Raw genomic sequence first — 288,358 nt, forward strand, 5'->3', positions numbered from 1 at the left:
TTATTTTGGTGAATGGAAGGACAGGGGAAGTATTCAGTAGATTAATGCTTTGATTAATGGAATTCAGTGTGGTTTACTGCAGAACTAAAACAAAACTCAAAACACAGTGGCACCTCTGAGTTTAAGAAAACAATATATCTTTAATCCCCAAATAAAACTTTTCATTTGAATAAACAGTTTATTGTTGTAGACTTAGAACTCTTAGCCTATAAATATTTACATTTAATAATTGGGCCACACCATTTCAATGCATACACTCAACTTCATCCTTTTCTTCTGTTTGATTTTTAAACTTTTTTGAATATATCCATGTGTTCTGAAACATATTCTGATACAGATTTTCATTTTCTTCCCATTTTAGTGTGTCAGATCTTTAAACCATTATCTGCTACAACTTGAAATGTTTACATGTTGGGTGTGAGATTCATCAATATGTTCAGATGCGCACGCACTTCAGAGGTAGTGTGCATGTGTTTGTTTATTGTGTGTAACTTCTAAACTAATACATAGCCTTATGTTAACAGGAAGCTTTCACAGAATCATAGAATATCAGGGTCGGAAGGGACCTCAGGAGGTCATCTAGTCCAACCCCCTGCTCAAAGCAGGACCAATCCCCAACTAAATCATCCCAGCCAGGGTTTTGTCAAGCTTGACCTTAAAAACCTCTAAGGAAGGAGATTCCACTATGGAGTAGTGGACCCATTCCAGTGCTTCACCACCCTCCTAGTGAAAATGTTTTCCCTAATATCCAACCTAAACCTCCCCCACTGCAACTTGAGACCATTGCTTCTTGTTCTGTCATCTGCTACCACTGAGAACAGTCTAGATCCATCCTCTTTGGAACCCCCCTTTCAGATAGTTGAAAGCAGCTATCAAATCCCCCCCTCAATCTTCTCTTCTGCAGACTAAACAATCCCAGTTCCCTCAGCCTCTCCTCATAAGTCACGTGCTCCAGCCCCCTAATCATTTTTGTTGCCCTCCACTGGACTCTTTCCAATTTTTCCACATCCTTCTTGTAGTTTGGGGCCCACAATACTCCAGATGAGGCCTCACCAATGTTGAATAGAGGGGAATGATCACATCCCTCGATCTTCTGGCAGTGCTCCTATATTTATACAGCCCAAAATGCAGTTAGCCGCCTTGGCAACAAGGGCACGCTGTTGACTCATATCCAGCTTCTCATCCACTGTAACCCCTAGGTCAGGGGTAGACAACCTATGGCATGCGTGCCGAAGGCGGCACAAGAGCTGATTTTCAGTGGCAGTCACACTGCCTGGGTCCTGGCCACCATTTGGGGGGCTCTGCATTTTATTTTAATTTTTAAATGAAGCTTCTTAAACATTTTTAAAACCTTATTTACTTTACATACAACAATAGTTTAGTTATATATTATAGACTTCTAGAAAGAGACCTTCTAAAAATGTTAAAATGTATTACTGGCACGTGAAACCTTAAATTAGAGTGAATAAATGAAGATGCGGCACAGCACTTCTGAAACGTTGCCGACCCCTGCCCTGCCCAGTTTACTGCAGAACTGCTGCTTAGCCACTCAGTCCCTAGTCTGTAGCAGTGCATGGGATTCTTCCGTCCTAAGTGCAGGACTCTGCATTTATCCTTGTCCTCATCAGATTTCTTTTGGTCCAATTCTCTAATTTCTCTAGGTCCCTCTGTATCCTATCCCTACACCATCCAGTGTATCTACCACTCCTCCCAGTTTAGTGTCATCTGCAAACTTGCTGAGGGTGCAATCCACGCCATCCTCCAGATCATTAATGATGATATTGAACAAAACCGGCCCCAGCACCGACCCTTGGGGCACTCCACTTGATACCGGCTGCCAACTAGACATGGAACCATTGATCACTACCCGTTGAGCCCGACCATCTAGCCAGTTTTCTATCCACCTTACCGTCCATTCATCCAGCCCAGACTTCTTTAACTTGCTGGCAAGAATACGGTGGGAGACTGTATCAAAAGCTTTGCATATACACACAGACTAATACCGTATATTATTGTAATACAATATATTGCATGAGCTATATGTATTATCCTAATAAAATATAAAATTATAAAATATATATTATATTTGAATGATACAAAAATAGGGTGAAAATTGAAAAAAAAACAAACTTTTGTAAAACCCAGGATATTTTCAGTAAAAAAATCGGCTTAACTTGAAAATGAAGGGGCTTAAGCATAGATAATAGTCCTGGAATATCTTAACTGCTGGTGTTAAAGCAGCTTGGTTTAGTAGAACTGAAGTTGCAACCAACACTTCATTTTTAAAGTAAATGTGATGGTTTAATAGAGTTAGGCCTCATCTTGCAGGGGTTCACCTGCATGGTACTTGTTAGATACATGGTTGCAATCTAGCCATGAGCTCTATGCGCTGACTTCATTAGGTCTCCAAACAGGAATGAGGATCTGCCAGCATGGAACTCATTGCTAAATCAAGGCCAGTAGTAAGTAGTTATAGTTTGTATCATTAAAACATCCTATTAAGTCCTGTTTACTATTCATGCCAAAGAATCCAACACAACAGTATGATGATGGAGGCTACCTGGAATCCAAAGTAAATAGATGATAAACAAAAACCCAGCCCATTCTCTGAGCTAATTTTACTACCTTTCAGGAGTATATGATCTGGATGAATTATTTAATTCAAAATATTTTTTTCAACAAAGATGTCTTATCTCAAAATGGAAATTTCTGTATTTTCAATTTTATCTGGTTTTCATCAAAACCTCCACATACTGAAATACTGAACAGTTTTGTCCAAAAGTGTTTCTCAAACTAATTTTTTTTGTTTTCTTTTCAGCAATCCCACTCCCTCCCTACCACCACTTTTTGGGTTATGGGGGATTTATCAAACACCCAAACATTTTTCAAGAAAAACTTTGATTGCAAAAAACCCAACTAATTTTTAATCAAATCTTTTCATAGAAATAAAGAAAACATTTGACCAGCGCTAAAGACATGTCAGTCTTTCCCTCTTCTGTGCAGGATCAAGAAATGGTGATAAGATACCTTGGTGGCATGTTAGACACACAATGTTTAAAATGCACAAGGTGGGTGAGCAGGTGGAATAATCCTGACTCTTGTGGAATTCATCCCTCTCTGAGACTATTGATATGGGGGAGACTTCTATCCCTGTCTCTCATTACATCTGTGGAGTAAATCTTTTTGCTTTTGAGATACACTTGGTTGCATAAATTATCAATGTGTTGGTGTTGTATAGGGGTAAGTGTGTGGCATTTTCCAGGCAACTATAAAGGTCAAGTGTACTGAATACAACAGGGATTGTGCGAGAGGGTCTACCACTCTAAGGCCCCAATCTTGTGTAGGTGAACCCATGTACCCACCAGACTGGGAGCTTGACTCTAATCCTGCAAAGACAGATGCACATGCCTAACTTTGCAGACTGTGAGTTCAATAGAATTCACCTTCCATAAGACTCACAATACAGTAGAATTCCATTGAATTCAACAAGACTATCTACCGTGCATAAAGTTAAGCAACTGTATAGATCTTTGCAGGGTCTGGGCCCTCACAGGGTGGTGGTAACAACAAAAAAAGGCAATGAAAGGGCATCAGAGCATGGAAGAGGTGGGGGACATATGCTAAGCAGCCTCAAAGCTGTTTGCTGTGTAGATCTATTACTTTAAAGAAAGGATTTTAAAATTGACAGAACAATACCAATAAAAAAATATCCCCTGGGGATAAAAGTGACAGACCAATTAAATAAACCAGCTGTTTATACAGGTTTGTGTGTACATGTAATTAAATACAGAGTAAGGGAGATGGTCTCTTGTTTCAGTGCATATAGTTTACTGGTTGCGCTGTTGCTTTTCAGAAAAAGCTCCCTTCTGAGTACCGGTGTGTGATTTCTATAGCCCCTCGTGAGCGAACAGGGTGGGGGGCAGCGGTGGGTGCAGAACAGGACCCGGGGCCTGCCCCCAGGAGCAGCCCCGCTCCTCAGGGGGGCGAGGGTGCAGGCTGCAGGCGCTACCGCCTCTCCCGCCAGGGGCGGATGCCCGGGCTCCTGCCCGCCCCAGGGAAGGGCCGGCGAGCCGGGGCGCTGCGGGCAGAACCTGCGGCGCAGCCCGCGCGGGGAGCCCGGGGAGGCGGCCGGCTCGCGCCAGGGGAGCCCCTGACGTCGGAGGCGCGCGCGGCGGGGGCGGGGGCGGGGGGGGGAGGAGGCGGAGCCCGGCCCGGGGCCGCTGCCGGCAGCTTTATTAGCCCGGCAGGTCGCGAGGCGCCGGCAGGGCTCGGCGAGCAGCAGGCGGCCGCGCGGTGACTCTGCCCCGGCGCCCGTCAGCCCAGCGGCCCCGGCTCTCGCCCGGAGGGACCCGCGGGCGGGGCTGGCGCGCGGCCACCCCCCCCTGGCGTTCACCTCCCCTGGCCCGGCCGCGGCGCGGGAGACCCGCTCCGAGCAAGCCCCGGCCGCGGGACTCCCGGGTCTCGGCGCTGCGCGTGTCCCCGTGGCGGGGTCTCGGCAGGGAGCGGGACTCGGGATGGTTCTCCTGCCCCTGCTGTTGGTAGCAGCCTCGCTGGGAGAGCTGAGGGCTGCGGCGGCTGAACCAGTAAGTGGGTGCGCTGGATCCATCGCTTCGGAGCCCCCCACCCCCCCAGAAAGCTGCTGCCGTCGTTGTCTCCCTCCGCTTTTAGGGGGGGGGGGAGAGCGCGGTTGGGTTTTATGCCTTTACTTGCACGGACCCACTGTTACATTGCGCGATCCCGGAGGGAAGGTCGCTGCCGGAGAACTCCCTCCAGTGAGATCGCTGCACCGCCCAATAGCAGTCACTTCATTTATTGTCACCCACACCCGCCACCCCGGGAACGTTTGGCGGTTTTTATGTAGTTTTTCTTTTTGAATGGACTGGCGGTGAGTGCACGTGTCACGTTGCTTGATCTCAGCGGAGTTATTGCTGCCCAAAGCTAGGCGCTTCCCCTACAATTTAAACGGTTATTAGTCTCTCCAGTCATGGATAATATCAGCAGAGAGAGAAGAGTATTACCAACAGCAGCAGAGTTGCTCCGTTGGTTTTATCTGTCACCGTCCCTCTGTCCCGGGGCATGTGGCATCATGAATGAATCTGGAAGCTCGTTCCCTTCTCTCTCTCCCGTCTCCCCCCTTTCATTTGGATCCCTTAAGAAATCCATTCAAAGAGGGGTTTTCTTTTCAAGGCGCTTGTAATTGTCTTCTGGTCTCTTTCATGCCCGCGAGGAAACTCGTGGGCTGCAGAGAGAAATAATTCGGCGTTAGGGGAGAGCGATCCATTATGCACGTGTCAAAAGGGAATTGCTTGCACAATCCTTTTGCTGCAAAGTTTGCTTTGACAGGTCGGGGGAGCGTTTCCTGGCTTTTCCCTTTTCCGTTGCTGGGCATGTCTCTCCTCTACCCTCCTTCCCCCTTCTTTTTGAAGACTTCAGTATCCTCTCTTCTGTCCCCAGCAAGGTAAACCCCAGACTTGAATGAGTCCTTAGTCTGGCAGCAGCTACCTTGAGCCCCATCCTGCAGCCACCTGGGAGTTTTGGCATTGACTCCAGCAGGGTGCAGCAGGCTGCTCTGTCTGAATCCTGAGTATGTAGCTCTCCCATTTCTGCATGAGCTATTCAGCTTGATCTCTAACTGCCTGTAGGAAGGGAAGGGTAGTTTGCTTTCCTCGGTTTCCCTGGTATCAAAACTGTCAGCATACATGCCTGATTATTCCTTCACATGCCCACTCTTCAGGAATCATAGCTTTAATTAATTTTAAGGCCTTTGGCCACTGGAATTATTTTTTGGCACAGTGTCACAATTTATAGAATGGTTCATTCAGAATTAGGACTTCTTAGCTGCTCTATTTATGTTAAACTTATTATGGAGTCTATTCCTATATTGGTGGGAACAGCTGCTTATTCAGTTAGGGAAAAACACCACCTCAGAAAACCAAAAGCAGAAATCTACCAACAGTGCAATACAAACCAAATGATTTTCCACTTTCCAGAAACACATATTTTACAGTAACACATCACATAATAATTAAACTAACAGTTTTGTGTGTATATGTTTTTGTTTTTTTCCCCTCTGCAGGCTGGTAAAGAAGAAACGATCCAAATAGGTAAGCATCTTTTTTCCCCCCCCTCTGAAAAGGAAAGTGAAATAAATAAGTTCAATAAGTCAGTTTATTTAAACTTCTTTTCTTGAAGAAGACGCTATTAGTGCATGTGCAGACTAACAACATTTTCACACTTGAACCATAGATTCTTCCTTCCAGCAGAAATGTGTATATCTGCAGTAATGTAATTTGTCTTTATGCCCTCTTATTATCACCCTCACATTTCAACAAAATCTACACTTTCCCTTTTAAAAGAACAAAACCAAGAAAAGTTAAAAATTGGAGTGTGCTTAAATTGGCCGTTCAAATCTCATGGTAAATCAGATATGTGGAATTCTTTTTGTCTGGATACTTTTTGAATAAAGGAAGGAATCCTACTCAGTTTTGGGAAGGGCAAAACACGTTTTTGGACAGTCTTGATATTGTGTGTAAGCATTTAACATTTTTTTTTTAAGCTGGAAATATTTTGTTACGTTGACTGTGGAATATGGGGTGAATGAGACCCGAAGAAAAGGTTTCTCCCTCAGTATCCATTGGTCACTTTAAAACCTTGCTATCTCCATTACAAATTTAAATCACTTTTTGTTTTTTCAACTGCTACATTTCTCAAGGGACAGTGGTGAAAAAAAGAGACTGGAAATTCTGGAACAAATACTTTGCTGGTGCAAATGGGAGCAGTTCCATTGATTTCAGTACAGAATTTGCTCCTTTATCTTTATGGAAGGGAATGTGTTAGCTAGCAGAATATAGGAATGAGTGCCTGGTCTCTTGGATTCTCTTTTTGGGTTAGTATTTGCCCTGGGGAGTGTAATCTTATGTAGTTCTCAGTTTACCCATCTGTGAAAAGGGTGTTTATAATACTTTCCTGGGATGTTACGAGGCTTTCTTAATGCTTGTGTACAGTGCTGTGAAAGGTGCTATATAGGAGGGTTAGGCTTCCACCCCAGGAAACTCTCCCAAATTGGAGTTTTAACCTTCCAGTGTGTGCCAGGTGTTCTGAAAGCAAGTTCGAGCACTTTCATTAATTGTGGAGGTTTTTCTTTTAATTTCCATTCTGGCACTGAATTCTAGTGTGTTGAAGTTAATTTCCACTACTACCTATGAGTAATGGGAAGTGAGGTACTTATGTGGGTTTATGTTTAATTGGCAAATCCCCCCCCCACCCCCGGGCTATGTGCTGGCCTTGTGTTTTTGTTTTTGGTTGTTTACATGCAATTTGTATTATTTTTTAATTTCAGTAACCATAAACTATATGGAAATGCTGCTTTTAGAAATCATATTGTACTTCAGAAAAAAAATGCTTATCCTGGAAAATAGATCTCTCTCTCTCTTTCTTTCTCTCTCTCTTTTGTCTTTTTCATAGCTCAGTTGCCACAGTTTGGGAATGTTCTTGAGACACCCACAGAGACTAGGGATATGATCTTGGATACATGGGGCAAATCTGTATCCCTCTGCGTAGCTGGGCATAACTGGCTGTGTGCTCCATAGGGGATAGGTTAGGATAGAATTCTCTTTTTAATCCTGAGGTTGTAATAGGAGCCTTTGCAGTTGCTGTATTGCTTCCTTAGTAGTCTATTATGGATTCACTGGTCCTACTCAGGGCCATCCCTGGGGGCGGGGTGAAAGTGATGAATCCGTCACTTCTGGGACCGACCCATCACTTCTGGGACTAAGCGGTTTGGCCAATAGCACCGGCCTGCGGGGCCCCCGAAGCAGTTGCCTCGATTCGCCATACCCAGGGGACAGCTCTGGTCCGACTCGCAGTCTGCTCCTGTACCCAGATCTGTTTTCACAGCGGTATGGCTGGAGCTCCTGTTGAGCATAGCTGCATAGCGCTTGACATCTTGTGAGAGCTCACTGCAGCCTACTCTCTCCTGCATAGGACAGCTGCATAGATTTCATTGCCGTTAGGCTCTTTTGTGACTCTTGCTTGGGCTGGTAGATTTGGCCCATAAGCTTCTCAGATCGTCTGCTTTTGCGGAGGGTTACCAAAACAGATTGTATGTGACTTGCTTTACCTACTGCATTTTCCTGAATAGATAGTGTCTTGGTGGAGAAACATTTCTGCATTTAAAACATATCTGGTAGCTTTTAAAGTGCTGGTTTTTGCCCTAATTTGTACCGAAAGGGCATTTTTAAACCATTATTTTTAAAATGTCTTTGAGCTGCAGTAAATTAATATATTACTGCATAACTTAATTCGATGAGCAGGTGCACAATAATTGTCAAGCAGAAATCTTATTGTGAATGATGAGACTAGTTCAGGTGTTGGAATTAGAAAAGCATTCTTGTGAGATGGTTTTGAAACTCGGTTTGGTGCAACATCTCCATTCTGTGCGCTCCAGAATTCCACAGTGTGTACGTGCTGTGAGTTGCTATTGATGCTACCACTTGAAGGATGCTTTGGTTTCCAACTCTGAAATGACATTGGCAGGCTGCCTTTGGCGAGATTGAACAGCTTGTCATCTTATCCGGATAAAACCGTTTCACTGAAGGGATGCAAAGGGCCTGTTACGCTACAGGAACTGTGAAAATACCAGAAAGAATCCTGTATGGCCACTCAGGAAAGGAATACTTGAGTTGCCAATAGCACTGTGTCAAGTTCACAGTTCAGGAAATGAGGGCATTGAGGGCAGTAATTCACTAGCCACTAAACTTGAGAGCCTCAGTTTTTGTTTATCCAGTTTGAGAAACCTTGAATGTGATTTTTTTAGAAGTGCTGAACAACCACAGCTCCTACTGATGTCCGACCCATTTGGGACTCCTGAGGGTATCTTTCTTATTCCATCTTCTGCTTTCACTCACTCAGACCTTGCTTGTGGCCAAAAAGTGCCAGATACAGCTCCCTCTGAAGCCTGTGTGTGATGGTTCTGAATTGGCTGGACTGGTCAGAAGAGAGCAACCAAAATTGCTTCCTAAGTTCTTAGGGCTCTCAACACTTAACACAGGCAAGGGGGAGTAAGATTGAGACCCTAGTTCGGATCGTATCGTTACCCTTCCAAATGCTGAGAAATACTTTGCTAAACTGCTGGAGCAGCCCTCTTTGCCTCTGCCCTTTGTAAGGCTTATCACAGTCTCTGTTCTGTCATGATAAAGTGACAGCTGTATTAGGGGTTAACCGTTTATTTCCTCTAAAAGTGTAAGAATTCTTAACACTCTTTCCCAATTTTTCCCTTGAAAAATTGGCTTTGGATGCTCCCATCCTAGATATATTACAGTATGCAAAATGGCAGGCCCTTTTGTGCCCAACAAGCAGAGCATGTGCTGTGCTGGTGCTTTTAGCTTGGAGGGTACCTATTATACACGACTCCAAGTTTTGTTACAACTGTTCTTCTCCTATGATGTGGGTATAGTGTGTTTACTGATCAAATGACCAAATAACTACCTTCTCCAGTACTGGATACGGTCAGCTTAGGTAGTATGAAACATACAGTAGTTACGGTGGAAGCAAAGGAGCCACATCTTTGTGGTAAAAGTAACACTGGTAGACTTCATGTCATATCCCTGCAGGTTTCCAAGCTGCTACTTCTGCCTTTGAATATTACATGGTAGCTATTGTATTTCATCCTGCAGAGAAGCTATGACTGTTGTGTTATGATAAATTCATCACTATGAGCTAGATTCTGCCACCCTGACTGGCACGAAATACACCTTACAACTGCTCCAAGTAATCAGTGAAGGGACTCAGGTAGTCCGATACTACTCAAGTGGCAGAACGTGTCCTACAACCTCAGTGCAGATTCAAGTTGGAGGGTAGAAGCCCTTGTTTAAACACTTATTTATTGGTAATAATTAGCAAATAAAAACTTCCGAAATATTAAACCAAAAACTTTAAAAACTGGCTACCTTTAATTAGACATCTAAATAACTTGTCCTGATTTCCAGAGGTGCTTAATACACATCTACCTTGATAGAACGCTGTCCTTGGGAGCCAAAAAATCTTACCGCGTTACAGGTGAAACCGCGTTACATCGAACTTGCTTTGATCCACCGGAATGCGCAGCCCTCACCCCCCCGGAGCACTGCTTTACCGCATTATATCGAGGTAGCGGTGTACTCATTGCCTTCAGTGGAATTTGTAGGCATTTGGCATTTCAGAAAATAGGCACCTAAATAAGTGGACTTATCTCTGTATTTGATGCTTTGCTTGCCCCAGGTTCCAAAATTTGGCCAATACATTCTATTAAAAGAAAAAATCTCCCATAATGATACAATCCCTCTTTCAAATGCAGTTGTGCAAAGAAAGTGTAGGACATTAGAATCTTAATTATGGTTAGCTCTAATAAGGTAAATGATGTCAACTTGTGTGGGTCAGCCATGCTAAAGCTTTAATATTGTTTAGATTTAAAAAAATATATGGATATCTTTTTCTTACAGATGCGTCCGTTACCTGATTATGTGTTTTGGAACATTTAATAAAATAATGTGATGTTTTTATAAATGATTACTTTTGTCTTAAACAATGTACAATTGTAGCAAAAATTTTGAGGTCAGTTAAAAAATGAGGAAAAAAAATTGAACATAAAATTCACTTCTTTCTCCTCATGCTTTTCACTGATTATTAGTAAAACTTGGAATTGGCAAAACAGTGCAGCTTTGAAAATGGAGAATCAGGAAAAAAGGACACCTACAGATGGAATAGTATTTCCATAAACTGCAGTCTACAAATAAGGATCATTGATGTCAGCAGAGGAGTTTGGATCTCTTCAGTATTTAAGCTTGTCACATTTAATTTTAATTGCCTTTGAACAAGGGAGACTTCCTTTTCCAGTTAAACATTTACAGACTTTGGAAAGTGCTTTGCTGATGGCAAAAACGTTAATATGTCTCTTCCCACCCTTCATTCCCACCTCCTTGTGGTCAGCTGGCTGTTCTCATTATTAATGACTGCAACTTGTTTGCCCCCACAAACTGAAATCTGGGAACATTACCCATTAAAAAGTACAAAGTAACTTCTCAGATGTGCTACAAATTCAGGCTTTGATTGTCAGGCTATAATTTGTGCATTTTGGTTATCTGCCTGTGTGTGAAAAATACACAAATTCTGTTGGTGATAAAAGTAAGAAATCACTTGTGTTTTATTGTTCTGTAAGTGAATTTTAAGTAGAAATGATCCTAAGATGTGAAATTTGGACCTGGATTTTTAGCACCACTGAAATTTGGGGAATATTAGGATCCAGTGACAAAACTTGGAAGTGTTCAGATTTCAACTTCTTTGCTTCCCATTCCTTACCTACTCCAAAAAACAAACATACTCTCAGGGAAAAGTGGAATCCGGGGGTTTGATATGATTCCATCTCTAACTCTCAGGATTCAAACTTTTGATCTTTACACAAAATTCCCAGTGATTTTTAAATGGGAGTTCTGCATAAGTAAGGATTACAGGATCAGGCCCTAAAATTGTATGTATAATGGTTAAAAGCATTTTTAATGCTGATGTGACTGTATTGATTATGGGTGAGAGTGAATGCCTCCTTCAGGAAAGATCCCACTGTGAGTTGGTAATTTTTAATTGTGGTATGCATAGTAGTTTTCAGCACAATGAGTGGTATGAATGACTAGGCTTTTTTCACTAACCTTGACTGCAATACCTACATAACAGGCTTGAAGAATTTCCATTTCCAAACACCAGCAATTAATATTGTACATTATTTTCCTGACTGCCTCCACTGTTAGTAATATCAGTTAGAAATTGAGAATGTTAATGCAGAATCAACTTGGCTGCAAAACTAAGTAATCCCAACTGTGGGGAATGGGTTAGTGTTCTGAGACATGAAGCTGTCAGAGGGCTGGTGTCATGGAAGGGCACTGTTTCAATCTTTGGAGTGGTGGAAAGGGGTGAGGATGCCAAACTCTATATCTCAGCCTGTGATCTGAAGCCAGGATTGTTTTTTTTCCATGATAGGGTTGGGGAGGGTAAGAAATAGACTATAATTAGGAGAAATAGTTGAATGGAGCAATTGAGAATTTTCCAATTACATTATCAGTACTGGGTAGTCTGTTTGCATAAATAGGATCTGGATTATTCATTGGATTGATATTGGATACAAGAGCCTTTTACCTCGGTTATTCATTCAAATCTGTTTTAGGTTGAGAATGGATATGTTTTAATGCATTTAATTAAGTATGTTTATTTAGAGGCATTTCTGTGGCACACGTCAGTATCTGAGCCACTCAATAGTAAAGATGTATCAAATGGTACCAAGAAGGTAGCGCTGCCCTCTACACCCTCCACCACCCACTTTATAGGAATCGGGACTGGTTAATTCTTTTTGCATTGGCTGTCTTTGTGTGATCATTGGAGGAAATTCTGCCTTGAACCAGGTGTGCCACACAGCATGCTCCATAGGTGGTGAGATTTATGCTCAGACTCATATCCTGCAGCAGTTTGGTCCAGAATCATTGCCCTTGCACAGAGAATGCCCTTCCTTCTACCATCACAGGAGGAGACCTGGACATCTAATAGCCTGATTCTTCTCTCAGTGTAAATTGAGAGTTAAGGCCACTGTATAAAGTGGAGAAATAGCAGGCCCCAGGATGTCCTGGTTGAGGAAATATGGTGGGAAGTAAAGAAACAGAGACCTTCCCTTGGGTAACTTAGCCATAGTCCACTTGAGGCTTAAGTTTAGGATAGTTGGCCATTAGGTGGTTTATTTGAAATAAGTCATAGCTGTCATTTAACATTCAACTTCCTACGAGACAGATATCCATATACCACTAAAAAGCAAGTTTGTTGCCAGTCTCAAAGGAGACGAAGGACTGAATGGGAATGGAGGAAAAAAGTTACTCTCCCAACTAAGTGGCTCTTCCAGGAGGCTGGTGAGGAACTATGGGGGTAGCATGCACTGCCACCGCTTGTCTTGTACCTGTTACACAGCAAACACAGGACTTGCATTTCATGGACTGTCATCCTGGCACCCTTTGAGCATTATATTTACTCCTGCAAATATGTGCATCTAGACCCCAATTTAAAGCCTACAGATCAGCTACTTTTGCTGCTTATCAGGTAGGAATTGTGGCTCAAATCCTCTGTCCTGACCAGTGGTGGCAGATAGCAGGCAGGTAGGCAAAAGTGCTTTTAACCCACCTTTCCTCTCCCTTCAATCTGGGCATGTTTACCTGGTGGGCTAAGTTAGATCTGCCCCAGGACTACTCTGACTTACACAGCCTCAGCAGCTAGGCAGCTGGGGGTTTCAGCAATGCCTCCTTTCTCCCCTGTGCCTAGGGCAGGGAGCAGTGATGACATAGAGCCACCAAAGCAGATCCTACACCACCTGAGGACCCCCCCCCATGGAGGTAGCGTTAACAGGGTGTTGGATGTGCTGGCTTTACAGTTGCTCTGTCACTGGAGCAGGGTCAAGGATCTTGCCCAGCATCTCTCAAAGTTGGTTTTAAGTCACCTTCTCCATTCTCCTGAATCTTTGATCATATTCTACTTCAGGTTACAGGAGGAGGAAGGGAAAGAGTAGGTCAGTGCGTAAAAAAGACATTCATTGGAGAGCCACAGGGGGAAAAGTGAGAGCCCATAGGATTCCCGTCTACTCGGCTGTGTTAGTACATTGACAGGATGAATCATTGCAGTGGCATCTGCTGGGATGACTCTAGCTAAGAATCCCTCAGGTTTTATTTTTACATTATAAATCAGTTTTCTGAGATTGCCGAGTTACAATACAAAACGTGACACTTTCTTTGGAAAGCTGCAGTGCAAGGAAACAAACTGCTTTGTTTAATGCACATGTAGAACAGTCATGTGGGGTTTTGTAAAGGAGAATGCAAACAGGAGTTCGCTTATTTTGGCACTTACACATAAAGATCATGGAATCTCCTGAATACTTTGAAATGGAAAAAATTCAGGCCTTTGGTCTCTGTGTATGAAGCCTAAATTGTATGGGGGCCATATGCAATTGGAAACATACATTTGCACATACCCAATTTAAGCCCTAGAGCCTTACAGTCAAGATGCCTATCCAGGCATATCTTCATATGTTCACCCAACTTTGAAAAATGGGCCCATGTTCAAATTTTTATTTATTTATTTATTTAAGTTTAAACATCCTTGCTAGCACATGAAGGTACTAAACAGTTGTAGCTTTTTATACAGATCATTGTAATAATATCTCTGTGCTTAGAATTGAAGTGATGTAATAGGAGGAGTAAATATGATGCATTTAAAGGGCCAACTTCTGGTTGTATTGAAGTCAATGGAAACCTTGCAACTGATGACATCTGTAAGACTGGACTTTGGCTGAAATTGTTTTCTAAATACATAACATGATGGGCAGTGTTCCATTGAATACATTTTCTCTTTCGGTTTGGATCACTTCATGTTTATGTACGGTGGGGGGGTGGGAAATAATTCTGTGGTTAAAATTACTGTGTTAGAATAACAGTAAAGTCCTGACTGTAGCACAAAAGGAAGGAAATTCAGGATTGACTTTGAGGTCAGACAGAATGATGACATATAAATTAAATGCCCTTACGCTAACTAGGCCTGCTTCTACCCATTCTGTCTCTATAAAAGGGAAACTAGGTTGGCATAACTCCAGTACTGTAAGCAGTTGGTCATTGGGTTCTCTGCTCACCAATGGGTGGCACCTCCTTCTGTTGCAGTATGGCTGCTTCGTGGCTCAGCCCTCTGGCCAGGTCACCCTCTGATTTCCCCTTCTGGGGAAGTCTTTCAGAGTCCTTCTGCACCAGCCGCATCCCCTGGCTGTGTCATTCCCCAGTGACTTGGGCAATCTTTTCATTCCCTGCACCTAGCAATACCACTCTGCTGTGGATGGGAGGGAACCCAGGCCCACCCACTACTCTGGGTTCTAGTCCAGGGCCCTAAGGTGAGCAGTTAAAGTCTGGGACTTCACCAAACCTACTGCTCTGTTTCTTGGACTATTTCCTACCATGCTGCTTTAAGCTTCTCCATGAGCCTTCCTAGTCAGCACAGTTTCTCCTGGGGCTACTAGGTAAACTCTTCCACATGGGTTCCTATTCCACTTCCTTTTCCCTTTCCTCAAGGAGAGAGAGAGTGCAGGCTTCTTCCCTAATGTAGTGCTTTCCACACAGCCTAAATCTCCCTCTCTTTGCAGCTCAATTGGCTGATCAGGCCCAGCTGGCCTAATTCAACTCTTTCCAGGCCGGTGTGGGGAGCACAACCCATTTTACAGATGTACATTAAAATACCCCCAACCCTACTTTAATTTATATCTTCTGGCTCCTCTGATACATTCACTCCACTGATGTATAAAGGAGTCTAAGTAGTGCTAAGGGATTTTAAGTCTGTTTGTAAGGTTCGAACTTACATCAGCTCTGAATTTAGGCCTCAAGTGCATTATTCATCTTATTTGTCCTTGGTTTTCTGGTGTCTACTGCATAATACTAATCATGGAAGAATCTACAGTACTTAAATACAATGGATGAGTCCATGACACAGCTGTAAGTGAGTTTCTTTGCTCATCATTATTTTGGTGGCTACCTGTTGTTACAGTATGTAACTGTTCTCCATTTTTCAAACTTGTTCTTATACTCTCGTTCTAATTTTGGTTTTTGTGTGTGTGTGTCTTTGTTTTTTGGACAGATTCACCAAAAATCAGACAGAGGCTGTATGGGCTAGTGACTCCGATCAGCACCAGTGCGGATGGAAGCTTTATCTCCAATATTCTTTCCGCAAACCATCAAAGAAGATTAACAAGGGATGTATCCCAAAGCCCCAAACAACTGTATTTTAACATCACAGCTTTTGGAAGGGAATTCCATCTCAGGCTGAGGCCTAACACCCATCTGGTGGCTCCAGAGGCTGTAGTGGAATGGTATGAAGACTTTGTGGAAAGTGGAAATGGAACTGAGGCTGGTAACAAAAGTCAGGCTAGAAGCGCAACAGAGCGGATATGGAAAAAAGAGCCTCTGTGGACCAATTGTGCATATGTTGGAGACATCACTGATATCCCGGGAGCATCTGTTGCTATTAGCAACTGCGACGGTCTGGTAAGATTTATTCCGTGGCATATATGTTTGGATCTTTATCCCTTTTCCACAAAGCTTTAGTTACTGTTAAGTATCCAACAGTTATGATATAATTTGGTTAACTTCATTTTCCAAAATCCATTAGAAATTGCACACTTGTTTTATGTGGAGTCATTGGGCCTCAAGGCGGAATACCTCCATTGCTGGACTTATCCCTTATTGACATCACCGTAGGAGAGAGACAAATCAAACCCACTAGTGTTGTGTTTTGGTTTTTGTGATATGTTAAGTTATCATGAGCAGTTTTATAGTCCGTGAGCTTACAAAAAATAGATATCCAAGTCCAATATTATGCATATTTTTGAGATGCAGCAAATTCACACACTGAACCCCCAAAATAACAATGACGGTTTAAAAATAATCAGGCATGTTTCTTAGGAAAAAAATAGACCCCTATTTTTCTATACTATTCTAACTCTTTAAAAGCATCAGTTGGATCACAATACTTATAGGTGGTGTGTCCTGAAGGTACTTTGGCCTGGTTGTTATGTTAGACTAAAGTATGTCAGTGTAGATTGAGCAGCATTGGCTGTAAAGATAGACTGGGTTGGTGCACTGATGCTGTACATAAAGACTAGACATATAGTGACTGCATATGCAGTTCATTAACTCAATTCATGTGGCAAAGAAAGAGAGTACAATATAAGTATTATTAGCTTTAAGTAGTAGAAGCAGTAACATAAACATAATTGCAACTTCGTTGAAGATTAATATAGAGCTTTTATATACTGCTCTTCGAGAGAGAAATGGGATGAGCGGACCTACAACAACAGACGTCCCTTCTTTGAAAGAGCTTCCCACCTTGGGTGCCAGATCCTGGCCTCCCCACCAGCTGTTTTGCTCTGCTCTACAAAGCAGACTTCACTAGTTACGTAGAGACTCCCTCTGGGTAAGGGGAATCTCTGGGTATCTTAGGGTCAGTATAGTTGCTTTGCCACTCCCAGTCCCTGGCCTCCAGAAAGCAATTATCACTTAGGGCAGAGGTGGGCAAACTTTTTGGCTTGAGGGCTGCATCGGGTTTTGGAAATTGTATGGAGGGCCAGTTAGGGGAGGCTGTGCCTCCCCAAACGGCCAGGTGTGGCCCAGCCCCACCCCCTATCCAACCCCACCCCCCCTGCTTCTCGTCCCCTGACGCCACTGCCCCCGGAACCCCTGCCCCATCTACCCCTCCCCGTCCCCGCTCCCCGTCCCCTGACTGCCCCTGGAACCTCCACCCCCGACTGCTTCCCGCTGCCCCATCCAACCCCTCCTCTCATTCCTGACTGCCCCCCCCCCCCGGGACCCGTGCCCCCATTCAACCCCCCCTTCTCCCTGACCGCCCCCGGAACCACTGCCTCTATTCAACCTCCTCGTTCCCTGCCCTCTGACCGTCCCGACCCCTATCCACACCCCTGCCCCCTGACCACCACCCCGAACTCCCCTGCCCTCTATCCAACCCCACCTGCTCCCTCCCCCTTACTGCGCTGCATGGAGCACCGGTGGCTGGTGGCACTATAGCTGCACTGCACAGAGCACCAGGACAGGCAGCGGCACCACCTGGATGGATTCAGCCACACCACCGTGCAGCACAGAGCACTGGGCCAGGCCGGGTTCTGCAGCTATGCTGCCCCACCGCCCAGAGAATTGCGCCGGCAGTGTGGCGCACTGAGGTTGAAGGGGAGGGGGAACAGCCGGGGAGGGGCCGGGGGCGAGCATCCCGGGGCAGGAGCTCGGGGGCCAGGCAGGAGGATCCGGCCTGCGAGCCGTAGTTTGCCCATCTCTGGCTTAGGGGGAAAAAAATGAATCACTGTGGTAACAATTCACTGACTGTGTAGTTTAGTTTATAAGGTAAGTTTGATATCATGAATAACTAGAGTGGAATACATGGCTTGCTACCAGTCAATGAAAGTCCTGGCAAATGTTTGTTTTGTGAGTAAGTAATCTGAAATAAGGAGGCTTTTAATAAAAACTTCAATATAAATTGTAAGATACTTCCTGGTAGTTGGGCACGTTCTGTATTTCATTAAAGTATACTTGTATATACATTACTAGAATTTTATATTGGCTTATTACCATGTTTCACAGTTGGCAGTAAGGTTGTATTGCTGTGGAGAAAATGATGTGGCCAAATCGTGCTCTGTTACATTGACATCAATGTATAGAGAACTGTGGATTTACACTGGTGAACTGAAAGCAGAACTTTGCCTCTGGACTTCTCCTGCATCTGAATTTGCATTTTAAGAAAACCTGACAAATTATCAGAATTCTTTCAGTACAAAATGGTTTATTTAGCTATGATTGCATAAAAGAATTAAAGGCAGCAAAGAGTCTTGTGGCACCTTATAGACTAACAGACGTTTGGGAGCATGAGCTTTCGTGGGTGAATACCCACTTCGTCGGATGCATGGGAAAAGAATTAAGATATTAACAGCTTGTTTTTAACATTGCAAGGAAAAGTCTTATGTACAAATCTGTGTAGTGTCTCTTAAAGGTAATCCTTCTTTTTTTTTTTTTTTTTTTTTTTTGGTTCCCAAAAATGCATGTATAACCAGTAATTTTAGGAAAAAAGAACCTGAGTAATAGTAGAAGCTGTCACTTTTTTTTTTTTGTATGTCCATGTTTGAAAGTTATATTTTATAATTCTAGGTTTGTGAATGGCTGGCTAGTACTATGAAACATGAGTATTTAATGAGTAATCTGTAACTTGTAAAGTCTGTGACATGAAAATGGAATTTGAGTGATTTTTTTAAAGGAAATGAGATGTGTTTAGGAGGGAAAATGGATCCACAATACTGTCTAACACTAGTTTTGCTACACAATGCAGGGTTGAGGCCTTGTTTTTGGAAACAAAGTTTCCTTAAGTTTTGACGGTATATTCCCTATGTTGCTTCAATCACTGTGGCAAACTGTAGTATTCATAGTTTGTCAAATACTGTTGTCAGAGTTACAACAAAGCTTAAAACTGTTTTACTCACCAAGGGATTTCACAGTGCAAAGCAAATCTTTTCAGATTTTGCACAGTAGCGTGAAGCCCCATTCTGCCTTGATTTATACCACATGCAGCCCTATTGAATTTAGTGGGGTTGTCTGGGGATACAAGTCCAGGCAGAATTTGGCCTGCAGCTCCTCATGTATAGCTAACACTGGCTGCCTTTGCAGGGACAAGCTTTAATGGTAAATATGTGGAAAAGGGATGTCTTAAATTTAACATTAGGTTGCCTTAAAGCAGAAATGTTGACGGATCAGTGGGAAGAAGGGATAAACTTGGAAGACTATTAGGGGAACACTTGATATCCTTTCTAGAGGTTTATCCTTGGGTAAGAATGGTGTCCCTAGCCTCTGTTCGTCAGAGGATGGAGATGGATGGCAGGAGAGAGATCACTTGATCGTTGCCTTTTAGGTTCACTCCCTCAGGTGCACCTGGCATTGGCCACTGTCGGTAGACAGATACTGGGCTAGATGGACCTTTGGTCTGACCCGGTACGGCCTTTCTTATGTTCTTATGTTATGTTCTTATCCTTCTGCCAGGCTGACATTAATCAGCTGAATATAACAACATCCCTCAGCTGTGTGGGTTTGAGAAATCAAAGCCTGCAATCTCTGTCATCGGAGAAGGACAAAGCAGAAAGGCCCGAACTAGCTTTGATCAATAGATGATGATAAGTTACAGTTGCGCTGACTGCAGTCTGGGTTAACTCCATTTGTAGAAGGAATGATGCCTCACTTTTTCTTTTAGTTGACTTGCTTTACTAAAGATTTAAAGAGAGAACCAATTGAAATGATTTAAATGGGGTTAAATCAAGGGTGCACTATTGCATTGGGGTTAACAAGGCCAGAAATGTTTCCCAGAGCTACATTTAGTAGGACAAGTACAAATAATTCCCATCATACATTCATACTCCCTTATTCTTGTTGTTGTGTTCTCTATTCTCTCTGCAGGTCAGCACTGACACCGTAACTCTTATACCTCTCTGTTTCTGTTTATTCTGTCTTTTCTGGTCTCCTATGAGTGTTCAGGAGATGCTTAATTTAGACATACCTGATTTGATCTTTCAGACTGTGTTAACTGTACCTTCACCTCTGGGTTACCCCTGTGGGGACATATTTAGCGCACCTCTGGGCTAAATAAAGTGTTGACGGTAACATATGTTAGTAAGTATGGTAGTTACAAGTTCACTTCCTTTAAAACAAGAGGAATATGCCCCTTAGGTTGTATTGGTCATTTTATACATTTGACAGGTCTGACTCTAAGAAATTGGGCAGTTACAAAAATGATGGAACTTTACTTGACCATGTCAGATCTTTTTGCTAAGAGAGTATCATCCTCTGATGGAGAAACATGGTGCAACAGAGTTGGAACATAATTGCAAGACTTTCAAAGAGGTGCAATTTAATCAGTTCAAAGCAGATTGCAGGAGACAGGTTTCTTGTATTTACTTGTGCCTGATGTAATAAATGTTTGAACCTGCATGGTGGAAAAAATTTATAGCTAAATAACTCCTGTGCTTTTTATATACAGCTTTCTAAGAGTTTAAGCTTCTAAGTAATGAAATTCACTACATTTTAAAGTGTAGAAATATCAAGGTAGATTGATTTGATAATTGTTTTAATCATGACTTAAATTAGTTGTTAAAAATGGATTTTCAATTGTTTTTAATTGTTTGTTTGTTTTGTAATACACTTTGACTAAAGCAAATACCTACTAGGGTCACCATCATCCTGGCTTTTTACCCTCACCCCTGTAGTCTCCCCAGCCTGTCACATATGCTCTACAGACCCATGCAGGCTTCTTTAGTATGTTAACATCTGGCACAAAGGAGCCTTCTAAATATTTAGCAGCTTCCATCCAAGATTTATGCAAACCAATATACTTGAAGAAATCCATTGTCCTCTCATGTTATTGATGGATAACTTCAAGTTGTCCTAAATATGCTTTTGAGGGAGTGTGTGGCGTGACCGGGTGCCGGTGATGGAGGAGGGAGAATAGACATATACAAGACGCTCCTGCATTTGTTTTTGGTTTCTTCCTTTTGTCATTCAAAGCCAACTGCAACCTGTGGATAGAGTTAGTCACGAGGTGTGTTTTCCCCAGCTTCCCTCTTCTTGAGATTTTGTATTTGCTGCTTCCTTATTATTCTCTTTGGGCCAGATCCTGATCTCATTGAGGCCAGTGGGAGACTTGCCATTGACTTTGGTGGGACCCGGATTATTGGCTTCTGGTGTCCTCCTCTGGTGTCCTTTGTGTTTTGGGCCTGCTGCCTGCTACACTTGGAACAGACGCCTACCACTTGCGTGCCAAGTGATGTTATGGTGGATGATGAACTAAATATGAGTCAACAATGTAATACTGTTGCAAAAAAAGCAAACATCATTCTGGGATGTATTAGCAGGAGTGTTGAAAGCAAGACACAAAGTAATTCTTCTGCTCTACTCAGAACTGATGAAGTCTCAACTGGAGTATTGTCTGGTTTTGGGCACTGCACTTTTTGAGAACGATGTGAACAAACTGGAGAAAGTCCAGAGCAGAGCAACAGAAATGATTAAAGGTCTAGAAAACATGATCTAGGAGGGAAGATTTGGGGAAAAAAAATGGATTTGTTTAGTCTGGAGAAGAGAACACCATGGGTGTGTGTGGATATGACATAGTCTTCAAGTATGCAAAAGGTTGTTATGAAGAGGAGGGTGATAAGTTGTTCTCCTTAACCACTGAGGACAGGACAAGAAGCAATGGGGTTAAATTGCAGCAAGGAACAGTTTGGTCAGACATTAGGAAAAACTTCGTAATTGTCAGGGTAGTTAAGCACTGGAACAAATTACCTATGGATACTGTGGAATATCTGCATTGAAGGTTTTTAAGACAAACACCTGTCAGTATCTAAATAATACTTCGTTCTGCCTCAGTGCAATTGGGCTGGACTAAATCACCTATCGAGGTCTCTGCCAGTCCTACGGTTCTATGGGTCTCTCTTCCAAAGCACTCTTTAAAATGTATTGTTGTGAAGCCATCCAACATCGACATTCTCATCAGTCATGCCGACATGTGTGATGATAACCTACACATGGATAGCTCCTTTCAGAGGAAGATGTCAAAGCACTTTGCAAACTGTGCACCTGCTATACCCCAATGAGGTAGGTACCATAGGGAGTAAGTATACACCTTTTGGAGAGAACGTGCAAGGTTAAGTTAAAGAGTTGGGAGAAGAACCCAGGTCTGCTATCCTCTAGTCCTGTTCTTAGCCCTCTCTGCCACCTGCCAGTCTTTTGAATGGTTCCCTGAAGTCATGTGTGTTGGACTATAAGCTCTTGGGGGGGCAGGAAGCTTGAGGTGAATCAGTGGAGCTATGTTGCCCCCTGTCTGCTGTGTTTTTGTTAATCAGTTTGTATCTGTTTAGCCCTATGTTAGGGTGTGATCCTGCATTCTTCGAGCAACTCAGACTTCCACTGACTAGGAATTTTGGGCATACCTAAATGAATGCTGAGATGGACTCTTCATAGCAGAGGATCTGTCTTTCTAGTATTGATCTTTAAAGTGATGTGCATGCCAGAAGTGCTATCTAAGTAATACATAACACTATAAGATGCATAATAATAAAAAACCTGTAGCTTATTGTTCCCCAGTCCCTGGTAGAAATAAAATTAAACCCCGAAACTTAAATGAAGTCCCTCTCTGGGGGGATGCAGGAGAGACTTTTTACTGTAGCAGGTGGGTATAGAAGCCTATTTTTAGCAGTCTCCTTGCTGTCTGTTGATGTGGGGACACCTCTAGACTACGTAGTAAAAAGAAAAGATGTTCAGAGTTTCCACCCAGATGTATTCCTCTTGTTTTCAAGGGTTATTTACCAGCCAACTTGTCCTCTGAAATAATGATCATCTTAGGGGGCAATGCTCCCTCCCCCTGTTTGTTCCAGGAGCTGTGTGGTCATAGGAAAAACTGAACTGATATACAGTAGTATTGCTGTGATCTTACGCTAGATTAATTCAGACCAGAGTATAAGGGAACTGCATAAATGTCTCTCAGAGCATTGAAATGTGCAATCGATTTAGATAATTGTTTTTGCAAATGGAAAGAAGTTGCGGAGTTTTAAAATGGAGCATAATAGCAATGGGCTGTATCCTCTGAGCTGCATGCAGACGGAACCCGTTCTGCACAGCTCCCATCCCTCCTGTGTGGACAGGGGAGAGGTCAGCCATGGCCTGCTGCAGTGTATCCCTCCCCCCTCCAGAGGGGGCAATGTAATGATTCACGAGTGGGGAGTTCATAGACTATGGGCAGGTGGGGAGTGGGCATGTCAGGGATGCAACCAGGGATCATGAGCATCATCCACCTCTGGACCATGGTATTTTCCTCCTGCACTGCCCCTGTCGTGGAGAGCCTCTCAGGCAGCTAGTGGCTGTAGAAGCCCTAAGTGCATGGCTCCCATGGAGACCAGGCAAGCCTCTGGATAGCTGTTGGGTTTGGGAACTGGTCCAGCAGCCTGTTCCTGGGCAAGGAAGGCAGACAAAGCTGACAGTGACTGAGGATAAATCTGAGAGGCGATTTCCTCTCCTTTGGTCCTCCTCTGTGTGCTTTTCTGGGGAAGGAGGGGGGGCACAGACAGACTCAGAGGAAGTATGTGCAGTGCTTGCTTCAGTTTCACCCTTTGTAATGGGCTAACGATAATGGGCTGACCATGGTTAGGATGATTCTGTTTTTTAAAAAAAATGTTTCTTTTCACACTTCAGAATATTTGTTTAATCTATAAACGTGTTCAGGAGCAAACATCAGAAGAGATTCCTGACTCAAGGGGTTATGACACAGATAATTCTTTTGTGGGCAGGGAATGTTATTGTTGCCTTACTGTAAAGCACAGATTATCAATTGTCAACATTGCTTGCAGTCATTGTCGTATTGGATTTATTGTTTGTGGTCAAAATGGCTGGCCAAGCGAGTGCATCTTTCCCTCTCGGATGTTGACCTCATGATGGTTGATCTTGCTCTTGAAAGCCTTGCCTGGGAAGGATGTACTCAGTAGAGAGCCCTGGCCTTTCCACCATCAGCCTGAAAGAGTCTGGGTTTGTAACCTTCACCATGCATGACAAAGCCCAGGGGTGAGATTTTCAAAAGCATTCAGCGCTTGTGTAACTGCTCCTGTTGAAATCAGTGGGAGCTCACCATTGAAACTCCCACTTACTGTTTACTCACCCTTTCAAATGAAATTGGGCCTATTACTGTTTATAAATGAGCATAAGTTATTTATTTTTTTTGGTGCTGGCATTGCTAACTAAAATAGGATTCATATTTTTAAAAATACCAAACAGGTAGATTTAGATTCATTTCTCTGTACCAGGCAGGGGCAATATGATGCATCTGAAGACGTGGTTTTTTACCCACGAAAGTTTATGCCCAAATAAATCTGTTAGTCTTTAAGGTGCCACCGGAGTCCTTGTTGTTTTTATGGATACAGACTAACACGGCCACCCCGATACAATGATAGGTATGTTAGGTTTGTCTTAATCCAAAAACAAAGTATAGAATGCAAAATTGTGCACAGTGCTTGACAAAATGCATGCAGAGACAGGATTTTTGCACAGAGGAGCTTACAGTCTAGCTCAGGTTGGCTTTAGTTGCTACAGTCCTCTTCAAGATAATGGGGTACTTGTATACAATAACATTAGTGTTAACAGTCACATACAAAAATAGATGTGACTCCATTCTGACTTTTAAAAATGTGTTTATGTATATACCACCTTCTCCTATTCAACTCACAATGAACAGTCTGTGCAGTATTCCTCTCCTGTGGTATCAGAAATACATGGGCATGGAAGGATGCGTGGGCTGGCTATGTACATGTACTTAAATGGCCTGGAATTAACAGTGGGGTCAGGTGAAAAGGATTACTTTTCACCTGACTATGCAGGGTTTCTGCATCCGTTCTGACAATCGGTATTTGTTATACCTTAGTCATCAACCCAGGGAAGTAGATATCAAGAAAATAGGATGTGCGCCCCCTTCGTTCTTTATGCAGGAGGCTTGGGAAAATGCTGCAAGAGGCAGTAGTGGTGTAAAATGCATTATGGGCATGTTGCCTACATTCATTACATGCATCTGGATAATATTGTCAAGGAGCATAAAGGATGCCTGCCGTCTAAAATAGAACTCACAATTGCAATGTCCATCTCCTAGTTCTAGAGCCCAGCTCTCCCTCTGACCTTGAGACCCCTAGCCTCCCTTTTCAGTGCCCAGATCCCGAGATCATTTATTGTAACTTCTCCTCTAGTATCACGTTTGTTCCTGCCATTTTGGTCCCAGTCAGAGTTGCAGCCTAGGGCAATGATCTTGCTCCTGTTTGAAGTGTATGGCCAAAATTTCTGTTGACTTCAGTGTTGCAGGAGCAGGCCCCCTCAGTCAGCAAACTATACCTAATTATTAATGCATGTTTAATAGTGTGTTGAGGTTCCTCATGACACTGAAAAAGTTTGTTTTGCCAGAGAAGAGGGGAGACCAAAAAGCAACTGCCTTGAGCAGCACCATAAAACTTGATGTAGAGAAGATTAACAAGGAAGAAAAATGGTTATGCAAGCCCATCGGGGCAACAGTAGTAGTAGAAATAATAAAGTTGTATTTGAAAATGCCCATCTTGGCAGCATGGATCTAGCATGGTACTTTAATGCGGTATTGCTAACAATACTATTACGAAAGATAAAGATGTACTGTAATGCAAAAATATGCTTATAGAAACTCACATGGGCCTTACTTAAATCTTATGAAATAAAAGCCATCATGACTTTGAAATGGAAACTATCTTCTTTGTTATTCTAAAGCCTAAAAACTATATTTGCAGTATCGAAGGCTGCAATTTTCAAAGCCTCTTAGAGGATTTTGGAATCTCTTAAGATTCTAAGGGATTCATCATTAAGATGAATGGGAATTGGGCATCATGCTAAATGGTTAGGGCTATACTGATTTTGCAGCTGAGGATCATATCCATAATATGTTTCCAGGTGTCTCTGGCTGTGTGTGACTGCTGAGTGTAGTCTAGAGTGACTGGTGCCTTGATTTAAATCCAATATATGGGGCAGGTGAGGCTGAATTGCTCAGTCTGAGCAGCAACTTGTTTATTTTGGTGATTTCCCTCCTTTGCTGTCTTCTCTCGTTGGAGTGTGCACGTCCTCTTCCCCAGAGTGCCTTGATCACTAGATATGCTGCTCTTTATGTGAAAATTATAATCTGCTTTGAAAAAGAAATCTGTCACGTGCACCTCACTGGTATAAATTCTGAGAAATCCCGAACAGTCCATTTGTGGTCCAGCCTACCAGTAACGTTTACAAATGTAGGATGCAATATTCTTTTTAGTTTTGTGTGCATTTGAAACAAAGTTTGACCATAGATAGAGTAGCAGAAAAATGCTTTTAGGAGCCCAGAGAGAGCTGACCACCTATATCCTATCACAATGTGCCAGACTTCAGCAGGGTGGATATGATTTAAATCACTAGTCAGGAAGACTCAATTTAATCATGGTTTTCTACATAAGAGTGCATTCTTATTGGTTGCTATAACGTTGATATATATTCTTCACAACTCAGAGAGAGATGTAGGTTTCATTTTTAGAAGGTTCACACTATACATTTTTAAACAGTGATTTATTTTGAAAACTTTTCAGATTAGTTTTACAGCTACACCAGAAAATGTATGATTGTTTGGTTATTTCATTTACCAGAGGTAATTGAAGCAGATATTTATGAAGTCACTGGGAGGTGAACTATCTCCAATTCAACAGTTTAATCATTACTATTTGGAGGATTTTCTTTCCATGCTGTATTAGGAGGAGAACATCACCAGACAGACATTTAAATTGTTTTATTTGACTAAAACAACAATGTTAAGTATTCTGGATTTTCTTCAAGAGCAAACATATAATATATTTTTTAAGAAGCATATGTCCCTCGCTTCTCACATTTATCTCCAGACTTCTTCTCCTTGTCCAGATCTATTCCGCCCCCAACAATCTTCTGTTCATTGAACTTTTTGAAACTTTGCACTTTTAGAGAGAGGTAAGGGATTGACTCTGTGTACACAAATTTGCAGAGGGACAATAGAGTTGAGGTCTGTTATTTCTCACTTCTATATATTATTTATTTATTTAAAAACATTTTTGCTGTTAACAAGCATGTTACCTCTGGAGACACAAATCCACAGTTTGAGAACTGCAAAACTAAGCATCTCTGATGGTATCTTCTAGACCAGGCATTTAAGGATGTGCTTAACTGCTGTCCTGAATAGGGATAGACTTTAGCATGTGCTTAAATGCCTTCTTGAATTGGGACCTTATTGGTAGATTTTAACCATTATGATTATATATTTTGACTGCCTGCGTAACACCGACCATAAAACTTCACCTAGTAATTCCTATATTAAGCCAATATATGCTGTATCTCACACAAAGTTCTTTTAGAAAATACTTCAAGGTGATGGAGAATCTACTGCCTCCCTGTGTGAGGAGTTCTAGTTGAGAATTTCAGATTCTGTCTTGGTTTATGTCAGTGGTATAAGTGCTGTTTTGGTTGTTGTTTTTTAAATTCTCTTTTCTGATTGTTTTGTAACCACTTATTTACAGTGGACTTCTGTTTTGGGGGAATGGTCCTTTAGCTTATTTGAGCTGATGAACAGAGGCTGTTTGTATCGTAGTTGTGACTCATTTCGTTTTTTAATACCCCATTAGAAGAAGAAAAACTGTTTTATTAACATGTCTACATTAATAATTGAGGGGTGTGTGGTTTTTATATATTCACACACACACACACACACACACACACACACACACACACACACATTTAGTAGCACAAATAGTTTCTTCTATGGAGTGGGATTCAAATCAGTGGGTAGCATGGGTTTAATCATAAGCAACATACAGGATTAAGTTGTATCGCGGTCTTTTTCAAACTTGGATAACTGTACTGACCACGTGTTATAAAAATCATTGTGTCTGCAATGGAGATTGTGTAGGATTTTGTTTTATTTTACATTTTAAAACTAATCTTACATCGCCATACGTATGCCTGCTAGCTTTCCTTGGTGGGAGAGAATTCTGTCTCCATTTCATTATTGGAGAATATTGTGCTTGAAGCACTAGCATATTGAGCAATTTCCTATCCAGTCCGGAATGTCCAACCTCAGGGACCACCTCCAGTATAGTCTCAGTTCCAACTAATTACATTGGATTTATCATTCTTTCCTTAGTCTCATCCTCTGTCTTATTCTGATAGTCAGTTTGGGGCAGGACCATGGGGTATTTTTTTCTAGGCTCTATTAATTCCAAGTTCCACACTCCAGCACGCTGGAGACACTTATAATCCAGTCTAGTCTGCTATGTTTCTTAAGTGTTGTATAGCAAATAAATTTTTACATAGTATTTATCAGTTTCATATGGTATGGAACTTCCATCTCACACTCTTTAATCTGATTCACTGCATCACTAGAAATTTCAGTGCACAAGTATTATTCCCAATTTCATGTATTCTTGTTAGAGGTTTCCTATGAATTGCATGAAACATGATTGAGTCATCCTTTTCATATCACCTCTTATTGCTGTTTCACTGGAAAACACAATACATAGTAGAAATGTGGTAAAGAGATGAAACAGGTAATTATGGACGTAAATACCTGAGGATGAATGACTCTCACCTGGATGGATTGAGTGATTTTGATTAAAAACTCTAGACGTGTTTCTACAGAATGATTGATTGTAATGGTGTTTGAAGAGGACTGAAGGCACAGATATGGCTCGGAATCGGAGGACAGAGAGGGCTGGATTTCTGGGCACTCTTTGTTGTTGTTCCTGTTTGTATTCATTCTAGTCCTAACCAATGACGGACACTGAAGGACGAACTCTTCTCTCTAATTACAAGCCCAAATTGATAGGCTTGGTGTGGGGATGGGACGCATAGAAACTTTGTCCTCCCCTTGCCCCTCCAGGCCCTGGTTGGAAGCAATTCTACAACCCCTCTTGCAGTCCCTATCAGGCTGAGTTCTGTGGTAGGCAGGTGGGGGTGAGACCCGTGGGCCGTCTCCCTGGCCTGTCACTGATACTGTGGCCCTATACTGGTGCTGCTGTGGCCTGGATACTCTGTGGAGGATGGGGCAGGGTTTGCCCCCGTTTGACTACCAGAAGAGCAAGCAGTCTGTGTCTGTGTCCCTTACTTCTCTCCCAGCATGGAAATAATTCCATTCTGGAGTCCAAGCCTTCCCATAGTGCTCGGCGGCCCCCTAACTCCACAGGTTTTTCTCCACTCCGACAAAGCAGGAGGAGAGCTAGCTTAATAGTCTGGTAGGGGATTCCTTGGGCAACAAGAAACCCTCAGTGGCAGATGCAATGCCCAGATGGTGAAACAACGTCTGTGGGTCCATTACCAGCCAATGAAACTTAGTGCACCCTCAGGGCTGTTGGGCCAGACCCGCACTTTCTTCCCCAGGCTGATGGGTGAAACTCCATTCCCTGATGGAAGGGTGCCCAGGAAACTCAACAAAGGAAACCTTGGCATTTCTTTCCCCTTTGGATAAGGAGGAAGGTACAGTCTGGCCCCCAGTTTTTATAGACACTGGAGGGCTGTATTTAAGAATGGACCATTTGTCCAGAAGAACACTTCTCCATTTAGTAAAAGGAGGGCCGGTTCACTCTACTGGAGACTCTCAGTGCTAACCAGACAAGCAAGCTAACCAATCAGGTGACAGAGTAGGGAATTTTTTTTTAATCACATGCACACTTTGGAAAAACACCTCCTCATCACAGCCAACAAAACCTCATTTCCAACCCTGACTATGAAAGCATTACTGTATCAAAAGACACACCCTTTAACGATGTAAAAGATATTTGCCATGATACACTGTTTGCTAACTGAGCACATATTTGAGAAACTAAGGGTATGTCTGCACTACAAAATTAGGTCGAATTTATAGAAGTCGATTTTTTTAGAAATTGATTTTTATACAGTCGATTGCGTGTGTCCCCACTTGAGACCATTAAGACCGTTAACTTGGCGGAGTGCATCCACAGTACCGAGGCTAGTGTCGACTTCCAGAGCATTGCACTGTGGGTAGCTATCCCACAGTTCCTGCAGTCTCCGTCACCCATTGGAATTCTGGGTTGAGATCCCAATGCCTGATCGGGCAAAAACATTGTCGCGGGTGGTTCTGGGTACATGTTGTCATGCCCCCTCTCCCTTCTTCCCTCCCTCCGTGAAAGCAATGACAGACTGTCGTTTCGAGCCTTTTTTCCTGGGTTACCCATGCAGACACCATACCACAGCAAGCATGGAGCCCGCTCAGTTAACCATCACCGTACGTCTTGTGGGAGCTGGCAGACGTGGTACTGCATTGCTACACAGCAGCAGCTCATTGCCTTTTGGCAGCAGACGGTGCATTACAACTGGTAGCCGCCGTCGTCGTCTTCTGGGTGCTCTTTTAGCCGACCTTGGTGAGGTTGGTCAGGGGTGCCTGGGCAGACATGGGTGCTCCCGGGAGACCTCGGTGAGGGCTGTCAGGGGTTCCTGGAAATAAATGAGTGACTCCAGGTCATTCTCTTTTTAAGTTTCATCTCATGGAGATTCAGTCTTGCCTGCAGTCGTACTGCACCATCTTCTGGCGAGCAGCCAGGAGACGATGATGGCTAGCAGTCGTACTGCACCGTCTGTTGCCAGCCTAAGATGTATAAGAGAGATGGAGTGGATCAAAACAAAAAAGAGACCAGATTTGTTTTGTTTTGTATTCATTTGCTCCCCTCTTCCTCCCTCTGTGAATAGTGGGGGGAGGGATAGCTCAGTAGTTTGAGCATTGGCCTGCTAAACCCAGGGTTGTAAATTCAATCCTTGAGGGGGCCATTCTGTGTGACAGTTGTGTGTGCTTCTCCTTGATGCAAACCCACCCCCTTTGTTGATTTTTATTCCCTGTAAGCCATGTCATCAGTTGCCCCTCCCTCCATCAGAGCAACGGCAGACAATCGTTTTGCGCCTTTTTTCAGCGCAGACGCCATAGCACGGCAAGCATGGAGCCTGCTCAGATTACCGTGGCAATTATGAGCACTGTGTAAACACCACGCGCATTATCGTGCAGTATATGCAGAGCCAGAACCTGCAAAAGCAAAACCAGGCGAGGAGGCGACAGCAGCACGGTGACGAGAGCGATGAGGACATGGACACAGACTTCTCTCAAAGTGCAGGGCCCGGCATTGTGGACATCATAGTGTTAATGGGGCAGGTTCATGCTGTGGAACGCCAATTCTGGGCCCGGGAGACAAGCACAGACTGGTGGGACCACATAGTTTTGCATGTCTGTGACGATTCCCAGTGGCTGCGAAACGGGCACCTCTGAATGTCCCCTTAATAAAATCAACCTATTTCAACCAGGTGACCATGAATGATATCACTCTCCTGAGGATAACACAGAGAGATAAAGAACTGATGTTGTTTGAATGCCAGCAAACACCGGGACCATACGCTGTGTTATGCAATGATTCCAGATTATGTGCTACTGGCCTGGCATGGTAAAGTGTCCCACCATGGAGGACGGAATAAGGCTGCCCTCCGCAGAAACCTTTTGCAAAGGCTTTGGGAGTACATCCAGGAGAGCTTTATGATGATGTCCTTGGAGGATTTCCGCTCCATCCCCAGACACGTTAACAGACTTTTCCAGTAGCTGTACTGGACGCAAATGCCAGGGCAAATTTAATCATTAAACACACTTGCTTTTAAACTATGTATAATATTTACAAAGGTACACTCACCAGAGGTCCCTTCTCTGCCTGGTGGGTCCGGGAGGCAGCCTTGGGTGGGTTCAGAGGGTACTGACTCCAGGTCTTTCCTAGCTGTCCGGGAAAATGGTTTCTCTGCTTGCTTGCTGTGAGATATCTTCAACCTCCTCCTCCTCCTCATCTTCCTGATCCCCAAAACCCGCATCCCTGTTGCGTGCTACTCCATTGACAGAGTCAAAGCACAGGGGTGGGGTAGTGGTGGCTGCACCTCCTAGAATGGCATGCAGCTCATCATAGAAGCGGCATGTCTGGGGCTCTGACCCGGAGCGGCTGTTTGCCTCTCTGTTTTTTTGGTAGGCTTGCCTCAGCTCCTTAAGTTTCACGCGGCACTGCTGCGAGTCCCTGTTATAGCCTTTGTCCTTCATGCCCTTGGAGATTTTTTTTTTCTCAAATGTTTGGGCATTTCGTCTTTTGGAGCGGAGTTCTGATAGCACGGATTCGTCTCCCCATACAGCGGTCAGATCCCGTACCTCCCATTCGGTCCATGCTGGAGCTCTTTTGTGATTCTGGGACTCCGTCATGGTCACCTCTGCTGATGAGATCTGCACTCACCTGCAGACTGCCATGCTGGCCAAACAGGAAATGAGATTCAAAAGTTTGCAGGCCTTTTCCTGTCTGCCTGGCCAGTGCATCTGAGTTGAGAGCGCTGTCCAGAGCGGTCACAATGGAACATTCTGGGATAGCTCCTGGAGGCCAATACCATCGAATTGCGACCACACTACCCCACACTACCCCAAATTCGACCCGGCAAGGTCGATTTCAGCACTAATCCCCTCGTCGGGGAGTACAGAAAACAATTTTAAGAGCCCTTTAAGTCGGGGGGAAAAAACGGCTTTGGGTGGACACGTGCAGGTTTAAATCGATGTAATGCCGCTAAATTCGACCTAAACTCGTAGTGTAGATGAGGGCAAAGATAAAGCATCCATTAGTGGGTGCTGAGTAGCATCACCTCCTATTAAAGTCTGCAAAGCTGCACAGAACCTCCTAAGTTCAGGCCTTAGCACATTAGCTAAATGTATTGCACCTGATAAGTATTTTTCAGTAAGGCCACTTTACACCATCCTCGCAGGGTAAGAGAGCCTGATATAGGTGTTAAGTAATCTATACCCACTTTTAAGGCCCCCTTTTGCTGCCAGAGGCCTTAGTGTAAGTGAGAATCAAGACCCCATTGTATTTAAGACCTTTTTGCATTCTGCCACATTTTCAAAATGCTCGTTACAAAAGCAACGTCTACATGTCAAAAGAAATTAGAATACTGACTTCTTAAATATATTTCATGCAATACTTTGAAAACTAGCTAAAAGGAGGCCTACAGAAAGAACCCACGATTTAAAACTGACAATCAGTCATGCTTGTAAAGCAAGGTAATTGATGCCACAGGGTGAGAAGAGTTCTGTGTATTTTAAAAACATTTTTTCTAACAGCCTTCCCTTAAAAAATATTTTTTCAGTCTGTCCAGCATCTCTGTTTCTTAAAACTGTGCTTGGTGTCTAATCTTTTAATTACTTACTTCTCCACTCCCACCATCTATCAAGAGTGCTGCTGGTAAGAGTAACTTTCTGTGACGCATGGGAGAAGTAATCCCACTTGAAACTGAATCCATAGGTACCACTTCATGAAGGGTTTTTAGTACAGAAAGTCTTTCTCTAGGGAAAGCTGAACTGAATACAGTTGTTTGAAGGATGAAACAATGCATTCTTGCCAAAGGCCTATACAAAGTAGACAGGGTTTAAGTGCTGCAAAACTATACCTCAAAGTTCACAAGTGTTTGCAGTTATAAGCATCTGCTAGAAAGTACTCCCTTGATCACTCTTCATTTTCTTAGATCCTCACAGGATGATATGGGCCAATCTCCACGCATGGATGTCCCCTCGCCTTCATGGAAAGGGACAGGGGAACATCAGCACTGTCCCCCACTCTGATCACATGTTGAGTCTTCTGATGGGCTAAGAGATTTGTGGGAGAGGGAGGGAAAACAGCTGCACTATGTACTTGTCTCCACACTAGTGCTGTGAAGAATCTGCAGAACTTTCACGCCTGCCACACCCCCGCCCCCACCATGCTGTGGATTTCACCCTGGGGTGCGATGGGCAGTTCCAGAGGGGGCAGAGGAGTTTGTTCCAGACACATGGGTTTTTCCCTAAGATCCAGGAGATGTTCACAGTGGTCCTGCCAGTATCTTAAGAAGAGCTGGACAGCCAAAGTTAGGCTCCTGTTGCCCTGTAAATCTCCATGTGCAGTTCTGAGCCTGAGGAAAGTGAAGCAGAGGCCAATTGTGTTTCTTGGCTGAATGAACCAGAACTGTAAAAGTCACAAAATACAGAAGCCAGAAGACCCCATTTGACTAGATAAGCATCTGACTTCATGATCAGGGCTGCTAAGAAATTGCCTTGCCAATCCTTTCCTGGGACTCGATTACAGCTGCTGCCAACTGGACTTATTTCTGAGGAGGACTGGTTTGCTCTTCTCAAGGTGATAATAAACAGGTGAGGAAGCAACTCCACCAACTCTCAAACCTCCATCTGAGCTGATGGAGCCTATGTGAGCCAGTCATTAAGGCAGGGCAAAGCATGCAGCTTCCTTAAATGAAAAGGCATCAACACTACTACTCAGAGCCAATGCAAGGATGAAGCAACACCTGAAAATGTTCTTGGTGCAGGAGGAAGTGCAAGAATGGTAAACACAATGGGTACATGCAGATAGGGATTGCCAAGAAAAGTTTGATGCTGCCTGGGAGGTTTATCTTGAAATGTGGTCTCTATTTATTTTCCTTTCAGGACGGTGGCAGCAGAATATTAAATTAAAAATAAGGATGAAGGTAGTGCTGATCCCTTCCCTTTGACAGCCCTTCTGTGCAAGTCTTGGTCTCTTGATTAAGAGGAGATAAGATGGCTGGTTTCAAAACTGGTTTATGCACGCTGTATCTCATGCACTCTATTTTTTTACAGTAGCTGTAAAGGGTATGTCTTGTGTGAGCAGGGGTGTTTTGAAGAAAATAAGAACATAAGAAAGGCCGTACCGGGTCAGACCAAAGGTCCATCTAGCCCAGTATCTGTCTACCGACAGTGGCCAATGCCAGGTGCCCCAGAGGGAGTGAACCTAACAGGCAATGATCAAGTGATCTCTCTCCTGCCATTCATCTCCATCCTCTGACGAACAGATGCTAGGGACACCATTCTTACCCATCCTGGCTAATAGCCATTTATGGACTTAGCCACCATGAATTTATCCAGTCCCCTTTTAAACATTGTTATATAAAATAATACTTTTTCACAATAAATAAGAAAAATAAAAGCACATTATTGGAAACTTGCAAAACAGATGTCCTATGTGGAATTCACAAAAGGACACTGATGGGCCATAAATGGGCTTGCATAACAATTTATCCGATTTATAAAAAGTTAAAATTCCAGAATGAGCATCTGTGCATAGCATGTTCTTAAAATAACTGGCATATCTTTTGTCTAACTGAATAATAGTTCACCAGAGGCACAGGGCTGAATTCAGAATTGCTGCAGAAGGTGGTGTAAGTGACATTTTGCACGTGGTCATAAGGCAATGTAAGTTGCTGTAGCTTGCGGTCTGAGGAGTCTGAAGACAATGCAGATTAAAGAAGGAAGTTGATCACGTGCTCACAGCCTCATGTTAGTTGCTGCCATTCTCCTCTCTTCAGGGAACAGGTCAGTTACCTGGACTCCCCTCCTTTACACTCACTGGGACAAAGTGTGAGGTGATATATATGGGGCGTGCCAGTTAGTGGTTCTGAATCCAATGAATCTAAGTCAGTGTAACTCACCACACTGAGGGCTAGGAAGAAGGTGAAAGTGGCAGCAATTTAGACTTTCCTCTGAACTTGGTACAAAGTAGGGAAATTGGTGTGGGAGGGACTGCATTTTCATTCATTGCATATATACAGTTTCTAGCACAGGGGTAGGCAACCTATGGCACAGGAGCTGATTTTCAGTGGCACTCACACTGTCCGGGTCCTGGCCACCCGTCTGGGGGGCTCTGCATTTTAATTTAATTTTAAATGAAGCTTCTTAAACATTTCAAAAACCTTATTTACTTTACATACAACAATAGTTATATATTGTAGACTTATAGAAAGAGACCTTCTAAAAATGTTAAAATGTATTACTGGCACACACAACCTTAAATCAGAGTGAATAAATGAAGACTCGATGCATCACTTCTGAAAGGTTGCTGGCCCCGATCTAGCACAAGGAGGCTGCAATCTGGATTGGGGCCACTAGATGCTACTTCAAATAATAATAATGTTCTAAAATCTGTGACATTTGGAGTGTTTTTGGTGAATGGGGTGCAGTTTCAGAAACATACTTTACTATTCCATGCAAAGAGGCACATGCAATAATGTTACACCAGTCCCTTGTTGCATTTCTTTGGATTTACTGTTGGACAGAAGAAACCGCAGCTAAATGAAGAGACTTAGCAAACAGTTTGCTACAGGATAGGTGGGGACGAGGAGCATAGACAGAAAGGTGAACTCTGTCTGCCATGGTTATGATAATCCACAAGGTGGAGTTCTTCTACTCAGGTCAATATTACCAGCATTATATGATGGGCTCTTTGGAACTGGAGCCAATATGAACTATCTGGTGTACTTAAAGAATAGCCACCTCCATCACAAAAATAAAATGTGCAGGTTTTGAATGTCAAAAGTTTTAGGTTTATGAATAGTTTTGAATCTTTGTGAATTTCATCTCCTACCTCCCTGACAGTGAGTTGAAAATTTTACCCGATTAGACTAAGTGGTTTGCTTTCTCATTAAGACCTTTTAATGGTTAGATTTGGAGACTGTTTGCTGCTTCAGAATTCGTTTAATGCACTAATCTGATGTCATATTTGAAGCGACTAAAGTATGTTGAGAAACACTCATTGGTTCATTAAAGCAAAGCAAAGTATTCTGCCAAACCTAAGAATTAGGCTGCTAATCCCACTGTCACCCTTGTCCATAAACTCCAAACTCCAGGCATGGTGGAGCAGTGCTGCTTTCCCCCCTCCCCCTTTTAATGCATGAATCAAAGTACAAAATCTACATGAAACTCAAAAAGAGAAAAATCTAGTGCCATTTACAGCATTTGGCATACACCATATTCTGTGGGAAATCGAACAGAATAGCCCATTTTTGGAGTGGTGGTAGAGTAATACTACATCTGAGCTCATGAAGGGGAATTGGTTTCGGTGCAGGTGATTTAAAAAAAAATGAACTGGAATAAGTGGGTGGTGATTGGATGCTTCTCTGGGTATATTTGGGAGCTATCATTGAATCACACCTTTTATCCTTGGCCATGTATTTTCGGAACACTTTTAGAACTGTTTTGACGTTTCCCTTCTGGATCTTTGATTTTGTTACAAAAGGTGGCATCTGCTTCTTAAATTCCCCTTTTCTAAACTCACAAGTAGCAGTATGTCAAATGGGCCAGGCTTGTTAAAATGAGTAAGTACAACTTTTTAAAATAGTTTCAGTAATAAATAACAGCTTGTGTAATTTCTGTGGGGCTTCGATAGCATACACACATACTACACATGAATTGGGCACTCATTCACGTTCTTCCTTCACATATCACATGTGGTGAAGTATGTCTCCCAGTAAAAGAAAGTAAATAGATACTGAAATAGTCAATGTTCTCACAGCTTAATCCTTGTAACCTCTCTCAAAGTTCTTATTGACTGTAGTGTTTGTACTGAATTTGAAACTGCATTTTGCAGAGTAGAGATACAGAAGCCATATTCAGTAATAGCTTTTTTTGATGTTCCTTGTTTATTCAGTGCTGTACTTGCTTGTATCTGGAATTTGACCTCAGAGCCGCATGGTTTGAGGTACATAAAGGGAGCAAGAACAAGTCTGAAATGGGCAGGAAATGTAATGCTGGGTTATTTGGGGAGGAAGCAAGAAAACAATAAGTTCCTGTTGATAGGGTGAGAGAATTTAATTTCAACTGTAGGTTTTAATCCAACATTTATTTTTGGAACATGCCATTGGAATTTTGCATAAAACTTGATAAATTACAAAGACGACGTGAATTTAAAACAACAACAAACATACAGTAGACTTACTTCCTTAAATTATTTGCCTTACTCACTCCCTGTTTTGCCTTTGTCTTGATAGTCCATTTTATTTGATGAAATCTGATATAAATCTGTAAAGTGCAAAACTGTGTTACTTCTGGAGGGTGCAGAAATCTATGTAGGTGTGTTGCTCTTGGTCCCTTTGGGGAAAAAAAAACTTTTTTTCCAGAGGTAGAGCAGATGGAAAAGTACACAATACCATAAATATTGCCAACTCCTGGCATTCTGGCTGTTCGAGTCCTGGGATTCCTCCATTCAGTATAAAATATTTCACAGTTTTACTATTTCTTCCATCTGGTAAGAAAATTTGTCTCACGGGATATGTTTTTTTTCATCCCTACTTTTGATTGAACTTGTATAGTATCTTTGAAAGTCTGATATTTAAAGGCTCAGACTGTTTAGCCGAGTCAGTAGCTTACTGATAACATTAAGTACTGGGTGGCAAAGGAGCCAAGGTTTTGAAGCCCTCCAGGATTTCAGTTCCTATATTCTTGGAAGGCCAGGTGACTTAGGCCTGGTCTACACTAGGAGTTTGTCGAATTTAGCGGCGTTAATTCGACTTAACCGTGCACCCGTCCACACCCAGGAAGCTAATTAGTTTGACCTAGAGGGCTCTTTAGTTTGAATTCTGTACTCCTCCCCGACGAGGGGAGTAGCGCTAAATTCGACATGGCTATGTCAAATTAGGCTATGTGTGGACGGAAATCAACCTTAGTAGCTCCGGGAACTATCCCACAGTGCACCACTCTGTTGCTCTGGACAGCAGTCCGAGCTTGGATGTTCTGACCAGCCACACACGAAATGCCCAGGGAAAATTTGACACGCTCCGGCGCCTTGTGGATGTTCTGCAGGACCGCAGGCAGGAGGAGAGAGCCCCCTGCACTGTATCTGCAACCGCCCTCCCCCACCACAAAGTCCCAAACCCCCCTCACCCAAAGTAACAAGGAGGAGGGGCGACAGGGGCCGTGAAAACTGTCACTGCACCCCTGCAGAGTGCACAAATACAAGAAGGCTCTCATTCCCTAAATGTTGAGAAGTCCTTCCCTTCCTGGCTCACCGAAGCCCCAATCCCAGTTTCATCCCCTAACTGTGTAGTTGATTATTAAAAGTAGTTTGCTGTTAATTACTATTTCCATCAAGGTTTTCTACAGAAGACTGTCTGTGAGGGGGAGGGGGGGAAGGGGGTTGTTAATTGCATAGGACAGTCACCTTTACCAGGGTACAGACACGGGGGTCACACACACAGTGCAGTCAGTAGGCACCCTGGTCGGTCTGGGAGGTGTTTTCCATGTTCTGTGTGGGTGGGGGGTACGTGACTTTGTGGCATGGGAGGGCGGTTACAGAACTTATGCAGCGGTCCTTGTCCCGGACCACAGAGCCACGGAGCAGGGGAATCTGTAACCGTCCTCCCCCGCCACAAGGTCACGTAGCCCCCACACAGAGAGTCCCGAAAAGAGGGATGGCAGGCTCCGTTGAAACAACCAGTCCGGCACTGCAGACCGCTCTAGGAGCAGGAGCCTATCATTCCTCGAGTGTAGAAGGGGTGTTAACATCACTGCACACCCTACCCACCACAGTCTGCTTCCCTGTTTCAACCCTTTAACGCAAATTCATTAATAAAGAAAACATTGTTAATTAACAATGTTTCATTAACTTTATTTTTAAACGTGTGTTGGAAGCGAGGAAACGTGGTGAATGGGGTATGTAACCGCAGAAGAAAGTCAACAGTAACTGAAGCAGGGGCAGGTTCAGCTTCTCTGTAAAGAAACTGAACAGTCACAGGTTACCCTGCTCCCTGAGGAACCTAGCTTTCAAAGCCTCCCGGATGCACAGCGCTTCCCACTGGGCTCTTCTAATCGCACGGCTGTCTGGCTGAGCGTAATCAGCAGCCAGGCGATTTGCCTCAACCTCCCATCCCGCCATAAAGGTCTCCCCCTTGCTCTCACAGAGATTGTGGAGCACACAGCAAGCTGCAATAACAATGGGGATATTGGTTTCGCTGAGATCCGAGCGAGTCAGTAAGCTCCTCCATCTCCCCTTGAGACGTCCGAAAGCACGTTGAATGATGACAGTTACCCAAGACCACCCTCGACACATTTTTCCCCCCAGCATGCATTGTGGGGAAATCCCAGAATTCAAATGGGCAGCGGGGACTGCGGGAACTGTGGGATAGCTTCCCACAGTGCACCGCTTCCAATGTCGACGCTTGCCCCGTTAGTGTGGACTCACAAAGTCGAATTAGTGTCCTTAGTGTGGGGACACAAATTCGATTTTGTAAGGTTGATTCCACAAATTCGAATTAAGTTAAATCGAACTAATCTGGTAGTGTAGACGTACCCTTACAGAGACAACTCATGTGGAAGAGGCTACAAACACTGTAATCTGACACAAGTGAAATGATCAGTTAAAACCATTGAGCAAAATTATCCACTGCCCCACTGTCTTTTAAATTCATAAGAATGTCTCTTTGGGGCGTGGACTACTATCCCCTTGTTGTGTGTTTGTACAGCACCTAGCGCAATGAGATCCTGGTCCGTGACTGGGGCTGCTAGGTGTTACGGTAATACAAATACTAATCATACTAATTTTCACGCTTTGATCAGCTCAATGATCTGTCTAGTCCTGTATCAGGTGAAAGTGGCCAGTAATAGGTGTTTCATAGGAAGGGCAAAAAGCCCAGTAACGGAAAGTTATGGACAAGGCAAATCCAGGGTGCATCTCTATGCAGCATGCTCGCCTCCAAAGCCAGTGAAAACGATACCAGGAAATTTTATATGGATATAGTATATGAAAAGAATATGTATTAATCGTATAAACTGGATTTTCAAATGGAGCCCAAAGGAGTGAGGTGCCTAACTTCCTTAGAAAATCCTCACCATAAGTTGTAAAAGAATGCGGTATGTCAGCATAGCCCTGGAGCTGTGCACTTTTACCTGTCTTGCTTGAGATTTGCTGCCCTACAGAGTCAATACCATTGGGTTCCCCCAGGACAGGAGGAATTTTTAAGGCTGCAAGGCTGTATGTTCATGTTCAGATAAATGATGGAACATCCAGATTTGTTGCCAGTGTGAAGGAACAAGAGAGTAAATTCACCCCTGTGCTGAGAGCCCACATCTGGCACTGTTAGCCCCAAGTGATCACAAGTTATGCCAAATAATAATGAGATTTTAATAAATAATATTTTTGGATTTGTTGATCCTTCCTAGTTTTGGAACCTTTCAAGTTCATGTTTTCAAGATTTTTCTATACTTCCATGAGGGCCATAAACATTTTTTTTACTTGAAATGCAATCTTATGATTCTCTCACAATCCCATGAGTCCGGAGTCTGTGAAATGCCAAACACAGTGAGACTCTTGATAAAATCATGAGTTGGCAACCCTGTGTGCAGACAGCCGATGTATAGGGTAGTATTTAAGTGGGAGGTGATGCTATAGGCCAGTGGTCCCCAACCTTTTTATCTGGCGGGCACCAGACAAAGGACTGTGGCGGCGGTGGAGCACCCGCCGAAATGCCGCCGAATTGCTGCGGCATTTCGGCGGCGACGCCTCTCGATGACACCGCTGCCGAAACGCTGCAGAAATTCGGCGTCATTTCGGCGGATGCTCCACCGCCAACCAGGACGCGGGTGCATTTAGATGCCCCCGCGGGTGCCATGGCGCCCACGGGCACTGCATTGGGGACCCCTGCTATAGGCCTTGTAGTGGCCTTCTGCATGGGATGACATTTGCCTGTAAATGTGTAGACCTGTAGAATCTTACTGTGAAATATCTAGTGATGTAGTGTATTGGGGTAACTGTGCCTGTATTCCTCCTTCATGGTAAGGCCAGGGCACCCACGCTCAGGCCTCTGGCTCCCCATCTATTTCCTCTTTTGGGCAGACACACAACTGTCTCCCTCCTGACCGAAATATTTTAGGCTGCACAGTTCCCTGCCTACACTGTAAATTCCCCAGCAAAGTCAGACTGCTGAAGCAGACATTGTTATAAATTAGCATACATCTCTTTCTAAGCAGAAACATTTATTTTAAGGTAGAAGCATTATAGAGAGAACCTATTTAAAATCTATAAAAGAACTCGCGTGCATGCTAATATGCTTACCAGAGATCACGCTCTGGCTGGTGAACAGTGCTTCAAACCCCACCAAGGGGATTTTCTATGGTTACAAGTTCTTCACAGCTGTTAGCTCAGAACAAGCACATCCATGAATCTGAGAGTCACTCTTTTACCCAGTTTGGGCCTCTGATCTTGTCTTCGTGTAACAGGTGACCAGCAGTGGGTTTCTCCTCAGGGCGCAGTTTCAAAAGGATGAGTCCACAAGTGGGTAACTTGCATTCTCCTCTGTTTCCTGGGAAACCCACTCACCTAAAAGTTCAGTCTTGTCTGGCCCATTGTTTTAAAGAAACCTTTGATGGTCATAACGTTTTGCAGGGTTTATATTAGTCCTGTCTCCCATTTAAAGAAGTTGTATAGAATCCCACAATAACACAAACGTTTGCATTTTTTGGAAATGTACTTCTAAGGTACGTAAGGTATGTCTACACTAGAAACGCTACGGCAGCACAGATGGGGCTTAGGATGGCTTAATTATATCGGACAAGGCATAACCCAACTTTGTGATGTAGACCTGCTGTTCAGCTTAATTCAGTAAACTTTGTTCAGGATATTGAATGAAATTCCCATATCTGTCACACACAGCTGCCGTGTTTGTCACACAGGTGTACTTCTAGAAAGATAGATAGATACTTGACTCAGTAAGAAAACTGACCGTAGTGAGCACGCTTAGTACGTAGTTTTCAATTTTTCATAACTCTGAGATCTTAAAACCAAATTCCACCTTTTGGGGACAATGTGTGTGTCATATTTGTAGCTTTAAAATTAATCTGTTTGGGTTATTCAAGCACAAAAAATAAGACATTTTTTCCACATAAAACCAAAAGTTCTTCTCCCCTCTCTCCTTTTTATTTTCACATAACTCTTAACAATTACTCAATTTTTTTTCTTGGAATTTCCAAAAGAAAAAAATAATCACATTTGGATGAGAAATTGCAGCCCAAAGAATTTGTGTGTGTTGTAAAGGTTATGAATGTCCCCAGTAGGTGGTTAGTGTGGGATGGTCATCCTAATTTAATTTTAGCCTTGTAGGATGACACAGTAGTTTTCTTTTTCTCTCATGCACATGTAGCAACATGATGGTTAACTCCATGTGTTAGAATAAGGGTCTGTTTTTCTTTTTATTAATGTTTTTATTACTAGGATGAATCTAATTAGTGTCCATCATTGCATATACAAAATAAATAAGAGCATGGGAAAACTTCTTTTTTGGTTCATAAGGCTGCTCAGATGGGAAGAAGAAATTAACAAGGGGTCATTCTAATTTACAGCATCCCATCTCAAACATAATCTTGCTAATTACAAGTGTTCCAAAATTCGAAATCCTACATTCCAAATAGATTAATAGATTTTTAAGGGCAGAAGGCACTGTTTTGATCATTTGAGTCTAACCTCCCGCATGACACAGGCCACAGAATTTCACAAAGTGATTCCTGTGTCAAATTCTGGTTGAACTAGAGCATAGGTTTCGGAAAGACGTCCAGTCTTCATTTATAGAATTCCAGTGCTAGTATATTGTTCCATTGGCTAATTACCTCATTTAAAAAAAAATGCACTTTATTTCTAGGTTGCTTTTGTCTAGCTTCAGCTTGCAGCCACTAGATCTTATGTCTAAATCTGTTAAATTAAACAATTGTTCACTGTCAGAAATCTTCCCTTCATGTAGGGATTTGTAGACCACGATCAAGTTACCTCTTTAATCTTCTCTTGAATTAGTGAAATAGATTTTCTTTAGTCTGTCTGTATAATGCAGATTTTCCAGACTTCACATCATTCTTGTTGTTCTTTTCTGAACAATTTGTCAGCATCTTTTCTAAAGTGGGGACACCAGAACTGGACAGAACATTCCAGCAGTGGTCTCACTAATGCAACATACATAGTTAATACCACTTCCCTACCCCTGTTTGATATCCTGATGCTTATACATCCAAGGATCACATGTGTTCTGTTAGCAACTACATAGCACTTGGAGCACATGTTCAGTTAATTCCTGTCATGACCAGTAAGTCCCTTTCATAGTCACTGCTTTCCAAGCTAGTGACCCATCCTAAAAGTGTGACCCCTCTTATAAGCAAATAAAATGATTTTTCCATTTCCATTTAATTTCTGTAAGCATTGATACACCTCTGGGTCCTTGGATATATTGGGTCATGTTCGTGCAGACCTAATGGTGACACTTTTTGGTCGATCTGATCATACCCCAATTCAGTGAAGCACTTAGCATGTGATTACTTTTAAATCAATGGGATATAAAAACACGCTTAAAGTTAGGTGTAACGGGTTGGATCACAGAAACCCCCTTTGGGAACTGCCAACTTATGTGCCAAGACTACTTCTGCCCCTGCTTTTCCTGCCAGCTTGGGACTCCAGCACCTTGTCTTGCTGAGCCAGACACACCAGTCTGCTCCAACGCGGACCCAGGGTCTGAACCATGTGCCGCAAAGCTGCAGAGTTAACCTGAAAGCAGCTAACAGAAGTGTTCCTGTCTTTAACACTCGGCTGCCCAACTCCCAATGGGGTCTAAACCCCAAATAAGGGCAAGGGCAAGCTCCCGCATAAGAAACAGGAGAAATTAACTCTTAAGTCCTGCCTTTCCTGTACCTTGGGACCTGCTAACACTCCATGTCCCAGTACGGGTTTGTCTGGAGCTCATGAGGAGCGTGGGTCTGCACCATTGGTAGCAAGAGCCAAGGGTGCTCTGAAACTGCCTGCGCAAGAGGCATGACCAAGCTCTGCACCAAGAAAGAGAAGGGAACAATCTCCTTATGTACTGACAATACTGCACTGCAAGAAGACTGACACAGCAGTACCAGTGCTCTCTGTCCAACCCAAACCTGCATTGTCTGCTCCACCTAGAGGCAGGGGCCCCTTGTGCTCTCCGTTCCGCTAGGCCTGAATATACCATCTTTGAGGATCTGGTGATTTGCACTGACTCAGAGTTCTGATACTATTGGATCCGATAGTGTCCAGAGACATTCTTACACCAACAACATATTGTTTGATGCTCCTGTCGAACAGCTGTGGCATAGGTGCACCTACATCATCAGTTTACTAATCCCTTCACCAGCCATGGCTTCATAAGACAGGCAGTACCATTAGGTGTGCTTGTGGAATTAGAGGACTTGTATTTCTCTGACAAGCATAGGCTAAAGCAATGGTTCCTCTAATGGTCCTGAGGCATAGAGATGAGTTCCAATAATTTTCGGAGTTTTCTGGGCACCCTCTCACTCCCACAGTGTACAGCACCAGGCTGGGACCAATGGTACCCTCCATGGGCATCCCAGCTATATCCATATGACCCCACCCATTAGCTGTATTGGGGCTCCTGGAACCCTTATTTTAGACCTCCTGGCTGCAAAGTCATGGAAGAACCCTAGATCCCTAGGAGTGCTATGAGGAGGAAGACTCCATCAAGTCTCTAAATGGATTTGGGGCTGCATCCTGCTTTGCTATGAACTTGCTTTATTCAGTGTGCACCTTGAACCATTGAAAAAATGCACTGGGAACACAGTTGTATCAGCATCATGGAAAACTTGGCACACACTATTTTTAGCTGAACGAGCCAATGCCTGTGGGAAGAGGAAGGGTTCCTATGGAGCAAGGGTCAGTCTTGTCAGTATCTGTGTGTGTGTCTTTAGTTTGTGTCACTAGCTCCTTGTGTGTGCTTTGTACTTGTAATTCTCTTTTCAGTTGCTTTGCCTGCTCTGTTTCCATTGAGTTTGTTCATGTAATTTGCCGACACCTTGATTGATTTAGTTAGTTTTGGTTACTGAAACTCATGTAGAGTGTAGAATTCCTCCTGGGATTATTTTCACAGAGAACTCATGATCTCTTCGCCCTTCCAAAGAGAGTGCAAGAATGATGCTCGTAATGTAAGTGATTGCATAGTAGCAGTTGCAGGTCTCTAATCTCTATCCCCATAGGGTGTAAAGATAAACTATACTGCCAGACTAGGAATTCTGAGAACAATATGATATCTAGTTATCTCTATTAAATTGGATGTTTGCTTTTCTTTAAATTTGTGGCTTCTCTCCAAGAGAAAAGGGAATTATACCACCTAGTATTTTTTAATGAGATTAAGGTTTTACATCCATTTTCTGCATTTAGAGTTTTGCATGTCTAATTGCTTGCACTTTCAAACAAATATCATTTATGGAAGTGGTCTGAATTCATAATGTCGCTGTAAATGACTTACATTTCAAATTTTATCATTTTACAATATCTGCTCTTTAGTTCCTATTTTTAAAATGTCTTTATTGCATTTGTCTAACATAGGTGAAATTAATACAGAGCTGGCTGAGCCAAACACTGTATTCTTGGTGTGCATTACAAAAGACAGAAGACTGTATTGTTTGTACCAGTAGGTGTGAGCATCATCTCAGTGAGCCAACACAGCAAATGGACAAACATACCTTTACCTGTACAATGTACTGCTGTTTGTAAGCGGCCCAAAAATATTCAGCATTCTCCTGTCTGGAATATCATCACAGATTTTGGCTGTGTAACTTTTTTCAACTTGTTTTTGCTAATACAGGTGGATCAATTATAAATTAGGCAACAAACTAGAACAAATTAAGCAATGACAAAAGGAAAAGAATACATTCTGTGTTTAAAAAGTTTAAAAACTAGGTGAGCATTACAATATCTATCACAGGGGTCCCCAACACGGTGCCGTGGGGGCATCTAAATGCATCTGGGCCGGCGGTGGAGCATCTGCCAAAATGCCGCCGAATTTCTGTGGCATTTCAGCGGCGATACCTCTTGATGATGCTGCTTGCCGCCAACAGATGACATCATCGAGAGGCATTGCCGCAGAAATGCCACCGAAATTCGGCGGCATTTCGACAGATGCTCCACTGCCGCCACGGTCCTTCGTCTGGCGCCCACTGATCTATCATTATGACTCAGAGGAGGGCAGCATTCCCTGGTTTGCCAGCAGTTGTTTTGAAAGTAGATAATAGAATCATGTATGTATATATTAGATTATATGATCCTGATTCAGTGGGACTTGAACACCCCAGTTTGTGGAAGAGAAGTATGCTCTCCATGCCGTCCTCTGAGTTGTTATAGTAGGGGGCAGGAGTGGAAGTAAGAGGGTTTGGTCCTCGGTGTCAGAAGCAGGTGATCTGTCCGCAGAAATTTCAGAGGTCAGCGAGGATGCTCCAGTGAAGGTACGTCTACACTACGGGACTATTCCGAATTTGCATAAACCGGTTTTGTAAAACAGATTTTATAAAATCGATTGCGCGCGGCCACACTAAGCACATTAATTCGGTGGTGTGCGTCCGCGGTCCGAGGCTAGCGTCGGCTTCTGGAGCGTTGCACTGTGGGTAGCTATTCCCTAGCTATCCCATAGTTCCCGCAGCCTCCCCCGCCCCTTGGAACTTCCAGGTTGAGATCCCAGTGCCTGATGGGGCAAAAATCATTGTCGCGGGTGGTTCTGGGTAAATGTCGTTAGTCACTCCTTCCTCTGGGAAAGCAACGGCAGACAAGCATTTCGCGCCTTTTTCCCCTGGATTGCCCTGGCAGATGCCATAGCATGGCAATCATGGAGCTTGTTTTGCCTTTTGTGACTCTCACCGTATGTGTACTAGATGCCGCTCACAGAGGCGATTCAGCAGCGCTACACAGAAGCATGCTTTTGCTTTTGCATGACAGCAGAGATGGTTACTAGCCATATTGCACCATCCAACCCTTCCATAAATTGGAACTAAGATGATCATGGCTACCAGTCCTTTTGTACCATTTGCTGCTGTCATAAGTGCCCCTGGCTGCTCTTAGCCAGGGGCGCAAAAGCCAAAATTGGGAATGACTCCCTGAGTCAATCCCTCCTTTTTGGTATCTAAAAATAGAATCAGTCCTGCCTAGAATATAGGCAAGTGTACTAGATAATCACTGTATCATAGAACCAGAGAGCACAGCTGCTCTGTGTCAGATCCTGCAGAAATTATGATCTGTATGCTATTCACAGGGGGTGCTCCTGTAACAACCCCACCTGTTGATTCCGTTCTTCCCCCAGCCTTTCTGGGCTACCGTAGCATTGTCCCCCCACTTGTGTGATGAAGTAATAAAGAATGCAGGAATAAGACATGGTGACTTGTTAGTGAGAAATGAGTGGAAGGCAGCCTCCAGCTGCTATGATAGTCCAGACAGGACATTAAGCAGTGTGTAGGAGAGAAGCCCAGCATCCCTCTGCTAGTCCAGGGGCAACTGAATCTTTTCTTTACACATGAAGGGTGGGGGCTGATGGAGCTCAGCCCCCTGTTGCTATGATGACGATGGTTACCAGCCATATTGCACCATCCACCAGAAAAAAATAGGGCCAGGTGCCCTTGATCGACCTGACGGATGCTAGTCAGCATGGTTACTGCCCCATGTGCCAATAGGCTGATGACGAGGACGGTTACCAGTCCTTTTGTACCATCAGCCACCCATGGCAGGGGCGGAGTGAGGATGTTGGTGTTGACGGCTGCAGCATCGTGTCTATCTGCAGCATTCAGTAAAGATAGGGTGACATGTAAAAGAGTCAGAGGATTGTTTTCCCTTTCGCTTCTGGGGGTGGGTGGGTGGGGGGGGGTGAGTAGATTGCCAAGCTATGCCCTGACCCACCGCGGACACTGTGTTTGACCCTAGAAGCATTTGGAGCTCAGCCAAGAATGCAAATACTTTTCGGAGGCTGCAGGAACTGTGGGATAGCTTCAGTCCTCCAGTCCATGAGCGTCCATTTGATTCTTTGGCTTTCCGTTACGCTTGTCACGCTGCAGTGCGCTGAGTCCCTGCTATGGCGTCTGTCTGGAGATTTTTAAAAAAGGATTCTGAATTTCATCTTCTGTAATGGAGCGCTGATAGAACGGATTTGCCTGCCCTTACAGCGATCACATCCGCATGGTCCGTGCTGGAGCTCTTTTTTTATTTTGATTTCAGACTGCATCGCCACCCGTGCTGATCGGAGCTCCACGCTGGGCAAACAGGAAATATTCAAAAGTTCGCGGGGCTTTTCCTGTCTACCTGACCACTGCATCCGAGTTCAGATTGCGGTCCAGAGCGGTCACTGGTGCACTGTGGGATAGCTCCCGGAGGCCAATACCGTCGATCAGCGTCCACACTAACCCTAATCCGATATGTTAATACCGATACTAGCGTTACTCCTCTCGTTAGGGAGGAGTACAGAAACCGGTTTAAAGAGCCATTAAAATCGATATAAGGTGCCTCCTAGTGTGGACGGTTGTGGCGTTAAATCGGTTTTACGCTCCTAAAACCGGTTTAAACGCCTAGTGTAGACCAGGCTTCAGTCACAGCCATCTGTGGTAAAGTCTTATGCCCTGGTTCCTCCTGCCCCAAGTTATCAGTTTAGCCTGGTCTACACTACGCGTTTAAACCGGTTTTAGGAGCGTAAAACCGATTTAACGCCACACCCGTCCACACTAAGAGGCCCTTTATATCGGTATAAAGGGCTCTTTAAACCGGTTTCTGTACTCCTGCCTAACGAGAGGAGTAGCGCTAATATCGGTATTACCATATCGGATTGGGGTTAGTGTGGCCGCAGATCGACGGTATTGGCCTCCGGGCGGTATCCCACAGTGCACTACTGACCGCTCTGGACAGCAATCTGAACTCGGATGCAGTGGCCAGGTAGACAGGAAAAGCCCCGCGAACTTTTGAATATTTCCTGTTTGCCCAGCGTGGAGCTCCGATCAGCACGGGAGGTGATGCAGTTAAAAATCAAAATAAAGAAAGAGCTCCCGCATGGACGATGCGGACGTGATCGCTGTAAGGGCAGGCAAATCTGTTCTATCAGCGCTCAAAATCATTTTTTAAATATCTCCAGACAGATGCCATAGCAGGGACTCAGCGCACTGCTGCGTGACAAGCGTAACGGAAAGCCAAAGAATCAAATGGACGCTCATGGACTGGAGGACTCAAGCTATCCCACAGTTCCTGCAGTCTCTGAAAAGCATTTGCATTCTTGGCTGAGCTCCAAATGCTTCTAGGGTCAAAAACAGTGTCCGCGGTGGGTCAGGGCATAGCTAGGCAATTTACGCACACCCCCACCCACCCCCAGAAGTGAAAGGGAAAACAATCCTCTCTTGACTCTTTTACATGTCACCCTATCTTTACTGAATGCTGCAGATAGACGCGATGGTGCAGCACTCAACACCAACATCCTTGCTCCCCCCACGCTATGGATGGCTGATGGTACAAAACGACTGGTATCCGTCCTCATCATCAACCTATTGGCACATGGGGCAGTGCAAAAGGACTGGTAACCATGCCGACTAGCATCTGTTAGGTCGATCAAGGGCGCCTGGCCCTAATTTTTCCTGGTAGATGGTACAATATGGCTGATAACCATCGTCATCATAGCAACAGGGGGCTGAGCTCCATCAGCCCCCACCCTTCATGTGTAAAGAAAAGATTCAATTGCCCCTGAACTAGCAGAGGGATGCTGGGCTCCTCTCCTACACACTCCTTACTGTCCTGTCTGGACTATCATAGCAGCTGGAGGCTGCCTTCCACTCATATCTCACTAACTAGTCACTGTGTCTTATTCCTGCATTCTTTATTACTTCATCACACAAGTGGGGGGACAATGCTACGGTAGCCCAGGAAGGCTGAGGGAAAAACGGAATCAACAGGTGGGGTTGTTGCAGGAGCACCCCTTGTGAATAGCATACAGCTCATAATTTCTGCAGGATCTGACACAGAGCAGCTGTGCTCTCTGGTTCTCTGATACAGTGGTTCTCTAGTACACTTGCCCATATTCTAAGCAGGACTGATTCTATTTTTAGATACCAAAAAGGAGGGATTGACTCAGGGAGTCATTCCCAATTTTGGCTTTTGCGCCCCTGGCTAAGAGCAGCCAGGGGCACTTATGACAGCAGCAAATGGCACAGTGCAAAAGGACTGGTAGCCACGATCATCTTATTACCATTTTTATGGTATGGTAGATGGTACAATATGGCTGATAACCATCTCTGCTATCATGCAAAAGCAAAAGCATGCCGCTGTGTAGCGCTGCTGAATCGCCTCTGTGAGCGGCATCTAGTACACATACGGTGACAGTCACAAAAGGCGAAACAGGCTCCATGATTGCCATGCTATGGCATCTTCCAGGGTAATCCAGGGAAAAAAGGCATGAAATGCTTGTCTGCCGTTGCTTTCCCAGCGGAAGGAGTGACTGACGACATTTACCCAGAACCACCCGCGACAATGATTTTTGCCGCATCAGGCACTGGGATCTCAACCCGGAAATTCAAAGGGGCGGGGGAGGCTGCGGGAACTATGGGATAGCTACGCAATAGCTACCCACAGTGCAATGCTCCAGAAATCGACGCTAGCCTCGGACCGTGGACGCACACCACCGATTTAATGTGTTTAGTGTGGCCGCGCACACTCGATTTTATACAATCTGTTTTGTTAAACCGGTTTATGTAAATTCGGAATAATCCCGTAGTGTAGACGTACCCTTAGTGTCTCAGGACCCACATTGGAACAGAGAGCTGGTAGCATGAGAGAGGCCATGCAGGCAAGTTAGATCTTCTAGCTGTACTAAATTTCCCAAGTATTCCCTGCTGGGAGAATGGTGTGTGTCTCACCATCTGAACCTGTGGACATCCCATTATGAGGTGTAAGGTGGGGTTGTATGATATAAAGGAGTCTGACACCTCCTTCCATGCGGGAGTGGTGAGGTCTGTGTACGGAGGGTCTCTGCAATGTGCTGATCCTCAGAGAATGACAGGACCCTTCATTTTTGTCCAGATCTGAAAGGGGTTTTTGAAGAGTTATTTTCTTCTGCAACATAATTGTTTCCACTGAAGTGATATAGAAGAGTCCTTTATCCAACAAGAACATACACATTGCTGGGCTGTCAAATCCTACATGTATACATTTCTGGATGTTCTATCATAGGCTTTTAACCTCTGCTAGATCATCCAGTAACACACAACATGGATACATTTTTTATAGACCTATGCATGTATGTCCTTCAACACATGTTAATGTATAGATCCACAAGACCACCAACAACACAACACACCTGCTTGCTATTTCTCTCTGACATTTGTGACAGAAAGGATGCATTCTTCTTTGTTTCTTCCTATTTTAGTAGCTTTTTTTATCGCTTTTAGGTGCTGCTGGTGTTTTTGTTTGTTAAAAGTGAGTTCATTTTCCCTCTAGTTGTAGTGAGTGGTTTATCTGAGTGCTGCACTTTCACTCCTACGTTGTTGTTCCTGAGTTGTAGCCCTTTTTAATGCGTGATCCTGCAAGGTGCTGAGCCCTCTGTCCTTGATCCAGTAAAACATTTGAAACACTTGCTTAAGTTTGAGCACTTACTCATGTGCCTGGCTGGATTGAGAGCAGGTTGCTCACCACCTTACAAGAGTGAATCAATGGTGGTTTTTTTTTTTTTTTAATGGGACCTCCCTTTCTTCCATTTTTGTGAGAAGCATTAAAGTGCACTTCTGCTCTGAAAAGCCAGTTTATTCACTCCCTTTCCTTTTGCTCCATTTAATAATAAAGGAGCAAACTTTTCCTAAACAGATTTGGCATGTCTACCCTGGAGGCTGCTCTAACGGAGCAGCATTTACTGTGCTACAGTCTGCACCAGTTGGTCATGTTGCATTTCACACAAGTGCATTTGTTTTAAATAAAGCAAATATCAGAGCCATCTTTGTATACTCATTGATGAAAAGCCCAAGTAGGTGACTGGAAACTTGGAGGTACATGCCCTATGGTGACATAGGTATCTAGACAGTTTTATTTTATGTTGTGTCCAGCCCGAGTTGGCAGTGGGACATCCAGGATGAGATGTCAGAGAATCAGATGTGCAACGGTGAGTTGAAGAATGGAGAGGTGGCTCTCTCTATATTGAACACAATTGTGTGGGTTACGCTCTCACGGATATCACCACCAAGAGAGTGTTGGCCTTTGTCTCCCTATAATGGTTAGTCCACATAAGAGATTAATAGTCTACTACAGCTGTTAATGAAAGGAGTTACTCCTTTAGCGCAACCTCTTGTGTGTAGCATTTTAGGTCCTGGTTTTAAGTCCTGCTCATGGCTTAAGCAGGGTCAGTTACAAGAGGAGATGTTGCCTAGGGAGAAGAGACTGGAATTTTTCAGGACTACTGTGGAGGAGGTGGCAATGAAGCTGGGGTTGGAGGAGGACAACTGGGGTAAGTCACAGCAACCAGGGAGGAGATGGAACTCAAGAGGAATGTGTGATCAACCGTCTCAAAAGTAATGGATAGGTTGAGGAAGGATGTCCTTAGATTTGGCCAGAAAGAGGTTAATGGTGGCCTTGGAAGGGGAGATTTTGTGGAATGAAAGCTACCTTGGATGGAACCATGGACAGACCTGGAGAGGAGAATATCAAGGCCAACACATTCTAAATTTGTAATGTGAATTCAATGTTAACCTATATACAACTGTTGAAATTACATTTGTTTGGAAATTGGGCACCTGCAAGTGGCTGATGCAGCAGTACAGTTTCCATTATAACTGTGTTCCAATATGGTCTTTAAAAAGTTCGTTCTTGAGGTGAAATTTTCCATGTTTGGTCTCAGCCCAGGTGTGATTATTTTTAATGGGGAAAATTTAAGCAAAAACCCTCCAGCCATTTTGAGGTTATAGAAGAGTTTGGTGAAAGTACACTGTTCCCATTGTAAAGATTCTAACTAATTTTTTTAAGAGGGCTAAAGCGAAAGTGGATGAAGTTTCAGACTTTAAATTTGGATTGAGGATAGGTGCCTGGACTTTGTTTTGGGGGACTGGGAGAATTGTGAATTATTGCAAATTGTACACTGCGTGTGCACAGTCCTCAAGTATCTAGGGACGTCTGCGCTACAAACTTCTCCTGATGCAAGCTATGTCGGCAAAAAGCCAGCGCAGTTAGTATATCACTTGTAAAAACAACGAGAAGTCCTTGTGGCACCTTAGAGACTAACAAATGTATTTGGGCATAACCTTCTATGGGCTAGAACCCACTTCATCAGATGCATGGAGTGAAAAATACAGTAAGCAGTACATGAAAAGATAGGAGTTGCCTTACTAAGTGGGGGGTCAGTGCTAATGAGGCCAATTGAATGAAAGTGGATGTGCCCTATTCTCAATAGTTGACAAGAAGAGGTGAATATCAAGAGAGGGAAAATTACTTTTGTGGTGCTAACGAGGCCAATGCAATCAAGGTGGACGTCGGCCATTTCCAACAGTTGACAAGAAGGTGTGAGTATCAACAGAGGGAAAACTACTTTTTGTAGTGACCCTTCCACTCCCAGTCTTTATTCAGGCCTAATTTGTGATATATGCCATCATGTGCCAGCAATGCCCCTCTGCCATGTACATTGGCCAAACCAGACAGTCTCTATGCAAAAGTATAAATGGACACAAATCGGACATCAAGAATTGTAACATTCAAAAACCAGTAGGAGAGCACTTCAGTCTCCCTGGATATTCAATACCAGACTTAAAAGTTGCAATTCTTCAACAAAAAAAAACCTTCAAAAGCAGACTTCAACGAGAAACTGCAGAACTGGAATTAATTTGCAAACTGGACACCATCAGATTAGGCCTGAATGAAGAACTGGGAGTGGCTGGGTCACTACAAAAAGTAATTTTCCCTTTGCCGATACTCACACCTTCTTGTCAACTGTTGGGAATGGCGGGGTGTTGCTGTGTTGGTGTGAGGGCTCTCTCATTGGTGGGAGACAAATTGAAGTGTAGACGTGTGTACAACTAGGTCAACGCAAGGTGGCTTATGTCGAGCTAAATTTCTAAAGCAGGCCAGGCGTAGGTGTGCATTTGCTGAGTGAAAGAACTTACAGGGTCTGCTGGTAAAGCCAATGATTCTTGTGAGCTGCAAATGCTTATTGCTTCGAGTCTCTTTCCCCCCTCTTAAAATAACTACAAAATTAAATGCAAAAAACTAGAGCTGATCTCATAACCTTAATGCTGCATTGAGTACTCAAAAGACAGGAGATTGCAAAATATAAAGTTGCTTCAGCAATATTAACTCAGCCACATTGCACACGAAGGATCTGATCCAAAGTTCATTTAAGTCAGTAATAGGCTTTACATTGACATCATTAGGCAATGGATCAGACCCATATATCCTTTTCTATTGCTTTTCCCCTCATTAATGTATGCCATAAAATATACTAAGATTTACATTAGTAGGATGTGCACTGTGGCTGATATTTCATCCTGTCCATGCCTCACAACAGAGAGGACGGAATCATCCAAAGATCATAAATATATTGAGCAGTTACTGGTAAAGAAATCGCACATTTTGTTTCCTTTTTCAAATGTGTTCCTGACTAAATTAATTGGAGGAGATATTTTATAATTACCTATTACAGGAAAGTGCCTCTTTAAATATAACGTTTTTGTTAATTATTTACTAATGGGTTAATGGGTACAACCTACGCAGCTTAAAATATTTCCTGAATATTTTGCTTGTCATTAAATTCCCCATGTTTTCAAAGAAGAAATTAGCAGAAGCAGTTGACTCTTGACAAAATATATCCATGTGGGGTGAAAAATAATATCCACACAGTGAATTTAAGGTACATCCCTGGAGGTACAAATTTAGGAAACCTATAATCAATTTTTCACTTACTGGAGCTCTATTTTGGTGGGGGCAGGCAGAGGGAAATGTGCTGCAGGGAAAGCATCCTTCTTTGCTTTTATTTTTCTTTCAATAAATTCAGCCAGTGTTCGGTGTGGCTCCAAAAAGTTTTCGTCTTTGGATTAAAAAAGTGAGCAGCAGGTAGCCGTGACGCAGGTTCTGCACAGTCACTGAACTGAACACACCTTAAACTAACAGAGGGTGAAAGGTGGTAGTGTTTGGAGCTGAATCTGTGTTTTTAGACGAGGCAGCACCTTTTCTATAAAAGCACATTTATACCAACTCCTTAAGAAGTTTAGACTGGAGGGCTGTCTCCAAAAACTGCCCCCCCCCCCTTCTGCCAAGTCCCATATGTTTGTCTTGGCAGGACTGCAGTGTCTGCTTGGCTGGCGCTGGGATATTAAATTGATGGAACACAGAACTCTTGATGCTTTTCATTGGGGCTTCTATTTAGTTAGAGGCAGGATAGAGTTCTGTCAGACACCTGCAATTGTCCAATGGAGAGAAAAGGGAGAAATAAGAGGAAAAAGTCCCAAGAGCATTTTCAATTTCATAAATGATGGTCGAGGGAAGCACTTTTTGGGAAGTAGCAACACTTTTGTTAAAAGGTTGGACCATCTACATTATTGTGGTATCTGTTTGCCAGTATTCTGGCTCCACCCAGTGTCTGCAGAAGGTGAAATAAATGATTGCAGTGGGTGTAACTAATTAAGTTCAGACAATCTGGTTTTGTAGTTCTATCTTGTCCTATGTTGGGAATGAAGATATGTAAAATGTGCTGTTCCAAAATATATGTCTGTTATACAAAGAAAAGCTGTATTCAGAAGGCTTATATAAAACAAAGCTTTGCAGCTATCTAGTTCCAGCCATCCATCCAAAGATCTCAAAGCACTTTGTATACTTCAGTATGAGATTTCAACCTATTATCATCATGCCTGTTTTACAGAAACTCAGGTTGGGACGTGGGGTAGTTAAGTGGTTTGTGGAGGTGAGAATGGTTACCAGATTTCCCAACTCTCAGGCTTATGCTGTAAAATACATGCAATATGTGTAATCTCCTTCATCTCTTTCATTTGTAAGGCAGGTGAAGTGGTCTGATAGTATCAACATTTATTACCATATAGGGAAATCAGAATGTTGGGAGTCAGGTTTGGTTCCTCACGTCTCGTCTGGCAGAAAGTGTGTGTGCTGTGCGGGCTTTAGGAGTGCCTTCCTTTGCCATCTAATGACCCTTATGACCAAAACTGTACTATGGACACTCTCAAGGCAGAACCAAGTCCAGCCCCCCTCAGCCAAAAAAGCAAGAACTTATAAGCAGGGGGGAGAAATAGAGGGACTTTGAGGACCCTCTGGAAAAAAATCTCTTAAAACCATATATGATGGTTATTGCAAACTTAAATACCACATCACGCTTTGTCCCTGGTCATGCTGTCACTTACACACAGCCAGTATTCTGCTTCTCTTCTTCCCTGTCTGAAAAGCACATGGGTCAGAAAACTCAGCAACCAAACCCTCAAAGTCCTCTGGGGTCCATTTGCCTCCACTGTCTTGGTCAGAGAATATTTCTCTGGGGACCAGTCATCGCACAAGCCGGGGGAAAATTTGGCTAATGCATGGTGTGAGTCATAGTACATTCCTCACAGGGGACAGAGCTTCCTTCTTTGTGTTCCAAGCCCTGATGTCAAGCTGGGGGAGCACTCCTGCACAGATCTTTGCCACCGCTTTGAATGTCAAGCCATGCTGGCTTGTCTCTAATTGCTGGTTTCTCAGGCAACTCACAGATGGTTTTGCAATCGGATGACATTGTGGTTCCCTGCCCCCTCACCGTCACAGATTCCACCAGCCCTCTTGTCGTGTCTCGTTATGTTCTGATTGCTGTAGCTCATAGACTCAGCTTTCCACAGACAGGCACTGGAGCCATCCTAAGTTCATCAATGGATCTAGACTGTTCTCAGTGGTAGAAGATGACAGAACAAGGAGTAATGGTCTCAAGTTGCAGAGGGGGAGGTTTAGGTTGGACATTAGGAAAAACTTTTTCACTAGTAGGGTGGTGAAGAACTGGAATGGGTTACCTAGGGAGGTAGTGGAATCTCCTTCCTTAGAGGTTTTTAAGGTCAGGCTTGACAAAACCCTGGCTGGGATGATTTAGTTGGGTTTGGTCCTGCTTTGAGCAGGGGGTTGGACTAGATGACCTCCTGAGGTCCGTTCCAACCCTGAGATTCTATGATTCTATTATTCTATGAATGTGATCTCACAGAGGCAGTTAGTTGTTAATCTTATAGAATTCAGATTTTTTCATGTAAATTTACCAACAGTCATTCAGTCAAAATATCAGGCTTTCTCCAAATGGTGTCCTCTGGCATGAATCAGGGGATTGTTTTATCCAATTTCTCTTCACCTGTCTCCAGTGAATGATGGTCTGTAGTATTCCTTGGATACCTGAGAAATCATAAAACTGGAGTTGGAGAAGTCCAAGGACTTTGTCCTGTGAAGAATTGGGCCTGGGAAGTTAGGGCTCCACATTTAAGTGGCGTGAAGGCTTCTTGGTAGAAGGCATCCCATCTCTTCTGATCTTGCACTTCATCCTCATACATAATGCACTGTATTTACGTAACTTTCCTGACTGATTCTAGGCCCTTTTGTATTATTCCTTTGTCAATCTGTTTTTAGTGCATCAATAAAAAAAGAATAACCTGTTCCATATTAAGGTTAGTTTTTGGGGACTGAGCACCCTTCATTTATATTTGAATTTTAGAGTTTCATTAGTTGTTCGTCATTACATATTTCAGTTCTTCATAATAAAAGCACTGTGTCTGGTGCCCTAAAATTACCTCTTTGGATTACAGGGTGTCTCATTTGCAGTGCATCCAGGAGAGGACCTATCATCTTTTGTTTTGCAGATGTGTTTATGAGAAACTCTCCATACATTAAATAGAGGCTCTCTTGAGAGATGTGGAGGCATGCTATAAACTTACCTTGAAACCAAATCCTCTTCATTCACATCCACCAGCACAGAGTCAATATAAAGGTAGAGTACAGATTTGATGATGGTGACATCTTTAAAATGTGCTCCATTCCATGGAAGTAGCAAGAAATGTCCGGGACTGTGTCTTCCTATTTATTGTATAGTCCCTCGCACAATGGATCAGTGCTCTTATAGAGGCATCTGTGTGCAACCAAATAGTGGTAATGTCCCGGAGTTTGTAGTCTAAGAGTGTGACCTGGTATTGTGTAGTGCAACACACAGATAACAAGCATGAAGTGTTGTGTAGTCTATACACACACTTTTTTAGGAGAGTGTCGGGGTTTGGCATTCATCCATAAACTGCCAATTCCAGGCGTGTAAGGCAGTAGGCAACAGGTCCAAAGTCTGGCATGGGAAGGAGACTATTCTTTCTGACAAATCCTTTGGAGCATAGGGAGCAGGAGGGCTGTTAGGCAGTGATGAGAGCACAAATACAGTCTTGGGTGTAATACCTTGATGGCAAGGAATCATATTTTTGTTGTTTTACAGAGAAAAGCAATGAAGGGATTTAGGAAAAAGAAGAGACCTTGTGTGACCGGCAGGCAGCACCGTCTTGGCTGCAGAGCTAACCTTAGTCCTTATGTCTTTGCAGCTGACCCCAAGGAATGCCATATATGTTGGGGACCGGCCATGTCATAATGTATAACTGTATTTCTGGTTTGTTTATAAACATTCCTTTTATTTCTGAGCCAGCTTTGCAGAATGGTAACTGAAGGCTCTTAATTAATAACATCTCAGTTCCGTAGGACTTGATTTACCCCCCCCCCCCATGTGTCCTGATATTTTCTTCCTCTCATCTGGTCACCCTAAATACAATTCTGGAGCCCTCCAGTTGTCTGGACAGTATGCTGTCATAGTGACATGATATTGATTTGCATAGGAAATGTCAATTCAGAATTCAGTGGCACATGAGCACCACGCATAGAGGTCGTGCTCAGACTGAATCCTTCTTGTAACCTTTTTTGGTGCAGTGTCCACTAAGGCAGGCAGGAATAGAGTTCAAGCAGCGGTGAGATGCAGTTTAATTCATAAATAATATGTGTTAGAAAAGTATCTTGTCCCTTTAAAGCCAAATAGAGAGAGACAAGACTTTTCTCATCCACAGTAAACAAAAAAGAAACAGACCCCAAGCCAACACTTTCTTCAGCCGAACTGATGATAAAAATAAAGCAGGATTTTCATCAGACAAGGCTTACTTCAGCCTTCATGGGTGATAAGAAAGCAAAAAACCACTTCTGATTCTCCTCTAGCCTCCATCTCTCTGTCTTGCGTCCCAGTTCTTTGTGGTTTATATCTTGCACGGCTTAAGAATTAGCTGCCTTTCCTCAGTGCTGCTCAGTAGCACTCCTGCAAACAACATCTATAGACGTAACCATCCTGGGCAACACGGTTGGTTGGCTGTTCATAGAGAAAGAGGAGGATTAATGCTCTCTCAGGAAAAGCCTGTGTCTCATAGTGCAGCTCTGACTTTGAGGCACTCTTACTCACATGAGCCCTTCTCTTGCCTTCGGTAGCCCTGCTCATGTGACTGCTCACTGTTTCATTAGAAATAGGTGATGTGGCAGGCAGGCAGACTTGTAGGAAATAGATCTTTAAGGAGCATGCACGGAGGCCGTTGTTACATGCTGAGAGGCCTGTTTTTGTTCATTAGCAGACTGGCCACCAGTTTTCAATGCTGAGCCCCCAATATCACAGCAAACTTGATCTCTCCTGAGTCCTGACTTTTGCCTGTCCCAATCAGCATACTACACTCACCTATGCAATTAATGATTGCACATTTGGACTCCATGGGCATGGCTACACTTGCTGATGTAGAGCGTTTTGAGTTAAACCAGCCTTCAGAGAGCGCAGTAGGGAAAGCGCTGTAGTCTGTCCCCACTGACAGCTGCAAGCGCATTGGCATGGCCACATTTGCGGCACTTGCAGCGGCATTGGGAGTGGTGCATTATGGGCAGCTATCCCAGCATGCAAGTGTCTGCAACGTGCTTTTAAAATGGGAGGGGTGAGGTGGAGTGTGACAGGGAGTTTGTTGTGTGTATGTGGGGGGAGAGAGAGTGGGGTTTTGGGGGGCTGAGAGCATGTCAGCATGCTGTCTTGTAAGTTCAGATGGCAGCAGACCCCTCCTCCTCCCCCGCCGCTCTCACACACAGCATTCCACAGTAACGGCTTGCATGCCGGTTGTCAGAAACGGAGCTTTGAAAGGGCATCTCCGCATTCCTACAGGAGTTCAAAACAATGACAAGAGTGGTCACTTGATTTAAGGGGATTATGGGATATTTCCGGAGGCCGATCAGAGCACAGTAACACAACACCTCGTTCACACCGATGCCCTGGCGTTGTAGCCAAGGCGCAGCAGACGTTATTCCTCCAGGTGGAGTCAGAGCTCTTTATGTGCCTTGCCAGTGTGGATGGGTAGTGAGCTAGGGGCTCCTTTATTGCGCTGTAACTCGCAAGTGTAGCCAAACCCTAAGATTCTTCTCTGAATTTAGCTTATTACACATACAGTTTAGAGGCTGGAAGGCCAACTCAACGATCCAAAGAAGACGACTGCTGATGTCTATCTTCTGTTATCTGAGCCTGGGCACCTTTGAATGAGTTTGATATACTGTACAGTGCTCACCATTAAACATTCGACACTTACAAACAGTTTCCACACTATAAGCTGAAATAAACAACTTTTATCTCATGGAATGGACACATTATGCACACTTCAAACCAACCTCCCTCTACTCTTGCTTTTTCCTGTTCTAAGGCTAGGGAAAACCAGGTATCATAGATACCATTGGCAAATCTTGGCTTTATAATGGTAGCCACTATAACTGTTCTTGCTAGCTACATGAACTGTTCTGCTCTCTGGTTGTCCTTACTGTCAGAGGGTGGGCTTTTGTAAAAGTTCGACGCTCCCAGCTGTCTTTGTAATCAAAGGGAGTTGAACATCAGAATTCCTCAAATGCCTTTGAAAATTCCACCCAGAAAGTTCCCCTAATATTCAAGTTACGCATATCCGTTTTTAATCTTCAGTCCATATCTCCTTCTTTTACTGCTCCAGATCGATTACCCTTTCCTCTCTTACATTGATATCCTTTGCATATTTATATAGAATCATGTTCCCCCTTAAATGCTGTTGATTTTGGCTAAATAAATGTAATTCCTCAGTGTAACTTTCCTTGTTAGGTTATTTTCTCTAGTCTTTGTATCATTTTGGATTTTCTTGTTGGTTCTTTTTATTGTCTCAATGTCTTTTTGAGGTTAAAAAGTGCACAATATTCTGGGTTTGATTTTACCAGCATACAATGTAGTAATAGTACATTTGCTCCTGCCTGTGAGACAGGGTCGGCTTTACGCCGGTTCCCCGGAATTGGGCCCCGCGCAGAAGAGGGCCCTGCACCTGCACCTAAAGGGGCCCCACCCTGGGGGCCTTCGGTGGCATTTCAACGGTGGGAGTTCCTTTGGTGCCACGGAAGACCTGGAGCGGACCCCCTGCTGCTGAAGTGCCGCCAAAGCCCTGGACCCACCTCCGAGTATTCCAGTCAGACCCCGTGGGTCATAAAGCCGGCCCTGCTGTGAGAGATCCCTCTGTATGCTGTACGTACCAGAGTAAAACTGACCACTTTCCCAGTGTCCTTTTACTTTGACTCAGGAGCTGGTTCTTCTCTCATTTCAGTCAATAGGGAGTTTCTTTTCAGTTTTTATTCCGTCATTACCTATGAATTATAGAAACATAGAAATATAGGACTGGAAGGGACCTCAAGAGGTCATCTAAATGAGTTCCATGCTGTGGTAGGACGAAGTAAACCTAGACCATCCCTGAGAGGTGTTTGTTCAATCTGCTCTTAAAAAACCTGTAAGGATGGGGGATTCCACGGCCTCCCCTTGGAAGCCTATTCCAGATCTTAACTACGCTCGAAGTTAGGTTAGATATTACAAAAACTTTCTAAATCTCCTTTGCTGAAAATTAAGCCCATTACTACTTGTTCTACTCTCAGTGGACTTGGAGAACCATTGATCACTGTCCTCTTTATAACAGCCCTTAACATACATGAAGGCTGTTATGAGGACCCTGTCAAGCTTCTTGACTCAAGACTACACATGCCCAGTTTAGTTTGGATTGAAGTGTGATGGAAGAGCTGCATGGGGAAGTGTTGGTCCATAGATCTATTTTGCATTATCTGCCTAGGTTGTATGACATCCATCACTGTACTATCTGAGTGCCTCACAATCATTATGAGTTTTATACTTGTGGCAGCCCTTCATGTAGGGTATGATTGTCTCCATTTTACAACTGGGGAGCTGAGGCACACAAGAGTAACTGGTTTGGACACGGTTGTAGGGGAAGCATGTAGGAAAGCTGAGAATTGAACCCAGATCTCCAGTCTCAGTCCAGAATGAAACAGTGTAGGTGATAGACTGATATTTATTTCCAGGCCATACTCACACAAAGTTGGTAAGGGTTATAAAGCTTCCTCATTTAGTGCTAATAGTTTTGTTGTGGTTTTGTTTGTCTATTTTAGATACTAGAGAAAATAGTAATAATAAGCAGGTAAACTTCCTAGAACCACAATCTTTAAACTAAGCATTTGCGTTAATTTGGCCGAATCATTGTACACGTTAAGATGTTAATTTTACTGCTTTGCTTGTAAATTAAACAACAATGGTCCAGGGCTTCAGACTATTCTTTCCTGTATTTCCTCATAAATATGCTTTTGTGGAGAACTTTTTCAACTACATACCACTTCACTGACACTCCACTGTGCTCTTTTTCTTCAAATGAGACTTTTACAAAAGGTGTTGTAAGCACCTGCTTGCTTTTCTCCACTGGCTAGGGGTTTGTGAAATGTCCTGTGTTGGAATGCAGAGTTTTTGATGGCAATCAGCTGAAAATGTAATGGCTGTGTAAGGGTGGACTGTATAAACCCAACCTCCTCCCTCTCCATCTGCTTGGAAAATTGCAAGCTCCTTTTATTGATCCTTTTTTGGAAAAGGTTCCTCAGGACAAAAGCTGGATTCTGCATTTGCACTGGCAGTAGACTGGAAAAATGTAGCTAAAACACTGCTTTTGATGATTTGTATGAGATTTCCACTAGAAGAGAGATCTTGTATATTTACAAATTCACCTTATGGTATTTTTTTAGTTGTATATACCATTTAAATACAATAAATAAATACATGGGGATATATCTATCTCATAGAACTGGAAGGGATCCCGAAAGGTCATTGAGTCCAGCCCCCTGCCTTCACTAGCAGGACCAAGTACTGATTTTGCCCCAGATCCCTAAGTGGCCCCCTCAGGGATTAAACTCACAACTCTGGGTTTAGCAGGCCAATGCTCAAACCACTGAGCTGTTGTAAAGCTTAGTCCAGCAGTTGAGCTCAATTTATATCACGTTAGTCTATGTAAAACTGGCTGAAACATAAGGTCTGGATTAGAGAGAAGTGAAACAATTCAGAAAAATGTAGATATATCTGAAAATGTGTGAGGCTGATCAATTCCCATCCAAGAAAAAATCCTGTTGTAAAAGGATCAAGAGAAGAGAGTGAGAGAGAGTACTGAATAAACAGGTTCTGCAAATTATTTATATAGCTGTGAATTCTCCGTTCTTATCCGTGGACATTCTGCTTCACCAACCTAATTTCCTCTTTATTGTGTGGGTTTTTAAGTGTCACTTACTAAAGCAACTCAAACCATTAATATTTAAGAATCGTTGGGTACCAAAACAAAATTCCCCCCTTCACTCATACTCTACATCTGTTAAACTCCCTTTATTTCTATGGCACATGGACAATAAAATGCTTGAAATGGCCCAGCTTTATGCATGTTAAAAATTCCAGGCACCCAACCTTAATACTTTGTAGGTAATTTAGCTCCACCAGATACTGTGGACTAGCTCCTCAGCTGTGCCAGAGTTCTGCTCATTGCATGTGAAGATGGAGGAAAGGTCTGAGCTGTTTTGAAAATCTAACCATAGGTGTCATGGTGGCAGCTGCTGGATGCTGAGCAGCTTTGAAAATCTGGCCTATTATTTAGGTGCCTTAGGAGATGTTACTCCTTTTTTGTTTTTGAAAATCTGGCTAATTGTAGATAGTAAACACTTTGGAAATCTAGCTCTGAGCTGAAAAAAATCTGGCCCTCTGGGTCTATTTCTTTCATAAGTGTAGCACCGTTGACTTCAGTGGAATTACAGCGGTGTCAATGAGAGAAGAATGTCTTTCTTTAATGGAACATCTATTTGAATGTAATAACATTACTGAATATCACTTAGTCTCATCTATGACAGTTAGTTACATTCATTCTAGATTGAGGGTTTGATTCTAGTCTTACTTACACCAGCATAGATCAGGGTTAACTCTACTGAAGTCCTATGGAGTTTCCACTAGTATAAAGCTGGTCAAAGTCAGAGGAGAATCAGGCCCCAGATCTGTATGAATAAGCATAGGTCAATATGAGACTTGAAGGAAATAATCAGGTTCACACATAATTGTCTAGTCCATGCAAGTGACAGGTGCTGCTTAAAATTCCATCAGCTCCTGTTTTCTTCAGCCAGCATATTAGGGAGAGGGAAACATGGCAACCACGTCCTACTTCAGGCAGTTCTGGCATGGAGGGGAGTCCGTTTTTTGTGAAGTTCTGTAACCGTACTGCTTGCATGGTTGGGAATCCTTTCTGTCTGTGGGGCTGACTGCTCATGGCATGCCTTCGTTCAGGAGTTCTCAGCCTTTTGTACTGGTGACCCCTTTCACACAGTAAGCCTCTGAGTGCGACCCCCCCCTTATAAATTAAAAACACTTTTTATATACAGTATTTAACACCGTTATAAATGCTGGAGGCAAAGTGGAGTTTGGAGTGGAGGCTGACAGTTCATGACCCCCCATGTAATAACCTTGTGACCCCCTGACCCCCAGTTTGAGAACCCGTGCCTTAGTTAGAAAAGGGCATATGAAGGGGGGAGAAGATCAGGAATTAGTACAGACAGTAAACTGTGCAGTACATCACAATCAGAATAACAGGACTCCTAGCCCTCCTCTTTTGCATTGCAGTTTCAAAGGTTGAAATTCCTCATGGAACTTTGCCAATATTTTAATAATTTAATTTTCCTTAATAGACAAAAGTGGATCTTTGGATTTTTGATTCTTTGGCTGTACTGTAATGCAGTTTACTTGCACATACAGGTTGTAGGATACTGGTAATCTTTGGGGGATACATCATAAAGGGATAGGTGGAGAATGACATGTGAGTAACAGGTAGACAAATGGATCAGCCCAACTTTTCTGTATGCAATACCTTCCCATTTGTACCAACAAGATGAGACTCAGGGCAGTGCAGGGCCAGCTGCAAAGCACACAAGTAGACCAAAAGGCACAAGCAAAAAATCAGTTTCGAGCTACAATAGAGGCAGAAAGATCAGACTAGAAAGGTAAATCAATAGGGCTTGTTGTGATCAGTGCTTAGGACATTACCGTACAGTACCCATCTGATTTTTTTCCTGGGATGGATGGCTAATGTGTAAGTGTACACCCATGTTGTTGTCGAAGAAAAACTTAGTTCTCGCTTTTTGTTTGGGTGCAGCAAAATCAAACACTTTATTATTTCTCCAGTAATTACAATGGAGGGAGAGAGTGCCATAGGACACAGGGTCCTGGACAGGTCTCTCAACTGGTAAACAATTACATCAAGCCTTTATACCTTTGTTACAGACAATTTCTAGCAATCATGGAGACAGTAAAAAGCAACAAATACATTTTGTTTATACATAAGCTTTTCTGCTATCTTACTAGAAAAAAGCAAGACTGCATATTGCAAGGTCGTAATAACTTTCACACAGTTCACTCTGTCTTACATTATCTTGCTTCCACAAATCTCACGTCACCAGGGTCACAGCTAGCCTAACTCATGCTAACTAACATTCATTAAGATCTCTTCAAATCCTTGTTAATTATTTACTGGCTTCCACACTCCCCCCTTTTGTACTTCTAGTACAACAAATATTTCAAATCTCAATTTTCATTAAACCATAGATTTCAGATTCTACAGCAGATATGTCAATCTTAGGGGTTTTCATGGGATGTAATGACAATGCATGAGTAGCATGAACATGAAAGGTATTATTACTATCATTATGTCCTTTACAACAACAACAACATAATCCTAAACTAACTAACAACACTACAAACAATAACATTCCCATAGGAATAAAATAATGGGGTTGTTGTACAGTTTTGGTTACAAAGCACAATACATCATACTCAGTACCTAAAGTAGACACTCTATAAGCTGTATGAAACGCATACTATTCAGCATGATATATATATTCTGAAGCATATGAATTTGCCCTTGCAATTCAGAGATTCTTCGAACCTCTGGTAACAATAAAAGCAAATTTTGAAACCAATCAGGCACTACTCTAGTCCAATTAAAATATACCTGAAATCTAAAAGCTACTTGCAACATTCTATCTGCAAGCCAGGAAATGATATGATTGCCTGCAGCAGTGGTAAGATTAATATGTATATCTTGTAAAGTGGTGGCATTAACGTACACACAGCTATCATTAGTTCGAAAAAGTGGGTGTCCTGTCAGGGTAGTTCCTTGACCGCTACCCTCCCAGCAAATATTGTCATAAACAGTGACAACTTCCCCTGGCTTCAGTTTCTGTACACACTGAAGCTGTGGTGGTTCTAAGGGCCAAAACGTCCATAGATTTCCTAACCCCATCCAAATATCAGCTGTAATCCCAGGAGCACTAACTAAAAATCGATTAGGAGTATCAGGCGGTCTCACTTCCCAGATATCTCGGTGAATCACCCAATCCCACATGCACCCTCCCCATGGACCTGGCAGGATTCGGTATGTGGGAGCCCACACCCACCCTAACCGGTCCATATGCTTGGAAGGAGCACTGTGAATGTCCACACTTCCATCCAGAAAGTGTCCAAGTATGTCTTCATGACCACAGATCAGATGGTACTCCTGATGTGACAGTAAGGGCAGTGGGCCAAGTCTGGTCTAGATCCCACTGCAATGCCTTCCCAGCCTCAGTGATATTCAATACCATCTCTGTCAGTAACTTCTGGGTCATAGAACTAAGGGTGGAAATGACATGTAACTCACCAACTCCAGCCCGTACTTAAGATAGCTGAGTTTCAAGAATAAGGCTAGTAGCCTTTTCTAGTTGGCCCAATGTCTTATCATGTCCATGGCCTTTAAGAATAGTCCAAATGGCTACGACACTATTAGCCCCAGCCCACAGGGATCTGCCCAATGTCCTCTTATTCCAGGTTCTCCCTTCTGCTAAACTAATGGCAGCCCCTTGTGAGCAATCTGGGTATGTAAAAGTGATGTGAAAACTGGATAAGGGCAATGTCATTTAAAATCCAATTAGGGAGGGCAATACATACTGAAGGATTTATCCAAAACACAGGGCGCAGCCTGTAGAATAAACCCCAAAATCCAATTAATACCACATTCCCAAGCATGGGTCCCACAAATTTCTTCCTGCCAGTATGTAATTCTTTGCTTCTTCACCAGGGTCAGTTCTCAATGTCCTTTTTAGTCAGTAACTCCTGGACTATGGCAATGTCAGTGGAGTGAGTGTTTCTTCTTCTTTCCTGAAGCAGTTGTGGTTCAGCATCCTACAGGGGAGAGTACCAGGACATCATCCTGTAATGATTTGCTTTTTCCACAAAAGTTCAAAGGCACAGTAGTTTGTCAGTGGACAAGGGAGAGGTTGCTAGTGCGTCACCTTGTCCTTTTTCCTGCTGTCCAGAAGCACAGTAAAACTAGAAAAAGGAATAGGCGAATTATCAGTAGAAAAATTCTTCTGATGTGGAGGGGTCTTTGTGCAGTGAGAATCCTGGGTCCAAGCAGTCAGTCTGTGGCACTTCACAGCGGTGTCGGTAGTCAGCAGGACTTGGAAAGGGCCGTTCCAGCGTGGAGCCAAGGCAGTCTTTCGTTGATGGATCTGTAGGTAGACCCAGGCTCCTGGTTCCAACGAGTGGCAAGGTTGCACAGGATCCTTCGTTAGTGCTTCCATCACCTGTGTATAAAAAAGACTTAACACATGTCATTAGTGCCTGACAATACTTAAGCATTATGTTATCCATCAAATGAATGTCCATCGGAGCTGGGGTTAGTGGGGATGCAGTTGGTAGTCGCATTGGGTGTCCTGTCAAAATTTCATGAGGGCTGAGTCCAGTCTTTCGATTGGGAATGGCTCTCATACACATCAGTGCCAAAGGAAGGGCATCTGGCCACTTTAAGTGTGTTTCAGCACAAATCTTGGCCAGTTTATTTTTTAAAATCCCGCTCTGGCGTTCCACTGTCCCAGCAGATTGTGGATGATGAGGGCAGTGAAGGTTGTGTTGGATCTGCAAAACTGCACATAACTCCTTTACAATCTGTCCAGTAAAGTGAGTTCCACGATCACTGTTGATACTCACAGGGATGCCAAAACGTGGTACAAAACCTTTAAGCAAAATTTCACAACAGTCCTGACATCTGCTTTCCTGCAGGGAAAAGCTTCAACCCAATTGGTAAATACATCAACTAAAACTAATACATATTCATAACCACAACATTTAGACATTGAAATAAAATCAATCTGAATATTTACAAAAGGTCCCCAAGGAGGAGGGTGGGCTGCCCGCTGCACACCAACCTCGACCATCCCCCCTTTCCTAGACTGAGCATGTTAGCTATTCTCTTTTTCCTCCCTTCTTGGCTTTTTTTTTTTTTCCGTTAACATACAAAGGAAACTTTTACCCTTTACTTATACACCTTCTTTATATCATGAACACATAAACATTACTGTTATACAGTACATAAGTCTTATTATTCAATGTATGCCACATATACCCTTTCACTAAAATAACCTTATTACAGAACTTTGGAACAACAAGCCAGGACAAGCACACCCACTGTGAGAAGTTCACTTAATATAACCTCTAGTCCAATAGCTTTCCACCAGCCCCAGCCCTCTGGCTAAAAGTCTGAGGTAGCCAGAAGGATCCCTTGTACAATATGGGAAGTGGGTTAACTTTTCATGTCCTTGCTTCCAAAGACTGGCAGTATGCAAATTTTAATAACAATTCTTAATTAAAAGATTTGGCCAATGTAGTTTCTTTCTCTTACTGAAGAAAATGTATTAGACTTTAGTATATCACATTTTTCTGATGTAACCAAACACTTTGTATTCTAAGTTGAACAAAACAAGTATCTGCATTTCAATCCAACACTTCTGCTTGATTTCAAATCAGACCATCCTATGAAAATATTAAACACAACAATTCTGGCCACGAGACAAACACCACAAGACAGAACATAGAACACACAACATAATTTTTACTGTGCCAGTAAATCATGGTACGGTGAATGCTGTGCAGCTGGCATTAGTTTTCTGTGATTATCTGAAAGACAAAAACAGAGGTCCACCCCTTCTGGGCAGTTAAATACTTAAAATATACAAATACTCTTGTTGATTCTAGGCAAAACAGAGGAATTACCCCATATTTTCTCGTATGTGTTTCTTAGACAGCCCTGGTTCAGCGGCCTCTACCTTATCAGTTAGTTAACTTGCATTAACACAGATGCTTTCTGGCTTGCTTTTTTTACTTTTAACTCCTGCTTTTAAACACTGAAAGAAAACATCACCACTTATAGTGCCTGTAGAGCCTAATAAAATTTTCATTACATAGCACTGTATACATTCTTCAACTGATTTAACAAAATTGTTCATAGCCAAATGATTGCAATCTAATAATTTCTTTGCCTGAATTTATTTACAAACATTTCAAAGACACCAAAAACTGTTCTCTTTGTCTGTTGCCTGCCCGCCTGGGCCCGATCCTTTTTTCTCGCTGCGCCGTCCCTTCCATTTGGCACCAATTTGCTCCACTACCAGTTTAGCTAGGATGGTGAGCTTCTCAACTAGCCCCACCCTACTGGTCTTTTCCCCAAAACATTTTTACTTACAAGACTACCCGAGCCCTCCCTAGTAAGGCTTGCCACCTGGGCAAAAATACATGGCCATTACGTAAAGGCCATTTACTCAACACACAATCCAAACCCCTTTAGGGGGTCTACCCAGAGACCCACCCATTTGTCTGCTGACACTTAAACAGAAAAGAAAATTACACAGAAAGCAGAGAGAATTACAGTCTAAGCCAGATTTTTCTACTTCTATTACATTGTCCGTTACAGGGGGCGGGACAGAAAGATCTCAATACAACCTCAGAGCTTCATCGCACACATGGCTTCCACTCTGAGGAATTACGAACGAGAAGTTCAGTTCCGCTCACACACCCAACGCCCAAATGAACAGAGCAGAAAAACAACAGTAACCGGTAAAACAAAACAGAACAAAACCAGATAGTGTTTCCTTATTCTATTAGGGCTCACCTTTAATCATACAATCCTTATCATATAACACCAACAATACCAAACAAAGCAAACATAAAATAACAAGGGTAAAACAGATAGATGGTGTAAATTCTGCAGGGATCCCCCATTATTAATTACTCACCAAACTGTGACAAATTCCTGTTACTAATTTATCCCTCATGTCAGGTGATCAGACTGACAGAGCATATAATCAAATTTTAAAGCTTCATTAAAATAATAAAACAACAATGGAGAGTATTGGGAATGCTCCCACCTCACACAGGAAAAACATGAATGCCCCAAGCCTGAAACCACTTTAATACTCACACATGTCCCACTGGAAAGTTAAGCTTTGCAAATATAATTCCAATTCTGTAACTTGTACTGCCTTTGGTTTGCCTCTGTCTCTATTTTCCACAAGCAGCTGGGGCTGAAAGCAGTTTTTTTTTTGCATTTAGCATAGTCCGCACTGATTCTTGACCTTGAACACAAAACAACTTCTCCTATCTCTGGGCGAAGCCGAATTTCAAATTAACCCGTTCCTAGACAAATTGCTCACACTGTGTCAGAGGCTTTTCTCTGGTGATTAAAAGCTCCTCTGAGATATATGATCTTATCTAGATTGAAGGTACCTTCTAATGGGCATTGTTTAAATGAATTTTCACACGTGTGAAGATTCCAATTCGCTAAATACCTGCAGGTTTTAGGACCATAATGTACGTACATGTAATATGCTGGGGTACCCTTAGGGGGTAAGGTGGAATGTTTAGACAGTCCCTTACCCATTTTCCCCTTACACACAGAGAGAGGGTGCCCTGTCCGTGCTAGCGGCTCAGAAACTAAGGATCTTTCCCTACAGGGCACTCACACAGGAGAGACTCACAAGGAAGACTACGACTCTCCTACACCTCCCTTCAGCAAAGAGCGTCGGCTAGTCTCTGGGAGACGGCGCCGTGTACTCTAATTGCATCCAGTGAGATGAACAGATTGTCAGTAGCCCACACAGAAGGGAAAGGGGAGGGAAGATGGGTTCACACACTCCTAGACCCAGGCAGCTTCCTCGCCGGACTATGCCAGGCTGAGTCAGCCCACCATGGGTCGGATCTCCTAAAGATCCACTAGTTACCGGGCTTGCGTTAGAGCAGTCCTGATCATTAGCTTCCGCTTCACAGGGTACTCTGGGCGTCTTCCGATAACGATCACTCACACTGGTGTACACACACACACACACACCAAGGCCTCTTTTCTTCCTTTTTAACCCTTTTTTAACCTTTTTATCTCTTTTAAATTTTTTTTTTTTTTTTTTAACCACGATGCATCTTTACCTGGTCCGGACCAATACCATGAGGCGGTATGACAACCCCTCTTGAGGCGGTAAAAACCCCTCAGCACCGGTGCATTCTAATGCATTTACCTATGCATTACCTTATGCATTACCTTATGCATTTCCTTGGCCAACTCAGCAGTTCCCAGTACTGCTATAAACTAACCTTATTGGGGCCTCTCCCCAATACCACTTTGCATCTGATCCTGCTGCACAGTCAATAAGTTCAGATGGCGTGAGCCCAACAGAGACAGACATCCTCACGGACAGTCCTCCTCTGATACCCCAATAGAGATTTCAAAAGGTCTCATACCTCTCATGTGGTGCCATGGGGTTCGAAGGGGAATGATCCGTAGTAGCCGTCTGTGGGTCCGTGGGCGTTGCCATCCCGGACGAGCCCCCAAATTGTCGAAGAAAAACTTAGTTCTCGCTTTTTGTTTGGGTGCAGCAAAATCAAACACTTTATTATTTCTCCAGTAATTACAATGGAGGGAGAGAGTGCCATAGGACACAGGGTCCTGGACAGGTCTCTCAACTGGTAAACAATTACATCAAGCCTTTATACCTTTGTTACAGACAATTTCTAGCAATCATGGAGACAGTAAAAAGCAACAAATACATTTTGTTTATACATAAGCTTTTCTGCTATCTTACTAGAAAAAAGCAAGACTGCATATTGCAAGGTCGTAATAACTTTCACACAGTTCACTCTGTCTTACATTATCTTGCTTCCACAAATCTCACGTCACCAGGGTCACAGCTAGCCTAACTCATGCTAACTAACATTCATTAAGATCTCTTCAAATCCTTGTTAATTATTTACTGGCTTCCACATTGTCTAAAACTTGCCTCCTTTTGGCTTCGCCACGTGCCCTTTCGCTTTGCACTGCTCCTTGCACACTTTCAGGATATAGCTGACCTTCACTGCCTTTTGCACCACAGTAAAATCTCTACTAGATGTGTTAGTAGTGCAAATGGTCTTTATATGCTTGACCTCCTCCTATAACTAGCTTCTTACATTACCACAGAATAGAGCCTAATGTGTTTTCCCAGGTCTGAATTTGGGTTTTGTATATGGTGACCAGATAACCCATTGGTCCTTGACTGGCCTGATTTTGTGAGGGTGACCATACAGAAACACATCTTTTTATCTTGGATTCCATATAATCTGCTAATCTCCAACCTAGCACCAGCACCTCATTTTTGCTTGAAGCAATCCTATGACCTCCTCGCAAGTTCCCCCACAGTGGCTAGGCAGCAAGATGACGTTAGGTTATGTACTCTTTGATACCATGTCTCTCAATCCCTGTTTCTTGTAACATAGCCTGAAATTTGTAGAGAGACAGAGACTGGTACAATCTCCCTTAGAGAATTTGGTAAATTAATTAATATTTTTTTAATTCCCATTACAAAAACAATCAGTCCTGGATTCTGCCAGCCCAGAGCTGGACTCTCCAGCCCTGCCTGGCTCCCTTCTTTCCTGAGGGAAGGTTTGCTGAGGTGACCCCACCTGGACTGGGCCATGAAGGTGAAACTGTGTTCTGCCCACAGAGAAGGCTGATTTCTGCAACAAGAGACTGTACTGGGGAGGAAGAAGGAGACAGACATTTCCTTAGGCCTTTGGCTTTTTCGGCACCAGCTGCAGCTTCTGCAGTGCCTTGGAGTAAAATCCCCTAAAAGGCAAATGCAGTAACATGACTGGGAATGAGGCAGGCAGATTATTCAGATTAATTGTTAGAAGTTGGAAGTAAAATAGTAGAATTTCTCTCAGAAAAGGCTCTGCCACAGAGAGGTCTGATTGAGCCTGACTTCTATTGTGGAGCCCTGTTAGAGCTGTTGGAATTTCAGTGGTGGGACATTTCCCATGCTGCCATTGATGACTGGTCTGCTTGTGCCCCCAAAGCTGCGAGTGAGCCGAAGTACCATTATAATGGCTCTCTGGGCCACAGCACGATGGAGAACACTTGTGCACAGATACAAGCCCTTTTGTGTGTGGGCACAAGGTGTGTTACAACAAGCCGGGCAGAGGCTTGCAGTCCTGGCATTCTCTAGTGTAGAGGTGGCTGAAGTGCTTTGGCATGGGAGGGGTCTGCCTCCACTTTTAAAAAATGTAAAAAGTGAATTTAAAACACCTGAAAATGCTGGAGAATGAAGTCCTTTGTTCATCCACAGAATAAGAGCAGCAGCAGCACTATATAAGCTTCTCCAATGGGCTCCATCAATGTACCTCAAACCTTCTCTGGAATGATCACCCTTTCCGGGCGAGTGGCTGACTCTTCAGTTCTTAGCCTCTCTGCCATGGTCGCCAGCAAGGGTGCTGGTTGCAAAGATGTTTTTTGATGTGGAACTGGATTGAGCCTGTGACCTCATTTCTTGTAGGTAATTTGATGATAATGGCTTTCGGTCACTACTGACCCAGGATGGATGTGAAACCGTGGTTCAGAGCTGAAAGGCTCTGTATCCCATTACTAATACTGTGACACAATCATGGACTGACACAGTATCGAGTTATACAAACAGGATACTGAACCTGTTAAGGTAGAAATGCATACAAGGCTTACCAGGTTCTGTGTTTATTGCCACCCATTCCAGTTGTTCAGTGACTTTGTAATTCAACATTAACTGTTAGATTAGGAACACATCCATAGGATGCCATTAAATGCCAGGAAATGTTGTTAATAAAAAGGTAACATGTTCTCATTGATTAAGATTGCATTACTAACTCTAAATCAAGGACACTGCATTAACTATTTGTGTGCAATCCAGATGTATGTCTAGGCAAGAACAGTATTATACATCTTTTATGGCAAATCTGGTGTCTGCTACAGTTGTGCCTAATGATAATGCAGTCAGAGTAGAATATGCTTTCTACATTGAGCTGCTGTTCTGCTTTGCCAGGTATGTTTGCATGGCAAGTCATCCTGAACCTATGCCATTTTCTTCTCTGCGTTTATACTATTTAAATTTGCATTTCATAATATCAGCTCAGATAAATTTTGCATGCTTATGTGAAATTGGACACTTGCTTTGGGTACTGTTGGTTTTAGAGTAATTAATTGTTTTTAAATGAACATTTCCCCCCCTTTAAATAGCAGTGTTACTGGGGTGGCAGAAGATTAAGTTAAGTGGAGTGTTATTAGGTACAGTAAATGAGTTGGGGTTTTTTGTGGTAGGTCTGTCTTAAAACATGGTTTATATTCTGTACATATGAAAAAAGGTTGAAATTTCACTTAATTTTTGCAATTTATTCTGCTATTCCTTATACAAAAAGGCACACACATTATGAATAATATAATTATAGGCTCCTTTCTTTTTTGTAGACTTAACATAGAAAAGAAAAAACACATATTAAAGCTGGGAAGGGAAGCCAGAGTTACCTTCTGGATTTCACACTGTCTTTGGATACAGCTACTTTCAAACTGTAGGCAAACAGCTTTGTAGAAAATGGGTTATTTAAACAAAATGTGTGTGCCAAAATAAGGTCTTGCACCAGTAACATAGCAACTGTAGGCACAAACTTACTTTTGGCCAGAAAAATGGCGAGAAAATAAACCATTAACATGCAAAGGGACTTGTTTATTCCCAGTCTAATAATGCTGGTTATCCACATGAAAGGGAAAAACCTGTGTGATGTTACTTGACTTATTCCAACCTAAAAATCACAATGATTACTGCCACTCGTATAATAAAAATAAAGAAAAAATGAAACAGTAGTATGTACAGTTACTTAAATTCCATAATATTTAAGTAATGTGTTATTCATAAAACAATAAATGATGGTAACATATTATTTTATTATATAAGTGAATTCAGTCAAACCGTTTCAACCCCCCCTGAAAGAATGATGTAGGCAAAATATATGGTTTGGCTCTTGACCCTTATGCACTGAAGTAAATATTCTTCATGCAGTAAAGCATTTTGGAAACTAAAGCTATCTATAAGAATAATAAAATCACAATGACTTTGTTGCTCAGTATGAATGCTATTGGAAAACATAGATATTTCAGATAAGTTTTATTGATGATTGCAATTGATACCACCTTTCATTTCCTTTAGACATTTCTCTCCAGTAATTTATAACATAGGGTCCAATCCTGATACTACTGGACACAAGGGTTGCCATGTTTGATTGGACGTATTCCTGGAGGTTTCATCACATGACATAATCTTTAATTGAAGATTAATCTTTAATTCCTGGAGACTCCAGGATAATCTTGGAGGGTTGGTGACCCTAGACTGTACTTATTGCTGTTTAAAGGCAAACCCACTGATTTCAAGGTACAGCAGTGAAAACCAAGTAGGAGATCCAGCGTGCTATACATTCTTATAGATATAAGAATGCTACTTTTCAGTACACCTCCCATTCTTCAAGTTCTAAGGAAAAAAGCAGTGGTAGGTGCTAAAGTGTTCATGACACTTCAAGGGAATTTTTTTGACTTCTCAAATTTGTAACTTTTGCATTTTAAACCTTCACAGTTCATTTACATCTGACAGATTGAGACTGAGCTGAAATAATTTTTCTATTTCGTACAAAAACACAGTGTCATTATGATGCAGAATTGAAATGCAAAGCTTTGGTTTATGTTGGAACTCTGTCCCCGTGCATGTCTGCAAAATTACTGATGGGGAGGGGCTGCCTTTGAGCCTTCCCGATCTTGTGCTGCTCCGGTGGCTGAAGAGGCACCTGATGTAACTCCCTGGGGCCCGTCTAACTTAAAACTTCCTGGGATCCAGGATCTTCAGTGCACCTCCCAGTCCCACCACACTTCTCACAGCAGGCCTTGTGAGCAGATCCCTGGTGAGAACTAGGCCTTTTGTAGCCCCTTCGTGCTCCTCTGGTCCTTTTGCCCAGCTTGGGCCAGGGAGTTAGGCTCTCAGCCCAGATGATGAGTTCAGCTCCCATTCAGTGCACCAGGATCTTTTGAGTATCTGGACCCAGTTGTTGGTGTGGAGCACTTTTGAAAGTCTGGGCCTAAATCTCATCTTTTTCCATACAGTATATGTTCAGCGTGGTTACAGGCAGGGCCATAACTTTGAAATTCATGGCTTACCGGCATTTAAATCCTCTGCCAGAATGTTGCATCGAAAAGCTCGTTTGCACTGAATTTCTTTGGTTTCTGAAAAGAGAGGAGAAGAACAATCAATATGCCACTCTCTAAGGATAATGCATTGAAATAAATGCATGTTAGTCAGCATGAGAGTTTGAAATGTCTCCTTATTGGCGAAAGGCTTTGTCACACTATATTTCGTTTTCTAGGGGGGAGCCATACTCAGGTGTTAGCCTCAGTCAAAGCTTATTTCTGCCATTTTAAGAATGGCACCGTGCCTTTGCTCTCGCACGCTGATGTGACACCTGCGGTGCATAACTTAGTGACTTTATGGCTGGATCACAGCAATGTTGCACATTAATACTGGGTTACGTTTCATCCGAATCTAGTATCTGGCATTGATGCAGAAGGCTGCACCATGTTGACTGATTGGGAATGAATATAAGAGATTCTGCTCAGCTGCTTGTTTGCTTCTGTACCTATCTGTATATTTCTGTGCAAGCCTAGCATTAGGCTTTACTTGTAGAGGGGAGCTCTCAGAAACGCAGCTAGGCAAACACACATACCAGCCCCAGCAGCTCCCAGGGATGCTGGACAGGCTGGGCAGAAAAGGTTGTACTTGGGGCTGTATTCCCTGTATTCTTTTCCTAACCCTCTCGTCCTGCCACCTGAACCCTGCCTAGTCTGGAGCCATCCCCCGCAACCCACATGGGGAGAGGGCTGTGCTGAGTTCAGCTGGGAGGGGAGATGGTGCTGCTGAGGTGGCTGGTTTGCCCCCTACCCCTCACTCCCCAAGGAAGCACTGTGATCCAGGTGCAGAGAACCCCTCTGCACTTGGAAGGAGGGGTGCACGGCCTGCCCAGTATTCCCACATTTGGATGTGTCTGTGTAACTCAGATACTTGGATGCAAAGTGACTAAATCATACCATAGAGGAGAGACTGTGGAACAACATTGACGAAAGATTGGTTGCATAATGATTGTTTATAGTCCCTTTCTTGCCTGGTACATATGGTTTTTTTATATAGGCATTGATGGTTTATATTATGCCTTTGAAAGTAGGTGGCAGATTGCTCAAAATATAATAGCCCATTGTTTTTTCACTGGTATCTCCAAATAGTCTGCCTGTGCATGTTTTCCTCATGTTCATTGTGCCCAGTCACTCTGCCAAACAGAATATAGGCTGCTGCTCTCTGAGCTAAAGGAAGTTTGAAAGCTCAAGGCTTTTTTTTTCCTTTCCCCTAAGAGGGTTTTTTAAAGACTGTCTGTCTTCCCCTTGATTACACTGCTTAATTCTCTCACCATTGGTTGCTGTGATTTACATTAAAGTGATCCGAAGATGACTTTTTACCACATGATCATGAACCTGATTCTCCTTTCACTCCTACCCGCCTGTTTTATGCTGATGTAACTGATTCCAGTGAGTTTAGTCTCAGTTAATCCTAGTGTCAGTGAAAGCAGAGTTAAGCCTTACATATGTAAGTCCAGTTCACAGCCCTCCTAAGAGAACGGTACAGAGAGGAGGAGTTTGAATGACCTGTTCACCCACGGGGATCAATAATTAGGGGGTTGAGTGGCATGCAGTTGCTTAGGGGGAGTGTCCAGGTGATTGTAGTCCAGTAAAACTATGGCCCAATCCTGTAAGGTGTGGAGCACTTCCTGTGGGATGGTGAGCACCGACGAATTGAAGACACTCGACACTGCATTCATCAAGTCATAAATATCTGTATTAATAGCTAATTAAAATACCAGTCTTACTCATTACATACAAATGCTAGAATTCCTGTAAAACTTGTGCCGTAGGCATGTATTTTGTTGGTGTGTGTGTGTGTGTGTGTGTGTGTGTGTGTGTGTGTGTGTTTACGTATGTATAACTTCCATTAATACCTATGAGAGCTTGTCTATGTACAGGTCAAAATGCTCAGTAGCTAGAAATATTCTTGATCCAGTGTAAAGCCCAAATAAAACAAGCCCAACAATGATTTTGTTTTACTGTGCAGTAATCTGTCTGTGTTACATTCACTTGTTGGCTGTTGTACTCGTCACACATCTTTAAAATGTCAGTAGATGCTTATCAATGTATCGAGTCAGGAAAATGGGTTTTTGACATTGTGCTCTTCCTCTCCTCCCTCCTCACCAGGCTGGAATGATAAGAACTGATAAAGATGAATATTTCATTGAACCTTTGGAAAGAGGCAAACAAATGGAAGAAGAGAGAGGAAGAATTCACGTGGTCTACAGGAGATCAGCTGTAACACAAGATCCCGGCGACATGCTCCTAGACTTCCATACGGAAGGTATAGCAGATGTCCATGGTTGCTTATAAATCTATTCTAGATAGTTATAGCTTCTTCCATTAACCTTTGAAAAAAGCAATTTTGACTAAGATAGATAAAAAATAAAATAATGTGTCACTGAAATCTGTCCTCAGTTACGTATACACAGTGTGTCTTGATGACAACAACAGGTGTTCATGCATATTTGAGATCAGAACTTGGCCATGCATTTTTTTAAAAGAAATGTTGCAAAATACTTTGCTCTTTAGAATCCTGATCCTGCTCTCATTAAAGTCAGTAGCAAAATTCCTGTTGACTTCAGTGGAAGCAGCAATGCGCTCTACATAATTTTGAGAAGATATTGTGGAATATTTCATGTAACTAGAAATGCTCACTCACATTAATTTAATTTAATATCACACACAGCTTACAAACCTTTTATTTAAACTTTTGGGGTTTTGTTTCTTTTCCCTGTAATAGCTGTGTTGTACAAATGGCTGTGATTTTTAAACCCTCTACTGAATGTGATTAATGCAATTTCAAAATAATTGGTTTGATAGGATATGTTTTGACATAACCAAGAGTTGCCCTCAGTTTTCAAGCCAATGTGGTTGGTCCGTCTGAAAATAATTATTGTGCAGTCTTGTCTGTTAGACTTTTTTTTCTCTTTAACTTCTTACAAATGCTTGAGGGCCCAAGACATAGAGGAGCAAATAGCAACTTTTTTTTCAAATAAGGCTGGAAACATTGAGGTGGAGCACAGGCTAGAGATTTTAAAAAAGGTTTTTGTTTTTCAAATGTATCAAGAAACAGCTTTTTGTTATTAGTGAGGTGTCTAATCCAGGACTTCTCAACCTGGCGGGTAGAGAACAGGTTTCAAGGGGTTGGGACTCCACTCTTTCTCTTAATGTTTAGAGGAACGGGGGTGGGGGCCCAGACATTTTCCTGTTGTAAGTTGTGTGGTGGTACAGTATGGAAAGGATGAGACCCACTGCTCTAAACCACCAGTTGTTGAAATGTCTAGCTGTGGAATATGTGTTCATGGACAGAATGGGAGGATAGTGGTTATCTCAAGTTGACCCTCTTGAAAACTTCAAGAGATTCTTATTTTCATTTTGACACCACAGTTTTCTTATTAAAGGGTAGGGAAAACTTGTTCCCTTTCAGTGCTCTAACTTCTCTCCCCACCATCTTTCAGTTTTCCATCCTCCCCCAATTGCCTATGCACCCATACCCCAATAACAAGGCATAAATCTGTGCTTGTAATTAACCAAGCCATGAGAGGTACTGTTTATGGAAATGGAAAAACCAAGGTAGGTAAAATCTTTGGCAGGCAGAAAACAAACACTGCTGCACAGCAAGTCGTCACAGAATTAAATTGTTCATTGTGGGTTGGCAGCTTCTCTCCAAAAGATAGCAGCTTTATACCTAATCCCAGCTGGTTTCTACCAAGTTGAACAGCACCTTACCTCTTACCAAGCATCACAGGCTTTATTTACACAGAAGTAATGGGCTCAGCAGCACCTCATTGTATTGTAAACTATTTGCAAACCAGTCTGACTAAATTTGAAGAGGGTCGAAGCCAGTGCATACTTGATGATAAAGGAGCAAGATGTGGAGCAGCTGGATCTGGTGAGCTTATGGAAACAAGCTCAGCATTGCATTCCCCAAGCAGCCCTCCTAGGATGCTAGGCGTGATCCATACAAGTCCTGCACTAGCTCAGGCTGTTGCAAGCTTAGGAGTGCAGTAAACTCCACTCCATGCAGCTGCTGCCAGAGGAGGGGAAATGGGGATAGAGACTGGGGTCCCTCTGTTTTAAATAAACTGGAAAATTGGTTGCTTCATTTAGAGGCAGTGAGGGACACCTGGGGGTAGCGTGCTGCAACCGGTCTCCTTTCTGACTGCCAGAGGGTGGTGATGGGGTTGCCTAACTTAAGATTCCTGTAGCTGGCTGTCAGTCAGACAGGGAACACCACTATCCCTTCCTTTCCCCCCAGACCTGACGTTCTTACTTCGTATGTTCAGAACGTCTCAGAAGCCCACAGTCCCCGGCTGGGAAGGAATGAAAACTTGCTCCCATAGGAAGTGGAGGGGAAAAGTTGGGCAATTGTGTGAGCAGTATCTAGGGGTCAGATGTGGCGGGGAGGGAAAGTGCTCTTCCAGGCGCCGCCCACAAAATAAACTGTGCCCGCAAAACATGAGCACGTGTGCGATCTGCGCTGATTGAACTTCGCTTCTCCTCAGCAGGGTCGGAATGCACCTGTGGGCTGTACTGAGCTCCTCTTCCCCTCGGGGAGGCTGGCATGTTCCAATGAGCTTCTTGAGCTTGGTTCCCCTTTGGGGCGAGGGGGCTCTGTTAGGTTCCTTCAGTTTGAGTCCTTCTTGACTGGGAACTGGGGAAAAGTGGCAGCACTCTCCCAAGCCTACTGACTGGTGCTGCCAGAATGAGCCATCCCTTACAATAGCTTGTGTAGCTGTTCACAGTATGATTCCCCCCTTCAGAAAATGGTTGTTCCCATTCCTTTTCTTACACGTCTTTATGATCAGAGAAACAGATAATACTTGAAAAGCCAAAGTGGTTGTCATTGGGTATTTTGTGTTAGTGCCCATGGAGATGAAGGGAGCAGGTCACACCTCTCAAGGATTGTTTCAGGTTCTGCAAACACAGGCAGACATTACTGTACCAGTTACACTCAGCTCATTGTTTTTGAACCTCTCTCACCCACCATAACAGCTCGAGTCTGACTTTATGTTTAAAATGAAAACTCATGCTCTGGAGTCTAAGGCAGCATGAAAGAGGTTCCAACCGAATCTAACCTTGGTGATAGTGCAGTGAGGCGTTCTCTCTCTGGAAATGAGAAGACCATGGAGCTTTGCTGGATCATGGAGTTCTCAACATCAGTGTGCCCTGGAGGTTCCGGGTCCCATGTTTTGGTCCTTTCCTAACAAAAAACCCCCCAACAAATAAAACCTATTTCATGGTAGTACTCAGAATCTATACATACTGATCACTCAGGCAGAGATTCCTTCTTGGTGTACCGTATACATTGTCTTTATCACCTCTTGGATAGTGCAGAACCTTTCAGTTTAGAAGATCTTGTTCCCTGCCCCCTGTGTGTCACTTTCTAATACATCTTTGACTTGACTACTTTTTTAGGATTTATACAGTACCTTTTTGTACCTTATTTTTTTGTTTCTTATGATATCATCTGCAAAATATTTCCCCCTTTAGTATCATAATTTTAAATCCGTTATTTAATAACACTAAAATGTTTCAATTCTATTTGCCACTTAGTATCATACTGCACTGTTTCAACTAGAGCTGGTGAACATTTTCTGAATTTCAGATTTTTAATTTGGCGGGACCCAAAATATTTTTAATTAAAATTTGCAACCATTTTTAGTAGCAAGCACTTCAGTGCTGCCAGAATATGATCCAGCAGCAATTTTCAAGAGAGCATACAGCCATACATTGTGGTGTATTGGAGGAGTTTTATATTTCCCAGATATGTTATTTGGAAAAGGACTTTTATTGTAACAGCCATAATAAGCATTTCTTTAAATATAATGTATCCAGGAAATTTAATTCCCTATCCCAATTATTAAAATAAAGTTCCCTTGATAGTGAAAACACTACCATCCCCTCCAAACTAGTCTGCATGCATAAAATCTCAGCTAGTCTTCAAGATGAGCCAACATGGAGTGTGGGGTTTATTTTGGCCTCTATATTTGTGTGTCATGCTGTTACCTTGGCTCTGCCAGTCAGTTTCTTTTGTGTGAGTTGGCAGACAGCACCAAAAGGACTGTCTGAGGTACAGATTGCCTACATGCCAGTAAGTCTAATTGCAGGTCTGTCAATCTTGACAGTGTCCCTTTAACAGCATCCTCTTAGCTTGACATTGTATTTATAACTACCCTTAATTACCTCCATTAGGCAGTTTATACTTGGTAAGGTTTGCTTCCTTTCTTGCCCTACACATGTGTAAGATATTTGTTCATTGTCAGTGTAAACTTGGCCTTCTACTCTCGAACAATCAAAGTGTAGGAAGAAAATATCAACACACTTACTGAGCCTTGCAGTAATATCTTGAAACAGTATCTCATGCTTGCAAGATTGCGAGACTGCTGTAGACTTGTTGATTGTTTTAATTGACCTGACTTTCCTGGTCTTTCCCCAGAGTAGATCTCTTAAAATATTTAAGACTTTTCCCCCACAACTGAACTTCAAGCGGCCTGTCATTTCCAGATGTGTCTAGTGGCCCAGTTGTTCACAGTATTGTGATGTAAGCAACTTTCCTCTCATTGGGATCCCTCTTGTAAATTTGAGAAAAAGTCTGCTGGAGATTGGCTAATTTCTATTTCTTGGTCCTTTGGTGTATGCTGTGCATGATTTGATTTTTGTTCCTTTTCAATTAGAAGATCCTTTAACGAAATAAAGAATAATTCTACTATAGTCTTATCCTCTCTAATTCTTCACTTCTATTATAAGGTTTTACCTTGGCTGAGTGTACACATAGAAAAATATAAAGTTTTATCATCATTTTCTTGATATCTGTTGGAGCTGTTTTTTTTCTTTAATCCTGCTCATACCTGCCAGCAGGCTTCCTTAAAGTTAAATTCAACTTGCTGCAACTCTGTTGAAGCCAGTGGAGGTGCACTCCTGACAGTGGGTCTGAATTTGTTCCAGCCTGTCTAGGAGTCGACTGCATATCAAATGCACCATGGAGCGTCTGGTAGGTTAACCCACTACATCCTAAGTGTATTGTGAATATACCATTGTTAGCAGAAAGTGTATTCAAATAACTCATTTCACAATACAAAGCTTTTAGCACACATTTAAGAGTTTAAGAATCACTTGCATTAAGGACATTATGATGCAAGTAAAGTGGAAATTTAAGCAATATATTACAAACAGAGGCACAGAAATTTTCCCTCAACCATAGATTCTTTGATCAAAGATTCACTCTGATCAAAGAACTCAGGAGCAGTCTATTAACTAATTAGAAACTTATCTACATGTTTATCCAAAGCAGACAAGAGCCTGAGATTTCTGAAACAAGTATAGTTTAAACAATGCAAGAATTGTAAATTAGAATTATACGTTTATTTAGGTCACTGTTAGTGAAATTATTATAAAAACTGGGGAGAATGTTGTGTAAAATTCACTCCCATATATAATAAAGCAAGATAAACCAGTGTGTTCCCTTTGAGGAACAGCACACTGTCTGATATGTAAGATGTAGATGTTCTTGTCATAAAAGCTGCTGAGTCCAGCCATATGAAAAACACTGTTAATCCTGCTGGACATCTGATTTTACAGGGGTACTTAGCAGCATTTGGGAGTTGCATTGACATTGTTTCTTATGGCTCATCACAGGGAACTAGAACGTACGTTATTGGTGACTAACTTCCTAAGTTTGAGGCAATGGACACATTTTCAAAGTTGAATGCTTAAGCATAGGCACTGAAATAAAAGTAGCCTGATTTTTCTGCAGTTGGAACTGCTGGTGCTCAATATGTTTGTTGTAAAACTAGGCTGCTCAATATTTTAGCAATGTCTCACTTGAGGCCCCCAACTTTGAAATTGGCTTAAGAGACTGTAGCATGGATTTAAACTGTAATGGCCAAATTCTGCCCAAAGATATGCACGCACATTTCCCACTGACTTCTTTAAAAGCTTCTCAGATCTATCCATCAGAAGGCAGAATTTAACCATTAACATACTTGCATTCCCACTGGTTGGTTTTGTCAGATGAATTACTGTAATCTTTTTTTTTTTTAAAGAAGATGATACAATGTATCTGAACATATAAAAAGTGCAAAATAAAAGATACTAAGCAAACATGCAATATAAATGTATTAAAATACGAAATTCTACAGTTTAAAAAAACACAGATACTGGTAAGACTGGTCAATTTTTTTCTAATTTTAAAGACTCTCTTTAAATTAAAAAAAAACCTTTTGATAGTTTTCTATGGAAACTATTGGCAAAAAATGAAGACTGTCAATTGATGGGGTATTTTCTGAGTTTGGATTTTGCACTGCCATCTTTGGTCACATGGAAGGATATTTTCAACTCAAAACTTGTCATTTTAGAACCTCCTCAGACCTCTTACTTCCACCTGATCCCCCCCCCCCAAATCTGTATTCCAAAATGTGAAAGTTTTTCCATTTTGGAGAAGTAATGAAAATAAAAACCTTTTGATTAAGAGAATCTAGGAAAAGAAATATCAAATCTGCTTTAAAAAACAATAGAATGAAAACACTTAAATTTTTTTTAAGGTCCTATGGAAAACCCCTTCCCCCCCCCCAACAGGTGTTAGAGAATATCCAACTGATGGGTGAATGCTTTCATTAAGATGCAGGGTGATTAACTAAGGTGCCGGTGATTAAACATAAAACAGCTGTCATGATAATAGCTTCAAGTTTTCCATTTTGAATAGTATATCCTTAGAACCTATCAAGAGACGGAAGGTGAAACATTGATAAAGTCAACAGCAAAATGCCCATTGATTTCGGGGTAGGGGGTCAGGATTGAAGCATAAATGTCTTAAAATAAATTGCCAGACTTGACATAGTGCAAACAGCATTCTATTTATATTATATAGAATTTTACATTTTATTTCTTATTCTGATAATGAAGTAAATACAAGGCAAATGGTAAGATGCTTAATGCATAGCCTGCTATATAAATCAAAGTACACAAGGAGATTGGGAGTATATGATATTAGCAAGTATCACTATATAGTGTTCTCATCCTAGTAGGCATGAATACACGATATATCTGTGTCTCTATTCTTTTGGACAGTCACTATAGGTACACTGGGTTTCAGCTGTAATCGTCAGATGTCTTAGAAAGGTAGGAGCCTTAGATCCGAAATGTGTTTCTGCAGGAGAACTGATGATGTCTAAAGCTAATAGATAATGTCTGTGAACACTCTTGCACCAGTAAAGCACTGAAGCAATATCCTGTGCTGGTTCCTGTTTACGCTGTCCCTGGCTATTCATAGCCCCTTTGGGGAGTGGTGCCATGGTACGCTACATTACAGTATTTTGATCACTTATTTTCTGCGTGTAAATCCCTTTCCTTTGAATTATACCAACCCCCCAAGATACTGCTGTTTCAACCATTTGCTGAATGCTTTAGAGTTTAAATTCTCAGGTGTGCCTCTCCTGCATCCCTGTGCTAGAGAGAGCAGGGAAGAGAAGTGGCAAATGGTAGAATGGACTGTGCTCCCTCTATCCAGCCAGTCTTCTCTTGAGTGAAAATGGGAGAAAAGGAGAATAAACAAAGTCCAAGACTTTAACAGTGACCAGTTATTTTGATGCCTTCATTTTTGGGGGTCCACCTTGAGACACCGTGAAGGGACCTCTGCTTTCAGAAAGAGCTGAGCACCCATGTTCTGAAAATCAGGCCTCTCTAAGGTGTCCCAGTGGGCAACTAAAATCACTAGCTGCTTCTGAAAATCTTTGCTAAATTCTTTACTCCTTCGCTTTTCCCTTGAAGAGGAGGCGACCTAGGAATTATTCTGCACTCTTCAAGAAGGTGTAGGAAATTTTTCCCCTCGGTGTAACTGGGAAGCACTGGGAATGCTTCTCTGGTGCACAAGACCTCCCATGCTCCCCCTGGGGAGGTACAGCTCTCCACCGCAAACACAAGACTGTGGCTTTTGGTGTCAATTAGTCCTAAATCATCTAGTTTATCATTCAAGCTCATCCTATTCTAAGGTTATTGCATGTTTTGGTTTCACTTTCAAAGCTTGAACCTCCCCCCAATTCAAATTCAGGGGCCAATGCGTTACAAAACCAGTGTTTCAATCCTAAAGAAAATTCCCATGCTTCTTTTGTTGAACTAGGTTTTGGGGGAAAAAGTTTTGGAATCTAGAGTAGTTCATGTTGCTTCTGAATGTTTCAGCTCATTTTAAATGCATGAGACAGTACTCTTACAGAAAAAACTGAAAACTAGCAAGTCTGTGAAAAGGTAAGAATTTATAGGCTTCCTCAGCACTGGCATTTACCTTAGTCATTGAAATGTCCCCAGGGTAAATCCATTATAAGCAGATTTTTATTTATTAGGTAGAGTGCCAAGTGATTGGTCCAGCTTTGGGTTACAGTAATAGACATTGCAATTAAGGCGGTCAAGTCACCTGAGGAGGAATGAGTGGGAGTTTTGTACTGAGCATTTCGAAAAGCTGTTTACTCATCTGAAAGTTGATTATATTAGGCAGATGGAGTCTCCTACCCCTAAATCTGTGACCAGTAGTTATATTTGTAGAACAATATTCTTGTTATGTTTACGAAGGCAGTGTTTGGAAGAGCTAGCAAAATACTGATGGATCTTTACACAGTTTTCTAAAGCTATGCATACCCGCTTCTAAGATAGTCTAATAAAAAAATACAAATTTTCCTACAGTAGATAGATGTTTTCCTTGCTGTACATTTTCAGGCAGTATCCTAAATACTTCATTTTTATGTTTTCCAGTTAATAACTTACATGTATAACATAAAACCTCTGAATACAGTAAGGCAATAATGTCCAGTGGATAAAGTAGGGGACCGAGAGTTGGTACTCTTGGATTCCATCCCCAACTCTGCCACTGATGAACTGTGTGACCTTCGGTAAATCATTTAACTTCTGTGTGCTTCCATTTACCCACTTGTAAAACAGGTAGAATAATATTTACCTGTGGGTATTGAGAGGATTATTGTTTGCAAAGTGCTTTGAGCTCCTCAAATATAAAAATGCAAAGTATTTTTTATTTGGAAAAATTGATGTTGAGTGATTATTTCTGCCATATGTGAACATTTTGGATGGGATTCTGGCCATACTGAAGTCAGAGTTTTGCCATTGACTTCAGTGGAGCCAGGATAGTGCCCTCTACGTTTGAGTGGTGCCTTAGGCCAAACGTATATTTCAGTGTCTCTGGCCAAAATATCTCTTCAACTGTTTTTATTTTAAGTAGAAGTAAAATGGAAGGAAGATATCAGTTCTTGGAGGGGGAGTTAAGCTGGCATATATTGGGGACCTAGAATACAGGCAGCAAGGGGGTTAGCCTTTTGCCTCTGTTCAGCCATAGAATGGAGTTCCTGTGACTTGAGCATCCTTCCTAGGAATGTTTTGGGTGTCATAAGGCAGAATTCCTAGTGTGCCGCAGGGACGAAGTGAAAAGCAATACGACCATATCACCACAGAACTCTTCCCCCCTATGCTATTCTGTCCTGCTGCCTTTACCTGTGGGTACAGGTGTGGTCTTAGATAGCGTATGGCTAATCCTTCTAGTTATGCAAGGCTTTGTTTTCTGTTCTTCAGTGGGCCAGCAATTCTCTGTCTTCCACATATTGTTTTACTGCAGGGGATGGACGTCCTTGACCATTGCTGGACCAACGGGGCTATTTCTCCCCACTAGTCTAGATAGGGTTTCCCTCTGCACAAATTAATTTTAAAATTTAACCAAAAAAGAAAAAAGAGAGCCTGCTGTCTCCATTGTTTTGGGTTAGGCTGTTCCCCAGGGGAGTAGGTGGTTAGGAAGAGAATCGCTGCCTGCTTCCCACACTGGCCAGATCAGAGTCAGGAAATCAGAGTAGATCTTTCTAACAGAGAAATAGGTGTGTGGGTGGGGGGGAAGAGCCAAGAGAAACTCCTTTAGCCACATGTAAGGAAACAGGGCCCTGGAAGGAAATTTCCTTCCCTACAGATGATAGCTAAGGCTGAAGAACTGGGAAGTTCCATTTTATAAAAGGACTGGATCCAAACAGAAATGACTAGAAGAAAAATGGCTTCAGCTAGCTGAATTTATTTCTAGGAAAAGTGGAGTGTGTATCACCAAGTGTAAAACTTCAGGGGAATTCTTCACTGTCTATAAAGCAGAGGTGGGCAAACTATGGGCCGCATCCGGCCCTTCAGGCATTTTAATCTGGCCCTCGAGCTCCAGCCACGGAGTGGGGACGGGGGCTTGCCCCACTCCGCACGGCTCCTGGAAGCAGCAGCACGTCCCCCCTTCACCTCCTACACGTAGGGGCAGCCAGGGGGTCTGCACACTACCCCTGCAGCTCCCATTGGTCAGTAACCCCGGCCAATGGGAGTTTCAGGGCAGAGCCACCTTGCCGAGCTTCCACATAGGAGCTGGAGGGAGGACGTGCCACTGCTTCCGGGAGCTGCTTGAGGTAAGCGCCGCCCGAGCCTGCACCCCTGACCCTCTTCTGTGCTCCAACCTCCTGCCCCAGCCCTGATCCCCCTCCCTCTGAGTCCCTTGGTCCCAGCCTGGAGCACGGTCCTGCACCCTCATCCCCAGCCCCACCCCAGAGCCCACACCCCCAGCCAAAGCCCTCAGCCCAACCCCCAATTTCATGAGCATTCATGGCCAGCCATACAATTTCCATACCCGGATGTGGCCCTCGGGCCAAAAAGTTTGCCCATCCCTGCTATAAAGCATCTGACTGGAGAGCAAAATGGCAGCTTGTCAAGTAACAGAGGGGTAGCCGTGTTAGTCTGGATCTATAAAAGCAGCAAAGAGTCCTGTGGCACCTTATAGACTAACAGACGTTTTGCAGCATGAGCTTTTGTGGGTGAATACCCACTTCTTCGGATGCAAGTAGTGGAAATTTCCAGGGGCAGGTATATATATGCAAGCAAGAAGCAAGCTAGAGATAACGAGGTTAGTTCAATCTGCCAACTACAGAACCAGTTTCTCCTCCCTTGGTTTTCACACCTCAGCTGCTAGAACAGGGCCTCATCCTCCCTGATTGAACTAACCTCGTTATCTCTAGCTTGCTTCTTGCTTGCTTATATATACCTGCCCCTGGAAATATCCACTACTTGCATCCGACGAAGTGGGTATTCACCCACGAAAGCTCATGCTGCAAAACGTCTGTTAGTCTATAAGGTGCCACAGGATTCTTTGCTGCTATGGCAGCTTGTGACTTTCACAGGCACTGAGGTTCTTTGGAAGAGAGATTAATGGAGCTTTGTTTTCGGCACTGTATAGAATATGTACATAAAAAGCTTCAGTTCAAGTGATGAGCTGTGAGTGGCTGAATTTGAAATGTGTCATTTTGGTCTGTCTGTCTTGTGGTTAAAGTGAATTTACTGTGTGAATGGTGATTTCTGTGATTCTCTGCCAACCCAGAATGCGGTTTCCTTACAACCTCACAGGCTCCCATTGACTAACCTGCTTCAGAACAGGGATTCTAAGGGGGACACTTTCACTACGGTCTGTGGGAAGCTAGCCCCCTCAGGCTCCCACCTACACTACAGAGAGAACTATACCGAGTGTACCGGGATGGGACAATTCATCCACTTGTCAGCTGGGCTTGTCCATTGACACCCAGCCTGATGCACAGCCACATTTGCATGTCATTGCATTCTGGGAAATCTAGGCAGATAGCTTTCCCCTACTGCCTCCACAACTGAAGCCAAGAGTGGTAGATTGATGCATTTTTGGATGTTGTTCCTGAGGATTGGAAGATAGCAGGGAGGGATAGCTCAGTGGTTTGAGCATTGGCCTGCTAAACCCAGGGTTGTGAGTTCAATCCTTGAGGAGGCCACTTAGGGATCTGGGGCAAAAATTGGTCCTGCTAGTGAAGGCAGGGGGCTGGACTCAATGACCTTTCAAGGTCCCTTCCAGTTCTAGGAGATTGGTATATCTCCAATTATTACCTTTATTACCTAGTTAACGCTATTACACCAAAATGGCTAGGCTGTCAGAAACACACAGCAAAATACCCTAATTAGAACCTTCATCTTAGAGCCCCCATAAACAGGACTGAAACACAAAGCCACACAGTTAAGGACCTTACTAACCATTTGTGGAATCAGCCACAACCTGGGTGAAATGTGTACTGTAGACTGAGCCTTGATTGTCAGTGGGAGTCAGGTTGTAAAATCACAGTACAGCATGATGTGACTATACCCCTGAGAGAGAAAGAAGGATAATAATCAAGTTGGTAAATCTAACCAACCAGCATTTAGTCCTAGTATTAAATTCAAGCCAGTTCAAGAATCCACATCTGCAATAAAGATTCCCCTCTTGTATCAAATAAACAGCTCAGCAATTGTCTGAGTGCCAAAAATACTATATTTATTCATCTAAGCACACTGTTGTATAATGTAGTGCTAAAAAGTCAGTCGTCAGTCTGCTGGGAGCGGTCAAGCAAGAAGCCTCCAGAATAGTTCCACACACTGATGGATGAGCACTTTGCTTTGCTTTTCAATGCTGCAGCCATTCCTGATATGGAAAGATATCCTTTTGGGGAATAAACATTATTTTTACTTAACATCGATTTTTTTCATAAAATAGAATTTGCATTTAAAAATAAAAGATGCTGTTGGAACAGTTGTGTGTCTGTGACAGAAAACTTTACTTAGTGCTTTTAATTTGTGTAATAGTATGCATTAGTGTAACAACCTCTGCTTTAACATGAAAAAACAATGACATAGTTAAAGTGTAATATTTTAAAATGAGAAGCATCCTGTATTTGGATGATATATATCCTTCAGTTGAGAAAGATTCTTGCAGGATGAGCTGTTACCCAATAGGTGTTCTTCAGCTCAAATTTCTGTGCCCCCAGGACAGGTTAGTTAGAGGTCCAGGGAGAACTGAGCACATGCTGGTGGGGAAGAAGACGGGCCCAGCATTCCTGGGATGACCGGGAATCAGTGTGACTGAGCTTTGTTTACTGTGTGGGTCCTCATACTCGGTAGATCTTGCAGGCTACCTGCTCTCCATTTGGAGGTGATATATGTTGGAAAGTCCATGAGAAGAGTTTCCAGAAGGATTTTTTTATTCCTGAAGGCATTTCCATAGCAGGGCTCCAAGGATGTCGTGGTGTAGGCATGCTCGACTTTCTTAGCAACGTAGGGCTTCATCCAAAGAGACTCTTGACTATTTGCAACTCTTGTCTGGGGTCAATGTTTGTGGATGCTCAGAACCTCCCAAGGTCAGGCCCTTGGTTTTATGTCACACAAGTTATTCCAAAATAATATCTTTTTTTTAAATCCCAAATTTATAAAATATATGAAACTAAGAAGAGAGAGAGATCGAGAGAATATTAGCTATTTTCATATTCTGTGCACAAAAAGATTAAGGAAGCAGCAGACAAGAATTTATAAGGCTGTTGCATTAAAAAAAAATCTTAAACCTCAAATTATTAATCTTTAATATTGACAGCAAAATAGCTTTTCAGTTGAGAGCAGAAAGTAATGTTTACAGACCTGGCAGCTTTGGCAGGTTTGAAAGAGTAATGATAATATCACTCTGCCAGAATCGAGTGAAAGGAATATCCTCTTCTTCATTGAAACACAAACAAACATGACTACGATATATGAACTTATTCACCTCTTCCTTTAGGAAGCATTTAACTGTGGCTTCTGGCTCTCCCAGGTCTATATTTCAGGGTTAACCGAAAGTTCATACCTTATTCTGTCATATGCAGATTTGTTTTCTTTCAGCCTCATTGGGTATTAGTTGTTTTCCACATCAAAAACAACAGAGGGAGGCCAAGAATCAAAGATTTAGAATGTCTCACACCCATGCAGGAAGGATAAATATCCATGATGCTTAGCCATAAAAGCCTTTTTTATAAGTTCTTCTGAACCTAAACTAGTAGTATCACAAAACAAAATCCAAGTCATATATTTCAGGAATTAGGGACCTGATCCACTGCGTGTTGAAGTCAATAACAATGAGGAGTCCGGTGGCACCTTAAAGACTAACAGATTTATTTAGGTATAAGCTTTTGTGGGTAAAAAAACCCATTTCTTCAGATGCATGGAATGAAAATTACAGATGCAGGCATAAATATACTGACACATGAAGAGAAGGGAGTTACCTCACAAGTGGAGAACCAGTGTTGACAGGGCCAATTCAGTCAGGGTCGATGTTGTCCTCTCCCAATAAGGTAACTCCCTTCTCTTCGTGTGTCAGTATATTTATGCCTGCATCTCCATGCATCTGAAGAAGTGGGTTTTTTACCCACAAAAGCTTATGCCCAAATAAATCCCTTAGTCTTTAAGGTGCCACCTGACTCCTCATTGTTTTTGTGGATACAGAGTAACACGGCTACCCCCCTGATTGTTGAAGTCAGTGGGTAAGATTCACATTTACTTCAGTGAGCTTTGAACCCTTATGGAGATGGGCTTCAGGTCATCCTTTCCTTGAGCTGCTCGCAGAAGGTTTGATTTGTATTTCCTTCGATTCATTCATTTTTGGGTGCTGATTCTTTTTAATAAGAATAATGGTGGTTCTGACCTTTATTTTGAAACTCATGTTAACACTGTAAAAGTTATTTCCATATTTTTATCCTCACCTGCACAGCCTTTTTTCTCTTTTGTTAAAGCACAACCTTTTCACCCACAAAGCACTTTCCATTAAAGTCATTTTTGTAATTACTTCCTAGCAGTGAGGAACAAGGAATTGGGAGCTTTTATCTCCCAGCTTCCTTTCAAGATTTTCATTTTCCCTAAAGAACGAAAAGTGCTTGTGTGGTTGTTGTGGTTGCTATGGCAGTAGGGTTGAATGTCTTTGTCCAGGTGGGAAACATGTAGGAGTAAGAAATGATTTGAGAGTTGCTCCTGGTTGCTGGGGAATGAAACTATGGATCACAAGTAGGAAGAATGGGAAGACTATTGCCTACCTCTGAGAGCCTCGGTCTTCTCAGGCACACCAATGTTCCTTAAAGGAATAGCTGGGCCAGTAGGTGGCTTAACTCTTTCTATGCCGAATTTTTCATGGCCTGTGTTTCCAGAACACACACATATTGGATACAGCACAGCATACCACTTAATAGTGAGTAACAGTAAATGGAAAGATGTAATTGAGTCTTATAGGGACTCAGCAGAGCGTAGTGTGCATTGAAATGATTTTTCACATGTTCTTTATGATTATAGTTGTGACAAACTATAAACAATTTTGTTTGAAAAGGATATTGATCCAATTTATTTATTTTCCCATTATCTAGAATTTTGTTTATAAGTAGACTTGGCAGAATTCCACATTCTTTTTTTAATATAATTTCAGTGGATACTATCTGTTTATTGTTAAGCATTTTAAATTCTGTTATTGATTTTAAATTTTCATGCGTGCAAAATTACGGGGGTTTCAGCAAATAATTATTGTCAATAGATTCAAAAAGTGAAAGCTCTAACAAGTTCTCAAGCAGCATTTTTCTAACTTAACCTATCTGTAAATTTAGAATATTATTGATGGAAATAAGTTTTGTTTGTGTATGGTGAGATAGACATTTACCAATAACAAAATCTAATTCTTCCAAGGGTACTTACAAGTAAACCTTGTTTAACATTGATTACAAGATACAATGAGGTTGTTAGTCTAGTGTTTTGGCTTTTTTAGCATTTACTTTGTCAGAGGAAAGATTGGCAACAGAGGTATTTTCCAGATAGGCGTAGCTCAAGTCAGTGAGAAGGAAAAAGTGTATTGACAAAAGGTATATTCTGAATGTATGGGGAAAAAGGGAAGATGAGAGCAATAGGGGTAAAAGGAAATGCAGTGAGGTCCTAGTCCAGCAAAGCACTTAAGGACTTGTATAACTTTAAGTATGGTAGAAAATATTGCTGAGTACAATTAGCAACACGCTTAAGTCAAGAATACAGCATCCTTCCCCACTGTGTTGCAGTTATGGGCTTGTATAATTGGTCACTAAGAATTCATTGCTTGGCATTACACATTTGCTCTGGATTGGAACTTGGCGTGCAGTTTTTAGTTAGCTTTTGGCACTTAGAAAAGCAAACAAGACAAGACTAAACCTGAAATAAAGAAAACTGTTGTCAGGCCCAGGTGTGTGGACTATGATACTAGGCCATGAAAGACTGGTGTTCTCCCTGCCATTCTGTATTAGATCCACTGGAGGGGCAGACTTAGTCTATCCCCACTAATATGCCAGGAATCAACACAGCTTAGTGCTGACTTGACTTGTCATAGGTCAGTGAAGCTATATTTTAATGGTGAGTGCTGGTATCAGGGTATTTACCATGGTTTTTAGAAACACACTCCAAAAATATGTCTTAAAACCTTCCTTAAATTAAGTTTTAAAAAATCCAAGCCCTATGTTTATAAGTCTAAGTTTGAGATGCAGACAAAAGCTTGAAGGTCCGGTTCTGTAGCCCTTGAGTCAGGTTCTCTCTCTCTCTCTTAGCCTCTATTCCTGCTTTGAAAGGGTTCTGTATATGCTTCCCTGCCTGCCCCTCCTCGGCCCATATGGGGAAGCTGGCATCATTCTTGCTGTGAATATCTCCCCATTTGTGCCCAAGACTCAGGATTTTGTTTAGCCCCTCTCTAAGGCACAAAGTGGCTAAACACCTTGTACCCGCTCCCCTCTTTTGTCATTATCTTTTACACACAAACAGGGCTAAACACAATCTAGACCTCCTCATGTTCGTTTTTTAAAATGTGTAATAATTTTGAAGGCAAAAAGAGTATAAATTAAAAAGAAACATTCAGTAATCCTGTAAAGTGTTCACACAGAACGGATAAATGTGCATGATTGGGGAGAAGAGCTGAAAAACGCCCGCCTATTGCTGGTAGGCACAGAGTAAGTGACTTGCCCTAGGTCACCTAGGAGGTCAGTGTCAGAGGTGGGAACTGAATCCTGTTCATAGAATCATAGAATCTCAGGGTTGGAAGGGACCTCAGGAGGTCATCTAGTCCAACCCCCTGCTCAAACCAGGACCAATCCCCAAGTAAATCATCCCAGCCAGAGCTTTGTCAAGCCTGAAGGAAGAAGATTCCACCACCTCCCTAGGTAACCTATTCCAGTGCTTCACCACCCTCCTAGTGAAAAAGTTTTTTCCTAATATCCAACCTAAACCTCCCCCCTGCAACTTGAGACCATAACTCCTTGTTCAGTACAGAGAATACATCACTGACTGTATACAGCTGTATTATAGACACTACAACATGTACAAATTATATTCCAGATTCCTCCAAAAGGATCAGATTAATCAGATGCAACACATCAGAGTTACGACTCTAGTTTGACTACGGTGATAATAAGGCATTGGTTAGATCATCACTGAACCCTAATAAGAAGAAACCCCTGGGCTACCCAGTAATAAAACTGTTAATAAGTATAAGATGTCCTCTCTCTTGTATGTCAGCCTGCTCCCACTCAAGGCAATGGGAGTCTCCGAAAAGCCAGACTTTATAGCAGAATAAAACTTAAAAAAAATCCCAGAAAATCTGTTGCGTGGATATGTCTCCAGAGGTGTTGGAAAGAGACTGGGATGCCATCTCCATCTCAAATAGGTTAATCCTACCTCCCCAGGATACAAATAGGGAGCTCCATCTGTTTAAGTCATCTTTATTTCTTGGCAATAACAAAGGAAAATTAGTCTTGAATAAGACCAAGGATAAAGACATGATCCCCGCCCCAGGTACCCACAGCCAGAGTAGAAAAACTTAAAGGAGAAGTCTGTATGAGGCGAAAAGTGAACAGCCAGATACAAAGATGCAGCAACAGCAATTCCAGGGGTTGATGTTTCTGATAAAATCCCTCAAACTCCCAAAGTAGATGAGAAAGAAGGAGAAAATATTTGAAGAATTGGGGGTGGTTAAAATATTCCATAAACCAAACTTACTCCCTTTAAAAAAGAATTTTTATTTAAATGTGACGTCCCTCCAACACAAACCCTAATAAGCAAGGACAGGCCAATTTATGGGATACCTCTTAGCTGTACCCTGATGCTCCCACGGCATGTCTTCACTGACTGTGACAGATTCCACGTGGTCACAAGCAACTTCCTTTTTCCTCCAACTGATAAGGAAACAGTCCACACAATAGGTGATCTTCCTCGCGGTATGCTCCAGAACCTTAAATGTGATTTCACACTTTTCCCCGAAACCACACAATATACTACACACCTGACCTGGGTCAGTTCTCAATATTTGATAGTTACTGAGGGGACTCTGTTGGAATTAATGCATAGTAATTCCCAGTGTGATATTCATATAGTTATTCTTAAGACCTGGTAGGTGGATTGCTAAGGGGAGAGGCTGAATCCCTTCCCAAGTGCCCCACCTTTCTGTGCAGGGGACTATAGACCCATGCCCCAAGTCATTCCTGCTACTTTTGGGGTGCTGTGTGGCCCCGTTGCACTGTGGTAGCAGATTCTGTGATTGTGACTGGCTTTTACGCAGGCTTTGCAGAGAGCCTCGTTTCCTGCTTCCTTCCCTTTCTCATGCTCCTTCACAAGAGCCCGTCACAATCTGTTCCCACATTTGCCATTTCCTGTCATTTCATTGCAAGTCTTGCAGTGTTTGGTGTTTTAAAGCCCCTCCGCTTTTGGAGGCAAATGAGAACCCCAGCTTTCATTATAAATAAAAAAAGTACCTTTCTAGTCCTCCTGATTGTAAAGAAAGGCTTGGAAATGTTGCCTGCACACACTCTGACAGTTCAGATGCTGGGAAGCAAATAATTATTTTATATTTTAAAAATCTCCTGACTCTTTTTTTTTTAAGCCAATCTTTTATTTTTTGGGGTGTCTGACTTGTGATTTTTGAACAATTCTGGTTGGCAATACTGTGCGACTCCAATTGTGTATATGCATACACACACATACGCCTACACACACAGAGTAGTAATTCCTTATTTTAATATGCCTTGCATGGAGGGATGATATTAATGCAGTTGAACTGTCAGATTAAATAGTTCTGGACAAAAAAGCACTGCCCCGTTTGAAAGCCAGAAATATTTCCTCTGCTCTCTGAACTTTGTAAGTGGAAAATGCTTTGAAGTTTGCTGGGTGATATAGCAGTGAGAGCAAAGGACTGGGAGTCAGGGGGATCCTGGCTTCCAATCATGCTTGAAGGAATGATTTATTCCTTAACCTCAGGCCAGTCATTTGACCTCCCATGTGCCTCAGTCACTTCAAGACAAAAAGCAGGGCTTTGCTGAAAACCAAACCATGTATCAATGCAGACCCTTCCTGGGAAAACAAAATTTAAAAGAAGGAGGAAAAAAACCCAACCTCTTTATCAAAATGAATCCATTTGAACCAGTGGTCCAAAACATAAGAGAATAAGCCTCAAACAGATTGTGGTGATGACTAGCTGTTCATATCTTTACAGGGCATCGTATGCATTAATATTAAAACGTGGTAACACTATACATACCCCGTATATATGTATACCCAGGCCCGGCTCCAGAGCCCAGCGGGGCAAGCACCCGCCTGGGGCGGCCCTTTCCCGGGGGGGCGGCAGGCTGGGCCGGCGGACCTGCCGCAGTCATGCCTGCGGAGGGGACGCTCGGCCGGCGGCTCCAGTGGACCTCCCGCAGGCATGACTGCGGACGGTTCGCTGGTCCCGCGGCTCGGCTGCACCTCCCGCAGGCATGACTGCGGCTGCTCAACCGGAGCCGCCGGACCAGCGAACCGCCCGCAGCTGCGGGAGGTCCAGCCGAGCGACCAGCGGACCCTCCGCAGTCATGCCCGCGGGAGGTCCGCTGCTCCCGCGGCTCCGGGGCGCCTCCCGGGCATGACTGCTTGGGGCGGCCGAATATGTAGAGCCGCCCCTGTGTATACCACACAGAGAAAACAGTTGTCGTGTCAAACTCTCTATTTTTACAGTTCAAGTATTTTCATCTGAGCAGCATTTTTATGGAAAATTTATACAAGATGTAGCTGTTTATATAGTAGCATGAGATCATCATGTGTTAGGAGAAATTACAACAACAATAGCATGGAGTTTTATCCCTACACTTGTGATTCTGTGGCAATTTCTATTTTTCCCCCTGCAGAGCTATTGTCTACATAATTTTATAGTGCAATAGACAATGAAGATTAAAGAGGGAGTTTTATAAAGGCACCCAGTTCCCATGGACACCTTACTTCCATTTGTACTTTTGAAAATCTGTGCTTAACATCTGTCATTAGAAAAATCACTTCTGTTCTATTTCCCCTCCCCCCCCGTAGTCTTTTGTTGTTTTATACCTAGATTCTTAAGATTTACTTATTCATACTTGGCAGATGAGCAGTTTAGGTGTTTTAAGAGATTTGTAAAAAACTGTAATCTAGTTTTTATTGCTGAACGGGCCACACAGAATTCTCGTACAGTACTGCTTACTGTGATCAGCATATTTTCACTAAGCTGTCTCCTGGAATTCTTCTGATATTTCAATTTGTTTTTATAAGCTGTGTATTGATAACAAGTAAGAGCAACTGTATCTTGTTTGTCTTATGTGGGATAGCGCAGTATTGGGCAATGCAAACCGATAGGAATCCATATGGAAATGACTAATGTGAGAACATCATCTCTGCAGTTTATTTTGCTCCCAGTGGGCTGTTTCTGCAGCTCCATGTTATAGGTTACAGAAGTGCATAAATCGTTCTGAAATGCAAGGGTAAGACATGACAGCGGAACAACATGACCCAGCTGTTGTTTGCTATGAAAATAGCGATTTTTGCCAGAATGACTTACTGGATAATTCTTTCAAGTATTCTAATAACGTGGGGTAATCACGTCAAGATGGCTAGTATTCTGAAGGTTATCAGAAGGCGTTTGAGTCTGATGTCTTTGTGGGACGAGAGAGACTCATCGTCTCTGTGAAGCAGGATTCTGCAGCTACCAAGGCATCACTGCCATTGTGCTTACTTCAGACTGCAGAAGGAAAGCCAAAACGTGATAATGTCGTGTCTGTCTTTGTCAGATTTGATGTGGTCAAGAAGACACTAGTTCGGTGGTTCTCAAACTTTTGTACCGGTGACCCCTTCCACATAGGAAGCCTCTGAGTGCGACCCCCCCCTTATACATTTAAAAAAAAATTGAATATATTTAACACCATTATAAATGCTGGAGGCAAAGCCAGGTTTGGGGTGGAGGCTGACAGCTCGTGACCCTCCATGTAATAACCTTGCTACCCCCTGAGGGGTCCCGACCCCTGCACTAGCTGCTCCCTGTCGAGTTATGGAGAGGTTTGTGGCTCTTACCCCATTTCCTTCAGGTGGACTGGCAGAAGATTAACCACTTCATTTCCCTCCCTCCCCCCTAAGAAATTAAACAAATGCGAGGTGGCTTTTTTGCTTGTTTTCCTTTCTGTAATATGATCAACAGTGCATTTAAAACAGCTCCCTGGAAGAGTCTTTGCAGGGCTGTGAGTAGAGACTCTGAGTAGGGTGTCTGGTTGTGTTTATCTTTCTTGGCCTTTTGTGGTTTTTACACTTTTATTTATGTGAATGTTTCCTATGTAAACTGCAGCCCAGCCTAGAGGCCTTTGTGACAGAAACAAGAATCTTCCCTTGAATATGCTGTTTTCTGTGGGAAAATAAAGGATAGTCCATGGGCCAGATCTTTGCTCTTTCCCTATCCCCCTTGCACGGCCAGAGCTGAATTAAATAGCCAGCTGGGGTTTCCCTTGTGCTGGGGTGCAACGACCTTATACACTATCCAAGGCCTTGCAGGATAAGGGCTTAAGTGTGTAGGCAAGAGTTTTCTGCAGTTACTGCTCACTCTGCCCTGGATTGTGGCTTGGACTGCGTGTTCCCAAAAGGGCACAAGGGAGAGCAAGATTCCCCTCATGCTCCTGTCTGGGCTACCTACATTTTGGATCCAGGCACATAGGAGCCAATTGGGTTTGTTTGTCCACATACTCCCCTAAGTGTGCTCACCCATCTGAGCCAGAGCAAGCAGTATAATGTGATGCTGGTTCAGGACAGTAGTGGATTATCTCACCACCACCAGGAGCAGGGCAGAAGGAAGGGGGAGAAACAGTGACTCAGACGTGCCCCTCTGATGCGGTTTGTGTCTCAGGGCTGCTGCTTGGATGGTGCAGGATTCTGCTGAAGTCGCAAGCTAGCCCCTCTCAGTCCTGTTCAGAGTTTTCTTTTAAAACTTAAAAAAAAAAAAAAAAGGCAGGGGGGGGGGAGAAAACATGCAGCTCATTAAAACCTATTTAGCAGCCAGGACCTGGATTTTGGTGCATGCATCCCATGACTAGCCTCCCTGAATTCCATGGGACCTTACCTGCTGCTAGGTATGGTCAGCATGTGTAGAAGTGATGGACTCTAGTCCCTCGTTTTGAAATTTCAAATGTAGGGTTAGCTTTTTATACCCTAAAGACATGAGCAGTCCCACTGCCATCAGTGCAACTAGTTGAGAAGTAAAGTATTAAATCGAAGTAAGGGCACCAGACTCTGTCCCTTTAGTAATCTTTTGCTCATCACATGAACAGGAGGCATTGTTATTATTTACAATGGGAATTTTTTTTTTTACCCTCTCATACATAAAGAGATTTTGATCAGATTTTTTGAAAAATAGCTGCTACTCAGGCAACAAGCACGGAAAGCTTTAGCTAAAAGGTAACTGTTTTAAGGAAGTTCTGAGGCCATAAAAATGTTTTGCAATGTTAAGTGTAGTGGTTATATAACCAGTGTGACCTCTGTAATAAACACGTATATGCCCTTGCAGTGCTGGTACAATCTGATTGCCAGTTGTCTTGGGGCAGAATAAATGTTCCAGCAAAAGAAAAGGCTGTAACCTCAGGAAGAAAAATGGTTTTCAATAAATCTCTAAACAGATTTTAACGCAATGGTAGTAACTTTGTTAATTATTTATGAAATTTGAACAGTGGTGTGATAGGCACTGGCAGATTTAAGGTGGTTTCCTACCCAGCAGCACTCATTCATCCTTTGGGCTTCATGGTGAGGCCTCCCCTCGCCCCCGGCCAGATGAAGGTTAATGTAGCAGTAGTTTACCAATTTATTGTGTAGTCAGTTCCCCTTGAGTTTCATAGTTCACCACTTTTATTTGCTGCAATTGATCTAGTGGGGATGAGATAATAATTCCTGAAAAACCTCTGGGGCTCAGCCAGGACCAAAAAATACAGATGGCAGCGTCCATGTATCTTGTAAAATTGACCCACATGCTACTAAATACAGATACAAGTGTACAACAGCTGACTTAACGTGTCGTTTAGCAATGCAAATCTTGTTTGGGACCAATAGCCAAGCTCTTAGGGCAATATCATATCCAGCTGTGCATGAATGGGAGAGCCTGTTTTAAAAGATCCAGGGCTTTTGAAAGATGGGTGACTATATTGCTTCTTTCCCTTGGTTGTATTAGGAGATAAAGCATATTGAAGTGGACAAGGTCTTACAATTCAAATGTAGGCTATGGAATCATGGATAAAGACTGCCAGAGCCCTCCAGATCCTAGACATCTTTTGTGCATTCACTGGTGCTCCAGGCTCCTCCCTAGCGCTACTGCTTGACCCCTGGCTTTGTTGGTATGGGCTCCCACTGGCATCTGCATAAGAAAGCATTGGCTGCATAGGCCGCTTAGAGCCTCAGATGTTAAGGTGGTTGTAGATTATGCTGGACTCTCAAAATGGTTTGTCCTTGCTGATCCGTGTCACCTCCATCTCATCCGATTTAAACGTTCAACCAAATCCTGATCTCTGCCAGACAGTCCTGGCAAAGGCCGTGTGTGGGTCGGATAACAAGGAGATGCAGAGCTGAGGGTCAATAGCATGCTGTTGGCTCTTCAGCCCATCTCAACTCCCAGTCTCTCGCCGCACCTTTATGTAGCGACGGGGACAGAAGAGGTGAGAGGAGCTCATAGTTGAGGAGGCTTTGGAGAAGAGGGGTAGTTGTTCCCCATCACACTCTCTGGGAACTGTAACAACAGCATGAGAAGAACCACTCTAAGGCGATTCCAACTTTTATGGCAACTAATAGTCATTTCAGCAGCACCTCATGATCAGCAGTGTCAAAGCCCTCTGGAAGGCAGAGAACTCTAGGTAGCAATGTCTGTCCTCTGTCAATTGCCCTGAGGAAATTGTGGCTTTAGAGTGGCTTTGGCTGGGGAAAAGTTTGCTGTTCACACTCTCCCTTAGATAAGTTTTTTTTAGTGCCCCTTCCTACAGTCTTTCCTCATGCCAGTAACTGATAGTGACCAGAGTGGGCCCATTCTCTTCAAGGCAGGATCATGCCCTTGTGCTTTCTGTGGTTGAATGGGAGCTGCTCTATAATTTACAAATACTGTTTGTTGACTTAGTCATTGGGGTGTTTACTGTGTGAATATATTGGTTTAGTTTAGTAGGGAGCTGTAAGGAAAGCTGGACAAAATGGAAAAGGAATGGCTCAAAATAAGCCACTTCTCAGCGAACACTTGAGGATTGTTAAGGGGCAATTCCAGGACAAGAAAAGGCTTGTGCACACACAGTTCCAGAGAACTTTGGGAAGTTCAAAATGGGCCTCTCTCTTAAGAGAGGGGGAAGTTGTTCTGGGGAACGAGACTAAGACACAGACACCCAGGGTGTCTGAAGAAGTTAGGCCTGACCAGATTACCATTAGGGCGTGGTAGCCTTTAGGTAAGACAGATGTGTAGGTAGGCTGTTAGTTTTAAAATACTTTTGTCTCTAATGCGTTATTCTTACTGCAAAATAATCAGTATGTTGGTTGAAGAAGGCTGTCTGTTCATGGTATACCACTGGCTGCAGACTCCCAAAGAGAAGAACCACAGGTCTCCAGACTTAGTCAGACCTGGGTAAGTAGAGCCCTGCTTTAAGATTGGGATTTGAGAGAAAGATGGAATTCCACCTCAGGAAAGGTGAAGATATCAGGTCTGATATCTCAGACGATGCACTCGGAAAGACCAGAAAAGGGTCAGAGGTGTAGCTAGCCCTGTAACCATGACACTGTCTTTTTATCAAATGTAGTTTTCAGATATTCCACGGAAGTGGACATCAGTCCCATGTGTCTCAACTTCCCAAATATGGGACAAAGACCCAAGAACAAGGACACGAGAACAATAACAACATGGAGACCTTGGCATTTTTGTGGGATTTATTTCTTTAATGTAAATAGCCTGTAACATCTTACAAATCTAGCAATTTTAGTTTGTGTTTACAGCAATAAAAATGAGTACAGCTGACCTACATGAGCTGAAGGGAAGATTAAATCTCAATTCAGAATGCCACTTATAATGAAGGATTATTGAGAAATTTGATCCATGCAGACCAGAAGCAAGATATGTATAAAATATTTAATAGGTTATATTTTAAGAATTATGGATTATGATTAACAAGCTAAATATACAAATGGAATTATTATTCCTCAAACAGAAAATGTTAATCTTTAGTTACAGGAGGCAGCAAATCACTAGAGCGTATGTGTTTTGTCAGTAGATTTATTAAAGCACATTCAGCTAAGTATATTTTAATTTTAAATGAGGTATTTACTGCTCTCTGTATATGTACCCATGTGTTGTAAAATACTGAAACAGCATTTATGTATTTATGTATAAGAGTAAATGGAAGAGTTGCCAGTTTAAGTCCTGCAGTGGGGTTCTGGAGCTGTTCAAAGCTGCTCGTTGACAGCGTGCTTTTAGTTTGTAGAGGAGCATTGTGAAGGTAACACTTAATTCCCTTTTATTAATTCTTACGAGCTATCATGCCTTTGTGGCTGTTTTGATTCCTTTATATTAGATTGTGATTCCCATGACTCCAACAAGCGTTTTGTGATGAATAGATCTCTTTCAAACTGTTTCAAAATGTACCTTTATAATAATGTGGATGATGTTTTGTCTTCCTTTATATTATTTGTCTGTCAGGTTGAGCTCTGATTCACTGAGTTCAGCTAGAAAAGAAGTCGTGTGTGTGTGTGTGTGTGTAATATTGTGCTTTAAGGATTGCTTCTTAGATGCAAAAGGAGCCAGAGTGGGAGAGAGTACTTAGGTTTGAAACTCTTTTCTGTAAGTTTAGTTCCCAATTGAGGGTTTACTTTCCTTAAGTAAAACAGGGGTTTGTTACATGTTAGCCTGACAAGCACACAAGTCATTCTCTGCGCTCAAAAATCTTGCATTACCTCTTCAGAACAATTTTAATCTTAGATGTCATTTTTGTCCTAATCCTAATGTCTTTAAGATTTTCTCCAGCACTGAAGAAATTGGCCAAGCTTAGTCTACAAAAGCTCATGTTATGGTAACATGTTTCCTAATATGTAATGAGTTTGTGATCTTTGGTCCTTCATACCCAGTGCCATTGTCGGAGTTGTCACATCTATGATGTTCATTCTCCATTCTGTGACTAAAGGTGTGCAGCACGTCACAGTATGTGACTACTTCCTACTCTTGAATTTATGTGGGCTGCAATATGGTGAATTGTCCTGGTTCTTTCCTCACTGTAGTTATGCTATCTTTGCAGGACCCCAGTATGGAGATGCTGTTGCTTTGCCCAAATAAATGGTTCTTTATGTTTTTATATTTTAGATCAAGTTAGGTCTTTGCCTAAATCTATGTTGAAATCTTTTAAACTTCATTACTTCAATATTCCTAAAATATATAGGGTTTTCTGGACACTTCCGCTTCTAAAAACCTTAATTGAAGTTGTGCTACTATTTGACTATTGAAACACTCTTTTGGCTTGATTATTCTTATACTTCCTGGTTTTGCAGTTGATAAAGAACTCAGCAGCCTGACTTACATGTCAGGTGCCTTCCTTTAAACTTGTTTAATCATCTTTCGTTGAAAGAACAAGCTTCACATAGTGTCAGGTGCAGTATATTTGCAGCTTTTGCTTACATTTTTTTCCTTTCTGCCACATAGTGTTTTCTATTCTCTGTTTACCTGTCCTGGGCTTGTTTCAAATCTTCTTTAGTTTATTCACCAACGCCCAGTATAGTGCATGTGCAGGAGATCTAATTGCTACATTCAAACTTAGACTAATTTTAAGGCACATTTGTTGCTTTAGTTCAACCTTAGGCACGAGGCACTTTGCAAACGTGTGAAAAATACAGTGTAATTGAATAAATAAGAGAAATGATAATGCAGCATGAATGGCAGACGTTTCAGTTAATATATTATACTGACAATATAGTTGAGGTTCTGCTAGTTTTCATTGTAAGGTCTAGTTTTCTTTGTAAAAGATATGATATAGATTGAAACACACTTTACCAAGCCACTGTTTCATGAGCATTCAGAAAAAATACTCAGACATGAGAATTAATTTGTAGTTATAATGATGGACAGTTTGTCCTCAAAAGACCTTATATGTGGTGCCCAACATAACTCAGTCCAGTTCTGTCTGTCTCGCTCACACACACACACACGCCCTCAAGTGTCTACATTTCTATTTGCTCTGGTTTTTAACTTTAGTCCTCAGTTGCTCCCACTCAGATGCATCTTGACTCATTTAAGAGCCTCTGTCCATGTCCTAATCATATTGCAAAGTTTTCCCTGGCAAAACTACACAACAAGCATCATGGTAACATAAACTTTCACTGCTTCCAGCACTTCAGTGATTCCAAGTTGATAGTACCTAACACATTAATTATTAGAACTAATCTTGTTTATTTTTAGTTGACAATTGCTTTTTAATAGGGAGCAGGGGATGGAATAAATCAGTTAACGGAGACTAATATATAGTGGAATGACAGTTAAATTCCCAAGGAACTCCTTATAGTGCCATTACATGTTCTTGGAGGATTGCTTATTCGCTAGCTGAATTAGACAAAGTCTGAAAACCTCTTATCTCTGTAGATATGCTGTTCGCTATTTTGTCAGACATGCTTCTTATTTCTGCTGGCATAGCAGATTCATTATTTATATTCGTTTTTAAAAAACTGAAATGTATCAAGCTTCTTGGAAAAATATGACAGTAAAACACATCTGGGCTTCCAATCAATTTTCTGTTTGGAAACATCTACATCATTATTAGGAACCTCTTACTGGTGCTGAAATGTGCAGGCATGCTCTTTCCTCCTGCCCTGCCCTCCCTCCCCCTGATGAGGGGAGCTTAATTATAATCGGTGGTGGTAAAGGAAATTCTAGATATGTTGTCAGTCAAATATCTGTTTTTGACCATACTCTTTAGCCACATATCTATAATGTTCTTACAGTTTATCCTTTTGTGAGTACTTTTTCATTTAAAAAAATTAAAAAGTAAAATGAAGCCATAATTCCTCCTCAGGTTATGGGTCATCTTTATCTTAATTCATCTGAATTAGCTTTCCAGAGTTTTTATTACTTTACCGAGTAAGCATGTTACACTTACAAAGCAAACCACTTGTATTCTTGACTCTTTGCCACTCAGGTTAGTTCAAAATTATTCTTCAGATGTGGAGCCGTCTAAACCTCATTATTGGTTCTCTGTCTCAGGCTGTAGCTCCTTCACTGCTGAAGCAGAAGACTGGTACTCACTAGCTAAAGAAATCATCATTGATCTCAGAAGTACTACACATTGAATCTGAGCCTTCTTATTAAAAAATGGACCAGGTTGAAGCTTCTGAATTGATCACTGAAACCAACAAGAAGATATTTGATAAATGCCAGTTTAACTTTAGAAGAGCACAGCACAATTAACAATATAGTTGGTGTATTTATTATTAATTGCTTACTTAGCACTCTGTATTTACATGGTACTTTGCAAACAAAGGGGCTGATATTCTTCCCATTAAACTGAGTGATCACACTCCGATAAACTCTAGTGGGAGCAGGATTGAGGCCTTCGTACCAGATCCTGCATACCCGTATTACCGGGAAATAGTCCTTCTGCAGATGAACAGCCCCATATGGGATATCAGTGGGACTTCTCCTATGGGTAATGATTTGCAGGATCATGTCCTAAATCAAGTGAAGTATTCTTGGGCTATGAGTCTGAATCCCATATTTAAATAAAGAGAAAATGTTTTCAGTATTTTTTCTGTAGTTACATGGCATCAAGGGTTAACCACCTGAGTCTTCACTGACTCCCCCTTCCAGACATTTGCTTGTCCTTATTTATTCTATAAATATTTTAACTGCATTTTCATCTCAATATATATACAAGGCTTCTCCAAGTAATGATTCTCAATTTTGCAGAATACAAAAAAGAAGCCTCATCAGTATTTTTCTTTACTAAAATGTTTGGCTTCTCTTCTGCCCTGAGTTAACTGGGTTTACCTCTAGAAACAAAAAATCTGTTCCCTTTTTAGGTGATAATTTACTGTTCCATTGCAAGCTTAAATTGTGGGGTTAACTTGAAAAGTGATTGTCTACAAATGAAAACTTCTTAACTCAGTGAACCCATTCCTTGTGTATATTCAGAATCTTACCTGCTTATTCTAGTGGCTAAAATATGTTTTCATTACTTTTCACTCCTGTCAGCACTTCAGGGCCAGCACAGCAATGGGAGAGTGATCTGGATTCTATTCTGGTTTCCACATCATCAACAGAATTGTTAGCCCAGTTCAAATTTCAGAATCTTTATTGTTTAATGCTGCTTGAACCAGAAAGAATCCAGGTTGAGTTTGCAGGGCTGGCAGTCAGAATAAACTCAGTTTTACAAGTGAAAAAGATGCAGACTACGTCTGGAAGTCATTGAGAGAGAACTTCATGAAAGCTATTTTTATTTTTCAGCACAGAACTGCACTTTAAACAGTATGGACCAGATTCTTCTCTCTCAGCAGTGTAAATTAGGAGTAATTTCACTGAGGTCAGTGTCACTCACAACAATGCAAAAGTGAAATCAGAATCGGTTCCATAGTCCCTCTTCTCTGTATCAACCAAAATAACAATAAAAGTAACCTCCTGGTTTGCAGTCCCCACATGTTGGGCTGGGTCGTGAGCAGCCAGACCAAGTGGTTGGAGCTGGAATCCACAGTCAGGAGTCAACTGGGTCAGGATACTGGAAGGTCAGAAGTTGGAGACAGCCTGGAGATCAGAACCACAAGTCAATAAAGAGTATCAGGCCAGCTCAAGATACCAGGAGGACACAGGTCCAGAGCCAAGCCAGGTCAAGATGCCAGGGAAATCAAGCCAGAGGAGCAGGAAGCACAAGATTCACAGTCCAGAGCAAGATGGATTCCAGTTGTTCAGATAGCTTTCTGTTCCTGTTGCTGGCTTACGTAGGGCCAGTGGTCCAACTGGATCCTCCCAGAATCTGCTGATGGATGTCGGGGCAGAGCCTCAAACTAGGGCTGGGCTTCCTGGGTTAGCAGTTGTCAGCAGGCAGCCAAATAGAGGGTTGCAGCATGACTCCTCCTGTGGACCCTGGTTCCAGGCATGTGGGTCATGACATGACCCTCTCCCCTAGGGGCACCCTCTGGGCGACATGGGGGCAGGTTTTTCAGGGCAGGTTTTTCAGGGTGTTTTTATGGAAGGCCTGAACCAAAGCAGGAGCATGAACATTTTCTGCTGGCTCCCAAGTGCATTTCTCTGGGTTGTAACATTCCCAGTCAATCAGGTTCCACAGTTTGCCCTGCTTGACCTTAGAATCAAGGACTTGATGGACAAGATATTCCCCCGACTTTGTACTTGCACTAGTGGGGCTAGAGATTGGGCTTCATGGGGAAATGTGTTCTCAGCATAGGGGTTTTGGGAGTGAGACATGGAATACAGGGTGGACCTAATGAATCAAAGGAGTGAGAGCTCAAAGTGACCGGGTTGATTTGTCGCTTAATCTGATATGGGCCAAAGAACCGGTGATCTAGTTTCCGAGAAGGTCGGTCTGTGCGGCGCTGTTCTGTAGAAAGTCATACCTTTTGTTCCATGGTGTATGCCAGGCCTTGTTGCCTATGCATGTCCGCTTGCCTTGTGTAGTCCTCCCTTGCTTTCTCAAGGTGTTCCTTCACCTCTTCTTGAGTGTGATGGATGTGCTGTACTAGTCCAAGGCCGGTAGTTGTGGGTGAAATCGGGGGTTCTATCCATAGCTCACAAAGAAGAGGCTGTGGCCTGTGGCTGCATGTCCTGTATTACTACACAATAACTCAGCATATGGTAATAGTGCAGACCAGTTGTCCTGGTGATCGTTGGTGTAGCATCGTAGCTATTGCACTAGGATTTCATTGATTCTTTCCATTCGGCCATTTGACTGCAGGTGGGAGGCTGAGGGCAGGTGCACAGAGACAGGAGTAGAGCCTCATTCCAGAAGCGGGCAGTGAACTAGAGTGCCTGGTCAGCAGTGAGGTGATCCAGGAGGCCATGAGGATGGAGTACATTGGTTAGCCAGAGCCAGGTGGTTTCCCATGCATAGGATAGACCCATGCAGGGAATGGAATGTGGCATCTTTGAAAAGCAATCCACCAATGTCAGGATGGCCGTGGAAATACCTGAATCCAGTGGTTTCACCACAAAATCCAAGGAGATCGCCTCCCAGGGCAGAGATGGGATGCCTAGGGGTTGAAGGAGGCTGCAGGATTTCTGGTGTGACAGCTTGTTGTGGGCACACACTGGGCAGGGAGCAACAAAGGTCTTTATTGTGGGCGCATACAGGGCCACCATAAGTACTGGGATGTTAATTGTCAGGTTTTATGTTGCCCCAAGTGTCCGGCCAGGATGGATTAAGGGCACAGTTGAAGAACTGCCAATCTCACAGGACAGGGGGGAGCATAGATGCAGTCCATTATGAACGTGATCCCCTCCCAGGTGTCATGTGGTTCTTGGTTGATAAAGGCCATCTCATTGGGTGGAATCCCAGAGGCAGAGCGGATTAATGTGAGCAGGTTCTGGCAGTGAGTCATACTTAGGAAGATATGGGACTTAAGAATGTGAGCTGATTCTGGACTGAGGCCCCATGGATCATGGCTGTACCTTTGGGACAAGGTGTCAGCTTTACCATTTCTAGTTCCAGTAGGGTAGGTCAAGGTAAAGTGGAACCAGGAGAAGAACAGGATGCAACTGAAGCTGTCGTTGGTTTAGTGCCTTGGCCCTATGCAGGTACTCAAGATTCTTGAGATGAGTAAACATTTGGACCAGATGATGGGCCTCTTCCAAGTAGTGTCACTATTCTTCAAAGGCGGTCTTGATTGTCAAGAACTCTTTGTCCAAAATTTCATAGTTTCTCTCAGATGGGGTAAGCTTCCTTGAGAAGTAGGCAATGGAGTGCAGTACTTACTTGGATACATGAGGCATCGGCCTCCACAATGAAAACTTGTCATGTCTCAGTGGGCCAGTACTGGAGCAGGGTGAAGACAAGCTTTAGCTGTTCAAGTGTGTGCTGTGCCTTTGGTGACCAGTAGAATTGGGTATTCTTCCAGAGTAGGGCATTGAGTGGCTCAGTTTGTTTTGAAAAATTTGAGATGAATCTCTTGTAAAAATTTGAAAACATTGTAGGTTGCACACATTTCAGGGGGCTGCCCAGTCACAGATAGCCTGGACCTTGTGCAGGTCTATCTTGATTCCTTTCAGGACAGGATAGAATCCAAGAACTCAGTCAAAGTCCAATTGAATGCCCATGTTTAGAGTTTAGCATAGAGACCATGTTGTTGTTGTTGTCTCTCCAGGACTGTGCGGACATGAGTGGTGTGTGTTGGTTCAGATCGACTGAAATGATCAATACATCGTCCAAGTGTGCCACTACAAACTGGTCCAGTAGGCCTTGTAGTAAGTCATTAATGAAGTGCTGGAATGTTGCTGTGGCATTGGTCAGTCCAAATGGCATGACTAAATATTCAAAAGGACCATAGTGGGTTCAGAAGGCAGTTTTCCTCTTCTCCCCCTCTCGGATACAGACGAGATTGTGAGCTCCCTGGACGTCCAATGTAGTGAATATGCAGGTGGCCCCCACGCTGTCCAACAACTTGGGGAATAGGGGTAGTGGATAATGGTTCTGGATAGTTCCCTAGCTTAGGGGTTGGTAATCAATGCAGAGATGGAGGCTGCCATCTCCCTTTTTGTAAAAAAGAACTAGGGCACTGGCTGGTGAGATTGACCTGTGGATGGACCCCAGGCCAGGTTTTCTTGGAGGTATTCCCGCAATGCTGCGAGTTCAGGTTCTGACATTACATAGATCCACCCAAATGGTGTCTTCCCAACTGGCTGGAGTTCTATGGGGCAATCATAGTCCTGATATAGGGGGAGGCTCTCTTCATTCTTCTTTTTGAAGCTGTCCACATGGTCACAGTATGTGGGGGCAGTTCGATAGTCTCCTCGGTAAGAATTTTGATGCGGGTGTCTAAACCTACTTGGGTCTGATACGTCTAGGATCTGGGTGCAACCTTCACTGGTCCCTGGCTATGCCATCGGCAGAATTTCAATGGGAAAATGATCTTCTTTTCCCGTCACTGAATGAAAGGGTCTTGAACAATTAGCCAGGAGATGCTGAGGATCAGGGGAAAATGCAGGTAATGGATCGTGCCAAACTGAATCATCTCTCGGTGTCCCTGAATAATAACCTCCAGGGGGACAGTTTTCTCCAGAACTGGACCTCAAGATAGTGGGGAGCCTTAATAGTTTGTCGTGTCCGGCATGGCCTTGTGTTGCAGGGAATATGTAAAGCCTGCGTGTTAGCTGCGTCCATAACATTATCTGTTGCTCCCAAATTGTTGAGGGCTTATTGGAGAGAGATCTGCTGGGGGTCTTCTGGGATTTGCAGCTGGACAGGCAGTAGCAAATGGGAAGGCCCCAGGTGGGGCGTGGGGTGCGGCAAAAGCTCTCCCATCAACATAACTCTGTCCACGCCGGTGCTTGGGTCGGTATAAGTTATGTTGCTAAGGAGGGTGGCTTAATTCACACCCCTGAGTGACATAAGTGTTACTGAGATAGATGGGAGTGTAGACATAGCCTTCGATGTGGAAGTAGATTTCTGCTTACAGTATCGACTTAGATCATCGCTTACTATTTGGCTGAAGTTTTAAAATCTCTGCTACTGTAATTTTAGCTTTTACCTGGTTCTGTTGTTGTTTGTCTTCCACAACAGCATCTCTTACATTAGCTTTTTTAAGAATTGTTCGACATCTTATGCAATACAGGGAATTTTACATTGGAAATGGAAAAAAAGTAACTAGATTAATAGAAATATTGATGAATTTTAGAGTTGTGCGGTTAGAGTCCAGTCCGAATTTCTTGCTGAATTTCTAACTGAAGTTAATGTAAGTGTTTGGTTTTTTAAAGAGAGACTGGGCCATAAATAATTAAATACAAAGTTTGTTTTTTGGTGTTTGTGTTTTTTTCAAGTATTAATATTTTTTCATATATCAGAGGGGTAGCCATGTTAGTCTGGATCTGTAAAAGCAGCAAAGAATCCTGTGGCACCTTATAGACTAACAGACTAATAGCATGAGCTTTCGTGGGTGAATACCCACTTCATCGGATGCAAGACTTGCATCCGATGAAGTGGGTATTTTTTCATAGAAATTCAATAGTCTATTTTAAAACCAAACATACTAAGTATTTCTTAATTCAGTATTTACTTTGGTGCTGTTTAGCATTAATTCCTGTTACTGGAGGATCACCCTTCTCTATCAAGGGAACCACACTATTAGCCAAATCTTGCAGGGTTTGACCTTTAATTTAAATCACACAACAGCTCTGTCCCTGCTCTCTCCCCCCAAAAAGAATCTATTCCAAACAAGGGCTTTGAACTTTTCATTTGAATTTTTATTTCTTGCTCTGCCAAACAGTGTCCTGGGGCGACACACCACTGGAGTGCCCTTGTGCCAGAATGCAGTGCTGCAGGAATTCTTTCTAGAGGTCCGTTTTGTTGGCTGGTCTGGTTCTGTGATGGTCCTCTTCTGGGAGACTTATCCCTCGGGCCAGGGCACTTGTTAAACCTCCTCCCTAGGCTTCAGAGCTCAAGCTGCAACTTCAATGCACTGTCTCTGCAGCTATTTTTAGAGCACTGATGTGAGTGAGCCCTGATCTCGAGAGTCTGTCCAAACTTGCTGCCATGGGCTGGGTAGACATACCCACTTAAAGTTCAGTCCCCTTCTGAGATAACAAAAGTCTCACTAAACATCAGACAAAACACTCAGACAAACCATGTGTCTGTCCCTCTTGGACTATGTTTCAGCCCATCTCCTGGGATCAGCTCTTGCCCCTTCTGGGCTACCTTTTACATCCAGCCAGCTCTGTTACAGAGAGCTAACTCTCAAACTGCATTCCCTGGTGTCCTCCTCACAGCCAATGGTTTACCAAAGTTCCCTGCACTTTGTCCCTGCTTCTGTGGGCCTGCAGAGTTCTTCTTTGCTTCTTTAACTGAGCATTGCTTTTGGAGCCTTCTTCCTGGAGACGCCTTTCCTCCTAGCAGGTTTCCCGTGGCTTCCCTCTCCAGGAACTCCAACAGCTTTTCCCAGGGACTCTCTGGTTTCTTAAAGGCCATATCTTAGAGATTCCCACAGGATTTTAAGTAGCTCCCTGTGGTTCATATCACGGCTTCCCCTGGATATGCTCCCATACGCCTTTTTATCATGAGACTAAGGTATTAACAGCTGACCCCATTAGTCCGGTCCCATCACGCTGGGATGCAGTTAATCACAGCACAGGCAGGTCTGGCCCCATTTCCCCTGACACGGGAAGCCACTCTATGACAATTAGTATGTTTTTTTCCTTTTGCTGTTTATTGTTAATCATTTCTCCATATCATAGACTGAATTAATTGGCTGCAGTTTTTCTTCAGATCCAAAGAATGGAGTCTTCCACACTAGCTTTGACCACACTGAATGGCACTGATTCGGATTTCTAAATGTTTGAATATGAGATTCTCTGGTTGGTTGATGATAACATTTCCATCCGACTCACCAGGAGAAATATTAAAATCTGTGATTACAGGTAGAGAACACTTTTTACCAGAGGATAATTGTGGCTACATCTTTCTTTATTTCTACACCTGACAAGCATCGCATCTTTTGTGACAAGTCTGCATTTGGCAGCCCTATCACACCTGCCCAGTCTCATCCCAAGTTTCAGACACTGTATCTGACAGAGACCCAAAGAAGAGGGCATACAGCAAAATCAAAATACTGTGAGATTCATTCTGTTAATTTAAATAATTTTTTATAATCTCTAATTCCCTGGTTCTCTGTTCCTGATGTCAATTTTCAACAATAAAAGCAAAGGGACACCAATTTTTTTGTGGAATATAGATGACTTTGGGATTTGAATGAGTGATGGTCCTCAAATAGAGCTACATTTGAGAGGTATGTCCCTATCCAAGGTGAAGTGAGAGAGAGAGAGAGAGAGAGCCTCCTTCACTGAATACCCTTTAACCTAGGGAAAGGTACAGTGAATTAGGAGATGGGAACCCATGTAGTCTGGCCTCAACTCTTCTAACTAGCATTAACATTTTGTAACAGTTCGCCACCCTTATTCTTGACCAGTGCCTGTTATCCCTACCTCCAGAGATAGGTAACTGCTATTCTTCTCCATTTAGAAATAAGATAACCAGGAGAATGAACAAAGTCTCTGCCAGAACTATGCAAATTAGCCCATTCAAAATTTGTATAAATTGCCACGTGAAGTAAGTTGCGCAAACCTGATCAGCTCTGTCTTTCACAGGGTGAGTTGCTTTGCTCATTGACCTATTTTAAGCTGCTCTGTTTGGGTGGAAGGTGGAGGGTTTTTTTTCCATTGGCCCTACTGTAAGGGACACTGAGGCAGCAGATGGCTTTCTTTGGGGAGGAAAGCTACGTTCCTACACAGAGAGCCAGTTTCTTTGCTAATGGGTAGAAAGCTCTCTCCAGGAGAACATATTAATCATTTTCTTCTTAGCAACTTTTGCCTATTCCATGTCCAGACTTTTTTTCCTTTCTCTAGGAAGGGAAACTCAGTTCTGCATTTTTCCTTGGAACAGTAGTGTTGGACAAGAAGGTCCTAAACAAAAGCCCTTTAATCACTCGGGAACTTTTGTGGGGAAATGTTGAGATTCATCTAATCTTGTGTTTTGGGTTGCAATAAAATCAAGTATAGTTCACTCATATAACAGAGATGTACTGGGCCTGTTGCTGCTCTTAGTTACACTGGGGTAAATTGGGAATAATTCAGTTGAAAGCAATGCAGTACAACAGTGTCAAATTTAGTGTGAGAGTAGAACCAGGCAACCTCCTGATGTCCCTACACAGGCACAACCCTTTTGACTTCAGTGAAAGTTTCACTTGAGTAGGGCTGCAGGGTTTGGCCATAAATCTGAATACCTGTGACACAGTGATCATCTAGTATGTTGCTTTGGTATTTCTGATAGTTGGTATGACAACCAGTAGCCCTTGCAAAGACATTCATATGGCCTTCCGTATGATGAAAAGATCAATTTAGCTTCTTTCAAGGCTCAGCTTTAAGGGGAAGGCAGACGAGGTGCATGATTGCAGTGGCTGGAGGTATGTGTAGAATTTTCAAAAGCACTTAAGTGACTTAGGAGCTTAAATCTTATTGACTTTCAGTGTGACTTTCAAGGGTTTCTATGGCACTTGTGACATTTTCACACTATATCTTGTAACGGGATAATGCCCTCTGCATGCTGGGGAGAGTGTGCCAGGAAATGCCCCTTGTATCACCTGTTCAGAATGTGGTGGGGGTTGTGATGCCCATGCACTGTCATCTCGGCCCATAGGATGATCAGGGACATGGGCACACCCCAGTCCCCTCCTAGAGAAGAAACTAAATAAAGGAATGTGTGCTCTGCTTAATTTGCATTTAAGCAATAAACAGTCATCAAGCAGTAAGGGAAACAAACAAAGAAAGCTCTGACAGAGGAAAAAAGCCAGCAGGGAACATCCTTCCACATAGATTCTTTGTCTCCTAGTGCCCAGCTGGAAATGTTTTTCAAGAGGGTGCCTGAAATTGTAAAAATGAGGGACAAACACTCCAAGGGACCCTGCTCTCTCTCTGCCTATCACCTTTGCTGCACCTGTAGGAAAAAAGGAAGCAGTCCTTGGGCTCTGGGGAAGGGATCTTGACCTGAGAGTTTGGTCAGTAACCTGCTGGAAGCATGTGGTGAGAAACTTTGCTTGAATCCAATATAGTTTGTTAGGCCTGGGTAAATGTTTTATCTTTATTTTTCTTGTAACCATTTCTGACTTGTATGCCTCATTACTTGTACTCACTTAAAATCTCTCACTTTGTAGTTAAATTTCTTTTACTGTTTAGATAAAACAGTGTGTTTAAATTGAAGTGTTTGAATAACTATTTGAGAAAGTAAGCTGGCATGTTATTCCTTTAAAGAAATAACAGACTTAAAATATTTGTACTGTCTAAGAGAGGGTTGGGCAGTACAGGACATACATTTCTGGGGGTGTGTTGGGATCCTCCTCTTTCAGTATAACCAAGGCTGGTGAGAGACGGAATGTAACCCAAATGTGGCTGGCAGGCTGCAGTTACAGACAGACACTCAGGGTGTGGCATGCATGGTAGAAGACTGTGAGTGGTCCAGGTGGGAGCTACTTCAGCAAGGCACTGTAAGGGTTTGCAAGGCAGGGGTGACACAGCCTCCCCTGGTATATCACGGGTGCTGTCCCATAATATCCCATAGGGTTTCCCATAACCTCTCCAACTTTCTGAAGATTTCTTTGTTGCCTTGCTCATAAAATCTGAGACATGCTCATAGGCGCTCATATCATACTCTAAAGTGGTTAGACTGCAGTTTTACGGACTTCTAATTTCCCGCTTGTTGCACTAGGCTAATGGTACTTTGCTGATGTGCTTGGAATCTCTCTGATGGACACTGTAAGGACAAATCTAGAGCCAATTTCAAGAATTTCTAAAGGATGGGTTTTGAGTCCATTGGGGCTTTGTTAGTGTTGAATACCTATCCATTTTAACTGCTTTCCTTTGCTGAAGTGTTTTCAAATAATGCCTTAAACGTTGAGAGCATTCTACAGTTTTGTACACCAGGGCTAAAATTGCCCTAGTATAACTAAGCATTGGTCACCTGTTCATGTGCAGCCTCATCTTTTACTTTGTTTATTCTGTGCCACCCTGACCCAGATTGCAGTTACTGCGAGCTGCTGTAATTCCTATAATAATAAAAATATGTTGTCCTCTGAAGAAAAAATATAAAAGCCAGTTACAAGTTACTATTGACATAACTATAATTTGTGATGCCACAGTACATCCCATGCATTGTGTGCTCCAAAATCATTTATCATAGTTTCATATTGGGTCTGCATGTGCTGTGTGCGCTTTGATTTGATTTTGTTTATTTATATTTCCAGCGCTGATATAAAATAAATCCACATAGTGTGTTTGTTTAAAAGTATTGTACCGTGAAGGATTTCACTCTAGAATAAGTTAGTGCTGATCTCTGAAAAAATGTAGCACTCCTATTAAGTGGGCAGGAGATTCCAGCCAGTATTTCATTACATTAAATGCAATTAAATGAGGAAACGCGTGAAAAGCTTATCACATTGTTGCTGAGAAAAGGAAGAAAAGGATATCCTGTACGACCTGGTAAGTAATTACCGACAGCTTGCTATGTGATTGATTGGAGTTAACAATTACTTTGTGTGTACACTGTTAGAAATGAGACCAGAATGTGATTCTCAGTGTTTATTTTTCAGCTCAAACATATAATTAACTTATTGCTTAGTCATTTTACTGAGTCTATTGTTTCCTTATTTGTTCAACCAAGACCTTATTTGAACTGAACAACATGTTTTGTTGGTGCACTGACTTTTTCTTCTTACTTGGTGTTGGAGAAAAATGGCTTTTTTCATATTTTTGCCATTATCTGGGATGATAACATGGTACATACATGATTTGGAAATTGCTGAGGTTTGGAGACTTTTGTTGATCTTGGAATGCTAACTTACAGTTTAGTTGTGGAAAAAAGCAGGGATCAGAATTCAGCAGCCTTCAGTAATAGTTCATCGTTGGAGCTTTTCCTTTAGATTTATGCCAGTGGAATTTTTAAAAACAAAAATTGGCTTCGATTGGGTGTGTGTGAGTGAGACAGAGGGAGGCTTATTATATATGATGACTAACACTTAAATATGTGGGCTTCCCCCACCCCCACCAAGTATTCTCTGCTGCAGTGCAACCTTTTTTATTTTTCACTTCTTCCTCCTTTGACTTCTTGCATTACTTGGTCAAATTAAATAGGCTTTTCTTCTAGCAGAATGGGCCAGTGGCTGTCACTATTCTTTTACTCAACTTTTTTCAGTTTGCTTTTAGAGACTGACTAAATTGGGTGGATTTTCAAATCCAGGCAGAAATTAAGGTTAGGCTAGTGTTTTATAATTTGCAGGTGAATCAGGGCTAGGATCTGAATTTGAAGTTGACAGTGCTGAAATCTTGTGAGATATTACACAATCGAGCAGCAAAATTGCAATATTGTCTGAGTTCACTACCTTTACGTCACTTTGAATGGTAGAAGTCTCCAAAAGTAAACTGTTAGAGGATTTTGGTGACTTTTGAGACAGAATTGAAATTCCAATTGTGGGTCATCTTTACTTATTTTTACATGATTTGAGTATTGTTGCTTGTATCTATGCTGTTCTGTAATGGATTGAAAAAGGAGATGTTTTACAAGTCATTAATCTGATTTAGATTTTAATTGAGGTTAAAAATGTGGCCAATTTTCTTTTGTTGTAATATAGCAGAAAAGTTTGCCTTCCATTGGCTAGCAACACATTAATACTATCCCTTGCTTTTTATTGGCTATGTCTCAATGCTTTTGAAAAAGTGACAAACTGATAAAACTGGCAAAAGCCAAATAGTGAAACAGACAACTGTGTCTGTGCACATTCTCCAGATCTACAGGATCCCAATTAGCACTTAAACGTCTCCTAAGCAAAGTATTCCTGTTGTTTGAAATGACAGTACAAGCAGTGCTTTTGTCATGTGGACGAATGTTCAATAGAGAAAGTAGGAGTGAGATTTTTACTCTCACTGTGGGCCCTTTATGGCAGGATACAGCAGTGTAAAAGGCCTCTGAAATCCCCAGGTCCAGCTACGAAAGAATTCACTGCAGCACAACTAGGAAGGAATACAGATGCAGGCAGTCTTCAGGGACTGCCATGCAAACCCAGGTCTGTGGGCTGGTGTGGAGGTGCCAGGGGAAAGCGCTACATCACTTCATACTGCGGGGATTCTGCGCAGCACAGCTGTCGTAACTTCTGCAGCCTCCCAGGGCTATAGGGTGGTTCAGTACCGCTGGAGCAGCCCAGAATTGGGAGGGTGAAATGGTGGATTAAAAATATCTTAGTCCCTTATCTGTGGGCCAGGGCCGGCTCCAGGCACCAGCATTCCAAGCAGGTGCTTGGGGCGGCAGTCCATGTGTTCTTGCCCCCAAGCAGCGCTCCAAATTGCCGCCACGGACGGCGGGGGCAGTCTGTGTGCTGTTAGGGCGGCATACGTGTTTCCGCGGTGGTGGCAATTTAGCGGCAGCTTCTATGTTCAGCTGTCTGCGGTGGCGCAGCTTCTCTCTTCCGGCTGAAGACAGAAGCTGCTGCTGAATTGCCGCTGCCGCGGAAACGCGCATGCCGCCCTAATGGCGCATGGAATAGCCCCACCATCCACGGTGGCAATTCGGCACTCTGCTTGGGGCAGCAAAAACACTAGAGCCAGCCCTGCCATGGGCTACTTGAAGGGACAGACTGGGAACACTAAACTGATTTAAATTAGTATTATTATTTGTATTGCAGTAGCACCTACAGGCCTCAATCAGGATTTATGGCCTTATTGTCCTGGGGGTTGTAGCAACCCAAAATGAAAGACAATCTGTCCAAAAGACCTTCCCATTTAAACAGACAAGACTGGCAAAGGGTGGGAGGGGCCATACTACAGCAGCTCAGCTCTCTAGCTTCAGCGATGAGTTAAAAGATTTTAAAAGAAATCACGGAAGTTGAATTCTTCAGCATCCCCTAACCCCGTAATTTGTGCGCAGTTTGCAAGTGTGTCATGAATTGCTGAATGAGAAATGTTCTATTTCTGGACTCATCAGAAATATTTCTTAATGTAATATCTTATGGTTAGCAGTGATGCACTAGAGATCATTTCACTCTGTCATTAAATATGAGATACGCAGCTATAGAAGCAGTAATACAATTGCTGTTCGCATTGAGACTGTCCAAAACCCATATAAAATTTTTGAAGGAAATTGGATTTCTAATGTTTAAAAAATTCTGATCATTATGTTGTGGACTAACTAAGAAAATAAATTAGATCATTTCCACTATCACCTCTTGGTTTCTTTCACCATTACTTTTCCCAGGACTCTCCCTCACACCGAGTATAAATGCGTCAGATATCTTTCGCCAGATGTATTAACCTATATTTTTCTAGCATGAATTTCATTTTTATTTTCTGCCCCCTTTTCAAATTTCCCTAACGTCTCTTTATTTCTCAGTCCTCACTGGTCTTTTCAACTGCTTCCAATGTACGGTTACCTTTGAATTTTATTAACATGCTCTTTGCCCTTGTCACGGATCTGGTCGGGCTTCCCTTGCTGCCTGCTCCTCAGAGTACTACAGGGGGACCCAGCCACTGAATTGCATGTCTCTTAAGCTTCCGGAGTCTGAACAAAGCACAGACACTGTCCTCGTCTTAGGGTCCCTGGGCATATTCTCAGGGTGCAGATCCTCTGTCTAGCAGCCCTGACTGAGAGCTTATGCCATGCAGTCCCCTGCCCAGCTCCTAGAACCAATGCTGACACCCTCCAACTTCCCAGTACTGTAAACACGCCGTCCCCTAATTCTGGAGTACCTCTTCAAGAGGCACGTGGTGGGTATAGCACATAACACACACATACATACACCAACTTTGCACAAGATTCTAACACAGTATTGCTCTTTACTTAAGCATGAGGGATACACAGAGAGTACAGATCATATAGATGTTAAAAAAGTCCCAACATTTATTCCTGCACTATCCCCTCTCCCCGTAATGTGATGTGTCGATGCATTGCCATTTATCGTTACCCTTAATGTATGATCATAGCCAGTTTTCAAGCTCTTTGACAGTGCCCTTAAGAGGTTAAGCACTTTGCACCCTCAGCACTCCCAGGCCCCTGCTGTTTTGAGAGATTTGGTCCCAAAATCAGATCCTGTATGTGGCAAATGTTTCACTGCTTCTAGACACCTGAGACAAGGCTGCATTTGTACCTTGATTTTCCTTGCATTGTATTTGAAAAAGCTAGTGGGAACTATGTTAAAAAACAAACACCTAAAATGAACCCCAGGTTATTGCTCTCTGCCTCATGGTGCCAGGACTTACTCTACAGTTTGTAATATGGCTAGGCAGGCAGTGAGCTCTGACTGCTGTTTGCTTTGCAAATCTTGGTCACTTCACAGTTACCTCATCCTCCCTCTCCCATCTGTGTGTTTCTTCTACCTGTTTCATCTTTTTCATTAACCAAGAGTGTAAGGTCTGTGGGGTCAGGGGCCCCAAAGCGCCCAATACGGAAATAAGCCTTGGTCCCGGATTGGGGCCGATAGGTGCTACTATAATGTAAATAAATAAAAGCCAACTAATAAATAATTTTCTCCCTCCATAATTTTGCTGTGGGGTGTACTGGTGACTGATGATCACCTGCTTTCATCAACAATTAATTGTCAATTAATAATATAACACACTCTTCAATATGTCTAATACTTCATATATTAACGTAACAAAAAAACAGATTATTAAGTGGTGTTTGCTAAATGATGCCTAAACTGGACCTGTAGTTTTTTGAGTTTGAGGTGATCTGTAAATTTTTAACATCATATTCCTAGATTTCAAGGCCAGAAGGAACCATTGTGATCATCTAGTCTAACCTCCTATATAACAGAGGCCTTGGAACGTCTCCAGAATAATTCCTACAGCATATCTTTTAGAAAAACATATTTGTAAATTTTACAGTTCACACTCATTAAAGGATTCTCTTACCCAGCTGCCTTTGCTTAAAAAATGCTACTGTATATTTGGTCCCTGAGGTACTTTTTTAAAATGTACATTAAAAAAACTAAAACCCCATGTTTCTATAATATGCTTGCCAGCTTTTCCCCCTCTAATGTATGTTTTATGGGTGGTTTCCCTCGGGTATTTAATCTTCCTTTTTCGTTGGGGGGTGCGAGGGCTGTACCTCTCTGTTGTATTTATAAATGTGTCCACTGTGTGTTCCATGGAAAATTCCTCCTAAGTTTCCTCCCATCCCAGGATATTCTTTTTTTTAGTCTGACAGCTTTCCACGAGACGAGAGATCTCATTATGAAATACTGTTCAGGAAATCAAGAGGGAGTCTCAAGAATGGGACCTTCCTGGCCAAACAGGGAAAGTTGCCAGCTATCCTTGAATAGGGAAATTCTTTGGCTTCGAGGAACAGCTTCATAGAGAGCGTGCACTATTTAAGTGCCATGCAGGGCAAGCGAAGTTTTAAAAATGTTGTGCCACAAATGAGCAAAATTCCAACGTGACAGCAGATATTCACATGCTGTGGTGAGATTTCCCGCTATTAGGTTGAATATAACAGTTAGTTAGAAATATGCAATTTTGAGTGTGCTTAAAATTAACTTATTAATTGGAAAATAATTGAAAGAGTAAAGGAGAAGAAAATTCATTCGATGCATCTTTGTATGCAGTATTACAATAATTGTTCTTAACAGATTTCTTTGCAGTTGACAGACTGCTTTCTGTATCTCCACTAGAGGCACAACACACAGACTATAATATAGGCATATCAGAAAATAGGCTCTGTGTATATGTATTGTTTTCTCAAGCAAACCTAAATGATACCATCTTTCAGGCCAGGAAAACACAGACATTGAAATGGGAGAATTTATTACTGTGCATTTGGTAGGGGCAGTGCAGGCCTGCTTTGATCAAAATATCCTGTGTGAAACACTGTGATTTATATTCATAACACATCTGTGCAAGGCTCAGTCAAGGTTGACCCACTCGGAGGAATTTGGTGAGTTGGCAGAAAAGTGCTTTTCTTGTGTAAAAGTCTATCACGGAGGAGAAAATATGCCATTTTGTAATGAACCCATATTTTAAATAATTCCTTTTGTACCCACTGTGAGTACTTTCTAGGGTGGGGATAATCCACTAAAGGCCCCAAGCCCCATGACTAAGACTTATAGAGAACTAATTTGTTTACAAATCTGCTTTCTAAAGAGTTTTCTATGAATCTGTTATCTATAGAGCTGGTTTCTTGTCTGCTAATACATTACACCTGTGCTTTAATGTTTTAACCAAGACTACTACGTGCATTTGTTCTGTTTCCCAACTGGTTATTTTGTTTTATAAACATGCCTCTCCGTGTGTATATAATGTGACTATAACAACATAAATATGAAAAAATATTCTCTCATTTTATATATATTAATGCTGTGCAGAGGATGGAAAATTCATTTAAAAAAGGATTTCGAGATTGTGGAATTCCTTTTCGGTTCAATTCAAAACAAAACATGAAACAAAAGAACCTTTAGAAAATGTTTTGTTTCAGATAGATCAAACTGATTTTGTAAAAAGCAAAACCAAAAAACCCATTTCATTCTAAAAAGAGCAAAGCAGGACTTTCCCCCTTTTTTTTTCTCTGAAACAAAATTTCAGCAAAAATGACACTATTTCACAGTGTTTCAATTTTAGCAGAACTGGTTTCGCCAATAGAAAATGGTTCCATGCAAGTTTTTTAGAGCCAGCTTGTCTGTCTGTCTGTCTATTCCCATGTCCAGTAGTGTAGAAGGAAGTCAGACTGTGTATGCACTTTCTGGTTGGTGCTACTGACACTTAAAGGACAAAGGTGGGTTGAGAATTCATAATGCACCCAAGGACAAATGTAAACCATCTGCAGAACCAAAAGAGTGCATGTGTGTGTATATAGATTACCATTGCTCTCCATGGCTGGGGTGTAGATTAGATTTTTTTATTTCATATATACACACGATCTCTCTCTAGTTTCTTTAAAATGGAGTAATAATGAAACATGCAGGATTTAGTAGCAAATGAGAGCTTCTTGGATTGGGTATAGGTGTTGGAACTAGGGGTTCTGGGGAGTGCTGGCTTCCATCATATACAGGGTTTACAGTTTGGTTAAATGGCTCTCAGCATCCCCACTATAAAAATGGTTCCAGCACCCCTGAACACAGCATTTATACCTTACAACATACATCCATATACGCCGTGATCCAAAGGCCAGGTCTACACTGCAGACCTATATCAGTATAACTGTATCGCTCATGGGTATGAAAAATCCACCCCCCGAGCAATGTAATTATACTGACCTAAACCCCTGTGTAGGCAGTACTATGTCGACAGGAGGGCTTCTCCGGTCAACATAGCTACCTCCCCTCGGGGAGGTGGATTGACTATGCCGAGGGGAGCTTTCCCATCGGTGCAGCAGCATCTTCACTAAAGCACTACACCAGTGCAGCTGAGTCGCTTTAGCACTTTACATGAAGACAAGCCCAAAGTCAGCAGGTGGCTTTATATTGACTTCAGTAGATTTTTGGAGTAAGGCCACAGACCTAAAAGTTCATCTAGCTCTTCGTTTGCTGGGGACTGTTAAGCAGAAATCACCACATCCCAGATTAAACAGCCAAACGGATTTTCAGCTATTCAGTAAATTTTTAGCTTTGTTGTTGCCAAAAATACTATAGTTGGCTATATGTTGGGGTACACGTTCCGAGCAAACAGCTTTGTAACCTTCGACAGCCTCTCATGCATGCAGACTTTTATCTTAGCACTGGTTCTTGATGCTGACTGGCAGTTGCTTGTTAGAAATTGAGGAACCCATATCTTGAGCTACGTCAGTTTCTCTGCAGGTGCGTGGGCTCATTGAAAGTCCTGTCTCCAAAATACATCTGAGCTTTGGAATGTTAGAAGGGTGGAATCCACTTAGTGACAACTGAACAATTAAGGACAATTACGCTTTCAACTACACTAATGATGAGCTCAGTAGTGGGACATTGGAAGGAAATGAGCCATTGTTGAGCACCAGAGTAATCTGTGAGTCATGGCATCATAGGAAGGGTGTTTGAAGTTCTCTTTGTTTCGGTAATATGGGCGACATAAATATTTCCCCACAGTTTTTTTTTCTAGTTTTACACACTCAGTTATTTCTTTTATGTAACCGAATACTGTGAATTCCTTTCTCCTGTCTCCTTTAAATGTTTATCTCTGCCTAAGCCATCTGACAGCTGAGTCTGCCCATTATATTCACCTTTCTTGGTTTTAGGCTACCCTCATGGCCGCGGTAGGAAAACATGCTTGGAATCATGAAGTGAAAATACCAGTTTACATTAAATCTATTCTGGAAAAGTATTCTTTAGGATGGAGTTTTGATTGGTAATGGAGTAGTAAATCAGACTCAGTGAGGTAAAGTTCACCAAGGCATGAAATCCAGACATATGACCTGGACTTTTCCACCAAAGTTACTTTACACCCAACTTTTTCTCAAAAATTATGTCATTAAGTGAAATACAAGGAGAAAGTTAAAAAATATTGGACATGATGAATTTTAATAAAACCCTTTGATGTACTTTCCATGTCATAATTCCATGACTGACTTTGGGTGGGTCTTACAAGGTTTTTTTCCCTTGTCTTTTCTTTTTTTTTAGACTAATGTGCTATTAAATATTTCAAGTGGAATGATCAAATGGATCCTTATTTTAACTTGTTCAGAGAAGAAACTTTCTTAATTAGATACTTTCTTATATTCATCTTATTGTTCACTCACAGTGGTTGGAATGAAGTAGTTGCTAAGTTTTTGAAAGTCTGAAAATTTGCAAAGGTGTATTAGTGATTAGGTCAGGGTCCTCCCATTTTTTAAAAAAGACTCAAGAATGACTTTTTTGGGAACCTTTATTAAGCTACAATATTGTGGTACAGTACCATGATTTCGGGTGACCAGATCACAACACTAAAATATCGGGACATATTGGGGTACTGTCAGCCCCGCCCACAGTCCACCCTCACTCCTCCCAGGCTCCGCCCCCACTCTGCCCCGGGTCCTGCCCTGTCCCCGCTCCACTCCCCCCCCACACACACCGTGCCCTTCCTCATCCCCCAGCTCCCTGCTAGCTTGCTGTGTCCCTCCTCAGTCCCCCACCCACCGCTCGCCTCCTCACCCCGCCCATCTGCCGCTCACTCGCCTCTTCACCCTCCCCATCCACCACTCGCCTCTTCACCCCCCTGCCCGCCACTCACCCCTACGGCACCGACTTCCCCTCTGCCGGGTGGGTGCTCGCCCACCCTCCGCGTCTTCCCATCCAAGCATCCGCCCCCATTCCACCCCCTTCCCCCAAGTCCCTGCCCCTGCCCTGCCTCTTCTCCATTCCTCCCCTGAGCACGGTGCGTCCCCGCTCCTCCCCACTCCCTCCTGGAAAGTGATAACTACTGCCAAACAGCGGGAAGCACTGGGAGGGGGGAGGAGCAGGGACATGGTGCGCTTGGGGGAGGGAGGGAGAAGGAGCGGGGAGCTTGGCTGCAATTTTTCCCCTGGCCTGCTCCAACCCTGGAGTACCCACAGAGTCAGCACCTCCCTCCCACTCGCCTCCTTACCTGAATATCGGGACAATACCTGAAAACGGTCATCAGAGGAAGCCTTGTAAGATATGTGGAAATATATAACGACCAGTATTAATTATGTGCATGTTTAAAGCTTGGCATTTTCTGAATTGCTTTAATTGTATTTTCCGAGGATATCTGGGCGCAGGTTGTATTTGCAGTTGACTTTAAACAGTATAAATTACCGAGTATGTTCAGGTATATTTGTTTCCTCTCACAACACAAGTACTTTTCTGAGTTTCCAATATGTTGTCAAGTTAAACGTCCTTGTGCTTTGTAACTCTTAGAAATGTAGATTTTTCCTATATATTACCTTGCTTCATTTCGTCACAATTTGACTTCTTTTTTCCTCTTGGGATTCTTTTTTGTGTGTTTTCACTATTCACAATTATATTAATGGAAAAACCTAGTCATGCTGTCTCAGCTTTCCACAACTCCTCTCTGCAACTAGATAGCAAAGTGCATGATTTTGGCTCAATCTGTGGCAGAAATGCATAGGCTGATGCTGCCACAACAGAAGTACATTTATTCTGATTCTCCAAATGTGGAAGGGTGTCATACAAACTGTGCTGTAAAAGGTCCCCAACCTTTACTGAACTGATGGTGGTAGATTTTGACCATGAAAGGCCAGATCCAGGGCTGCTTTAGCTCTGTGGTGTCCCTTTGCAATAAATGTACACCATTTGTGGATCCAGCCCAAAGCAGAGCTTTTTAAGATGTTTATTTCTAGAGGGAAAGCTAAATATCAAAATTATAGAATACAAAAGTGGTGAAAGGTGCTTATCAAACCACAAGTTCTTGCAAAACAAGACCTGAACAGCTTTTTGTTTTATTTACTATTCTTCTGCTTTCGGCCAAGTAAATCTCCCTGTTCCAAACATTTAAAAGTCCAGTGTAGTTACATTCTATCTTGCTGTTATGTCTGGACAGTTTAATTGGCTTTGCAGCATCTTAGAGGCATAGGGCAGATAAAGAGATGATTAGGAAAAAATTGCTGTAGAGGGTAGACAATGAGCCTCTCCTTAAAGATAATGACTGTGATTAGTAGCACAGATAAAGACAGTCCCTCCATTACATACCACTGTTATACATTTAATATTGTAGTAACAGGTTCCACATGTTCAGAAACAAACTCCTTTCACGGCACTTTAAGCAACTGTACGTAAACATATCAGTCACCTCATTTGAGCAAAGCGAATAACTGAAGAGTGCAGCAAAACAGAGAGGGTGGAAGAACCACACTAATGGGAGAAAACGATGCATAAGGAAAAAATATCAGGAACATCCATGCCAAGATATTTTTATTTTTTTAACACTTTGGTAGTTTAAGATTAACAAAGTCTTATATTCCTAACTTTAGCTTTCCCCTTTCTCTTGCCACCTAGAATTATCCACTTCTCTGTGCTGCTTAAAATTTCAATTATTGTCTGGTGGAGAATTTTCTTGTATTGCTTCACCACTCCTGCCATATCTGAGAGTATAACCATTTGAGGCCCAGAAACTCAGCTAGCTCACAAACTTCGAAACTAATAGTGAGCCTAAAAGAGGCCTCATGCCCTTCCAATATTATGGCTGCACACCACCTTGTTCTGGGTATATCCGGTAACTGAGTGTTCATCGTCTTTTCCAGGTGCACAAAATGTGGAGCTATGGATATCCATTTAGGTGGAGGGTGTGGAGGCAGTGAAGTTTAGATCTCATAACATCATAATCAAAGGACATTTTGACTTGTTGGAGATAGTTTTAAACAATAGAATGGAAAACAGCCAACTGTCACTGCTTCAGAGATGCTACAATTACCGGTAATTTGTGTGGAGAATTCTCTGTGGCCCACAGCTAATGAAAGAAGTGTCCTTTTTGAGGAAGTGGAAACAACTTGTATATTGTAGGGATGCCTTGCCAATATTTTCCTTAAAACAAACCAGCTAGCAAACAGAAGTTTAATACATGAAAAATACTGACTGAAAGACTGTCTTGGATTGAGCTGAGAAATCCATCATCTGTCAGGAAACAGGTGCTTAAAAACAAATAAATGTGCTTTAGTGACCGTGAAAGAAACTCTGATATCAGGATGGCGAGCCAGATAATAGCAGGAGGCATTCATTTGTTACAAAACTTTACATAAGTTGGGCTCTTTGTGCCCGAGATCAGTGCAGGAAAGGAATAGCAGGTTTTCCAACCAATTTAAGGTAAATAGCAAATTGGTTGTACACATTTTTCTTTTAAGATGTTTGAGATCATGTTTATCTGCATTTTTTTAACAGCTAGCAGAAATTGTATAGGGTACATAAGAGTAGCTCCTCCAAACAGTGATTTAAAGCCATTTTAAAATGATGTTACAGAATGAATCTAACTCCACTCTGCGTTGTCTTGGTCGCTCCTATGATAGCAGCATTTCAGCAGTCAGTAGTAATAGTAGTCTGTCAGCATATCCACTGTACTCTATATCTCTTTGTTGTGAGTAAGATCAATGTATTCTTATCTGTCCCCAAAAGACTTGTTCCCCATTGCCAAATCAGTTTCCTGTGCAATTCCAGTGAAGCGGTAACTGAGGTCATAATTTGGCCCACAAAATCTTTCATTTAATAGGGAAGTGTATGAGGAGAAGAAGAGAACCCAGCTTAACTCTCAGAACCCTGGCTGAGGTTGGAAGGCTGACTGTAAGAAAAAAACAAACATAACTTACAATTTTTTTGATCTGGAATTACTGAGACACAATAAACATGGAACCCCTTAATGCTCTTTTTACAGAGTTACTTTTCAGAGTAACTCTAAATATAAAGCACAGTGATTTGTACTGGCTGTGATACTATTTGCACGTTGTTGAAGACAAAAATTGTCATGCAGCCAAACTTTCAGAAGTAGAGACTGCTGTTCTGTGCCTGAGATTTTGAGTGACCAACTTGAGAACCCAGAGTCCCTGACCGTGGGTATCTCAAGATAAGAGTGCAAAAATGGAGAGCACCCAAAATCATGAACACTTTTGAATATTCTTGATTTCGTGAATTATATATGTAGCGCACCTACATCTTAAGTGTAGCAGTGTCAAAGGGAGTCCACATTATGAGATGCATTGTACTTTTTTGAAACTTCCTGTATTATTAAAATATGGAAATCTAAGCACCCGTATGTCTTTGTTCAAATATGATCTTTTAAAGCAAAAAATGAAATGTTTAAATAGCTTCACTGATGCATGAAGCCATGAGTACTGCTGTCATCGTTAATGAGAGTGTCTCACTTCTAAAGTCATGCACTCTACACTATGCTTTGAATAATCCAACACTTTTGTATTAGGAGTTCACCACTTTGTACTGAGAAAACTTATTCGTGCATCCCACACACATTCCAGCCCAAAGTTTGCTACAGGTTACAACACAGATCAAGGCCCACAAAAAGTCACTGACCTGTGCTTTTGTGAATATTTGTACACATCAGGTAATTGTGCATGTAGATGTACTTTTAGCCATGCACTCACCTGATTTGTGTGCATCACATGGGGTTTTATTATTATTTTTCAACTTGTATTATAGTTCCACCTGGGGTTACCAACCAAGCTAAGGGCTCTGCATACACAGAGATGGACTGTGCCATCAACAGCTTGTTTTGCATGTGCAGTGGTTGTGTACAAGTACTTAGCTCCACTTCCAGTAATAAGCTAACGTGTAACATCACTGTAATTCATTAATTTCTAAATGATAAAGTTATAATGTTGCATAAAGTAAAAAAAACCCAAAACTTTATATATATCTAATGCGCAGCCTGCAAGCCTCTAGAGTCAATGTTCCTAACTGCCACTCTGACCTTTACTACATTAGTGTGTAACCTGCGGAGAGAATAGTAGGACATGTAGAATACTGTATAGATTTGTAGAACAAAGACATTGCAGACAATACCTTGGAAAATTGTGTGCTTTAGGTCTGCGAGTAACAAACACAATGCTCGGATTTGTGTGAATTCCTCTGAGATTCCACAACACAATGTGATGAATATTGTATGGTTCCATCACTTGAAAAACTACAAAGAAAATGTAAGTAATCTCGTTCACTTTGTGCACATAAAGTGTAGCAGTCTGGACCTGGCCAGCTGTTAATGTGGTCCTCTGCTGCATAAATTATGAGTGCTCCAATTTACTAGTTACTACAGGCAATAAATCCAGTTCATTGCATTAAGCTGATAAAGCCATTACATTTATTATTCAGGGTCATTAAAAAAATCGAATCAACAGATTAACAATTATCCCAATTTACTGTACAAAGCTTAGAACAGGAATTGATGGCACTGATCAAAGACAGGATCTTGTATTCAGTACCCTCTTGCTTACCTTCTGTGTCTCTGTTAATGTCACCACTGCAAGTTGAGCATGTCATCTCCAAGCTGCTTCTAAGTAATAGCCTAATTCTTGTGGGCTCTGTTCTGTCACAGCAAAGTCAGTGCTATTGTTAGTCACTGTAGGGAGCCAGGGTGGCTTCCCTCCGAGCCTGAGGGTAAAAAGCCACTCTCTCAACCTGAGTGGGCGGGGCCAGGCCAAGCTTGCTCCACCCCCCAGAAGGGGAGGGGTGGAACAGGAAGTACAAAGGGCGGGGCCCTTAGCTCAGTCAGGGCAGCACCAGGGAGGGAGGCAGATGCAGACTGCACGCTACTCCCTTCAGACCCTGCTGCCACACCTGGGGAGGCCCTGGATCAGGGGAAACCTGAGCTGGAGGAAGGACTGGGCCTACCAGGACTGCCTGCCACCGAGTACTCAGACGAACTGGAGGAGCCAGAGCCAGGGGGAGAGCTTGAGCTGCCAGCAGCGGTCTACCCGGAGGAACTGGAGGGACCAGAGGGACGCGCAATCGGGTAGGAAGTAGCCCAGGGACAGAACGACACTGCGGTGAGTCTACGTTGCGGACAGACCCCCGCTAACCCAGCGGCGGGACCCTCGTCTCGCCCCGGCCAGGGCCCTGGGCTGGAACGCAGAGGTGTAGGGCGGGCCTGCGTTCCCCTACCCGGCCAGTCCGCCTCAGGAACCGGGCCCCGACAGCGCTACAGACTCTTGCCGGCGCTCCCCTGCCTGAGGGGCGCGCCACAGACTCTTGCTGGCGCTCCCCTGCCTGAGGGGCGCGCCACAGACTCTTGCCGGCGCTCCCCTGCCTGAGGGGCGTGCTACAGACTCTTGCCGGCGCTCCCCTGCCTGAGGGGCGCGCCACAGGCTCTTGCTGGCGCTCCCCTGCCTGAGGGGCGCGCCACAGACTCTTGCCGGCGCTCCCCTGCCTGAGGGGCGCGCTACAGATTCTTGCCGGCGCTCCCCTGCCTGAGGGGCGCGCCGCAGCCATTTGCCGGTGTTCTCCCTTGCCCCGGGTTCCCCCGAGACCGGGCAGGGCCAAGCCGGCCAGTGATATCACCACGCTGGATCTCACTAAGGGGTACTGGCAGATCCCCTTGGAACTCCGATCCAAGGAGAAGACCGCGTTTGCCACCCCTTCCGGGCTCTACCATTTTACCCGGATGCCGTTCGGCCTCCATGGGGCCCCGGCAACCTTCCAGCGTTTGATGGATCGGGTTCTGCAACCACACACCAAGTACGCCGCAGCCTACCTGGATGATGTGGTCATCTATGGCCGCGACTGGGAGGAACATCTCAACCAGGTAGCGGCGGTCCTCCGGGACCTCCGCGCCGCCGGTCTCACAGCCAATCCAAAAAAATGCCAAATCGGACGGGAGGAAACCACTTACCTAGGGTACACCTTGGGTCGAGGACTGGTGCGGCCCCTCGTCGGGAAGGTCCAAGCACTCCAGGAATGCCGGGCACCGACCACGAAGAGGCAGGTGCGGCAGTTCTTGGGCTTAGCTGGTTACTACCGGCGGTTCGTACCCCACTTCGCTACCATTACGGCCCCTCTGACGGACCTCCTGACGAACAATAGCCCCCGCCGAGTGTGCTGGTCTGACGACTGCGAGGAGGCCTTTCAAACCATCAAAGACCGCCTATGTAGCGAGCCGGTACTCTTCAGCCCGGACTTTCGTCGTGACTTCATCGTTCAGACCGATGCCTCCAGCGTGGGGCTTGGGGCGGTCCTCTCACAGGACGTGGACGGGGTGGAACACCCTGTTGTGTATCTTAGCCGAAAGCTGTTCCCCAGGGAGCGGAACTACTCCGTCCTTGAGAAAGAGGCCCTGGCGGTTAAGTGGGCGGTGGACGCCCTCCGCAACTACCTCCTTGGGGCCCCCTTTACACTGATTACGGATCATGCACCCCTGCAATGGCTCAATAGGATGAAGGACGCAAATCCCCGGCTTCAGCGATGGTACCTCATTCTACAGCCCTACGCCTTTACGATCCGCCACCGGGCGGGACGGGACCACGCCAATGCGGACTTTCTATCCTGCCTGGGGGAGGCTGAGGATACCAGCTCCGAGGTTCGGGAGCTGGATTTGAGGGGTGGGGTCTGTAGGGAGCCAGGGTGGCTTCCCTCCGAGCCTGAGGGTAAAAAGCCACTCTCTCAACCTGAGTGGGCGGGGCCAGGCCAAGCTTGCTCCACCCCCCGGAAGGGGAGGGGTGGAACAGGAAGTACAAAGGGCGGGGCCCTTAGCTCAGTCAGGGCAGCACCAGAGAGGGAGGCAGATGCAGACTGCACGCTACTCCCTTCAGACCCTGCTGCCACACCTGGGGAGGCCCTGGATCAGGGGAAACCTGAGCTGGAGGAAGGACTGGGCCTACCAGGACTGCCTGCCACCGAGTACTCAGACGAACTGGAGGAGCCAGAGCCAGGGGGAGAGCTTGAGCTGCCAGCAGCGGTCTACCCGGAGGAACTGGAGGGACCAGAGGGACGCGCAATCGGGTAGGAAGTAGCCCAGGGACAGAACGACACTGCGGTGAGTCTACGTTGCGGACAGACCCCCGCTAACCCAGCGGCGGGACCCTCGTCTCGCCCCGGCCAGGGCCCTGGGCTGGAACGCAGAGGTGTAGGGCGGGCCTGCGTTCCCCTACCCGGCCAGTCCGCCTCAGGAACCGGGCCCCGACAGCGCTACAGACTCTTGCCGGCGCTCCCCTGCCTGAGGGGCGCGCCACAGACTCTTGCCGGCGCTCCCCCGCCTGAGGGGCGCGCCGCAGACTCTTGCCGGCGCTCCCCTGCCCGAAGGGCGCGCCGCAGGCTCTTGCCGGCGCTCCCCTGCCCGAGGGGCGCGCCACAGGCTCTTGCCGGCGCTCCCCTGCCCGAGGGGCGCGCCACAGGCTCTTGCCGGCGCTCCCCTGCCCGAGGGGCGCGCCACAGGCTCTTGCCGGCGCTCCCCTGCCCGAGGGGCGCGCCACAGGCTCTTGCCGGCGCTCCCCTGCCCGAGGGGCGCGCCACAGGCTCTTGCCGGCGCTCCCCTGCCCGAGGGGCGCGCCACAGGCTCTTGCCGGCGCTCCCCTGCCTGAGGGGCGCGCCGCAGCCGTTTGCCGGTGTTCCCCCTTGCCCCGGGTTCCCCCGAGACCGGGCAGGGCCAAGCCGGCCAGGGGAAAAGTAGCTCACCACCGCCCCTAGCGGTGGTAGGCCAGGCGACGCAGTTTACAGTCACAATGTGATGCTGTGTGCTGCTTTCCATCCTGGTGTCCTGTTACCTATTCCAGAAAAGAGTCATCTTGTAAAATAAATGAAAAGCAACTGTATTCCTTATCTTATTTATAGCTTCTATATTGTAAATAGGGGAAACTGTAGCAAATTATGTCATCTTTGCAGTGAATACATCTTTCACTTACATCTTAATTCCTGCAGTTCAAAAGGAGGCTCAACCTCCTGACTTGGGGGAAGGTCTCTCTTCCAGTGGATGAGACCAAGAGGAGCTTGCCAATAAGCCAAAGAGCCCAATTGTGATGGATGTCTCTGTGGGCAAAGCTGCCTTTTGGTAGAGGAGCTTGGTGTCTGAAAGCAAGAAGAGAGCTGTTCTTTGTGGAACGATTCCTGCATGCGTCTGATTAGAGAGCTGCTTTTTTATGGGGGGCTGCAAGGATCTTGCTGTGGACAGGGAGATTCTTTCATTATCAGCAGACACGATCTCTTAAGTAGGAGCTTTGAACTTGGGTGCACAGACACTTCATGTGTATCATACACACATTTCTATCAGTCAGGAAATGGATGGTTTCACTTTTGCTGTCTATCTCCCCTTTTTTCTGCACTCTGAGCTCAGGAGAGTTTGCTTACTGTACTCTTGTGATTTTGGAGTCTCCACCTGGCTGTCAGAGGAGAGGTCTGTACCCTTTGAATAAAGGATGATGACATACTAGCAAACAAGATTGTTAAACCCCACTGCTCATTTGTCATGCTTCTTACTGCCATTAACTAAACCTAGACTGAGGTGTGTGTGTGTGTGTGTAAGAGAACCTGAAAAGCACCTTTTTCGAATCTTTGTTGTATTTCAGATTGCAGGTTAGCAGTGGTGCCAGCTGTTTTTACTTAGAGCTATAAAATGTACCAAAGGAGTTTCCAGCAGGCATAAATAACAAACCCGTTTATATCATGTCAGGGGTATGGAAGCAGGCCTTCGAGAAATGATCTCATAGGCATTCTTTGTCGTAGATCTGGCACATACTCTGTGCTTCATTCTTTTCTAAAAACAACTCCGGTCTTTAACACTGGCATGTCCCACACATACTCCTCCCGCTAGGTCTACATTAACCAGACCCACACTGTGTTTGGATGGTAACGGCTGCAGATTTATTTAATGACTTTTATATGCACTTATTTACAGTGGTATTGTGCCTTATAATACTCCCCACCCACAAATCTTATATGAAGCTTCCAGTTTTAGCATTGATTCATCTAGTGCTGTTCCCTGTGGCATTCACACTTCCAACAATCTTTCACGCACTATCTAGGGAATCACTATAGGACATGGACATTGCTACGTTATAGATAAATCTAAAATTGCTTTTATTATGAATTGTCTGACTGTAGCAGTACCATAGGAGAAACTAACAAGCATCTTTGCACATAAAGGACAAGTGCTCACACATGACCTATCTGTAACAGGCAGACTTCTGGGTGTGGGTGAAGTTTTTCTTTGGCTTTCTGTATTGCCAGTCTGCATATTGGAAGGAAAAGGAACATTCAAAATTTAACCACAAACACCAAGGCTGAACTGATCAACCGTGGCTGGTTAAAGTTAAGCCCCTAAGTCTATATTTAAGCACCATAATGACTGCATTGATTTTTCAGAGGTGCTGAACTCACCAGTGGGAGATGTGTGGGAAAATACATATCAGCTGTTTGGGTGCATAAATATAGATTATGGGGCATAACTTTAGCCATCCACTTTGGATAATTTGGCCCAAGTGGGTACCAGGCCCTAGAACAGGTCTCAATAAATTTGTGACCTTAAGCACATTAGTTTCTCGAGTAATTCCTGACATTTCTTTTGATGAAAATTAGACTTGATTCCAAAGAGATCCATCCTAAATGACCAGAATTGCTTCTGATGAATTGCAAGTGCAATTCTGTTCTGAAAAGCTGCTCTGTGAAAGTGGCTTTGAGGGGTTCTTTGTTAGTTGTTTCTCATTGATTTCATTATAAAATATATTAAGTTCACAAGTTAATTTTTTTTCCAACTACCAGGCCTGCAACATGAGACCTGAAAATCAAGCTGTGGTCTTTCCTTTTCACCCATCATCACTGGGAATAAAGGTTCTGTATGCCAAATTATGCCTTCAGTTATACCTGGAGCAATATTTTATTCATTGGGTTTGAACAGGTGTAACCAACTGGCTATATAATGAAATTGAGCAAACAATTCTGCTGATGGTACAGAAGAATAGTATCCTTGTTTTTTTCTGAGCTGTATTGGCTCTCCAGAACTGTTTTGGAGTATAGAATCATAGATTATTAGGGTTGAAAGGGACCTCAAGAGATCACTTGATCATTGCCTGTTAGGTTCACTCCCTCAGGGGCACCTGGCATTGGCCACTGTCGGTAGACAGATACTGGGCTAGATGGACCTTTGGTCTGACCCGGTACGGCCTTTCTTATGTTCTTATCTAGTCCAACCCCCTGCTCGAAGCAGGACTAATCCCCAAATGGCCCTTTCAAGGATTGAACTCACAGCTCTGGGTTTTTTAGCAGGCCAATGCTCAAACCACTGAGCTACGCTAGGATAGTAAACTCTTACTAGTCACTAGAGTCTGCAGTGATGATTCTGAACATACACAGGGAGCAAATCTCTTAGGGAAGAAGGGTCCATTTTCACATGTTGTCACTTTTCAGAGTAAACCCTCACTGTTGTAAAGGAACATAATATTTGTGTTTAGATGGCCCGTTGGATTTGCACACTGGCCTTTTATTTCTACAAACAGCACTTCAAACCCTCTTTTAATCACACGCACAAGTGTATTCTGAACTCTGACAATTGCAGCAGGTCTACAGGAGCAGGGCTAACAGAGATACGGTTCTAAGCAGTAATTAACTAACTAATCCTCCAGATAAAATGAAAGATACACAGAGGGTTGCCAGGCATCTGGTTTTCGACCAGAACGCCAGGTGGAAAAGGGACCCTAGTGGTTCCAGTCAGCGCCGCTGACCGGGCAGAGCTAAAGCAGGCTCCCTGCCTGCCCTGGATCTGTGCAGCTCCCTGGAAGCAGCCAGCATGTCTGGCCCTAGGCACGGTGGCTCTCAGGGAAGCTCCACATGGTGCGGTGGCACCGGTTTCACGCACGGTACAGAGCCGCCTGGCCTCGCCTCGGTCTAGGGGCTGGACGTGCCAGCCATTTCCGGGAGCAGTGTGGAGCCAGGGCAGGCAGGGAGCCTTCCTTAGCCCTGCTGTGCCACCAACCGGGAGCCACCTGAGGTAAGCATCACCTGGCTGGAGCCTGCACCCCGACCCCCTGCTCCAGGTTGGAGCCCTCTCCCTCATCCAACTCCCTACCAGGCCTGAGCCCCCTCCCGGAGCCCCCATCCCTGCCCCTCCTCCCACACCTCAACCCCCTGCCCCATCCTGGTGCTCTCTCCTGCACCCCAAACTCCTCATCCCTAGCCCCACCCCAGAGCCCACACCCCAGCCAGAGCCTGCACCCCAACCCCCCTGTCCCAGCCCGGAGCCCCCTCCTGCACCCCAAACCCCCCAGCCTGCACCCCCAGCTGGAGCCATCACCCCCACCCATACCCCTGCCCCGACCCAGTGAAAGTGAGTGAGGGCGAGTGACAGAGGGAGGGGGGCTGGAGTGAGTGGAGTGGCCTCCGAGAGAGTGGGGAAGGGGCGGGGACTCAGCAGGCGCGGGGCAAGGGTGTTTGGTTTTGTGCAGTTAGAAAGTTGGCAACCCTAGATACATAGTATGATCCTAAATTTATCTGGAGTTACCTTCAATAAAATTCCTCTTTCCTCTGAATTCCCAATCCAGGCTTATTATACTGCCAAAGTGGAGATGTGTGTCCAGGCCTGTTGGACATCATTTTTATTTCTCAGACTAGATGAAGTCAGACTTACCTAGCAAACTCAGGTACTCCTGTTGTATATTGGGAGGGGCTGGCTCACTTCCACTGTTCGGTTCCTTCTTTAGGGCTGGTCTACGCTGGGGGTGGGGGGGGGTCGATGTAAGATGTGCAACTTCAGCTACGGAAATAGTGTAGCTGAAGTCGATGTATCTTATTTCGACTTACCTCCTGTCCTCATGGCACAGGATCGTCCTGGTGGAGTTCCGGAGTTGACGTGAGCGCGTTCGGGGATCGATTTATCGCGTCTAGATGAGATGCGATAAATCGATCCCTGATAGATCGATCACTACCCGCCGATCCAGCGGTTAGTGTGGATGTACCCTTATTCTAGAATTCACCCAACACGTTTTCCCCACTGTCTTCTTACCTTTTGTGTTGTCCCAGGTCTTATAACAGTTCCTGTATCAGACCCATCACCTTTGCTCTAATGTGTAATCATTCCTTTATGTAAATGATAAAGAAAACTAAATTGTACTGTAGACTCTCTGTTCCCTCTTTGTAGTCTCTACATTTGGAAAGATTTAAACTAACAAATGTGGATTCAAACCTTACCACTTAGGTCTGCTGTTCTCCCTTCTCCACCATCTCAGTAAGCCCGTTACCCATTGCACCTTCTGTAGGAGTGGAATGAGTACGGAGCTGTGTGCTCTGTGCCACATAGACCCACTACTTTTTCCTTGCCTCATGCTTGTAACAAGACCCAAGTGACTCCACATCCCATCCATCAATTCTTATAACAGTAGACACATTAATGATGTCTCCTTCCATCCTCCTGTTGACTCCTCCTTCAGCGTGTGTGCTGAATATTGTTTAATGTCATTACCTCTGGAATCAGAATTGAACTGTTATGTGTGTATTATCTCTAGAGTCTGAGTTTGAGCTCCATTGTTCTAGGCGCCATCCTACAAGACTTTTCCCTGAAGGGCTTCGTCTCAATAGACAAGGTAGGCAAAGACTAGGAGAAAGGAAGGATTATTATCCCAGTTTTAGAGATGAGGAAGTGAGGCACAGAGAGTGAGTGATTTATCCAGTCCCATACAGGCAGGCATGTGATGGGTTTTTTCTGTTTGTTTTTTTTAAAGGGAAAACCACCACAAAGTTATGCTAAAATAATAGCCTCTCATGTTGTGAATCAACATCAATAAGCATTTCAGAGCCACAGTTGCTACATCCTCCTTAGTCCACTCTAAGTGTCTTCAGTAAGACTTCCTAATACATGAAAGGCATTGTGTCATGCTATTATGTTACAATATGTGTCAAAATGAACATCTACTGTGTGGAAACTTTTCTTTGTTTTTCTTCTTTTGTCCACTGTTCTGGTATCTTTTTTTAGGAATTTAATTGATTTCAGGTTTTTATTTTTTTAAATGATTTTAACTGCAAAATGGTTTCAGTTAATATTTTAAACAGTGTGTTATTTAGATGGTAAAGTGATACGTATCTTTATGTAGGTTTTAAATATTTTTTTGAACAATTTCCATGTTTGTGTTATGTGACAAACCGCTTTATTTATTTATTTATTTATTTATTGGCTGTTCTTGAGTGAAGGTTCCTTTCTGTAAACACACTTGCATTACCTTTTGGCTCAGTTAACTTTTGGCATACAAATAAGTTCACATTTTTTTTATGAAATAGATGTGATTATATTTTATTTTGAGGTTTACAAAATATCACTGATTGCTCTCTGCCTCGTACTGAACTGTGTTCAAAGGACACAGGCAAATAGCTTTAATATATATAAAAATATTCCACTACAAGAGATTCTCTGTGTTGATAGGCACAACAGTTATCTATATCATTCTTTTAATAAAAGGTGGTGAAAAGGGAGCATTCTAATTAGCTCATAAAAGCTTCAGCCCATGTTGTATGACACATTAGGGTGCCTTGGTTAAAACTCTTATCCACATCCCAGCTGTTATCCAAAAAACTACCGGGCCAAATTCTGCACTCCTTACTCAGGCAAGGCTCCCAGTATAGTCTTCTGAGCAAAGACTGCATGACATTTCCTGCTGTTTGATTTTAATGTTGTGATTAATGTAAATTAAATGGAAAGGAATGAAAAGCACAGGAGGTATTACAAGGCTAAACATCCAGGGCTAAATTTTCTAAGGGTCTTCCACCTGGCCTTTTGATAGCAAGTAATAGTTTTGTGCACTCTTTTCCTTGAGGCGGTTGTGCCTGTGAAGAAACATAGATTTTTGAACACAATCTTCAGTTGCCCACGCAAAACCTGCAATTGATTTGTCTTAACAGTCTGGTTTATGGGCAAAAATGCAATTTGCGCACACAAACTTGAGCTCTTGTGAATGCAAAAACTTGGCTGGGAAAAGTTGTCAACAAGAGTTGAGTTTTTTTTGTTTTTTTTAGTTGTGGCCTCACAGCATTTTCAGTTTGTATTAGCTTGTGTGTTGCCTCTCTGTGCCTCTGAAATATTGTATCTGCCACTCGGACAAAAGTCGGTCTCCGGTGGGAAAAAATGCTTTTTTTTAAAGGCTTTTCAAAACAACGAGAAACCCACACAATTTATGAGTGCTGAGAGTGACTATGGTAGATACAGCAGAAAACTAGAAAGTAGGAAACTCTGAAACCTCCTCCATGCTGCCTCCTGCGTTGGCGGGATGTTAGTGCTTCTAGCATTTTTAAACATTTTTCAGAATGGAAAGAAATAAGCATTTATTTGGGGTGGGCGAGTTGGGTGCCCAGCTCCCACTGAAAGCTGTCGAGGCACTTTTGACAATACCACCTCCTCTGGCATGCTCCAGAGTCCATTAAAGTCAGTAGCAGCCTTTCCATTGACTTCACGGGGCTTTGGACCAGGCTTTATAAAAAGCACAGACAGTGCAGTCGTGCCCTGCACCTTCTTGACAGCTTGTTTTTTCCCCAGGCCTACAGTGGTCCTCCCGGAGCCTGTCTGTGGCACTCACTGGGGAGGAGAGAGTGTGCAGCTTCCTCTCGATCAGCCACCCTTGTTTCAGTATTAAGCAATCTCTGTTTTATAGGTAGGATTTGTGTATGGTTACATATCATGTGGGGACCCCCTGTAAGTGCCCCTTTGGTTCTGGACCTGCACCTTCATGCCTTTAAGGGGTGTAGTAAGATCTCATGATGTGTTCACACCTCATTTTTTTGATATCCCTTCCTGTGGTGATTGGGGCTTCAAATCGAGCTTTTTCTTTGTTTATAAAACAAACAACAAAACCCAACCTCCGCACTCTGTTGGCAGCAGCTGAGTAATGAAGAACAGCAACCAACGTGTAATCACATGCCATTAAGGAAAATAAATATTCAGCAAGGAATTGGCTTTCAGTTTCCAAGAGGAGACCACAGTGGGATGGGGAAAGCAATTTAAGAACTATGAGAGATACCATGGCATTATCAACACTTTACCAGTTATCAGTAAAGTAACACATCCTGATTATGCAGCCAACAGTGGAGATGCAGTTCGAAATCCATTATGGTATTTCTCCAGTAATGCGCAGTGTCATGCAAATCTCCAAGGAGGCACAACAAGAGAGCGCTTAACTCCTAGAGAAGATTTTGGAAAGCACCTAAGAGGTTTAGAAGCACAGGTTCCATTGCAATTCACTAATAAGAAAACAGAACATACCTCTAATAACACCTTCCATATAGCCAGCTGGGGGTGGCTCTTTTATTATTATTATTTTCCAAATTTTGATTGCTGCTAGTTGGACACCAACATCAAAATTTTGCTCTCCCTGAAGTCAATAGGAAGTTTATTAAAAGGGAGTGTTAACTTCTGTGGGATCAGAATAAGGCCCAAATGATTTTAAGACTCAAGGGTCCATATAAGCCTCATAAGAAAAAACTCGGTGCATTTTCACAGATTTATTTCAGTGAATATGTTGACTTTTGTTATATCTATGCAACCCACTACAATTCTTACGTTTGTCGTGGACCACATTTTCAAAGGTGCTCAGCACCCAACAGGTCCCATTGTTCTCTCTGCTCTTCTAAAATCTTGCCAGTTTGTGGTACCTAAATGTGAGAATCTGGGTTAAAGTGTGGGTGCTGAGCACTTTTGGAAACCTGGCCCTATGTGTAGCATAGATAAAATGCGGAGTAGTTAGGTATCGCGCTTTTTCCTGGGTCTTTTTTTTTTTAATTATTAAAATCACCTCAATTGCTTATGTTTCTGTTTTTTCTCTAATCAGTGCACTGTGGTGGTTAGTGCTAGGAATAGGTGCCATGTGGGGTAGATAGAATGTGTGGGGTTGATAACTGATATGAGGTCTGTAGCTAACTGATCTGACCCCATAGACTGGCTGTTCTGGAGGGACTTTTCCATCTGATTTCTATAATCATCAGTAAATCATATTCCTGCCTTTTGTCGTATCCATTTTGACCTGATATTCAAAGGTTATGAGCATCTCCCGTCGCTGCAGCTTCCATTGGAGTTAGCTGGAAAAAGTGGGTGCTGAGCACCTTTGAAAATCGGGTCTCATTTGAAAATTGGTATTATGTAAAAGAAGGAACCCAATTTACTGATGATCATAGAAATCAGAGATTAAAAGACTCTCTTAGGTACTCTAGTCCAATGTTTTGCCTTGCAGAATTGTTCCGTACGGTATATTTTAAATGTTCTTTTTCCATGCTAGCTCCCATTGTGTAGGTATCTAGTGTATGTCACAGAAAAGTATTTTATAAAAATAATGTGCCGTTACTCTAGGTACCTTCACTGTTCAACGTGATGAATGCGCTTGGCCATTGACCTTGTACCTTGCCGAATGCCCAAGGCATTCTGGTGTCTGCAAGACTTGTTAACATATTATCTACGGGATGTAATATCATAACCACTGGCACTGACATCTACCTTTCCTAAGTGAGTCATCCCTCCCCCTCCCCACCTTCCTCCTAGCGTTTGATTGCAGGACCAGCTTGCAACTTAATTTTCTGCCTTCAGTCAGTGCTCTTTTTTGCCTTTCCCAAAGAATAGACTCAGACACTCCGACTGCTGACAAAAAAAAGAATGTCCTTGGATAGGTCCTAAGCCTGCATTAAACATGCTAACATTAAGACTGCAAAAAAAGCAGAGGGTAACTTTAACGGAAATGTCATGCATCCCACGCCCCTCCCCCCCAATAACATTGTTATTGAAAATTGAGAAAATCTGAAGTATTACGGAGCCAGAGTGGGCAGAAAGCGATCCTGGAAACTCAGAATTGTGTAATGGGGACAAGTAGAAAAATATAACAGTTACTTAGTGCAGCTTTAGAAGTGACATCATGAATTGGCCTGGAGCTTTTCTTTGAACTGTTGTTATGGAATTTCTCAGTTTGTACAGAATAATGCCATCCACTGTAACATTTTATATATTAAAATGCTGGTTAATAAATGATTTACCTCTGTTCCAAACGGAGATTCCCATTATCCTTACTCTAATGAAATAATGGATGTGGAACATCCTTAAATTCTGATGACAAAAAAGGTAGTTGTGTTTTCAGAGAGAGGATTAATCAGGTTTTTTTTCATGTTACAGAAGAATACTTTATAATCCATTCACAAATTTAAGAGAATAATCTGATGGCCAGAAAAAAAACCCTGGGTTAACAACTGACCTACGAGTTCGGCCCACTACTGGAAAGTCTGAAATTTGTGGCTGCCTACTGTCCTGAAATTATCTTTGGGCAGGAAAGATGCCAAATATGTAACACACGAGGTGTTTTCATAATTGTTGTTCAGTGCTGGAGTCCAGGCCAGCGCTCAGCTCAGACATTACATTCCCTGGTCAGGATAGGTTCCATCATATACCTGTCCGCACTCAGTCACACTCCAACCACATCTTCCTTCACGCAGGCACATAGTAATCTGACTTTCCGTACAGCAGAACTCCAGCCTCTCTCTCTTCTGCAACCAGAAAACTGACCGCACCTTCCTCTGTCCCTCATGCCTAGGTTCATACTCACTTGCCCTCCGTGGCTGTGAAGTGAGATTATTCATGTTCGTACTTGGGGCCTTTACTTAAAATGCAATTTGAGGGAATTTTGCAGAAATTAAAGGTTTTTGTGTTTTCCACAAAAGCCCAGAATCTTGGCAACTTCTCCACTAGTTCTTAAGGGGGAGAGCATGATGTACTGCCCTAGCAGGGAATTGCCATTAATATTAGGCACTAGACGTACTACCTGGGTCTAAGTGACTTCTACTACTAGTAGAATTTCCAGCATTAGATGCTAAAACTGTTGTTAGACCCTAACTCTGCAAGTGCAGGGGGGTGAGGAGGAAGAAGCAGGGGACAGGTTTCCTTACTTCAGGTGATCAGCTTTTGGGAATTGAGCCTTAATCAAACTAACATTTTGGCCTTTCTCTGCCAGAGCAGGTTAATTCCTTTTGGACCATTTTCCCCTCTCATCTTCTAATCACTTTGCACCACTGAACCTCCCCCTCTGTTGTAAGCTAGGATCAGAGAAGTAACTGCGGAGGAAACTGCCAAAATATGGGGTGCATAGAAATCACTGGGACACACATTCCCTAGTAACTGTTGTATTGAACTTAAGCATCCTTAGTACTGATATAGCGCTCCTGCTTGTGCGTCTGTAATGCACTCAGTACGTGGGCTCTTACATCTGCAAGGTCCTGTGCAAACGCATATGAATGAGTAAATTAATACTTAGTATTTCTGCAATTAAACCACATAATTTGCTAGCCCATTGCTTACATTTTTAAACTACAAATCAGACCCTATACAGAAGATTCTCTTCTGTGCCAACATCCAGTTGTCACGGAGGAAGCGGGCGGGGGGAGTCAGGAGAGCCTACTACGACTCTCTGAAGCTGCCCCAATCCCTGCTAGGTTCGAACATTCATGGGTCTTCTCTAACCTATGCCAGGCAGCTATGAAATCCAAGAGACTGTATGTCAGTTCAAAATAGATGAAGCTCGGGTGTGCTCTGCCCCACCCTGACGCACATGCTCCTGCCTCCAGATGCCCTTATGCCAGGATAAGGGTGGAGGATAGTTGGCACTGGAGTTGGTTATGCTGCTTTACCCTATCTGAGAGCTCCTCAATGGCAGATGCATACTTAGCTGGCTAGTTAAAGGCCAAATTCCACCACTTTGCACCCTCTGAGCTGCACAAAGTTGTGGAGGAGAGAATCCGCTCAAAATATACAACCGAGTGGAGCAAAGAGACAGAGCTCTTATTGCAGGTGAAGAAGCAGGCATGATAGGAACTGTGGCAACTGTAATGTCTTTGGACAAGGAGCGTGTCTCTAGATGTATATAAAGTATGATGTAAATGTATAGCAATATGGCAATGTTTGGAGAACCAGAAACTGAAGCTGGCTGCAAAAAAGAAAGCAACACTGGTCAGTTTAATTTTACTGAATTAAATGTACAAAGCAAAGAAACAACATAAATCTACATTTTAGAACCCTTTAGGTATTCCATACTCATGCAAGTAATGCCAATGAAATCAATGGTGCTGTTGGTGGAAGAGTTGCAGATTTGGACCCATACGTTGTAAAACGTAAATTTAGATTTTTAAAATTTTCCATTTTTGTGAATCTGAGATTAATGATACAAGAAAGGTTTGGGGGTTTGAGGGTTTTTAAGCACGTAGAACTTGACTGATCACCGTGTCAGTGGAGTTACACTGGTGTCACACAGTGGTTGATCAGATCCGTGCACTGTTTTGTTTCAAAGGGTGGGAGGCTCAGCATTTTGTAAGAATCAGGCCCTTTAAGTGTCTCAAGTTGGGAACCCAAAAGCACCAATCGTTTTTGCAAATTCTTGTCAAAGATGATGTCTCTCTAGACTGGGAGATGTTTGTTCTTGCTTTGTAAGAGGTTGCATAACTAAGAAAATTCTCCATGGGGAGAATAATGGCACATACTGTATATCCACTGTACAGAAAGCGGGGGTGAGGGGAGCAGCCCTTTTGCTCACATACACACAAAAACGGGATTCTCCTCCTCCTAACCACAAAACCACCTATTTAAGGAGGGAAGCAGCAGCCAAACCAAGGTGCTATACCGAGCAGAAAGTTCTTTCTTTCTGAAATGATTATTCAGACTATTCCATTCATGCTGCTGGCATAATGATATGACATTATGAGTATATTTCCATTGGATGTATCAAGGGCAGCTTTGCCAGCAGAAGCAATTTCTAGAACCGGAGCTTGTGTATGAATTTCCCACTTGTGTGCTATCACAGTGTTTGCATTCTTGAGAATGAAAGGCCTTGAGGTTGAATTGTAAAGCTGTTTGCAGGTCTGGTCTCTCACCCGCAGTCATGGTTTACAGCTTCTGAAAACAGCTCAGGGGAAACCTTGCTGTTTGGTGTGGGGAGAGTTATTTATGTGTTATTTGAACCACTGTGATGCTTAGGAGGGAGAGAATTCTCAGCTAATGACTGCTCAAGATGAACTGCGGTATACTTGTCCAGCACATTTAGCAATAATGGCCTGAATCCCATAGTCCTTACTCAGGCAAACTCCCACTGACTTAATTGGAAGGCTTGCCTCAATAGTATGTGAAAGGCCAGCTTGTGTGTCTAATGGGGGAGTGAAGCACAATCTCTTCTCCTGTCCCTTGCACACAGATAGGTCATAAAGCTGTACCATCTTTTGGGCTAGTGAAGCCTGCTCTCTTCTGCTTCCCCTTGTACATGCAGGCCAGACTTGAGAGGACATGACCCTTCCCTTCTCTCCACCCACTCTAGGGTGGTTGCACCCCTGGGGACTCTCAGAAGAAGCAGTCCTTCCCTGCCATCTCCGGAGCATAGGGACTCTGCTTGTCTGGAGTGCATATATGCAGGGATGGGGGCAGGAGAAACACGGTGCCAGAGCCACAGAGCCAGAAACAATCTAATCCTGAGTAAGAACTGCAAGATTTGCCCCATGACTTGCATTGTGAGATATCAGCTAAGTTGCTATAGGTCTGTTTCTTACTTAGGGATTTGCTGGGGTTGATTTTGGTGGAGCCATATGGCTAAAACTTGATATTTTATGTTGTCAGCCAAGACATGTTCTTCCCGTAACTTTCTAAAATCAATTGTTGTTTCTTTTTACTATAAAGAGGGGGCAGAAATAGCTTTATGGTGATTTCAGACATTAGCTGAAGCACCTGCAAGCCTGATGCACTATAAAACATGCCTTCTGTAAAACCTCAATCAACAGGATTCTGTAAACCTTGGCTCAGACCAATGCCTCCTTCAGAAATCAAGTAGAAGCTTTTGTTCTTTTTGAGAAGACTAACATACAAGTTATACAATAGAGTTATACAATAGAGTTAAAAACATTAAACTTTGGCAAATATACAATCTCGACAAAGAATAGGAGTCTGAATGTTTATTAACTTCAGAAATCTCCCAGTCGATCAGTCATTTTATACTATAGTGTGTGGCCAGTGTTTGTAGAGGTCTTGAACTCTTACTGTCTTCATATCCCTTGCATTTTTGTACTCTTGCTGGATCGGATTGTCCAAAGAGCTCTGTGCTGTGAGTGCCACTAAGTGCTGAGTATCAGAGGGGTAGCCGTGTTAGTCTGGTTCTGTAGAAGCAGCAAAGAATCCTGTGGCACCTTATAGACTAACAGACGTTTTGCAGCATGAGCTTTCGTGGGTGAATACCCACTTCTTCAGATGCAAGTCTGAGCACTTTGAAAATCTGTCCCTGTGTGTGTAGGTGCCTGTGATGTTTCTGCCCTTATGGCGGACGCTCTCATGCATTTTTGTCTGCTTCACCTGAATCTCTGCCCACTAATCCATCTCTTCCAGAAACGCTTTCAATGCTCTGTTCTTCGGGGCAGTTTCAAAGAGCTGCTGTTTAAAAAGAGAAAAGCCTGTCAGAAAAATGCTTCCTTCTTTCCCCTGTCTTCTAATTTGACAGTCCTGAAGTTCAGGACAGGGGATATTCAGTGCTGCTCCCAGTGCAGGGTTAAGGTTCTGCCTCACATGCGGGGTGTGTGTAAGGGAATACACGATGGAGTGATTAATTTTTTTTTTCAGCATGACCAAATTACTCGCACGTGAGGAAGCCACAAGTGAGTTGCGCAAACCACCCCAGACTAGTGCCAACAAAACCATTACACCATCCCAGCACCATCATGTGTGCTGTGAGTTGCTTTCATGTTTCAGAAAAATGATTCCAGGTTACAGAGGTTTTAATAAAAAAAAAAAAAATTGGCCTGAATTTCCTCTCACTTACACCACACACTCAGATACCGTGGTGATGGGAAGAGGGGAGATCCATGTGACGAATTGCAGAACCACGTGACAGATGAATTTATCATGTACCTTTGATCACTTCACTAACTCACAGCCCACTGATCCATCTCCCCTGGGACCTAGGATACACTGCAATTAGAGGTGTAATTTCCAGCATGTGTAGACCTACCCATAGCTTTGACCAAGCTACTGCACTAAAAATAGCAGTGTAGCCATGGCAGCACAGGTAGTGGGGGCAGGCAGTCACCCCGAGTACATACTTAGGGTATCAGATGGGATCATACACAGGGCAGCTGGCTCCTCCTGCTGCTCGAGCCGCAGCAGTGACACCTCTGTTTTTATCACAGTAACTGGATGAACGTTAGCGTGAGTACATCTACCTGAGCTGGAAATTGCATCCTCCTCAGGACTTATTCGAACCAGAGGAATGACATCTGCGTACACTCCATTTATAGGAGGGTGCTTATCAAGCAAAGATTTAAAAAACTTATTTGAGCATAAGCTTTTGTGGGTTGCATCTAAAAAAGTAGTTTTTACCCACAAAAGCTTATGCCCAACTAAATCTGTTAGCCTTTAAGGTGCCACCGGACTCCTTGTTGTTTTTGTGGATACAGACTAACACGGCTACCCCAATACTTAAAAACTTATTGTTTCGCTGTAGCGTCTCTTCTCAGCGGACTGGATGGTCTGGATTCCATGTACAGCAACATAGAGCAGCAGCTAAATGAAACGCTGAGACGACGCAGGCATGCGGGAGACAATGACTACAACATTGAAGTGCTTCTAGGAGTGGATGATTCTGTAGTCCGATTCCACGGCAAAGAACATGTTCAAAACTACCTCCTCACCCTTATGAACATAGTGAGTATCTATTACAGGTCCTCATTGTTTCCTCTGAAATGTAATATGAGCCTTAAAATATTTATCAGTGTTCATTTATTTATTCTTTGTATTGATGTAGCACCTAGGAATCCCAGTTGTGAACCAGGGGTTTACTGGGCAGGGTACTGCACAGACCTATACAAAGGTCATTTGTATTTGCTGTGTGATCAGAATCTATTGCCTTTTTTAAAAAAAAAGTTGGTTCCTTTTTCAGTGGACGTTTCTTTTAATCCGTTTTTTATCACAAACTTTTCTACCGGCATTTGCCTCTTCCGCCAAGTCGCCACGAATTTCTGAGCTTTGGCCCTTGCTGAAAATCGATCCTGCGTGCAGCTGTCTGTTATGCACAAAATAATGAATTGGGCTCTTATTCCACAAATCAGTTCACGCAGGAAGTGCCCTGTGCCAATGCAGAGCCTCGGAAAAGTTCCCACTGACTTCAGTTGGGCTTTGTCTGAGTAAGAGCTAGCGAAGGACCTCAGGACTTCCCTCTGGTCTTACTATCAATTTATCTATGAGGAAAATAGCCATTTTTAAAAATTGAATAAGATTAATAATTATGAAAATCCTCCATCCTGTGCCCTTTTGACCTGTCGAAAGAGGAATCCAGGTTTTGACAACTAGCACGATTAAGTGCATTCATAGGACTACCATAAAAATTGTAAGGATTCATTTAGCTTATTTACCATAGGTCATGATGACTATACCTGTCTCTACAAGTCCTTTCCAGCAATGCATCTTGAAAGGAAAACCCAATAAAACATGTTAAACACATGAGTGTTCTGTTTAACAGGTGGCAGGTTATGATCGTGAACCATTCTAGCCCTATGAAAAATGCATCTTCCCTATTGGAATAAACAAGCACAACCTCATTGATTTAATGGAGCTGCACCTGCCTTACCCTAAAGATGAATTTGGCTATCACTTTAATACTCAGATGTGAATAGAATTGAGATGAGATCAAAGAAACCGTGAAATCCACTCCTCTAACCACCTTTCCAGTGACCCTCCTAAAAAATGGGAAGTGCAAGTGAAGGAAAGAATTGGTGATGTGATTAGAGTTCAGAAATGTTTATCTGAGTAAGGCCTGACCACAGCTTGCTTATAAAATGGTTGGGAGCCTTCCCTCCGAAGGAGGGGAATCAACAGACTTCAGTAGTGGGCCCCACGACCAATAATGCCCAAGGGTCTGAAGGTTCAGTTCAGCTAAAGGAACCTTTAGAAGGTTGGATGTTTATCTGAAATTTATACAAACTTCTTTGCTTAGAAACTAGACTGGAAATCTCTCAGGAATAGATGTGTTCAGAAAAAAGTGGCATTGGGCGCAGGCCTGGGAGCCAAAAGCTCTGGGGCCAAATTATCTGCTGGTGTAAAGTCGATGCAGAGAACTTGGTCTCTAGGTTCTAATCCAGGCTCTGCCATCGACTCACTATGTTAGCAGTGGCAAGTATTATATAGCCTGGTTTTTAGAGGCACTGAACACCCACATCTCCCACTGAATGTATTAATATTCTCTCATAGTAAATAATTCTTAATATTCTTATTTCTTATATAACAATATATTCATCAAAAAATCGGTACAAAATTTGTATTGAAGGCCTTTAAGCCAGATTCTCCTCTCTCTTACACTGGTACAAATCCGCAGAAGCCAATGGGATTACATACAGTATATGTAAACACAGTGAGAGAAGAATCAGGCCCATATTGCATGTGTGGTCCTCATTAAGTGTTTAAAAGTTAACTGGACACACTTGCAAAATATTTTAATTGGACTGGTTCCATTGTCTTTGCTACCTTTGACTGGCAAAATCCCCCCCGCCCACGGTAGGAGCCATAATTAGCGTGTGGGAGTGAGTAGAGCAGAACTATATAGGGTCTGGATGCTCAGTGTGGGCAGCCGTAGCTACATGATGAAGTGTTTCTTCCTGCTCCTTTGAAACGCTGCATTGTTCACCCTAGCCACTGTCCGCTGCAGACAGCAATTTACAGACTTACTGGCTGGGGATGAGGGTCACACCTTTTAACCTTCAGACCACACCTTCCTGGGCCCATAGTGTGCTGTCTGGTGCAGGAGTGAATTGGCCACCCTCCCTGTCCGGCAGAGAGTTGATGGTGTTGTACTGCCTTGCTTTGTGGAGCAGGGAGAGAAAGCAAGAGGAAGCTCTTCCCTACTAGGGCACTCATGCAGTTAGGGGCTGATCCAAGGCCCATTGGATCCAGACACTGCACAGCACCTGAATGGGTGATTGCTGCATATAAACATGAGACTGACATGGAAAGCAAGACTAGGCGCTATGCTGAAGGATGTATTGTGTGACAGCCTTTAACAGATATTCTGCCAAGCACACTGGTAATTGATTTAACTTTACGGACCTTACGATCTTGCACATACCCTAGGAAGTGGCTTTTTGAACGAGGAGAAGTATGGTCCATATTAGCTGTTTCACTAACCTTAGTTTGTTTAATGCTTTTTGGCAAGACTTTGTGATTTGGTCAGTGCTCCAGATGCTTCATAATTAATTCTTCGTTGATATTATAGTATGTCTCAGAAATGTTATGAAGGGGGAAGCTCGGTTTACATTGCTGATCTCTCCCGCCACACCACATAGGAGAACCCTGTTAACAAGGGGAAAGAGATCTTTAGGACATCGGGTACATTTTAGATGTTGAAATGAGTAAGAGTTTGTTTTGTAGTTAATGAAATACAGAACAGGGAAACCTTCGTTAATGATCACTTCCACCAACCAACAAATGCAGTTATCTTAAGTAAGCCCTTTAAGTAGCTTAAAGTTTTCAATATAATTTTGTTTGGTATGTAATTAGAGGCCTTCTCTATTAGGCAACTGATGCTTGCTACTCTGTGCTTGGTTACTTAAGATAAGTATCACTGTATTAAAGTAACTCAGATCAGAACGATATACGTGCAGGGTTTCAAGTTGTAGGGAGCAACCTTTGAGTAGATTTTGACTTGTCTGGATTTATATTATTTTGCACATTTTTTGCACTGCTGACTCCTTTGTCCGTGGTGTGACCTTCTGTGTCCTCTGACCAAAATCACCTTTGGGGCCAGTTTCCCCATTTTGGTGGTAATTATCAACTCTGGGTCCTTATCAGCTTTGCTGCATTCTGAGTATCTCCTTCCTCCTAAATAACTTTTGGTTACTGTTCCATAGATGTATTAGCAAGGACTTTTTTCTGTGCTCAGTTTAATTGTATCTCCTGCGCAAATACTTTTTCTCATTTCTAGAGTTGGGATTGTCAGTGTGGGTCCAGCTCTGTTCCTAAGTCAGTGGGAACTGATCAACACTGAGTGCGTTTGAAAATCCCGCCTTACGTCTCTTTGAATTAATATTTTGCCCTTACTGATGATTCCTTTCTTCACTGTCAGGTTTCACCACAGCTTGTAGTGTTACAGTGGAAAAGGGACAACCTTGAATTTAATGTATTTAAAAAAAAATAATAATCAGATAATATAGAAGTAATTAAAACCAGGCTTAAAAAAGGTAATTAATCCTTGTGACACCTCATTGGACAGTTTCCCACACTTCAATACATAGGTTTTAAAGAATAAATAATATTACTGTTATCAGATGTATTTGAAATTTTCTGTCATCTACTTGCTTTGAGTTGAGACAGTCATGTACGTTTGCAACTCTTCTGCCCTTTTATTTGTAAGATAGGGCAATCGTCTTTCTAAGTTTGTACCTACAGATCAGTGGTTGGGAAAACCTGGATTATCTTGTGTTCTGCAGAATAGCAACATGTCGCAGGAGCCCATGTAACTAAATCAGAACCAGGATGGTAGCCTGTGTTCTTTCAGTGCTTGATTTCCTTGCAGGAGGGGGTCCCCCAACCTAAAGCACTCTCCCTTAGTTACTGCCCAGTGCTTCCAGCCCCTGCCCAATAAATACTTTCAGTTCTACCTTTCCCTCTTTGGATCAGCATCCCAGCATGGAGGACAAGTGCCCTTGATATGTTCTCTTGTCCACTTGCTCCCGAGTTAAAGGGTAGTATTCCATTCAGCACTCGTTCCTTTATTTGGAATTTTGTATACATTCGCTGCTTGTGAAAGTCAGGTCTAGTGGTACTGAATGGGTAAAGCCAGACATCAGGCAGGCAGGTACAATCCAAGCTTTCCCTCACAGCTCTGCCAGTGTACCAGAGCTGAAACCGTTTTGAAATTCCAATCCCAAACTTCTCCTGAGGAGCAACTCCCAGTCATGCTAACGTATGTGGGTTTTTTGTGATGCAGAGAAATGCATCATAAGAACTAGGAAGAGTTTGCCAAATGTATGACCAAATTAGGATTCGGGTCTCCTGAGAGTAGCAAAGTTTCCTTATGTTAGCAGAACCTACAATGCTTGCCTGGGTTCATTTTTACCATCAAGTGGTTTAGGTACCCTTAATGTGAACTTGCCTGACGGGTGATTGACTTTTATTCTGGTTATGTTACCAGATGTGGATTCTTGAAATGTTGATATGTTGCATTTTTAGACCTTGGCATCTCCTCTGCATCTTAATTTCAGCTGCTAGTTAGATGATATTGTGAAGTTAATTATTAAATATAAAATGTTTTAAGGAATCTCTTCATTTTATTCTTTTTGTTTACAGCAACAATCATAGCAGTGCATTGTTGGCACAAATGAACGCCAGAAAATAATCTCTGTTCTGTTGTTTTCCATAATAAATATTAATTTGAGATGCATTCAGAACATTGACTTTTAGTTCTAAACCAAACATATTTAACTTTTTGTAAACAGATTTTAATATCCCAAAACAGTTTCAAGTTTCATGTTTTCTGTAATGTAGATAGCTCCACCTGCTGGTAATATACTTTTAATACAGAATACATCTAAACTAAAATGTTTACCATTGGCATAAAGTTTTACGTAAATAATACAAAATATTGTGACTCTCTACTGTATTATAACATAGAAATAGTTTTTAAATAGTCTTGTCTTTGAAGTCAATATTTTGCTAGGTCCTTTAGATCTGCTACTGTGTGTCCAAGGAGATTGAAGTGTTCTCCTACAGGTTTTTGTATATTGCCATTCCTAATATCTGATTTGTGTCCATTTATCCTTTTCCGTAGGGACTGTCCAGTTTGTGGCTGATCTGGTTAAGTCCTAACCTGCATTCACCTGCACATCCACCAATGTAATATACGCCATCGTATGCCAGCAATGCCCCTCTGCTATGTACATCGGCCAAACTGGACAGTCCCTACAGAAAAGGATAAATGGACACAAGTCAGACATTAGGAATGGCAATATACAAAAACCTGTAGGAGAACACTTCAACCTCTCTGGCCACACAATAGCAGATTTAAAGGTAGCCATCCTGCAGCAAAAAAACTTCAGGACCAGACTTCAAAGAGAAACTGCCGAGCTTCAGTTCATCTGCAAATTTGACACCATCAGCTCAGGATTAAACAAAGACTGTGAATGACTAGCCAACTACAAAAGCAGTTTCTTCTCCCTTGGTTTTCACACCTCAACTGCTAGAAGAGGGCCTCATCCTCCCTGATTGAACTAATCTCGTTATCTCTAGCTTGCTTCTTGCTTGCATATATATACCTGCCCCTGGAAATTTCCACTACATGCATCCGACTAAGTGGGTATTCACCCACGAAAGCTCAAGTTCCAATATGTCTGTTAGTCTATAAAGTGCCACAGGACTCTTTGCTGCTTTTAATAGTGTTACAAGAATCTTTTAATCAACTTGCTGGTGAAACTGGAAATTGCAATAAAAACTTCACTTACAGTAGACTCTAGTGTTGAAAATAATGCATACGAGGACACCAGTGTAGCTTTCTATAATTTTTAATTGCCCAGGTAAACTTGGGGTTTTTTCCTCATAATTTAGTTGAGACTGCAATTTTTTTTACCAAACTAAAGCCCATTTCTGCAAACACTTATGCACGTGCATAATTGATTTCAGTGGGATTTACTTGTGTCTTAAAGTTAAGCACATATGTGTAAGCATTTGCAGTATCAGCATATGGTGCCTGATCCAAACCTCATTGAAATCAGATCTCAATGGGAGTTTTTTCATGGCCTTCAGTAGCCTTTGGTTAAAGCCCTAAAAGTATAACACATTGAAGTCAGCAAAGAGTTCTGTGGCACCTGATAGACTAACAGACGTTTTGGAGCATGAGCTTTCGTGGGTGAATACCCACTTCGTCAGATGCACGTCGGTATTCACCCACGAAAGCTCATGCTCCAAAATGTCGGTTAGTCTATAAGGTGCCACAGAACTCTCTGCTGCTTTTACAGATCCAGACTAACACGGCTACCCCTCTGATACTTGACATTGAAGTCAGTGGCACTGCTATGGATACCCACATTGCCCCAAAGTATGCCAATATTTTTATGGCTGACTTAGAACAATGCTTCCTTAGCTCTTGTCCCCTAACTCCCCTACTCTACTTGCGCTACATTGATGACATCTCCATCATCTGGACCCATGGAAAAGAAGCCCTTGAGGAATTCCACCATGATTTCAACAACTTCCATCCCACCATCAACCTCAGCCTAGACCAATCCACACAAGCGGTCCATTTCCTGGACACCACTGTGGTAATAAGCAATGGTCACATAAATACCACCCTAAACTGGAAACCTACTGACCGCTATACTTACCTACATGCCTCCAGCTTCCATCCAGGACACACCACACGATCCATTGTCTACAGCCAAGCTCTAAGATACAACCGCATTTGCTCCAATCCCTCAGACAGAGACAAACACCTACAGGATTTCTATCAAGTGTTTTTAAAACGACAATATCCACCTGCTGAAGTGAAGAAACAGATTGACAGAGCCAGTGGAGTACCCAGAAGTCACCTACTACAGGACAGGCCCAACAAAGAAAATAACAGAACACCACTAGCCGTCACCTTCAGCCTCCAACTAAAACCCTCTCCAGCACATCATCAGAGATCTACAACCTATCCTAAAAGATGATCCCTCACTCTCACAGACCTTGGGAGACAGACCTGTTCTCACTTACAGACAGCCCCCCAACCTGAAGCAAATACTCACCAGCAACCATACACTACAGAGCAAAAACACTAACCCAGGAACCTATCCTTGCAACAAAGCTCGATGCCAACTCTGTCCACATATCTAGTCAAGTGACATCATCATAGGACTTAATCACATCAGCCACACCATCAGGGGCTCGTTCACCTGCACATCTACCAATGGGATATATGCAATCATGTGCCAGCAATGCCCCTCTGTCATATACATTGGCCAAACCGGACAGTCTCTACCCAAAAGAATAAATGGCCACAAATCTGACATCAGGAATCATAACATTAAAAAACCAGTAGGAGAACACTTCAGCCTCTCTGGTCACTCAGTGACAGACTTGAAGGTGGCAATTTTGCAACAGAAAAGCTTCAAAAACAGACTCCAAGGAGAAACTGCTGAACTTGAATTAATATGCAAACTAGATACCATCAATTTGGGTTTGAATAGAGACTGGGAATGGCTGAGCGATTACACACATTGAATCTATTTTCCCATGTTAAGTATCCTCACACCTTCTTGTCAAGTTGTCTGTAATGGGCCACCTTGATTATCACTACAAAAGTTTTTTCTCTTAATTAATTAGCCTCTTAGAGTTGGTAGGACAACTCCCACCTTTTCATGTTCTCTGTATGTGTATATATATCTCCTTACTATATGTTCCATTCTATGCATCTGATGAAGTGGGCTGTAGCCCACGAAAGCTTATGCTCAAATAAATTTGTTAGTCTCTAAGGTGCCACAAGTACTCTTATGTAATTTGAAAAGGAAGGCATTTATGTTCAGTAACTAAAAGTCCTTGAAATATTGTGTCTCAGCCAGGCTTTTTGTAAGCACGAGATGGATAAATATTGTGTAATATTTTAGGGGAAAAAATCTCTGCTTTTGCTTTTCACAGTTCCACATCTTGATCAGCACTGTGGGGTATTGTACTCTGAACTTGACACATGGGCAGACTTACAACCAAGTGGAACGTCTTATAGAAGCAGAATTTTAATCCCGATCATAGTAATCATATCTTCATCCCCTCTGATGATGCACGGGGGTTGCTGTTGCTAATGTACTTGGTTATGTGGTGCAGCTCTCCCAGGTTCAGAGCTAGCTTTTTAAAAATGGACAATGTTGTCCTGTACAAGTACTAGACCAGCCTGGTAAAGGGAGCGAGAGTCCCAGAGTCATCTCACACTGGTTTTTCATCCATGTACAATGCATGGTCTATCACAACTGTGGAAACTCTTGGGTTAAATATTTGTGGGCCCAGTTCTGCCATCAGTTTCATCCACTCATACTCATGGAAGCCAGTGGCATTGTGTGGGTGGAACTGAGGGTCAACTTTGGCCTTGTGTATTAATTCAGTGATTAATAACTGTCAAGTAGGGATGTGGGGAGAGGAACATTAGGTCAAAACCTCTTAAAAATGTCATAATGCCATGAGCTGTACTGAGGCGGCTAAATGATGGTATCAATCAATTTATGAATCACCAGCTATCCTTTAGTTAACCCTATTAATTAGTAAACATGCCTTTCTGTGTGAGATCGTCAGCATCTTATCTGAAAGCAATCTGAGGATATGGAGGAAATGCCAATAGCCTTTACAGTTCAAGAACTGAAAGTCATTAAGACTGGGTTTTCCCAAGCCATCAGACAAAAGCTGCCAAAGGAAACAGGTGGTTGAACCAGAGTGGGATTGGTTGTAAGTGCACAGAAGTAGGAATGCTTCAACACAGTTAGTTTTGTAAATTTCTTCCGTATAGTCAGTCCCCTTCAGAAATCAAGTTACTCTGAGTCTGAGTGCACAGCAGAAAGGGATGAAGGGCTGGTAGTTAATAATATCTTACTCTTATTGAGTGCTTTGCATCAGTCAATCTTAGAGCACTTTGCAAAGGCCAGTATCATTCCCTCCTTTTTACAGATGGGGAAACTGAGGCACAGAGTGGGGAAGTGATTTGCACAAGGTCACCCAGCAGGCCAGTGGCAGAGCCAGGAATAGATCCCAGCTGTCCTGAGCCCCAATCTAGCATTCTAGGTGCTAGGCCACATCTTCGTTCTGGGGAACAGACGGTTAAAGACAGATACACACCCCCTAACAGGTCTAGTGAAGACAGAAGAGGAGTGTTAGGTTATTGCAATGTTAGATACCACTGATAGGCCTGTGTTCTTTGGGAGCCTGACCTGTCTTATCAGTATAGCCTTGCTTCACCTGGGAGGAATGTGCAAGTCGGGGAGTGGGAGGTGTCACCCACCTCTTTGATAATTTGGAAGTGGCCCAAACTGTTGAGGTGAGATGTAAGGAGATGAGACTTGTGAATTCAGTGCCAGGGAAACTGGAGATACACGTTGGGACCTGTAAGCCAAAAGAGCTAGTGAGCAAGGAGGTGGTCAGTGATGGAGATGTACTGTGGGCTTGGTTCTCTCTGCCACCCTGGCTCCTTCATTGCTCCAGCAGTGGAAATGGACCCTGGTGTAAGGGGAACTCCCTTGTGGTGTAGAGCTCTTGAAGTGTCTCTGCTCAGGCCCACTTCCTAGCCCCCAGTTTAGGGGGGTTGCCAGGAATAAGAAGGGGCAAAACCAGAACTCACTCTCCTCCCACTGTGCTCAGCTGGCAGACAGTCCCTGGGGGGGGTCATAGCAGCGAGAGTTTGAGCAGCCCTGATGCTGCTGTCATCCATGTTAAGGGCCGGGCACCGCTGAGCATTCAGGAGACACTCAGGTGGCTGAACCCTTCACTCTTCCAACTCCAGAGATTCGGGGGCTCTATATGGATTATATTAGGGAGTAGTCTGCATTACTCAGGGTAGTAGCTGCTAACAAAATCCGGTGGGGCTGATTTTTCCTGCTGCCTTGCACCTGTCATTCACCTGTGCAAAGTGACACTGGGTATTTTACTCTCACTTTACACTGCTCTAAATGACTACACAAACGCAAGGCCATGGAGACCATGCCCTGTCCCACTGGTACCTGGATTTCCCTAATTTTGTTAAGCATTTCTCTGTCAAGAGTCTGCTTCCCTCCTCAACAGCTAGCATAGAGTTCGCATGACAATCCAGCACTTTAACCCTTTCTCTCATTGAGACGCCTTTCCTGAGAATGTGAGCTGCTTAGTAGCATGGTAGGAAAAATCCTGGTAAGGCAGCACTTTTAAGTCATATGTTGCATTCTTGACATTATGACCATAAACTATTCTTAGAGTACAGAAGTGGTAAACTAGGCATTTGTGGTGCTTATCTGCCATTTTTTAATTGAACGTGCTTGCTCGGCACAGCCCAGACTAAGATGCATTCATGTCAAGCAACACCAGAAGTTCTCTGTAATATTCTCATGAAGCCTGGCTAGTCCCAAGATTCCCAAACTTTGAGGCATCTCCTGTTCAGGGGCCGCCACAGGGAGCAGGAAGGGAGCACGATCCAGCCCTGCTCTGCTCCCAGCTCTGATCCAGCCCTGCCCACAGCCATGGCTCCCAGCCCTGCCCCCAGCCTTGGGCCCCTTACCCCGTCCACATTCCCCTCTCCCAGGAGCCACGGCTCTCGGGGCAAGGGCAGAGGTAAGGGGAGGTGTGACCCTAAAAAGTTTGGGGACCACCGGGCTGGTCGTATATTTCCAAGCTTTCAGAGTGTTTGTACCATGATAACTGTGAAAAAAGTCAGCTTTAATTTAGCAAAGTTCAGCTCATACAGAGGCAAATGGGCATCTCAAAATGGATTCCAGATAAATATATACTGGGGCTGTCAATTAATCGCACTTAACTCAAAAAAATTAATCGCAGTGAATCGCACTTATAACAATAGAATACCAATTGAAATTTATTAAATATTTTTGGATGTTAAAATCTAATCAACAGATTAACAATTATCCCAATTTGCTGTACCAAGCTTAGAACAGGAATTGATGGCACTGATCAAAGACAGGATCTTGTATTCGGTCCCCTCTTGCTTAACTTCTGTGTCCACTGTGTTAATGCCACCACTGCAAGTGGAACATGTCATCTCCAAGCTGCTTCTGAGTTCTGACACCGCTCACCCTCCCCAGTGCCTAAGAAGAGGCATAAGACCGCTAAGCAGACCACCCAGGGGTGAGGGTCGCCACACCAAAGTCATTTAGCCCTGGGGATAAAAGTAGCCTGCGGCTGAGACTTAAGTACACCATTGACCCCGGCACCAAGGCAGATGTCAGTGAGTCCAGAGCCTGAGGGAGCATCTTCTACATCTGTGGCACCATATGGTCCCGAGACCATCTTGGTACCGAGCACACCAGAGGTGCTTGTGGCAGCAAGAGATCTGCTGAGCCTTTCAGTGCCAGTGTCAACCGCGGTGCGGGAAACGACGCTCTCAGTACCAGCAGACAGGCCACCAGCAACGTCAGTGCAGCGCTTGGTACCATGTCAACCTCCATTGCCTCAAACTGCATGTCCATCAGTATGGTTGAAGAGCGAGCCTGCAATGCTGGCTGCGCTGCATCTTTCTGCAACTCAGCACCGGTCTCAAGCACTGTCGGGAGCAGCTTTTCCTGGGTCAGTGGACGGAGAGTCATCCAACTCTGAATCAGTTTGGGGTCTGTGTTTCCCAGCCGTAAGGCCACTCTCACTACTCTCCACTAAGGCACTACTACCTTTTGGTGGGAGTACATTCAAGTGGGTGGTCGGGGATCACGGGCCTACCAGTCCAGTGGCCTTTTTGGAATCTCCCACTGGTTTCTAAGTCATACATGAGATGTTCCTGTTCTTTGTCTTTGGAGAGGCGTGGGACATCCAGGCACTGCCTGGTTCTGATCCTGATACTGGGCCCAGTACCAAGCAGCAAGTAGTGCTTCAGGAGCACCCTTTGTAGTGCTACTACAATCTTGAACAAAAGCAGAGGTGGAAGTAATCTGCAACTCATGTGGCAAATCACAGCTCCCTCCTTGCTCTGCTTTTGAGAAGAGAGCTGCTGCCACTTGCTGAGCGCACGTGTTAAAGGTTCAACCTCGGTCTTTTTTGTCAAGCTTCTAAGGGCCAGATTCTGCCATTCTGGCTTATGTGGAGTAATACTTTACCCAGTGATTTCAATGAGACAGTTTGTGGACTAAGATACCGCTCCACAGGAGTAAAGGAAGAGAATTTGGCCCTAACAGAGTAATAAACAAAGGGGATTAATCTAAATCAGCATATATCCCAGAGTATTGGACACTGTAGGAAAGATGTTTTGTATTAAAACAAACCAACAGCTTTTTGCAAAATCTGAACTTTCGGGGAAAATAACTGTGTGGGGAAACCAGGAAAATCCGTGCGAAGTGACCTATGTATGATATTTCTTTAGGAACATGTCAGAAGGATCCTCCACAGGTTAAAGTGCTCCATTTTAAAATGAGTACGTTTCTCAGACCTGAAGAAGAGCCCTGTGATAAGCTCAAAGGCTCATCTCTCTCACCAACAGAAGTTGGTCCAATAAAAGATATTACCTCACCCACCTTGTCTCTCTAATATTCTGGGACCAACACAGCCACAACAGCACTGCATATATTTTAAAGGCTTTAACGTTTCCCAAGCTCTAGAGAGATGGATGATGCATCCAAGAATTAGTGATGGGACAAAGCGGCCTCTGATCTATAGGGGGTCTAGGTTATCTCTCACCCCCAACAGTAATGTTAGAAAGAGATTGGTCTCTCATGGGTGTTTGGTGGCCTGTGAGAAAACTCCACTTCCTAGAGAACTGGTTTTACATGACTAAAACCACTGCCGTGCTTGGCACTAGTTATTACTCTTGTTGACAGACTCGACAGAAAGGTCAGGCACTCAGACTAATCTCCCAGCCTTCCAGGTGTGTCTTCAGGTTAGTTTAATGTACATTAGAGGGACACGGGGAGGAGATCTTGCACTATCGCAGGCTGTGCTAAATCTATATTGTAGATAAATACAGGTCTTGCATCTCCAGGTCAATCCAGAACTTTTCACCAGTACTAGAGTCAGCGAGAGGAGGCCTGCTACCTCCTGGCATAAGGGCATGAGACACTTTTTGTTTCTTGATTCCTTGAGTGTTCATCAGCTGGTGCATTTATCAGTGATTGTGAAACTAGGACACTTTCTTTGTTCCACTACAAAAATCCATTGTGGGGAGTTACAATATGGCACCTTGTCAGGAGAGAGAATATGAGAAATAAATCCCTGAACTCAATAACTGCTTCATAAGGCAGGTGGTGTGAGTTATATGCATTGCCAACAATTCATTCTCAGCTGGTCCTAAAAGGTCTTGCTTTTTAGAACCACATACTGTATATTTGAGCCAGGTCCCACAGACTGGACAACGCTGAATGGCACTCTTTTCCCCTGTGCAAGGAATGTCTCTTTTTAGCCTGACTAAAAAAACCTCTTTCATTATGTACAAATATACCAATCTCCTTCTGAGCACTGCTATTTATTTTGCATCAGTTAGTCCATAACATATTATTTATTTCATATGAGGAGGATGAGTAACTTATTTATGATCTGCAGATGTTCTAACCCATAATTTATACCTGTGGGAGAAGACTTCCTTTGACCACCTCCCCCCCCACACACTCCCAGACATACCATTGGTTCAGGAAAAAAAGAAGATTTTCACACCAATATAATTCTCAATCCCTTTCATGACACATCCCCAAATTTTTGTCCTCTTTTACCTTTAACCTTGAACAGGAGTGTTAATTTCTTCTAAAGAAATGATTTGGGCAAAATCCCGCCCTTGAGTGCAGCTCCCACTAGAGTCCTCCAAGAGCAAAATTTGGCATTTTGTGCAGATTCATAAATTGCTTTGCAAAGGGTGCTTAAGAGCAATGCAACTGCTTCTTCCCTGTGTAATTTCTACTGCCCTTTGGAACTGGAGTCTTGTGGTATCATGAGATTCACTTTTGGATGGGTGTTTGCCACAGGTGCTGACTTTCATTTTTCCAGGTGGATGCCCCACTCTGCCCTGAGGGTCTACCCCCGTCCGCCCCTTCCCCCAAGGCCCCACCCTGACTCCGCCTCTTCCTGCCCCTGCTTCACCTCCTCCCTCGAGCACTTGCTGCTGAACAGCTGATCGGCGGGTGGCTAGTGAGTGCAGAGCACCCACTGTTTTTTTCCGTGGCTGCTCTGGTCCCTGGAGCATCCACAGAGTTGGTGCCTATGGTGTTTGCATAGATTGACAGTTGTTTTGATATAGTAACTCATCTTCCAAAATCATAGAATCATAGAAGATTAGAGTTAGAAGAGACATCTAATCCAACCCCCTGCTCAAAGCAGAACCAACCCCAGCTAAAATGCTTAGATGTTGTATGTTTTCATACTATCAAAGGATTTTTAAATGGAACATGTTGACTTAGTGAAATGGAGGCTATTTGAGGGTATCAGTGATAGGCCAGCTGTGGTGCAGTGTTTATGCCTCTCCCTTGGCAATGCTGTTGACTTTAAAACTTCCAGCTGAGAATTTCAAAGCCACTTAGGGGATTTGGAAGTCCTTTTCCCATTGAGTTTAAGCTTAGTTTGCAGTCAGCAGGACTCCTCAGACCCTTCAAATTAAACACATGCATAAGTGTGTGTAGGGTTGCTGCCTAGTTTTTCATGTCTTTCTCCAGGAGGAAGCAGATAGTAAGCTGAATCCTGAAGTATTTACTGAGGGAAAACCTCACGCAGACATTGACAGGATTTGCTTGAGTGAGGTTTGTGGGCTTTCGCCCGTGGGGTGTAGAATTTTAATAAAGTGCATTTTTTTAAATAAACGAAAACGCAAGCTTTTTCCCAACTCACGTAGTAATACAAAGCATTTGACCTAACTGATAATTTACTTCAATGGGACTACTCATATGAGTAAAGTTAAGCATGTGATTAAGCGTTTGCAGGTTCAGAACTTAGTAAAGTCATTTTTTTTAAAGAACAATTTTTCACTACGGGCCTGATCCAAAGTCCATTAAAATCAACTGTAGTCGTCCTATTGACATCAGTTGGCTTTGATCAAGTTCTCTATGAGAAGGTTTGTTACAACTGGAATTGTAATGTGCATGGAAACATTTTAAGACTTTAACTCTACTTCCTTATGAACAAATATAACTCTAGAAGCGTGAGAATTATAGAATATATAAGCACTTTAATATTCTCTCTATATGATTTATTTTATCTATCTTTTATTTTCCCCTCATTCTTAGGTGAACGAAATTTACCATGATGAATCCCTTGGTGTCCACATAAATGTGGTGCTGGTGCGAATGATAATGCTGGGATATGCAAAGGTAAAAAGGCATTTCAATGAGTTCTGCATCTTAATCTTCACAATTATATTTCATTGTCAGTTAATTTGGTGCTGGTGGGTGCTGCTGGACTGGCAGCAGTGGAGATGGGAGTCCTGCACCGCAGGCAGTGGCAGGGCAGTTTCTGAGAGCTACTTCACCTGTTTGCCTCAGCCCAAATCTAGTGAATGCTCTTCTCTGAGGCTGCGGACAAGAGCACCTGTTGTGATGCTGACACAACTGTCCTTGGTGCCCCTTCCTGACTCATTTCTCACTAAACGCCAACAGCTGGGAGATGAGGGTAAATTTTGTCTCTACCAAGCTGGGAGGATGTAAGCCAATGAAATGCTCCTTCTGCAGTATATCCTTCTCCAGTGATACCAATCCGCTTTGTTTAAATTCTGCTTCACAATACATATGCTGGGCTTGTTTTGGCCTACATGGCGCTGGGGGGTTTAGTCTGCATCCTCCTTAATACTTGGGTGGCAGCTATGACTGAGGAGATATGCCCCCAGGAGAGAACAGTCTTCTTGGGAGGCCAGCTGCATGGGAGATTCTCCTAATATGTGTTCTGTCTATGTCCTTCCCTTGCCAGTGCCACCTACTTTAGGGATGGGCACAAGAGCCCATTTGACATAATGGGTTGCAGATACCTTGTACCATTGCAGACCCCCTCTGGGCAGACTTTGTTTCATCAGAGTCTGCTGCCTGAGGGCTAGTCTACACTTACCTGCTGGGTCGACCCGGTGAGTTCGACTTCTCGGAGTTCGAACTATCGCGTCTAATCTAATCGCGCGCTCCGGTCGACTCCGGTACTCCACCACTGCAAACGGCGGTGGCGGAGTCGGAGTCGACCTTGGAGCCGTGGACTTCGATCCCGCGGCGTCTGGACGGGTAAGTAGTTCAAACTAGGGTACTTCGAGTTCAGCTACGCTATTCACGTAGCTGAACTTGCGTATCCTAGTTCGACCCCCGCCCTTAGTGTAGACCTGCCCTGAGTGTGATGGGGTGGACTATGACCAGAGGCCCCCTGCTGGAGGCCTCAGGGACCTGCCACACCCATCCCAAAAAAGGAGCAGTGGAGCAGCCTAGAGAGACGGGGGAGGCCAATCAGGAGGAGGCGGCAAAGGGCTAGCCAATCAGAGAGGCTGTAGGGAGTAACCAGTCAGGACCCAGGAGAGCCATATAAAAAGGAGCTGCAGAGCCAGAGGCAGTCCCTTGCTGGAGCCAGAGGGGTGCCTCTGGTGTTCCTGGCTGGGCAGAGGGAGCTGCAGCACCTTGGACAGCTCAGTGCTGGCAGGGACTGGGGGAGCGAGACAGGGCTCCTGGATGACTGCTGGGCCTGAACAGAGAAGAGCCCTGACCCAAGGGTGAAGCATCAGTGAAGGCTGGGGCTATGGGGAAGTGGCCCAGGGACCTGAAAGCCGTTTAGTTAACAGGACATGGTGGTGCATGGCTACTATTCTTAGGGTCCCTTGGCTGGGACCTGGAGTAGTGTGCAGGCCTGGGTCCCCCGCCTCTCATAGGCCACAGGGGAAGTGGCCTATAATCGGACAGCAATAAACCCCCAGAAGGGGAACTGAACTTTTAAGAGGCCCAGCTGCAGAGCTGTGGCCAGAACAGACCAAGAGGGGACAACCATTGCCTCCAGGGAGGAAGCCCTCAGGGTACGGCCCAACACCAGAGCTGGGACTATTTAAAGACACACACTGGACCAGAAGGGGTACTTGCGAGTTGTAGGTGCCACGCCATTACACCGAGTTTCTGCCAGCAGAAGACCTTAGTGAATCAAGCCAATTGCTGTCACAGCAAATGATGTCGTTTTTGCCAGTTGCAGCCTGCCAGCATATCCCCGCCCATGCTGATAATTAGGAAGTTATTTCCTTTTTACAAGAACAGTTTTTGCCCCCCTCCCTCCCCCGGGTCATGCTGAGCTCCCCCATGGTCTGCCCTGGGTAATCTTAATATATTTTACATTTTTTCCTCTTAAAAAGCACCTAGAGGGCTATGCAGCAAATGCTTATTACATTATTCAAAGACGGAAAAGAAGCATCAGGGTCTGTTCCATGTTTGGTAAAGTTCACATCCTTCCATTTCAATGGGACGTTAAACTTAAGTAGGTAAAAAGGCCATTTCAGTGTTTCCTTAATGGTTCAATATTATTACTCTGAATATACAGCGCTTGTGTATATAGTGTAGCAGGAGCCAGACAGGACACATAGGGACCAGATCTTCATCTGGCGTACATCAGCCCAGGTCCACTGGAGCGACATTGGTTTGCCCCAGCTGAAGATCTGTCCCGTATGTTGTTATCATTTCAGCCTTTCTTTGCAGATTACCAAAGACCGAGCATGTCACAGCACTCTGGGTTATCTTGACCAAATGGCACATTCTCTTCCAGCCACTTAAAATGTAAGCAGCTCCCAGCTGTGTGATTAAAATTGCCCTGCTGTAATAGCTGTATCATGTGTTATGTGTTTCATAGAATCATAGAATCTCAGGGTTGGAAGGGACCTCAGGAGGTCATCTAGTCCAACCCCCTGCTCAAAGCAGGACCAAACCCAACTAAATCATCCCAGCCAGGGCTTTGTCAAGCCTGACCTTAAAAACCTCTAAGGAAGGAGATTCCACTACCTCCCTAGGTAACCCATTCCAGTTCTTCACCACCCTACTAGTGAAAAAGTTTTTCCTAATATCCAACCTAAACCTCACCCTCTGCAACTTGAGACCATTACTCCTTGTTCTGTCATCTTCTACCACTGAGAACAGTCTAGATCCATCCTCTTTGGAACCCCCTTTCAGGTAGTTGAAAGTAGCTATCAAATCCCCCCTCATTCTTCTCTTCTGCAGACTAAACAATCCCAGTTCCCTCAGCCTCTGCTCATAAGTCATGTGCTCCAGCCCCCTAATCATTTTTGTTGCCCTCCGCTGGACTCTCTCCAATTTATCCACATCCTTCTTGTAGTGTGGGGCCCAAAACTGGACACAGTACTCCAAATGAGGCCTCACCAGTGCTGAGTAGAGGGGAATGATCACATCCCTTGATCTGCTGGAAATGCCCCTACTTATACAACCCAAAATGCCATTAGCCTTCTTGGCAACAAGGGCACACTGTTGACTCATATTCAGCTTTTCGTCCACCGTAACCCCTAGGTCCTTTTCTGCAGAACTGCTGCCCAGCCATTCGGTCCCTAGTCTGTAGCAGTGCATGGGATTCTTCCGTCCTAAGTGCAGGACTCTGCACTTGTCCTTGTTCAACCTCATCATATTTCTTTTGGCCCAATCCTCTAATTTGTCTAGGTCCCTCTGTATCCTATCCCTACCCTCCAGTGTATCAACCACTCCTCCCAGTTTAGTGTCATCTGCAAACTTGCTAAGGGTGCAGTCCACACCATCCTCCAGATCGTTAATGAAGATATTGAATAAAACCGGCCCCAGCACCGACCCTTGGGGCACTCCACTTGATACCGGCTGCCAACTAGACATGGAACCATTGATCACTACCCGTTTAGCCCGACCATCTAGCCAGTTTTCTATCCACCTTACCGTCCATTCATCCAGCCCAGACTTCTTTAACTTGCTGGCAAGAATACTGTGGGAGACTGTATCAAAAGCTTTGCTAAAGTCCAGAAATAGCACATCCACTGCTTTCCCCTCATCCACAGAGCCTATTATCTCGTCATAGAAGGCAATTAGGTTAGTCAGGCATGACTTGCCCTTGGTGAATCCATGCTGACTGTTCCTGATCACTTTCCCCTCCTTTAAGTGGTTCAGGATTGATTCCTTGAGGACCTGCTCCATGATTTTTCCAGGGACTGAGGTGAGACTGACTGGCCTGTAGTTCCCTGGATCTTCCTTCTTCCCTTTTTTAAAGATGGGCACTACATTAGCTTTTTTCCAGTCATCCGGGACCTCCCCCGATCGCCATGATTTTTCAAAGATAATGGCCAACGGCTCTGCAATCTCATCGGCCAACTCCTTTAGCACCCTCGGATGCAGCGCATCCGGCCCCATGGACTTGTGCTCGTCCAGCTTTCCCAAATAGCCCCGAACTACTTCTTTCTCCACAGAGAGCTGGTCACCTCCTCCCCATACCGTGCTGCAGAGTGCAGCTGTCTGGGAGCTGACCTTGTCTGTGAAGACAGAGGCAAAAAAAGCATTGAGTACACTAGCTTTCTCCACATCCTCTGTCACTAGGTTCCCTCCCTCATTTAGCAAGGGGCCCACACTTTCCTTGACTTTCTTCCTGTTGCTAACATACCTAAAGAAACCCTTCTTGTTACTCCTAACATCTCCGGCTAGCTGCAACTCCAAGTGTGATTTGGCCTTCCTGATTTCACACCTGCATGCCTGAACAATACTTCTCCCTGGTTATTTGTCCAATCTTCCACTTCTTGTAAGCTGTTCTTTTGTGTTTAAGACGAGCAAGGATTTCACTGTTAAGCCAAGCTGGTCGCCTGCCATATTTACTTTTCTTCCTACACATCGGGATGGTTTGTTCCTGCAACCTCAATAAGGTTTCTTTGAAATACAGCCAGCTTTCCTCGACTCCTTTCCCCGTCATGTTATTCTCCCAGGGGACCTTGCCCATCAGTTCCCTGAGGGAGTCGAAGTCTGCTTTTCTGAAGTCCAGGGTCTCTGTTCTACTGCTTTCCCTTTTTCCTTGTTTCAGGATCCTGAACTCGACCATCTCATGGTCACTGCCTCCCAGGTTCCCATCCACTATTGCTTCCTCTACTATTTCTTCCCTGTTTGTGAGCAGCAGGTCAAGAAGAGCTTTTCCCCTAGTTGGTTCCTCCAGCACTTGCACCAGGAAATTGTCCCCTACACTTTCCAGAAACTTCCTAGATTGTCTGTGCACTGCTGTATTGCTTTCCCAGCAGATATCGGGGTGATTAAAGTCACCCATGAGAACCAGGGCCTGTGATCTAGCAACTTCTGTTAGTTGCTGGAAGAAAGCCTTGTCCACCTCATCCCCCCTGGTCTGGTGGTCTGTAGCAGACTCCCACCACGACATTACCCTTGTTGTTCATACTTCTAAATTTAATCCAGAGACACTCAGGTTTTTCTGCAGTTTCATACTGGAGCTCTGAGCAGTCATACTGCTCTCTTACGTACAACGCAACTCCCCCACCTTTTCTGCCCTGCCTGTCCTTCCTGAACAGTTTATATCCATCCATGACAGTACTCCAATCATGTGAGTTATCCCACCAAGTCTCTGTTATTCCAATTACATCATAATTCCCTGACTGTGCCAGGACTTCTAGTTCTCCCTGCTTGTTCCCCAGGCTTCTTGCATTTGTGTATAGGCACTTAAGATAACTCGCTGATTGTCCCGCTTTCTCGGTCTGAGACAGGAGTCCTCCCCTCTTGTAGTCTCCTGCTTGTGCTTCCTCCCGGTATCCCACTTCCCCACTTACCTCGGGGCTTTGGTCTCCTTCCCCCGGTGAACCTAGTTTAAAGCCCTCCTCACTAGGTTAGCCAGCCTGCTTGCAAAGATGCTCTTCCCTCTCTTCGTGAGGTGGAGCCCGTCTCTGCCTAGCAATCGTTCTTCTTGGAAGACCATCCCATTGTCAAAGAATCCAAACCCTTCTCTCCGACACCATCTGCGTAGCCATTCGTTGATTTCCACGATTCGACGGTCTCTACCCTGGCCTTTTCCTGCCACAGGGAGGATAGACGAGAACACCACTTGCGCCTCAAACTCCTTTATCCTTCTTCCCAGAGCCACGTAGTCTGCAGTAGTGTTTGCCCTCCACATTACATTTTATACAAAAAGACCATGATTTTTTAAAGAATATAAACACGTGTATTGTTTTCTGGAAAGTCCCTTACGTGCAAGCCAACAAACTGGCCTGATTGCCTGCAACCAAACCAGGGGTGCTAGCAGCTGGGAGGAAACACCTTACTAATGATTCTCTCTGGCTGCCCTGATTCCCCAGGACCTGGGCTTAGTGTAGTCTTTAACACTTGTACAGAGTCCTTGTCAAATGCCATTGTTCTGATGTGGTGGCTTTTTGCACCCACTTTGCTCAGGGGCAAATGACTGCACAGACGGTGGTGAATCGAGCCCACGTGGAATAGTGTGGAGCAACTGGATAGGGCAAAAGGCTGGCATGAGCTGGGGAGGAGTGAAAAGAGTGATTGCTCAGTGCTCAGAGGGCTTGTCCAAATGGTGTGTGAATCTGCAGCGCACTAGCTTGCCGCATACTGACCCGGTGTCTGGACCTTGCAATAGTGCACTAGAAGCTCCAAGGGCTGCTTTGATGCACTACAGAACCTCGTAGGCAAACCTTACGAGAAAAGAATTGTTTTAAATGTCCTGACGCCAAGTTCAGGGAACACACCACTAAGCTCTTGATTCTAATTTATTACTCTTTTCTAGTCCGTCAGCTTGATTGAAAGGGGAAACCCCTCAAGAAGCCTGGAGAATGTTTGCCGCTGGGCCTACCAACAACAGAAGTCGGATCCCAATCATTCTGAGCACCATGATCATGCCATTTTTTTAACCAGGCAAGATTTTGGGCCTGCTGGTATGCAAGGTAAAGCACCCAGTCTGTAGCAGAATTCTTTGTTTTTTTAATAATGCATGAAAGGAAGGGAAAAGATTTGAAAGTTGTGTTAATTGATCTTAAAAAAAATTTCTGGAAAGTCCCTTACGTGCAAGCCAACAAACTGGCCTGATTGCCTGCAACCAAACCAGGGGTGCTAGCAGCTGGGAGGAAACACCTTACTAATGATTCTCTCTGGCTGCCCTGATTCCCCAGGACCTGGGGAGACATTACTTCCTGATTTCATCTGAACATTCTGGGTCCTGAAAAATGAGGAACGATAGCCCTTGTCAAAATGGATCATGGTAAAGTTACTCTCCAATGAGTTTTCAGTTTCTAGTAAATAGCAGTCCACTTACTTGATGTGAAAAAGCAGGAAATCTTAACGCACTGTGCATTTAGCTTTGTTTTTTTGTTGTCATGTCATTTACTGTAGAAGCCTTTTTATAGACTACCTGTCCATGGGTTAATGCATGTGCTGGTTTTCATTATTCCTCTAGGAGCTAACAGTCGAGGTAACTGGCAGTAAAATGGCAGTATAGGTTTTAATCCATGTGACTGCCAGTAACTACAAGCCCTGATGAGAAGACCTGAAAATGTGCCACTCTGTGTAACTGTGATGAATTTGTCTCTTCTTCCCTCAGTCCATGTGCGCTGATAATGCAGAATCTTTTCTCAAACTTTCAATCCAGTCCAAGCATTCATTGATACCTCTTGCACTGTAGTCAGCACTAGAGCTGGGTGAAGGGTTTTTAGCAGAATACTTTATTCAAGTCCAAAATATGAGTGGGCCTGGGGTGGCTGCATGGAAAAAGCAAGAAGTTCCTTGTCCCCCTTGATTGCTGTTCAAGGACCACTCACAGTAGCAGTCCCTGTGCTGCCTGTGGTCTGGGGAGCATGTGTTCTGCTTCTTTCCTGCTGTCCACTGGGACGCTGAAAACTAAAAAAGGGTGTGGAAAAGGCGGGGGCATGGTCTGCCTGTAGCACTGGCCTGTGGAGCTGTAATCCAGTAAAGGAAAGAAGCCATCTGCAGTATGCCGGGGCACGGTATTTCTAGTGTCCTTCCTGGCATGGGGCATTTCCTCACAACAGCTGTGCAGCCGGGTTGCTTAGAAGCCACAAAGTAGCTAGCAGTAAACTTTTCCTTTCGACAAATTGTCTGCTGATAGATCGTGAAATTCTCAAGCAGGCTGCTTGTTTGATCTATTTTATTAATTTCTGCAGTGAATAACTCTTGAAAGAGTTGTGAAAAGGCAGGCAATTCCATATCATGGAGGATTTTGAGGTTTCAAAAAATTTGGCTTCATTTGGATTTGGAATGAAAACCACCCTTTTTTAAATGCTCCGCACAAGGGAATGGAGACTTGGCTCTGGGTCAGGTGTTTCCAGGCTCCTGCCTCCCCAAGGAGCCAGGAGCCTCATCGGGCTGCTGAGGAGCCAGGCAGACAAGCTGGCTGGAAATCAGGCACTTTCAGGCAGAGTAACATCAGAACCAGGCCTGGGTTTTGTCGCAACATCATTGAAATGGAACCGTCTCCACAGAATGTGTCCATTTCACCAGATTGCCATTGTCTGGCAGAAAAATGTTCCACTGGCCAATTCCCAGCAAGCTCTCATTCTTGCTTTGCAGACTGTTTAAATGGTAATTTTGTGAATTTTGTAACCAGATACATGTCCCTGCCAGCAGGTATATGGGATCTTGGGGAGCAATTACCACACGGGTGGGGTGCAAAATAAACTTTATTAAGAAAATACAAAAACAGGGAAAATTCAATAGTGAGGGGTATGGGGTTGTTAACGTAGACAATTGGGGAGGGGTTCCTTTTTGGTGAACAGTAAGGGAGTTTCAATAGTGGGGTACAACACAGTAGGATGCAATACAGTGGGTAATCAGTTAACACTGAGGTATAAATGTAACAGGTAGCTAGCGATTTCTATGTTAAAAGGTGTGTCACAGCAGCATATAACCAACTAACAGTTCTGGATAAAATGTGTTAAATAACAAACAATTCCAGGTAAAAATGTGTCACAGTGGTGTAAATGTAGAATGTGAGGGGTACCAGAAAGGAAGAAAGTAACCAATGGGGTTTTATGCTAGAGATTTAAACTTAGTGAGACAGAGCAAACAGGTTGCAAGCTTAAGCAGCAGAGAGAGTGTAACAAGGTAGAAAGACACAGAGAAGCTGGGGGGGGGGTGTGTTTGCAGTGGGAAGACAGACAATTACAATTATAAAGAACACAGCAAAATCTTATTTATGAGCTAACTTAACCAAGACTACACAAATTAAAACACAATGCAACAATTCTCTAAGCCTAACTTACAAAAGTATAATGCTAAACTTAACTTAATGGGTGCACCTTATGCTAAGGATAGTTCCAGAGGGCTGAGTGGTGTGTGTCCAGGACACAGCTCCAAAGAAGGGGGGGGGGGTGACTGCAGCAGTGGATACAGCTGAAAACAGTCCAAGGCAAAGCCCACAGGAGCAGAACTTAGCAGCAGCACAAACTTATTTTTAGTGGCAGAGTGCCACAGAGTTTAAGAGAGAGGTTTTAGGACACAGACCAAGGTTTAGCTTGAGTCTGTGTGCTGGGGAGACAGAGCCAGCAGCCAGGATAAGGGGGGTGGTGGTGGTAAGAGAGGCTTTAGGACACAGACCAAGGTTTAGCTTGAGTCTGTGTGCTGGGGAGACAGAGCCAGCAGCTAAAATAATAAAATAAAAGTATAGAAAGTTTCACAGAGGGATTCTTACCATCCCCCAAGGCAGCAACAGAGGCAGAAGCAGCAAGAACATCAGAAGGCTTGGTACAGTCTTGATAATCAGGAGATCTCTCAGGCAGCAATTCATTCTTCGTGGGGGGGGGTTCAAAAACGGGGGTACGCTCAAAAATAAAACGAGAGCGGAGAAAGGACCCCCAGAACCCCTGGTTGATCAGACCAGGCAGCAATGCAAGAACCTTTCTGAAGTCTGTTCAAAATGTCTGTTTTTAAAGGCAAACCCTGGCAGCTTCCCGCCAGTAACTCTGATTGGTTCCCCTTCTCACAGGGAGGAGAGCAAGCAGGGAAAAACTGCAGGTAGCCACAGAGGCATGTTAGGACTAGTCCTGAGCCCAGAGGTATGACTCATGCCCAGGATCTTAAAAACACAATAGTCTTGCAGCTCTGGATAGAGCCTACCCTACACCCAGCCCAGGTTTTAACAAGGTGATAACAGGACTAACCCTTTGAACAGGGCAGTGGTCCCACTTAGCATAAGTGGCCATTCCTTTGAGAAGGGCAATGGCTTTTGTTAAACAACTTAAGGGGCCCTCCCTTTGAGAAGGGCAGAGGCCCTGGTAACAACTTAACAGCCAGGGAAGGGCGGCCACAGAGGAGAACAAGAACAAAATGGGGTAAGGGGACAGCTTTAAGAAACAAAAATGGAGCTGTAACAGACATGCCCCCCTGGCCGACCTGAACGGGCTGTGAGGGGGATATCCCATGCAAAGACCAAAAAAAAAGGTAAAAGAGAAAAGAAAAAAAAAATAGGTGTTTTACAAGTCGTCGTCTTCGTAGTATGGAGGTGGTGGTTTGCTGCTGTCCAAGGGGATGGAGGAATACCTCACCTGCAAAGGCAGGGCTGACACAACCTTACGAATTAGCTGCTTGACCACTGCCATCCCCAACAAAAAGGCTACAAGAATAAAAGCAACAGTAATAAGCCACTGCTCAATGGACTGGGCCCAGGATCCCACTGCTTACGCTCCTTACGAATCTGCATGGCGAAGGAGGACAGTTGGTCAGCCACGGCTGAGATGTTGTTCCACCCAGGCTGAAGGTGCAGGCAACATTGTCCCTTAAAGCGAGGATCAGGGTCCTCTAAGGCAACACAAAAGTCCTTCTGTAGGTTGGTCTGGATCAGAAGACGGTTCTGCTCGGCGTAGCTGGCTAGGATAGTGAGGGCGTCACTGGTGGTGTGGCACGTAAACAGAGGCCGATGAACCCAGTCTGTGTCATTGCAGGGTGAAGCTGGATGCTGTGGAGTCAGGTTCGTGAGGGGGAGGAACTCCCAGAGGGAGGGGGACCCTCCCTCTGAGGCCTGTGGTCTTGTACAGGCAACGCAATCGTGCGATGGGGGGACATCTGACAGGTTCCCGATGAGGACCTCCTGTAGGGCGTAGGCTCTCAACCAGGCAACCAGGGGGTTTTCTCGAGGCGGGGCGGCAATCATGGCGACTGATTCCCCCCACTGGGACACCGTCTGGTCTATAGCTCTACTCTTGAACGGTGGCCCTCCATTGGTCTGGATCTCTTCGGGTGCCCCCCAGGCAGCAATTACCTGGAGAAGGGCTACAGAAACAGCTGGTGCAGTAGATCGCCTGAGGGGAGAACACATTAGATACTGTTTTGCCCCCGGGAGGGAGCCAATGAGGTCCATCTGCCAGGTTTTACCCGGGCTAAAGTGCTCAGGGCTATAAGCACCATGAGCATAGACAGGCTTGTTAGTGACTCGTGCCTGTTGGCAGCTCAGATACCCTTGGACAGCTTGGGTGCACTGCTGCCTAGACACACTCGATGTTCGTCTCCCTCGGTCAGTCAACAGCTGATGTAGGGCACGGGCAGGCAGGTGCCCCCACTCTTTATGGAGCCAGGTGATGAAGGGATCACTGCAAGAGATAATGTTAACCTGGGATGTGTTACATTTATGTTCTCGGAGTTGTAGATCCAGGCTGGAATGAAGAGGGTTACTGTCAGACCTGTGTGAAGGACAATGGGTAACAAACCATGGCAGCTTGGACTGTGCTGCCAGTTGTGCCCATATTTCTTCATGAGCGGTGGGCCGTCCTTCTCCCACCAGGATGGACACGCAGTAGCTTGAGTCCACTCCCAGGACCACATGTGTTTTCGGGCGGGCTGCCACAATGTGAGAGGCTGCCAACAGGACGCCTTCTGCTTCGGCCTTCTGAGCTGAGCTGCAAAAATCTAAGAGTTTAACTTTGAGGGTATTACAGGTAGCACATAGCATTCCTGCTCGGGGAGAAGGCGATGTGCCCCCATCAGATACAATCCAAGGGGCATAGGCACTTAGTTGGCCAATAGCCCCCGGCTCAGTGGGAGCTGTGGTGGAGGAGGACTTAAGGGCCCAATGTCCAAATACCTCTTGGGCCTGGTAAACAAGTCGCTCCCAAGTAGCAGGGGCTCCCTGGAACTGGGGGCCCGGGGTGAAGGTGAGGTATGGGAGAAGCTGCACATGAGGCCCCTTTAGGGTGCCTGTGGCAGATTTATCCCATGGGAGAGCACACTGGACAGCAAGCATGGCGATGCCCACAGGCCCATCTGTGGGTATGGGTCTGTATTTCCAGGGTGTGGGGTTGAGTAGTTCAGGCTCGTGGGGGGCACTGGCACCCGATAGGGTGACTGGTAGTGCATCGAGCACGGCTTTGGCCAGTTTAAAACGCCATAGCTCCTGAACCCCAAGGAGGGGCGTGGGTCCCACTAGGGCCCGAAATGTTATTGGTGTGTGGTTTATGTGTGCATGTACCTTTACCTCTGAGCAGGGCTCTGTGCTATTGAGGCCTTGCACATAAATGGTGTGTCCTGTGGGAGTGTGAGGGACGTGAGGGGGTACAATGGACACCTGTGCCCCCGTGTCCAGCAAAAAGGGGATGACAAGACCCTTGTCAAAAACTAGCGGATAATAGGGACGGGGGTCCCCTGGCCGGGTGCTGGCCGCCGCCAAGCACCCGGCCGCTATTCGTTTTTTGGCTGGGAAGGTTTTGGGCGCTCTTCCCATCCCAGAGCTATGGCCAAGGCTCTTTGCTGCTCACTATTGAGCTTACGTACGACCTCCTTAGTGAGGCCCTTGTACAATAAGAACCCAAAGATTTTGCGTTCTGTAAATGAATGCTGTGAGTACTGGGACCTGGGTTGTGGACTGGCGTGTGGTGGGGGTGGACTGGCGTGCGGTGGGGGTGGACTGATGGGTAGAGCTTGGGCTGAGGGCCATCTTATTTTCTCGAGGGCTTCATAGAGTCGCCCAATGGGGCGCCTAGCATACCCCCTTAGCCACAGAACTGCCCCAGTGTCAGGGGTGGTACTGCTATCCATGGCTAAGTCAATGGCAGCTTCGGCTATGGGTATCTCGGTGGGGTCAATAACATGCCTGAAAGCATTGACCTGGTTAATCTGGGCCTGAGTAAGTCCGAGAGGGTGTTGGGTAGGGGACCACAGCATGATGGACCCCCCTGCGATGGCACATCTCAGGGAAGGGATGTCCTTGACGCTTCCTCTGGGGACTTGGATCCCTTGAAGGGAGTGCTGTAAATGGAGGAAAGCCAGGGCTGGGGCAGTCAGGGGCCATGCGGTGTTAGATATCACCGGGCTCCCTGAGAGACCCCGGGACCAGCTACTGGTCCTGGCTAGTACTATGCCCTCTTCTCTATTTACTAGCTCCTGTCCATGTTCCAGGGCCAAGCGGCCTAGCCACAGTAGTGGTGGCTCATTGGCTTCCCTAGCAGTGTCTGAGATGAACTCCTTCATCTCTGCTTTGGAGCGGGGTCGGAGTTCTGTCACCTGTGTGGTGTTGCCCTGGTCATCAATCTTTATACGACTGATGGATACTGGCAGGGCTTCACCAGAGGTGACAGTGGGTGCAGGTTCATGGGCTTGGGCCTCTAGAGGGGCTGAAGGTAGGGCTGGGTATAGTGGGGTTTTCTTGAGGGGAGATGAGGCCTCTGGGCGGATATATGGGGGTGGTTTTTCAGGGGATTTATTGGGACTGGGCAGGCTAGGGGTCAGTGGTGGTCCCTCCTGGCTAGGCTGGCTAGTGGCCTCCTTGGCCGAGGTCATTAGGGCCCCATGGAAAACAGTTAGTTTATCAAGGGCCTGAGCCAGGATCTCATAGGTAACTGTGGCTACCTTTTGGGGCTTATATATGTCATGCCACAGTTTCTTGGGCTTTCGAATTTCATCCAGCTTCTGCACCAGTTCTGTTAATATCTGGTGGGTGGGGGACCCCTGCAAAATTCGAGGTTCAGGGGTGAGCTTAGATGGGGCCCCCCCGCAGGCTTTCATGACCCTTCCCACCTCTCTCCAGAGACGGGTGGGATCTGAATATGTGGCTGGCTCTCCTGCCTTAGTGCAGACTAGCCTGAGGCTGGAATCAGCAGGGCTGGCCCTGAATGTGGGGTGGCAGGTTAGGAGGCACCCCACATCAGTGAGCCCCAGGTGGGTGGTATACACCCTGGAGCTCTGGCCATTGCCAATAGTACAGACCCATTCTAGGGCCTCAGACTGCTGTTTACTTTGCAGCAAGTGGTATTGTAGGTGGTTGGTCTGATCTTCCTCTGTCCCAGAGGTCTTGGCCTCTTTCCAGGGACAGGGAGGGCAGTAATTGTTACCCCAAGATCCTGTTCGTGACGCCATGTCCCTGCCAGCAGGTATATGGGATCTTGGGGAGCAATTACCACACGGGTGGGGTGCAAAATAAACTTTATTAAGAAAATACAAAAACAGGGAAAATTCAATAGTGAGGGGTATGGGGTTGTTAACGTAGACAATTGGGGAGGGGTTCCTTTTTGGTGAACAGTAAGGGAGTTTCAATAGTGGGGTACAACACAGTAGGATGCAATACAGTGGGTAATCAGTTAACACTGAGGTATAAATGTAACAGGTAGCTAGCGATTTCTATGTTAAAAGGTGTGTCACAGCAGCATATAACCAACTAACAGTTCTGGATAAAATGTGTTAAATAACAAACAATTCCAGGTAAAAATGTGTCACAGTGGTGTAAATGTAGAATGTGAGGGGTACCAGAAAGGAAGAAAGTAACCAATGGGGTTTTATGCTAGAGATTTAAACTTAGTGAGACAGAGCAAACAGGTTGCAAGCTTAAGCAGCAGAGAGAGTGTAACAAGGTAGAAAGACACAGAGAAGCTGGGGGGGGGTGTGTTTGCAGTGGGAAGACAGACAATTACAATTATAAAGAACACAGCAAAATCTTATTTATGAGCTAACTTAACCAAGACTACACAAATTAAAACACAATGCAACAATTCTCTAAGCCTAACTTACAAAAGTATAATGCTAAACTTAACTTAATGGGTGCACCTTATGCTAAGGATAGTTCCAGAGGGCTGAGTGGTGTGTGTCCAGGACACAGCTCCAAAGAAGGGGGGGGGGGGTGACTGCAGCAGTGGATACAGCTGAAAACAGTCCAAGGCAAAGCCCACAGGAGCAGAACTTAGCAGCAGCACAAACTTATTTTTAGTGGCAGAGTGCCACAGAGTTTAAGAGAGAGGTTTTAGGACACAGACCAAGGTTTAGCTTGAGTCTGTGTGCTGGGGAGACAGAGCCAGCAGCCAGGATAAGGGGGGTGGTGGTGGTAAGAGAGGCTTTAGGACACAGACCAAGGTTTAGCTTGAGTCTGTGTGCTGGGGAGACAGAGCCAGCAGCTAAAATAATAAAATAAAAGTATAGAAAGTTTCACAGAGGGATTCTTACCATCCCCCAAGGCAGCAACAGAGGCAGAAGCAGCAAGAACATCAGAAGGCTTGGTACAGTCTTGATAATCAGGAGATCTCTCAGGCAGCAATTCATTCTTCGTGGGGGGGGGGTTCAAAAACGGGGGTACGCTCAAAAATAAAACGAGAGCGGAGAAAGGACCCCCAGAACCCCTGGTTGATCAGACCAGGCAGCAATGCAAGAACCTTTCTGAAGTCTGTTCAAAATGTCTGTTTTTAAAGGCAAACCCTGGCAGCTTCCCGCCAGTAACTCTGATTGGTTCCCCTTCTCACAGGGAGGAGAGCAAGCAGGGAAAAACTGCAGGTAGCCACAGAGGCATGTTAGGACTAGTCCTGAGCCCAGAGGTATGACTCATGCCCAGGATCTTAAAAACACAATAGTCTTGCAGCTCTGGATAGAGCCTACCCTACACCCAGCCCAGGTTTTAACAAGGTGATAACAGGACTAACCCTTTGAACAGGGCAGTGGTCCCACTTAGCATAAGTGGCCATTCCTTTGAGAAGGGCAATGGCTTTTGTTAAACAACTTAAGGGGCCCTCCCTTTGAGAAGGGCAGAGGCCCTGGTAACAACTTAACAGCCAGGGAAGGGCGGCCACAGAGGAGAACAAGAACAAAATGGGGTAAGGGGACAGCTTTAAGAAACAAAAATGGAGCTGTAACAGACAATACACAGTTTGCACTGCTTCAATTAGCTACTGTAGATAAGTCACCTGCTTTTTTTTCTGTTCCCCAGTTGGTTGATGCACATAACAGACTGAGCAAGTTTTAAGTTGTACATTGCATTGTAAATAGTGTGAATTGTGAATTTTACAGTTCAATACCAATGAGAAACATGATCCCTGTTGCTTAGGCCTTGCATGTGTGAGAAATTTAACTGGTTTAACTTAAATTGGGTTTTGAACTAATTTAGTTAAAACAGTGCAAACCCCTGTAAGACACTCATATTCCAGTTTAACATCAGTGCCATCATAAGCTAAATGGTAACAAACCACACTTCAGTTTTAATCTAGGTCCCTTTTCTTGTTGTCTGTCTTTTTGTCAGCAACATCTGAAGTCTTTCAGAAGGGAGACAACAAGAAAAGGGACCTAGACTAAAATTGAAAATACTAATATCACCATGACAAAAAAAGCTTTTGCTGAAAACTTTTCCTCCACGTTAGACTGGAACATCATTTCATGAATTTTGGAGGTCAACATGTAAGTGTCTAGAGGACAATGTAGATTGCTAATAAACCAGACGTGGCTTTTAGGTTTGTCACAGCACTTTAATCTGGGTGGTAGTCATTTTAATGAGAAAAGCTGCTTTAAAGTGAGTGGAGAAATTGGACATCAAACAATAACTATGAAGGAATCCAAGACCATTGCATCAACCTCCTCTCCCACTCAGATAGAGATGGACGTTTGCAGCTGACCTAGCCTCATCTTGCAGCAGGGAAGCATATTGCTAACTACTCCTTCATGATGGGTTTTTATAGGCAAAAACAGTAAATCCTATGGGTTATCTAATAAAAAAAATGAAGGAAACCAACCCAAACTGTATTGCTCTCAACAGGATACGCTCCCGTCACTGGCATGTGTCACCCTGTACGAAGCTGCACTCTCAACCATGAGGATGGGTTTTCTTCAGCTTTTGTAGTTGCCCATGAAACTGGTCATGTGTAAGTCTTACTATTACAATCTGAGCAACATAAAGCCTGGGGCTTATTCTCCTGCTTGCACAAAACGGTTTTATTCTCAGGGGGGCTGTGTGCATGGCAAATCTCCTTGTATTTCTTATTCCTTTGGCATTCACAGGAGCTTTAATCAATGAAGAATTAAATGTGGGGCAAAATTTTATCTTGTAAAATTCCGTGTGGATTTTTATATCCAAGTCAAAAATGGAAGGCATTGGAATACTGTCTGGATGTCATTCAACAGTGACAGTGGTTTGTCAAGCGACACGGACTTCTACCTGTTGCTTCACTAAATGCTATTGTATATTTATCAGATGTGGTATGTTTCAGGGAATTAAGTCTGGAATGGCATCCAACAAAATATCTCCTTTAGCAGCTGGATGAATTAATGTCACTGAGGGTCTGATTTTTAAAATTAGTAGACCAGGTTCCTCACTCATATGGTAAATGAGTGTGCAAAAGTGGACACATGAATTTGTGAACAAGTGGTCCTCTATTTGTGATAAATGGAGATTTATTTCTATTTGCCTATTTGTTTTAATATCAAGAAGATAAGCTTGGATCATCCTAAATTTAGGGTTTGTCTACGCATGGAGTTATTTGGAAATAGCTATTCCATTGTGGCTTAACTAAACTGGAATAACGTACTCTTATTCCAGAATAAGTGTGTCCACACATGGGTTACTGAGGAATATTTATTTTGCTTTAAATTCACAGCCTGCTTTAATCTGAATTAACTTTCAAGTGTAGATAAGCCCTTTGGTTTCTGTTCAGTTAATTAAAAATAACATCAATGAAGAGATGCATTAAGGAAACAATCTTTCAGGAACTCTTTAATGTCCATCCATGGGTATTTTGTCATTAGTACAGAGTCCCATTTAATAGTATTTGTAGGACCTGAAAACTCAATCCCCTTTTAACAAAACTATGCAAAGTATGAATTGTTTAAACCCCGTCCCCTCATCCTTTTTTGGTATGAGTAACGCAGATTTTGTTGCTGCTCTTTGTTTCAGGCTGGGAATGGAACATGACGGGCAAGGGAACAGATGTGGAGATGAGACAGCTATGGGGAGTGTCATGGCTCCTTTGGTGCAGGCTGCATTTCATCGTTACCACTGGTCCCGGTGCAGTGGCCAAGAACTCAAAAGATACATACAGTAAGGACCTGTTGGTGTCTAGTGTAGTTATACATGAAATAGCACTTTGTGCCGTCAGCTCACATGCTTCCTTCCATTGTATTCAGCAGAGGAGAGAAAGAGGGAAATCCCAGCACAGACCACCAGGGAGCAACACGATCCCCTGACCCCTGTGAGCTGCAAAAGCTCCTTTCCACAAGCACAAGTGGAATTGGGGCTTCTGAGGTTTTGGAGAGATGTCAGGCTGCTGGAAGGATGGAGCAACTCTGTGTGGCTGATATCCTTATTGCAATGCCATCTTCCCCCTGTGGGATATTGATCCCACTTGAATGGCATAGTGGGGGCTAGGAGCACATGGCTAATGGCTGTCGAGGGATCGTGCTGCATCCCGTCTGCTGACTCTTGCCAGAGCTTCAGTGCCTTTTCTGCCCTTTAGACCCTTTCTGTGTTGGGGAGAGGAGTGACAGGCCTACAGTTGTGTATAAGTAAGTGGAGTTGAGATGGATTCATGCTCATGATTTGTACATTTAAATAGGAATTCAATCTTAAAATGTACCACCGCAAATGAATACGCTGCACTTTAACAGAACACCAACAACCAAAACAACAGTACAACAAGGTACAAAAAATCTCTTATAAAAAAGTCACTTTCCCAATCTCCTTTCTGGCAGCCACATTGCTTCCATCTTAACTTTTATAAAGAAGCGCTAAGTCAGCAGCAGCAGTTCCTGATCCAAACCCACTGAAATCAGTGGGGGTCTTTCCAGTGACTTTAGTGGACTTCAGATCAGGCTCCTAGATTTTGCAAACTCTGAAATTCTAGCAAATACAAAACTCCCTTTGACTCAGTGGGAGTTTGTGTATTTGAAATGATGGCAGGATGGAGCCCTGAAAACAGAAAAGGGGAATTGCAAAATGGCTGGAGAAAGAGGAAAATCTTTAAATCTGTACCTATATGAATATATATAAAAGCCCAGCAGGATGGAGAGTGATTTTATTGCCATTTTGACATTTTTTCCTTATCCTCCTACTGTTGCATACCTGAGACCTCTCACAATTTCCATTCAGTCCTGACTGGCTGATTTGAATGGGAGGGTTGCCTGAGAGAGAACTGGATAAGGGCTTCACAAACTGCTCTGTTCTTTGCAAACACCGCTCACCTGAGACATGACAAACTCACTAAACCAAATATATCTTACAGATATTTATAAAGAGTAACATGTATCTACAGAAAGCTTGTAACTTGTCAAGATTCATAGTCGTTGTGAGATGTAGGTACGGGTAACATTTAAGGAACAATGTATTTACACTGCAGTATGCTTTGTCCTTGGGAGTAAAAAATTAGTCATCAGGGATAATGTGTTGTGGTGCTGGCCCATTCAGGCAGGAGAGAGTTGTCACCCCAGCCTGTTCAGGCTCAATTGTTTACCCTTGCACATTACTAGGACTTTTGATGAGGGCTTGGCTACACTTGAGAGTTGCAGCGCTGGGAGTTACAGCGCTGGTCGTACAGCTGTGTAGGGAAAGCGTTGGTGTGTGGCCACACTCACAGCTACCAGCGCTGCAGTGTGGCCACATTTGCAGCGTTTGCAGCGCTGTTGGGAGTGATGCATTATGGGCAGCTATCCCAGCGTTCAAGTGGCAGCAACATGCTTTTCAAAAGAGGGGGGTGGGGTGTAGTGTGACAGGGAGCGGGGGGGAGAGAGAGAGAGAGAGTGGATTTTTGGAGCCGACACTGTGTATCAGCTCCCTGCCTTGCAAAATCAGAAAATTTTCCCGACCCCTTACGCTTAACTGCAAACAGCCTGCAGACCAGATAAGCAGCTGCTCCAACGGACTCCCTTTCTCTGCCCCGCCCCCGCTGTTTCTCTCCTCAAGCAAACACTCACTCATCCCCCTGCCTGCCTCATTCACAGGGTTTATCTCATTTGATTGTTCACTGAGTTACAGATTGATCACAGCAAACAGGAGCTGTGTTTGTTTTTTAGATAAGCAGCTCCCGGAGCCCCGTGTTCACAACAAAACAAAGAGAGGCTGCATAACAAAACAAAGAGAGTAATTAGTTAAAAGCATTCTGGGATATCTCCTAATACCCTGGAGGCCAATAACAGCGCTGGTGTGTGGCCACACCCGACGAGCAGCGCTGCATCACCAGCGCTGCACTCGTTACACCCCAAGCAGACCAGGTGTACAGCCAGCGCTGCAGCCAGGGAGTTGCAGCGCTGGATGTGCCTTGCAGGTTACTAAGTTGCAGCGCTGGAAAGCCTCCACCAGCGCTGCAACTCTCAAGTGTAGCCAAGCCCTGAGAAACCATTGGAGGCCACTTCAATCAGAACCACTTGGAGATTAAAAAAAGGAACTTTACAACAAGACTGGAGTTGGCCCTGTCAGTGAATAGAAACTAAAGGCTGCTTTTAGTATAATACAGAGGAGGGCAAAGCTCGCTGTATCCATTCACTGAGGAAACCCATTCTGGAGCAGGGATGTTTTCATGAAAGTTTGAATCCTGGTTCTTGGGGAACCAACATTTCTGGGAGGAAAACCTTCTTTAGGAGGTAAGTAAGGTATTTATTCGTGTAGACCAGGTTTGCATTTTATGGTTTTGTTTTCTGTTGTAACCATTTGTTTCCACCACTTTCTCTGATTTCTAATTAAACCTTTAGTCTTTTTTAAATAAACCTACTTTTGTTTTATTTTAAGTGCTCACAAGTGCTGTGTGGCTTTACAGCAGCAGTTGTGTATGGTAAACTGGGATACACTGCTCCCTTCAGGGCAAAGGATTTGGGATTTCTGTGAGTAGGCGTGTCAGGGGCTGGATATCACAGGGGAATGTTTCAAAGGGACTTGAGGACTGGGATGCACCTCTTGTTAACCTGCAAGGCAAAGACATAGCCCAGAGGAGAGTGCTTGAAAGGCTGGTAGTGTTAGGGAGCTAACTCCCAGCCAAGCCCAAGCAAGACTCCCTCATGCTGAAAACGGGGTAACAAGGAGACTCCCAGTCCTGGGTACCCCGAGAACCATCACAATATTATTATCCTCTGCTCAGTTCGAGTCCTGTTTTGTGGTGAACACACATTCTAATGGATGAGAACAAGCAGAAATAACTATGTTGGTCGGAAAATATCACTGAGTATTCTCATGAGCTTTCTGTGTTTCTCTTCCCACAGCTCCTATGACTGTCTCCTTGATGACCCCTTTGAACACGATTGGCCCAAACTTCCTGAACTGCCAGGAATCAATTATTCCATGGATGAACAATGCCGCTTTGATTTTGGTGTTGGTTACAAAATGTGCACAGCGGTATGTCCACAGTGGTTGTGCTAAAGATTTAAATCATTTTATCTAGTTGCTTTCAACCCTTTTCAGTAGCCACAATTTTTTTTGTTTGAGGGATGCAAGAGGCAGAGTGTTTTGAAACAGCGTAAAGGTGTGATGTGCCAGTAAAATGTGTATCCAGACTCATTTAGGACCACTCCAGGGTTTCATGAAAATGTAGGAGCCTATAATGCATAGTTTACCAAAACTGATAGTTATTCTCATGGAGGAACATCAGTGTGGTGTGTTTAAATAGTGGTAGTATTGTAGTCAACTTAGTTTTAACCAGTGAAATAGTTTAGTGAAATGTGATGATGGTTAATGCCTTGATTGCTGCTATGAACAGTATCAATAACATGATTGTTAATTTCTTTTTATAATTGTCTTGGTCTTGTTAATGCATTTCAGTTTCGAACCTTTGACCCATGTAAGCAGCTGTGGTGTAGCCATCCAGATAATCCATACTTCTGTAAAACTAAGAAAGGGCCTCCACTCGATGGCACAGAATGTGCCCCAGGGAAAGTGAGTATATTATGTTTTCAATATCTTTTTATTTTAAAATGTCAGGATAGATCTCATTTGGGGGCTTAATCCCAGAAGTTCTTGACTTCAGTGGGAAGAATGAGGCCAAGGTCATGAAGGAGGAGGAACCATACAATGTGCACGGTTCAGGGCTCATTTTAGGAGCAAGCCAGAGTGTGGTGTACTTTATGAAATGGTGTTGGAAGCCAGAAGATCGAAGCCCAGCCTTAGAGCTAACCTTGCATCAGTGCCATCTTGTGGGCTTTGCGTTACGTTTTTGGCGTCGTTTCATCTGAAAACTGCCCAGAAAGTAGCAGTGGGAAACCACTGTAGCAGACTTTGCCCTTACTCTAGGATTGAAGTAGTTACTCTTAAACGCTTGGTGCTTGCGGTCCAGACATCCTGTGGCTAACGGACTACTAATGTGCCTGTATTAACTGTTTTTCTTTTAATATCTCCAGTGGTGGGTCCCTGCTTTTAACTCTCATTTTTAATTAGCAGCTAACATGCATATAAATGTTTGTTTAGCAAATTCTGTGTACTTTGAGATACAGAGAAGCTACTTATGCCATCCAAATATGCCATAGCCAACAGCAAAAAGTGCACTGTCGGATGACTAACCCTCTATCTGAGTGTAAATGGACATTAGAAACAGTACAGTATGAGCAGTCCTGCGCTGCTCTTTGGCACTGTATCTTGCACACACAAAAATTAAAATGCTGGTGCTGAATGGAGGCAGGCTGGGATTGAGCCAAAAAGAAACAAACAGAGAGTCCGATCAGGTTAATTAAGGGCTGGATTGTCTCTAGCTTTAGGTGCTGGAGGAAGCAGGTGTACAGCGCACGCACCCTGCCCTGCACTGCCTACCTGTATTGTGCGTCACAGCACAAAGGGTGAGCAGCCTCCACAGGTCTGCTACTCCCCTCCTCCTCAACCCTGTTCCTCCACCAGAGAATTGTGAGTCTGAGGCCTAGTCTGTGCCTAGGGCAGTGCATCTACAAGCCGCCGTTTACTATGGGCGATTGTCACAGTAAAATCTAGCCCTGAGCATTGTTCGTCATGTTACTGTAATTCCACTTTTTTATTTCTCGCCCGGTTCTCCTCAGTGGTGCTATAAAGGTCACTGTATGTGGAAGAATGCTAACCAGCTGAAACAGGACGGCAACTGGGGATCCTGGACAAAGTTTGGCTCCTGCTCACGGACCTGTGGTACTGGCGTTCGCTTCAGAACACGCCAGTGCAACAATCCAATGTAAGCCTGGAAGTCTCTAATGAACTGGCATTTCCCATTGGTCTGGAGTTTTTATAGGAGTAGGATGCAGCATGAATGACATTCACACCTGGGCAAAGGGGCTGCCACCGTTCTGCAGTGCAGCAGAAGTGCACCACATGGGGTGGTGGACACCTGCAGATTGGGCACACAGGGACGCCACACACCTGAACTCGGGGGAGCTGGGCTCCATGCCGGTTCTGCACAGAAGACAGTGGGTTTAGCGTTGTGGGGAGGGCATAGGGAGTGACAGGGTTGTGGCTATTGGCTCTGAGATTACCTGGAGCTTTGTACAGAGCGATTCTGCTATTCCAGTGATTTGCACGGGCACCACAGAGGGGCTATAAAGCTACAACATCCCCCATCCAAAGAAGTGGACTTTTTATTCCATTGACTCTAACCCCCCTGCAGCCGGACTCTCTGCGGGGGGCTGAGATCATCTTTGGAGGACTCTAGAAGTTCCAGAAACAAATCTCTGCCGAAAACATCTACATGATGTTAGGAAACGTAAAAGAGTGGAGAGAAGGTGGAGTGCGGCATCTACAGCCTGCAAGACCTATTACATGACACCTAATGCAAGAATTTTCTCTGTGTTTCAGTGACATTATCTGATTATAAATCAACTATTACCGGTGCGCACACACCATTGCATCTGAAAAAGTTCCCGCTTGGGCACACACGTGGGCTGTGTGTATGTCTAGTTACCTGACCAGCACACACACGTTGCTTTCAAGTGCAAATGCAGAGCTTTGCAGTGTATTTGTTCTCCCAGTGTTTTTACAAGCTCACCCATTCCACCTGCCTTTGACAATTTGGCCATGAAAAGTAAGATTAACCCTTTGTTGTGGGAAGCGCCTCTGCTCTTGCTGTAGCTGTTTTTCACTAGTACATTCCATCAGAAAAGCTCCACTCCTGATGTTCAAGGCTTTTAAAAGCTCTTTAAACTTTTTCCCCCCCTTAGGCCAGTCAATGGTGGTCAAGATTGCACCAGTGTCAATTTTGAGTATCAGCTTTGCAGTACAGAAGAATGTCCAAAGCACTTTGAGGACTTCCGAGCACAGCAGTGTCAGCAGCGTAATTCCCATTTTGAATATCAGAAGAGCAAACACCACTGGCTGCCGTACGAGCACCCTGATGGTAAGTGCAGTTACACTTTTGTGTTTAAACCCCATCGCCTGCAGGGATCTCGTTCTGCTGGACAGCACATCGAGAGTTGAAGGTGGTGGTAGGACGCTGCCACTTCCAGAAATAAGAAGTGTTAAAATGCAAGGAGGTGAGAATAAAAAGAGGAAAAATGATGGTCCAGAATGAAGTGATGATAGGTGCAACCACAGCAGCACTGCTGTAACCCCTGCAGCCTACCCCCACCTTCCCCCTTGGTATGGATTTAATTCTGCCCAGAGCTGAAAGCTCTGAGCTCCTGCTGTGTGAGCCAGTGGGGATTGATTGCGCTCAGCACAAGCCCTGTTAGGGTTAGGGTGTGACAAGGCTCTGCTCAGATGCTGGAGGGCTCTTCTAGCACTGATGTGCTTCCCTCCCTCACATCTACAGGACAGTGACAGGTTGTCTAATCATTGCTGCTGCTCTCGTCCACTGCAGCTAAAATTAACAGTTGTGCTGTCCTAATGGCATTGCTTTAACATCTTTTTCCCACTTTTCTATACTCCCTCAAGCGGAGCCTAGCAGACCTCGTCTGTTATTAACACCAGTTAATCTTTACCCATTTGGTTAACTATAGTAAACGATGGCAGATGCAAATATAAAAATTGGATTGTCAGACCAGCAAAAGGTACCACGGAACTCTCTGGGTTGCTGTCAGAATTGCTGTCATTTTGTTCTATCTGTTTTATCTCATAGAATACGGTTTTATAGTATTTTTAATATGAAATCAGATGGCATGATATAGAAATGTGGTTTGGGCTCGGGGGTTTCAAAGGAACTTAAGGGAGTTAGGTGCTCTTTTGAAAATCCTGGCCTTGATTATTCTGCCACTCGGCAATATCTTCTTCTGACCCTGGCTTTCAGTTGGGATCAGAGTGGATAGCTGCTTTTGGAATCGTTTCAGGCCCAGTTCTGTGCAGTCCTTTCAAAGGGAGTTGATTTCCATGAGAATTGAGGGTGCATAGCCTCTCACAGGACTAAGAACATTAGGCACATGAAAGCTAATAATAACAATCAGTGTTCCTCAAGTGGAGAGTTGAGCACCAAGCATCTGAATTCAGGCACAAGGTTTCACAGCTGTCTAAGGCTCCTTTTTTATTTATACCATACAGCATTCTTGTTACTGATTTAAAACTTTGTGGGGTTTGGTTGTTTTCTAAAGCATGTTTGGGTGTTGAAAACACACAGTTAACACTATTTCCCTGTTATTCAGCCAACAAAAGATGCCACTTATACTGCCAATCCAAAGAAATTGGAGACATTGCTTATATGAAACAACTGGCACATGATGGGACTCGCTGTTCTTATAAAGATCCATACAGCATTTGTGTGCGTGGAGAGTGCGTGGTGAGTGACATTTACTTCTGGCTGTTTTGCTGATTGTACAGCGTTGTTAGATAATCATAATTAGAGCTGGCCAAAACCTGTAGTATTCAACAAACAGCATATGATACGGGTCCCCCAATTTTAATTAAAATCATAGTTGTACGACAGGTTTATTTCTTACAAATACTGTGATTGTCTAAATAATTCTTTTTAAGCCAGTTGCTTCTACTGCTTTTTTGATACATTTTTCTGTGTAATAACAGCTTAATTGATCACTGTCCTCTTCAAATATGTTAAAGACTCTTATGAAGAGGACGGGGACCAATTAATTACCATGTCCACTGAAGGTAGGACAAGAAGTAATGAGTTTAATCTGCAGCAAGGGAGATTTAGGTTAGCTATTAGGAAAAACTTTCTAACTCTCAGGGCAGTTAAGCTCTGGAATAGGCTTCCAAGGGAGGTTGTGGAATCCCGTCATTGAAGGTTTTTAAGAGCAGAGGTTTACTTGGTCCCACCATGGTGTAGGGGCTGGACTTGATGACCTCTTGAGGTCCCTTCCAGCTCTCTTTCTATGAGTCTAAGTGAAAATAAATTCTGAATTTCTCTGTTGCCTGTTCCTTTTTTTTTACAATCCCTAAGGGCAGGTCTTCACTACCTGCCAGATCGGCGGTTAGTGATTGATCTATCGCGTCTAGTGTAAACGCGATAAATCAATCCCTGATCACTCTGCTGTCGACTCCGGAACTCCACCACTGCCAAGAGGCGGAAGCGGAGTCGACGGGAGCGTTGTGAGGATGTGAGGTAAGTCGATCTAAGATGCGTCAACTTCAGCTACGCTATTCTCATAGCTGAAGTTGCGTATCTTAGATCGATTTCCCCCTCCCTCCCCAGTGTAGACCAGGGCTATGTGTAATCTTAGTAATGGGTTTAATACAGGAATCAGTTCATAGCTGTCACTGTGTTATTCAATCACAGTCTTTCAAGTATTTTTATATTTAATTACATCAGTTGTTGGGTGAGCTTTCCTTTCCACCATGATATTTATAATGGAGAAAAAAACACAATGCTCCTCTTACTCTCCTCTCTGCAGAAAGTGGGCTGTGACAAGGAAATTGGTTCCAACAAAGTTGAAGATAAATGTGGGGTCTGCGGTGGAGATAACTCTCATTGCCGAACGGTCAAAGGGACCTTTGCCCGAACTCCCAAAAAGCCCGGTAGGCTAAGCACTTTCATGCACCCAGATATATTCCATCTTGTCATTAGTGTTTATTAATATAGACTGGTTAGAAAAATGTATCCTTGCCCGCTTAAACAAAGTTGCAAGACTGTATACAAAAATAGTAAGTTCTTTGACAGCAAAATACATACATTTAAAAAACACTAAATATTAATTATTTTTGGTTTTTGAAGGCCTCTTAAGAAAGTTGGTTAAACTAGAATATGTAATCTAATATCCCTGTGTAGAGCATATTTAGTGGTAAAAATATGATCTTTGCTAAATAAAAATAACCTGTAAGGCTAATAGTGAAACATGGAAAAAAGATCAAGTCCCTGATTAGCAGATTTAGGGCCAGATCCTGCATCATTGCCACCAGTTGGGCCTGCTTTTCAGTTACACTAACACCCCTTTACGCTGCTCTGATTTCAGTAGTAGAGGATTGGGACCTTAATGTGACACGTGGTTTAGCATGTTAAGTCTGAACATTTATTCAGGGATGAAAAACACCATTTAATGGTTAATATTTATTTTATTCAATGTGACTTTTGCACTTGTTTCCCCCAGAACACTCTGTATTATCCACATTTCCCTCTCACCTTTCTAAAGAAACCCATTTAAAAAAAATGGCCGGGCTTATATTTTTTCACAAGCTTCTCTAATGGCATGTGTACAAATCTAGAGATCTGTCAATACGTGTGTGTTTGGTGTCAAGCTGACTCTGTGTAGTAAACTCCCAAATTACAATGCCTTGGCCAAGGGGTTAAAAAATGAACACAACCAAAATTCCCATACCCATTTTTGTGTGGGAAGTGAAGTAATTCTGAATGGAATGTGCAAGTAGTTTTCAGTGACACCTTCATCTTTTTTGTAATTTTGGGGGTATGTTTAAAGGCAGCGGATTGAGACGAAGTGCAGTGTGTGTATGGTAACGATCAATTAGCTGAACAGAAAAGATGTCAAGGTTGAGAGACACATTCAGTTCTCCAATACTCATGCCTGGTACAAAAACCAGTGGGAGCTGTACTTATCTAAGTACAGAGGTGTCTCCGTGCATTTAAATGAGACCGCCACTTTACTGGGATGTTTCATAGCATAAAGAGAGCAAATGGTAATGACTGCTGCACAAATGAGTCAGTATTACCAAATGTCCAGCTGTACATAGATGCATCAAGTCAGTTCCAAGTGGTTCAGTTCTTTTTGTAACCAGGTGTTAAAAATGGGAGTGAAATTGTAAGCTCCAACCATAAAGTTACCAAATTTAAGATTAAAAAGGAAAAGTTGTATGATTAATGAGGAAATGAAGGGAATATTAGTTTTATTCCTGTATATTATGCAACACGTTGTTTGCCGTTTTAAGGCTTTTCAAACTGTTTATATTTTAGTAAAATGAAGTAAGTGGTAAGCCCTGCCCATCCCCTCCTGGTCAGAGAGAGTAGAGGGAAGCCTCTTGGGGATCTGTATCCTAAGTATGCCATGGAGCACCGCTGTGCAAGGGTTGGCTGTTCGGCAACACAGAGGGGTTTGGGAAGGAGCAGGGAGGAAACTGAAGGAAGGGTAGGAGTAGTGTATCTGGGTCTGAACTTTCATAGCTGTAAATGTTAAGTGATGCCGGTGAAACTGTCTCAGATTTGCACCAGCATCAGTGATTGCAGAATTTGGTCAATAGCTAGACAGCCCAATTAAAATTAGATGAAAATAAGGTAGTGTAGATGGCAGTAACATGGGACAAGGATTCCACTGCAGAATATTTATAAATTATCACCATCTATTTGGAATATTCTCTTTGCTATCTGTTCTCCAGACCAATGGAGAGACAAGACACTATTTTTTTAAACAAATGATGAGTTTATAAAGCACCTTACAAAACACAGGCTATTTAAAAATGAGATTGTTTTCTCCACCTCTTTTGTTGGCTGGGATGAATCGAGCCAAGACAGATTATGTGGGAAATTAATCTCTGTGTAAGGTATTGACATAGGGAATATACATACAATATCTGAATACACACATGTATTGGAATGGAATGGAAGACAGCACGTTGGAGCCATGTAAGTAAACCTCTGTATTTCTAGAATCAGCAGTAGTTCATGATTTCTGACAGTTACGTTCTTAATAATCAGAAATAGAGATGGTCAAAATGTTCCCAGTTTTTTCATTTAAAAACTTATTTTTCTGTGGCATGGGTATGATTGGGTTAGAGAGCCTAAACAGTCTTCCAGGTGTCAAACTCAAATGTCTTGTGGGTGATCAATGTTGTTAAGAGGCTGTTTGGAAAAGGCAGCCAATTATTCAACTCCAAACTGATGTTTCAATGCTAGCATAACATCTATTGCTTTACAGTAACTGTGGCAATATAGTCATTAAAAGACTAATTAAACTCTTCCAACAGGGAAACATTTAAGCAAGAGGTGCCAAAGAGAATTCAAGTTGCTGGAAAATGAAATCTGCAAGTATCCAACTTAAAATCACCTACCTGATTGTTTCATTCAAACTTAGGCTCACTTTCATTGACTATTAAAATTTGCTGGATATTTCTAACAATATTTTAAATGCATTTTGAACTTCAGCACATACAGTAACCATGTAATTTATATTCTGCATTTGTAAAATGCACCTGGCTGACATTATAGTCAATGAAACCGCAAGACTCAGTTCCCAGAACACTAATTAAAGACATTCTATTTAAGGGAAGACAAGAGGAGCATTCACTTTGCCCAAAGGAGCTCGCAATATTTCCCTCTCTGAAACAAGGGAGTCTAGAAATATTTTGGGTAAGTTTCGCCTGGTTGAAGAAAGATGGGCATCCATGACAACTGCAATACTCTGGCTACAGTTCTCATTTCCAGCTAGTCACTTACACACGTTGCAAGAACAGGCAAAGCTTTATGTTTCATATGCTTGATCGCTGATAAGTAAAAGGATTGGTATATGCTGCTTGTGCAGATTAGTAAAAACCAGTCATCCATCAGCCTATAGTGTTAATTTATATATATTCATAGCTCTTCATTTTCTTCACCAGTTTTCCAAGTATCTGTGGTATGCTCCAGATACATGATCCAAGAGCATAGGTGGAACTTTGGTTCAAAAGTCCCGACGGTTAAACTTGAATTTTTAAGCCTTTATTTGCTCAGTGCAAATAAGAACTCAACTCTTTCCCCATGTGTCTACAATGATTCTGCAGTAGGACTGGAATTTATATACTTTATTTGGAAACTCAGCATATCAGAGTGAGCAAGAGATATTTACTTATATGGCATATTTTATAAACATGGATACGTTTTAGGAATATGCTGTATGTTAAGACTAAAAAGATTTTCTTTGTTAAATGTACGTACATCAAGACAAGTGTACCATTTAAAGTTGTTCAAACTCTCAGTCAAATTGTAAGCAAAGAAATATGAAAATACTCTGTATTAAAACATTGACAGGCTGACATTTAAACATGATAACATTTGTTCACATTCAGTTCTTATAAACATGTTCTCATTTGAACTCTGGTGCAACGTAACTTCTTGATCATGGGTAGAGAAAAATGTCCTTAACTTTTATTGTTTCTTTCCCCCTTGGTGGAAAGCTGAGAATATTACTCTTCCTGCTGAAACACTGTCCTAAACAGTTCACTTGGGGTGAGAGTTAATTGGAAATTATAGCTTAGAACATCAATGATCATTTTGGAAAGAATTTTTAACTCTAAGTAGCAGGTAGCATCCCAATAAGGAAGGAGTTGCACCAGTTTAACTTAAGGTATGATTTTTAAAATTGACCGAAGACCACTTTACTTCTGTATGAGTGTGTCTACACTGGGATTAACGTGCTTTAACTTACACATTTTCAGTTCTCATCTTGAGATGCAGTCCCGTTTGAAACAGGGCTATATTAATGTGAACTAGGCACCTTTTAGAGCGTGCTAGCGGGCTCCACCTGGGGCAGTTTGAGCACAACATTTTAGACTGATTTACAAGTCATACCGCTTTGGTGCACTTTGCCCTGCCAGGTAGATAACCCCTTTAAAGTTTCACAAAGTTAAGTAAATACACGAGACCTGAACACCTCACAGTCCATTAGGTCTTAAGGCTGAAAGGTGACAAAGAAAAGCCATCAGAAAGGCCTGCTTTAATTCAGAGAAACATAGGAAACACAAATTTTTGCCTGAATTTGTTAATTGTTATGGTCTTAGAACAACATAACAAAGTAAGTGGCTAAGGTTTGTAACAGTCTTTTTTTTTCCCCTAAAAGAGAGAAAAGTGCAAGACAGCCTAATCGAATCTGTTACAAACCTATCTGAAGCTGCTTGTAGGTTAATGGATACCCTCCTCTGCAAGTCGAAGCTGGATAATATAGTGCCCTACTAACCATCGCTATTACTTTTTGTTTTCTTCTTTGCTTTCTTCAATGGCTACTACACATGCCAAAGGGTACCTTAAGATGTTTGATATTCCCCCGGGTGCTAGACATGTGTTTATCCAAGAAGACGAGGCTTCTCCTCACATTCTTGGTAAGTGTTTCTCGCCTCATGTTTGGCCCTTGTGCATGAAAGCTAATGTCAAACAATTGGGCACGCATTGGAGAACCTGAGAAATGAGAGAACCATCAAATTAATTGTGTTTTTTGCACTGTACAACAATAACAAGCTAAAGGCTTTGCTGGCTTCCTTGTGTATTGACAATTGCATTCACAAGGCTGAATCCTACTGTACAAACTTAGTAATTATGTCTGTTTCTCATCTGAATTTTCTAGAAACTCAGACTGATCCTGATCAGCACGTCAAAGAGCTATTGCTCACACTGAAAGTTGATTATTAGTCAATTTAAAGGGACACTGTCAGGCTAAAAAGTATATATGATATTACTATATTAATATAATTTAGTACACTTAGAAATTTCTTACCTACAGTGGGTTGTAAGCAACACCTTATGTCATTACATGGAAAGAAGTTAAGAAATCTTCTTAACTCAAATATTTTTGCTGTTTGTTTACATTTCTCTCGGACAATGAATGAGACTACCAATTTCACTTTTGTTTCAGGTCATTTTTGTCCAGTCACTTTCCCCTTTCTCATGCACTAGGGACCTGATCCAAAGGCCCAGTTATGTTAATGACAATTTTCCATTGACTTCAGTGGTTTCTGGATTGGGTCCTAACAGTGCTGCAGTGTTCAGGTTGCAAACATTGCAGGGAAGAGTTTGTTTAAAAAAAATTGCATTGCAATAAAGCAAAAACAGGAACATTTCTGTTGGTTTTCGGGCTTGTGAAAGCTTATATGTAGAAACCTTAAATTTTGGATCAGATGTGACCTGACCATGTATCTTTTCAATACAGAGCTACTCTGCCTTTATAGTAAATAGGCTCCATAGAACTAATATGATGCATGGCTTTTACATTTTATTTACTGTAGTCATAATAATTTACAAGATTTTTCTCTAATTTTATGTCATAGTTTTGTTGTGTGGTTAGAAAAATGATTTGTCTTTTTCTCTCTGATTATTTTTTAAACTCTAAACAACTAATGATTTGTAAACGATACACTTCCAGGATAACAATAACATCCACATCATGGTTGTTTCTTTCATGTCTCACTCTAGGCAACTAGTAACACATCTCCCAAAGTGCATGAACATCTTAGCTGTTTGTTATCAGGTGTTCTCCCTTACCTTGTAATGGTGGTTCGATTGTTGCAGCTTTTTTCTAATCCTTGAACCCCAGAGTCAGATGGAGAGTGCTTGTAAAGTCAGCATGTGTGGGTAGAATATAAGTATACAAAACAAAACAACCTTTCAAAAAGTACTAGAAAGAGAAAGTCAATATTAATCACTGTGCTGCAAAACCCAAGGAGTTCACAACTGTGACACTCCAAACACGTACAATGTTACTGTTATGCTAACATGCCCGACAATACCCAAAATACTTGTTTAAGCCACCTCCAAAACGTTCTATGAAAACTAACAGGATTGGCCATTTTAAACGTTTGGCTTGAGTCTAGAATTAAGCTAAAGTTTATGTAAAATAAAATGTGTATCTACATCTATCTAACTTCATCTGATCCGTGTGCATTAGGAGATACAGATATTGGTAGCATATACATTGTCAGTCTCTGTCTCCTCAGACTGTAGTTTGGTGGCAGTAAGGGTTTAATGTAGCAATTGCGGCTTTGGGTGTAGCCTCCAGTCCCTGAGCTGATGGAGTTGCCAAAGGTGATCTGCTTTAGATCCTTGGAAGGAGCATCATCCATTCCCTGAGCATGGAGTTATGATGAGTTTTTGGCAAAGCCTGCACTCTTTGGGGTGGAGGAGGAGGCGTGCTAGAGAGAGATGGATTCAGGAGTGTTGAATGGAAAAGACAGGACTTGAGTATTTTTGGATTAGGAATAGCAAAATCTCCTCAATTCCCAAGGACGCTCTGCAACACGCAACATTTAAAATAGTAAGCAAAAAGAGATTTTTGAAAAGGGCTTTATAGAATACTACTTGTCTCATTTCATGCAAACCCCAGTGACTGCAGATTACATGACAAGAAGCACAATTGCCACTGTTTTCAATTCCTTTTAGCCATTAAGAACCAGGCTACTGGACACTATATTCTGAACGGGAAAGGGGAGGAGGCCAAGTCACGATCCTTCATTGATCTTGGTGTGGAGTGGGAATACAACATAGAAGATGACATAGAAACTCTTCATACTGATGGGCCTTTGCATGATGCTGTTGTTGTATTGGTAGGTTATGTCAAGGGGTTGGTTTTTATTATTATTGTTGTGTTTTTATGTGGCCAAACTATTTATTTTTATTAAATGTTAAATCATAGTGGGATAAGTAGGGAATCTCTATTGGAAAACACGCATGCGTATAAAGTTTTTTTGAGAGAGCTGATAGGCAGAAGCTCTGCCCACACTAGCAATAAGAGAAGCAAGTTTTAAGAATAGTTTTACTGACATTCACTTTCAGAGGCAGTGTGCAGTATCCACACTACTACATCGCAAGCACCCATTCATACAACAGTAACAAGCTAACCATACACCTAGTACAGTGCCCGCTGACATCAAGGGCCATTGGATCAGGCCCCATATTAGTCAGAACCGTGTTTGCGATCAGCCCCTCTCTCGAGCAGAGTAGGAATGTGACCACGCAGCATAGCCACTCTATCCAGCTCCATGTAGTTCAGCAACCCAGAGCTAGGAAGGGTAAGTATTTGGTCTTATGTAAACTCTCCCAGTTTAGACTCATTAGAGGCATATTTTTCTGTGTTGAGCTTACTAATTTTTGTACTGAATTTAAAGGTAAAGATCAATAAGTTTTTCAACTACTAAGCACCACCTACATTTCCAGATATTGGTTTGTTGACATGGAAAATAATAAATATGTGCTCCATTTGTACTGGATCTTTTACAGGTCATTCCTCAAGAGAACGACACAAGATCTAGCCTGACTTACAAATACATCATTCATGAGGATTCAGTACCCACGATCAACAGTAACAATGTTCTTCAGGATGAAATAGATACTTTTGAGTGGGCTTTGAAGAGCTGGTCCCAGTGCTCCAAACCTTGTGCAGGAGGTAAACAGAGATGCAGCAGCTTCTAGGGCTTACTGTTAAATTAGGAGGAAGAAAAAGAGTAAAGGACGAGGCCTACATTTTCAAAAGTGATTAGAAATTTTTGGTGCCTCAATTTTGGGTTGCCCAAGTTGAAACACTTTAAATGTCTGGTTTTTGGAAAGTGTTTCACTCCATCCTGTGAAAGTGTCTAAACTGGGCATCAAAATCAGCTAATCACTTTTGGAAACGTAGATCTTGATGTTTATTTCACTGCAGTATGAACTTTCTGTGGCACTTGTGGTACTCCTGACAGTTTGAAGGGGAAGTATCATAAATGCCACACTTGAATTACTACAGTGTTCCCTAGTGGATAGATCCCTAGACTGAGTCTCAAGAAACCTCGGTGCTGTTCCCAGCTCAGCCACTAACCTGCTGTGTGAACTTAGGTAAGTCCTTTCTACGCCTCGGTTTCCCTTGGGTAAAATTCTATTGCTTGAGTGATCCAGGTGGTCAAAATTTGATGAGTGTAATGGTTCCTTCTGGCCTTAAAATCTATGAAAATACCATGATTTTAATAACACCATTATCTCCATAGTATACTGTAGAGTTACTCCTGATAATTGAATTTTATATGCCCAAACCATTTTGTGCTTGACATTGTAACGAACAGCAATAGTATTTAAATAATCATAAAATAGTCCACAACCATTGCGTGTAAACAAAAGTGTTTAAGAAGGGGCAGGACATTTTTACTATTTTTCACACAAAGTTAACTTTCTGAAATATTTTCAAGGTTTCCAGTACACGAAATATGGGTGCCGCAGGAAAAGTGATAACAAAATGGTTCACCGCAGCTTCTGTGAAGCCAGCAAAAAACCAAAGCCTATTCGTAGAATGTGCAATCTGCAGGAATGCACACAGCCACTGTAAGTATGGATGGATGAAATGTGGGCCTCAGATGAGAGTTCATGATTCTAAGAAATGGTCAGAAGGAAAAGAAGGGAGAATAAAGACCATGGACTTCAAGAAGGCAGACTTTAGCAAATGCAGAAAATTGGTAGGGAAGATCCTGTGGGAGGCAAGTCTAAGGGAAAAAGCGTTCAAGAGAGTTGGCAGTTTTTTTTAAAGACATCATTAAGGGCACAAGAGCAAACTATCCCAACACGTAGGATAGATAGGAAGTATGGTAAGAGACAAGTCTGGCTTAACCAGGAGATTTTCTTGAATTTCAGGTTGTTGAAAGAGAGAATACACTTACAAAGTTTACAGATACCGTCAAGCTGGGAGGGGTTGCAAGTGCTTTGGAGGCTAGGATTAGAATACGAAATGGTCTGAAATAAATAGGAAGAAATTCAGTAAAAGTAGTACAGTTAGGTAGGAATAATCAGTTAGACAAATGCAAAATGGGAAATGACTGCCTAGGAAAGAGTACTGCAGAAAAGAATCTTTGCATTTTACTGGATCACAAAATGAGTCAAGAATGTAAGACTTGTTAAAAAAAAAATCAAATGTCTTTCTGGGATATATTGGCAGGAATGTTGTAAACAAGACATGAAAAGTAATTCTTCCACTCTATCAGCACTGATTAGGCCCCAACTGAAATACTGTGTCCAGTTTTGGGCATCACACTTTGGGAAAGATGTGAACAAATTGAAGAAAGTCTAGAAGAGAGCAACAAAAATTATTAAAGGTCTAAAAAACATGACCTCCAGGGAAAGATTAAACAAACCCAGTTTATTTCAGTCTGGAGAAGAGAAGACCGAGGGGGACATGAGAACACTCTTCAGGTACATAAAAGGTTGTTATAAAGAGGAGGGCGATAAATTGTTCTCTGTAACCACTGATGGCAGGACAAGACGTAATGGTCTTCACTTGCAGCAAAGGAGACAGTAGGAAAAATTTCCTAACTGTCAGGGTGGTTAAGCATTGGAATAAATTGCCTAAGGAGGTTGTGGAATCTCCGTCATTGGAGATTTTAAAGAACTGGTTAGACAAACACCTGTCAGGATGATCTAGACAATACTTAGTCCTGCCTCAATGCACGGAATTGGACTAGATGACCTAACAAGGTCCCTTCCAGTCCTGCATTTCTGTGATTCTATGGGTTGGAAAAAAATGGAGGTAGAAGCTTGCCCAGGCCCGGCTCAGGGGACTGCTGCTGGGATACAGAATGTTGTTTCCATCTCATGGCAGGTTTGCTGCTAAGAATTTGATGGTCGTCTTATTTCAGTTGTTAGTGGACACTTGTCACTAATGGGGCGTGCTCAGTACAGAGGCTAAAGGATGAATAGGCACAGAGTTTAAACTACCGTCTTCCATTTAGAGGTGCTCCCTTGAAATCAAGATTAAGGAAAATTAGTGGGAAAGCCTTAGAAAGCTGCTTTATTCTGGATGAAATTCCCCTCTGTGAAGAGGGTCAGCACAAAACCCTCTGTGGCACTGCCTGGGGTTAAAGCGGGATTTATGTGGTACCAGAGGTCTTGTGCTTACTGACTGACAATGGGTAGATTGAATCCTCTGTGCTAGACAGATGCATGCAGGCTACCTGGCTGCCAGTTTCATTTCTTTCATAAGCACTTGAAAAAATGAGATTAGTCTTGGCAGCACTCATTTCTCTGTTGCTCAGAGTACAATAATGGGTGTGTTAACTCTGATGGAAAAGTCCCATAGAATTTAACAGGGGTTAAAGCAATGTAAAATGAAATGTCCAGTAGAAAGCAGCAGTAGGTAGAACAGAATTATGCTCCTGCTATAGAATTCCAAAGGTTGGTTTTAACAATTCTATATAAAGATTCTCTATTAAATTCTATTGGATTTTTCCATAAGGGCTGCTTATTATTCCAATGTATGCCCCTGAGATAATGTGACTTGTACGTAAGTCAAGCAGAGCAGAATTGAAACAATCCCTAGTTGGTTACTGTACAGTGCAGTAGATAAATAGATTAAATGTATGATGGCACTTTTGTTTTAAACCCCCCAGTTGGATAGCAGATGAATGGGAATACTGCACAAAAACCTGTGGGAGTTCTGGTTACCAGATCCGTACTGTGCGCTGCATTCAACCTCTTCACGACGGTGCAAACCGCTCTGTCCATATCAAGTACTGTAGTGGGGATCGCCCTGAGAGCCGCAGGCCCTGTAACCGAACGCCATGCCCTGCGCAGTGGAAAGCTGGACCCTGGGCTGAGGTGGGCAAGCAGTATTCTACTATGGAGCTTATAGCTTTGGAGCTGACAGACGTTTCCTTAGCAGTAAATCAACAGCTGTACCTTTGCCAGCACCTTGTGCCTGCACTGTCTTTGGGGTTAAGGGCATCTGGCTGCAACTTGAGTGAACTTCAGAGTCTTAAATTAACCACAAATAGTGACCTGGAAGCCCACAGGCTTTGAGGTCTCCATAACCCTGGAAAGCAAACGGGTTCTCACCCCTCCTGGAATTAACAAAAAAAAATCAAGATGTCAAAGCCTGCAAACCTAGGTGAAAAATTTCATATGAATTTTCATGGGGAAAAAAATGTTCTCCAACTTCTCAGCACTGCTTTTGAGATAGCAGAAGTTTTTAGTTGCTTTTTGCCTGCATCAAGACTTTCTGGGAGTTTTTTGTAAAGTTTTCAGTTTATAAAGAAACAGAGCCCTGTTGATAATGGCTGTAGCAATAATCTTGACCTTTGACTTTTCTGTGCTCGTGTCACAGTGTTACTGTTCCCTTCATACTTTGTACCAAACGGAGGTTAGATTTCTGCTGGAAATAGATGCCTGGGAAGGGAATGCCCCCTTACCCTCTTTGTGGGCTTCCCCCATTGAGACTCACACTATGAGGAGGAGGCCTGGTAGTAAGGGTGCCAACTAGGAACTCAGGAGATCTTGGTTCAAGTCCCTGCTCTGCCACAGATTTCCTGTCTGACCCTGGGCAAATCACTTAGCCTCTCTGTGCCCCATCTGTACAATGGGGATAATAGCACTGCCAAATAAGTACCATAGATACATATAGCAACCTCCATGGGGCTGCTCCTTCCCCCTCGCCTGTATGTTGGGAGGAGTGGGGCAAGGAACAAGGGGGAGTTATGTCTCCTCCCCCACCTCCCAGCGTTGTAGCTAGCACAGATGGGGAAGAAAGCTGTGCTAAGTAAAATTCTGGTACAAGTTATTTTCTCCAGAGCAAGGGGGAAACCAAAAATCAAATTGACTTGCTCAGAGAATCACAATTTGGCCCTGGTCTGCTCCTTTGGCAGTGCAGCTCCGTGCTGCCTCATACTCCAGCCTTTAATGCTTGGATTTTCAGAACAGACACAAACTACGAGCAAAATTCAGAATATGTGACAATTAAACATTACAGGAAAGGAGGAACACCCCCACTCTGACCAACTGCTGCCCCCAAGGCAAATGTCAAAAACTCCTATCAAAAGGGAATTTACAGCAGCCCCTGAAGGTCACCCATATCAGGCTATTCCAGACGATGTCGCCTTTGTGACATACCTGTAAGATAACTGCATATTACTGGGGCCAGACATAACGTAGTAAAATACCTTGTATCTGTTCTGTAGTGTTCTGTGACCTGTGGGGAAGGAACTGAGTCCAGGCAGGTCACATGCCGTGCCGGTGACCAGTGTGATGGAGAAAAACCTGAGTCAGTGAGGGTTTGTAAGCTTGCTCCCTGTAATGGTAAGTAAACTTCCTGAATAACTGCACTGGCAATGGGAGCAACAATTCCTGTTTCAGTGTAGGATGCCTGCTTACTACAGAGGTAGGCGTATGCAGACAGATGCCAGGGCCAGAACTCATTCTTTTAGGATTAACTGAAAGAACAAAACAAGAAGATTATGATCTTTGAAGTTCTAACAGAGCTTTAATTTAACAGCTGTGTTTTTTGGGCTACTGTGTACAGTACAAGTACTGTAAATAGATGACTAATGTTGTGAATACCTAGCTTATACAGTGTTGTAATGCTACAAACTGATATGCGCACCTTACCTTTCAGTTGTCTCATGCTACAAAATATATCTTGTGGTTTAGACCAGAATGTTCTTCCATTTGAAAGGGATCCTGCTATCTCACTTTTTAATCCTGTACATAAGTGACATAAAAACAGCTAAACTGTGAAACTGACCATATGGAAAAACATGGCTGAGAGCTTCAATAACCAGTGTCTGAAGTCCACTTCTAGCCTCCTCAACAAGTTTGGCCTAATTTTCAAAAACGTTGAGTACTCTCATCTTCTGTTAACTTTAGAGAGAGTTACAGGTGCTCAGTGACTCTGAAAATCAGGCTCCTCTCTGAAGGTGCCTAAATATTGAGTTTGAAAATTTTGACCTAAATTCCATTTATAGAATCTTTAGCACTGATAACAACAACCCAGAAAGAATCCTGCTTTAAACACTAGGGGGAAGCAGAGCTTTAGCCACTCTACAGAGACGCAGTATTACAATTCTGTATCTTGAGAGAACGGTATTTCTTTATGAAGTGACTTTTTTTTGCTTTAAAGACTGAGACTTCCAAAATAAAAGCATGAAGCTTTGATCCTGTAAATTCTTATGCATATGCTTAAATTTACACAAGAGTAGTCCCAGTGACTTCTTAAACATGTGAGTAACTGCAGCGTAGGGGGCTGCATTTCTGTTTCTGAAGTGGATCTTTTAAAGTGTAAGAGTCAGCCATGCAAATGTGGAGGAGAAAAGCTTTGTATTCTGAGATCAACATGTTACCATTTTGGGAGAGTGCCTGGATTTGTGATTATAGACTTACATAATGTAGGCTGGGATTTTCAAAGGCACTGAAGTTAGTTAGGTGTCAGAGGGATTTGGACATCTCACTTCCTTTGAACATCCCAGCCGTGTATTTCTCAGTGGTTACAATTTGCTGGGTTGTATTTGAAACCAGTAGCAGCAGAATGAGGATCAGCATCTACATTTCTGCCCTGGCCTAGTCTCTAAAATCCCAGGCCAGGAAATTTGTATAATCTGAATATTTCTTCTCAAAATATTATGTAAGGTGAAGCTATAGAAGCCTCCAGGAACCTCTCAGAGTTAAATCCCCTGAACAGTAATAAGAGGGTGCAACATTTCTAGGCTGTAAAATTTTCCTGCAGGATGATTACTACTTAATTCCATTGTTACGGTTCAACTCCATGATGAAATTTGTTCCATCAGAGACAGTTAATCGTCACAGCATTATAAATTATTGAACCTCCACCACAGTGTGCTATCCTGATTGATGTATACAATACGCTGCTTGGGAGAATTAAATCCCAAAACTGGACTTCACCTCTGTGCAGATCCCCAGCACAAGGCCTACGTGCACAGCACAGCGTAAGTCCCCATAAATGGGCTTATGTGGGACTTGAATGACCCCTGTAGTGACCATCTGTGCAGGGGTGAAATTCACCCCCAGTTAAAGTTCTTTCTGTTTTTATTTTATAAATGTTTAAAATACACCCATCAATCAGGTGTCTGAGTATATGAAGCATGTCTGGGTTAGTCACTGGGAGGTTCACAAATCCCTAGATTGATGCTCCAGGTAAAATAGGCAGAACATATATTAAAACATGATGAAACACTTATTAAACAAAAACTTAACTACCAAGGAAAGCTATAGGGCAGTGTCACAGTTTTAAGCAGCAGATCTACACTAAGCACTGAGCTATAGGAAGATATTATACAGTGGCAGGGCATACATAATTCTATGCAGCCAAATCATGCCCTCCTGTAGCAAAAGTGAAGCAGCTGGCATAGATTCTATTCCTCAGACCTTCATGTGCTGCATTTCTCTGAGTTCCCAGGAACATATTCTGCCTGTGTGCCCAGCTCAAAAATTTGGACCATAATTTTTACTAGGGGGTTCAAAATGGAGTTAAGTGCCCAATTTTCATTCAGCCATTATAGTAGGTAGTTTTCATTATTCCTCTGAGTCAAATATTCAAATAGAATCTCTGCTTTCCACTCCAGTTCTAAATATGGTTTACAAATCATTATATAGCTATGTTTCTGGGCACTACAGTTATTTTATAATAGAATGTGATAAACTCTTTATACTCCTGCCATTTTGATATATTTAATTATGTAAATATCAGATAATTCCATCATAATTAAAATTTGACTCGTCACTTTTTTCTGAGCATTAAACTCTTGCCATGCAGTTTCAGAGGGTTCCCCTCAAGATTTTTTTGGTGTAACATAGAAAACTTGCCATTTTGTTTACACACCTAAGTGCTATATGTAACACATTTTTATTTTCTCTTCCTCTGTATTTAATAATTAAAGACATCTGCCATCAACTTTCTCCTTCCAGGGTCTTTAAATACCCTCTGGCCTATTTCTGAATTTAGTTAGATTTTCCTGTGGGAACACTGTCTGCAAGTACTGTACAAACGTTGAGTATTATATTTACTGTGACAGTGCTGCCTTTTCACTGATCTGCAGCATACCTGTAGCATTCCCAAAAAGACTTCTATGGTCATTGTTAGGCTCTACTAAAAGTAGCCTATAGTAGCAATAAAGATTCCTTAGAGAGCCGATATGCTTTCTCACGTCTTCCTCCCCTAGTTACCATGAAACAAATAAAATGTGAAAAGGAGAATTTTTACCATGAAAACCAGCAGAAGGATACAACAGCCTATATACTGAATAAGAAATGGTTGACTAGGTGGTGCAGAATTAACCTAAAAAGTAAAAGAAAGGGACTACGTGAGTACACAGCTCAAAGATTGTACTTATTTCACTGGAAGTAGATAAGTACAAAATCAAATCTTTGCACTATACAATGGATTTGATAAATCCAAGCCCTCTAAAACCTACATCAGTGAAATCAGCTGTCAGAAATTGGAACAAATCAAGTGCATTGTTTACAGGTAAAAACAAATTAATTGATTGGTACTTTTTGATGTATTTGGCAACCTCTTCAAGGGTATTTGTGGAACTTGCACTTAAACTAGATGTAAATAAGTGCGTACATTATAAATGTATTCTTAACAAACTTTGCTATATTTTCCAAAACAAGTGCTTTAATAACATGGAAGCAGTAGCTGTTAAGTAATTATTGATCTGTGTTTGCTACACCAGTGTAGATGCAAAGATTTGAGTTTTGACATTAGTGTTCTAGTTTGAATTATGAAGAAGGTCCTTTAATTTCCCATGCTGATGTCTTCCTCAAAAATTTTTTACGGAGGCATGATGGTGCTTCACAGACAGGGTTTTTGTTCATTGCCGGCATTGCAGGTTTGCCTGGAAACAAGGAAGTTTTTATCAAGGAAGGATATCAGGATTGGGCCTAGTGAATAATGAAAATGCTAATATTGGCACAATTTGTCAATGGCATGACTTTGTATAAGCTGGCTCCTCAGCTGTAGTAAGTGTGGGTGGACCAGTACTGAGTCAATGGAACTAAACTAATTTACAAGCCAGCTGAGGATCTGGTCCACAGTTTGTATTTTGAATTTAAAGATGGCTGTTCAGCACCCTATTGACCTGAGGTAACATCCACAGGCTCATGAAGAAATATCGCAGTGCAGCCAGCTAATTTAAGTAGTGATTGTACACCCCCATCTGTTGCTTATTAAAATGCCAACTACATAAATACTAACTATGACTGTCAGACCAAAAGCTAAAACATGCCTTTTTGATAGTTTGGTTTTTAGTTTTATCTTTGTCACCTCTCTAGCTTATAATTATGCCTTCTGCTATTTAAATAAAATGTGTCGCTACCATTTCAAATAAACTGTAGCACATTAGAAGCAATCTGTTAACGTACACTGTGTGCCGGTAACTCTCAAAACATTGGAATCGTCGTTTAGGGCACCAAGCAACTCATTTGTCTCCTCATTAAAATATATCACAAAAGTGAACAATAGTAAGTTTGTAAGTTCTCAGCCTAAGGTGATCGTCCTGCAAAGTGCTGGACTCCTCCTGCTGAGTGCCCTCATTGTGAAGTCAGTGGGAACTGAGGATGCTTAGCACACTGCAGGCTCAGACTCAGTGACCCTGCTATGACAGTGAGCTGCACCCAGCCTCTCTGGTGTTCCATTAAAGCCAGTGGACATCGAGGGTCTGTAATTCTCAATGCAGGAGTGTGGCTTTCAGAGCCTATTCAACAGTGTGTAATTCAAATAATTTTTCTGGCTACAGAGGACTACATTTTATAATATCAACATGGTAAAAAGGCTGGAATTTCACAGCACACCTACATGGAAGCTAAATATTAATGTGATCAATGCCTATGAAATTCTGAGTAGTTATATATAAATTCAGTACAGTAGAAATTACCAACGTTAGACTAATACATGGGGGAAGAAGGGGGAATTACCCATCTCCTGATTTTTGAGCTCCCCAAGGAGTGACTATTAATTTCAAATTCCTAGGGCCAAATTCTGCCCTGCTATCTGTCTCTTATGTTCACAGAGATTTGCCAGAGGCATAAGCCAAGGAAGAATTTGGCTCCTGCCCCTAGACAGGACAAAATTTTAAAAGGTTAATTAATGTTCACCTTTTGGCTCAGCTTAACAGAATTACTGAACTGCTTGTACCTTGATATGGTTGATTATGCCAGACTGCAACATTTAGTACCTCTCAGGATTACTCCCAGGTCTGCACATGCTGAAGCACGTGCTTAACGTTTTTTGAATTCAGTTGGATTACTCACACTCAAAGTAAAAAGCGCATGCAAGTTTCCAGGATCAGGGTCTTAGATTGAGATTGCTTTCTAACAGCCAAAACAACAAATGACCTCCACTAATTTCAAACCATCATGCGATTTTTGTCCAGTGTATCTACAGCCTCTACACTTTTAGCTAAATAATCCTGTTCAGTTAATATCTCATGCATGCTCAAAGGAAAACTGGCATCTTGTCTGAGCCCTCCCAGGAACGTATGTCCCATGCACCAACCCTAGAGGAAACTTAAGTCGTATGTTTGGTAAAAGATTGCTTGGGTTATCAGTTATGTTTAGGTCACTGAAGAACTCAAAAACATGGTTCATTTAACTGCCAACATTTTTTTTTTAAAGAACACATGAAAATAATCTTTCAGAGATACTACCTGGGATTTCCTTTCCTTCAAGAGAAAGTCCATGCTGGGCCCAGCCTTGTTGACAGAGGGCAAAACCAGAAGGGATCATTTCACGTCTAATTATGATAATGTGTAGGACTGCATCTGCTATGGTGTGGCAATAGTGTATTCTGCATGTACTGTATCTGGCCTTCCCCAAGCGTGGGTCATACTTTTCTACATGTAGAGAGATCTGTTTCCTGCACAAGGGAGCCAACACTTTCAAAGATGTCCTGTGATTTTGGGCACCTCAGTTTGTGGGTACCCAACTAGAGATCCTTAGTTTAAAGGGCCTGATTGTCAGAGGGCAGGTGTTGAACACTTTCCGAGAATCGGGTCCCCTTCCAGCATCTCAGATTGGGCCCCCGGTCATCAGTCACTTTTCAAAATGTAGGCTTTGGCCTCTGAACTTTTGAACTGCCGCCTTGCATGCTTTCCCCAGGTTTACAGTCAATATTGTGCTTGTTTTGCAGACGAGCCCTGCCTGGGAGACAAGTCAATATTCTGTCAAATGGAAGTGCTTGCACGCTATTGCTCCATCCCTGGCTATAACAAGCTGTGCTGTGAGTCTTGTAGCAAGCGCAGCAGCACCCTCCCGCCACCTTACCTTACTGAAGCTGCTGAAACCAAAGAGGAAGTGATGTTCCATCCTAGTGACCTACCTAGGGCCTTGGTGATGCCGACATCTTTAGTACCTCAGCACGCAGAGGTCGCTGATGAGAACAGAAGTTCTGTAGGCAGGATGCCTATGGAAGAGGACATAGATGTACTTGTTTCTACATCAAATAGTAAGTCCAAAGGTGCTGAGTTACCCCAGAGGAGAGCTTACCAAGCAGGAAGTCAGACTTCTAGGCTGATTGCAATGCCATATCAGTCATCTACCAAGATTGGCAATCTGTCCCCATAATGCATCAGCCTTGGCAGACATTGTTCCCATGGGTAGCAGTTAACAACACTTCTGCAGGTGCTCTTTCTCCAGCTAGAACCTCAAGGAAAAATGAGAAGCATGTTGAAAAGAGACATGCTTTGAGATCATCCACGGTGGAAAGATAAAAGTGAATGCAAAAAGGAGGATAGTAACAGAAATCTTTTGTTCAGGACACCATGGTGCATGCTGCTTTCCAGAAGCAGAACTCTCTACAGATCATTTTAGTTGTAAATAAAAAACAAAGTGCTGGTTCACTTTCTAGTTGCTGCCATCCTCCTACACTTCATTATCTGGTTAGCTTGAATGCATGGGAGGAGGAAAGCACCAAAGAATATTCACATCAATGAAAGAAAGTTGCCGAGTGTGGTGGTCATTCTCTAGTATAGGAAAAGTGGCCAGAGCCTATTTTGCACATCAGCTAATCATTTGTTTTTATTTTTAAAAGATCACATGTGGGGGGGGGGAACACCACCACCAGAAGAGGTACCAAAAGTTTACACTTTTACAAAATATTTTTGCAGTGGAACAACAGAATCCATAAGACTTATATTGCTAATTTATCTATATAAACAAATATTGTATGAGCAAATTTTCAGCTGTTGTGTATATACTGTATATTGCAGAAAATCAGTATTATTTTTAAGAGTTTTGTGCTGTCAAACAATTGTTTACCTATGTTACATTTCTGGACATTTACTAGGTGCCTGCCATTGAGTACTGCCTTCCTTACATTCCGGGAGTTGATTTTCAAAGCAGCATTTTAATAAAAAGAGGAGCTCCATTTTAATATAGATTACAGCTACTGACCTTAGGAAGATCGTTATTTTTAATATCAACAATGTGATGCTTTTTGGGGGGGGGGGAGAGACTGCCATCTTATCGGTCCAAACCTACTCATCACTACCAATTAAAAAATCTGTTCAGCAGCATAACAATTTTAATCACAGGTAGAAGAAACTGACAAAATGTGCCAGTGAAATCAATACTAACACCCTCTACTTAGCAGGCATTGCTTAGGTCTAGAACTAGCAGTGCCTTCTCTGAATTCTCCTTTTGCTTAAGAGGGACAGACTAGTGTAGTAAGTGAGAAAATTAACCGTGTCTATGTTATAAGTACTGTATTGTTCACAAGACAAATGTGAGTTGTGTTTTCTGGATGAGCTGTTTGCTTCTGAAGCTGAAAGAGCATCACAGAGCTAGAGTAGGCACTAATAAGAAGTAGCTGTGGCAAGATTTAAAATGGATGTTTTTCCTAATTAAAGCAGTGATTTAAAGGCAAGAGAGTTATTTTTCAGCATGGTTCACCTTGAAATCTCAACAACCACAATGCATCTGACTGCAATAATTGCTAGTAATTTATGTCAATAACCATCTTTCTCAGTTCATCCAGTCATGCTCTCTCCTGCGTGTTGCTGTAAAGAACTTGTATATAGGATTGAGAACTAAAGATATTTATTAAAAGTTGAATTCTTGATAGTATTTTATGTATGAAATATTTACACTAATAGCCAAGATAAAATAGAGAGATGTAATTAGATACATGTACATGCTATATCATATGCATAGAACAGAAATTGAAGCTAACTAAACTACTGTAGATGAATTGTTGGTCTAATTTCTTTTTTTTTAAAATCTTAAGAAAAGCCATTGTCAATTACAAACATCTTTAGGTTTTTAAATAGTTTACTAAAGTTTGATGTGCAATTTTTGTCCTGTCTGAGCAAACTGTTTAATAAAACAGTGAATTTGTAGCACTAAAAACACAATGAAATATATTAGGACTCCATGGATCACATTTTGGAAACAGACTAAGAAATGTGTGTAGTAATTTTCCAGGATTGCTGAGATGACATTAGAATGCAAATCTCTTTCAGGAGACCCTAATGTCAACTAGAATGTAGGTAAATTAACCCTCAAAAGTAAATAGGATCATGTTTGTTTTGCATTATGATGTTTGTAATCTAACCCACTGAAGTATTGACTTGATGCCTCTAAAGAATTGCTGCTACTTTTATGCAAGGCTTTTGAAGGTCTAAAGAAATTAGCATTATATAGATTGTGTACAGACAATCCCTGAGCCTCAAACAGACCAACAGGATATGGGTTTGCTTCCCTGGAATTCCCCAGAAGTCAAATTCTCTCTCTCTCACACATATATACAATACGGATGTAGATACTCCTTGTACCTTTTTGCTTTCTTTTCTACCAAGCTAATTTCTCTTTCATTAAAGTGTACACTACTGATCCTGTTTGTTGTATTGGGGAGCACCTAGCAATAAAAACTTTAACATGCCACTCTGTACTTGGTTTTTGGCTTAAGCTTCCTCTCCACAAAGTAGAGGCAGATTTACTTCCTCGTCAAGCTCCTTCTCTTCTTGTAAAATACAAATTTGAATTATTTTATTTAAATCTATTCAAAACCACAGCCAGCCTCCTGGGCCACCTTGAACTAGACAGCAGGCCTGGGGATAACAAGCGGCAGTCACAAAAGATGTCAGGCCAGATCCTCTCCAGTCCAAAGATCCGCTCATCAGAGGAGGGAATGAGGCTGCGTGTGGCTCCCTGACTCTGTAGGCCAACAGGTACCAGTCCCTATGCAAGTTAGAGGAGCCTAGTCTTACAGTAGCCCGGTATGGTCTCTAAGGGTACAGCTGCACTGCCAAAAAAGACCCACTGTAGCATGTCTCAGAACCTGGATCAACTGAGTTGGGCTTGTTCTACAGAGCTAAAAATAGTGTGGGCTCAGGCTGGAAACCTACCCCCCCCCCCCCCCCGCTGGGTTTCAGAGCCCAGACACCAGCCTGACACCAAACATCTACACTGATATTTTTAGCCCTGTAGCCCGCGAGCCAGTTGACCTGGGCTCTGAGACTTGCTGACACGACCTCTCTCTTTTTGCTTGCACTGTAGCCATAGCCAGTGGTTCCCAAACTGGGGGTTGCACAATGTTACTGGGGGGGGTCACTAGAAAAATTTCCTTAATGGCCAGAGGACCCCAGGCCTGGGAGGCAGCAGAGCAGACACCCCGTGGAGCGAGCCCCGGTCAGCATAGTGGCCGGCAGCCCGAACCCCATGAAGCGCAGGGCCGGGCAGTTGGGGCTGGCAGCCCGAGCCCCATGTAGCAGCGTTAAGGTGCCTCAGTAATTCGATACTAACATTTTGTGTGTTGCTTCAGCGAGAGGTGAGTGAATCGTCTCATTCTCTGGTTGGTTGGTTGTTAGCATCACAGAGGAGATTTAAACTTAAATCCCTGGAAATAGTCATTTTTAAGAGGGGGTTCATGGGTTGTTAAAGTTTGGGAACATCGGCCATATACCAGCTGAGAATTTGTGGAAAGCACCAGTGTACCACCCTTACCCCTGTGACATGCCCTCTACACTTACTCCACCCATCCCCTGCCAGGACAATTCTCAGCTGGCCAGGTAGAGCTTCTAAGTTTGCACCACTCGGGCATTGGATCAGGGAACAGTTCCTGGGCCCCCAAAAAAATTTTTACTGGGTACATTTGTGGGTTTCAACCTTCTGGCACTTCTCCCTTTTTTTTTTTTACTTTCAATACACAAGTGTTATGATCAGAGGCTTTTTAGATGTTATAATCTTCAACTTTCTCAGTTGACAGGTAAAGATTTATAACTGCAATTGTGAATTCTCTGTGCTGCTCACTTCTTCACCTTTAAAATGTGGATAATACTTCCCTGCCTTACAGTAATGCTGTGAGGATACATTCATCAGTGACAGTGATGAATAATACAGGTATTCAGATAATACAGTGGAAGCTTTAACATAACATAGAAGCATTAGATGTAAACTTTAAATAGTTACTGCTGTATGCACCCTGAGGTACTGCAGAGGTAAAGATTTCTAGTTCAGCCTTTGCTGTTAGAGTTTAGATTGATGAACTATGGGGGAAAAAGTCCTATAATTTCCTAAAATTATGCCATTCCAATAGGATCCTGCAAAATTCTGATGATCCTTCGCAACTATGTTCACTTCTAAAGTCATGAGTTCAACATCAGTGTGGCATCTAATCAGCATTACATTTAACATGTAGTTTTTCCCAAAGACAGATTACCTGGTGTGCCATGAGTGTTCCATATGCACCGCCGCTGAGCGCTATCGGACAGTTGCCTGAGTTTCTGCAGGATGCACTGAAACAAACCTGGTTAGGCAGCATGAGAGGTGCGGACGCAGCCAGGCTTGTGAGACAGATAGGCTGCAATGCAGACACAACTCAAGCCATGTTTGGTGTAACATGGTCCGATGTGAAAATCTTGAACTGCATACCAAAGCTCAGGAGCCAGATCCTGGCTGTTGCAAGACTGCACGTAAGCAATGAGATCAGCTGACAATTCCATTAAGTTTCTGTTGTGAATATATTAAAGATGGTAAGAGTCTTTACTGATCTGCACCTGATTTTACTAGCTCTACTGGGGGATATTTGGGTTATAATTATTTATTCTGATTTTTCTTACCAAAAGCCCAAATCAGAAAAAAGCAACTATCAAGAGGCCATGTCTCTTAGGGTACGTCTACACTACAAGACTATTTCGAATCTACTTAATTCGAATTTGTGGAATCGACCTTATGAAGTCGAATTTGTGTATCCACAGTAAATACACTAATTTGACTGTCTGAGTCCACAGTAACGGGGCCAGCGTCGACTTTGGAAGTGGTGCACTGTGGGAAGCTATCCCACAGTTCCCGCAGTCCCCGCTGCCCAGTGGAATGCTGGGTAGAGCCCCCAATGCCTGCTGGGGGAAAAAATGTGTCGAGGGTGGTTTTGGGTAACGGTCATCATTGAACCATCACTCCCGCCCTCTCTCCTTGAAAGCGCCGGCGGGAAATCTGTTCGCGCCCTTCTCTGGTCGGTTACAGCTCGGACGCCACAGCACTGCGAGCATGGAGCCCGCTGCGATCATCGCTGCACTTATGGCCGTTGTCAACTCCTCGCACCTTATCGTCCACCTCTTCCACAGTCAGCTGCTGAGAAATCGGGCGAGGAGGCTCCGGCAGCGCGGTGAGGACAGGAAGTCACAGAGTGGCGCAGACCTCTCACAAAGCAGGGTACGCCGCGCAGTGGAGATCATGGTGGCAATGAGTCAAGTTCATGGTGTGGAACGGCGATTCTGGGCCCGGGAAACAAGCACGAACTGGTGGGACTGCATAGTGCTGCAGGTCTGGGATGAATCACAGTGGCTGCGAAACTTCAGGATGCGTAAGGGCACTTTCCTTGAACTCTGTGACTTGCTGGCCCCTGCCCTGAAGCACCAGGACACCCGGATGCGAGCAGCCCTGACTGTGCAGAAGCGAGTGGCCATAGCCCTCTGGAAACTTGCAACGCCAGACAGCTACCGGTCAGTAGCGAACCACTTTGGCGTGGGCAAATCTACCGTAGGGCTTGCTGTAGCCCACGCAATCGTTGAGCAACTGTTCTCAAAGGTAGTGACCCTGGGAAACGTCCAGGTCGTCATAGATGGCTTCGGCACGATGGGATTCCCAAACTGCGGTGGGGCTATAGATGGCACTCACATCCCTATCCTGGGACCGGCCCACCAGGCCAGCGAGTACATTAACCGAAAGGGCTACTTTTCTATGGTGCTGCAAGCACTGGTGGACCATAGGGGACGTTTTACCCACATCTACGTCGGGTGGCCGGGCAAGGTTCATGACGCGCGTGTGTTCAGGAACTCTGGTCTGTTTAAACGCCTCCAGGCAGGTAGTTTCTTCCCGGACCACAAAATAACGGTTGGGGATGTGCAGATGCCTACAGTGATCCTTGGGGACCCAGCCTACCCACTAATGCCCTAGCTCATGAAGCCCTATACAGGCGCCTTGGACAGTGAGAAGGAACTCTTCAACTACCGGCTGAGCAAGTGCAGAATGGTGGTGGAGTGTGCTTTCGGACGTCTCAAGGGGAGATGGAGGAGCTTACTGACTCGCTCGGACCTCAGCGAAAAAAATATCCCCGTTGTTATTGCTGCTTGCTGTGTGCTCCACAATCTCTGTGAGAGCAAGGGGGAGACCTTTATGGCGGGATGGGAGGTTGAGGCCAATCGCCTGGCTGCTGATTACGCTCAGCCAGACAGCCGTGCCGATAGAAGATCCCAGCGGGAAGCGCTGTGCATCCGGGAGGCTTTGAAAGAGCAGGGTAACCTATGACTCTCCAGTTGATTTACAGAGAAGCTGAACCTGAGCCTGTTTCACTGACTGTTGACTTCGATCTGCGGTTACATACCCCGTTCTCCAGGTTTCCCCCCTTCCAACACATGTTTTAAAATAAATTTAATGGAACACTGATTATTAATAAAGTTTTCTTTAATTATGAATTCCTGTTCAAGGGTTGAAACATGGACGCGGACTGTGGTGGGTACGGTGTGCACTGATGTACAGACCGCTTCTACACTAGAGGAATGACAGGCTCCTGCTCCTACAGCGGTCTCTGGGGGGAGGACGGTTGCAGGTGGGTGTGCAGGAAGGGGTGGGTTTGCAGGAAGGGGTGAGGGGTGCCGTCTTTGGGACGGAGTTTGGATGCAGGCTCTGGGCTGGGGGTTGGGGCGTAGGAAGGGGTGAGGGGTGTGTGAGAAGGGTGAGTATGTGTCCGTGGATGAGGGCTCTTGCTGGGGCTCAGGGCATCGGAGAGGCTCGTGGCTAGGGTGGAAGGGCATGGTAAGGGCAGCCTGCCTTGCCATTTGTGGATGTCAGGCGCTAGGACCCTGGGACAGCATACACCTCACAGACTGACCCGGGGCAGCATTCACCTCCCAGAATGACCCTAGTGCCTAGTGACTGCAGTCTGTGTGTGTCCTGCTGTTGATCCTGCCCCCAAGTCTGTACCCTGGTAATGGAGGCTGTCCTATGCAATTAAAAAACCCCTCCCCCCCTTCACACAAAGTCTTCTGACAAGGAAAACGTGACGGAAACAGTGAATAACAACAAACTACTCTTAATACTCAACTACACAGTGGGGGGATGAAACTTGGATTTGGGACTGGGTGATCCAGGAAGGGAAGCACTTCTCATACTTTAGGGAATGAGAGCTGTTTGGTACATGAGCGCTCTGCTGGGGTGGAGTGACAGTTTTCACGGCCCCTAGCGCCCCTCCTTCTTGTGATTTTTGGTGAGGGGGGTGTTGCGTCTCGGTGCCTCTCAAGCGGGCATGAACAAAGCTCTTCAGTCAGCATGATTGGCAGCTAAGTCATTTATTTCTCTCCAGCATATTTCATTTATACAATTAATGCAGGCAATCAAGCAATTGCTAATTGGTTAATAAGGTGCAGACAGGCACAGCTGTAACTTCATTGGCTATTTAACATCCTGGCCAACCCTCTAATTTATTATCCTGTTATTGCCTCCCAGCAGATAAGAACTAGCTTCATCCTTGAAACTTGCATGTCAGTTTCTCACACTCTTATGCAAAACAATCCGACACTTCCCCCCTTTTCTCATAATAAAAAAAAAAAAGGAAAGGCACAACAAAACATTCCCAGCTCATAGCATCACATTACTACAATCTATTACACAGCAAAACTAAAAGCAAATCTAAACACCAGCTGCCTAACTAAACCATAACAATATCTTCCGCAGTGCCCTACTTTTACCTATACATCCCTCCTCCAGGTAACACAAGTGGCCCAAGGGGCCAGGAGGGTTCTGCCAATGTGCAAACACCCACAAAGCAGGTTTCCAATAAGGGCTTCCACTGCAGCAACATGGGGCAGCAAAAGGCCGTAGTATTTATGGCACTCTGCGCCAAAATCAGCCAAGGCCGGACCCACTTCGCCGGAATCTCAGCTAGGCCACCTGGCATTTGCCTCGCTCTGGCATAACAACTTTATCTCATCCCTCTGTTCTTGTAACCACGCTGCTGTAATTTTCCACCAAGGCAGCATAGGGAAATTCTCCCCTCTATTCCAAAAACACATAAAAAAATTAACAATAACCAATTAAGCAAAACAAAACTAAAAACCAAATAATGCTTCCTCAATCTATAAGGCTTATCCATAACCATGCAATTCATAACATACAACACCAACAACATCAAACAAAACAAACATAAATACACAAAAATCAAACACATAAATGGTGTAAATTCTGCAGGGTTCCCCCAATCTCCATTGCACACCAAATCGTAACAAATTTCTATTACCAATCCATCCCTCATGTGTCAGGTGATCAAACTGACACTGAGGGGGGGGGGCGGTCCTAGCAGGAAAAACACAACATAAACCACATAAACATTTTAACAAAATCACAATTCTTTCTGGCCAGAAACACATATCACAAACAAACATAAAACATGAAACATAAATTTAAACTCTATAAATAATTACATGGTACATTAAATGCTATGCAGCTAACACCAATTTTCTTTAATATCTAAAAAAAACAAAAACAAAACTACCCCTACTGGGCAAGTAATCATTACTTAAAATATACCAAAACCCTATATAGCTAGCAGGCAAAACAAAACAAAAAAAATTACTTCATCAAGTAAATCATTTACATTAATACAATTGCTTCCTAGCTTACTCCTAAAATTCAAAGCTAATCACAGCTTAAAATTTCTTACTATTAGCTTCTAATTTTAAACACTAAAAAAAAAAAACCATCACCACTTATATGCCCTTAGCCTAATACAATTACAATTACATAGCACAATATACAATCTTCAACTAATACAACAAAATATTCATGGCCAAACAATTGCAAACTAATTTCTTGCCTAAATTTATTTACAAACATTTCAAAACACCAAAAACTTTTCTCTAAGCATTTTTACAAAATTCAACCTTTATTCCCTCTGGCAACCATAGAGTTAAACTTTTAGTCTCGCTACGCCCTCAAGAGTTTTTCAGCCAGCTTTCCAAGCCTTATCTGTTGCCTGTCCGCTTGGGCCCGATCCTGTTTTCCCTTCCAAATACGCTGTCTATTATAATATAGACCACATCTAATATCAAGCAGTCTACAACGGCCAATAATCAGCACATGACACAAAATTAACAAAAAGTCTAAATAGACTAACAAAGGCACGTTACATAAAAATTCTTAGGGTCACATAAATTCAAAGCCATTCTCCCAAATTACCTAAATTTATGCCTAAACAATCCACAATTCCCCCCTTTGAGAATACTCAACAAACCCGTTGGCTGAGTTCTCTCAAACTTGAAAAACAACAAACAATTAAACTCTAAAAAGCTGGGGTAAATAATTTCACATTCATCCTCCCCATGAACCCGGCAGGGTTCGATATGTAAAAGCCCTCACCCCCCAACTCAACCGGTTACATGCTGGGGAGGGGCACTGCAAATATTTACACTTTTACTTAAACAGTGTCTAAATATATTTTTACAACTCCAGATCAAATGGCACTCCTAATATATTTGTAAGGGCAGTGGGCTATCCTGGTGCTCAAAATCACTCCGAATGGCCATCAGCTGGCCATTCAAAAATTCAAACATACTAGCTCCCACGGCAATGCTTTCTCAGCCTCAATAAAATAAGAACATATCATTTACAATCCAATTAGGGTGGGCTATACATACTGAAGGATTTATCCAAAACACAGGGCGCAGCCTGTAGAATAAACCCCGAAATTCAATTAATACCACAGTTCCAAACATAAGTCCCACAAATTTCGTCCTGCCAGTGTGTAATTCTTTGTTTCTTCACCAGGGTCAGTTCTCAATGTCCTTTTAATCAGGAATTTCTGGACTTTGGCAATATCAACAACATAAGTGTTTTTTCTTGTTTTCCACCACCGGCATGGTTCAGCTTCTACGGGGGAAATTTACCAGGACACCATCCCGTAGTAATTTTGCTTCGTTCAAAAAACAACAACAACAACAACAAAAAATTCCAAATAACACAATGGGGGCTGCCAAGGGACACCTTGTCCCTTTTTCGTGCTGTCCAAAAACACAATAGGACTAAAAAATTACATAGGCCAATCATCAGTAGAAAAATTCTTCTGATGTGGAGGGGTCTTTCTGCAGTAAAAATCATGGGTCTAAGCAGTCAGTCTTTTTTGTAGCGTTTCTTTACCCATAAGAAAAGAAATTTGACACATTCCGGTAATGCCAGGCCGAGTTTTGCAGCTCTCATTAACTTTTTTGGGCCCAGTCACGCTCTCTTTAGTCTGGGCTGTTTGCCAAGTCTTATCTTTAGCTTGCTTAGTTAACTCATGCTGTTCCTTTTCCTTCCCTGCTTGGCTTCTTTTAATCTGTGAATCCTATGTTAGGACACCCAGCTATTGCTGCTCATACCGGAGAAGCACAACGGTTTTCCCGGCACTGTCCCAGGCTCAAACCAGCCAGTGTAGGACGCCTTCTCCAGGCTCCTGCCAGAACAACTTGCTTGCTTGTAGGTCCAAACGACCTCCGGGGCCACGGCACAAGCCTCTGCCTGCGCCGTGCACTCCAACATCTTCCCGTCCAGGGCTCGCTTCCAGCGGAGCACCTCCTCGTCCTGTGCCCGAAGGCCGGTCGGGAGAAGCCTCCCCAACTTCCCCTCTCTTCTTAATAAATAAATCAGTGCAGCAGGGGAAATTCTTTCCCCCTGTCGGTTCATAATGTGCAATAAAGGCTTCTGTATTTTCTTCCTTGTTTTACTCCATACTTGACTCAGGGAGAAAGTTTCCTTATCGCCCTGAGTCACCGACTCCCAAAGCTCGGAGCCTAGCCGCTCCCAAACAGTTTTATCAAAAACTGTATTTGGTTTAACAAAAAGTCCCCTTCTGTGTCCCCACCGCAGCGGGCGGGATAACATATCAGAGGGGAGCCTTTCTCCCTGCCGCTTCATAATGTGCAATAAAGGCTTCTGTGTTATCTTTTGTTCCGCTGATGCAGCGGTTCCCATATTAGCCGCTCACCTCTGAGCTCAGATGCGCCTCTCCTTTGGACGCCCGGGGGCCGGCCCTTCTCCAGCACTCCCCGCCGCGGCTCTTCCGCCTGGAACAGGCCACCGAGACTAGGCCACCGACACTTTCAGCATTCGATACGAATCACGTCGGATAGGCACTCCCCGCCTCTGGGCTCAGGCTCTTGGCCGTTCGCCTCTGGGCTCAGGCTCCCGACACTATCATGATTCAATACGAATCACGTCGGGGTCACCATTTGTTGCGTCTCGGTGCCTCTCAAGCGGGCATGAACAAAGCTCTTCAGTCAGCATGATTGGCAGCTAAGTCATTTATTTCTCTCCAGCATATTTCATTTATACAATTAATGCAGGCAATCAAGCAATTGCTAATTGGTTAATAAGGTGCAGACAGGCACAGCTGTAACTTCATTGGCTATTTAACATCCTGGCCAACCCTCTAATTTATTATCCTGTTATTGCCTCCCAGCAGATAAGAACTAGCTTCATCCTTGAAACTTGCATGTCAGTTTCTCACACTCTTATGCAAAACAATCCGACAGGGGGGGACAGGACTTTGTGGCGGGGGAAGGCGGTTGCAGATACAGTTCAGGGGGGCTCTCTGCTCCTGCCTGCGGTCCTGCAGAACATCTACAAGGCGCCGGAGCGTGTCCGTTTGCTCCCTCATTAGCCCAAGCAGCGTTTGAGTCGCCTGCTGGTCTTCCTGCCGCCACCTGTCCTCCCGTTCGCTGTGTGAGCGCTGCTGCTGACATAGGGTCTCCCTCCACTGTCTCTGCTCGGCCGCCTCGGCTCTGGAGCAAGCCATCAGTTCTGAGAACATGTCGTCCCTAGTCTTTTTCTTTCGCCGCCTAATCTGCGCCAGCCTCTGTGAGGGGGATGCCAGGGCAGTTCGGGAAAGAGCCGCAGCTGTGTGACGGGAAAAAGGAAGTGATTTCCTTGAAAAGATACATGTTTGCGAACACTGAACACAGTCTACTCAGTTTCAGTGAACAAGACCATACAGGGCACCTAGTCTCACGAGCTCTCAGGACAAGTTCGAGATTTCGGAATACGCTTTCATTGGCTGCGGTCTTGCACAGGAGATCAGACAAGCGGGGCGGAACAGCTGAATCCGTGTAGCAGCCAGGCCTGGTAAGCACTATACTATAGGCTGCTTAACAGTTAATGGATAGCTGTGCCCTCCCGCTGAAGGCAATCTGGAAAGCATAAAGTCTGACCCTGTTCCAGCCCCTCGCGGCTGTGCCTGGGAAAGATCACTGTATGCTTTTCCTCTGCGGCCTCCAACACGTGGCTGTTAAACGAAGGTCATTGCTATGCAAAGTAAAAGTCAAGCATTCACAATAGTAACAGTACACTAATTGCCCTAATTAGATGCAGCAGTCGCCGAACGAGATTACCCTGAGGCGGGTCACTCGGAGAGAGAGAGAGAGAGAGAGGATGCTGCTAGAATCCCTGCACAGACCAGGACCGTATGCTGCCATGCTGGTGGAGGCAATGATTCCGCTGTACATTAGGATGGCCTGGCGCGGAAGAGTGTGCTTCCACGGAGCACCAAATAAGGCACCTCTCCCCAGGAACCTCCTGCGGAGACTTTTCGAGCTGCTCTCCGAGAGCTTCGTGGTAGTGTCCCAGGAGGATTTCTGTTCCATCCCTATATGTGTGGACCTTCTCTTTATATAGTTTTTTATGGAAAAGTTTTTATATAGTTTTTACATATTTTTTATTCCTGTTTTTTAAAAAATAAATGTTTCCATGTTTATAGCACTTACCGACTGATCCTTCCCCTGATTCTGAGTCCGGGTTAACGGCCGGGGAGGGTTGGTAGGGGATCTCTGTGAGGGTGATGAAGAGATCCTGGCTGTCGGGGAAAGCGGTATTGTAAGCGCTGTCGCCTGCGTCGTCCTCCACAAACCCTTCCTCATCTTCTCCATCGGCGAACATCGCCGAGGAACTGCCCCTTGACACTATCCCATACTCAGAGTCCACGGTCACTGGTGGGGCAGTGGTGGCAGACCCACCTAGAATGGCATGCAGTACCTCGTAGAAGTGGCATGTCTGGGGCTGTGCTCCGGAGCGTCCGTTTGCCGCTCTGACTTTTTGGTAGCCTTGTCTCAGGTCCTTGATTTTCACGCGGCACTGCGTTGTATCCCGGCTGTATCCTCTGAGTGCCATGGCTTTGGAGACCTTCTCGTAGGTCTTTGCATTCCGTTTGTTGGAGCGCAGCTCCGAAAGCACAGACTCATCGCCCCACACAGCGATCAGATCCAGGACTTCCCGATCTGTCCATGCTGGGGACCTCTTTCTATTCTGGGATTGCATGGACTCGTCTGCTGGAGAGCTCTGCATCGTTGCAGGTGCTGCTGAGCTCGCCCCGATGTCCAACCAGGACATCAGATTCAAAGTGCCCAGACAGGAAAAGGAATTCAAATTTTCCCGGGTCGTTTCCTGTGTGGCTGGTCAGAGAATCCAAGCTTGGACTGCTGTCCAGAGCTTCAACAGAGTGGTGCACTGTGGGATAGCTCCCGGAGCTAGTAAGTTCGATTTGCATCCACACCTAGCCTAATTCGAGATAGCCATGTCGAATTTAGCGCTACTCCCCTCGTCGGGGTGGAGTACCGAATTCGAACTAAAGAGCCCTCTAGGTCGAATTAAACGGCTTCCTGGTGTGGACGGTTGAGCGGTTAATTCGAATTAACGCTGCTAAATTCGATTTAAAGTCCTAGTGTAGACCAGGCCTTAGTGTATTAGGTGTATACTAGTTTGGTCTTAAAACCATTGGATTTATGTATTTATTATTCATTTTGGCATATAATCACCTGGAAAAGCCATTTGCTACTGGATTTAGCCACGAATGATATTTCTTAAATATGATCCTGATGGTTTTAAGTTCAGACTTATTTGCATTGGCTAAGCATCAAATTGGAATTGAAATCCTGCAGAGTAATGAATTTACAATTGCATAAACAAGGATTTTAAAAGGATTCACAGCCATTAAATACCTCACTTGAATGTTAAAAAGCCTGATTAATCAAAGTCCAGCATTCAAGCTGTTAGGATAAATTACCTGCAATTAGCAATAACAAGGGTGGTAAATTGTAATATTTTTCCCAATTGTGGAGACTGCAACTGAGTGATAGCTGGGAATTGTCATCTTTCTTAACTGGAAAATATAAATCATAACATGTCTCCTGCAACCTCAAGGCGTTACCACACATTATCTTCTCAAATTGTCACAGTTCCAGCAAGACAGCAGGCAGTTTTCCATAGAATAGATATATTATCCTTTGGCCCTTGAAGAGCAGTAGAGAAAAATTCGTGAAACTAAACCCCTGGACCACGTGCTCCCCTCTGGTTATGTAAGCAGAGTGCCCTAAAGCTTACGTGGTTCCCTAGGAAGGTACCAGGGCACCATCTAGGGCTAATTTAGGAAGAATCCTTTCACTTTAGGATTTTAAAGCTACCTAGAGCATGTCCAGTCTTAGGTAGCTGTGAAGCTATACAAGGATGCAAAGTCCTGTTTTTTCCAAAGAAATCACATTTCATATATTTTCCTAAGTAGCCTTTCTCTAGGATCGCAGGGTTTCATATGAATTGGCCCCTTGAATCATAGTGAAAAGAAGAACAAAAGCTTTAAGTTCCATGTGAAAAGCTATGATCAGAGAGTATTAAGGTGAAGAAGTGTGGTGTTAGAACCAAGTGGGTTTATTGGACTAACTAGCAATATTGTAAAGGCACCAAGGGTTGATAAAAATCCATGTCTTCATCAGGCTGTGAAAATACAGAACTAGGCAGAAGAACAGCTGCTGAGGCAAAGAGCACTGATTTCACTTGCACCAGGATAACTCCAGTGTGACTCTGCTGACTTCAGTGGAGTCACACTGGGTTTACACTTCTGTGAGTGATCATGCCAGATATGCTAATTTAAGAGTCCATCTTCCAGGACTTGAGAGCAGTGGTAAGACACTTGTACAGCTGCTGAACGTGGTGCTTTGTTACCATCCATTAAACTGAAGGGCGTGGCTATTGCAGGCAGGTGACATGGCAAGAATCCTCTGCCTAGCATAGTCTCAGGAGATTTAAAATCCCCCCTGCTTGCAGGATGGGAGAAGCTTTTTCAGAGGAACTCACTCTGCAGGGCAGGGCAGGGCAGGCAGAATGTCAGCTTGCCTGCACACACCATTTCCATTCGCTGGGTTGCTGTGAAACACCTACATCCTCTTGCCATCTTCGGCCCCGCCCTCCTTCCCGCCTCTGCTCTCCAATGCCAAACTCCAGGTAGCTCACTCACATACAGGTTTGCTCCTGTTGCTGAGCACTGCGTACATTTCTCCACACTGTGCCAAAGCCGCTCTGCAGCGATGCAGAGTGAACACTGAGACCTGAATGCTTTGGCTTTCCACACCCTTTTCATCAGCCTGCAGGATCGATCTGTAATTTAGGGGACAGACAGGCTTTATCAGAAAACGTCTGTGTAAAAACATCAGCCTGCAGGGGCATGGTGCTCCTTCCTTAGCTGTCATAGAATCATAGAATCTCAGGGTTGGAAGGGACCTCAGGAGATCATCTAGTCCAACCCCCTGCTCAAAGCAGGACCAAACCCAACTAAATCATCCCAGCCAGGGCTTGGTCAAGCCTGACCTTAAAAACCTCTAAGGAAGGAGATTCCACTACCTCCCTAGGTAACCCATTCCAGTGCTTCACCACCCTACTAGTGAAAAAGTTTTTCCTAATGTCCAACCTAAACCTCCCCCTCTGCAACTTGAGACCATTACTCCTTGTTCTGTCATCTTCTACCGCTGAGAACAGTCTAGATCCATCCTCTTTGGAACCCCCTTTCAGGTAGTTGAAAGCAGCTATCAAATCCCCCCTCATTCTTCTCTTCTGCAGACTAAACAATCCCAGTTCCCTCAGCCTCTCCTCATAAGTCATGTGCTCCAGCCCCCTAATCATTTTTGTTGCCCTCCGCTGGACTCTCTCCAATTTATCCACATCCTTCTTGTAGTGTGGGGCCCAAAACTGGACACAGTACTCCAAATGAGGCCTCACCAGTGCTGAGTAGAGGGGAATGATCACATCCCTTGATCTGCTGGAAATGCCCCTACTTATACAACCCAAAATGCCATTAGGCTTCTTGGCAACAAGGGCACACTGTTGACTCATATTCAGCTTTTCGTCCACCGTAACCCCTAGGTCCTTTTCTGCAGAACTGCTGCCCAGCCATTTGGTCCCTAGTCTGTAGCAGTGCATGGGATTCTTCCGTCCTAAGTGCAGGACTCTGCACTTGTCCTTGTTGAACCTCATCCTATTTCTTTTGGCCCAATCCTCTAATTTGTCTAGGTCCCTCTGTATCCTAGCCCTACCCTCCAGCGTATCAACCACTCCTCCCAGTTTAGTGTCATCTGCAAACTTGCTAAGGGTGCAGTCCACACCATCCTCCAGATCGTTAATGAAGATATTGAATAAAACCAGCCCCAGCACTGACCCTTGGGGCACTCCACTTGATACCGGCTGCCAACTAGACATGGAGCCACTGATCACTACCCGTTGAGCCCGACCATCTAGCCAGTTTTCTATCCACCTTACCGTCCATTCATCCAGCCCAGACTTCTTTAACTTGCTGGCAAGAATACTGTGGGAGACTGTATCAAAAGCTTTGCTAAAGTCCAGAAATAGCACATCCACTGCTTTCCCCTCATCCAAAGAGCCAGTTATCTCATCATAGAAGGCAATTAGGTTAGTCAGGCATGACTTGCCCTTGGTGAATCCATGCTGACTGTTCCTGATCACTTTCCCCTCCTTTAAGTGGTTCAGGATTGATTCCTTGAGGACCTGCTCCATGATTTTTCCAGGGACTGAGGTGAGACTGACTGGTCTGTAGTTCCCTGGATCTTCCTTCTTCCCTTTTTTAAAGATGGGCACTACATTAGCTTTTTTCCAGTCATCCGGGACCTCCCCCGATCGCCATGATTTTTCAAAGATAATGGCCAATGGCTCTGCAATCTCATCGGCCAACTCCTTTAGCACCCTCGGATGCAGCGCATCCGGCCCCATGGACTTGTGCTCGTCCAGCTTTCCTAAATAGCCCCGAACTACTTCTTTCTCCACAGAGAGCTGGTCACCGCCTCCCCATACCGTGCTGCAGAGTGCAGCTGTCTGGGAGCTGACCTTGTCTGTGAAGACAGAGGCAAAAAAAGCATTGAGTACACTAGCTTTCTCCACATCCTCTGTCACTAGGTTCCCTCCCTCATTTAGCAAGGGTCCCACACTTTCCTTGACTTTCTTCCTGTTGCTAACATACCTAAAGAAACCCTTCTTGTTACTCCTAACATCTCCGGCTAGCTGCAACTCCAAGTGTGATTTGGCCTTCCTAATTTCACTCCTGCATGCCTGAGCAATACTTTTATACTCCTCCCTGGTTATTTGTCCAATCTTCCACTTCTTGTAAGCTGTTTTTTTGTGTTTAAGATTTCACTGTTAAGCCAAGCTGGTCGCCTGCCATATTTACTTTTCTTCCTACGCATCGGGATGGTTTGTTCCTGCAACCTCAATAAGGTTTCTTTAAAATACAGCCAGCTTTTCTCGACTCCTTTCCCCGTCATGTTATTCTCCCAGGGGACCTTGCCCATCAGTTCCCTGAGGGAACATAAGAACATAAGAACATAAGAAAGGCCGTACCGGGTCAGACCAAAGGTCCATCTAGCCCAGTATCTGTCTACCGACAGTGGCCAATGCCAGGTGCCCCTGAGGGAGTGAACCTAACAGGCAATGATCAAGTGATCTTTCTCCTGCCATCCATCTCCATCCTCTGACGAACAGAGGCTAGGGACACCATTCTTACCCATCCTGGCTAATAGCCATTTATGGACTTAGCCACCACGAATTTATCCAGTCCCCTTTTAAACATTGTTATAGTCCTAGCCTTCACAACCTCCTCAGGTAAGGAGTTCCACAAGTTGACTGTGCGCTGCGTGAAGAAGAACTTCCTTTTATTTGTTTTAAACCTGCTGCCTATTAATTTCATTTGGTGACCCCTAGTTCTTGTATTATGGGAATAAGTAAATAACTTTTCCTTATCCACTTTCTCAACATCACTCATGATTTTATATACCTCTATCATGTCCCCCCTTAGTCTTCTCTTTTCCAAACTGAAGAGTCCTAGCCTCTTTAATCTTTCCTCATATGGGACCTTCTCTAAACCCCTAATCATTTTAGTTGCTCTTTTCTGAACCTTTTCTAGTGCTAGAATATCTTTTTTGAGGTGAGGAGACCACATCTGTACACAGTATTCGAGATGTGGGTGTACCATGGATTTATATAAGGGCAATAATATATTCTCAGTCTTATTCTCTATCCCCTTTTTAATGATTCCTAACATCCTGTTTGCTTTTTTGACCGCCTCTGCACACTGCGTGGACATCTTCAGAGAACTATCCACGATAACTCCAAGATCTTTTTCCTGACTCGTTGTAGCTAAATTAGCCCCCATCATGTTGTATGTATAGTTGGGGTTATTTTTCCCAATGTGCATTACTTTACATTTATCCACATTAAATTTCATTTGTCATTTTGTTGCCCAATCACTTAGTTTTGTGAGATCTTTTTGAAGTTCTTCACAATCTGCTTTGGTCTTAACTATCTTGAGTAGTTTAGTATCATCTGCAAACTTTGCCACCTCACTGTTTACCCCTTTCTCCAGATCATTTATGAATAAATTGAATAGGATTGGTCCTAGGACTGACCCTTGGGGAACACCACTAGTTACCCCTCTCCATTCTGAGAATTTACCATTAATTCCTACCCTTTGTTCCCTGTCCTTTAACCAGTTCTCAATCCATGAAAGGACCTTTCCTTTTATCCCATGACAGCTTAATTTACGTAAGAGCCTTTGGTGAGGGACCTTGTCAAAGGCTTTCTGGAAATCTAAGTACACTATGTCCACCGGATCCCCCTTGTCCACATGTTTGTTGACCCCTTCAAAGAATTCTAATAGATTAGTAAGACACGATTTCCCTTTACAGAAACCATGTTGACTATTGCTCAACAGTTTATGTTTTTCTATATGTCTGACAATTTTATTCTTTACTATTGTTTCAACTAATTTGCCCGGTACCGAACGTTAGACTTACCGGTCTGTAATTGCCGGGATCACCCCTAGAGCCCTTTTTAAATATTGGCGTTACATTAGCTAACTTCCAGTCATTGGGTACCGAAGCCGATTTAAAGGACAGGTTACAAACCTTAGTTAATAGTTCCGCAACTTCACATTTGAGTTCTTTCAGATCTCTTGGGTGAATGCCATCTGGTCCCGGTGACTTGTTAATGTTGAGTTTATCAATTAATTCCAAAACCTCCTCTACTGATACTTCAATCTGTGACAGTTCCTCAGATTTGTCACCTACAAAAGCCAGCTCAGGTTTGGGAATCTCCCTAACATCCTCAGCCGTGAAGACTGAAGCAAAGAATCCATTTAGTTTCTCCGCAATGACTTTATCATCTTTAAGCGCTCCTTTTGTATTTTCATCGTCAAGGGGCCCCACTGGTTGTTTAGCAGGCTTCCTGCTTCTGATGTACTTAAAAAACATTTTGTTATTACCTTTGGAGTTTTTGGCTAGCCGTTCTTCAAACTCCTCTTTGGCTTTTCTTATTACACTCTTGCACTTAAGTTGGCAGTGTTTGTGCTCCTTTCTATTTGCCTCACTAGGATTTGACTTCCACTTTTTAAAGGAAGTCTTTTTATCTTTCACTGCTTCTTTTACATGGTGGTTAAGCCACGGTGGCTCTTTTTTAGTTCTTTTACTGTTTTTCTTAATTTGGGGTATACATTGAAGTTGGGCCTCTATTAAGGTGTCTTTAAAAAGGGCCCATGCAACTTGCAGGGATTTCACTTTCGTCACTGTACCTTTTAACTTTTGTCTAACTAACCCCCTCATTTTTGTATAGTTCCCCCTTTTGAAATTAAAGGCCACAGTGTTGGGCAGTTGAGATGTTCTTCCCACCACAGGGATGTTGAATGCAATTGTATTATGGTCACTATTTCCAAGCGGTCCTGCTACAGTTACCTCTTGGACCAGCTCCTGTGCTCCACTCAGGATTAAATCTAGTCTCGCCTCTCCCCTTGTGGGTTCTCGTACCAGCTGCTCCATGAAGCAGTCATTTAAAGTATCGAGAAATTTTATCTCTGCATTTCGTCCTGAAGTGAAATGTTCCCAGTCAATATGGGGATAATTGAAATCCCCCACTATTATTGGGTTCTTAATTTTGATAGCCTCTCTAATTTCCCTTAGCATTTCATCATCACTATTACTGTCCTGGTCAGGTGGTCGATAATAGATCCCTACTGTTATATTTTTACTAGAGCATGAAATTTCTATCCATAGAGACTCTATGGAACCTGTGGATTCACTTAAGATTTTTACTTCATTTGAATCTACACTTTCTTTAACATATAGTGCCACTCCTCCCCCTGCACGGCCTGTTCTGTCCTTCCGATATATTTTGTACCCCGGAATGATTGTGTCCCATTGATTGCTCTCAGTCCACCAGGTTTCTGTGATGCCTATTATATCAATATCCTCCTTTATCACAAGGCACTCTAGTTCACCCATCTTATTATTTAGACTTCTGGCATTTGTGTACAAGCACTTTAAAAACTTGTCCCTGTTTATTAGCCTGCCTTTTTCTGATGTGCCAGATTCTTTTTTATGTGACTGTTCATCATCTGATCCGGCCCTTACATTATATTTCTCATTCCTCTGCTCCTGACTATAACCTGGAGATTCTCTATCATCAGACTCTACCCTAAGAGAAGTCTGTGTCCGATCCACATGCTCCTCTGCAGCAGTCGGCTTTCCCCCATCTCCTAGTTTAAAAACTGCTCTCGAAGTCTGCTTTTCTGAAGTCCAGGGTCTCTGTTCTACTGCTTTCCTTTTTTTCTTGTGTCAGGATCCTGAACTCGACCATCTCATGGTCACTGCCTCCCAGGTTCCTTTCCACTATTGCTTCCTCTACTATTTCTTCCCTGTTTGTGAGCAGCAGGTCAAGAAGAGCTTTTTCCCTCGTTGGTTCCTCCAGCACTTGCACCAGGAAATTGTCCCCTACACTTTCTAGAAACTTCCTAGATTGTCTGTGCACTGCTGTATTGCTCTCTCAGCAGATATCGGGGTGATTAAAGTCACCCCTGAGAACCAGGGCCTGTGATCTAGCAACTTCTGTTAGTTGCTGGAAGAAAGCCTCGTCCACCTCATCCCCCTGGTCTGGTGGTCTGTAGCAGACTCCCACCACGACATTACCCTTGTTGTTCATACTTCTAAATTTAATCCAGAGATACTCAGGTTTTTCTGCAGTTTCATACTGGAGCTCTGAGCAGTCATACTGCTCTCTTACGTACAATGCAACTCCCCCACCTTTTCTAGCCTGCTTGTCCTTCCTGAACAGTTTATATCCATCCATGACAGTACTCCAATCATGTGAGTTATCCCACCAAGTCTCTGTTATTCCAATTACATCATAATTCCCTTCTCCCTGCTTGTTCCCCAGGCTTCTTGCATTTGTGTATAGGCACTTAAGATAACTCGCTGATTGTCCCGCTTTCTCGGTCTGAGACAGGAGTCCTCCCCTCTTGCACTCTCCTGCTTGTGCTTCCTCCCAGTATCCCACTTCCCCACTTACCTCGGGGCTTTGGTCTCCTTCCCCGTCCTGTCTGGATGTCAAAGGACAAGAAGCTCCATCCGAAGGAATATTATTTTATCAAGATAAGAGATTTCTGGAGGGTGATTGGCTGAAAGCAAATAGATATTTTTTCTGCGCTCCAGTATGGAAAAGGAATCTTTGTATGAGAGTCCTTGCTTAAGAAAAGTCACATCTCATTAAGCACAGCTGAACTGCATCAACCTGTGACTATCGCACAGCCCAGATTGTCTGAAGAGGTTCTGCTGGCTGGTTTTGCTATTATAATTCTTGGTGATGCTATAATGCTTGCAGTGCTGCAAGAAAATATTAAGGGCTTTAAGATTTCTGGATCCCATAAAACTTTCTCTGAACATATGGGACAGGGGTCTAGCACCTTTCGATCTCTCATTCGGGACTGGTTTCCCCTTCCCCTGTACATAGGGAATAAAGCAATAATCTCTGTCCAAGTAGTGTCTGTTTGTATTTGACACCACCCACTACATGATGCAGCTCATCTGGAATGTGATCAAACATGGTGACTGAACACTTCTTTGTAGGCAAATGAACTGCAGTCATCAGAGAAATTTTCTGTTTTGTAGGAACATCCAAAAGCGTTTGGGGGTAGGAAGGTTGGTCCAGTGGATAGAGCACTGGACTGCGGCTCAAGAGACCTCGGTTGTGTTCCTGGCTCTGCCACAGACCTGATGTGTGACTTTGGCCAAGTCACTTAGCCTACCCTGTGCCTCAGTTCCCCGTAGGTGAAAGGGATAATACTTTCCTATCTCACAGGGGTGTTGGGAGGAGAGAATTCATGAGTGCTTATGAGGCACTGAGCAACCACCTGGGCAGATTTCCTCTTTTTCAAATGGATGCATTACTTGAAGTCACAGCTTTCCCATTATAACAAACCCCTCACTTCTCTCCATGCCCTGTAGCAGGAATCCTCCAAGAAAGGAGTGAGTGGTGCCATAACGTGAAGCAAAGCCATGAACACGATGCCAAGCAATAAAGTGAGCCACCTTGGGAAATAAGAGTGTACTTGAGAGTGTTGCGATTACGGCTGAGCTGCCCTAAGAGCACAGCCACACTTGCTATAACTCTGTTTATGCACAGTTGTTTCCAGCAATATTTCTGGCCATTTCCCTGCACACGGGATGTTTCTCAGAGGCATGCCAAGAAAGCCATCCTATAGACTACTACTGCTACTAACTCATGGTTCTTTTCAGAGAAGTAATGAAAGCACCAGACTTTGCCTTGAATAGTTTACAGCCTAAATTAGACAAACAGAGCATACTTGGGCCTGCCTCAGCACCAGGTGATAGACTAGGTGAGCGCTCAAGGTCTCTTCCAGCCCTACATTTCTGTGATGAAAGTACAAAGAAAGCAATGACCAAGTGACAGAACACGTGTAAAGGAATTCCTTGTGCCCTTCTCCCTGATCCTGAGGCAGGCTCTTGTTTGTTGTGTACATTAGAGGAGCCTCAGGACTGCTTAAACTATTCAGTTGTCTATAGCAATTTTCTTTTAGGTGGTACTTTATTTTGAAGCTGGTTGTGGGATTTATGGGTACTTCACAACAGAGTTTTTCAATGATAAATTAGCATGTGTGCCTATTTTATTCTATTCTTCTTTGGCCCATGAAGCAGCTGTTCCCATGATCTGGACAACCCATAATTGATGAGGACCACATTCTGAAAGAACTCTTTCCCAAACCACCTTGTCTGGGCTTCAAACAATTCCTCCACCCTTGCCAAGCTCAGCATTAGAAGCAAGCTCCCCACAGACCAGGACCCATCAACTCCAAGCAGCATCAGACCCTGCCTGAACAACAGATGCAAAACCTGCAGACACGTCTCCACTGCTATGATAATCAATATACCCACCCCCACCCCCCCCAAAAAATCCATGGGTCCTGCACATGCCTATCCCAACAGGTGGTGTACCTCATCCAGTGCATCAAATGCTTCCACAACAACTGTGTGGGTGAAACCAGACAATCACTATGCTCTCAAATGAACAGTCACAGAAAAATGATGAAAGACAAAAAACACATCACCCCTGAGTGAACACTTGTCACCAAGCAATCGTTCCATATCCGACCTCCCAGTCCTTGTTCCCAAAGGAAACCTGCACAACACCTTCAACAGATGAGCCTGGGAGCTTAAATTCATAACTCTACTAGACACTAAAAACCATGGACTTAAAGACACTGATATTATGGCTCATTACAACAATTTGTAAAACAGCCCACTGCTTGCTAACCCTTATTTGCCTACTTCTTTTTCAGTAGTCTCCTACAGCGTGTGTGAATCCTTTCTGCTTAATCTGTCCTAACTTTTATTTAGCTGTGTGACATTCCCCTCTGGTGTGATCTGGACCAGTGATCTGCTAGGTCACTCCAATCCTTGACTCTGGGAGCCAGCCTTACTCTGCACTGCTGTGAGAACCCCCGCTCCTGGGCTGTCCACGCACAGCCTCTGGCATGTAAGCTGCTCCTTAGATTGTGCAATCGAATGACACTAGCCAATATCTCTGGTCCCAAATACAACCCTAGGAACCTCCATCTTGCAGCATCCAGTTATGCCCACTGGATGCTGCAAGCTTATATGAGTTCATCAATTTAACAAAGAAATTTATATATAACAGACTTGTTATCCCAAGGGGAGGCTCTGACACACTTCAAACCAAATGCACTGCTCCAGGTAGAACAAACAAATTTATTAACTATAAAAGTTTGACTTATAATAACTTAAAATCTAAGCACACCAAGTCTGATTTGGTCAAATGAAATAAAAGCAAAACACATTCTAAGCTGATCTTAACACTTTCAGTGCCCTTACAAATTTAGATGCATCTCACCACAGGCTGGCTGGCTGCCAGGCTCTCCACTTTGATCAAAAAGAACAGGCGTACTTGTGGCACCTTAGTGACTAACAAATTTATTTCAGCATGAGCTTTCGTGAGCTACAGCTCACTTCTTCGGATGCATAGAATGGAACACACAGACAGGAGATATTTATACATACAGAGAACATGAAAAGGTGGAAGTATGCATACCAACTGCAAGAGTCTAATCAATTGAGATGAGCTATCATCAGCAGGAGAAAAAAAAACTTTTGAAGTGATAATTAAGATGACCCATAGAAGGTGTGAGGAGAACTTAACATAGGGAAATAGATTCAATTAGTGTAATGACCCAACCATTCCCAGTCTCTGTTTAGGCCTGAGTTAATTGTGTCTAATTTGCATATTAATTCAAGTTCAGCAGTCTCTCTTTGGAGTCTGTTTTTGAAGTTTTTTTGTTGCAAAATTGCCATCTTCAAGTTTGTCACTGAGTGGTTAGAGAGGTTGAAGTGTTCTCCTGCTGGTTTTTGAATGTTATGATTCCTGATGTCAGATTAGTGTCCATTTATTCCTTTGCGTAGAGACTGTCCGGTTTGGCCAATGTACATGGCAGAGGGGCATTGCTGGCACATGATGGCAAATATCACATTGGTAGATGTGCAGGTGATCAGCGCTTCAGTCACTTGGGGTGATGTCTGTAGATGGAGATGGTAGAGAGAGCATGGCAAATGTCTCTCCCTTTTATCGTGTTCTTTCTTCCCTCTTGGCTTTGCCACCCCCTCCTTCAGAGTCAGGTGAGCATTACCTCATCGCAGTCCCAAACTGCCCAAAGGAAGGGTTTTTTTTCCATAGATTCAAGGACTGGAAGGGGACCTTGAGAGGTCATCAAGTCCAGTCCCCTGCCTCCCTTGAGAGTCCAACAGATCCTTTGTTGTTGTCTAGGCCAGTGTCTTTTATTCCTGTGAGGCTGGGCTGGGTTTGTCCCATACATGCCATGATGAGGTGTGAACTACCCCTTTGCTCTTAGAGTTTTTGCCTCTGCTTGCTTTAAGCCATGAGGACACATTTTCAGCCTCATATATACATGAAATTACAACCTATTACATTACTATAACATTACCATAACAACAATGGTCAGTGCATCTTGAGCTTTCCAAAGACACTCGATACGACAAACTTTGCATTGGATACCACACAATCATAAGGATGAACATGGGGGTGCAAGTTTCCCCCCCGCGGTACAGAACGTCACAAGCTGTGACACTCTGGTTATGTTCCCTAGACCTGAAGAGCAGCTCTGTGAAGCTTGAAAGCTTGTCCCCTTCCACCAACAGCATATGGTCCCATGTACCTTGTCTTGCTCATATCACCGGACCAACACCGCTATAACAATACTGAAAACAGAGAAATAAAAGGCAGATCTTGCCCTTTGCTAGTGTTCGATTATTCCTGCCATTATATTCACCAATTTCTGATCCATAATTGCTAGATAAATAATAAGATTGATAAATGCAAAGTAATGCACATTGGAAAACATAATCCCAACTAAACATATAAAACAATGGGGTCTAAATTGGCTATTACCACTCAAGAAAGATCTTGGAGTCATTGTGGATAGTTCTCTGAAAACATCCATTCAGTGTGCAGCAGCTGTCAAAAAAGTGAACAGAATGTTGGGAATCATTAAGAAAGGGAGAGGTAAGACAGAAAATACATTGCTGCTCTATAAATCCAGGATACACCCACATCTTGAATACTGCGTGCAGATGTGGTCACTCCGTCTCAAAAAAGATACATTGGAATTAGAAAAGGTTCTGAAAAGGGCAACAAAATTTTTTTGGGGTATGGAATGGCTGCCATATAAGGACAGATTAATAAGATGGATTTTTCAGCTTGGAAATGAGATGCCTAAGGGGAGATATGATTGAGGTCTATAAAATCATAACTAGTATGAAGAAAGTAAATAAGGAAGTGTTATTTACTCCTCATAAAACAAGAACTAGGGATCACCAAGTGAAATTAATAGGCATCAGGTTTAAAACAAACAAGGAAATATTTTTTCACACAACGCACAGTCAACCTCTGAAACTCCTTGCCAGAGGGTGTTGTGAAGGCCAAGACTATAACAGGGTTCAAAAAAGAACTAGATATGTTCATGGAGGATAGGTCCATCAATGGCTATTAGCCAGGATGGGCAGGGATGGTGTCTCTAGCCTCTGTTTGCCAGAGGCTAGGAATGGGCAACAGGGGATGGATCACTTGATGATTTACCTGTTCTGTTCATTCCCTCTGGGGCACCTGGCATTGGCCACGTCAAAGGACAGGATACTGGGCTAGATGACTCTTTGGTCTGACCCGGTATGGCTGTTCTTGTGTCCACTTTGACTGCCCCACACAATGGGAATCTCACCACTTCGCTAAGGAGACTTTCTGACTCTACTCTGTGTTCAGTAAGTCTCCTTAGTATAAAACATCCACTCAAAGGTTTTCCTGGTTTCATCCTATTACTCCTACTTTGTAACACTTTTGACCATTCTAAATTATTCCTATCTGGCCTTGATGTTTAATGCTCTCTATACACTTGAACACACTTTCATTTTAAGGGCCCTTCTCACTCATTTAGTTACCATTTGGCCATATTTATATATGAGGATGTCTGAACTGTATGATGACATATAAATGGCACCCTGTATAACATGTACATGAAATGGGACAGAGCTAAATTCACTCCCAAGAGAGAAACTGTTGGACCAGATACCAAATCTGTGTGTCCCACATGACAGTGTAGAGCATTACCACAGACATTTCTTTACACAAAATATAAAGGGGGGAAGACTAACCAACCAGGACAAAAGCACCAACCAGTCATTGGTGAATACAACATTTCTTCCCCCCCCCCCCCTTCCCCTTCACACACACCCCAACCTGCTGAAAATAACCCTCCTTGCTATTTTGAGTTGCAGAAGATCTGGAGAGTCTCTCTAGGTACTTAGATGGTTCCCATCACCTTGAACTCTGAGCATCTCACAGACACTAATGAACCTATCTTCACAGCATCCCTGTGGTGTAGAGAAACATCTTAGAAATTGGAGATGACTCAGGTACAGTGAGATTTATAGATTTTAAGGTAGAAAGGACCATTCTGATGATCTAATCTGACCTGCCATGTTGCAGAGAGTTTCATCCAGTAATTCCTCCATCAAATACATACGATCTAGCTCAGCCAGAAGTTAACTTTTAGAAAGCCATCCCATGTTGATTTAAAGACTTTCAGTGAGGGAGAGTCCACCACATCCCTTGGCAAATGGTTAATTACTGCCATTGTTAAAAATATGCACTTGCTTTCTAGTCTGAATTTGTCAAGCTTCAGCTTTTGGACCTTGTTCTACCTTTATCTAAAGAACTCGCTTATCAAAAATCTTCTCCCCATGCACCTATTTATAGACTGGGATCAAGTTATTTCTTAACTTTATCTTTGATGTGCTAAATAGACAGAGCTTCTTAGGACTTGCCCAAGGTGTCATAGGAATTCTGTGGGTCATTTCCTAGTTCTTCCAATTTCCCAAGTCAGTGTAGTGCTTTAACCACAAGATCACCCTGGGTTTCCCTCATAGAAGCAAGTTCCAGGAGATGAGGATAATTTCCCCTAGATAATTCCCTTTTACTGGCTAGTTTTCCCCATAAGCATGACCATCACTGTTTGAATTTCAGTTCATTTTAAGGCAAGTTAAATCAAGTCCTCATTGACTAAATACATTATTCAACTAGGTTGAGGAAAGCCAAGCTAGGTATAAACAAACTGAGTTAGGCCTTGTCTACAGTTACCAGAGGTTCAACACGCGGCAACTGATGCATTGACAGTCGATTTAGCACAGTGGTTCTCAAACTTTTGTACTGGTGACCCCTTTTACACAGCAAGCCCCTGAGAGTGACCCCCCTTATAAATTAAAAACACTTTTTAATATATTTAACAGCATTATAAATACTGGAGGCAAAGTGGGGTTTGGGGTGGAGGCTGGCAGCTTGTGACCTCCCCCCCAGGTAATAACCTCGTGACCCCCTGAGTGGTCACGACCCCCAGTTTGAGAACCCCTGATTTAGTGGGTCTAGTGAAGACTCACTACATCGACTGCCAATTGCTCTCCCATCAACTCTTGTACTCCACCTGAACGAGAAGCACACGGGGAGTCGATGGGAGAGCCTCTGCAATCAACATCATGTAGTGTGGACCCTGCGGTAAGTAGATCTAAGTATGCCAACTTTAGCTACGTTATTCACATAGCTGAAGCTGCATAACTGAGATCAATCTCCCCCTTTCTCCCCCTCATATAGTGTAGACAAGGCTTTAGTCTCTAGGCATCCAGCTGTTGAAAGAAGCAAAACAAAACAAAAAGGGGGGAGAGGAATGGGACCCTGATGTAATATAACTATATTCAGAACTATAAGTTCTTTCTGACAAATTGTTCCCCGGGCTGTGAAGGAAGAAATCAATGAAACAGCTGAATCTGTGTAACTGTAGTGTGTAAAATGCTTTCTATCAGCACTTCTCAGCTCCTGTCTCATCTTTTCATAATGCTTGGGTATAAATTATGGCCTGTGCTCTAAATTACTTCAATCATTCCTCTCAGTGTTATACTGCAGGATCATTCTCATTTATTGTTCCTTTCAGTCTGCATGCAGTTGGAAAGGAAAAGCACTGTGGAGCCAATTAGCCGCTTGGCGGTTGCACTAGATAGTACAACAATGGTTTTCTTATAAGCCTAATATCTCAGTTGGTTCAAGATAGCTTTAGCCATTAGTTGAGGAGAATGAAACCTTCTGATGTACCCAGTTGAGCATTATCTGAAAGATATTATGTAGATATAAAAACTGATCAGGCATACTTGTTGGAGAATCCCTTTCCCTTCCCCCCCGTCCACCCCCCCCGTTACAAATTTTGCAAAAACTTAAAAACTCTCAAATTACACTAAAAACTATTGTGAGATGAGTTGTCTTAATCTATGTATGGAGAAATTTGGCCCTGATCCAGAAAGCACTTAAGCACATGAATGAATATCTTTAAGTTCTTGAGTAGTCTCACTGACTTTAATGGCACAGTTCACATACTTAAAGTCATGCATGTGCTCTTTGCTGGATCAGAGCCTGCCGTAGTAGCTACGATACAGGAAAGTTTGTTTTCACCTCTCTTGCACGTTTTACTTCTTTAATTAAAAAGTGTAGAAAATGTAATGGCAAAGTATTTTTTCCCCAGGCATAGAGATCTTGGTATGGGTGAGGGAATAGGCTTTGTTTTAGTCTTATATAATAGCCCTTTCTGAAAGGGTGTACCTGGCCCTTCATGGTCCATCGCTGGAGGGCCTACCGCCCTCCTTAGGAAGGAGCTGTGAAGGTGGCTGCCCCAGGCCTACCGAGAAAGGATGCATATAAAATTGCCAATCAGAGCCCAGCAGGCTCAGATAAAAGGAGCTGCAGGGCCTAAGCAGGTCAGTTCCTGGCTGGGACCCAGAGGAGCAGGGAAGGGCGCTCCTAACTGGTCACAGGAGCTCAACAGAGAACTAGAAGATAGATTTTGGTGGCATTGTCATGCAGTGAGGATCTGAGAACTTCAGTCCTGATTGGGGTGAAGAGACAGGGGCTATGTGGGAAAAGGCTCAGGGAATAGCAGCAGCTAACTGGAGGCTGTGGTATGTGGTTGCTGTTTATGGGGTCCCAGGGTTGGGACCCAGAGTAGTGGGTGGGCCTGGGTTTCCCCACCAGCCACTGGGAAAGCGGCCTAAGCCCTAAGAAGAGGACAAGACTTGTTTAGAAGCCCAAGTGCAGGGCTGAATTTAAAGGGCCAGAGCCAGGCCTGAAGACCCTGGTGAGGGCAGACAGCGTGTTGAACTCTTTACATCCTAGAAGGGGTTCATACATTTTTGACTGTGTGACTTGGCGGGAGACCTGAGCCACTGAAGACCTTTGCAGTGTGGGTGACAACCTACAGGGGGCACCAGAAGTAGGAACAAAAGATTGAAGCACCATACCCAGCTGACAGGAGGCACTGAAAAGGTGAGTGTCCCCTTTCATACTCTTGTATTTAATTTTGTTTTTAATTTGAATTGCAATAGTCAATGTGTTTCTATTGCAATATAAATCCCCATGAATAAGCATACTGGATGACGTGTAAAATATGTGGCATAAAAAATTTGCCAAACTGTCATGTATTTTTATCATGAGTTTAAATGGTCACATTGCGCCAAATGGTGAAGGAAGAGAACAATACATTTTAGAAACCTCTAAATATGACCTAAAATAGTTTAGCATAGCTTAAAATAGGTCTGTAATAAGATCACTGTCCTACAGTCCAATACCTCAGGCCTGGAGCTGGGTGAATACTTTTTTAAATAAAGCATAGTTTTTTAATAGTTTGTTTAAATTATTCAGAAATTCACTGGGTCATTTATTCATCAGTGGGAATCTGCCATTTCTAGCCCTGACAATATGAACAACTGTCTCTTTTTTTTTTTTTTTTTTTAACAGAGACAACCCTTATTTGGTACCAATTGTCCAAGACAGTGAATTATTATAAACATAATTTTATTTGTATTCCAGTAGAAGCCAACACTGAGACCAGGGCCCCATTGAGTCAGGGGCTGTACAAACACATAATAAGAGCCCATGCCTGTCCTGAAGAGCTTACAATCTCCCTTTAAATAGACAAGAGAGATAAAAGGTGAAAATAGAGATGCCGAGAAATAAGGCGATTCACCCAAGGTCACAGAGCAGGTGAGTGGCGAAGCTGGGAACAGAGCTCTGAGCTTCTGAGTCCTGATCCAGTGCCCCCTCTCAAACCACATTGGAAGGGATCAGGAAAACCTGGGTCCAGACAGAGCCAGACCTGCCTCACCAGAACCTTCTCAACCATCCCGAAACAAGATAACATAAGGGTGACAGTTGATGAGATTTTTATTTCCTTGAAACCCCACCCAAAGCATTATTAGTATTGCATTATTAGTAACAGGCGTGACTATGGAGTACCTAGGGGCTACCAGTCACGGACATAGCACAGTGGGGCCTAGGCACTGTACAAAAACAAAGGGGGAGACAGTCTAAGACCCAGACAACTCACAATCTGCACGTCAGACAGGATGCAACAGGTCAGCCCCTCAAACCAAGATAATTCAGGGGGAAAGAAGGAAGCACGGCTCTGTTGATTTTAAGTGGTGGTTCTTGGAAGCTGCTTAGAGGTTTGGAATGTTAGACAGAATCTCTTAGCAGAGATCGGCAGAGGGCAGCTGAAGCAGTGAAAGATGCTTGATACATGCAATCATCCCAGTACTATGCAGTGTGTGGGTGTTGGTGCACAAGCCACGAGTCTGCCTCTGGGTGAATAACTTTGTAGGATTTGTAATGCAGGCAGTGCTAATGGCGTGAACATGTTTCACTTCACCGTGAAACAGCAATAAAAGGAGGATTTGAGAACTCCACTTTTAGGCTACATTGACTGTTGGAGCTGGGGTGTGATTCCTAGCTCACATAGACAAACTCCTACAAGCTCTCAGTGAGCAGTGCACTGAAAATAGCAGTGTCGCCATGGTAACATGGGCAGCGGTGGCCCGGAGCTAGCTGTCCTGAGTACTTACCTCGTGGGTTTGCATGTGAGCCAGCTAGGCTGGCCACTGCTCACCACTGCCCATGTGCTTACACTACTGTTTTTAGCACGCTACCTGGATGAGAGCTGGGAATCACACCTCTAGCTCCAGCTGTAGACAGAGCATCAGAGTATGTGTGAAGTACAGAATCAGAACAAAGATAAGGCTCTGATCCAGCAAAGCACTTAAGCATGCGCTTAATTTAAAACATAGGAGTGGGCCTATTGACTTCAGTGGGTTACTCCAGCGCTGAAAGTTCAGACATTCAGCACATGCTTAAGTGCTTTACTGGACCAAGAGCCTAACAGTAGCTTAAAAAAAAAAGCCATGTGCCTGATCATGGAAAAGTTAATAGAAGGGTGAAAATGATGCAAGAAACTCAGCAAGTTGAAGTTCATGGTGTTCTCAAATAATTGTCTCATCGGGGTGGGGTGGGAGAACTGCATGTGTCAGCGTCCAGGTGGAGTGTGGGGCTTAGGCTGAGATCTGTGGGGAAATTGTACTGGTTTTAGGGAATCCCACTATTCCCAGATCCTTTCCCTTTTGGTAATAGTCCCCTGCAGTGCCAGGATACCACTGCCTCCCTACCACCCCTTTCATCGTGGGCTAAATTATTTGATACGGCTAGTACCTTAATCCCAAAGGAATTTCCCCATAAGCTTGATAGGAGATGATAATTTATAGAAGGGCTGTCCCCGCTACCCCCTTCCTCCTGGCCATGTCTCCCCAACCTCAAGAAGTCCTCAAACATGTAATGTGTACACAGAGGGGTTTCTGCAGGCATAAGGGAAAGGACTAGTGAGATTTGTATCCTTCCACGTCATACACCAATAGAATGATATTGTTTGTCTAAGTGGGTACAGTGGAAAAAGCAGTCTTATAGCTTTTTAAGAGTAAGATAGATGTTGGTTCAATCAGTTGTTTCCTATACTTATAATGGCGAAATCCATGAGAACCAATTATAACTTATCTACTGGTTAAAAAGCAAAAGAAAACATTTTATCAATGCCCACTACACCCATTCACTCAGAACTGATGCTGTTAAAAAGTTTTCTTTTCCCTTGTTGCCAGTACACAAGAGATCATGGTATTCCCCCTTCTATAGAGAACACATGAGATAACTAGTAATAACTTCTATACACACACATGCATTAATCTTTAAAAAGCTGTCTTGCCTTCCAGGTCCGAAAGATAACCCTCAGGTTACTAAAAGAGAGCGCTTTTAAAGTCTAATGTATTTTTCATCAGTTTCCAGTCAGTCACTTTTGGGTTTCCATGTACTCAACAAATTCTACAACGTTTGCATCGCAATTGGTGCAGGGACCGCTTTGTTTATTTTACAGAACTTTTTCCATTGGAATATTAATAAATAAATCAATCAGAATTGGCCTTAGATATTACTTAAAATGTTGTCATGAAACCTAAATTTTGAGCCAAAACAAAACAATCCCTTAATGTTCTTTAAGGGGTTAAAAAAATCCTTATCAATGTAAATCTGGAATTTCCTGACCCAAAAAATGGCTGATCCATTTCTGAATCCTGCTAAACTCCTTGGCCTCAAGAATATCCTGTGGCAATGAGTTTCACAGACTGATTATTTTGGCATGAAAAAGTACTTCCTTGGTTTTAAATTTGCTGCCTTTCAATTTCATTATTCTTGTATTAGACTTCTTGTATTCTGAAAGATGGTGCACACTAATGTACAATCTAACTCATTTTATATCTACTTAGAATAATTTCAGATCCACTGGCAAAAGTTCTGAGGTTCATCTCCAATAATTAAAGACCCAGAAGAGCATGACATTGAATTAATTACCTGATCAGTTAAGTGGGATAAAACATTTCATCAGCACAAACAGGGATTATTGCTTTTACCTTTGAAAATTAACCAGGAGAGTTTTTATCTCAAATTCTGTGTGTTGACACAGTATAGTAAAGTCCATCGAAGATGATAGTCTACTTTCATTAGAGGACTAAAGTGTTATCACTGCTTTGGAAATGGGTTCAATATTTAGGGCCAATCAGTTGTTTAGTGGTTCACGTTTAAGAAACTACCTACCTCCCAAGTTGAAAAGTTCCTTCTTAAAACTTTAAACACTCGTGCCAATATATCTCCAGCAGTTTATTGCCAGTTTCATAGCTGCCATTTGTCTTCTTCCATGCTAGCACTCAGTGTCATTCAAGCAAGACCAGACTCCAAGCAAGAACTGCTCTAACTTAACGTAAATGTCAAGAGCTAGGGAGAACCATGCTGCTCGCAGAGAGAACTATTATTAAATTCCTCTGATGGATCATGGGTTTACACCATATCTACAAAGCAAAACATCCATACTTTGATAATTGTCCTTGAAACAGAAGGTGCATCTCTCTCTAACTTGGACTATCTCAAGTTCATAATGTACATCAGTTGTATCAGCTCTAATGAGGGATGGGGAGTATGATATTAGAATAAAATATAAACCTGACTGTTTTAGATGCCAAGGTTACAGGCACAGTAGCAGTATGATGGATTAGAGGGACTAGATGAATAAGACTGGGCTGATGGATTGAACTGGGAAAGAGAAAATAACTTGTTTGGATTGTTTAGAAAAAGTAATGTATTGTTAACTTGTCTCTGGAGAACAGAAAGCCAAGGATTGTGGGGAAAATGGTAGACTGATTCCTAAATGAGTTATGGAAAAGCACCTTGGACATGCCTAGACATTTAACCTCAAGTGAACTCTGTTCTGCTATGGTATCTATTTACCTTGGGACATAAAGACGCCCATCTGAAAGGGGCAGCTGGAGACCTTAGTGGGCCGGATCCTTTGCTGGTGTAAATCAGCCTAACGCCACTGAAATCACCAGATGAGGATCTGGCCTCTCATTTATATGGTCTTCCTTTTCTTCTTCATTATGCCTGGTTTTCTGTTCTCCTTGCCTTCAGCTCCCCAGCAGAGAAACTCACCAAAGCAGCTTCCATTTCACACCACCACCATCCTCCCACTTTGCTTCATACAAGTTCCAGCCTCCACATCAGCAGGATTAACCCCCCTTGTTCTCCAGTCTGTTCTGAGATTGGCAATAAACATTTTCCTGTCCTTCTTTAGCTCTGCTCACCACAAAGCCCCCAAACCTCCCACTCTTTTCTCCCGTTACTCAAACCCATAATCCTTTGCAGTTACAGAGGCCTGTGGATCACAGGACCAATTTTTTGAAATCATGAAGTCAAGAACCAATTTCTTAGAATAATCCTAGCTAAGGCTCTTATGGACTGTTAGCTGCCCTCTGATAAACCGGTCTTTGTTCATAGTTAGGTTTTTTTAAATTAATGAGACACTTTAGAATGAAATTTGCATTATTATAGTTATACCAGGGACTGATGATATACTACCTATTTTTAAGAGTGCCCAACCAGTCTCACTACAAGCTCCCATTTTCAGTTGCTTAGAACTTTGTCAACCTTTAAGTGTTTGGGCTGAAGTTTTCCATGCCAGGACCCCAAATGAATTTCACTGATTTCAGTAAAACTAATCATCTGAGGAAAGTCCATGTAGGTTTTTCCAAGGTCTGGGCTGCAGACTCAAGGAAAACATTGTTGTGACTCCTAATGCACATTAATTTTAAGTAAGTTTGTTTTTATAATTTCAGTTGGTCAAACAATGGAAAAATGTATCCACTAATAATTATTTAAAGAATAAACGCCAAAATATGCAACGAATGTTGTTATTCAACTGGGCCCCTTTACAGAGCCCGGAAATTTTACATTGAGGTCAAAATTGTCAATGTAGTTGGCCTGATACTATAACTGCTAGAGTTTCAGAAAAAGTATAAAGTTTTCATATGAGAGCTAATGTTTGTTTACTAAAACCCTTAGGATTTATAATAGACCAGACTTAGATTATTTGTCCAAATTCCCACTAAATTGAGAGATTAGGAACATACTAGGGCCCTACCAATTTCACGGCCGTGAAAAACATGTCATGAACCATGAAATAAACCCTTCCCCATGCAATCTGATCTCCCTTGTGCTGCTGGGAGTGCCTCAGCCAGGGGCTCATAAGCCAGGCAGGGGAAGTAATAAGGTAATAATTGGAGATATACCAATCTCCTGGAACTGGAAGGGACCTTGAAAAGTCAGCAAGTCCAGCCCCCTGCCTTCATTAGCAGGACCAATTTTCACCCCAGATCCCTAAGCGGCCCCCTCAAGGATTGAACCTCACAATGCTGGGGTTAGCAGGCCAATGCTCAAACCACTGAGCTATCCCTCCCCCTGGGACAGGACTTGTACTTCCGCTTCATGGCTGCTCTCGGGGGGAGATCAGACCCACCTCCGGGTGCCTCCCCCTGCTGCAGGAAGCTCTGGGGCTGGACAGCAGCCCTAGAGGTTCCTGCAGCTGGAGGGGGCTTGTGGAGGCGGGTCTGATCTCCCCCTTGCTGGTGGGAGTGCCCCAGCCAGGGGCTCCTAGCTGTGAGTCCCTACCAGGCTGGGGAGGGACAGGACTACTACTTCCCCTGCATGGCCACTCTTGGCGGCAGGGGAGATCAGCCCCACCTCCAGGTACTTTATGGGATGGGACCCCCATGATCATAACACCATGAAATTTCAGATGTAAACATCTGAAAATGTGAAATTGACCAATTAAAAAACCCTTTGGCTGTGAAATTTGGTAGGGCCCTAGTCATACTGGTTCAAAACAATGATCCCAGGGTTGGCTTTAAGCCTATTCCACCAATTCCCCCGAATTGGGCCCCACACCCAGTGAGAATCCCTTCCCTGGCTAGAGCCCCCTTTTTTAATTTCTCTCACCTGGCAGCGCTCCGGGTCTTCAGCGGCACTTCGGCGGCGGGTCCTTGAGTGCTGCCAAAGACCTGGAGCGAGTGAAGGACCCACCGCTGAAGTGCCGCCAAAGATTCAGAGCACCGCCCGGTGAGTACAAGCCCCACATCTTTTTTTACATGTGTGTGTGGGGGGGAGGGGGATTTAAGTCATCCCTGCCGGGGCCCCCGTCAAAACTGTTAGAATTGGGCCCTGCACTTCCTAAAGCCGGCCCTGGATCCAGCTAGTTCAGTATCCTGTCTTCCAACAGTGGCCAGTGCCAGATGCTTCACAGGGGAATGAACAAAACAGGGCAGTTATCGAGTGATCCATCCCCCATCTTCCAGTGCCAACCTCTGGCAGTCAGAGGTTTAGGGACACCCAGAGCAAAGGGTTGCATTCCTGATCATCTTGGCTAATAACCACTGATGGACCTATCCCTCCAGGAACTTAGCTAATTCTTATCAATTTTGGCCTTCACAACATCCCCCGGCAACAAGCTCCATAGGTTGATTGTGCATTGTATGAAGAAGTACTTCCTTATCTTAGTGTTAACCTGCTGCCTATTAATATCACCTGGTTCTTGTGTTATGTGAAGGGGTAAAGAACACTTCCCTATTCACTTTCTCGACACCACTCATGATTTTATAGACCTCTATCATATCCCCCTTAGTCGTCTCTTTTCTAGGCTGAACAGTCCCAGTCTTTTAAATCTCTCCACATATGGAAATTGTTCCATACTCATGAACATTTTTTTTTAAATTTGAAAATATATATATATATATATATATATATATTTGGAGATGGAGCGTGCAGAACTGAACACAGTATTAAAGGTGAGGGGATGTGGCTTTATATAGTGGCATTATGATGTTTTCTATTCCTTTCCCAATGGTTCTTATCATTGTCAGCTTATTTCACGGTCACTGCACATTGAGTGGATATTTTCAAAGAATTATCCACAATGACTCCAAGATCTTTCTTGAGCAGTAACAGCTAAATTGGACCTCATCAGTTTGTTTGTATAGTTGGGATTTTGTTTTCCAATGTGCATTACTTTGTATTTATCAACATTGAATCTCATCTGCCATTTTGTTGCCCAGTCACTCAGTCTTGCGAGATTTTTTTTGTAACTCTCACAGGTCAGCTTTAGACTGAACTATCTTGAGTAGTTTTGTATTATCTGCCAACTTTCCCACCTCACTGTTCACATATTCATAAATGATGTGGAAAAAGGAGTAAACAGCACAGGTACCAGTACAGATCTTTGGGGGACCTTGCTCTTTACCTCTCTCCAGTGTGAAAACTGACCATTTATTCCTACCCTTTGTTACCTATCTTTTAACTGGTTACTGATCTTTGAGAGGACCTTTGCTCTTATCCCAGGACTGCTTACTTTGCTTAAAAGCCGTTCTATGTGGAACCTTGCCAAAGGCTTTCTGAAAGTCCAAGTACATTGTATCAACTGGACCACCCTTTTCCACATGCTTGTTGACACCCTCAAAGAATTCTAATCGATTGGGGAGACATGATTTCTCTTTACAAAAGCCATATTGACCCTTCCTAAACATATCACGTTTATCTGTGTTTCTGATCATTCTGTTCTTTACTACGGTTTCAACTAATTTGCCTGGTACTGAAGCTAGACTTACTAGACTTGCCTTAAATTACGTTAGCTACCCTCCAGTCATCTGGAAAGAAGGCTGACTTAAGCAATAGGTTACATACCACAGTTAGTAGTTCTGCAATTTCATATTTGAGTTCCTTCAGAAATTTTGAGTGAATACAATCTAGTCCCTGTGACTTATTTCTGTTTAATTTATTAACTTGTTCCAAAACCACCTCTACTGACACCTCAGTCTGGGGCAGTTCCTCAGATTGTCACTTAAAAATAATGGCTCAGGTACGGGAATCTCCCACACATCTTCTGCAGTGAAGACTGACACAAAGAATTCATTGAGCTTCTCCACAGTCGTCTGGGTTTTGCCAGGGTTCCTATTTCAGTTGTACTTATTTATTTTTTCCTTTTGCTTCTAGGTTTCGTGTCTTTTTTGCTAATTGCTCTTCAAGTTCTTTTTTTGGCCTGCCTAACTACTTTTATACTTGGCTTTCCATAGTTCATGCTCCTTTCTATTTTACTCTATAGGATTTAACTTCAACTTTTTTAAATGATGCCTTTTCTGTCCCTAACTGCCTCTTTTACTCTGTTTAGCCATGGTGGCTTTTTTTCGGTCCTTTTATTTTTGTTTTTTTAATTTGGGGTATACATTTAGCATGAGCCTTTATTATGGTGTTTTAAAAACATTTCTGTGTTTTGTGATTGTTCCTTTTAGTTTCTGTTTAACTAGCTTCCTCATTTATGTGTAGTTCCCCTTTTCAAAGTTAAATTGGCGGCTCAGTCATTCTGTGATCAACCCACAAACTATTCTGTCATTTCTATATATTTTGCACCCTGGTATTACTGTGTCCCATTAATTATCATTCTTTCCCCAAGTTTCTGGGATGCCTATTGTATCAATATCCTCATTTAATATCAGGCACTCAAGTTTACCCATGTTAACATTTAGACTTCTAGTATTTGCATAAAAGCACTTATGTATCAATACTTAGTATTCTGCCTTCATGTGATGTAATTGACTGGAACTGGGGGGGAAGAGCATGCGATTGGCCAAAGTTTAGAGTATGTTTGTTATATGTATCTGCCTCTCTCACTCCCTCTGTAAACTCCTTCGCAAAACTCCTGTCTGCATTTGGCATTAGGATTTAAACAGGAAGGTATTTTATAGCAGGAAATCATGCTGTCTCCATCACTCACTTAAGCCGTTTGGTGAGATATATGAGGTACCTTATGGCCTTAGCACTAGCATTCCCCATAGCAATGTTACAGGACAGAGAGGGTTGCAAATGTGTCTGATAGCAGTAAGAAAGAGTTTTAAAATGATTGAGAAGCCTTAATAAACCTGGTGGGGACAGCACATGTTGCAGACAGCCAGTGCAATGGTAGTGAAATCACACTCTCTTCGGCAATAGAATTACTGATAACTGACGAATCAGAGACAATGAGAGGAGATTCTATGGGTCATGGAGGTTTAGAAAGCCTTTGAGATCAGTCCAAGATCTCACTAAGCACTGACGAGCTGGAGCTGATTTCTATCTCTCTTCTGTAGATTGTAGAAGGAATTGTACCATAGCAATCTTGAGGAATCTTACCTCATCACGAGGTGTGTGTGTGTATTCTATATCCATCCCCTGGAGGGATTTCAAAGGCTTTTTAAATCTTGATGACCTATCGACTTTCCTCTTATCTTTACTGCAGCTCCAGCCTCTTCTTATTTTTCTAATGAACATAGGTGGATTTTTATTTATTTTACACTCTTAGGCCCCGATCCTGCAAACACTCCAATAGGGCTACTTATAGGAGTACAGTTACACACATGCTTAAGTGTTTTCAGGATTGGGGCCTCACAGACCCATTTTACAACAAGCTATCTGGGAGTACGGCAGCTTTTTTCTGAAAAGGGAATTCTTTTTGCCTAAAACATTCCCTTTGAAGTTTATTGATGCAGATTCATTTGGGGCTGGATTCAAAATGCATTGAAGTCAACGTGAGACTTTCCGTTGGCTTCAGTGGACTGAGTTTGTACATTCCCTTCCCTTATGGCAAAGTCCTGTTTTTCTTCTGTGCCTGACCTGATCTGCTCTGCTATACTGAATCTGCTCAGACTAAATTCACTTTGAAGTACCATGCTGGTGGCAGCAATCAGCACTTTAATATGCATTAATTTGCACCTGTGACTGTTCAGTGAACTTCATTGCTCACGATTTCATAGTGAGTTGATGATGTATCTAACTCTGCATGTCACACTAATTTTGTACTCTCTGTGAGAAAATTTTCATGTATCTGGGTAAATTTGTAATGGCACTGAAAGATGAAAAATGGGTTGCTCGCTAACACCAGTCACTTCAGTTTGAATGCAAAAAAAACCCCTCATTAATATTTCTCTTCCAAAGCAAAATATTTCTCTTGATGAACAGAAGTTAAGGCCGGCTAAGTTCATCCTTTGATTTCCAAGGGGGAGTAATGCCGGGCATGAATTTGGCCTACAGAGCACTATTTTATCTGCAGTTAAAGTTTTAGACTGGCGGATACAGGATTCTGAGAGGAGTGGCCTGAATTAACAGGCTATTCTGCATTTCTAAGAACAACTTTAAACTTTCTGTAGAAGTAAACTTGTGAGTAAATACTTAACAGGAAAATATGAATTGCTGTAAAAGCTTAATTCAGTTGTCTTGTTCCTTTTTACATTACATGTTTCTATTGAACTAAATTTGAATGGCAACAGCAGTTCTTTGGAGTTTAAAAATATTTCATGCCTTTTGGGGCCAAAGCGCTGGGATCTTGTTAAAATATATGGGGAACTGGCATGTTTCATAGAGAATATATGCTCTTTTCTCTTATGTTCTTCGCTATTTGTTTTAAACCTTCCCAGTATTTTTCTCTGATGTTCTGATTGTACCAGCCTTCTCCCTCCCTCCCTCCCAGCACCTCTTCAGCTCAGCTTCACTGCACACTTGCCTCTCTTACCCTCTTCTCTTCTACACCTCTTGCCCCCTTCAGTGTCCCCCCCGTTCCATTTAGCTTATCCCCTTCTAACTAACCCCCAAAAAATAATAATAAATCAACATATTTGCTCTCAGTATATAGTTCACACTGCTTGCATGTTCTAACTCTTTCCCCACCCTGCCTCTGTTGGTCTATCTAGACCAGAGTTCGGCAACCTTTCAGAAGTGGTGCGCCGAGTCTTCATTTATTCACTCTAATTTAAGGTTTTGCATGCCAGTCAGAAATTTAACCTTTTTAGAAGGTCTCTTTCTAGAAATCTATAATATATAACGAAACTATTGTTGAATGTAAAGTAAATTAAGTTTTTAAAATGTTTAAGAAGTTTCATTTAAAATGCAGAGCCCCCTGGACCGGTGGCCAGGACCTGGGCACTGTGAGTGCCACTGAAAATCAGCTCACGTGTGCCATAGGTTGCCTACCCCGATCTAGACTGTAAGCTCGTCGGTGCAGGGACTGTGCACTATTTGGGCTTGGCTACACTTACAAGTTGCAGCGCTGGTGGAGGCTTTCCAGCGCTGCAATTACACCCCGTCCACACTTGCAGGGCACAACCAGCGCTGCAACTCCCTGGCTGCAGCGCTGGCTGAAAACCCATCCCGGCAGGGGTATAAGGAGTGCAGCGCTGGTGATCCAGCACTGCTCAGCAGGTGTGGACACTCACCAGCGCTTTTAAGTGTCCTCCAGGGAATAAGGAGTTATCCCAGAATTCCTGTTCAGCCACTCTGCTCATCAGTTTGCACTCTACTGCTCTTGCCTCAGGTGACCCGCCCTTTAAATGCCCCGGGAATTTTAAAAATCTCCTTCCTGTTTGCTGCAGCCAGGTGTGTGTGGAGTGCAATCAGTTAATCTTTCCAGGTGACCATGCCTCCACGTGGCAAACGAGCCCCAGCATGGAGCAATGGTGAGCTGATGGACCTCATCAGTGTTTGGGGGGAGGAATCTGTGCAGGCACAGCTGCGCTCCGGCCGTAGGAATTACGATATCTTTGAGCAGATATCAAGGGCCATGCTGGATAGGGGCCATGATCGGGACGCACTACAATGCAGGGTGAAAGTTAAAGAGCTGCGGAGTGCCTATTACAAAGCCCGCGAGGGGAATCGCCGATCCGGAGCTGCCCCCACGACCTGCCGTTTTTACAGGGAGATGGACGAGATACTTGGGGGTGACCCCACTGCCAATCCCAGGATAACGATGGACACTTCTGAGCAGGCTGGGGGACAGGAGGAGGAGGCGGAGGCGGCGGCGGCGGCGGGGGGGGGGAGGAAACCGCGAGTGAAGCTACTTGGATGGGGGAAGACACCCCAGAGTGGGCATGCAGCCAGGAGCTCTTCTCAAGCCAGGAGGAAAGTACCCAATCGCAGCAGCCAGCAGTTGCAGAAGGACAAGCAGAGGAGCGGGTTAACGGTAAGCGGCTTTTATTTTCTGGGTGGAAATGTTTCTGGAGAGGAAGGGGGGTTATGGCTGCATGCATGCCAGCCTCTAGATGTGGAATAGCCCGTTGATGTGGTCTATCACGTCGCGGTAATCTGCTTCTGTTATCTCAGCAAAAGTTTCATCCAGAGCGTGGGCAATATGCCTGCGCAGGTTTATAGGCAGAGCCACTGTGTCCCTTGTCCCAGTGACGGTGACGCGTCCGCGCCACTGTGCTGCCAGTGGTGGGGGGACCATTTCTGAACACAGGCAAGCCGCGTAGGGTCCCGGGCGGAATCCACATTGCTCTAAAAGAGCCTCCCGCTGTTCCCTAGTGACTCGCAGCAAGGAGACATCTTCCAGGATTAACTCCTGTGAAAAATGTTGGGAGATTCTTTAGTGAAGAGATAGGGAGATAAGATCACCCCTGCAGCTGCATCTTCACTCAACCCCTCTAGCACTCCAGATTACCCGAAGCAACCAGCTCCCCTCTATCACTCAAGCCCCACTTCTCCTTCTATAAGCACCCCTCACTCACCATTTCGTGACTTCTGTTGTGTTATGCGTTTGGGAAAAGAATGCTAAAGTGAGAACTCCCTCAGTGTAACAATTCATGTCTGGAGATAGTGAATACAATGCTGCCCGTGTTAAATGTTGTCATTTCTGTGTTTCTACAGTGACCTTGACTACTGGACTGCCCAGATGTTCAACATCACAGAGGCTTCAAAATTTGAGAAAAAATCCCCGAAAGAGCAAAGAGGACATGCTGAAAACTGTTCTTCATCACTCTGCTCGAGAGAGTAAAGAACTGAAGGAGTGGAGAGAGAAGGAGATCAGGATCCGCAAGAGAAATGCAGTGGCCAAGAGGAAAAGCACGGAGCGGCTGCTAAGCATCCTGTCGCGCCAAGCGGACTCTATAGAGTCACTCGTTGCCATGCAAGCAGAGCACTACCGTGCTACTCCCCCACCTCCCCCGTCCCAAAGCTTTTTGCCTTGTGCCCCAATGTCAGCTCAAACCGCCTTTCCCCAGCATTCAGGTTCTTACCACCACCAGCTGCCTCCAACACCTGTACGTTCACCAACCAGCCCTGATACCTACCACCACCCTTACCCTCTGCACTCAACCCCCATCACCATGCAGTATATGCACCCTGAAGTGCAGGATTCATTAAACAGCACTCCAGACAGGACATATGCAAACTTGTGACTGTACAGTTCACCAACCCACACCCCTGCCCTCTTGTGTTCATGAAATGTTGTGTGTCTGTCTGTCTGTCAAGGAAGTTTTTTTCTTTTCAATAAAACAATTCTTGGCTTTGAAAACAGTCTTTATTATAGCAGATAGTTAAAGATAACTTAGCCCAGTAAAGAAAGAGGCACTGCAAATCATATTATTATTAGGGATAATAGAATAACAGTGTAAGCAGTGCAATTCACTCCCATGCAAGGCAGCAAACATTACTGTTGGCTTTCAGCCTCAAATTCTTCCCTCAAGGCATCCCTAATCCTTGTAGCCCTGTGCTGGGCCTCTCTATTAGCCCTGCTCTCTGGCTGTGCATATTCAGCCTCCAGGACTTGAACCTCGGTGGTCCATGCCTGACTGAATGTTTCACCCTTCCCTTCACAAATATTATGGAGGGTACAGCAAGCGCATATAACCGCGGGGATGCTGCTTTCCCCCAAGTCTAGCTTCCCATACAGACATCTCCAGCGGGCTTTTAAACGCCCAAAAGCACACTCCACAGTCATTCTGCACCGGCTCAGCCTGTAATTGAACCGGTCCTTGCTCCTGTCAAGCTTCCCTGTATAGGGTTTCATGAGCCAAAGCAGTAACGGGTACGCGGGGTCTCCAAGGATCACAGTGGGCATTTCGACATCCCCTACTGTGATCTTCCTGTCTGGGAAAAAAGTCCCTGCCTGCATCTTCCTGAACAGGCCACTGTTCCGAAAGATGCGTGCATCATGCACCTTTCCAGGCCAGCCTGTGTAAATGTCAATGAAACGCCCGCGGTGATCCACAAGCGCCTGGAGAACCATAGAGAAATACCCCTTAAACGTACTCTGATGCCAGGTGGGGGGGGGGCCAGAATAGGAATATGCGTCCCATCTATCGCCCCTCCACAGTTAGGGAAACCCATTTGTGCAAAGCCACCCACAATGTCCTGCACACTCCCCAGAGTCACGGTCTTTCTTAGCAGGATGCGATTAATTGCCTTGCAAACTTGCATCAAAACGATTCCCACGGTCGACTTTCCCACACCAAACTGGTTCCCGACCAACCGGTAGCTGTCTGGAGTTGCCAGCTTCCAGATTGCAATAGCCACCCGCTTTTCCACCGTCAGGGCAGCTCTCAATCTTGTGTCCTTGCGCCGCAGAGTGGGGGCGAGCTCAGCACACAGTCCCATGAAAGTGGCTTTTCTCATACGAAAGTTCTGCAGCCACTGCTCGTCATCCCAGACTTCCATGACGATGTGATCCCACCACTCAGTGCTTGTTTCCCGAGCCCAAAAGCGGCGTTCAATGGTGCTGAGCATTTCTGTGAATGCCACAAGCACTTTAGTGTCACACGCGGCAGGAGAATCGATATCGATATCATCGTCAGACTCCTCACTGTCACTTTGGAGCTGAAGGAATAGCTCGACTGCCAAACGTGTTGTGCTGGCGACACTCATCAGCACAGTCCTCAGCAGCTCGGGCTCCATTTGCCACAGAAATCGCGATTCACACAGAGAGTAAAACAGAAAGACACTCACAATGGCGCCAAACGCTGCCGGAAAGAGTGAATGCTGGGATGTGAAGCGATGCACCACGGGGCGCTGGCAAACAGGAAGCGGAATGACCCGCACACTTCCTTCCCCTTCCCACAATACTCAGCGCCAAAATGGGACGAGGTGCTCTGTGGGATAGCTGCCCACAATGCACCTCTCAATACAGCGCTGGAAAGTGCTGCAAGTGTGGCCACACTGCAGCGCTGGTAGCTGTCAGTGTGGCCACACTCCAGCGCTGGCCCTACACAGCTGCATGACCAGCGCTGTAACTCCCAGCGCTGCAACTTGTAAGTGTAGCCAAGCCCTTTGTTTACGCAGTGCTTAGCACAATGCAGCCCCATTCTTGGTTGGTGCTTGTGTAACCCACACCCCTTCTGGATGTGGTGTTCGGTCCCTGCTCATAGTGTTGAGACTGAGAGAGAGAGATTGAGTCTGCTCCACAGCCTTCGCTAACAGCCAGTTGGCTTTTAGCTCACGCAGTAGAGGCTCATGCACTAAGCTCCAGAGGCCCCTGGTTTAATCCTGCCTGTCGACAATCAGGATGTGTCAGTGTTACACCTGGACACTACTGTAATAAAGATTATTATTAATAATAATTAGAGCAGTAAAACCTGTTCTTTCTGGTACATTGCACTATCTTAGCCTTTATTTCAAATACAATCTGCAACTGGTCCAGGTGTATGCAAATATTAGGATCATGGCAATCTGGCAATTTACTATATGGGTTATAAAGCTATTCTGGCCACTTCCTCCCTTTAGGATGAATATTTACATTATGATTGCAGACAGACAGCCATTAAAGTCAAGGTATACAAAATCTGAAGTTTTAGTAGCATCTTCAGTTATTTTGTCTATCTTCTATGTTTTATAGTATGCAGCTTATGAAATAAACAATACTACTTCAAATTAAACATACAACCATAGAAAGGGAACAACAAATAATAGTTTGTGCAAACACAGCTAAATTAAAGTTGCTGTTGGAAGCTCAGTATACCTCTCCCTGATATCATAGGATTTTTAATAGCGATCTCGTCACATCCAGTTACCATATTGTCATGCTACCATATTGCCACTCTGCATTTCCAGTATTTATTTATTTGGCTTCATATGAAATGTTTAGGCAGAAATCCCAATCCCTCTCCATCTTCAACAACTTCCCCCTTATAATTCCTTCCCCTGGATTTGTAAATGCCTTGGAATAAATATGAGGTTAGCTACAGATCCTGAAGGTCGTCAGATTTGGCCTATGTCAGAATAAGATGGGGGCAAGTTTCAATGTTATGAGCTCTCACAGGGAAGGCCCTGCCACCAGCCCCCCCCTCATTTATACTAGCAAGGCTCCAGTGCAAGTGCCTCTCTAGTTTCAGCTGTGGCGCACAGATCCTCACCTCTCATACTCTAAACCGATTCACAAACTGCCTCCCAGCCACCATTTGTAGCCCCTCGAACCTGAATGCAAACCTTCCTTCACTTCAACGGCTCACAGATTGACAGTGAGAAAAGCAGACCGTTCATCCAAACACATTCCAGGAACAAGACTGTCAGACCTTCCATTCCCACTCCTGATCTATCTTATCAACTCTCCAAACTATAGAAGGGCTACTCCCACAGAATCTCCCTTATGCACTTCCTGGTAACGCTCTAATACTTCACTCTAAGTGACTAGAGCAGTGATGCCAGCAGCAGCAGCCAGGGAAGATTAATTGTATTGGCAGCTACTGGAGGAGTTTTCTAGTTTAGATGATGTACCACCAATACTCTATTACAGGGGTTGCTTTTAGAAATACACAAGTCAGTCAAATTTGGCACATGTCAGAGTGGTATTGACCCCAGAAAAGAAAATAGCTGTTGAATCTGATTAAGGATCAACATGTTCACCTGCTTCTATAGCCACCAGAGCAAGTACATCCTCCAGCAGTTGGTTCTGTTGAATTGTTTGCTTGATGGGGAAAAAAAGAAAAACCCACAAAAACATTTCATAAAATAGAAACGTGAGAAAGCAACCAATCTAGCAGAGGCAGCACTTCAAAGAGGGGACCTTGAGCAGAACAGCCTTGGAAGACCTGATTGCTAAGAATACAATGTCTGACCCAACATGCCCTACTTCCCTCAGATGTACAAATTGCAAGTAGGGCTGTCGATTAATTGCAGTTAAAAAATTGTGTGAGTTGAGTTAATCGTGATTAATTACACCGCCATACAATACAAATTGAAATTTATTAAAACTTTGATGTTTTTCTATATTTTCAAACATATCTATTTCAATTACAACCCAGAATAAAAAGTGTACAGTGCTCACTTTATATTTTTTATTACACATATTTGCACTGTAAAAAATATAAACAAAAGAAATTGTATTTTTCAGTTTACCTCATACAAGTACTGCAGTGCAATCTCTTTATCATGAAAATGCAACTTACAAATGTATTTTTTTGGTTACATAACTGCACTCAAACACAAAACAGTGTAACACTTTAGCACCTACAAGTCCACTCAGTCCTACTTCTTCTTCAGCCAATAGCTAAATGTAAACACACTTGTTTCACTTATGGGAGATACCGCTGCCCACTTCTTATTTACAATGTCACCTGAAAGTGAGAAAAGGCATTCACGTGGCACTTTTGTAGCCAGCGTTGAAAGGCATTTACATGCCAGATATGCTAAACATTCATATGTCCCTTTGTGCTAAGGCCACCATTCCAGAGGACATGCTTCCATGCCGATAACGCTCATTAAAAAATAATGTATTAATTAAATTTGTGACTGAACTCCTTGGGGGAGAATAGTATGTCTCCTGCTCTGTTTTACCTGCATTCTGCCGTGTATTTCATGTTATAGGTATCTCGCATGATGACCCAGCATGTTGTTCATTTTACGAACACTTTCACTACAAATTTGACAAAATGCAAAGATATCAATGTGAGATTTCTAAAGATAGCTACAGCACTTGACCCAAGGTTTAAGCATTTGAAGCGCCTTCCAAAATCAGAGAGGGACAAGGTGCGGCACATGCTTTCAGAAGTCTTAAAAGAGCAACACTCTAATGCAGAAACTACAAAACCTAAACCACCAAAAGAGAAAATCAACCTTCTGCTGGTGGCAACTGACTCAGATGATGAAAATGAACATGCGTTGATCCGCATTGCTTTTGATCATTATTGAGCAGAACCTGTCATCAGCATGGATGCATGTCCTCTGGAATGGTGGTTGAAGCATCAAGGGACATACAAATCTTTAGCACATCTGGCATGTAAATATCTTGCAACACCAGCTACAACAGTGCCATGCAAATGTCTGTTCTCACTTTCAGGTGACACTGTAAACAAGAAGCAGGCAGCATTATCTTCTGCAAATGTAAACAAACTTGTTTGTCTGAGTGATTGGCTGGTAGGAGGACTGAGTGGACTTGTGGGCTCTGAAGTTTTAGATTTTGTTTTTGAAAGCAGGTTTTTTATACATAATTCTACATTTTAAGTTAAACTTTCATGATAAAGAGATTGCACTATAGTACTTGTATGAGGTGAATTGAAAAATAGTATTTCCTTTGTTTTTTACAGTGCAAATTTGTAATAATTATAAAGTGAGCATTGTACACTTTGTATTTTGTTATAATTTAAGTCAATATATTTGAAAATGTAGAAAAAATCCAAAATATTTAAATAAATGTATTCTAGTATAGTTCAATAGCACAATTAAGCATGCGATTCATTTTTAAAAATTGAATGACTGCCCTAATTGCAAGCGATTCCAGTTGTGGCACACAGCAAGGTCAAGCTCTTGAAGAGACAGTTATGCAAATGGTAGACACTGTTGCATCATTGTATGCAACATCTAAGGGCTACATAAATATTGCTTTTCGATGTTCATGGACAGCTCTCAAAGGCACTGGAAGTGACATTTGTGCAGCTGATGAAGGAGTTCACCGCTCAGATAACATTGCTTTTAACCCCACTCCACTTTGTATCCATTTGCCACTCAAATTGTGCAGCTTTAGAAAGAGCCATACAATTTTATGCTATTCAGAATGATTTCAGCAATTTAGTTTAGCATTTATTGCTTTCAAAATGCATTTACCTAACATAAAACGGTCTGTTTTAGCAGATTTACTATTCTGTTTTCACTGACTTATCGGGCAGCCTATTTCCCAAGAAAAATCATAGACTTTAAGGTCAGAAGGGACCATTATGATCATCTAATCTGACCTCCTGCACAACGCAGGCCACAGAATCTCACCCACCCACTCCTGTATCAAACCCCTAACCTATGTCTGAAGTACTGAAGTCCTCAAATCATGATTTAAAGACTTCAAGGTTCAGAGAATCCTCCAGCAAGTGACCCATGTCCTGCAGAGGAAGGCGAAAACCCCCCAGGGCATCTGCCAATCTGCCCTGGAGGAAAATTTGTTTCTGACCCCAAATATGGTGATCAGTTAAACCCTGAGAATGTGGGCAAGACTCACCAACCAGACACCCAGGAAAGAATTCTCTGTAGTAACTCAGATCCCACCCCATCTAACATCCCATCACAGGCCATTGGGCATATTTACCGCTAATAGTCAAAGACCAATTGCCAAAATTAGGCTACCCTATCATACCATATCCTCCATAAACTTATCAAGCTTTGTCTTGAAGCCAGATATGTCTTTTGGCCCCACTGCTCCCCTTGGAAGGCTGTTCCAGAACTTCACTCCTCTGATGGTTAGAAACCTTCATCTAATTTCAAATCTAAACTTCCCAATGTCCAGTTTATAGCCATTTATTCTTGTGTCCACATTGGTACTAAGCTTAAATAATACCTCTCCCTCCCTGATATTTATCCCTCTGATATATTTATAGAGAGCAACCATATCTCTCCTCAGACTTCTTTTGGTTAGGCTTTCCATAAGGTAGGTTTTCCATTCCTCGGATCATCCTAATAGCCCTTCCCTGTACCTGTTCCAGTTTGAATTCATCCTTCATAAACATGGGAGACCAGAACTGCACACGGTATTCCAGATGAGGTCTCACCAGTGCCTTGTATAATGATACTAACACCTCCTTAACTCTACTAGAAATACCTCAGCTGATGCATCCCAAGACCATGTTAGTTTTTTTCATGGCCATATCGCATTGGCGGCTCATAGTCATTCTGTGATCAACCAATACTCCGAGGTCCTTCTCCTCCTCTGTTACTTCCAACTGATGTGTCCCCAGCTTATAACAAAAATTCTTGTTATTAATTCCTAAATGCATGACCTAGCACTTTTCACTATTAAATTTCATCCTATTACTATTACTATTTCTCCAGTTTACAAGGTCATCCAGATCTTCCTGTAGGATATCCCGGTCTTTCTCTGTATTGGCACTACCTCCCAGCTTTGTGTCATCTGCAAACTTTATTATCACATTCCCACTTTTTGTGCCAAGGCCAGTAATAAAAAGATTAAATAAGATTGGTCCCAAAGTCGATCCCTGAGGAACTCTACTAGTAACCTCCCTCCAGCCTGACAAATCACCTTTCAGTACGACCCATTGTAGTCTCCCCTTTAACGAGTACCTTATCCACCTTTCAATTTTCATATTGATCCTCATCTTTTCCAATTTAGCTAATAATTCTCCATGTGGAACCGTATCAAATGCCTTACTGAAATCAAGGTAAATTAGATCCATTGTGTTTCCTTTGTGTAAAAAAATCTGTTACCTTCTCAAAGGAGGAGATCAGGTTCTACCTTTGGTAAAACCATGTTGTATTTTGTCCCAATTACCATTGAGATCAATACCAGTACAGTATATTTCCTTCAAAAATTTCCTTCAAAATTTCTCCTTCAAAATTTTTTCCCAAGACCTTGCATACTACAGATGTCAAACTAACAGTCCTTTAGTTACCTGGATCACTTTGTTTTCCTTTCTTAAAATAGGAACTATATTAGCAATTCTCCAGTTATACAACCCCTGAGTTTACAGATTCATAAAAAATTCTTGCTAATGGGATTGCAATTTCATGTGCCAGTTCCTTTAATATTCTTGGATGAAGATTATCTGGGCCCCCTGATTTAGTCCCATTAAGGTGTTAGAGTTTGGCTTCTACCTCGGCTGTGGTAATATCTACCTCCATATCCTCATTCCCATTTGTCATCCTACCATTATCCCTAAGCTCCTAATTAAAGACTGAGGCAAAGTATTTGTTTAGATATTGGGTCATGCCTAGATTATCCTTAACCTCCACTCCATCCTCAGTGTTTAGTGGTCCCATTTCTTCTTTCTTTATTTTCTTCTTATTTATATGGCTATAGAACCTTTTACTATTGGTTTTAATTCCCTTTGCAAGGTCCAACTCTACATGGCTTTTGGCCTCTCTCACTTTATCCCTACATGTTCTGACCTCGATAAGGTAGCTTCCCTTGCTAATCCCTCCCATCTTCCACTCCTTGTAGGCTTTCTGCTTTTTCTTAATCACCTCTCTGAGATGCTTGCTCATCCAGCTTGGTCTACAATTCCTGCCTATGAATTTTCCCCCCTTTCTTGGGATGCAGGTTTCTGATAGTTCCTGCAACTTTGACTTGAAGGAATTCCAAGCCTCCTCCGCCTTTAAATCTACAAGTTCTTCAGTCCAATCCACTTCCCTAACTAATTTCCTTAATTTTTTAAAGTTAGCCCTTTTGAAATAAAAAATCCTAGTCACAGATCTATTTTTGTTTATCCTTCCATTTAGTTTGAACTGAATTAGCTCATGATTGCTTGAACCAAGGTTGTCCCCTACAACCCTTTCTTCTATGAGGTCCTCACTACTCAAAGCCAAATCTAAAATGGCATCCCCTCTTGTTGGTTCTTCAACTACTTGGTGAAGGAATCAATCAGCTACCGCATCCAGGAAAACGTGAGCCCTATTATTATTACTAGCACTTGTCCTCCAGTCTATATCTGGGAAGTTAAAGTCTCCCATGATCACACAATTCCCATTAGTGTTTACTTCATTAAAAACATTAAAGAGGTCTCTACCCATATCCAAATCAGATCCCGATGTCTATCACACACCCCAAGCACTATCTCAGGGGAGGCTCTAGTAGCTTTCTTCCCCAATGTGATTTTTGCCCGGACAGACTGTCTTATCCATTCCATCACTAAATCCTGAGACCCTAGCAGAGTAATTGGCTCCTAAACTGGTTGCTAAACAACAACATGACTCAAGACAATTGCTTTTGCTGAGAAATGGGCATAATGTGCAAAAATTATGGGCTTGAGTCTGATCATGCTTATACTGTACTGGTATTAAACATTATTAAATTCAGTGAAGCTAATAGAGGACACAATGTAATACTGGTATAAGTAAGAAGAAAATTGGGACCTTCTGCCAAGCATTGGTGGCTTTTGATAGTTTTGCTTTCTTTTGATTTTCATGTTAGTATATTGCAAAATGTAGATATTTGCCATATGCTAAAAAATTTCAAAAAAAAAAAACCTTGCCCATGAAAAGCTAACAGTAATCTGTTAATACACTGTCATTTGGTAGCTTTGACCAACAGACACCATACTAAAGTGTTGAAATTAACTGTAGTCAGTCATGTTGCAGTGTTTCCAGAAATGTGTGTGTGTGGGGTGGGGGAAGGCACTCATTTTGGGTACCATGGTTTCACCTCACTTATAGCACCATTTGACAGCTCCACATCACACCTCATCTAAACAAATAAAAAATGCTTTCATATGATATGTGCATGTAAAGAGTGGGTACACTAAATGCCAAAAATATAGTCCTTTTTGGAAAATTGCCACACGTCTATTAGCACTTCTGTAACTCTGTCAGGCACACCCCTGGGAGAAACACTCATGCAGCGTGAGGAGAAGAGGGGGCTGTGGTTATTGGTTAACCACTCTGAACCTGGTGATTCACAGGGGAAGTCTCCCAGAGGGTCACATTAACAGAATGAGTTTGAATTTCTTGTCCACAGGTCAGAAAGCCCACGGATAGGATCCTGGACATCTTCCTGAGAGTCCTGTTGTGATCCTACAATCTGAGTCACCTCTGGGAGGCGATTGTAGGGGGGTTGAACCTCCTGCCCCATCTACCAGACTGCCACAGCCGCCCAGCTGGCTCTGTAGGCAAGGAGCTTCTTTGAACAACATAAGAGAATGGGTCAGCAGCCTCAGGGCTCCCCCCCCCACCCGACCCCCAAGGACTGGATTGCTCTGTTGTGAATACTTGTTACTCTGTGATCCAAAAGGCAGCTCAGCTTCTTCAGCAGGGAGTAGAGCTGCCCTGTGAGCTGTGGGTATGTGGACAAATCCTGTCCCTCCCCAGCCCAGCAGGGACTCGCAGCTAGGAGCTTCCAGCAGCAGCAGCAGATCAGATTCCATGGAGAAGGGTTTATTTCATGATCTGAGATAAATTTTTTCACAGCTGTGAAATTGGTAGGGCGCTAACTATGACATACTTTGAACAAAACTTTTATGGAAATTATGTCATGTAAGGTATTAATGTAAAAGTTATGATTTGCCAAGTATGATTATCCTGTTTATATGCATGTATCATCAGTGTATCTGGTTATGAATACTGGCTACATAGTTGTATCTTAAACATGTGTTGTATTCCTGGATGACACCCCCATAGATTTACATCAGGGCTAGACACCTATGCGTTGATAACCTATTAAGGACACTCCACTCTCACAATGGGGCACTGAAGAAACTCATCTCACCCAGTAGGTCTTTCTGTGGGGATTGATTCTGCTTTGAGCAGGGGGTTGGACTAGATGACCTCCTGAGGTCCCTTCCAACCCTGACATTCTATGATTTTATGGATGCCTCAGACAGTGAGGAGCCAATGGCCAGCCCGGTGATTTAGCAAACTATGTAAGGTCATGTGCCCTTGGACTCCATCATGAGCCAGTAACTTTCCTTACACAGGGGCTATGGGGTTTGTGTGGGACAGTAAGTTTCCATGCAAATGGCAAAGGATATAAAAGACCCCTGATACACCTCCATTTTGCCTCTTTTCAGTCCAGAGAATTAGAGCAGGAGATTTACAACTAAAAAGGAGTATTTTGAACTATAGAGTGAGGACCTTCCAATCTTTTGGAAGTTACCAGAGAGAGACTTTTGCAAGCCAACAGTCTATTCCATCACTGCTAGAAACCTGATATACATACACATGATTGCAAACTCCTTAATATATGATATATTAACAAAAGTTACAAATGGTTATTAATAAATCTTTAATTAAGGATTGGCTAACAGCATGAAATTTAGAGATCTGAGATTCAAATTGACTTGGAGATAAAGTGTCTGATCCTTTGGGATTAGTAGGAACCTCACATAAGGTGAAATGGGTTTTCCAACAACCTCACTATATAAGACTTGGTTGTTTGGATGGGAGCCAAGGGCTGGAATGCCTAAAGAGGACTGTTTAGCTTCTGGTTAACCAGTGTGGTGCTGCAGCTGCAGAACCTTGTATTACTGGCTTGGTGAATCAAATTATAGAATAAGACACCAATCTATGGGATTGTCTTCCCTATTTCTTGCAGTCTGCCCTGAGTGTGGCACTCTCAGTGTGGTCTATCCCAGGCACCCTGTCACAGTAGGGTGGGTGTCTGGTTCAGAGAATAACTAATGAGATAAGAGGAAGTATCTAAAAATAAGGTCTCTGATGCATTGAGGTGACTGCAGATGGCTTGAAATAAGACAACAGGAATCTGTCTTAAAAGGAGCCAAAATAAACCTTCCCTCCCTGCATACCAGTGTTACCTTAAAAGTAATGCTTACGTGAACAAAGGAAGAAAGAAGGTTGTAAATCTTATCTGGATTAAGACTGGATTAAGACTGGAACTAAGGGCGAATCCTCTCAAATGGAGTTTTAGCTGTAGTCAGTAATTAGCAATGACATTTGTTTGTTAAAAGGTAAAAAGAGGGTATCATTAATGTTATGATTCTTTGTCAGACTCTACCTAATCATGCGGAACCTGCCAGGATGAGATGGTTTTCGCTAGGTCTGACCTATTTGTAAGTATACTGATCCCCTGCTTATCAACACTTTGTTACTGTGTTGGGTGTAGTGACTGCTGGGTGTTTAGGCTGTTGGTATTTTATGCAGTTGCTCTAAACATGTCTTTTTAGCCTTTGGTTAAATTAGTGTCTGGTGGACTCCCACATTAATAATTTCTAACATTGTTAATAAATTCCAACATAAGGGTTCTATACAAATATCACAAATGTTTTACACCTATAAAGAGAAATCCATCAAAGCTAGCCACCAAATTATGATCATCAGTGTCATAAACAGATAGTTAAGGGTTAAAGTCTGTTTTACCTGTAAAGGGTTAACATGTAGTACCTGGTGACCACCTGACCAGAGGACCAATCAGAGATAAGATTTTTTTCAAATCTCTGTGGAGGGAAGCCTTTGTCTGTGTGAGAACTGTTTTTGGATCTAACAGAGGACAGTCATGCCTCCGAGTTCTCCTGGAGTAGTTTCTACTAATTAATAGTGAGTATTAATTAGAAAGGCGAATTAGTCTTATGATTTGATTTCTACATTTGTAATTGTGTGTTTGCTAAAGGAAATGCTTTATTCCTGTTTGCTGATATTGCTTTTACTGAGAAAAGGGGGAGAGGGGATTCTCTCCAGAGATTAATAAGGTTATACCCTATGAGTGTCCAGCTTGGGCTCATAGAGATTCTGTATTTTTCTTTTTATTCTTTAATAAATTCTTTTCTTTTCTTTGGACTTGGTTAATTCCTTCCCTTGGGGAAATTCAGGGGAAGGGGAGGGGGAAGTGGGCTGCTTCCCTGTGTGTGTGAGATTCAAGGAGTTGAATCAGGGGGGAGGGGGAAGGTTCCTCCTCTGTGAATTGATCTGTGTTCCCAAGGGGGGAAACAGGGGTGTCCCGGCCCACGGAATTGACCGGGTGGTGGCAGCCGAAGGGGAGACCTACCCTAGGATTTTGGGGTGGGGGGGAAGACATGCGGGTCCTCACTTTGAAACCGCCCAGTTTCAAGTGAGGGTAGACACCTGACATGGTGGCAGTGGTGTTTCGGACCCAGAGAGAGAGGCAAGGCTTTTCTACCAGAGGCACTCTGAGGCAGTTTCAGGGTTACAAGTATTTTCAGTTTTTTGCAGGGCTTTCTGTTACAGTACTTGCGTCCATTGTGATACGAGGTACCACTCAGGATTCCTGAGGTGGGGGGAAGTGCTCGCCAAAGTACATTCCCATCCAACAGGAAAAGCAGGTTTGGGGGTTGGAGAGAGAAACCCTCCAGCCAGGGTTTTTTTTTCTTCTCCCTGTGTCTTTTGAAAGGATCAGAAGACAGGAGAACACAAATCCCTAAGGAATAGACCAGATTTTTCTCAGGGGTATTGTTAGCAGCAGCCTTTCAGCTGGGCTGCTGAGTACAGCAACTCAGAGCAGAGGCAGTTTACAGTTTCAGCCAGGTTGGCTGGAGGCAATTTAGTTCCAGCAGGCTTTGTTGGAAGCAGTTTTCTTCTGGTTGCTTGAGGCAGCTTGAGGAAAAGGCAAGTTCAAGCAGTTTTCAGGGTTAGGAGGAGGTTTTTTTTCTCTGCTGGCTATGCTGAGGAAAAACTCTTCCCTAGAGGTGTGTCCTTCCTTTGTGATATCAGGTATCACTCAGGATTCCTAAGGTGGGGGGAAGTGCTCGACAAAGTACATTCCCATCCAACAGGGAAAACAGGTTTGGGGGGGGGAGACACAAACCCTCCAGCCAGATTTTTTTTCCCTGTGTCTTTTCAAATCCTCTGAAGCCAGGGAATACAAATCTCTGAGAGGATTTACTACACTTTTCTGCAGGTACTAAGTAGCACCAGCCGGTTAGCTGGGCTTATTAGGAAGATTGTTTTTTTGGAAACAGATTTTCAGCTGGGTTTAGCTGAGGCATAAGGTTTCTAACAGGCTGTGTTAGAAAAGGATTTTTTTCCTCCTTCTTTTCTTTTTTCTCCTTTTTTTTTTCTTTCTGTCCGCTTAAAAACAGCTAGGGAAGAGGTGCAAGTTTTTCTAGGAGGCTTGTTAGAAAGGACCCCCACTGTGAGGTACTTAGCAAGTGCTAGAAACAGGACAAACCAGTTTTTTTGGTCTTCTCAGTATATCAGCAAACAGCAACTACACATTTGCAAATGAAAAGGTTTTGTTTCTTTTCTATTCAGTCTCTCGGAAATAGAGAGGGTTAGGAATTGGGGAAACCAATTCCCTGACTGCAAAGGGGTGTGGCCAGCACCAAAAAGCAACACCAGCAAGCCACACATAAAATTCACTGACTGCAGAGGGGTGTGGCCAGCACCAGAAGGCACTGTTCCCCATCCCAAGAAATTTCCCACCTACATGGCAGGTGAGGACACTAAGGCCTTCTTGAAAAAGGTTAAAAGGACCTGCCATGGGTACAGCATCCCTGAAGACCAGTACAAGGACTGGTCAGAAAAGTGGACTTTTGCTGTCTATGACAATTATTCCATCCCCATGCTATTGGGGGAAGACTTGGCCAACCATGTGCAGCTGGTCAAGAGGGGGGGGAGTGGTCACCCGCGGCCAGGCCAAACAAGCAGGCACTCCCATCCCTGTTCCTGAGCCATCCACCAGGACCCTGTCTGAGTTACCAGAGACCCAGACAGAGGTGGTGGAACCGGATCCCATGCCAACAACTACAGCAGCCATAGTACATCCAGTCCCAGGACCGGAACTGGAAAAGCAACCAGCGGCAGAACCAGCGCCAGCACTGACGCCAGCGCTGGCAACTCCACCGCCAGGGGGCGCCAACGGGCCTAAACTGGCAGAAGCAGCAGACAACTCTACCCAAGAGGCTCAGCCAGAGCCTAAAATATCACCTTGTGCACCAGCGGAGAGCGGTCCACAGTCAATGAAAACAACCTCATCACCTACATCGCTCCCAGAGGAACTGGTGTCTCCCGCCTCAAGGGAACAGTTCCAGACTGAGCAGGAAGCCGATGACAGCCTTAAGAAAGCTTGGGCGGCGGCACGCAGCAACCCACCGCCTCTCAGCTCTTCTACCCAATTCCAGTTTGTTGTAAAACAAGGACTTTTATATAAGGACATTCTTTCTGGTGGACACCAGGAAGGCCAGCATCCTCAAAGACAGTTGGTAGTTCCAACTAAGTACTGGGACAAGCTCTTAAGCTTGGGCCCTGACATCCCAGGGGGCATTCTGGGGTCAACAAAGCAAAAACAGGTTAAAAACATTCCTTCCACTGGGAGGGGATGGGCAAGGACAATGCCAAGTATGTCCGCTCAAATGCATACAAAGTGTTCTTCAGTGTCAAAAATCTTGTTGTTTACATACTTAGTAGTATATGTAATAGTGCATGTGTTTTGTTTATCTGTTTATGTTACAGTGCTAGGAGGAAATCACCACCAGTAGTTCCCACTGTTGGCGATTTGGGGGGCGTGTCATAAACAGATAGTTAAGGGTTAAAGTCTGTTTTACCTGTAAAGGGTTAACATGTAGTACCTGGTGACCACCTGACCAGAGGACCAATCAGAGATAAGATTTTTTTCAAATCTCTGTGGAGGGAAGCCTTTGTCTGTGTGAGAACTGTTTTTGGATCTAACAGAGGACAGTCATGCCTCCGAGTTCTCCTGGAGTAGTTTCTACTAATTAATAGTGAGTATTAATTAGAAAGGCGAATTAGTCTTATGATTTGATTTCTACATTTGTAATTGTGTGTTTGCTAAAGGAAATGCTTTATTCCTGTTTGCTGATATTGCTTTTACTGAGAAAAGGGGGAGAGGGGATTCTCTCCAGAGATTAATAAGGTTATACCCTATGAGTGTCCAGCTTGGGCTCATAGAGATTCTGTATTTTTCTTTTTATTCTTTAATAAATTCTTTTCTTTTCTTTGGACTTGGTTAATTCCTTCCCTTGGGGAAATTCAGGGGAAGGGGAGGGGGAAGTGGGCTGCTTCCCTGTGTGTGTGAGATTCAAGGAGTTGAATCAGGGGGGAGGGGGAAGGTTCCTCCTCTGTGAATTGATCTGTGTTCCCAAGGGGGGAAACAGGGGTGTCCCGGCCCACGGAATTGACCGGGTGGTGGCAGCCGAAGGGGAGACCTACCCTAGGATTTTGGGGTGGGGGGGAAGACATGCGGGTCCTCACTTTGAAACCGCCCAGTTTCAAGTGAGGGTAGACTCCTGACAATCAGTCTCAACCAAAGCTGATGAAGATTCAAGCTATATCCAGCTACATTAACCTCAAATGACAGGTGCAAACAGATCAGTGTCAAATATGTACATATTCCTCAAGAGTGTTTATCCAACAAAATAAAAAAAAAGGAAGAAAATTAAGCTTTGAGATCTAGTACCTCGGTCTTAGACATTCTCTGGGCTTTTCTCTCCTAGAAATACAAAAATATTCCTGTTTCTTGATACCACAAAATTTGTCTCTGTGCTAGTTAAATATTCTGAGGGTGTGCCTTCTGTCATAAGAGATCATAAGGTTCTATTACTGAATTATAGGCACAGATAGTTTCCACAGCAATCTCTGAAGCAGCCATTAGATAGATATATTCTTGCTGTCATATGTTGCTCTTCACACAGGCAGATCTAGTTTTATTAGGCTAAATAAAATAACCCTTCTCCAACAGAGGCAAACAAACAAACAAACAATCTCACAAGCGCTAAGGTTTAAATATTTCCTGACTATATCTCGGGATCCTGCCCCAAAAATCTGCCCTTGGAGAATCTCTTGACTAAACAATTCAAGGAGTTCTCTGAAGTTTGATTTTTTTTTATTATTATCCTGTTGTTGCCAGTGGCTTCAGTTCTAAGCACCACATCTGGAACTGGTGTCTTGAGAAATGCATCACACTTGAGCAGTCCTATAAAAATGATTCATCACCACAGTGAGGGCTCTAGAATAGGTAAATTCAAACAAGTTTGTGTTTGATCCTTCCTTATTGCTTTGTCCAAATTCTTAATCCCAGCAACTGGAAAAGAGGCTGTCATCAAATTACCCCACAAGGGAGAGGGATTCAGGAGAAAGGGGGCTTCGTGTTAATTCTTGCCCTGTCCTGTGACCCTCCTCATTCCCTTTCAGACATACGGGATCACCCTGGGGAGCCTTTCCTCCACTACAAATCAGTGCTCAATCTGCTCTTGAGCCACCTGCACAAGGGATCTGTGACAGACTTGCCCAGCTCCCTCAATGCAATGTGCCAGCTGATGGTGAGAACCTCTGGGGCTTGGAACCTGCAGAGCAGTTGTTTAGTGATGGGGCAGAGGAGGCAGGGCATAGGATGATGTAGATTAGATGCTGCTGTGTTCTGTATAAGTGTAATTAATTCCCTTGTCTTTACAAATCCATTCTGCTCCAAAATAGAGTGACTGTGGAAGAGGACTCTGCCCCGAGTGCCCTGTACAGGGCCTTTGTCTAAGGATTCTGGATGGAGCTCAGTGTTCCTGCCTCACTCTCTCAATTATCACTCCATTCCCTCTCCTTGGATCTCTCTGGATTTGTTTTCTCCTCTTGGTGGAGTTTCACCATGATCTGTTTAGCACAGGTGTCCTAGGAGTCATGATAGAAACCATAGTCAAGTGGTTAAAGCACTGGAACAGAAATCAGGAGACCTAGGGTATATTCCTTACTATCTCTGGCTTTCTTCAGGATATTGGACAAGCTACTTACCTTACTGTCAGGCTTAATCCATTTGTGTTTGTAAAGCACCAAGAGGATGAGCAGTGTTATGCAAGTGCAAGGAATAAGTACTATATTCATTCTATCTCATGAAGTTATTCTCTGCAGTTCCCACTATCCAACCATCTGTTCTAATGCCAGGGGTCTCCTTGGAGCCTTCAGTGCAGCTCTCTGACCCTGGCAGAAATGCATGGAGTCTAGAGCCTTTAGAGATGTAGAAGCAGAAGTCCCTATCTATCTCCTAAACTAGACAGAACATGGAAAATACAGAGTACGCACCCACAGCCTACTGTTGAAAGAGTGCAGATGCATTTGCAATTACTGATTTTGTGTTTGTCTTTTAGGTACAGGATTGCCTTGGAAGATTAGCTCAAGAATTGGGATCCTTTTCACTGAGTTCAATGGGAGTTGGACCAGGCCCTGTGGGAGCTAGATAGCCCAGGAGCTACAGACTGTGTGCATCCAGCAGCCTGGATAAAAAATGCCTTTTGTTTACCATACCTGAGTCCTGTCTCTGTGTAGCATGGAAACTACAAGAGAGGGAGGTGTGCGAGAAGCAAGAGTTTGATCTCCAAATGGAGTCCTTAGTCAATTTGAGAGGCAGAGTTGCTCTCTGGGAACTGGACACTGGTGTTCAACTGAGATTCCTGGAAGAAGGGATTACCATGATTGCTGTTTGATCTCCTCATTTTAAGACCGGTGTACATGTGCAAATAAAACAAGTTAGATACAGAATTTGCATACACCCCACATCACTGATTGGTCCACTGGGAAACCAACCAGCAAGGCACAGAACATCAGCTGCCACCTGCCTGGGGAGAGGGGAGAGGAGGGGAAGAGAATGCTGGTGTCAGAAGAAGGTGCTACAAAATGCCAGAGTCAGATTGGTCCCTGGAAGCCCCACAGATCAACGAAATTCAAAAAGGTGGTGAACAACCACTTCTGCCACCCCTTCCTTAGCCCTATATTTAGCACAGCTGAGCCAAACCTCAGGCTTAGAAGCCAAAGGTTCACAGCTTTTGAAGTTTTGGCTTTTGCCAAACTGTACGTGGAATATATATGGTGTTTCTGTGCGGATTTGGAAGAGGCTCCAAGGAAGCGACACTCAAAAAAGACTTTCGGATCTGTCAGGAGGTTTATATTCCTCAGTCCAGAAAGTATTGGATACATTTTTTTAAAGCCTTTCCTACATATTTTAGCCTGCTTCCCCTCACACTGGTGTAAATCAGAAGTAAGTCAATGGAGTATAGTATTGTATAATATACAACTGGTATGAGTGGGAATAGCATTGAGTCCTCCTCAGTCTTACAGTGAAGCATGATCTGGGAGCCATCTTTGACTCCATCCTCTTTAGGCCTGGACATCTTGGCTGGATCTCAAGTCTGCTGCTTCTTCCTCAATAACATTTCCAAGATCCAGCCTCTCTTTAGAGATACCATACACACATAGCTTTCCTACCCTGGGTCTCAGTTCCCTGTGGTGACACACAGCTGGCTCAAAGAATTTTCATTTGAGGCCCTCACAGTTGGGCAGACATATCCCAGTAACCAGTGCACTGCTCTTAATGGTGTCAATGCTGCTCGGTTTCACCAGGGGTATATACATTTGTTCAGTATTTCTTTCCTTTGGAGGAGGAGTACAAGTGCATTTAGTAGAGCTTTAGTTAGGGAACCAGTGGGGCATTTCCATATGCCCAGTTAAAAAAAAAAAAAAAACCCAATCCTATGTTGTAGCATAACATTAACATTTTGACCACTCACATGTGAGTCAGGAAAATTAGAAGAATGGGATTCACATTTTCCTTCTACAATCTCTACCCCATTTCAACTTCTCCCATGCTCAATTCCTTTCATATTGACCCTACAGAAGAAGTAGTCTAAGAATAAACACAAGAGAACACGATAATTCAGACAGAGCTTGAGTGAGGTTATATACTGTCAATAGTCTTGATCTTGTATCAATAGTGCAACTCCCTGAATTATAGAGAGATTCAAGGGTCTTTGCTAGTGAATCCCGATGTAACAAGCGACACTTGCCACAACACTATATTACCATGTCTCTAAATTAAGACAGTATATTAGTCTGACCAAAATATCATTGAAACCTCCCAATTTTGCCATCGGAACTTTGCTTTCTTTGCTTTGTAAAAGGCAGCTTCTAAGTGAGTCACCTGCACCCAAGGGGAACAATGATCTCAGCCATGAGTAATAGTTCTGACAGAAGCAATATTACTTTTTTTAGTTTTCTTATTGCCAAGGTTCCTATAGATTTCTTGATTTTTCCCCTGTGCTCTCATTCCCCTTTCCTATTTTAACTCACTATAAAATCCATTCTCTTTTCCCTGTGTCTCTATCCCCAATTCCTTCAGGGAGCAAATTAGACACATTAGGGACACCATACTTGCCACTTTGATACAATGAATGCAAAGTAGGTTCCAATAATCTGAAATAGAACAATGTCTCAGGTAACAGGTTAATTTTAGCCATGTGTAATATTAATCTGCAGGAGGTGGATAATCTGATAATACCAGCACAGCAGTTATATTCAGAGAACAAGATACAAAGCTGTTTCTTGGAAAACTCCCTCAGGGGCTGGCATTTTTTATTTCATACAGAAATACCACAAACTGAAAGGGTGAGTTATTATAAAGGCATTTAGTGAACTACAGAAGCTATCACAGTTAGGCTAAAAGTTGACTAAAGCTATGTACTGCCCCTGATCCATGTGTGTCATGGCGGCAATCCTCTTCAACATTGCCATTGACTGGGTAACATGATGTTCAACAGAAGACATGCCAAGAGGCATTAAATGGACACTCTTCTCATCCCTTGAAGACGTGGGCTTCAAAGATGGGTATGTGATAGGAGAGTGACATCAACACCATATACAAGAAAAAACAACTCTACTCAATGCATTCAGCCAGCAAATTGGACTGAAAATCAACCGCAATAAGACAGATATGACCTATCGCTTCTCAGCCTTCTGGCTAGAGGGGTGAAAACATTATCTAAGTTGCCTCACTGTTACCAGTACAGATAGAGGATTATGTTCTCATCAATGTAGAAACATTCACATACTTGGGCAGCACCATCAGCCAGGGCGTTGGAACAAGCCAGGACATCCGGAACAAAATCAATGAAGCCAGGAACATCTTCAAGAGGTTAAATACAATCTGGAAATCATCAAAATATAACACCAAAACCAAACTCAAGATTTATCAGAGCTGCATACTTTCAACACTACTTTATAGTGCAGAATGCTGGGGAATGAGAAAGTATGGCATGTCCAAACTGTCTTCATTCCATACAACCTGCCTCAGAAAAATCCTCCATATCTTTTGGCCCAGAACAATCTCAAACCAAGATCTATTGACACAGTACAGCCAAGAGGATCTGAGCACCATCATTGCCAGGAGGCATTGGAGATGGATCAATCATGTGCTTCAGATGGAAACTGATTCCATCACCAGAGTAGCAATAAGATGGACACCTGAAGGCAAGTAAAATCAAGGCAATCCGAAAACATGGCGAAGAGCTGAAAAACCTGGGGCATAGCTGGGGAACCATTGAAAGACTTGCCAGAAACAGACAGGAGTGGAGGAGCTTCGTCACTGCCCTAAACACCAGAGGCGCAATAGGAACATGATTATGATTATGATGACTGCCCCTGATCCATGCTCACCTTATGGCCTTTATGTATAATATGAATGGTTTGCAAAAAGAACAGGAGTACTTGTGGCACCTTAGAGTCTAACAAATTTATTTGAGCATAAGTGTTCATGGGCTACAGCCCACTTCATCGGATGCATAGACTGGAACATACAGCAAGAAGGTATTTATACATACAGAGAACATGAAAAGATGGAGGTAGCCGTATCAACTGTAAGAGGCCAAATCAATTGAGATGAGCTATCATCATCAGGAGAAAAAAAAACGTTTGAAGTGATAATCAAGATGACCCATAGAAATGAGGATACTTAACATGGGGAAATAGATTCTGTTAGTGTAATGGCCCAACCATTCCCAGACTCTGTTCAAACATGAGTTAATTGTATCTAATTTGCATATTAATTCAAGTTCAGCATTCTCTCTTTGGAGTCTGTTTTTGAAGTTTTTTTGTTGTAAAATTGCCACCTTCAAGTCTATCTCTGAGTGGTTAGAGAGGCTGAAGTGTTCTCCCACTGGTTTTTGAATGTTATGATTCCTGATGTCAGATTATTCTTTTGCATAGATAGAGACTGTCCGGTTTGGCCAATGTATATGACAGAGGGGCATTGCTGGCACATGATGGTATATATCACATTGGTAGATTTGCAGGTGAACGAGCCTCTGATGGCGTGGCTGCTGTGATTAGGTCCTATGATGGTGTCACTTGAATAGATATGTGGACAGAGTTGGCATAGGGCTTTGTTACAAGGATAGTGTTTATGTTGTATTGTTTTGTGTGCAGTTGCTGGTGAGTATTTGTTTCAGGTTGGGGGGCTGTCTGTAAGCATGGACTGGTCTGTCCCCCAAGATCTGAGAGAGTGAGGGATCATCTTTTAGGATAGGATCTTTGATAATGTGCTAGGGAGGTTTTAGTTGGGGGCTGAAGGTGACGGCCAGTGCCGTTCTATTATTTTCTTTGTTGGCCTTTCTTGTAGTAGGTGACTTCTGGGTACTCTTCTGGCTCTGTCAATCTGTTTTTTCACTTCAGCAGGTGGGTATTGTAGTTTTAAGAATGCTTGATAGAAATCTTGTAGGTGCTTGTCTCGGTCTGAGGGATTGGAGCAAATGCGGTTGTATCTTAGAGCTTGGCTGTAGACAATGGATTGTGTGGTGTGTCCTGGATGGAAGCTGGAGGCATGTAGGTAAGTATAGTGGTCAGTAGGTTTCCGATATAGGGTGGTGTTTATGTGACCATCGCTTATTAGCACAGTAGTGTCCAGGAAATGGACCACTTGTTTGGACTGATCTAGGCTGAGGTTGATAGTGGGATGGAAATTGTTAAAATCATGGTGGAATTCTTCGAGGGCTTCTTTTCCATGGGTCCAGATGATGGAGATGTCATCAATGTAGTGCAAGTAGAGCAGGCGTGTTAAGGGACAAGAGATAAGGAAGCATTATTCTAAGTCAGCCATAAAAATGTTGGCATACTGTGGGGCCATGTGGGTACCCATAGCGGTGCCGCTGACTTGAAGGTATATATTGTCCCCAAATGTGAAATAGTTGTGGGTGAGGACAAAGTCACAAAGTTCAGCCACCAGGTTTGCCGTGATATCATCGGGGATTTTGTGTTTGTTTTAGGAACTGTTACCTTTTTACTTTTTAAACAGGTGATTGGTAACTTTTTGCCATTTAATGCCAAGATTGACAGAGAATTTAGCTAAATTAGTGCTTAGAGTAAGCTGAGACTTTTTTGGTTGCGGCAAGTAGTAAATGTGATTATTGGTAAACACAGTACTTATATTACATTTATATTTGTTTATTGGTGGGTTTCTAACACTTTTTTTTAAACTTTTTTTTTTTAGAATATATTGACATAGCCCATTATATAGTACTTTGGTTTCATTATTTATTTTATATACAGGATTTTAGTGAAATGTTTTTATTATAGGACTTTAGAGCAACAGGCAAGGATAAGCACACCCACTTTTGAGGAATCCACTTGGTACAACCTTTGGTGTTTAATAGCCTTTTCAAAATACATAAATAAATAAAGTCTACTGGCTCAATGTTCCGGGGAGTCAGAAGGATTCCATGTGCAATATGGGGAGTGGGCTAACTTTTTATATTTTTGCTTTTAGAGCTTGTTGGTGTGCGATTTTAACAACATTTTTTTTTCAATTAAAAGGTTTGGCCTTACTATGCTAGAAACATACTGCATTTATTTGTACTAATAAGTATTAAACAGTGGGGTTTTTTTTGTTTTATTTATTTATTTATTTATTTTTGCTTTAGCAAGTGTATTTAAACCTTCATGGTTTTTTATATTACCCAAAACATTCTGTGTTCCAAGGTGGACAAACAAGTATTTGCATTTCAGTACATTTTATAGATATAACAGTATGTTTTTTTATTTTTATTTGTTTTTGTATTAGGTTGTTTTGTATCTGGGACAGAGAGCTTAATTTATTTTTAGTTACCTTTAGGTTTATAGTATTTATAATTTTTGCTTTAAAATCAATTTTTTAAATATGGTGTTTGCTATTTGAGGATTTGTTTTTAATATATAACAGTGCTAGCAACAAAACAAACACCACAAGACAAAACATAGAACACAAAACACAATGTTTATTGTGACAGTAGATTTATGGTATTTTGGATTGCTTTTTAGTTGGTATTAGCTTTTTTTGATTTTTTGAAAGACAAAAAAACCCGTTTTTACCTCTTTGGGGGTGGCACATTATTGCTTAAGTTTTTTGTTTGTTTGTTTGTTTTAAATAAATACCTTTGATTGCAGGCAAAACAGAGGAATTACCCCCATGTTTTTTTGTGTTTTTGTTTTATAGGCAGGCCAGGTTTTAATGGCTTTTATTTTTTTTTAAGGGTTTAGGGGAAATTATTTTACTGCTTAGTTATTAAATTTATGAGGTGGTGTACCTTAGGTTTTTTTATTTTATATCACACACACACACACACACACCCCTACCTCGATATAATGCTGGCTTTGGGAGTCAAAAAAATCTTACCACGTTATAGGTGAAGCCGTGGCATATTGAACATGCTTTGATCCGCCGGAGTGCGCAGCACCCCTGAGCACTGCTTTACTGTGTTATATCGGGTGGCGTATCGAGGTAGCGGTGTATGTATATATGTATAGAGAGAGAGAGAGAGAGAGAGCGCGCGCGCAGACCAGGTTTGTAATGTGTTGTTTTTTCCCTTCTTCTTCTCTGTGCTAAGCTTTAAGTTTATTTACAGGTAATAGCTGAGAAGCATTATTACCATATGACCTTAAATGTGTTTTTTTTTAAATTATATATTGTTACAGGGATACTTATTAATATTAAATTTATTGAAGGTATTTTGTTATACTATACTTTTTATTTAGACAATTTATTTGCTGACCAGGTATGTTTTTTATTTGCAGCTTTTTTGTGCTGGTATTTATGGGCAGGTTTTTTTTTCGTTTTTTTTCAAATTATTAGGTAGGTAATTTGCATTACTACAGATGCTTTTGGCTTGCTTTTGGATTTAAAGCCATTAGCAGCCCAGAGACTGTTTTAAAAGGGACACAAAAGTAATCAAAACTCTGGTAAAAGTTAACTTTTGCTTTTAAAACACAGAGATCTGAAAAAGAAAACAACCTATTGGGGCTCCTTTTGGAGCGCTAATAGGATTTTAATTAAGTAGCATGTTTTGTTTGCATTTTTTGTACCCCTTTTAAAATATACATTGCACATGTTTTGTGGAAATACACTTTTTATAGTTTATTTTTTATATTATATTAGTTATATTAATCTTTATATGAGGTGTAACTGTTTTGTTTTTGTTTTTACAGAGTTTTTATGTATCCTTATTAAAGTGGTAGTTTGATTACACAGAGCCATTTTAATGCTCGGTGTTCTTAACGTTGCTTTTGTTTGTTTTGTGCACCTCACCTCTGCTGTTGCTTTAGAGGGGCACTTTTTAAAAAAAATTTATTACAGATTTTATTTGCTGTTTTGTTATAAAAAACAAAAAGAATTCAGATTTTTTTTTATTTTGACTGTTTTACTGCAGCCACGACTTCGTTTTTTATTTAAAAACATTTTAAATTTTGTAAAGCATTGAGTTACCCTTTAAGGATTAAATGCCAAATTCCAAAGCCAAACAACACTAATTACCTGTGTTTGGCAAAAAGGTTTGTCAGTTTTGCTACTTTGAATTAAAGAGTAAAATGGATTTTTAGTGGCATTATTAAAAACAAAACCAATTTTAAACCTACAAAACAGGAGTTTTACAAACCAGGTGTGTTGGTTAAGGTCCTTAGAACTTTATATATTCACACACACAGATAGATAATTTTTTTTTTTGGTACATTGCTTTGTTTCTCCACCAAAAATGTTATACTTATAAGAAGCACACAGGATCTTTATAGGAGAGAAGGCAAAACCACCACATTTATTGCGAATACAGCAGTTAGCATATGCTTTTTAGTTACACACACACACACACCCCCCATACAGTCCTGCCAGTTGATGTTTATAGTTACCAGTCCAGAGTCTGGATTAATTTAGTGACCAGCCAGATTGGTCACAGAGGGGAGCCAGGCTCTGGCCGTTGCAATCTGATGCTTTTGGAGTTGTGACAAGATGAACCCAAAGTCCCATGGCCAAGCACTCTGTTTTTATAGGGGTTTTTTGTTTGTTTTTTTTTTCTTAAAGTTTATGATTTTTGCTGTGTTTAGTTTTTAACTGGTTACTTTTTTATTGGTGTTATTTTTAAAGTTTACATTCCAAAACATCTCCAAAAGGGTCATTCTGTCCTGGTTTCAATTTAATTGTTTTGTTTTCAGGGGTGCTAGCCTTTACCTCAGAGTCATTAATTTGACCGTTCTTTATTATGAATGTATGTTAAATGGTATCATTAAGTCTTTTTACTTTTTTGGGGGGGAGGGGGAATCATTTGGCTATAACAATGGCCTCTACACTTTTTTTTTTTCTAATGCATAAATTTCTTATTCACACAAACAATGTTTTATAAAAACCTTCAAAGGTATACAGCAATTGTTATATTAAGCAAGAAAAAAGCATTGTAAATTAAACCTTGCCAAGTTTCATAACCAAAACAATTCACATGAAGGCCCAAGCCTTCAACATTCCTCTCATTTACTTAACATAAACGCAATACAAAGTCCTGTCTCTTACTAGCTAAACCGTAAAACAAAAAACTAAAAAAGCCTAATTTGTAATGCATAAAAAACAAAATCTCTTTTAGCCCCAAAGGGTCACTTCTTTCTGCTATTTAAATAAAATAGCTAATAAAATAAAATAAAATCAAAGCATACATTAATACCTCTATTCTTATAGTACAATTATACAGTCCTGCTCCTACAGGTGGGTACAAGCCAGCCCACATCTAAAGGCCCCTGTTGAAGAGGCACCTGAGTGAGCAGCCCTGGTTTGGTTGTGGGTTTGCCCCACATCACTAGACAATCAGAATGGTCTCTATGAATCACCCCAAGTGGGTTAAAATTACATTTTTGTAAGAAAGTTACCTGCAATTGCTTTTACCAGTGGCAAGCATGAGACCTCCTGCAGTCACCCCCACACTAAAGTCCCCCCTGATAACTCAATATTCCCCTCCCCCCCCCACTATTGATTTATGTTTGAGGACCTGCTCATCCATTTCCCCTCCACTGACATCAAAAGCCATAGATTTTTGGACATTGCCCTAAGGGCTTGAGAAATGCCCCAAGTGCTTGAGTCTCAGATCAAAAGTTTAAGGTGTGGAAGGTAAATCCAACATCAATCTACTAATAAAATAAAGATGACTGGCCTGTGTATGCAGATGGAGCCTTTGTTTTACACCCATCCCACTTAGGAGAGGGTAAATTTCACGAAACATTAATAAGACAACACCCACAATATGATCTATCGTTTAGCTCACCCCAACTTCTTAGCCATTGATCCAAATCTCTTGACAGGCTTCATTATTTCATAGAATCCAATGAGACCACATTGTCCAAAATCCAAGAAAAACTTTCATGCAGACAGAGCCTCTACATAAAAGTGCCCCTGCCTGCTAGGGCTGGAAACAGGCAGCTCTGCCTCCCAAAGCACACACTGTTTCACTTTTATTCCCCAAAACATTCGAAGTCAGCCCTCATAATATCTTCAGATTAAAATGATATATGTGGGATTCTGAGAGATCCAGTGTTTGAGCCGTGGGTTTATGGGAGTTTTTTTCAGCTTCTCTACAATCATGCAGGGTGAGAAACATATATAAATAATATAAAAAACCCAACATGATTCCAGGAGCTGAGGCTTAAGAAAAACACTAAGTATTCCATAACTCAATACAATCATGAGAGCTGGCAGTAGTGCCAAATATTGATGATTTAAAATGTCACAGCATCCTGCAAGGTAAGTATCATTACCTACATTTTACGGAGTAGGAATGGAAGCATTGATTGCAAGTCTTTAACCTGAGCCAAGAACAGAGCTCATGTCTCTGTATCAAAACACCTCCACCATGGTATCTCTCAGTTTACAAAAAGATTGCAGCCTGTGGTATATATTGTATGCAAAGATCACTCCATCCATTACTGAAATGTAACCTGATCTAGGATGGAATTTGGCACTCTTTAAACAATGCACAGCAACACAGTAGGGTAGTTCTGAAAGTGGAGAGCATGATAACCAGTTGTAATTACAGTATAGGAGGAATTGTAGTTATAATGTTTTTAATTAAGATTTAATTCTGATAAAACTAGTGCATGGCTAAGAGGGAGATTTCTTTGAGCTGTAAAAATTACTCCATTACCTCATGCAATGTTATTGTATTGTAGCTATTAGAGAGACAAGGTGGCAGAGCTGTGTGTAAGAGCATCTCTCTCACCAACAGAAGTTGGTCCAATAAAAGATATTACCTCACCCACCTTGTCTCTCTTACTCCATTACCAGCAGTTATTAATGCTGACTTCTGTTGCAGTTAACATTAGGATTTATTTACCCCGAGGGACAACAAATGATAATGTTTTATAGTTCTATGAAAAATATAAACACACACACACACACACACACACACACACTTAATGTTTTAATTAAACATACTGTATTGGGAACTCTCTCCCCATTATGTCTACAAGATTTTGAAGTATAACTTTAAAAAAATAATACCAATTTTTCTAAAGCAATTTGGAAAGTATTATCTGCATTTTAGCACTAGGGAGAAACTAAAGCACACGGAGGTGAAGTGACTTACCCAGAGTAACAGCAAGTTATTAGCACACTGGGGATTGGAAGCAGTGTTGACACTTCCCAGTTCTCTGCTCCAGCCATTAAACAGTGCTCTTTTGGTTTGGAGACCGCATTCTGCATGGCAGATGGAATCACAGGCCCCCCCAAAATCTGTTCATGACTGCGCATGAGCCATTTTCATGGGGGGGTATTTAGACCTCACTGCGATTAGAGGCAGGCTTAGAAATACAAACGTAGATCTGATGAGGAACACCGTGAGTTTGGGAAAATTAACTCTGAAGAGCTCATCACAATGCAATTATAGACATATGTGAGCTGATGGGTGCAGAAAACTACAAGCCAAAGTATTTCTGTTCAGAGATTTGCCAAACATTTGTAATGAGATTTAAAACGGGGGAAATTACTGGAAACTTGGGCCTGCTTTGCCAAAATTTGTGAACATTTCAGTGACTTTAGATAGAACTTTAAGCAAACCTGGGCCATATTTTGAGCAAACCTGGATTGATGGCTTCAGATGCAAGTCATATAAAACCCAGGGGCTTTGCCCAGTTTAAGTGGAACGTGTGGTTCATTTGCACTCAAAATACAGAAAGAAAAAAAAATGTCAGGGATGAGAAGTGAACACTGAATTCCTGTGAATACTGAACAAAACCCCCTGTGAACCAAAAACCATGGAATTCACTGAAGCTCTATGGGTGACTTCTGAAAATATCAACAGTAGAAATGTATTATATTGTCACAACTTTTCAGCCAATAAGGAGCCATTATACTTCTATGAAACAATATGCATCGGGGCTACTTACATGCTTAAAGTTAGTGCATGTGCTGAAGTACTTTGCTGGATCAAGGCCTACTACTTTGACCTGTAACAATTATTTTTGATAGTTTTGTTGTTGTTTTTTTAAAAAAAAACAACATAATATTGTTTTATGTTCTAGTTCTACTGAGCCTAATGCTGGGCTCCTTACATAAGGAAATTTCCCAGTATCACAATGTGGGAACTGTATATTGAATAAGGTGTGTAGAATTGGAACTGCTGTCTTTCAGTCTTTTAATAATTCTCATTTTCTTGCTTCTGAGAATTCCTGAGATGTAACAGAGGGCCTGACCCTGAGATGTGCTGAACACCGATTTCAGAATCTGGTGGTTTTTATTCTTCCTCTGCACTTCTTTTTAAGCCTCCAATACGTTGTAAAATGATGCAGAATCTGAATTAAAACGCATATATTCTTTCATTTTAAATTTTCCACTGCCTATTAGAAGTCAGCATGGCTAGATTCATGTCTGATGCATATCGGAATTGATTTCAGAGGAGCTGGATCAATTTACAGCAGCTGAGAATCCATCCTGGCATAATTTATTGTAGGACTATTTTCCAATATAAAGACATTTTTGCCTGTCTCTGTTAATAAGTATGCATACCTAAACTAGTGTGTGATTAGAGATGAAAGATTCATGCATCATAATTTCTAATTTAGTTTATAATATTTTCCTTTGTCCCAAAGGAATAGATGACTGATAGAATAATATATTTTTACTATGTTGTCAAGAGGTGCACCACTCACCGCTGATCTAGTGCCTCCTCCTGGTCACTCTGGGGATTAGCTCCTGAGATAAATGCTCCCTTCCACACCATCGTTCTGCAGCTCCTCTCTCATGCCAGGACCCACAGCGTCCTCTTTGTGACTCAGTTCTCCAGCTGGGTCACTCAGTGTTCCCCTACTTCCAGCAGGGGCAAAGTCCCTTCTCCCTAGGGGTCATAGGCAATCTTCCCTCTCACTACCCTAGGGTGACCAGATCACCCATTTTTGGGGACTTTTTCTTATATAGGCACCTATTACCCTCCACACCCTGTCCCATTTTTTCACAGTTGCTATCTGATAACCCTACACTATCCCCATGGTGCCATTCCCTGAGTTGCTGGCAGGGAAACTCAGGTACACCTTCTACTCCAGGTTACAGTCTAAGGACCCTCAGCTCAGCAGTTCTGAGACTTCCTTTCTCAGCCCTCACGGCTCCTTCTCTAGACTGCTTCCTGCCACACCTGGTTCCCATTCTCCCCTCTCACTGTTACTACTCCAAAACTCTTCTCCCAGGAAGTGACTGCTGCCTGCCTTCCTACAGCCCCTTCTGTGCTCAGCTGTGAGCGGCTTCCCTGTTTGCAGCCAAATTAGCTGAATTGGGACCACCTGGTGCAATTCAGCTCTTGCAGAGCCAGTGTGGGGAGCAGACCCCATCACATATGTGTTCAGAAAATATATATATATATAAGGTAATATCTCAGCAATAAAATGGCAGTTTCTGTATATTCAGATTTTACCTTCACAAATGGCTCCCATTTATATTGTTTTGACAATGGCGTCATGTTGTGTAGGACTTGTGGCAATGCCACATAGTAAAAGCATTCCTGGCAAAGTCCGAGAGTCTACAGTCAACTCCATTTGGGCTGGACCCCTACTCGGAGGCGGATTAGGGTTTTGTGGTGGTCTGGGCCAGAGCAAGTAGGGGCCCCTGCCCACCCTTTCTGCCTGCAGTGCCCCCTGCCCCCCCAGGCTCTCCTGCTGGGGAAAATGGGTTGAGATGTGGGGGTTTGCCCCTGGCACACCTGCTGGGGAGTGGGGTCACGGTGCAGTGGCTTGCCCTGCACTGCAGCATTCGCTCCAAGCAAGTGAAGCGGCTTGGGGCACCCATTTTTCCAGAGTCCACAATTGGCCAGGGTCCCTGGGAATGGGCCCCTTTGGCCCAGTGGCTAATCACGGCCCTGACTGAAGTGAAAGGGGTTCCTTGCAGGCAGAGGGCTCTGCCCCCATGGCTCTCATTGCAGGATTGAGTCAAATACTTTTAAAAATATTGTCTCTTTTCTACATTCCAAATACAGCACTACATTTCAAGCTTGCTTGCTTGGTGGTGACAACTCACAAAAGTTTTGGGTCCCTGAGCCTCTCCAGTACTGCCAGTGCCCAAAGTTCAAAAATCATGAGAAAGACCCCCAAATCTTTGGCCCAGAAATCATCAGATTGTTTTTGTGTTATGTTTTGTTTGTCTGGTTTTTGGCACTCCCCCCCCCCCCCCCCCCCGTCAGGTGTGTGACAATTGCAATTTTGCCAGCTCTCCCTAATGTAGAGAGTAAGGCGATTTTGGCCCTTTGCTGCAGGAGCTTTGGCTAGAGGATCCCACTGAGTGCTGCCTCATGGGGCAAAGCTTCCAGCATCGCCCCAAACTAAAATACGCTAGTTAATGAGATCTGTGCCTCTGCAGCCACACATCCACCAGCCCAATTCAGCACCCCCAGACTCATGTCAATCCTGTGCCCCCCTCATCCCCACATCAGTTAATTTTGTGCTCCTCAGCTACACATCGGTTCTGCCCTGGCCTGCTGACGTACCTTTGCACGGCCTGCTGCTGTGGTGGTTCGTCGCACACCTTCTCGCAGGCGTTGAGGTGAGGGGTGGGGGAGTTCTGGGGTCTTTTCACCCCCCAGGGTTGGGGGCAGTTCTAGAGGCTCTTCACACACACACACACACACACACACCCGCCCAGACTTGGATTGGGGAGGCAGTTCAAGGCTCTTCACACACTTCTTCACACGGGGGGGGGAGGGGAATTCCAGGGGCTCTTCCCCCCACAGACCTGAGGGGAGGGGAACTCCAAGGGCTCTTCCCCCCCCTCACAGACCTGAGGGGAGGGGAGCTCCAGGGGCTCTTCCCCCCCCACCCCAGACCTAAGGGGAGGGGAACTCCAGGGGCTCTTTCCCCCCCCACAGACCTGAGGAGAGGGGAGCCCCAGGGGCTCTTCCCCCCCAGACCTGAGGGAAGGGGAGCTCCAGGGGCTCTTCCCTCTCCCCAGACCTGAGGGGAGGGGAGCTCCAGGGGCTCTTCTCCCCCCACGGACCTGAGGGGAGGGGCGCTCCAGGGGCTCTTCCCCATCTCACACAGACCTGAGGGGAGGGGAACTGCAGGGGCTCTTCCCCCCCACGGACCTGAGGGGAGGGGAGCTCTAGGGGCTCTTTCCCCCCACAGACCTGAGGGGAGGGGAGCTCCAGGGGCTCTTCCCCCCCCACCACAGGCCCAAGGTGGGGAGACAATTCCAGGGCTCTTCACTGCCCCCTTACACAGCTCCAAAGGGGAGGGGGCAGTTCTAGGGCTCTTCACCCCTCCCCACAAACCGGAGGGGGGGCCTGCTCCAGGGCTTTTCACCCCCCCACACACAGAGGGTGAGGGAGATAGTTCCAGGGCTCTTTACCCCCCTTCACGTAGGCCGGGGTGGGAGGGGAACAGTTCCAGGGCTGGTGAGGCGAGTACTTCCAGATGCTCTTTGTGCCCCCCGGACAGGGCCGAGGGGCAGTTTCAGGGGCTCTTCACCACCCCTTTCCCAGGCCTAGGAGGGTAGCTCCAGTGGTCCTCTTGTCCACCTTCCCAGGCCCCCCAAAGACACCAGAAAGGAAAGCAATCCATCCACCAATGGCAGAGGGAACAGCAGGTGCCTTCAGGAAGGGGTGGAGAATGCTTGGGTGGGGACAGAGAGCCACATGGCATGACATGGTCCTCCACAGGCTCTGGTAAACATCCAGACTATAAGGGTGGGTCCTTGTGCTCTCGCCAGCCCCTGTGCGCTGGGTAACAGGGCCAGAGCAGCCTGAAGACCCTAATAGCCAAGTGGAGAGGGTTCCCCAGCCCAAGAACTGTGGAAAATAGCTGCAAGGTTGCCTTGCAGGGCACAGGGTTGGGGGGAAGAGTGGTGTGTTGTGGGTGGGGGGGTCATAGTATGTGGCGCTGCAGAGAATTTACCTAGCACTGCGACGCATTACAGAGGCAGCTATCAATCTGGACACCCCCAGGGCTGTCTAACTTATGCCAGGAGCCTCTCCAGCCCCCAGGGAAGCCCAGGATGAGGAGGGCACAAAGTTAGCATAAAACCACCTTTACCCGCCCCCTCCTGGGCTGAGAGTTCTGTGCTGCACCTCTTCAAGGGTAAAGGCATGGCACGGCAGCTCACTTTGAGTCGTCTGGGATTCTCTCCTGTCTAAATTTGTATAGAGACTGGCTACAGTAAGGCTGGGTTATGGTGTGCTTTTATGTGTCGTTTAGCTATGTAACCTTCACTGAGTTCCCTTGGCAGAATCCCATGGCTCAGGCTCCGTGCAAGGAGAGCTGAGTTTTGCCCTGGGAAAATATGACTGCCGCCCTGCAAACACTTACTCATGCATCCAATTTCACTCACAGGAGTGGTCACATTGAAGTCAGTGGCAGTCTCACACGAGTAAAGTTAAACGTGTACATTTGTAAGATTGTATGTCTTCTGTGTCTTAAACCTACAAACACCTTAATATTTTAAAACAAGATAACTGAGGTAGTGGGTGGGAAAGATGCCAGGAGAAACTGAAAAGTCTAGTACGAGTTTGGGGAGAAGATGAGATGATCATAGAATCATAGAATCTCAGGGTTGGAAGGGACCTCAGGAGGTCATC

At 43.4% G+C, this 288,358-nt stretch overlaps 1 protein-coding gene and 1 long non-coding RNA gene across 3 annotated transcripts; one reads left to right on the forward strand and one right to left on the reverse strand.

Annotated features, from left to right (window-relative positions):
- The first annotated feature begins 4,346 nt into the window (after positions 1-4,346).
- On the forward strand, positions 4,347-213,061 carry ADAMTS3 (ADAM metallopeptidase with thrombospondin type 1 motif 3). 2 transcript variants are annotated; one of them, XM_045019044.1, is made up of 22 exons: positions 4,347-4,583; positions 6,077-6,104; positions 15,673-16,079; positions 79,612-79,768; positions 150,147-150,346; positions 165,532-165,615; positions 171,998-172,154; positions 182,216-182,321; positions 183,350-183,493; positions 186,640-186,772; positions 187,196-187,309; positions 188,416-188,561; positions 189,541-189,716; positions 190,954-191,087; positions 192,157-192,280; positions 196,700-196,780; positions 198,831-198,994; positions 199,668-199,833; positions 200,606-200,738; positions 202,793-203,000; positions 204,356-204,473; positions 210,319-213,061. In XM_045019044.1, exons 1-22 carry the CDS (start codon positions 4,515-4,517, stop codon positions 210,750-210,752), a joined length of 3,483 nt encoding a protein of 1,160 aa, XP_044874979.1. In that variant the 5' UTR covers positions 4,347-4,514; the 3' UTR covers positions 210,753-213,061. The 2 variants fall into 2 exon arrangements, with proteins under 2 accessions (XP_044874979.1, XP_044874980.1); XM_045019045.1 differs by lacking the exons at positions 4,347-4,583; positions 6,077-6,104; positions 15,673-16,079; positions 79,612-79,768 and adding an exon at positions 132,532-132,737.
- On the reverse strand, positions 207,836-210,886 carry LOC123371435. Its single transcript, XR_006579796.1, has 3 exons — positions 210,675-210,886; positions 210,508-210,591; positions 207,836-208,027 (listed from the first exon to the last, which is right to left on the reverse strand). It is a non-coding gene; the product is annotated as an uncharacterized LOC123371435 (long non-coding RNA).
- Positions 213,062-288,358: the final 75,297 nt, after the last annotated feature.

This window comes from Mauremys mutica, chromosome 5 (genome assembly GCF_020497125.1).
Source record: "Mauremys mutica isolate MM-2020 ecotype Southern chromosome 5, ASM2049712v1, whole genome shotgun sequence".
Lineage (NCBI taxonomy): Eukaryota > Metazoa > Chordata > Testudines > Geoemydidae > Mauremys > Mauremys mutica.

Coding starts and splice junctions, on each gene's coding strand:
- ADAMTS3 (XM_045019044.1), top strand. CDS start 4,515: ATGGTTCTCCTGCCCCTGCTGTTGGTAGCAGCCTCGCTGGGAGAGCTG. Junction 186,773..187,195: donor GTTACAAAATGTGCACAGCG/GTATGTCCACAG, acceptor AATGCATTTCAG/TTTCGAACCTTTGACCCATG. Junction 191,088..192,156: donor GTGTGCGTGGAGAGTGCGTG/GTGAGTGACATT, acceptor TCCTCTCTGCAG/AAAGTGGGCTGTGACAAGGA.